The 243793-nt window shown below is 43.2% G+C and overlaps 1 protein-coding gene across 2 annotated transcripts; it reads left to right on the top strand.

Moving 5' to 3' along the window:
* The first annotated feature begins 88878 nt into the window (after positions 1-88878).
* LOC144943006 (cell adhesion molecule 2-like) lies at positions 88879-220578 on the top strand. Of its 2 annotated transcripts, XM_078870128.1 has the most exons (9): positions 88879-89092; positions 175059-175205; positions 182455-182607; positions 195224-195361; positions 199997-200164; positions 201733-201823; positions 203641-203813; positions 210499-210624; positions 215166-220578. In XM_078870128.1, the coding sequence occupies exons 1-9, from the start codon at positions 89023-89025 to the stop codon at positions 215282-215284; spliced, it is 1185 nt and encodes a 394-aa protein (XP_078726254.1). In that variant the 5' UTR covers positions 88879-89022; the 3' UTR covers positions 215285-220578. The 2 variants fall into 2 exon arrangements, with proteins under 2 accessions (XP_078726254.1, XP_078726255.1); XM_078870129.1 differs by lacking the exon at positions 210499-210624.
* Positions 220579-243793: the final 23215 nt, after the last annotated feature.

Raw genomic sequence — 243793 nt, forward strand, 5'->3', positions numbered from 1 at the left:
GCAGCATATAGTACGGGGTAGACCCGTGTGATGTAAGGAAAAAAGTTTAGCTGGAAGCATATTATATTTGTTGTGACATAAAATTGTAATGTATTACTTACTGTTAGTAGCTCAGCTTATTGGAGAGTATATTTAGTATACTGATGATACTATGTAGTTTATACTTTAGTTTTTTACGTGGTTGTTTAGTTACTGCAGCTACATACTATTAACATTCCTTCCCTTTATTAATAATACCCCTATCCCCTCCCTTTGATGCTGCTAATCCTGCATAATGCACGGTCATAATATGACTTTGAAACCCCCCACCCACCTCCTACGCATTTCACAAGTAGTACTAATCACATACCTGCATATCCGATAAATATGCTAAATTCCTCTTGATATGCAAATTCTTTTGTCAAGGCGCCATTCCCCCCTTCCAACCCAGCTTAAATATACGCTCCAAGCGTGGTGGTGTTTCATTCAGACGCTGTCTCCCCGATAGACCTGGTCTTCACCTGAGGACGGCTGCTTGCGTTGTGGCCGAAACGTCGTGAGAATTATTTTATTATGTTTTATTTTTATTATTTTATTATTTCCCTTCTACGTGACTTTACCGAAAGAACCAAGAAGATACTTCTTCATTCTCAAAAAAGTTAGTGATATAGGTTCACAAATACTAATTACTACTATATTGTAGCTAAAACACCAGAACATTTTACAAAATCAGCGACGATAAAAACACGAGCAGCAATGAAAATTACAGCGCGTGCTTGTAGCGCGTGCAGACGAAACCACGTGATTCGAAGCGTCATTGTAATTGTATGATAATAACAGCTCTAACCGGAGCGCATTAGAAGGTTAAAAAAGCCAATTAGCATAGAGATTTAGCCTTGTAGATATATTGATACAGCACATGTAAGCTGGGCTTACGAAAAATGTTTTTGGTTTATAACTAACTACTGGGATATTTTTTAAATAAAACATTATACATTTCTGCTGAAACACTGCACAAAAAAGTTATAGAGAGTCATTTTGGTGTCACTCCCTATGGTGTAGCTTGACGGTGGTCGGAATCAGGTTTCCTGTAGGTAGAATGTCCCAACGAGCCATCAGGTCTCTTCTCGATCAAAACATCCAGGAATGGTAGTTTGCCATCATTTTCCACTTCCATGGTGAATTTGATGGATGAGTGTATAGACATGATGTGGTTGAAAAATTGGTTCAGTGCCGGCTGGCCATATGGCCAGATGACGAATGTGTCATCTACGTATCTCTTCCACCAGAAAGGACGTAGGGTGGATGTCTGGATGGCATCTGTCTCAAATTTCTCCATGAAAACATTCGCCACCACTGGTGATAACGGGAGAACCCATAGGGGTACCTTCATTTTGTTTGTAGAATGCACCATTACAGGTGAAGTAAGTGGTGGTAAGGCAGTGCCCCACCAAAGTTGGTACATCAGGATTCAGTCCCTGTGTAATGCGAGCGTAAACGGGGTTCACTGCTGGGCTCTGGCCAATCATACGGCCCGGGGTCTTGGGGGGCGGAGCCCAGTATGGGGGCATATGGGAGGGCCCGCCGTTCACCTCAGGTCGATTTAGAAGCGAGGTGAATGGGGGTGGAGCCAGCAGGGCGCTATGAGAAGGCCGGATCTGACGGTCCGGAAGGGGAGGAGACAAAATCACGTGGTAAAGGGGATATAGGTGGGAGCCCGGAAAGGCTCCGGGTCAGTTGTTGGAGTGAAAAAGCTGGACCACATTGGGTGGCCGGAGGGGATCCGTGCTATCAGCCACGTGGCTGGAGGAGCTTCGGCACACCGTCGGCCAGCGGTGTGCAGAGTGGGGGAGCGGAAGGACTGACGAGGGAGCGCGTGCGGGGCGCGTGTGAGGAGACGCTGGTCCGCTATCGGGACCAGTGGGGTGCGAGCAGGAGCGGAAGGACTGACGAGGGAGCGCGTGTGGGGTGCGCGTGAGGAGACGCTGGTCCGCTGTCGGGACCAGCGGGGTGCGAGCAAGAAGCTAAATAAAGAGCAACGGAGACCAGCAGTGTGTGACGAAGGCTTTTATTACATTGGGGTCAGAAGTGCTTCGAGATGTCAAAACATCTCAAGAAGAAAAATCAACCTACACCTTCTTCAGAGGACGACGAGGACCTTCCTCCAGCGGTGGCGGTCCCGAACACGGAGGGCACGGGCGGGACGGCGGCGAGCAACACGACAGGTGTACAAGATGTCATCGCGGGAGCCGGGCCGTCTGCGTCTTCGGGCGCCGAGGACGGCTGGCGGCTCGTAGCGGAGCAAATTGATTTGCTACTGGCCGTTTTACTGGACTTGGTCACCCTGGTCATGCCAGCGACGATGCCGGGACAACCACGCATCGGGCCTCTCCGGGGGGAAACTTCGGGTGGGGCCAAGGCATCCGCCATTGCGGCCTCTGCGAGGCTTCCCGCCTTCCCCGACACGTGGCTGGACGCCGCCATCTTTGGCGCGGCCACGACTGACTGGCGGGAAGCCGCCATCTTGTCACCGCCACGTGGGGCACCCACTTCGGGTGACAGCCGCGGGGGAACTCGCAGCCACCGTCTGACAACTATTAAGGAATTTGCCGTCGGAGGGGATTGGAGCACATTCGCTTGGTGCTTTGAATCGGCTGTCCGCTCCGCCAAGTGGACGGATACGGAGGCCTTGGAGGTTCTGCCAATGCTCCTCGATGACAAGTCCTTAAAAAATTTCCGCTCCATCACGGCTGCGAAGAAGGCGACGCGGAAAGGGGCTTTCGACGAGATGGCGGAAGCATACGAGTCTCCGGACGACGCACACCGTAGATTTGTCCAAAGACAACGGGCACCGGAGGAATCACCCGTGGCCTTCCGTGGCGCTGTGATTGCCGAACCCGACTTGTTGGAGCCCTTGATACTGGGGAAGATATTGGAACTGTCCAAGGACCTGGGCATTCCACTGCCCGTGTGCGGCCACAAGCAGCTAACCTCCCGGTTGGCTGCCAAGTGCCTCGACGCGCAGTTTAACTTGCGCCGTTGGCCGCAGATGGCCGCCTGGACGGGCGGTCCGACCATGGAGAAAAGGCCGTTTGGTTGGACACCGTCGAAGGCGATCTCACTGCGGTGGCGGCTCAGTGGGTTCCACGGGGGGGAGCGGTGTTGCGCTCGGGGCCCTCGTCGGCGGATCGCCAGGACGCCGGGGGAGCCGGGCGACGGGCCGACATGGCGTGTTATCGCTGCGGACGTCTCGGACATTTCGCGCGTGACTGCCAAAGTCGCCCTCGTCCACCTCTTCGCCCGGAGTCCCCGACCAAGGATGCGCCATCGACGTCGGATGGTGACCCGTGTCAGGCAAGTCGGTACGCATCAGACACCTGGCAAGGCCTGTCATCTCATTCATCATTGTGGGAGTGCGTTCCGGGTGCCTGTTCTAACGGGGGGACTCTAAGTGATCCACGTTGGACGATGACGCAGTGGCAGAAACTGGCTCGCAGAGTCGTTGCGGCCGCCACAGGGTCTTCTACTGTGCCGGGCTCTATACAAGGGATTGACGTGCGGATTTTAGTTGATTCGGGCGCGTCCGCCACTATCATCTCGGACGTTATTTTCCATCTCCTATCCATTCCGCCGTCGCGGGTACGTCCGGTTTTCGATGCGTGTGTTGCTGCTAACGGGGGGAGTATGGGCATCGTGGGTCAGGTGGAAGCACGCATTTCCGTTGGGGATGTGTCGGCTTCGGGGATGGTGTTGATCTCCAGGTCCCTCGCTGTGCCTTGCTTATTGGGGACCAATTTCATGGCAAAGATGCCGATTCAGATAAGGGTCGATCAGGGTTGCATTGAGTTACCGGCGGGCCGTAAGATTTTCTTTTTGCCGTCGCCGTGGGGCCGGTCCACGCCGGACCTCCCAGTGCAGGCGCTATCCAACGTTTCGGTCGACATTCTTCTGGGCTCGCAGATGCTCATTCCGCTGCGCTATCGGAAACCTGTGCCTGGGGTTGAGGGGGCGGCGGGTGTGTTGTTGTCGCCGTCCAACGCTGTTACGGGCGGCCTGGCGCTGGTCGCAGCCCGGACAATTGTTCGGCCGGGTCAACCTCTGTTTTTGCAAGTGTTAAACGGAGGCACGGACAATGTTGTGGTGCCGGCCGGTACGGTCTTGGCCCATGCCACAACCGCTTTCAAGGTCCATGATGATGCGGATCGCCAGGGTCTCGTGGCGGCGGTTTCGGACGATCGATGGATCGCCGGGTTGTGTCAGGAAAACGTGTCCCTGACTATGTATCAGTGGTCCGCGCTTCGCGCGCTGCTGTCCAAATATTCCGACGTCTCTAGCAAAGATTATTTCGATCTGGGACGCACCTCGCTGCTCTCCCATCACATTGATACCAGGGATGCTAGTCCCATTCGGATGAATCTGCATCGGTTGAGCCCAGCGGAGAGGGATCATGTCCGCGGCGCAGTAGAAGATATGCTGGCTGCCGACATTTTCTCTCCCTCCAACAGCCCATGGGGTGCTCCGGTGGTCCTGGTGAAGAAGAAGGATGGTAGCCTGCGATTTTGTGTTGATTTTCGGAGGTTAAACAAAGTGTCGGTTGCAGACGCTTACCCCCTGCTGCGTATGGATGATTTCCTCGATGCCTTGTCTGGGGCGAAATTTTTTTTGACTCTCGATCTCTCTTCGGGGTTCTGGCAGCTCCCCCTGGACGAATCGTCGAAGGAAAAGACGGCTTTCCGTACGCCGCAGGGCCTGTTTCAGTTTAATTGTCTCCCCATGGGTTTGAACGCCGCCCCTGCTACATTCCAGAGGTTGATGGAACTCGTGTTGACCGGCCTGCAGTGGGACACGTGCCTGATATATTTGGATGACGTCATTGTTTTCAGCCGCACGTTTGAGGTGCATCTTCAGAGATTGGATGCTGTTTTTGCTAGGGTACGTTCCGCCAATTTGAAATTTAAGCACAAGAAGTGTCACCTTTTGCAACACTCCGTGTGCTATTTGGGTCACATTGTCAGCCCTGATGGTGTGGCCATGAACCTGGACAAGACGGCGTGCGTTCGGGACTGGCTGACTCTGGCCACGGTGGGAGACGTACGTCGATTTGTCGGGTTTGCTTCCTATTACCGCAGATTCGTTCCAAATTTTGCTACTATCGCTAGGCCACTGCACCTCCTTATGGCAAAGAACCAGAGGTTCAAATGGGGGCCGGCGGAGGAGGCGGCGTTTCACGGCCTATGCGATTGCTTGGCATCAGCGCCAACGCTGGATTACTTTGATTTCGCTTTGCCTTTCAATTTGGATACCGACGCTAATGACACGGGTATTGGCGCCGTCCTATCGCAGTGTAAAGGTGGCATCAAGCGCGTTGTGGCTTACGGAAGCCGTGTTCTCTCTCCGGCGGAGACCCGCTATTGCGTCACCCGGCACGAATTGTTAGCTGTGGAGAAGCCCGCGGCTTCCATGTGTCCGGAACCGGCTGGCGGGGTTTTGAATTTGCCGCGTTCCATGTGGGTTCGTGAACAATTGCTCGATGACTCGCTTGGGGCCTTGCGGAGTCAGGCTGCAAAGTCGAAGGGGTATCCCTCATCTTTTGGGATGCCAGGAGCAGGTCTCCGTGATGGGTTGTTGATGTGGAGAGAGGACTTGCAGGGTCGCTGGCGCCTTGTTGTGCCGTCGTCGTTGCGATACGAGTTGATTCGGATTCTGCACGTTGAGAAGTTGTTACATCTCGGGGTGCAGAAAACCTTGTTGACGTTGCAGTGTGATTATTTTTGGCACAGCATGACAACCGATGTCGTCGGGCACATTTGGGCGTGCTCCGACTGTGCCCGGCGGAAGCCGCCCAAACAACCGTATGTTTCCCCAGTGCAGTCGATTAAAGTGACGCGGGTTAACGAATTGGTGGCATTGGACATTCTGGGGCCCTTTCCCCCGTCCACTCGGGGGAACAAATTTTTGTTGGTCTGGGTCGAATATCTTTCGCGATGGCCAATGGCTTGGCCTTTGCCCGACCAGTCGGCATCGTCTATCATGAAGGCATTCCTGTTCGGGTATGTGATAGACAAGGGGGCGCCGGAAAGGCTGCTTACGGACCAAGGGCGAAATTTTCTTCAAACCTATTGCGGGATGTGTGCGACGCACTGGGAACTAAGAAAGTTCGGACCTCTCCCTACCATCCACAAACTGATGAGATGGTTGAACGGTTGAACCGGACCCTGTCGGCCATGCTCTGCCATACGGTTAGCGAGAAGCAGGCCGATTGGGATTTGCATATCCCGGGAGTGCTCTCCGCTTACCGGATGGCACCACATGCATCGACCGGGTATTCACCTTTCTTTTTGATGTACGGTCGCGAGAATGTGCCGCCTGTGGAGGTGCAACTTGACACGCGGGCGAAGGGTCCTGTTAAACCCCTCCCCGATTATATTCGCGAGTCCGTTCGGCACGTGGCAGAGGCGCGGGACGCGGCCCGGTTGGCTATGGCAAAGACCCAGGCCCGGAACGAACGGTGCACCCGGCGCTCTCATCGTGGGTCCCCTTGGTGGGTGGGGGACATGGCCTGGCTCCACTACCCACAGGTGCCGGTGGGGATCTCCCCTAAGTTGCATAAACCCTGGCAAGGGCCGGTGGTGCTGATTGAGTTCCCTAGTCCACAGTCCACACGCGTTCGGGTCGGGTCGCGCCGTTGGTACGTTCACACGTCCCGATTGAAACACTACGTTGCCCCGCGTGTCAATGCGTCATCTCCTAACGTTGCCTTGCCGGTGTCTGTCGCGTCCGACGTGCCACTGCCCTTGCCTGTTCAACCTGCATGCGTGCCTGTCGTGCCTCCTGTAGACGGGCCGACGGTGTTCCTACCGGACAAAGGGATTTCTGCACAGGGTGGGCCTACCACAGCGATGGGGGCACCTGCTTCCACTGCCCCTGCAGGGGGCCCCAATTATGGGCCTCTCTGGTGAGCGGGGTGCTGCGAAGGACGGGCCTCCACCAGCGGCGGATGATTCCGTTTCCGCCGCTCTTTAAACCCTGTCGAGACTGCGACCTCTGAGGGCGCCGGTTCTCGTGAAGGACGGGCCGGCGACCCGCACTCGTTCCAGATCCGTTCCCTTTCGTTGATTGTGTTCATCGTTATTGTGCTCTCCGTTGTGTATGTTGTGATTCGTGAATGTGTTGCCGTCACTCGCATTATTTTATCCTATTTCAGCCGGGACGGCTGGTCTGTTACATCACGGGGGGGGGTCATGTAATGCGAGCGTAAACGGGGTTCGCTGCTTGGTTCTGGCCCAATCATACGGCCCGGGGTATTGGGGGGCGGAGCCCAGTATTGGGGCATATGGGAGGGCCCGCCGTTCACCTCGGGTCCAATCGGAAGCGAGGTGAAGGCCGGATCTGACGGTCCAGAATGGAAGGAGACAGGATCACGTGGTAAAGGGGATATAGGTGGGAGCCCGGAAGGGCTCTGGGTCAGTTGTTGGAATGAAGAACCTGGGCCACGTTGGGTGGCCGGAGGGGATCCGCGCCATCAGCCACGTGGCTGGAGGAGCTTCGGCACACCATCGGCCAGCGGTGTGCGGAGTGGGGGAGCGGAAGGACTGACGAAGGAACGCGTGTGGGGCGCGCGTGAGGAGACGCTGGTCCGCTGTCGGGACCAGCGGGGTGCGAGCAGGAGCGGAAGGACTGACGAGGGAGCGCATGCGGGGCGCGCGTGAGGAGACGCTGGTCCGCTGTCGTGACCAGCGGGTTGTGAGCAAGAAGCTAAATAAAGAGCAATGGAGACCAGCAGTGTGTGACGAAGGCTTTTATTACACCTGTTGGACCAAGTCTTCAATTATTGCAGTGGTGTCAGGCCTTGGTGAACAGAGAGACTACATCGAAACTGACAAGCAAATAATCTGGAGATAGCGAGATGTCCTTGATTAGAGAAACCAGGTGAGCTGAGTTAAGTACAGCTGAGGTGGTCTTGCCCGTGAATGGGAGCAGGGTCTCAGACAGAAATCGGGCCCGTTTGTAGGTGGGTGAATTAATGGTAGATACGTTAGAACAGAGTGGAATACCTTCTTTATGGATTTTTGGAAGGTCATAAAATCTGGGTGGTCTAGCAGCCAAAGGTTTTAAAGAGAGCTGCTTGGTTGGTTCGATTAACCTGATTACCAAATTCAACATCCTGTCAAAAAATAAGCCAGATCCACACGTTAAAATTTCCCCATGAATGTATTCATGGAGAATTTTGAGACAAATACCATCCAGACATCCACCCTACGTCCTTCCTTGTGGAAGAGATACATATATTACACGTTCGTCATCTGGCCACATGGCCAGCCAGCACTGAACCAATTTTTCCACCACATCAATTCCATACACCTGTCGTGCCATACCAAGGCGCTGTGGGTATTCTTATGGTCACCACCCTCACAGGCCGATAGGGGGCGGCCGAGAGAGTGAGCGGGAGGTGTGGTGGTTGACCTGGGGTAACCCCCCCCCCCCCCCCCTGGGTACCCCGTGACCGGGGGTAGAGACCCCAGACCCCCACGGGGTGGGGGCTGGGGGATAGGGGCCAACGGTTCATTCCAGACCCTTCCAGAGACTTCTGGAAGGTTCTGGAGAAGGTGTGGTTAGGGGCAGGGTAAGCCCCAACTTGTGTTTAAAAGCCGGCCCTCTCAACGGGACCGGCAATGTTCGTCCACTCAAGACCTGAAGACGTCTGAAGACTTGAAGACTAGGCCAGCACCCTGGGACCCTCAACCGAGGCTCTTGTAAGAGCCGGGTTGTAGCGGATCAGTGGTGTGACCCATACCCTGGCTAGGTTGGGTGAGCTTAGCCTCCCCTAGGTCCCGTAGTGGAGGACCCGAGAGAGCATAGCCCTAAGTCTGTAGGGCCTGCTAGAAGGGAGGCTGTACCTCCCTTAGGTTATCGGGTGAAGGGGCCACACCCCTTAAGTGTTACGGTTGTTATTAATGGTTGGTGAAATAAACGCGTTGCCTCTAAGAGAAGTCTCGCTCCACGTTCATACTCACAACACACCCATCCATCAAATTCACCATAGAAGTGGAAAATGATGGCAATCTACCATTCCTGGATGTTTTGATCGAGAATAGACCTGATGGCTCGTTGGAACATTCTGTCTACAGGAAAGCCACCCACACTGATTCCTATCTAAAGCCTGATTCTCACCACCATCCAGCCCAGAAAAATTCCCTCATCAAAACACTACACCATAGAGCCCGTTGCATCAGTGAGCTGGAGCACGTACACCAGGCCCTCAAGATGAATGGATATTCAGACCGCACAATCCGCAAAGCTGTATCCCCAACCATGGGGAGAAAACCATCTGAGGACCCAATGGAAACCTGCACCTTGCCTTACATAGCAGGGGTTACCAAAAATATTTCCATCTTGAGCAGGCACAAGATCCGGGTTCGGTTCAACACAGTACACAAAATCCGTGATTTGATCCCATCTGTGAAGGATGTGATTCTTGACATGCAATACCCTGGTGTCTACAAACTAATTTGTGTCTGTGGCAGCAGTTACATTGGGGAAACGACATGTCTCGGACCATGTTCGCGAACCCAAGGCAGATTTGAAACACGGTAGAACCAATACCTCTGCCATAGCTGATCACTGTTTTAACACGGTAGGCTCACACAATATTGTTTTTTCCGAGACCAAGGTACTCTGCAAACCTTCGGGTTACCATCAAACATTTGTCCATGAAGCCATCCAGATATATAAACACAGACACAATTTCAACCGAGAAGACCGGTATAGACTGAGCAATCATTGGAAGGACGTTATTAACCAGGTAAAGTCTTAACTGGCTGAAATGTTTCCTTCCTACCTGCCGAGTTTTAGCAGTTGCCAGGTTGGATGTCTTTGCATTGACGGGCTGGATGTCTCACCGGCATGGCCACCGCTGCTCCTTTCCCTCGATGTGGCAGTGATGCTCATGTTGTAGTGGACAGTGACTTTCTGCGGTGTTTCTGTGTGGCTCTCACGATCACTTGTGTTGTGGTCGGTGCACTTCTCTCTCTTCCGCGCGTTTGTGCGGGTTTCTGGCCCCTCCCCCCCCTTCCCCCCTTCCCTCCCTCCCCCCTTCCCCCCCTCCCCCCTTCCCCCCCTCCCCCCTTCCCCCCCTCCCCCCTTCCCCCCCTCCCGGGTATGCGCAGCACCTCGAGGCACAGCTTCCTCTCCAGCTCGTTCTCTGGCCCCGCCCTCTTGCCGATCAGGCAGCCCTCCCCCCTCCCGGGTCTATATATAGTGCCGTCTCTCGCAGCCGGCTTTCTCTCTCGCCTGAAGACGGTCGCTTGCGTTGCGATCGAAACGTCGTGATCCATTATTTTGCGTGACTTTACCGAAAGAACCAAAGAGTATGGATTCCTGCAGTCACAAAAGCTTCAAATCAAGAGCTCATCAAACGTTCGGAAAAAGCAATAACATAATATAAGGTGTAATCTGTCAAAATGAAAACAATTTCACTTTGAATTAACTTTGTTAGCATTTTACCCTTTTTAAAAGTCTACAATGCATTCCTCCCAAGTTATATTCCAAACTTGCGAGTTGCTTACCCTATCCTTCCAAACGATCACTATCTCTGTAAGCATACATCTTTGGTAAATAGTCAAAAGAAAAAAATCAGCTCTTGATTTAACCTGAACATTTTACCAAAATGTGACTCAGCTGAATAGAGATAATACAGGAAATCTATACATGAAATCAACAAAATGACAATACAAATACATATATTCAATTATATACAATAAAGCCAGTGAGTGAAAATCTACGTAGTATTGTATTACATTTAAGCACAAGCAAAATAAAAAAAGGATATGTATGCATGAAACGTAAAAGGATTATTATGGATTTCAACATCTGGCCAGATAGCTCTGTGGCTTGAGCACTCATGGAGTTAAAATCCACGTCAAGGATCGACTTAACCCAACAGCCACCAATGTTGATAAGATGAGCACCGCTTTGTTGATATCCAGCCAGGCGGTGGCTCAGTGGTAGAGCGATCGGCTCGCAATCAGAGGAATACCACTTTGTGGAGAAGTCAACAGTGGCGGTCTAATGGATGTACTGACCCCTTCCCAAAGAATGGCGAATTTTCTCCACTTCCTCAGGTCTTTAAGCAGGAGAGCTGCAACACTTCAATGCTCATTCGAGTAGGATATGATTTTGACTTGGTGGGACGTCGGTGGGGTTTTCTAAGTAGACACTTCCCCATGCCATAAGAATGTGAAATATACACCACAGGTTCGGAGATGAGCACCGCTCAATTCTCGTTGAAGCAAAACGACCCTGAGTTTTTCCTTGCACGAGACAACATGAATACAGATGTGTATATATATACACGCACACAGATACACATAAACACATACTAATTGTATTGCTACCCATTTGAGATTAGAGAAACTTTAATTTGACTTTTAATCAATACCATTGGCTTCATAATTAATACGTGTGTTTCTATTAGAATTTAGATAGTTGAACAGAATGCTTTAAAAACACAAACGCAGCAAAAGCAAAAAAAAACAAGACAATTTTTAATAATGACATTTACTATGGTGCACGGTACACAATTGGCCTATACAATGCAATTTGTTTAAACATTGCACAACACTGCACCACTCTCATCAACAAAGCAGTGTTTGGATGATAGCTAAAATGATTGCCGCTATGTTATGGCACATCAATAGGACAGTGAGGTAAGCATTTTCATCCATGGTACTTTTCACGATAAAAAAGTCACTTCTTTACTAAAGAAAAATCAATGCCGCTTCACCTGTCACAGTCTTCATTGAAGGAGTGCACAACAAAGCCTGCTATTAATCGCCGAGCCTACGGCAATAGTTTAGGTGTCTGGCACAAAATAAATGCGACTAAATAAGGACCCATAAAAAAGAAGCCGAGAGATTTATCCAGCGGCTAGCTTGTGACATGACTATCAAATCTAAAGAATGGCTCAACAGAAAATGTGGAGGTGCCATCTCTCCGTTGATTGACCACAATCAATGGTGGCAATTCCACATTCCCATGACTTGCACAACTTTCTGAGGAGGCCCACCACTTCAGATTTCCTAAAATCTAATGTGAATATTATACAAACTAATTCTAGATTTGAAGCTTTCGTGACTGCAAGGAATCATCTTCTTAGGTTTTTTCGGTAAAGTCACGTAGAAAGTAAAATAAAATAAAAACAAAAATCACGACGTTTCGGAGGCAACACAAGTCTCCGTCATCAGGTGGGACCGTCACAGCCAGATTAGCTGTATCAAGTGAGGCAATGATTCAAGATGTAATCCCTTAAAAGCGAGTTGAGGGGGGAGGGAGAGGGAGGGGGGAACTCATCAGACTATGGTAGCCAATGAAAGGAACGTATCGGGAGGGAGGGGGGGCGAGGCCAAAAGGGTGGGCGATGGACGTGGAAGCGCTTGCGCGCAAGCGGCCAATTACTGCACACGCCAACACAATGGAGCGATTGTGCGCAAGCGGCCAGCCACTGCACCCGCCAACACAATGGGCAGAGAGGAGGAGGGGAGGTCTAATACACATGATAGACAAAAGAACGATAATGATGATGGGTACAAACTTAGGGGGAGCTCATCAGACTATGGTAGCCAATGAATGGAACGTATCGGGAGGGAGGGGGGGGGGCGGGGGGGGGGCGAGGCCAAAAGGGTGGGCGACGGACGTGGAAGCGCTTGTGCGCAAGCGGCCAATTACTGCACACGCCAACACAATGGAGAGAGAGGGGGAGGGGGGGGTCTGATACACATGATAGACAAAAGAACGAAAATGCCCATGTTTATACCAATGCTGGCTGAACAATGAAGAGAGTACTATTAAAATAACTGGGGATGTTAACACTCGGTAAAGTACAGTAAAATAGTGCCTGTCAGATAAGATGGTCCAAAAAATTTGTGATTAAGTCTTTTTTGCGTGGTTGATAACATCTTTCCAATGATTACTAAGTTTGTACCCATCATCACGGTTGAAATTATGTCTGTGTTTGTATATTTGTATGGCTTCGTGTACAAACCTTTGATGGTAGCCGGGAGGTTTGCAGAGAACCTTGGTCTCGGAAAAGACAATTTCATGAGAGCCCACCGAGTTGTAGCAATGATCGGCCACGGCAGAAGAATCAGTTCTGCCGTGTTTCAGATCTGACTTGTGCTCGCGGACACGATCAGAAACATGACGTTTCGTTTCTCCAATGTAGCAATCACCACAAATGCAACTCAATTTGTAGACTCCAGGATACTGTAAGTCAGGAACAACATCCTTCACAGATGGAATCAGATCACGGATTTTATGCACTGTACTGAATCGGACTTGGATCTTATGTTTGTTTAGAATTTTGGAGATCTTTTTGGTCACGCCAGCTATGTATGGTAACGTGATGGTTTTGGTCGGAGTTTCATGTGGCTGTTTCTGTGTGGTGGGAGAGACAGCTTGGCGGATAGTACGGTCAGAGTATCCGTTCATCCTGAGGGACCGATGTACATGTCTTAATTCACCGGTCAGGTGGTGCTTGTCAGAAATGCCATGTGCTCTGTGGTATAGAGTTTTGATGAGAGAGTTCTTTTGAGATGGGTGGTGGTGGGAATCCGGTTTCAAGTAGGAGTCTGTGTGGGTGGCTTTTCTGTAGACAGAATGTCCCAAGGAACCGTCAGGACTCCTCTCAAACAGAATATCCAAGAATGGTAGTTTACCGTCTTTCTCCACTTCCATGGTGAATCTGATGGATGGGTGTCTAGAATTGATGTGGTCCAAGAAGTGGTTCAATGCTGGGAGGCCATGTGGCCAGATGACGAAAGTGTCATCCACATATCTCTTCCACAGAGAAGGACGCAGGGTGGATGTCTGGATGGCGTCTGATTCAAACTTTTCCATGAATATGTTGGCTATAACTGGTGACAAAGGGGAGCCCATAGGGGTACCCTCATTCTGTTTGTAGAAGGTGCCATTCCAGGTAAAATAGGTGTTGGTGAGGCAATGCCTAACCAGCGCAGCTGCATCACAATTAAATCCATGTTGGACTAAGTCCTCAATTATTGTTAGGGTGTCCGGTACTGGGACTTTGGTAAACAAAGATACTACATCAAAGCTGACGAGGATGTCATCAGGAGATAGTACCATGTCCTTAACCATAGAGACTAATTGGGTTGAGTTGAGTACTGCTGAAGAGGTCTTGCCTGTGAAAGGGAGCAGAGTATCTGATAGAAAACGGGCTAGTTTGTACGTAGGAGAGTTTATCGTCGACACAATGGGTCGTAGCGGGGTGCCTTCCTTATGGATTTTGGGAAGACCATAGAGTCTGGGAGGTCTTGCCGCCGATGGTTTTAGAGAGGGACGTTTGCTTGGTTCGATTAGGGAAGTCGAACTCGTGATGATACTGTTGGTTTTCGTCGTTAGCCTTTTAGTGGGATCGTTTTTAATTTTGGAGTAACTCCCATCATTAAGAAGGTCCAGGATTTTGTTGTTTTATGAATCTTTATCCATGATGACCGTGGCATTGCCCTTGTCTGCCGAGAGGATGACTATATCATCTCTCTTTTTTAGGTCCGCGAGTTCAGAGCGTTCGTTTTTGCTGATGTTACTAGGCCTCGCCCCCCCCCCGCCCCCCCCCTCCCTCCCGATACGTTCCATTCATTGGCTACCATAGTCTGATGAGCTCCCCCTAAGTTTGTACCCATCATCATTTTCGTTCGTTTGTCTATCATGTGTATTAGACCTCCCCTCCTCCTCTCTGCCCATTGTGTTGGCGGGTGCAGTGGCTGGCCGCTTGCGCACAATCGCTCCATTGTGTTGGCGTGTGCAGTAATTGGCCGCTTGCGCGCAAGCGCTTCCACGTCCATCGCCCACCCTTTTGGCCTCGCCCCCCCTCCCTCCCGATACGTTCCTTTCATTGGCTACCATAGTCTGATGAGCTCCCCCCTCCCTCTCCCTCCCCCCTCAACTCGCTTTTAAGGGATTACATCTTGAATCATTGCCTCACTTGATACAGCTAATCTGGCTGTGACGGTCCCACCTGATGACGGAGACTTGTGTTGCCTCCGAAACGTCGTGATTTTTGTTTTTATTTTATTTTACTTTCTACGTGACTTTACCGAAAAAACCTAAGAAGATTATACAAACTAGTATTACAGATTCGATCATATATAAGTGATAACCGACTACCATTCCTAAGTATCATTCAGGCATGGCAATAACTGATTAATTAAGCAATTGTACATAATTTACCTTCTGCATTATCTAGCCTTATTGATAGGGATAATTTTCTCATCACACTACCCTGAAAAGAAAGAGTAATAGCTCGCAAGTGTGCAGATTTTGTAATCCTGGGTTTGTAAATTTAGTTGGGAGGTTCTATTCTTACGTATTGGGCAATATGTTCAGCAGTTGAATGCCAAAGATCTACTAGCCTCGAGAGAGTTTGTTTTTCAATTCCTCCTCTCATTAAAGAAGCTCAGACCACAGCGGTGTATTGTGTGGTCCATCAGTTTGGGTTGCATATGACCGCAGTCGCACTGTGGCTTGCCTTTAATGTTCCACTTATGAAGGAGATGTGCACATTGGCCTGTTGATGCTCTAAACTGTAATATATATATGTTTTCTTTTACCAGTAAAGGCCCACTGAGCGACATAGCTAGTTTTCAGAAGCAACCTGGCCACAAATGAAAGCCCTACGAAGTTGCTTATCACGTGGAAATTTGAAGCAGCCAAATACCTTAAATGCATGTTTTTAAATATGAAGGGAAAAACCAAAGGTAAAATCCACGCGACCACGGGGAGAACTTGCAAACTCCAGATATACAGGCATCCGTGTCTGGATCGAATACACGATCGGGACTTGAGTTAGCGGCGAGATAAATTGTTGAGGTCTTGGTTTATGGGTAGGTGGTTGTCATTAGCAAGAAAATGTGTAAAATCCCTTACAGTTAGCATGTACAACTAATCTAAAACTACTTTTCCTTTTACCAGATAAGGCCCACTGAGCTATAAAGCTCTTTGTCAGAAGCGACCTGATCACAAATGATATCCGAATTAAGTGGCTTATCACGTGGAAATGTATAGCAGCCAAATACTCGAAATGCAAAAAAATCCACGCGACCACGGGGAGAACATGCAAACTCCAAATATACAGACGTTAAGGTCGGGATTGAATAAACGACCTCCTGTATACATGGCGAGGTAGTTAACATCTCACCACCGCGGCGAGATATTTTGTGGCAGAATGCTTGCTAGAAAAGGGAGCCAGGGGAATGGTGTCGGTTTCAATGTTCAATTATGATGTGCATTATGTTTATTAATTGTGCATCTGACAGTTTTGTGTATGAGCTCCTGGACCAGGCTTGAGCGCAGTGACTCTGCCACTGAGTAGATCAGTGATAGGTCGGCAGTTCACTGCACATCATCTGAGGTGCCCCAGGGAATCCCTGAAAGTTTCTGGAGTGTCGCGATTCTTGATTTTGGCTGGGTGATAAGAGTACCAGACTCAACATTTTTAAGTTCTGTGTTCAAAAATTCAAGTGCTCGTAAGGGTTCAGTCCACAATTAATTGAGTACCAATTTGCAGGAAGATAACAGTCAATAGTTCTTAACAAGAAAATGGCTCCCTTGCCATGATAATATGGAATTCCACCAATGGGTCTCCAAGGGGGACATTTTTTATTGAAAATTGCTTCTAAAATTGTGTAGGTGAAATATGCTGTATCTCACCAGAGCGAAGCATCATGCTAAAACTATAATTCTCACACCGCTTCAACAAACTGGGTCATTTGTCCCTGAGGGATTAACAACTTGGCAGGTGTAATATGATTAAGTCATTAATTTAGGACATTTCTGTTACTGCATTTAACCCAGATACATGACTTTGGCTTCCCCATATGCCATAACATACAAAATGTTTCCATTGTCATACAATATCTTACCATCGTGTTAGTACATGCTCTTGTAATGCTTATGTGAAATGTTAGCTGGTCTGCGTATTGTTTGGTGTCATTCACACCTAATTATAAGAGGAACATATTTGGTCTATCAGATGAGCCCGTCATTATTGGTTTTAACACTACAACCTTGGCACACTGGACGCTGCCATGGTATGTACAGTGAGGGAAAAAAGTATTTGATCCCCTGTTGATTTTGTACGTTTGCCCACTGACAAAGAAATGATCAGTCTATAATTTTAATGGTAGGTTTATTTGAACAGTGAGAGACAGAATAACAACAACAAAATCCAGAAAAACGCATGTCAAAAATGTTATAAATTGATTTGCATTTTAATGAGGGAAATAAGTATTTGACCCTTCAGCAAAACATGACTTAGTACTTGGTGGCAAAACCCTTGTTGGCAATCACAGAGGTCAGACGTTTCTGGTAGTTGGCCACCAGGTTTGCACACATCTCAGGAGGGATTTTGTCCCACTCCTCTTTGCAGATCTTCTTCAAGTCATTAAGGTTTCGAGGCTGACGTTTGGCAACTCGAACCTTCAGCTCCCTCCACAGATTTTCTATGGGATTAAGGTCTGGAGACTGGCTAGGCCACTCCAGGACCTTAATGTGCTTCTTCTTGAGCCACTGCTTTGTTGCCTTGGCCGTGTGTTTTGGGTCATTGTCATGCTGGAATACCCATCCACGACCCATTTTCAATGCCCTGGCTGAGGGAAGTAGGTTCTCACCCAAGATTTGACAGTACATGGTCCCATCCATCGTCCCTTTGATGCGGTGAAGTTTTCCTGTCCCCTTAGCAGAAAAACACCCCCAAAGCATAATGTTTCCACCTCCATGTTTGACGGTGGGGATGGTGTTCTTGGGGTCATAGGCAGCATTCCTCCTCCTCCAAACACGGCGAGTTGAGTTGATGCCAAAGAGCTCCATTTTGGTCTCATCTGACCACAACACTTTCACCCAGTTGTCCTCTGAATCAGTTAGATGTTCATTGGCAAACTTCAGACGGGCATGTATATGTGCTTTCTTGAGCAGGGGGACCTTGCGGGCACTGCAGGATTTCAGTCCTTCACGGCGTAGTGTGTTACCAACTGTTTTCTTGGTGACTATGGTCCCAGCTGCCTTGAGATCATTGACAAGATCCTCCCGTGCAGTTCTGGGCTGATTCCTCACCGTTCTCATGATCATTGCAACTCCACGAGGTGAGATCTTGCATGGAGCCCCATGCCGAGGGAGATTGACAGTTCGTTTGTGTTTCTTCCATTTGCGAATAATCGCACCAACTGTTGTCATCTTCTCACCAAGCTGCTTGGCGATGGTCTTGTAGCCCATTCCAGCCTTGTGTAGGTCTACAATCTTGTCCCTGACATCCTTGGAGAGCTCTTTGGTCTTGGCCATGGTGGAGAGTTTGTAATCTGATTGATTGATTGCTTCTGTGAACAAGTGTCTTTTATACAGGTAAAAAGCTGAGATTAGGAGCACTCCCTTTAGGAGTATGCTCATAATCTGAGCTCGTTACCTGTATAAAAGACACCTGGGAGCCAGAAATCTTTCTGATTGAGAGGGGTCAAATACTTATTTCCTTCATTAAAATGCAAATCAATTTATAACATTTTTGACATGCGTTTTTCTGGATTGTGTTGTTGTTATTCTGTCTCTCAGTGTTCAAATAAACCTACCATTAAATTATAGACTGATCATTTCTTTGTCAGTGGGCAAACGTACAAAATCAGCAAGGGATAAAATACTTTTGTCCCTCACTGTATAATGGTAAGCACACTGTGGACCTGCAATTCAGAGGTCACCGGTTCTATTCAAATCCCTGGTGCTGCAGATTAAACAATGGTGCAAGTTTCAGAAAATCCAACTGCCTCTGTCCACCCAGCAGTGTAAATGGATTCACGACAGTTAGTCGATTGGCAGGTCACGTGTGGTAGAGTAAAGCATGGGTACTCCCATCTGGGCAGCGTGTGACAGAGTAAAGCAATATCCTATCTCATGACGGACTCTCTCTTGTGGAGGACCTTCCACCAGCAGTGGTGTGATCAAGTAATTGCAACGCAGCATCTTTACAATTACCACCTTTTATTGACAAAGATACCCTGCGAAATGAGCATGCCACATTAATGAGCCGCAATCATTGATGATAGATTACGGAATATATATTCAACATTCCCTTTGTGGGAGTCAATCTCTGTGCATGAGGCAATCACTATTTACTGCACAGAGCAGTGATAGTTTTGTTGAGCTCAAAAGGATGAATGGCTGAGTAAGCCCCCAGTCAGGGCATGTGAGGCAGGCACTCGACCAAAGCACTACCTGACAGATTAATAAATACTAACTTCATACAATTAAATATATATTGTATCTGGGCACAAATACACAACAATCACATACCTACATTTGCCAGTTGGTGGGTTGATGTTAGCTGTGGCCAGGAATCAAATTCAGGTTACCATTTTCATAGTGCAGTATAGTGCTAACCAGTGTGCCATCACTCCAACTTATGGTAAGTAGGCTGTAAACTTCAATACTAAAAAGTTTCAATCCGACTACACTGCAATTTTTCGCTCCAGAAGTCATTGTGTAAGGCGGCATTTGCTCACTTAATTAAATCTAACACACAGCGTATTCAACAAAAAAAGTCTCAGTGCATGAATTTCAAAATACATCAGACTAATAAATAGCTTGGGTTAATTACCAATTTTATCAGCCAAAAGTCAAAGAACGTTTTATTATTATTCATCTTTGGGGGTGTTTAGTGCTCTATGTATACTATTATTACCAAGTACTCTGTTCCGAAGACACCATTAATTTCCAACTTTAAAATGTTTTTTTCTGAGCAAAAAAAAAATTACTACACATATTTGTACCATCTTATTTGACAGGTACTTTTCTACTTTAGCGAGTGTTGACATCCCCAGCGTTCAACAGTACTGCTTTTTTGTATTTGGATTCTCAACCAACACCGGTTTAGGTCGAGGTACACTGATTGTTCTCTTGCACATGACGACGTTCGCCAATTTCTCTTGTAGCCCCGCCCACCACCCCCACGTTCCATTCCCTGGTTACCACATTCAGATAAGCCCCTCCCCCCTTAACTTGTATTTAAGGGATGGTCTTTTGGAATTTTTCCTCACTTGATGCAGTAATTTTAGCTGTGACGATCCCACCTGATGACGGAGACTTGTGTTGCCTCCGAAACGTTGTGATTTATTATTTTATTTCTATTATCACTTCTATTCATTTTATTTTTATTTTTACCTACGTGACTTTACCGAAAAAGCCTAAGAGTATGCAAAAATTCCTCTTCTCAGTGAGGGGCCTGAGATTTCCTTAATCTCCAATTTCGTCTCATTACCTAGTTGCTTGACAGGAAGCCAATCTCTCCTATATTATCTATACATGCCAAACACGAATGTAGCACATTGAATTGGCATTATATGCCACGGGTAATTAACACAAGACATGGGTGAGTGGCGATTGTCAGGGAGCAGTTGTGAAAGGAATGGGGATATAAAGAATTGGCGTTGCTGGCAGAATGACCACGTCTCTCCGACAGCCAGTCCACCTGGTTTTCCATTGGCGCCACACCGCCTTACGCCTTGACATGAAATCCCCGGCCAAATATTATCCTGAGTGCTCATGAATACGGCTCCATTAAGCAGTTCCACGAGCGACGGTTTTTAAATGTTCATGCAAAATGATAATTGGAGATGACCTCTTCCTCCATTCATCCGCCTGTGTAGTTATGCATCCATCCATCCAGCTATCAATGCATTCATGCTGCTTTCTCCATCCATTTACAGTAATTTATTAATGCTACCCCTATCCCCTCCCTTTGATGCTGCTAATCCTGCATAATGCACGGGCATAAGTAGTACTATTCACATACCTGCATTTCCCATATCCCCTCCCTTTGATGTTGCTAATCCTGCATAATGCACGGGCATAAGTAGTACTAATCACATACCTGCATTTCCCATATCCCTTCCCTTTGATGCTAATCCTGCATAATGCACGGGCATGAGTAGTAATAATCACCTACCTGAATTTCCCATAAATATGCTAAATGCCTCTTGATATGCATATTCTTTTGTCAAGGCGCTCTTTTCCCCCCATTCCAACCCAGCTTATATATATGCTCCAAGCACGTGTGCTGTTTCATTCAGACGCTGTCGCCTCGACAGACCTGGTTTTCACCTGAGGACGGCTGCTTGCGTTGTGGCCGAAACGTCGTGAGAATTGTTTTATTATGTTTTATTTGTATTATTTTATTACTTCCCTTCTACGTGACTTTACAGAAAGAACCAAGAAGATGAATCCCTGCAGTCACGAAAGCTTTAAATCGAAAAGTAATTAGGCAGTTGCATTTATATTGCCAGTTGAGAAGACATACTGACAATTGTTTTGGATTGGAAATATGAATTAATCTATTTTATTAAGCATATCCAAAGGGTCTGATTCTCGCTATTTTAAACATGATTCCACCAATTATTGGTGGAACGATAATATATGTGGAAAAAAAGGTCCCATTCCTCTATTTCAACTCATGTTTGGCCGATTTGATACAAACATATTGATTGCAGATTGGCCCAAATGGCCTCATACCAAGGTGCACTCCTAATATGGCGACCTGACTTCAATTTCCAAGCGTGTTGCTCCCCACCTTCATCCTGCACTGACCAGCGTGGTGAAGTATGGTCAGATAACCCTTATGACCCAATACTGGTTTGGGAGACCCTCATTCAGCAGTGTATTAACGAAAAAAGCTGTACTCTGTACGTGTATGAAATTATCACTTGTTCATAAATCTATCCGGATATAAGCATTCTACTTATTCAATTACATGAGCCCATTCCCTCCCTCATGATAAATGGCACTGCAACATAGTCACGTGTCAAAACCCACTGCCCCATTAATCCCAAAGCCAAAGACATCACAACAGAAGTTGTCTGCTCGAGAGCAACACTTTCTTTAAACAGCAGGAGTAATGGACAGGGACTTTCTTTGTGCAGAGAGAGCGAGCTAGTGGGTCAGGAATGGATCAAAGCCTTCCCAGAAAGGGATTCTATACCATCTAATCCATCTCTGTAATGGAACAGCGAATGATGGTAAATGGTCATCCTATGCTCAGAGCACGGCACTTAGCTGATGCTGAGCAATGGACATGGGTATATGGGGGTGTCGGTCATAAATTCAGGACGGTTCCACAAGTGTATTTGACACGTGCCCTGCTCACGAGTGATCTCCGATAATCTCTTGCCCTTTTCACCTGCAGGATGAGACGGTATTTTATGCTTTTATTGCCTGGACTAAGTGCAGTATAACATCCCAGGTCACAACAGCGTGAACACATTCTGAGGCATGATTTGAATTGTAAATGTGTAATTTCTCTTGGAGCGAGACAATGGATTAATATTCAAAAGTCACGGTGTCTACGCGCTCACACAAGCTCTGGATAGCACTCGTCTCCATTAGCAGCACCAGAATATGTCCAAATGTTACCGACTGTTGACTTCCCACAAAGTGGTACTGAGTTCATTGACCCAGGATGAATTATGGAATCTGGCCACGTGGTCAGATAAACTTTAACATTCATTGATATTATATTGAAAGACATGTTTTTTTTTTATTATCTAACACAAGGACAGTGCATATTATTATCCTCATCAGAGTTGCTTCTTTTTGTTTGCTTTATTGACTACTTGTGTTGTGGTCATTGCAAACATGATGCCTTGAATAAAGGTGTCAGTTTTGTACCAGTTAAAAGGGTAAAAACCTACCATTATATTTTGCCACTGGTAAAAGAGATCTCATAGTGTAAATGTTTACCCCGAACTCTCAATACTCTGATATTGCACTGTTTTTGAGTTGTACACCTTCTGGTGTCATCTGGCCCTACACCAATGGGGACTAGGCTCTAAAGAAAGCCGTCTCGGGTGTGGGCCAATCAACTTCAAGGACAGTGCATATTATTATCCTTATCAGAGTTGCTTCTTTTTGTTTGCTTTATTGACTACTTGTGTTGTGGTCATTGCAAACATGATGCCTTGAATAAAGGTGTCAGTTTTGTACCAGTTAAAAGGGTAAAAACCTACCATTATATTTTGCCACTGGTAAAAGAGATCTCATAGTATCTAACACTAGCGGGAAGTGCCCGGCGTTGCCCGGGTCTTGAAAATATTTCAAAACTACTCTTAAAAATCGAACAGTAGTGCGTACTGACTGTGGTGGTACCTGCTATGATTATAGCAGTGCATACCGACTGTGGTGGTACCTGCTATCACTAAAGTAGTACATGCTGACTCTATAGCAGTACTCATCGACTGTATAGCACAAATTACTCACCTGACAGAGTGGCATGGTGAGGCCTAGTCCCGTGCAGAGGCTCTGGCCTCGCCTAGATTGTCCAGCCAGCCGAAGTGGCAACTTTGCAGGTTGGGGCTGGGCTGCTACCCCTGACCCCCCCCCCCCAGCCACGATCTTTCCGGCCACTCTGCAGTAATATATACGGCCTATAGTGGTAGCATCTAGCGACTGTATAGTAGTAATAACTGCACGCATCGGGGTGAAGGGGACATCACACAGTAAATAATTAATGTCAGCGTTTAGTGTATTTTTATAGCATTTATAACGCGAAAGAAAATGTCCCTTCACTCCCAATGAAGGCATGCGACTTGGCATGGGCCGTCCCCCCCACCAAAGGCGCGTGAGTTGGTATAGTCGTGCACGCGTCATAAATAAATAAATAAAATGGAAGCGCACAAAAATCGCACTTAATCGCTAATTGAACGAAATTAAAGTTGATAGCGCTTGCTCACGGCGGGGCTTACGGCGTGGTACCTGGCTATTTGTTTTACGTAAACCCTACCGTTGGAGAGGCAAATCGCTCGCAAGCGCGCAAACACACACAAACCCACAAAAAACCCACAAACAGACAATTTGTTTCTTTTATATATATTGATGAACAAAGGAAAGCATTATTGTCTCTCACAATATTTGTGAATTACTTTCATCCAAGCCGGCTCAGTGATCGAGAGAGTGGCACACAATGAATATTTCCATCAAAACATAATAAAAAATTACTCCAGCCGTTAGCACTCACACACACATATTTGTTGAGAGCCATACTTTTTTTGTTCCAATTAAACATTATTTAAATAATTCTACTCGCAGCAATTATCGGTCAAGTTTTCACAATTCACCAAACCCAATGCCACCATTCTGCCATTGCTTCCTTCAAATGTTGTACATTTGATATGTTTTGGCGGTGGTCACGAGACTGTAAGACAGGGCAGTACAACAGTTGTGGGATCTATACGTTTGAAGGAAGTAATGGCAGCATGGTAGCATTGGCTATGCTCAATCTTAATTTTAGAGCTTTCGTGACTGCAGAAATTACTCTTTGGTTCTTTCGGTAAAGTCACGTATAAAGATAAAATAATAAATTAAATAATAGCATACGACGTTTCGATTGCAACACAAGCAATCATCATCAGGTATAAATGAAATAGCAACAAAAAATCTAACCAGAAAACTATAGACAGACATATAAGCAGACATATATCACCAAGATACATAGAGAGAGAGAGTAACACAGGCACAGAGAGGGAGATCGTGTCTGTGACGAGGCCTTAAATAGACAGAGGGGGGCGGGGGCAGAGAGAGGGAGGGGTTAGAGAAAAAATTAACATGTCAATGAGTACGGCGACGCGTGGTAGTAAAGTACGCAAGCTGAACATTAGGAGAGAGGGAGAAAGAACACACTAAATTAAATAACCTAGCAAAATATCGAAATGTTATGTAATACAACACAGAGAGTCGGTCAACACACAATTAACGCATAGCCTAGTCGATTACGTATTTCAAAGATTGCTAAGTTAGAATTTAAGTGTGAAAATTCCAAAGAAAAACAAAACATAAAACAAGAGGAACGGAGACACACAGACAGAGCAGAACATAAGAACGACAAAAAACGAGTGGAGACAGAAAAAGTACACTAAATACACAGGCAGAGAGAGAAAACAAAAAACCCAGAGAGAGAGAAAAAGATAAACTTGGAACTTCTCCGTAGAAGTGGTTCAATCTTAATTTTAGAGCTTTTGTGACTGCAGGAATTACTCTTTGGTTCTTTCGGTAAAGTCACGTATAAAGATAAAATAATAAATTAAATAATAGCATACGACGTTTCGATTGCAACACAAGCAATCATCATCAGGTATAAATGAAATAGCAACAAAAAATCTAACCAGAAAACTATAGACAGACATATAAGCAGACAGATATCACCAAGATACATAGAGAGAGAGTAACACAGGCACAGAGAGGGAGATCGTCTATGCTCAATTGTTGAAACTTGACCGATAATTGCTGTAAATGGAATTATTCAAAAAAAAATATTAAGTTTTACCATTCTCGACACAGAGAGGTGACAGAGAGGTGACTGACACATAGGTCACCGACCTCTGTTCTCTATCGATGGTATGTGTCCCACTCATCACATCCTTCTATCCTTGATTGCATCTTAAACATGTTCTTGCAATACACAACTAGGGAGCATGTACATCTTAGTGACGTTAATCGCTTCTCATTCATGCTAAAGCAGCATCAGGAGAAACTAACCCAAGCTGCCTGCTCTGACTGCCTAACTTTATTTACGTAGATTGCCTGTGTTTTTTTTTTCAAACAGACAATATAAACTTTGAGTAAATGCAGCACTAAGATTGATTAATACAGTCCTGACAGAAGCAACAGAAGCTCACAAAAACGTTTTGAAAAACAGCTTTGCAATGGCACTAACCAAAAGTTTAATTGAAACAATAAATCTAACACTAACCATAACTCTGAACATGACCCTGACCTCAAAGGTCAAACTAATGGCTCCACTAGCAGCCCAAGTGTTAGTTTGGAGAGCTGCTTACACAGTCGAACATTTCCTTTCAATTTATGGATGGCTCATCGTTTTCGAAATAAGGTCCGGCATTTCTTCCACGATATTCCTTTTTTCGTTTGGTTTTAACAATGCTGGGTCACGGACGTCAGCGGTTCGCGGTTAATTTTTGCCACGTGCATGTCAGCTTGCTTTGTAACAACCATCAGCTTACATTTGCCCGTAATAACATGCTGCAGGGAAAACAAGAGTTTATTTATGGCTGTGTCATCATGCCTTCAGATGGGTCAGACGGGTGAAGTGCAAGTGCATTAATAATGACAAGCAAAAAAAATGTCACTGCTATAATGCATTTTATCTTAAGAAGCCAACATTCCTTTTTTGTTTCTGGTCCCGATGTGGTTAGATTGTGCATGGTAAAGTCATTTACCAAAGTCTATAAAACGAGTCAGATATACAGTATATGGGGGTCTCTTAATAAGACAATCACGTAAATATGCGATTAATAGCTTTTCTGTTTGTAACCTTGCCTTACATTTATATGTAACGAGATTGCACTGTGTTTGATGGTTGACTGACAAACATAAGGTTGCAAGTTCAAATTCCAATTAGGGTTAGCTCAACCCATCACCTTTCCGGTCTTGATAAAATAACCACCACATTATTGAGAGCCATTAGTGGCAGTCTTATGGAGAGACTGGTCCCAATAACAGTAATGTGGAATTTTCAAAAGTGGCTCAGGATTGCCAAGAGAGGTGAGCAATGACCCATTGCTTGGTTGTGCACAGAGACCCATTACCTTGGTTTTACCAATTTGCTTCTGACAGGTAACTCTTCAGCAGAACAGAGTTATCACACTAGATAAACCCACGCTTTATACACACACACAAACAATAAAATACAATTGTAAATTGGCACATCAAAATATAGTAGATGCTCGGCTAAATCAAATTTTCCCAATTTGGTAGTTTTAGCAAACTAACCAAAACCAGATGTTGTAGTCCTCGCTAATTCCAAATACCCATTTAACCACATTGTGTTGCTTCACCATATGCTGCTGAAATGACAGACCAGTTTCTCCAACACTGAACTTCCACTGGAATTAGAAGCTCACAATGCTGAGATGAAGAACATAGCAAATTCGTAACTTGGGCTTCGGAATAAAACACTTTGATCACATAGTTCAGATCAGGCTCACAATCTGTTTCTAGACAAATCAGATCGGGTCCATGTTTACTTAAATGCAATTTGATTTAGTCCTATTGTAGTGACTGTGAATGTCACTGTGTGGTGCCGGGCTTACGAAGCGACGGCGGATAATGTGTTGGCAATCTTGGCATTATGTGTAGCCCACTTACTGGGCGTAGTACCAGCCCTAACGGGGCTTGGGTGAGCACTGGTCAGCGTGGAGGCACCACGTACGGTGTGCGGTGCGGTCTCCCGGTGAGGGAGCGAGAGGGAGTGTCAGCCAGTCAGGGTTACGTTGGGGCATGATACGCTGGTTGACCTGCCGACGCGTGACCGGATGATATTGGAGGGGGCCCACCGGTAGACGCGGGCCGCTGGGCATTCACGTGGTGTAGAGGAGCTCTCGGGAGCCTTCGGGAAAGAGCTGGAGAGATCTAGAAGGTGAGCGGGGCGAAGGGCGGAGCCAGCCCCAGCCCAGGCCGATATAACAGGGGCCCCGTGAGGGGCTCGGGGTTCTTCGTGTGACTGGTGAAGAAGATCCACGTCGGGTAAAAGAAGCCTCTAGCCACGCAGTCTGGGACCCAGCTTGTCTAGTTCTGCCATAGCGTGGCTAGATGGGCATTCAAAACCCAAGTGTAGGTTGTATTATGTTATGTTGAGTCGGTGAAATAAATAGTGTTGCTCCTAAGACAACGTCTGCGACTCAGTTTGACTCACTACACTATCATCTGATTACAAACTATTAGGATCACATTTAATGTTGAGTATTACACAATACCTCTAGACTTAAACGTACTAAGAAATAATGATTGCCAAGCCGTTTCAAAATGTATAATGAAACTTTTGAGTCAATGCAATTCCAGACATAACCATACCAAACCAAAAGTCCACCGTGAGTAGATAGCACTATAGTATGTTTGTCGTACAAGTATTCCACATTTTACTGAGTAGATTTATCTTATTTAACATGGTTTAAATTCAAATGAATTTCTCAACCAAATATTACTGTCATAAAAAGTATTAGCAATATAATTTATTAATGTCCATAGCATAGCAGTTCGCTTAAATTGTAGTTAGCCACACCAATAACAGTAAATGCTGTGGCTTGTCAAGAAATAAGTACATTGTTTAATTCAAACTGTGAATCACTTAAAAACAAAGGCATTTCTGAACGACACATGAAATAGAATTATGTTATGATACATCGAAACGTTTATGATTTTCTCTTTACAGAAACAAAGCTGGGACTTTAAATGGGATATAATGTATTTCTCTAAGCATTGGATCAAATATGAACTTGTGAATAAAATATTTTTTTATAAGATTAAAAACACAATTCTACGTGTGTTGATTATCAGTACAACACTGTGACCATGATGTGAGTGACCTGTGTTCAGTTCCTGACCATGTACATCAGTGACAACTGGCATCTGAGTAGGATCTGTAACATCCATAGTTCATCTCAATTTAAATTGCAAATATCGTGCAATTAGAGCCCTGGGGAGACAAAGGTGGCTAGCCATAGTGCTGGCCCCACCCTATTGCCAAAATGTAAAGGTGAAAAGTGACCTTTGTATTTAATTAATTATCCATGCACCTCCAGTTATTTCCCCATAGTGTAATTTTAGCACCAAGATTATCAATTGCATTAATCATATTGATTGTCAATGACATTTCAACATTCATGATTCTTAGGTTAAACGCTGAAAAAAATCTAAAGAAGATAAAAGGAGAATATAGTTGGAGAAACATCCAACACCACTTCGTCTGAGTGCCCTGTTTACAATGACTGAGTTTGTGGAAATCCTTTTTCTCCCATTAGAGTGAACCCAAAAAACCTATGCAGCATCCACTTATATATTTTAAATCTGCCTACAGTCCTATATCTGCCCAAGGTGCAATTAATGAAGATACATTATCAGCTGAAAGTGTTTGCTTTATGTGGGAGCCAATTGAATTAAGCATATCTGAACCCGGTCGAGTAGCACAGCTTTAAACACGAGTTCAAGTGAAATAGTTGGCATCTTCAAGCCACTGGAAAGACTTTCGCGAGAATATGGACATCAGCGCGTAATCTGTTGAGAAAATTATGGCCGCACTTCTGAAGCATTGCCATTGACTATTGAAGAGGTTGGCGCATGAATACTTTTGAAAAGTGACCATCAGAGAACCAAAACACTTTTCTTTGGTTTACGGCAAGCAGGTTAACGTACAAATAAGTTATGCACAATCATCAACACCATTCTGAATATGTTGGTCGTCCCGAGCCAGTGGTCGTTATTTCTCATTTCGATGGGTCGCAGAGGAAGACCACTGTTGAATATTCACCCCAGGAGTGACGTGCTATGAAGAAAGACCACTGCCCAAACGTTGCCGAGTATATTTTTTTAACCAACGTTATTAACGAATGTGGAATGTGTTTAGTGTATTTGACTTTGCACCAGACGACACCCTCAACCAGTCTGCATTTAAGTATACACAAAACACATGCTTGGAAATTGGGTGTGATTTTTATAAGAGATAATGCACACAGTGTATTCAGGGCGGGGGGGGGGGTGCAATGTGGGATGGGAAGTGTTAATTTTAAGTGCTTGCCCCAAACATTGAACACAAATAACTTAAATTGCATCGCCGGGCCCTGATCGGCTATGTGTATTAATCCATCAGGAATATGCACAGCCCCGGCAACATAATTTCACAGCAAAGTGACACGCAAGCATCGGCAGCCCAAGTAACAGCATGCCTTAGAGACTTGGCAATGATAGGATTGCATACACTGATGATGATGGTGGTGGTGGTCGCCATTTCATTATATATTTACTATAATTTGTGCCCGCCATGTATATGGGTTGTAATTATGGCAATTTATAACTGCCTTCTAATTAGGTTTGCATGTGGGAATAAGGTCTTTGGTGCAGCTAATTTATGGGGGGGGGGGGGGGTGAAATAATGAGTGAAATTTATTTTAAAAAGTGCAGCATTACACTTACATACAACCTAAGATTGTGTTCTATGGTAATAAAATATCCAATGATATCGCAGGAACCATATATTTAACTTGCTTTGATCATTAAATGGAAGAATGAGTGAATTGTTTACTTTTTATACCGACTCTTCTGAGCAACTTTTCCGAATGTGATGTGCAAATGGAATATGATGATAATAATTAAAATATGTTGTATAAATAAAGATTACAGATCATCATGGTCAATGCTATTACCAAAGCGGTGTGTATCACTCAGGGAATGGTTAGGTGACTCAGAGGTCAGAGCCTTGAGCCGGTACTACTGAGACCCTGGGTTTGAAGGGAGTCGTGGTGGAGAGATGTTAACTCCCTCGCCTGGCATACAGGAGGCCGTGGGTTTGATCCCGACTCTGACGCCTGTATATTTGGAGTTTGTATGTTCTCCCCGTGGTCTCGTGGAGTTTTTCGCTGGGTACACCGTGTTTTCTCTCCACATTTAGAAACATGCGTTTAGAGTATTTGGCTGCTAGAAATGTCCACATGACAAGCCACTTAATTGAGCAATCATTCGTGGCCACGTCGCTTCTGAAAAAGAGCTGTATAGCTCAGGAGACCTGTTGTGTATACGCCCCCTTTTTAATTTTTTTAAATATTATTTGTTAATTTTTTTTTTAATTATTCTGCCAACATATAAAATATCGTTTTTTTTAATAGACACGGGGCAACGTGAGAACGGACACGCCCCCACACTCCCACAGATGTGCGCACACCTCATTTTCAAAGGAAAGAGGGCATGAAAGAAGGGTAATCAAGATCATAAAAACTCCCCGAATTTCACACAGGAGGAACAAGGGAGGGGGGAATGGCAGGCGGGGGGTTGGAATGACACCCTCTCGAAAAAAAAACCGTGCAGGGCCGGGCACCACGGAGGAATATGTAATTATATTCTTAACAAAGGAAACAACATTGACGATAAAAAAACACAGACGGGTTTTGAACCATGTTAGATAAACAATTACCAACTTAGCCATGAAGAGTAAGCAAACAGTATCCATCCTTACTCCAATTGGAAAACAGACTACAGTCTACACCAGAGTCGCGATTCATCAATTGTTAATTAAATACGGACATTACTTACCTTAAATAATTTCTACGCGGCCGGGCCGAAGCACCAAAGAATAATTATGACTTGAGTCACCCCTAAACAAAATTCCTAGACGGGATACCAAATTAAATAATCACGAAGTCAAATAATAAGTACGGAATTAAAGAAGAAGAGGAATCACGGGCGGATAAGGCTCTCAAAATTAACCAAACACAACACCCATGGGAAGCGAGCAACACGACCGTCTTTGTCTTTCCGAGAGGATCTCCACACGCAGGCACAAAAGCGAGGAAATGACACCCATAAAGGGGGCAATGGCTCAAAGGAAATTAACACGCTCTCGGAAATAAATAAATAAGCGCATGCGCCGGGTGCTTCCACCGTGGAAACAACCGTCTTTGTCTTCCCACAACACGGACAGCAAAAATTGCACACGCAAGGAAATAACATTTCCATGAGAGATCGGGTCACGATGAAACATCGGGAACACGGTTTCGGCATAACTGGGGCATAATGGAAATAAGTCGCATTTCAACTTCCAAACCAAAACAACTTAAGCTGTGTGAGACAAAAGATATGATCCCGAGCAAGGGAGGGAATAATTAAGCTCGCTTAACGCGTAGGTTTTATCGACAAATATTATTCAGTAACAAAAACATGGATTCGAATATTTCTTATATATATATATAACTCGACGCGAATCATCGGTCTGGCTAATGGATAACTTCGGTGGCGCCGTCACGAGGCCCCCACCCCCCCCTTCCAGAACGACACACAGCTGTGTCTTCAAAGCTAATAAACACACGGACAAACACGCACGCGAAACACACGGACGGACACGCACACGACACACACACACACGGATGCAGATGGTCCCACCCACAGGAAGGTTTTATGACAGACTTTGAACAACTCGGGAAACTGAGTGGATTTTCTCAATATAAACCGAAGGAAAATCCATCCAAGGTATATCGCCAGGGGCTCTGAGCCCACATCGTCCGGGCCACGGGCCCCAACACATCGTCCGGGCCACGGGTCCCACCACAGATCGCCAGGGCTCTGAGCCCCATCTCGTCGCCAGGGCTTCGACTCCACCACAGATCGTCAAGAAGTTTTCGTCATCCAGAATGACGAGGTTCGCGGGTTAGCGACGTGCCGCTACAAGCCGAGGTCTGCACCAACTGAGAAGAATCGCTACCCTGAGTCGCCGAGCTGCGAGTGAAGCCAACAAAGACGCCAACGTCCACCCTGCCACGAACGAAGCATCGCTCCTCGTCAGAGTGACGATCAGCGAACAACCCGCAGGAAAGGCGGAGATCGCCAAGCGAGCGCCACCGAGCGCCACCCAGCGCCAGCAGAGCTGCGCCACCGAGCGCCACCGTGCGCCACCGTGCGCCACCGTGCGCCACCGTGCGCCACCGTGCGCCACCGTGCGCCACCGTGCGCCACCGCGCGCCAACGAGCGACAACAAGCGACACCGAGCGACGCCCAGATCGACCAGCATCAACCCAAAACCGACTCGTCATCCCACCGTGGAGAAAGAGAGTCAAAGCCTTCCGTACGAGCGCCGCCGCTCACCTCACAGCAGAGAAAGTCTCGGCTACAGCTCGCACAGACAGCAGAGAGGTTGTATCGCTCCCCACATACAGACTCAAGGAAACACAGAGGAAATCTTGTCAAACCAGTTTCCTTTGTCATAGAGTCTCGCCGAAGAATTAATTAAAACAGAGCCAGATTCGCTCTCCTACACGAACACGCCCTCACCCACCACTATATCAAACATTCCGTTTTAAAGGATTTATACTTGCTGACGAATCTATTGACATATACTTTCGCCTCTGGGATACAATAAGTTTTTTTTACCGCAAAATGAAGTGTGTCATGCTTGTTTTCAAACTCGGCCAGTCGCCGATTGTGATCGATACAAAAACGAACTAATGAGATGCCTGGTTGTTAGGAGGGTTTTTAGTCATTCAGTTCGTTAAATGCATAAGAGTTTTGAGTTGTTCTCGCAAATGCATAAGTGTTTATTCATTCATTTTAGTCAAATGCATAGTCTCGTAATTGCATAAGGATTTTAGTTATTCATATTAATCGAATGCATAGTATCGCAAATGCATAAGAGTTTGGTTATTCATGAATTATTGACGCATGTTTGACCTGCATGATAGAATGTCACATGCTTGTTAGAATAAAATTGCTTAACACCAACTGTTCGAGTGCTTCTTTCCAAGTCCATGCAAAACTATCTTATTCTTGATAACTGTATCCTGTGATGAGATATGAAAATGGAGACCTAAATATCATAACACACACTAGGATAATCGGTAAACGTTTAATCAATGATAATCGTGTTATCCTGATTGATATAACTCTGGATAAACGAAGCTAAGCCTAATTATCACAACTGCTCACATTAACATCATCACAAGCATCCGCATAAATTACTACGATTATCTCAGCGATTATCATAATTTATGCATACCATTACTCACACCATCATAATTTATGCATATTAATACACACATTAACATAATTAATGCGATTTGCGCATTTTTCGGAAAATTATTAATTTTTATTATTTTCATCAAAATTTCATAACCCGACACATACAACAGACCTTACCTGGTAAAATTAAAAGTACTTTAGTTTAAACAGTTTAGCATGAATCTAGGCAGCCGACTTAGATTAAACCGGGCCCTCAATGTGTGGTGAGTTCATGGTCTCAGCCTGATTATACCAGTAATCAGGTTGATAGTTATATATTATATCAACGACTATACAAAAAAAGCCATCGCATTACATTATCGTCAATATTTAATTTGAGTAATTTCGAGCTTTGAGAATTAAACATTGGTTTGACTGCCATGCACGAACATTATTCACGCTGCTACGTGGTGGACAACCAGTCACTTAAAGAGATATTAGAGGTACTTCTGTGATATCCACTTCTGAAGGGTTTCATTGCTCTGTGAGAGATCCGAATGCATACTGTCTCATAGTATGTCGCTGATAGTACATCAGGAATGAAATTCAAAATAATCGGAGAAAAAAACAATTCCAATCCCTTTCATTAAAATGCAGCGTGGGTCACATTTGTATAAAGAGAATGCATTAGCAGAAATGAGATGTCCATAATAATATGAGTTAGTGGGTACATGTCCCTAATTACGGGAGAATCGGAATGCTGTTTATGAATATTAGGATAACAAGCTACAAACATGTGTCACATTAAAAATAAACAAATCACTGCAGAGTAACTCGCTTGGGACGTTTTATTCTCAAAAGTTACTTTTGCTAATTTTATGTCCACAAACTTTTGAATGATGTGGCTTTAAAGCATGAATTGTGGGCAAACATTGAAACATTATTCAAAATAAAAGTACGATTTGTGTTGCTCATTAAGAGAATTGTTGTAATAAAATGCATACATATATAACGTCTTTGAAACAGTTGCAAGGAATAACCTTTATTCCGCTGGCCAAAAGGCAAATATTAATATTAAGTGTTTTATGAAATTAAATAAATTGTGGATGGCCAATGCCCATAAATAAGGATAACCAGTCGTATTATATTTTCAGGTTACACCTTTTGATGAGACAGTGCAACTAAACTGGTATAAACTGTAGGAATGTGATCATTCGTCTAGAATCTTCATTAAATTAAATGCAATTTTTCATTGACCAAAGTACATCTGGACATTGTGGAAGAGTAGGCTCAATGTCCCAAACATACACACACTAGTCTGGTGGTGCTGAGCAGCATGCAAGGTCAATAACACTTTGGGGAGGTCACTCAGGAGTTGCCCTATGGATAAAAACATCCTTGCCACAGGAATGTAATTTTTTCCATCACTGGCTCAGGGCCACCAATGGAGATTATCACTTCCCATCACTCACTTAACCAGGGGCTACACTTTTCCCCTACTCATGTTTCATTTACAATTGCTGTTTTGAAACATTGCTAAGTGTTGCATAATATATATCAAACATTCACCATATTCATCATGAACATTACCTTATAAGAAATAAACATACTGTAGGCTGACATGTTGAGCAATGGCCATTTTCCTGCTTATGATGGTTATGGTGAGGCTATTTATTTGTGCCTGTGCACTGTCAACGCAGTCCTGCTTTTGTAACATATTCTATAATCGGATGGTGTAATGGTGAGCACAGTCAAATCAAATAAAAACTTTACTTAAATAGCACAATTCGTGCAAAAAATGCAACACAGAGTAACAAAAATGAGCAAGTTTCTTGAATCCATTCATCGCTTTCCAACCACGCAGTATAAATTGGTACACCAGTTAGTCTATTGGCAGGTTGCATGTGGTAGTTATAGAGTGGGTAAGACCACCTCTTCCAAGACGTCTGCCTAGTGTGTATGTATGTTGAACTTCTTTCGCACGGTACTTAGCCAACCATGCTAGTCAGAGTTGCGGGGGAAGGAATGACAACAAACTAAACACAAAAAGCAGTTCTAAAGAAATTGGCTTTCAATTTAGATTTAAAAGTGGACAGCTCCAATGGCTTCCTTATATCAGAAAGAACAGAATTGCAGACGGCCACAGAAGCGCATCTGAAAGCGTGCGATGTGGTGCCCGTCTTTGGTCGATGGCCATCCAAAATCCACTGCGATGATGATGAAAGTTCACTTTATGGTGTATGAGCCTCGACAAGATCAGCGAGGTCTTGTGGTTATTTTTTGGGGGAAACACTTTGTGTGTAATGAGTGCAACCTTACAAGTGTGGAAGGGTAAGCCACACGTGTCTTTCGGAAAGGGGGCTCTCTGGAACCCCCTCTAGTGGAGGCTCTTTGCTATAAGTGCTGTGGGCAAGCGATTGCAGGGCTGGAACGTTTGCCTTCACCGATTATTCTATAACCAAAACAAGGGTCATTTTGTCTCCAAACTGCCACCTCTGGTTATATGTGTTAAGGTGACTGTCTATAAAGAGAGAAAAGAGAAATGGCTGTAGAATTTAAAATGATTTATAATTAATGGTTTAGTTTTTCTACAGTGCTTTATTGCCAACGCGGCACTTACAGAAACTGACACTGCAAAATATGAAAGCAAAATGTACATTTTTTTAATAATGTTTCTCAGAATGTGTAATCGTTATTGAGTGATCGCAACTTATTATGGCAGCATTTGGTGACACGTAAAAATGAAATATCAATGTTCTTGTTGCGAGGGCTTTGTGGATGATATTGACTAGCAGCACAAAATTGCGTGCACGATGCTCACAGAACAATTCTGAAAACGGTCAAATAATCAATCAGCCATGATAAATAAGAGTGGTGATGTGGCATTGCAGTTGGTTAACTATCGGTGTCTATATATTCTTGGTTTTTTCGGTAAAGTCACGAAAGAATCAAGAATATGAATCCCTGCAGTCACGGAAGCTTTCAATCGAAATTTACCAGTGTCTATGTTTGGAAATTAGTTTGTGTTTAACGCCCACGAGATCACAAAAGGTAGGACAATACCTGTCCCAAACTAAGTCCACTATTTTGTCAATACATCCTTTGACTTGGGCTTTCTGTGTAGTAAATGCAAGATGGCAAGCCAGTCTGTTTAAAGAGGTTCCGGCATTCAACTGATGTTTCCTAAATAAAAAAAAACCGCTGTAATTATCATAAACGCATTTTTTTCCATTTATACTGCATATAAATGTAATTATTAAATGAATCGCACATATTTAACTTAACTTAATTACATTCTTATTATACCTATTCAAATAATTAATGCAATAAAAATTGTCAATATCCTTGGTAATTTGCATTCAGAAAATAAAAGGTACGTTTCACAACTATTCAACTGCATAAATACTGCAGTTTCAAAACTGTGATTTTGAGGATGCAGAAAGACTATTTCTATTTTGACTAATACTCTTACCTGCTCACATTTACTGTTTGCTGTGTTGATAACTAGACAAAATCTGATCACCTTGAAATTATATTGTTAAGCTAACAGACACTATAACCCATTTAACAAACAAAATTAAATTAACTGTTACAAGAAAATTAAACAGTAGAAACATCAAATCAAACTAAAACTTCAAAATCGAATATTTAAATTGTAAAACAGTTGAAGTCGAACGTGAAACAACAATGAAGAATCATATTTTGTTGGTAGTAGAATTAAATATTTCAGCGAATAATGAAATTGTGTACATTGGCATTATTGTATAAACACAGACACAAATATTTTACTACCATTTCCATGAAAAACACTACATTCAATCTGAAAACGTATAACATAATTATAATCCAACAGTTCAGGGAGACGCCTTCGTAGACCACAGGACGTTTTCAGATCATAAACGTTCTGAATAAATGGCCATTACTTAAAACACAAGCTTGTATATGTTTTCACTAACAAGGACGATCATCCCACAATTGGAAGGTTGTGAGTTTAATCCTGGCCATGGGTCAACTTAGCCCACACACCTTCCAGGGGTCAATAAAGTGAGCTCCAATATGGTGACAACTAAGCATTAATTGTCCCATGGATGAATTTCCCCCAGCATAAGGACGTGGAATTCCCACCACTAGCTCAGGGCTACCCATAAAAAAATGAGCAATGTCCCACGTTAATTTCATTACGGAGACTTAATATGTATATCGTGTGTGTGGCAGAATTTGTTATGCGTTCTATGTGGATGTGGTGTCACAGAGTGGGGATTTTGTCCTCGGAGAAAGCTGCGCATTATAGTTCATGTACATGTGTGACACGTAGTACAAAGGCCTAATTAAAGTTAAATTGCTCGGATTTTAAAGTGAAATTAGTGCGTTTGTTGAATGGTGTAGTTGCCCAATGTGCAATTGCCCATTTGCATGGGGCTCAGATGCTGAAATGCACTCCTTGTCCACTTAGCCCCAAAAGGGCAACATTATTTGAGAAAAAGTGCTCATTGTTGCCGCACAAAGCTGGCATCGCAAGTAGTCCGGACGTCCAGTTTCTCCAGAAACACAAGCCTTAGAGCACCCTTGTGCAATGAAAACATTAAACTCTTTACAATCATTTAAATCTCCAATTGCCATACCTGTTCTATGTGTACGCAATGTATGGGCAGTTAAGTAAAGATTGTTGCGTTTAGATGCCTCCACTTTAAGTTTGGTAAAACAAAACCAAAAAAGTTTAACTCTAGTTGTGTTATTAAGAGACCACTCACTGCCATAGGAATGTGTAATTCCCAGCACTGACGCAGGGCCACCAACATAAATGAGTGCTGCTGTATATTAATCTCAGCATGCTGCTGTATACGTGAGAACAACAATTCAGTTCAATATAATATTGATTGAGAGATTAAATAAATACACATTTTTACGATGAATTCATTATAGAACAGGTGTTAATAAGCCTATTGCTAAGGTGGCACTTTAAAAACTGCCAAACTTACCATTCACATCCAAACTCAAAGGACTGAATAATTCCACAGTGGTAGAAAACTAATTTTGAGAAGAAAAAAACGATAAATGAATACAAACCCATTTTTTTAATTCCCATTAAGTACTTCTTGACAGTATTGCTGGTCAATTAAATGTGGGGCCTATAATTAAACACAGTTAAACATTGGTGTTAGGCACATTTAAACCCAGGAGAAAGGCTTTGCTGCCTCTGTTGAAGCAAATATAGTCACAAGTGATAATGAGACGTGCAAACCAGCTCATGCTATCATGGCCTAGAATGGATGTTTGCAAATGTTTTGATGTGGAGGGAGCTTGTTTTTCGCACATGTCTTGAACATAAACCTGAAGGACCAAACCATTAAGTGGCCAGCAACAAACATCACTTTAAAAGTTGTAAATATATCAAATATAACATTTACTATAGTTAACAATATGTAAGTGTACATTTGCAAGGCAGAATCCCAACCTGCAGTTGAGAAATGCTAAGTGTCAATGGACAGAGATGCCTGGCTGGCTCAGATGGTTTACGTCAGTGTCACAGTTATATAACCAACGCCTTGGGAACCTTATTTTCAAAGCCAGCTATCCCATCTGTCATGAAACGAGGTTCTCAGGCGGAGCAGGTGGGATGATCTCAAAGCAGTCGCAAGTAAATATTCAAGATGCTATCATGGAAATTAGGTCACTCATGGAATTTGATCCAACCGAGCTGAGTGACACATTTATAAATACAAATTATGACAAGAGACAAAACATGTTGCCTTGAACTTCGTCATACTATTCGGTGATAAAATCTTTACGAACATTTCAAACCAGGCCAGTGACCAAATGCCAGAGCATGCCCACACATACGCACAAGCATACGGATGCAAACACACTTTGGAAGCTGCAGAAAATGTGTACGAATCGGTAAAGACATAAGTAAACAGGAGCCTTGTTAAGTTTTTGGTTTTCATTTCATCTGGATAGGTGGAACTACGTGACTTGAGGGATTTTTCTTGCTGTATGAAAAACAAACTCAACAAATACACCTGCAAAAGGACATGGATATCACCTCCTACCCATCCCCCATGAAAAAAATAATATCATACTTTGGCATGACAATAAATGCAATGATCCCGTATAGCCTTAACAGACTTTTTGAGGAAAGTGCTGTTAGCAAGCACCTATGAAAACCGATATGGCACACGAGGAGTGGGTGGCCAACACCACGCCCGGCCGCCTTTGTCTCCCAAGTGGCGATGTTTACACATCACACCATGTACTCATTTGAGGCTGAGTCGATCTAGGGAAGGTCCGGGACCGGTTTAGATAACTGCCGGGAAAATGTCAAAACTGGGTGGTTTTTAACTTTTGCCGACAAAACTGGATCCCAAATGTCAAAACTGGGTGGTCTTGGAAAACGACAGGCAAAACAGGGTGGTGCTTTTTGATATGACAAAACTGGGTGATGTTCAATGTGGACAAATGTCAAAACTGGGTGAAGAAGGTGTACGATTTAATGTATCATTTTGTACACGTTTAGGTCCTTGCGTTATTCATCCATATGTCGCCACAGATTTAGAGCGTTCCAAATGATGTTTCTCGTGGCTCATGTTCCATACCTTGCACCACAAACTTCCCGTTTGCATACTGGCACAGTGTGCCAGCTCGCTACTACAGTAACACTTACTTGCCATATGTATACTGGCACAGTGTGCCAGCTTGCAACTACAGTAACACTTTCAGCTCGCGAACATACACGAACTTGCCATTTGTATACTGGTACAGTGTGCCAGCTTGCATGCTACACCTACTACAGTAGAACAACGGTAGATAGTGTTTGCGTCGAGAAGTATGGTGCTGCACACTTAGAACAAAACATGTTTGTTACATATATATAACTACTTCGACGGGCAAGAGCGCTTGTTGTGGCCCTTGGCGCGACAGAAGGAGCACCGCGTGAGGCCCAATGGGCCACCTTCGCCACGGTTGCGAATCCGACGCTTCTTCGGGCGGCCAGCCTTCTTCTGGCGAGGAGGTGGCATCATGGTGTTGTCGCGTTGCAGCTCCTCGGCAATGGGCAGCTCGATACCGGCAACCGAGGTCCATGTCGTGTTGATGGCAGAGACTTGGTAACACACCGCACATGCGTCGTAGAGCTCGGGCATCCGCCCAAACGCCATGAGGGCACGAATGTAGTGCCGACACGGCAAGCCCATCTGCTTCATGTACCCGCACGTGCATGACCGAGAGCTGAGATCGACTCGGCGCTTGGCAGAGGCGTAGGCGTCTGGATCCTTGACGTATGCACGCGTCGAGGTACTCTCGTAGACCTTGTACCTCGGGGCCAACGCCTGCTGAGCGTCGATGAGTCCTTGAGCGTACAGCGTAATGACACGCCCTTGAGCGGCCCACTTCTCGGCGTCGCTGCGGTGGGCAAAGGCCGTCGTCATCATGTCTTCCATGTGGTGCATGAGGAAGTGGAAGGGGTCCATCTCGCGAGCCGGCAGGGCCTCGCTGTTCGTGGACTCCACAAAGTTCGTCGTGCGCCAGCCGTACAATGGCGTCGTGTGCAGGTGCGGGTAGAGCGCCCACGTGTGGGGGTCGATCTTGTTGTAGTACGTGGCCGCCGCAGGCAGAGCTACGCCCAAGCAGCCCAAGGAGCTGCGGAACGCGGCCTCGGAGGCGCACCCTTGGGCATCGTAGATGATGCCTTGGAGGTCGGGCGTGAACGCGGAGCCGATGTTGTCCATGCCGTTGCAGATCAAATGCCGCATGCAGTGGATGAGCATGAGGTCCTTCCAGTCGGAGGCTAGGATGCCCGTGCCACGATCGCAGAAGACCGGCGTGCCGTCGAGCTCGATGTCGTTGGTCGTGCAGCAGTTGAGAAACCAGTCGTAGGCCACTGCCGTCTCGGACGGCACCAGCGCCACGGCGAGAAGGACGTTGCGGTTGTTGCCGTCGCGCCCAACGAGGACGAGCATGGTTCCATTGTAGGCGCGCGCCTTCATGTGCAGCCCGTCGATGCCGACGACGCGTTGAAGACTTGGCTGCAACGAGCGTGCGATCGGGTTGCAGATGAACGCACACCAGAAGATGCCCGCGTCTTCTCGCACACTGCAGGTCGTCGCGTTGAGCTTGCCGAACGTCTCCACCAGCGAGTTGATGAACTCGAAGCCTGCATGGGCCGCACTCTCGTTCGCCGCGATGCACGTGTCCTTGGCGCGGTACATCATCCGGGTCGGGACAATGACGCGAGCAACGTCGGCGACCTGGGCAATGACAGTCGGTGCGGAGGTACGGGGGTTGGCGCGAAAGGCCGAACGGGCTGTCGTGTTCGCCTCCACTTGGCGCTGCGTGATCTTGGTAGTGCCCGTGCAGCCGTGGTGATCCGTGCACAGCGCCGAGACGCGGAAGCCGCGTCGTTCCCCCGTGAGCTTCGTCAGCTTCACCTTGAAGGAACAAGGTGTTGAACTAGAGCAGACGATGGCAACGTGCCGTCCGCCGCTTCGCTTGAGGTCAAGGACCGCGCGCTTGCCTTGTTGCAAAGCAAAGTCTTGGATGCCGTGGATGGCCTCGCGGCACGTGGTAAAAGTCTTCTTGGGGTGGAGGGTTGCCATTCGAATGTGAGCAAGGTGGCAGTGCGCCCGCCTGGTCGCAAGCCCACCCCGAGCTCACTTCCGAGTCCGAGCCGTAGCTTGAAATGTTGGTCGTTGGGGTGCTGGCACACTGTGCCAGCATACTAATACCACGTGTTTAGATGAATGGGGTGCTGGCACAGTGTGCTAGTATACAATTATCAAGTGTATTTGACAAATGTCAAAACTGGGTGCACCCTGAGTGTCCAAAACTCAAGTTTTTGGCCACCCAGGGTGCACCCAGTTTTGACATTTGGGATCCAGTTTTGTCGGCAAAAGTTAAAAACCACCCAGTTTTGACATTTTCCCGATAACTGCCATTGGTGTGTAGCCGGGTTCGTAGCGTCGGGTGCTAACCTCCACACTACACACACATGCAGATTAAATACAACGTACTGCTCTCACCTTCCGCACAAACTCAGGAATGAATGAAGTTCAACATCTATCATCTTCATCATCAGCCTTGGTGAAGACATTGCTGGGCGTAGGCCTCCCCAAGTCACCACCACCTATCTCTACTCTAGCACCTACACACACATAATGATTGCAACATCTCTCCAGATTATATTTGCGCTTGGCCCATGTCCTGCCACAGACTGAAAAGCAATATAAAACTCAGTTTATTTTATTCCTTTCCACCATGACATGTATATCGACCATGTCTCCTATTTTCTGTACAATTTGCTCAGTGCAGCACGAGTCCTAGGGCAATGCCCAACACATCAAATGAATAACACTTGGCTATTCTATTGGTGGCAGTATTGTCGAATTTAATGTCATAGAATGTTGTTTAAATGTTCAAATAATTATTCTTAAGGTCGGTCAGCTCAAACGTCGAGACATTAATATTGAAAATGTTCCGTGTTTTCAGTTTGATGAATATGTTATTAATTTGCTTACTTATCACCCAACTATCAAGAAATATGGCTAGGAGGGTACATTGGTTAGAATTCAAATGGAAGTTTTGGATAAACTCAGCCATTCAATCTTCTGGAGTTTAGAAATGATTGCCACTGTGGTAGAATTCGGCAAATAGTTGTCCGATAAAATAACTGGTAGCAACCATAGGAACGATGGGCAGGAAGGGATGATGGACTATGGTCAAGAGTAATAATGGAGTGGCAGCCAAAGAACGGAATGTTTGTGAGAGAACATGCACCGAAGAGACGGAGTGATAAAATCAGTGTGTGTGCAGGTGCGAGGTGGATTAATGAATCGCTGGATCATGGGAGGTGCTGGTGGGTTGGGGAGACATTTATCCGGTAGTGGATCGACGTTAGGTAATGATGATGATGACCATAGGAAAGAGGAATTCGAATCATTGGCTCTGAGCCATAAACGGAGATGAGCACAGCCCCATGATCATTTGAGCAATATTATGTTTTTCCGTTGGCTTAGAACAAGAAGCATAGTTGGTCCCGGGATGGAAAACGCTATCATATACACTGAGCAATTACTAATAAAAAATATGTTAAGCTGACAATTTGTACAGATGACCAGCTTTGAATCTATCTGACAAACGGTAATATATGTTTTGAATGAATCAATACTTGACAATTTACCAAATAAAACGGTTTAGAATTATTTACGAAAGGAATGTGGAATATTTACCATTCTCTCTGGACTACCAATAGAGATCAGGTCGATCCAATACCAATTCGAGCAGGAAAATACTTTGTCTTGACTTGGAATAATTAACTTTTCCATTCCTAACAATGGATCAGTGAATTGCAACGAGTGACCCTTTAAGCCTCTCGAAAATGCATTTAACTTTGTATACACGACTTCCTGCAGGAGAGCATTTAGGAGACTGCAATTTTTTCTTTGCTTTCCAAGACAACGAAGGCCGAGGGGGAACTGTGTCTGTGCTTTTACTGTGGTCGCGTCAAGTAAATGATCGGCTTTGAGAGTCATGTCTCATTTTTTTATTTTACGTGTGACACTTTGGTGAAAACGTTGCAGTGTGTCCATGTCACCGCACATAAACACAGAATGAAACATTGCTTGTGAAGCTGCGTGTGCACTGAACCTTCGGATGTTGTCCTCTAAAATGTGTTGTGCCAAACCCTGGATATTTTCTTGGCAGCTTTAGTAAATACAATTTGTCTTCATTCTAAGTGGTGAATGCTACTGGTACTGGGCAGGACCTTCTATTAGGCCTATTTTTGAAGCAGCTAAGCACCTGACTCACAATCAACAAAAACTCAACGCACGCATCAATAACACCGTGGCCTTAAAGGGGAGAAATAGAATAGGTGATGTTTTTGGCAATGGCCCTATTTCATTGCACGTAAACAAACTAGTTTTACATGTTTTAATTATATGCTACGAAGACGGACAGTGTACAAACCGTCACTTATTACATGAATTTTAAGGCAAAAGTGTTATTGACGAATGTGATGAGTTGTTTGTTTTAATAGTGCTTGCGCACCACTGCCACTGCATCATTTCCAAATATGTTTTTGTTACTTTGATGACTCACAATCATCTGGGTTTTGAGATTAAATCCAGATCAGAGGCCGGCTCAGCCCTGCATTCCTATGGGATCAAACATTACCAAATTGCAAGACATTTGACAGCAGTTGTATGACTGAGGAGGCTTACTCCCACTACAGGAATGTGGAGTGTCCCAAACAGGCTAAGCGTCACAGATGGAGGTGAGCATGACCCAGTGCTCGTTTGAGCATGGAGACACTCTGCCTTAACCCTCGTTGAACAATCATCTCTCAGCGCCCGGACACAATCATTGGAAACATATACTTTTAATTTTCCTTTTTTTTAACAAGCCCAGTTTCAAGATTTCATAGGTATTACATTAATGCTCTGTCATGGCCATTATGGGCCCACTCAGTTACCTTGCATCGTATATTTTAGCACACAAAGAAACCATGAGATTTCGCTATGATTTGAATAATTGCATTGATAAGCTGTGTGCTAAGTAAAAATAATAAAATAAATGCCACACACTTTTCAAATTAGACTTAAGCTCTGTATTGAATGGGAAAGTGACTGGGAGCGTGATGTGTGGAGAACATTTTTAAAGGATGGAGCAGGTCCTGAACAATTGTTGAAGGGAAATATGTGCAGTAATTTTGAAAACCACTGGAGCAGATCTGCCTGAGCTTAACAGCTATTATTTGCTACATTAAGAGCATGTAAACTCTAAGAATCCACACATATCATAGCTACCGGTTTTCAAAATAACGTTTCACACACATCAACTCTCTTCATGCACATGAGCAAGAAACTCCGTAACGCATAGTGCTCTAAATAAACAAGTAAATTCATATTTTTTTACAGAGGCATTCATATGTTTTCAAAACAAAATTACCATAGGCATGGATTATCAATCTTTCCCTTGCCTCTCGTCTTATGAATCCGCACTAAAGTATTGTTAGTCTGTCGCACAAGGATGCTTTAATTTGTTTCTTTGAGTATTTGGCATTCCCCACTATTATACACGAGCAGCGGCGCAGGATTATTTGTGATGGATGGGTAAGCAGGCAAGTGAGAGGCTGGATGAGCGGGCAGGTGAGTGACTGGGTGGGTTTGTGGGTGGATGGGAAAGCAGAGTTTTGCAGAATAGCTCAGAATAATGGGACATTTTTGTTCGCCGGGCCACCACATTTCTAGTCGAGCCTCATTGCCTTTAAAATCATGAACACATCTACACACTTGAACCTCCAGATGAGACTGCACTGAAGACAGTTTGTTTCAGCGCTATTCAAAAGAGAGACAGCGAAAGGCTGTTGTTTTGTTCGTAAGAGCAGCTGGCCTTTCTATCTTGAGTGAGAGATCAAGTCCTGGTCATGGCCAACACGAACAAATGTCATTACCATCACCGCAGTCTATACCATGCGAATAATCATCAATCTGAGCAGAGTTTGATTTGATTGTGTATTATCATGTGAGGGTAAGAGAGTTGGTACAGGGGTTAGGACACCGTGCCACGAATTCGACATTATGAGTTTCATTCCGGGCCACAGCTAACATCATTTGCGAATTGTATCTGAACTGGTCCTGGCCCCCTTTCACCAATCTGCATGACCATCAAGGTGAATTATGACCAAACGAGCCTCATGACTGAGATGGCATGCAAGGGCCTTGATGGGTGGTGGATTGACAAAGGGCCATACACTGTCATTATGACATTAGTGTGAGGTTATTGATGAGATGCAACACATGGGACCATTTGCATAACTAGTAGTGCAGTGTAGTGTGGAAGATATATGAAGGATATGCATGCATATGCAAAATCTTCATGTATCTTGGATTGCTTCCCTTTATGTGAGGACATGATGTATCATCATTGTCATCATCATGATTGCCCTGGTGTCAGTAAGATGATAACCAAAAGAACACCTCTTGGTATCACAACAGTGGTAATTCCATAGAGACTGGTTCCCATTATCAGAATGTGGAATCTTTACTTAAAGCTTTCGTGGCTGCAGGAATTCCTATTCCTGGGTCTTTCGGTAAAGTCACGTAGATATATTTAAAGAAAAAAAAACGACATTTCGATTGCAACACAAGCAATCGTCTTTAGGAAAAGGGGGGTTAGCTTCCAAGACAAACTGTTTATAAGGGTTTGAAATGGGCGTAGCCCAAATGTCAACAGCCAATGCTAATGTAAGAGGTGGAAAGCCAACACGACGGTGGTTGGTTTTCCACCAATCACAGGGATGCCAGGTGAAAATTTGCATTTTAAAGAGAGATTAGAATGTTAATGGAAGATCGCAGTGCCACAACCAACGGATCGTCGCGCAAAGTGACTGTGAAATTGCAAGTTTGAAATGGGCGTAAAGCACAACTGAAGAGATGCTGCGACAATAACGTAATACCGATCGCCTTTACACTGACTTCTGCTGCTGTCACTTCTCCCAAAGCTAAACGGATCTTGTTCAGGGCTGGCCTAGCCCTGATCTCAGAAAGAATAAGATTGCTCCGATTTGAACTAGACAATTTAGACAAGACTCTCCTGACATCACACTTAACATTGGTGGAAAAAATGCCTACATCTGATTGGAAACATGTAGATAACATGACAGCCTCTTCAGCAGCTCAATGTCAGCTAAATGCAAAGATAAACTGATTTCCAAGTTCAACCTCATTCCAAGAAGAAGCCAGATCCACACTTCAAAAATTTAGACGTTGACAAGACTGTTAACAGTCCAATTTCAGATAACCTAAAATCGGTTCTAGCCAAAGGGTTGAATTTCGCAGTCACCCCTAAACACATCCCAGTTGATGATATAATTGCCCAGGTCAACGTAGCCGTTAAGGGTTTGGGACACATTGCTTGCAGACGTGGCAAGATCGGAAATCGCTGCAATCCTCAAAAACGCTAAGACACCTTTTAGCAACATCAGTAAAGATGAGCGCTTTGAGCTTTCTCAATTAAACTAGAGAGATGACATCGTCATCCTCTCAGCCAACAAGGGCAATGCCACCATTATCATGGGCAAAACCACATACAATAACACAATTCAGGACCTACTTAATGATGGTAGCTATACCAAAATTAAAAGAGATCCCACCAACCGCCTCATTACGAAAACCAACAATATCATCACTGATTCGACATCATTGATCGAACCAACTAAGCGTTTTTCCTTAAAACCCTCTGCTGCTAGACCACCCAGATTGTATGGCTTACCAAAAATCCATAAAGAAGGGACACCCCTTCGTCCTATCGTCTCCACCATTGACTCACCCACCTATAAACTGGCCCGATTTCTGTCTCAGACCTTACAAACATTCTCTGGTAAGACCACCTCAGCTGTACTCAACTCAGCTCATTTGATATCGTTAATTAAGGACATCTCACTATCTCCAGGTGATTTGCTCGTTTCGATGTGGTCTCTTTGTTTACCAAAGTTCCTGTGCTTGATATAATTGCAATCATTGAAGATTTCGTCCAACAAGGACTGAATGCTGATGTACCGGCCCTGGTGAGACACTGCCTAACCAACACTTACCTCACCTGGAATGGAACATTTTACAAACAAGTTGAAGGTACCCCAATGGGCCGATCAGCTCTGAACCAATTACTCAACCACATCAATTCCATACACCCAGCCATCAAATTCACCATGGAGGTGGAAAAGGATGCCAAGTTACCATTCTTGGATGTTTTAATCGAAAAGAGACCAGGTGGCTCAATAGGACACTCTGTCTACAGTAACGCTACCCATATGGATGCCGACCTAAAACCTGACTCCAACCACCATCCATCCCAGAAGAATTTCCTCATAAAAACTCTACACCATAGAGCTCAATGTATTTCTGACCGTCATCACCTAGCCAGTGAACTGGAACACGTACACCAAGCTCTCAAGATGAATGGACATTAAGACTACACAATTCGTAAAGCTATCACCCCAACCATTGGGAAAGAACCATCTGAGGACCCAATCAAAACCATCACCCTGCCATACAGTACATAGCAGGGGTCACTACAAATATTTCCAAATTCATGAGCAAACACAATATCCAGGTTAGATTTAACACATTACATTAAATTCGTGATCTGATCCCATCTGTGAAGGATGTGATCCCTGACATGCAATACCCCAGTGTCTACAAACTAAGCTGTGTCTGCGGCAGTAGTTACATTGGGGAAACTAAGCGACATGTCTCGGACCGTGTTCGTGAACATAAGGCAGATCTGAAACACGGTAGGACCAATATCTCGGCCGTGGCTGATCATTGTTTTAATGTGGTGGGCTTACACGAAATTGATTTCTCTAAGACAATGGTACTTTGCAAGCCCACTGGCTATCAACAAAGTTTCATGCATGAAGCCATCCATATATATAGAAACAAACAATTTCAACCGAGAAGATGGGTACAAACTGAGCAATCATTTGAAGGACGTTATCAACCAGTTTAAGTCATAATTGGCTATGATGTTCCCATCCTACCACCTCCCAATGTTAGTTGTGCTTTACGCCCATTTAAAACTTGCGCTTTCACAGTCACTTCGCGCGCGGACCCCTTGGTTGCGGCAGTGCGATCTTCCATTAACATGCTAATCTCTCTTTAACTTGCTAATTTTCACCTGGCAGCCCTGTGATTGGTGGAAAACCAACCACCATCGGGTTGGCTGTCCACCACTTACATTATCATTGGTTGCTGACATTTGGGCTACACCCATTCCAAACCCTTATAAACAGTTTGCCTTCGAAACTAACCCCCATTTTTCTGAAGACAACCGCTTGTGTTGCGATCGAAACGTCGTAGTTTATTTTATTTTGTTATTTTCTTTGAACCTATTTACGTGACTTTACCAAGAATAGAATGTGGAAATTTCACAAGAGGTTCAAGAACACCAATAAATATAAAACAAACAAAATACCCCAACAATCTCCCATTTGAGCACAGGGCCACTGATGTGCATTATTAAATATTATTCTTCAATCACAATGACGCACACTGTGTGAAGGAAAGCCTCAATGAGTCTCAAGGTTCCTCCTCGGGTGTCTCCCACATGTAAAAAAAAATGTTTGGCCAATTCTTTTTTTAATGAGCATTTTGCATATAAATCTACAGATTAAGGCATACACAGATGGGCAACCGAGAGGTACGCAACCGAGGAGATAGCCTCAAGGCAGATGGTTGGGATCTGTACGGCCCTGGAGCTCGGGTGAGCAACAGCGCTGGGGATGGGGCATAAGAAGGGAATCAAAGACAAAGAAGTCAGTTTGCAGAACTGGCATTGGACGTGATGACCTCTTCACCCGTTTTTTATATTTGAATGGGCACAAGCAGTGGGTGTGCTGTTGCACAAGATTGGAATACACTTTGAAAAAACTATTATGGTGCAAATTAGCATTGAACATCAAGAGGCAGCCTCAAGTCCATTTGCAGGTGTTTATATCATCATAAGCCTAATTATATTGCATTCAATTGCATGTCTAAGCTATGTCCTAATTTAGAACAAAACAACTGTGTCCTAATATGGGTATGATGCTCAACTTACAATCGTAAGAGGCATGTGTTCAAATCCCAATCACAGATTATCTCAGCCCATCATTCATCCAGACTCAAGAAAATGAATGCCACCCCCGCGAGCACAGAATTGCGATTCAGAAATTTCTTTGCTGTTGTTGTAGTGTGCATTTTATATCTGTGGCTCGGGGCCACCAAAGAGATGAGCACTTATTTAAAATTAGGCCGAACCTCCAAATCGCACTCTATTCAAATCAGTATCTTGTATTTAATCAGTATGAGGCCATTGAGAGTCATTATCGCATTTCCAAGGGACACCTGCAATAAAGTGACAGGCTTGCTATCCATTACACTATACAAGCTATGTGTGGTATTTCCGAATTGTACATCTGATGCCCAGGTTTGGTGGCTGCATATTTAATTGTTTGAAAGATAGTTTACCAATGTACTTGTATGTTGGCCCATGCACACGCAACGATGGACGTGGAGGTAGGCTCCGTTTTATTCTCAAATTCCAACTCGAAGCCTATACACTGATTCCAGCCAGATCAGAGGATGCGAGGCTGCAGAACGCGCGTGCGTGCAGGCTTAACGGAGCGTCGGTGCTACACTGCTTGTGTACAATCCTGTACTGAGTCCTGCTGACTGGCTATGTTTGGTCAGCGCTGCAATCAATTACACCCTGATGCGGATTTTTATGGGGGGTGGGGCATAGGCGGAGTTTGACTTCTATATTTGGGGGGGGTGGCAGAGGTTCGCTTTGTCCGTCACATTAGAAATCGCGGAAGCGTATAATTAATTATTTTTTAAATATCTTTTTTACTACTACAAATGAATTAATGAAGGTGCTCAGTTTTGGAGGGGCGTTGCACCCCCCTGTGCCCCCCCGGCAAATTACACCCATGGGGGGTGGGGGACTGCTTAAAGACCTGTACCGGACACCCTGTGCCACATACGCATGCTTCATATACATTAAATACAAATAAAAAACGCAACATGATAATTCCAACGGTGGCTTAATACAAACATTTTAGGACAGTGTTTAAAGACGTTTGAGAACATGAGTTCACTTTCGAAGCTGCGGTGTGTTAATCTGACACCATCAGTTTCCACGTCCAGCAGATGGTGCTCGTGTAATCCAAAAACACCACCAGGTTGGAAGCACGTGAGTTGAGCAGCTGGAGGAGAGTTCCTGTTTGGTTTTTAGCCGGCTGAAATTTGCATGGCTGATATCATATGAGCTTGTTGTATTCAAGTCATTCATTAAGGGGCGCTAATCATGGGATAAAATATCCGAACATTACATTCTTAGGTGCAGATGGAGCTGCGATTAGAGTCTCCTTAAAAAACAACAGAAGGTTGACATTTCAGGCCATTGTTAATGTTGTGGTTTATAAATAGACCGTACAACAGTACGTCTTGTCTTATGGAGACAGCACAGAGACGAGTCGCTATGATAGGAATGTGTGTTTGTTTAGGATGCAGCTCATGGACACTAGTTGAGATGAGGAAGGACCTGACATTGAGTTTTTACTTGACGACTCGATTGGATGATTATGTTTTCAAATTTATTGTGCATACTAGCGGTTTTGGGTTAGATCGCGTAAATATATAAATGTGTCGTTAAAACCCGCCACCACCCGACACAGCCAACTAGTAAGCATTGTCACGTAAACAGAACATGCCAATTCGTCACTAGTACAGCACACCGGTGTGTTGGAGAGCCAAGCCACAACATTTACACAACCCTTACTAGTTGGCTGTGTCGGGTGGTGGTGGGTTTTAACGACACATTTATATATTTACGCGATCTAACCCCAAACCTATATTATGGATATTGGTCGCGATGGCCTACGTGTTAAACCAAATTTATTGTACTTAAATATAGTTGGTCAAATGTGTTTGACTCTGTGAAACCTAGATTGGAGGGACAAGTACCCCAGTGAGCGAGCACCCATTGATGTAAATTACGACACACGGGTTCTGCACACTGGATATGCCAATTTAGAGGTTGTCTGACTTAATTTGATCTCCCGGTGCGGCAGTTGAAACATCGGTGGGAGTTTCTTGAATCCTCCCACCCCTGTCCACCCAGCAGTATAAATGGGTGCACCACGGTTAGTAAATCGGCAGGTTGCACGCTGTGGGGTAAAGTGTGAGTGCGGCATTCCCACCTCATCCAAGAGGTAGGCCAAATACCCTATGCAGCAGCGTTTCAGATCACCCTCTGGTGGAGGTGCTTCTGCCACCAGTGGCATGAGGTAATAATTTCAGGGCCGCACCTTTACCTATTTTTTTACTTTTTAGGACATGAGGGGAAGTGTGGCCGAAAATATGATTTCGTACCTCGGTTAAAACAAAAACTTGTCTTACCAGTCAATGCCGCCTTCCTATCAATCCTCTTATTATATACATTTTAGCGAGATCCCATAGGGCTACGGGACGTGTGCAGAGAAGGCGCTTTTAGGTCGTTGCCACCGCCACCTGACCTCAACAACTCTCTACTCAGAACCCCTCATCAAATCTGTAGGGCCATGACAGAGATACACACGAACAAACAGGACATCACATAAGGGCAAAGCCTGGAGAGGAGTAATGGGAGAGGAAATCTCTTCCCCTCCCGCCACCCAACACAAAGAAAGCCCCTCGTGCAGCACTCACAAAAGGTCGGCCACCTCCCCCTGCACCGGTCTCCCCTGGAGATGCGCACCCCAGCGCCGAGTGCTGACGTCCGTCTCCAAGATGAACTCTGAAGGGACAGAGGGGAGGGGGTCTCCCAGCGGTAGTCATCCAAATTGGGGGCTCTGAATGGCCTAGGGTGGCAGCCACACCGCCTGACGAAGGTTGCCACGCCGCGGGTCCCAGCAGCATAGCAGAGCTCATCACGGAGGTCTCATTCACAGCCTCGCCCAGGCAATGACCTCTGTGGTTGATGCCGTGTGCCCTATCAGAAGCGCAATTTACCTTGCATGGGGTGCTGCATTCGCAGCAAGAGAACGGGCGAGGCCGACTATCAGGAGCGCCCGGAACTGTCATTATCTCGCTGGTCCATTCAGATATCGACACCCAGATGCTGAAGCCGCTGCTGGGTCATCGACAGAAAACACCTCGCCTGGTTGATGACCCAGCTGTGTGCCTCCAATAGTGAGATGAGCGTCAATGTATCTTTCTGAATGAAACCTGGTTGCCGAAGGCGCCCTCAGGAGAAGGTCATCGAGATTGAGTGTAGATGCGAATCACCCTTTCCCTGTCAGACGCAACGAGGAGTTCCAACACACTGAACACCTGGGGCGACTCTGAAAGGCCGAAAAGGAGGGCTCCATACTCACAGTTACACCCCAAAGCAAAGCAGCACAGGTATCGCTGATGTTGCGGGTGTATGGGAATGAGCAAATACCCATCCTGTACGTCTATGGAGATGAGCTAAATGCCTGGCCACAGCACTCCTCTGATGGACCATAGGGTCTCCATCTTGACACCCTGCCGGTTGGAGAAGCAGGTTGAGTTTCCTCAGATGGACAATCCCCCTGTACCCGCAGGAGCGTTTATTGAGCATTACGCATCGGGAGTAAACCCAAGTTCCTTGCTCTTGGAGTGGCACTGTTTTAACAGCTTGGTAGCCGACACGGTGGGCCAGCTCCTGCTCCAGTGCCCACGTACTTTTAGGGGTCGCCAGATACACCTTGACATTGAGGCGGTAGCCTCGCTCCACGACCCTCAACTCCCAGGCATCTGAAGTAGAATGTCCCCAATAATGCAGGAACTCTAAGGTGCAGTCCCCATGCTCATTGGAGGCGGAAAGGCCCCACCACTCTCGGGGCCCCATGAGCGCTGTTGAGGCTTGTCTGTGGAAGCGGCTTGCCGCTCAACCTAGTGAAAGAGCCACTTGGTCTTGGCCTTGTACTTAAGAGTAGCCGTATCTGGCCCTGTAGGTACGTCAGAAGAATGGGCTTCTTGTCTTCCTTTCTGGAATCCTCAATTCCCCTAAAATATTCATGCAGGTCGTTACAGAACAGGAATTGCCCACCGTGCAGAATGGCAACCAATACAGCTGTGGAGCACTTTGGCCAGATAGTCCTCCTGCCTACGAGCGCAGCCACTGCAGTTTGAACGGTGATGAGCGCAGGTTACTGCCACATTGACTGTGAACCACGCGGTATCCCGAATGTCTTGGAAGGCCTGATAGAATTTCTGGCCTTCGTGATCAGCGGCCTCAGTCGATGTTTCACGTCGTATAAGCTGCCTGATGCACCCACCAGAGATGCTTATCGAGTGACCGATCGATAGGCTCAAAAGGCGACTTGATCGCTCTCTTCTTGCCAGGCCGGGTAACCCAGCAAGACTCTGGACACCATGGCAGCATCCACGCACAAGATGGTGGTAAATGCCTTAGCGGTCGGGTGCGTGACGGGCGTAACAAATGTCAAGGTTGTGCATGGGGCGTGTGACCTGTATGCTTTTTGTTTTTGCTTTCCAGCTCACGGTGGCACTAGCTTACGCTGGAGCACGCTCAACTGGTGCAGAGACAAAAGTGCGGGGTTCTGGGTAGAGGGTGGGTTAATGCTGGTGGTGGGGGTGGGAAACTTCCCCACACAGAGTCTGCTCTGCACACGTCTCCTGATCCTACGGGATTTGCTAAATGCATATAATAAAATAACCTGCAGATGGAGGAATCGCAATGGAAAAACCACACCGACCTGGCCACCTTTGTCCTTCCAGTGCTGTCAAGAGCAATAAATGAGATATTAATTTCGGCCTTAGTGAATATAGGGGAAGCCTATACCATGTGCTACTGATGGGTATGATCAAGAATTATACATACTGTATATAAAGTACGTACTTATAGTCACATATATGGATGTAAACAAACTACGAGATTGTTATTACCAACTTGTAATCCAATTACTGTAAATCTTGTACTTTTAATATTTGTTTTATGTCATTCATTATTTATGTATAATTTATGTCACTTAAATTGTAGCATTGCTAGTGAAATGTCAGAATCTGTGATATTCACAAGTAGTAAAATACAGTGTCTGCAAATTAGGTAAACATGTCCCTTTACAGAAATTAATATAATTTATTCTTCCGCTCAAGATAAGCCCAAAAATGTCACTTTTTTACGACTTGCATAATGCTCTACCTAAGCAGAACTAAGTTTTACACTTGAATGCATTCGCATTTACTGGTGCACATTTGCAGTATTTTGCATTTCCATATTCACGTATGCTTAACATTTGGGTTGATAAGCATTACTTTTTTTTTGCTCTTTCAATGAAAATAGCACCTGTCTCTCGGTCTGTCTTTCTATCAAAAGTAATAATGCCTCCATTTCATGTTTGCCTCTCCACATCAAAATGAAAAGTGTTTTTTTGAACAGAACCCATCGGCCTGCACTGCCTTTTGGGAGTGCGCCTTATGAGCAGCCTTGGTTCACCGTTTTCGACATTCAGAGATTCCTCACCAGTAAGGCTTGTTTAAGCCTATGCCGGTAAACTCCCAGATATTTTTAGATTTGAAGCTTTCGTGACTACAAGGATTCAATCTCTTAGTTCTTTCGGTAAAGTCACGTAGGTAAAAAATGAAATTAAAATTAATAAAAATAAAACAATAAAAAGTAAAAAATAAAAATAAAATAAAAAATCACGACGTTTCGGAGGCAACACAAGTCTCCGTCATCAGGTGGGACCGTCACAGCCAGATTTTCTGCATCAAGTGAGGCAAGGATTCAAGATGTAAGCCCTTAAATGCAAGTTGAGGGGGGAGGAGAGGGGGGGGCTTATCAGAATGTGGTAGCCAATGAATGGAACGTATCGGGAGGGAGGGGGGCGGAGCTCAAAGAAGGCACGGAGTGCTACGTAGAACGTATCGGGAGGGGGGAGGGGGCGGGGCCAAAAAATGCACGAAGTGGTACGCAAGAGCCGGCGACGTGGTTGTGTGCAAGTAACTATTGTTGCACATTCTAACGTATTGGACGGGGAGGGGGAGGGGGGGCTAAAAGAGGGTATGGGGTGCACGTGTACGTGGACATGTGTATGTACAAGCACCTGTTGATACACATGATAGAAAAGAACGAAAATGCCCATGTTTATACCAGTGTTGGCTGACAATAAAGAGAGTACTGTTAAACACTGGGGATGTTAACACTCGGTAAAGTAAAGTAAAATAGTGCCTGTCAGGTAAGATGGTCCAATAATGTGTAATTAAGTCTTTTTTGCATGGTTGATAACATCTTTCCAATGATTACTAAGTTTGTACCCATCATCACGTTTGAAATTATGTCTGTGTTTGTATATCTGAATGGCTTCGTGTACAAACCTTTGATGGTAGCCAGAGGGTTTGCAGAGCACCTTAGTCTCGGAGAAAACAATCTCATGAGAGCCCACCGGGTTGTAGCAATGATCGGAAACGGCGGAAGACTCAATTTTGCCGTGTTTCAAATCTGACTTGTGCTCGCGGACACGATCAGAGACATGACGTTTCGTTTCCCCAATGTAACAGTCACCACATCTGCAACTCAGTTTATAGACTCCAGGGTATTGCAAGTCAGGGATGACATCCTTCACAGATGGAATTAGATCACGGATTTTATGTACTGTACTGAATCGGACTTGGATCTTATATTTGTTTAGAATTTTGGAGATTTTTATTATCATCGGGAAGTAAAAATAAACAAAAATTGAAAACTGCACAACGAATCAAGGAAAAATACATGCTTGGAATCACTGTGAGAGACATATAAGAACACATGAATTAGAGAACCCATGTCGATAAATTACATAATTCAACCTGTTAAAAAACATAAGTGGACACAGTCAGGACACATCATGGAAAAACGGAATGATGGCCGTTGGTGAGGCATAATGATAGAGCAGCAGCCCAGGAACAAAGCGTGTCCGAGAATACAGCCACAGAAGAGATGGAGGATTTAAATCAGCCTGTGTGTCTGTGAAAGGTGGAATATTACATCGCAGGATCTTGAGAGATGTTGGCGGCTTGGGGAGACCCTTTTATCCAGCAGCGGATTGACCGTGGCTGATGATGATCAAGTGATGAAAGCAATTCTTTGTATTCTGGGAAAAAAACAAGTTTTACACGTGCATTGGCACACTCCTAAAAGAGCAACTTTTTTGATGTACAAAAAAATATTCCAGTGGATAATTTTTTTTTGCAAATTTGCATAGAAATGCATTTTCCTGTATTTAAGTGAGTTGTTTAATGGAAAGTAGCCACATATTCATGGGTATGCCTTTAAACAATTGCATTGGAATTTAGTCAGTATGAAGAAAATGTGATATTTTCTAAACAGCCTAAAACTATGACCCATAAGACAGATGTCTCATTTGCAGTGATAAAGCCAACAACGCTCATGTTAAATGCCCTATCGTTCTGTACAAATGCTAAAGAAGAAGCGCATGGATAAAATGAATTTCTATGCAATCAAATTAAATATGTTTTAATCCAAAGTGAAGATACAGCATTGTTTATCTATCTAACATGGTTATCTATCTAACCGTTAGCGTTTAATGGGATAGGTACTTCATGTCTGTGCTAAGAAATAGGAGAGCTCACTGAGTGGTACAAACTTTGAAATCGTAATATATCTATCAGCTCAATAACCTTTTCTTTTTCTACGGGCCCCTTATGTTGAGTAATGATCTCAACATAAAGGAATCATAAGGCATGATTGTTTATTAACTGTTGAATAAAAACCAAATAACACAATAACAAAGTGATTAGTATTATAATAGGCCAATAAGTGAGTAATTAACATTGCAGCGTTATGAGGGGTAATCAAAAACTCCATGGCCTGACACAGAAGCAGTGGTGCTACAACAAAGGGTTTAGTTAAAACGACATTTTTTTTATCAATTACAACCAAGTTTAATAGCAATGGAATAACAAAAAACATGTTTTTATTACAGATTTACATCTCTATTTTATGCGTTATCTAAAACAAAATATGCATTAAAAGGTAGAATTGCAGCCCTGCAATATTTTTGCTCTTTGCTTACGCCACTGCCAGCAGTGTCAGTGAACATTGCTGAAGCTGCTAGCAGTGGCATAAGCCACACCACAAGAGGGGACTCTAGAGAGCCGCTACAGATGCTATTTGACCTACTTTTCCATGCTGGTCAGACATCTTGGAAGAGTCGAGAGTGAAATGAGAGATTTGAGAAACCGCTGCTCGTGGGGAATAAACCGATGATGTCTGAATTGGAAGTTCAGTGGACTACTATCCTCTACACAAATAGCAGCATCCCTCATTCATAGAAAAACTAGTACAAACACAAATAATCCTGGAGAAAATTGTCATCCAAGGCCTACCATGCAATGCCTCCCACACGTTTCCACATTTAACACATCACTTGTGAGGAGATTTACCTTTAAGTGCCAACTGAAGACACGTGTACTTTGAGAACAAGTGCTTTGAGGAAGAAGATGCATAGTTATTCCGACAGAGACTGAAGACTTTTAATATTGACAAGCCAAGTACTTGCACTACAAGGGGGCCATGTAGGGAAGTAACACAGTTTCATCAAGGTCACTGATTTCATTCCATGCCAGGCCACTGACTTTTGGTCACCCATCGCGCAATGTGAATTTGGCAATAATGTCCATTGGGTAACAGTTGGCCCAGACCATGAATTAGTCAACACACTGACGAGCTGCAGATGCTGGACATGTATTATTCATGTTCTGGGAATCATGGCCAGTGGAGGAATTTAGGTGCTAAAGTTATGATGGGCAGATTCAGTGCATACTGATGAAACCACCACAAACTCAGCAATGTTAATTGACAAACATAAAAAGCACCTTAAAGGTCATTCTTTTAAAATGGCTCAAAATATTAGTTTAACTTCTCTGTCATAGTAATAATATAAATAAAAGTAAAATGAAAGCGTCCCCTGCTCACTTTTGTTGGTGGCCCTGAACCAGTAGTAGAAACTCCACATTCCCATGAAAAGTCTCTTAACTAGATTACTATTGACCTCTTAAAAAGTTATACGTATCTTATAGACCCTGGAGGTTGAGTCCTCCACTGGCAGATCAATGTAGGACAAAGTAACCTTCCAAATGTGAGTCAAGTACGTACAACAGCATCACGTTGCCAGATGATATTCATGTAAAGTGAATAATATTTCAGGAGTACTGGATGATGTATTACTTCCTCATAAATCACTGCTACTATGTCACTCCGATATGATGTCTTAAAGTGCAGAGTATTCCTTCCATTTAATTTTAGGTGTAGACACACAGAGGTGTTTTTTCTGACCTCATTGTCAAAATGGAACATGAACAGAAGTCATTGAACGTGTTAGATATACTGAGCCATTTTTTTATTAAAGCTGAGAGGCTATGGTACTTTATGGAGGCCTTTTTGACAGCTTAGTTCTTTACAAAGTATGGCTATTTAAAGTATTCATGTTCACCTTCAACTTTTTTGTTGTTCAGTGTACTTTAGTCCACCTTACGATGTAATAAAAGGCATTGCAGTGCATCACTGACATAATTCATGGTCAGGCATTGAGCCCAGGAAACTAGGAAGGAAGCACTAACCACGATACATTTGCTGCACACATTCATACGTATTAAAAAGACAAATATCCCCTGTATAGTCATCAAGACCGTTGGGGCAAGTTCTGTTCACAAATACCTATTAAGGCTGGCGTGATGCACAAAGGAGTGGTGTAGCCATTTATATGGCGGCTTGCATTGTTCCTTAAAATGTACGTGTACTTATGCATACTGTGTGTTTGTATAAATGTATAACCTCTTGCAAAATCCACTGCTGGATAAAGGCCTCCCATCTACTGTTTTTTTAAAATGTATATTTATTTAAACAACTCTTATTCTTTACGTATTTCGATAAAGTGACGTCATCATCCACCTGATGACGACCGCTTGTGTTGCGATCGAAACATCATAGTTTTTTTACCGATCTACGTGACTTTACCGAAAGACCCAAATAATATAAATTCCTGCAGTCACGAAAACATTAAATCAAGATTTAAAAAAAGTCTTATTTGTTAAAACAATGTCCTTACCGCTTGTATAAGGTCATTTAATTCGCTATTTGTTTCTGACATTGTTAGCTCTAAATACCACTAATGGAACTATTAAACTCTAATTAACCTTTATATTCTCAGTTCGGCACTCGGTTTTTTTCTTTCCTTCTCACTGCAGTAGCCGTTGGCATTTGTGGGACCAAGCGCAGCGTCTTTGATTCCGATCACAGCACCCCTGGTCAGGTGCCGACAATGCACACGAGTAATGAGCACACAGGCATCGTTGTGTCCTCTCTCATGAAAAACAACTAAACCATTATTACCTCTTATTTTTCAGGCAATTTGAAAATAATAGTGGGCATTCCTTGATTGACAGGTAATTTTCGATAAATAAATAACAACACATAGACACATACATTAAACATATTTATGAGACAAAGTTGGCATTGACTATTGCATTTACAGCAAATTTGATGAGACATATCTTATTATAGACATCAGTCAACTCTATATGTTGCTATATTTTCTATTCAATTGTAGTGGCAACTCATTTAATGTCGATGCAATAAAAGTTAATGTTTAATTTAGCTGTTCTATATTATTTTATCAAGTTACATGTTCTCTGCTCATACAAGTCATGGAACCGTGCTTGTATCTATTCCACTGGTGAAATTTTACATTCCTACGGTGGGATACAGTCTTTGCAATAGGGCCGCCACTGTTGATTTCCCACATAGGAGGCTGTCGACTGCCAACCACACTCGTACTAAAATAATACTATTTCCATAATAGAGGTTTTTGGGTTAGATCGCGTAAATATATAAATGTGTGGTTAAAACCCATCACCACCCGACACAGCCAACTAGTAAGGGTTGTCACATAAACAGAACATGCCAATACCAATGTTCTGTTTACGTGTGTAAATGTTGTGGCTTGGCTCTCCAACACACCGGTGTGCTGTACTCGTGAAGAATTGGCACGTTCTGTTTACGTGACAACCCTTACGAGTTGGCTGTGTCGGGTGGTGCGGGTTTTAATAACACATTCATATATTTACGCGATCTAACCCAAAAACCTCTATTATGGATGATATTGGTCGCGAAAGCCTACGTGTTAAACCATAATAATAAAATATATAACGTACAATACACAAAATATTAGACCAATTTTTAAAAAAATAAGTATTAATTACAGAAATGAATTCGATTTTAGTATGTTTACATATATGATTTTCTCCTAATATAGATCCTCAAATACGGTCGCGTAAAGTTTAATTATCGAGTCATCAACAGTTCTTAAGTTTATGATGCAATTGAATATCTCCGAGAGAATGTGAACACTGTACATGCAGAGTAATTACAATGAGTAGAGGCCAAGTCTAGCCATAGTGAAGCCCTGCGTAATGACACATTAGGTCGAGTTAATTTCCCTTGGCAGCCCTGTACCAGTGGTGGAAATTACACGTTTCTATGGCAGAGGCAAGTACAGTAATACTTTTGATCAGAATGTATGGGATTTGAACAAACGTTCTTCCGTGTATGAGAAAAATGTAAACAAAAAATGGAGCTTGAAACGGAAACCCCATTATTTGCTGACGACAGGCCAAATTGAATGAAAAAGCAAAATGTGACTCATACTTTATAATACCACAAGCCAGAACATTGCAATTATGATCCTCTTCTGCTTTGCACCATTGTAAATGTTTTCTTTAAAAAATATACCAATTAAATAGCAGTGCTGGTGATTGTAAGATGGGTGCTGATTGGGAAAAAATAATACAGAAAATTATTAAAATGAAGAGTCATTGTGCGTTTAACATATGAGCCATAAATACTCAATGAATCATTCTTATTACACTTAAACATCCATAACAAATCTCTTCCACGGTTACATTCGGAAAACATTTTAGGAAATCCATATTTAATTTGTTTGGATAACAATTTTAGGGGTGCTAGCATGTCGGATGTACCCTTAAAATGAACGCCGGCAAAATGATCACAAGTGAAACATTGGCGAATGATACTTTATAAATATGATCCTAATATGCTACTCAACAAAAGAGAATATTCTGGTTTCTTCCTAATTTGTGTGTTTAGTTTAGTGATTGAGTAGGAATCATTGGTCTTAATCTCTTGCCCTTTCGTGTGAGACTCAAGGTTGGGAGAAATAACACAATGTATTTGTAATATCAGTGTAAGTTTATTTTATCATTAGGGCCAGAAACTAATGTTTCACACTTCAGTGACCCACAATACCATTTCGTAAACACTATCATTGTCATCCTGTCCTTTAAGCCCAAATAATCCATTTTAATACAGGCGGCAGCACAATTCTAAAATACAGCAGCAGGCCACAAAATAACAAAGAGTGCTGCTCATGCGCATGTGATGTGCACGTACCATTTGTAAAACAACATAGGTGCCAGCACGCTCAACTTAGAGTGGGAGCAGTTTGTATCGCCTTTGGCAACCCTAATCCAGTTATGAAAACTCCACGTTCCCGTGGCAGGGTCCAGTATGTAAGTATGTATGTTCAATTTATTTTGCGTCGTAAGTAACCAACCGTACTAATCGGAGTTGCGGGGGATGTCCACACAATGCGACAAATTTATTTACAAGGGAAATATTTTAATTTACAACTTTCAGATCGTTAGTCGAAGATTGTGGTACAACGCAACAGAGCCAGATTGATGTGAACAAAAATGTGCTGAAACTCGTTTTAAATGTAGAAAGTAATGTCACGCTTATATGATTTTAAAAAAATAGTGTCATGATTAAATATAAGTAATATTACCAACATTTCACTATGAATGTATCAGTCAATATGTCTATATCTGAGATTCGTTAAAAACATGTTTACATGAGGACAAATTTGAGATGAAAATTAAATTGATAAAATGTAATAAAAACGACAAGAAGGAAAGGTTCCTCACGATATGTTCAACAACAATCCCAATTCTCATTATAACTAAAATACTGAGGCGATTGTACAGAAATTACGCAACATGTGTTTGTGATGCTTCTTGGCAGGAGTGCCCAAACGCAAGTAACAATAACGACTTATAATAGACGTTTTGGCCAATGGGCCTTCTTCGAAATTACAATTTATGTGAAGCGATTCACTTTATTTGACCGTGCATTGAATATTATTCAACAATAACAAAAATGCACTTGCTGAATTATGAAAAAAAAACTGTAGAGCTGATCGCAATAACAGTTTCCAAGTAATGGATTGTAATTGCCTGCACTTTAATATTCAAAACAAATCGAAGCGTGTTTAAACAAGTCAAACTGGATTTAAAGCTTTCGTGACTGCAGGGATTCATCGTCTTGGTTCTTTCGGTAAAGTCACGTGACTTTACCGAAAGAACCAAGAAGAAGTCAAACTGGCTTTTATCTGGAATGAGCAAGGTTCAGCACTAGACTCAATTGGTGGGCCACGAGCCAATGGCGAAACATCCACAAATAAAACGTTCAATTATAACACCTGAATGGAGAAGACAAACTTAGAAACTAAACTAAACTAGTTTTAATTCACCAAGTAAGGCCCACTGAGCTACATAGCTCTTTTTGAAAATCAACCTGGCCACGAATGATAGCTCAATTAAGTGGCTTATCATGTGAAAAATGTATAGAAGCCAAATACTCTAAATGCACGTTTCTAAATGTGAAGGGAAAAGCCAGAGGACCCGGAGAAAAATCCACACGACCACGTGCAAAGAAACATGCAAACTCCAAATATACAGGCATTAAGGTCAGAATCAAACCCACGACTTTCGATATACCAAGCGAGGTAGTTAACATCTCGCCACTATGTGATAAACTTTGTCACATGATATGTAACCACTTTCAAACAGCCTAGAACCACATTACTGTAAAACGAGCACACTATAATTTAATTATGAAAACATTAGCTGACCTTGAGTGTGATTACTTAAAAAATCCATTGGCTTGCTATAAAAATGCCAGATTCGATAGGCAAAATTTCTTAAAATGTCAATGATTTTACGAGGATTTTTTTCATACTATAACAGTAATTACAATAGTTTGGCAGAGCACTATTTTTTAGGGCAACATTTGCTTTGTAGACCTTTACAAAAAGTAACAATGATCAGCCCCAATTAAGCAGTTTGAAATTCTACATTACTCTAGTGGGGCCGGCATGACTTACTGTGGCGATTCACGTATGGAGGCAATTGTCCCACAAGTCTCATGCGATCATGGGACATTCCTGGATAACAGTCGGCCATCGGTCTGATATATGCATGTCCACATGTGTGTGAATGTGCATTTGTTGAATCATTATACGAAGAGTGGAACCATTCCACAAAGTGACAACCCAGTCACCAAGTATGGACATATTCAGCAAAGTGGTATTGCTTAATAGATTCCTGAATCTCTTTTCCCACAAATCGTGGAAGAGGATACAAGAGCCACAATGTGAGAGTGCAGTTGTCCTTTTATTGTACACTAGCGGGAAGTACCCGTCTTAAAAATAATTAAAAACTACTTAAAAATCTAGCAGCAGTGCAAACTGACTGTGGTGGGACCTGATATGATTACAGCAGTGCATACTGATTTTGGTGGTACCTGCTATGATTACAACAGTGCATACTGACTTTGGTGGTACCTGCTATGATTACAGCAGTGCATACCGACTGTGGTGGTACCTGCTATGATTACAGCAGCGAATTCTGACTGTGGTGGTACCTGCTATGATTACAGCAGTGCTTACTGACTGTAGTGATACCTGCTACATCGAGCGACTATATTGTAGTAATAACTGCACGCATCGGGGTGGGGGAGACATCACACAGTGAAGAATTCACCTGAGCGTTTAGTGTATTTTTATAGCATTTTTAACGCGACAGAAAATGCCCCCCCCCGACCACCAAAGGCGCGTGAGTTGGTATGGTCGTACGCGCGTAATAAATAACGTTTACTGCCTATAGTGCTAGCATCTAGCGACTGTATATATTAGTAACTGCACGCATCGGGGTGAGGGGGACATGACACAGTGAAAATTTTACATTAGCGTTTAGTGTATTTTTAGCATTTTTTCACGCGAAAGAAAATGTCCCCCTGACTACCACCGAAGGCGTGGGACTTGGCATGGGCCGTTCCCCCCACCAAAGGCGCGTGAGTTGGTATGTTCGTACATGCGGCATAAATAATGAAATAACAGTGAACCGCACAAAATCGCTATTTAAACTAATTTTAAGTTGACGGATGCAAAAAAGAAATAGCGCTTGCTGACCGCGGGGCTTACGGCGTGGTACCTGGCAAGTGCGCGACCACACACAAACCCACACACAAACCCACAATGTTTGACTTTTATATGCAGTAGAACCTCGGAGATCGAACGCACCAGAACTCGAACAAATTGGTGTTCGAACAATATTTCCGAACATTTTTTGCCCCGAAAACCGAACGAAATTCGGAGGTCGAACGGCAATCGCGACTTGTCAAGGCGCTCTTCCCCCTCCAACCCAGCTTAAATATACGCTCCAAGCCTGGTGGTGTTTCATTCAAACGCTGTCTTTCCGACAGACCTGTTCTTCACCTGAGGACGGCTGCTTGCGTTGTGGCCGAAACGTCGTGAGCATTATTTTATTATGTTTTATTTGTATTATTTTATTATTGCCCTTCAACGTGACTTTACCGAAAGAACCAAGAAGTTGAAAGAACCTGTATGGCTGAGACGCGTATGGCCAGCATGCATGAGGCTTGCCCAGACAAAGGGAACTCACTTTCCAAACAATAACACCACCACCTCCTCCTCCTCACCACCTTCCACTCAAGCCAACAACTCTCCTTATACTACAGGTAAAGTGAAGTTCAATTTTCATTTATTCCATATATTTATTCATTTATTCCAATTATGTATTGTGCTTCTTGTTTTTTTATGATTGTATGCATGTAATTACTGTAAACTTCGTGAAAAATGCTTTATAATGAGAGATTTCTTGTGGCTGGAACCAATTAATGTCATTTACATTAATTCTTATGGGGAAATATAATTCGGTGTTCGAACAAATCGGTGTTCGAATGGCCTTCTGGAACGAATTAAGTTTGATCTCCGGGGTACCACTGTATATAGAAGAAGACGATTTGCATTCATGAAGATGAATATAAAGTTGCAGCCCTGGAATTGCTTTCTGATATCACTGCTGGTGGAAGGGCCTCAAAGAGGGAGCTATAGAGAGCTCCTCTAGAGTTGGTTAGATGTCTTTACTGCCACATGTAATATACGATACTCATTTATATTGCTTGGTGAACAGAGGTTTACCAAGCAAACGACATCCGATCAAGTGTGCTGACAATGACACTGGCATAATTTGTGTGCATAACAAGGTCAATAACTCGTTATCACTTACCTTCTTTCTGCCACATCCTGCAATTGCCACGACACAGTCACACCCTATCCCTGATATCTGCTTGCAGCTGGCACTCCACCAACTTCAACGTGTGTTTGGCAGCTGGCCTGCAAAGTCTGCTGCTGGCTATAGGTATTCTCCTCTGTCGTAGTGCCCATTGGTGACCGGGCTAAAACCCACAACATGCTACGACAGAGAACATAGTTCACTCACTGGGCGGCTGACACTCAGATTCCAACCGTGTTCTCAACAGTGTCTGCTTAGCACCTCTGACGTTATTTTAAACTATAAACTAAACACTTGATTTTAAGCTTTCGTGACTGCAGGAATCCATACTCTTTGTTTTTTTCGGTAAAGTCACGTAGGTATAAAATAAAATAGATCACGACGTTTCGGGCGCAACACAAGCATCTGTCATCAGGTGGGAAAACATGGTCTGCTGCTGATGCAGACTGTTTTAAAATGTTTGAAATAGGTGTAGCCCAAGGGTCATAACGAAGTGGCTGGGTCTAGTGATGTTAATGTGAGAAATTAGCATGTAACTGGGTATGGAAGTGGCTGTGTTGCGATCGAAACGTCGTGATTTATTTTATTTAAAAAATATATTCCTGCACTTGTACTTTTGTGTGTAATCTGTATTAAAAGTGTGTGTATGATTATTAGCGCGATTGGCTACGTACGGTGCGAAATAAGTTATCTCAACCAGTCCTGGGCCTCCCCTAGGTCGACTCAGCCTCAAATGAGTAGGTGGTGCGGAGTGTAAACATCAGAACTGGCGAGACAAGGGCAGTTGGGCGTGGTGTTGGCCACCCACCTCCTCGTGTTCCGTGCCGGCATTCGTAGGTGCTTGCTGATAGCGCTTGCCCCAAAGATATGTTAAGGCTATAGAGGTATATTTGTATTTTGTACGTATATGTAGGGGCGATAGTATAGCGGTTAGTGCACTGCACTACAAAACGTGCAATCTGAGTTCGATTCCTGCTCACGGCCAGGACAGGTAACAATTATCTGATCCAGTCATGGGCCTCCCCTACATCAACTCAACCTTATATTGAGCACGTCGTGCGATGTGTAAAATTCCACTAAGGAGACAAAGAATGCCGGGCATGGTGCTGGCTATCCACCTCCTCGCGTGCAATATCGACCTTTATCGGTGCTTGCTAACAAAACTTTCCCCAAAAGGCTATACGGGGGATCATTGTATTTTAACGTCTACGTGTGTGCGTGAAACACGATGCGTGCATGACATAGAGAGTGTGATAATATGATGGTGTGTAGGAGAGAGAGTGTGTGTAATATGCACCTTGAGTGGGTCCTTCAAAATGACTAGGTCTGCAAGGTCATATCCACGGTCCTATAAAGTGTACATTGTGTGTGTGTTTACGTATATGCTAGGGGAGTGCTCTTGCCTAAATATTATGCCCGCCCCTATAGTTGACCCCCAAATGGAATTCTCTGGGTGAACTACAGAGTCATATGGACAATGGTGAAGGTCATGATTTATATTAAAGCATCCTAGGAATCTGAGCAATCTGGAGATCATTCCTGAAGCAACATGGTATGTCACAACGCACATGATAAAACCCCTAGTGCATTCGTCAGCGCTGCATGCATCAGAGGACCAATTCATAATTATCAGCTCCATATTCTTAAAAAGTCTGTCCATATGTTGGCACAATGTGGTTGTGGCCCAAACATACGTAGCGCTGTCGTTTAACAAAGTTCTATCAACTTTTTTCTAATGGCAAGATCGCCAAACTATTTTTTGTACAAATGTCACATGCTGTGTGCATGGGCGTGGGTGAGTGTGTGGGTGAGCGCGTGGATGAGCACATGGGTGTCGAATGATCGACTATAGGGAGCAAATGAGGCATCTTCCGTCAACTTTCTCCACAGGCGGCGGTGAGGTCAGAGGGGAAGCCATTTTCTGTGCCAACTCAATCGTTACATTGGTTCCCCTGGCTACTTGACATGGAACCTATTGGCTACATACCTGTCCAACTTGAAAATCATCCCCATGTGCGCTCGTGTGTGGGTGTGTGCCCGATAGTGGTGCACCGCGCTATGAACCCGGTGACCTGTGTCCAATTCCCACTCACGGCTAACGTCAGTGATAAAAAAAAAACATCTAAACCGGTCCTGGGCCTTCTCAGGTCAACTCAGCCTTAAATATAAATCGTGTGCGGTGTGTATACATGAACACTGGGGAGACAAAGGTGGCTGGATGTTGCAATCATCACACCACTCTCTCTTTCACCATGCTGGCCTTCATAGGTCCTCGCTCATATCACTTGCTCCAACAGCGTCTCTAGGCTATATGGGAATCTTTGTATTTGTCTTTGAGAGGAGTGGCACAATAATCACTCATAATATGACGAACCTGATTACCTGGGTTCGACTCTTAATCAAGCACAACGCCAATGAATGTCATGGTTATCTGAACCAGTTCTGGGCCTCTCTTGTTTATTTTTCAGATGATGGGCAGAGTCCTTCCCCTACTGATATGATATTTAAACTTATAACTTTCTGTAAGTTGAGAACTGTAACCACAGCTCCACCCAGGCAGATTACGAATTTACATCCGCAGAATGGAGAACATGTATAAAGTATGCAGTTGCATGTATGGCATTGACGGTGAGAGTATCAGACTGATGATTTTCAATCAAAAATGTATTATATATTGTTCTTGTCATTATGACTGCGTTTTTGCAGTGTATATTGGGAAGGTTAATGTGTGTTTTGTTGTTGCCTTATACCACTCAAGCCAAGCCATCTGGTGGATGCAGATACATTAAATGAGGGCTTATTCCATTGTCATTTGGTGCCATGTACACAGACATGTTTTGTTGAGATCTTATTATCGTGAATGCTTTTGGGCTTTCGTTGCACACGGTACTGTAACTCACATTCAGTAGCATAGCCAAAGCTGTTAATCAGTCCACATTATATGTGTATTCACTATACGCATTCTGAACTTTTTGCACAATAACATGCATCTCGAGTTCAAATCCTTGCTAGAGGTTTGACTCAGTCCATCATCCATCTCGGCTTGATACATGAGTACCACTTTGTGGGGAAGCCATTAGTGGTTGTCCTACGGATAGACTAAACCCCACCATAGGATTGAGGAATATCCACGACTGCCACAGGGCTGTGCACAGGAGATGGGCACCATCTCAATGCTGATTTGAGCAGAAAAATATGTGACTTTGATGTATTCTGTATCTCTGGCGAAAGCGCAGGCAGGCGAACAGAAAGACAGACAGACAGATCATGACGTAAATGGAACTGATTCAATTTCTGATGAGATAAAAAAACACTCTCGCGATTTTACGCATTTTTAGTAAAAAAAGGTAAAATGGTAAAGGTGCAGCCCTGAATTACACGCAACAATGCTGACAGAAGGGCCTGTGCTAGAGAAAGCTCCGTAGATCACTCTCGAGAGTATCATTGGCCTACTCTTCCAGGTAAACCAAATGTCTTGAAAGAGGCATTGTTTATTAATGCGGAGAAATTCTGACAAAAAAAAAACAATCAACAATTAGTGAATTTGACGAAAAGGGTCTCTCACAAAGGAGGTGGTACATGAAGTAGGTTTTAACTTGACATTCTGCCTTTGGCTATGACTTACATATTCATACGGTGGGGAGAGATAAATGTACCACATTCATTACTCATGAAACTCTAAGCCTTTGATGAAAGGAGGGCAGTAATTGCGAGACCTCACGGATAAGAGCAGGCCAGATCCGAGCCGCAGTGCACATCAATCTACTGTAAATAAAACGGCCACAACGCCGGCTTTATAGGGATTCATCAGCAGGGTGCGGTGTCACTCCCCTGTCGTTGAACACGAAGGGGTGTGTTTGGTGGTCGCACAAAGATAGACGCTGCATGAAACAGCCACCTATCTACGCAGGTAGCAAAAGTGCCTTATGTGGCAGTACAAAAAGCAGGTGTTTGACCTGTCTGTATAGAGTGCGTCTGCTATTCCCTCATATAACAGGGAAGGAAATGCATTTGAAAGGACATTCTCCAGGGAGATAGGGTGATGAAATCGGTTAATGTACAGCACGAAGTGGATTCTAACTTATGAGCATCATGGGAGATGACGGCAGCTTGGGGAGGCCTTCATCCAGCAGTGGATTGCCGTTTCGTCCGCAAAAATTTGCGCGCGTTATTAATTGCATTATTATTCTAGCTGCTGCTGATGATGATAATGATGCATTTGGGTGTTTTATCCCGAAGCACTCTAGTTTTCAGCACATGCCATTCGAAAACTAATTGCTGTGTTGCCTTACGCAGGCATCCCATTGCCCTTGCAGACGTTAAATGTTATTATAAACATAAGTGCATTACTTGTGGTGGCTACGCATGTCGCCCATAAGCCAGCACTGTGGAGGTGAGGAAACAAACTACCTTCTCATGGGCATTAAGATGCCATATTGTGGCTTGCCAGGAGAAGATCGAATAGCAAGTGTGGACGAATCTCCTTCTCTTCCATCGGTATAAGATGGAGTGCTGCCCCCTCAAATGTGTGGGTTTTCTCTGGATGCTCTGGTTTCTTCACACACATATCTTAATGTAAAAAGCCCAATGCAGAACCCTCTTGCAAACGAGTCCTTAGACTTTTCTGAATAATAATGATACTTTTTAAATATATAAATAACATTTTTAAAGCAGGAATATGTGTTCTAGATTTGAAGCTTTCGTGACTGCAAGGATTCATATTCTTAGGATTTTTCGGTAAAGTCACGTAGGTAAAAAATTAAAATTAATAAAAGTAAAATAAAAATAAAATAAAAATCACGACGTTTCGGAGGCAACACAAGCTTCCGTCTTCAGGTGGAACTGTCACAGCACGATAGCTGTATCAAGTGAGAGAAATTCCAAGAACACAGTATTTGTATATATACTGGTTGAGGGTGGGAGGAGCCAAGGTAAGCCCTGAATATTATTTTAGTGAGGTTCGGTGCGGCTGAAGCACGCTGTTAGGAATGAGCCTTTGTTGTGTAAACTAGGTGCGGATGATATAAAGGTGCATGTAAAAGGGACTGAGCCTTTTTGTTATGTAGAGATGATGCGGCTGAAATCGCTGCCAGGAAATGAGTCTTTGTTGTGTAGAATGGTTGACTGAGCCTATTATTATGTAGAGATGGTACGGCTTAAATTGCTGCCAGGAAATGAGTCTTTGTTGTGTAGAATGGTTGACTGAGCCTATTGTTATGTAGAGGTGGTGCGGCTGAAATCGCTGCCAGGAATGCTCCAAATATGTGTAGTTAAATCTTTTTTGCATGCTTAATAACATCTTTCCAATGATTACTAAGTTTGTACCCATCATCACGGTTGAAATTTTGTCTGTGTTTGTATATTTGGATGGCCTCGTGTACAAACCTTTGATGGTAGCCAGGAGGCTTGCAGAGCACCTTAGTCTCGGAAAAGACAATTTGATGAGAGCCCACAGCGTTGTAGCAATGATCGGCAACAGCGGAAGAATCAGTTTTGCCGTGTTTCAGATCTGACTTGTGCTCGCGGATACGATCAGAGATATGATGTTTCGTTTCTCCAATGTTGAGTTGCAGTTGTGGTGATTGCTACATTGGAGAAACGAAACGTCATATCTCTGATCGTGTCCGCGAGCACAAGTCAGATCTGAAACACGGCAAAACTGATTTTTCCGCCGTTGCCGATCATTGCTACAACGCTGTGGGCTCTCATGAAATTGTCTTTTCCGAGACTAAGGTGCTCTGGAAGCCTCCTGGCTACCATCAAAGGTTTGTACACGAGGCCATCCAATATACAAACACAGACATAATTTCAACCGTGATGATGGGTACAAACTTAGTAATCATTGGAAAGATGTTATTAACCATGCAAAAAAGATTTAACTACACATATTTGGAGCATTCCTGGCAGCGATTTCAGCCGCACCACCTCTACATAACAATAGGCTCAGTCAACCATTCTACACAACAAAGACTCATTTCCTGGCAGCGATTTAAGCCGCACCACCTCTACATAATAATAGGCTCAGTCAACCATTCTACACAACAAAGACTCATTTCCTGGCAGCGATTTCAGCCGCATCATCTCTACATAACAAAAAGGCTCAGTCCCTTTTACATGCACCTTTACATCATCCGCACCTAGTTTACACAACAAAGGCTCATTCCTAATAGCGTGCTACTGCCGCACCGAACCTCACAAAAATAATATTCAGGGCCTACCTTGGCTCCTCCCACCCTCAACCAGTATATATACAAATACTGTGTTCTTGGAATTTCTCTCACTTGATACAGCTATCGTGCTGTGACAGTTCCACCTGAAGACAGAAGCTTGTGTTGCCTCCGAAACGTCGTGATTTTTTTACTTTTATTAATTTAAATTTTTTACCTACATGACTTTACGGAAAAAACCTAAGAACAGGAATATGTGGGTTGCCACTGAGAGCCACGGCTGGTGAAGTATGGGTTTTCTGCATATTTATCTGATTCTTTCCACGGTAGTTTCTTGTCATGAAATTTGATAAATATCTAAAATACAGCATACTTTTGAGAATGGCAGGGCTCATTGGTAACTCTTGTCTCACAGCAAGAATGGCAATGTTGTTCGATACCCAAACATACAGATACCTTGAAAATGACTCAATTGGGATTACACACCAGCAAAATTACCCCCTACTACAAAAAAAACTTGGCAGGACCCTCCTGAAGAGGAGTCTTGAGACTCAGTGAGGCTCTTCTGGGTAAAGTAGCATAATAATATGTTTAACTGAACATTTGCCCCTTGTGTTTTTTGACAACCCCTCATATATGCAGCAAGTACACACGAGTTAATTTCAGCGTATGATCTGTGGCCATGAAGTGGGAAGTGAAGCAAGCTTCTGTGTCTCATGAACACGCAACTTAAGGTGCTATTTTTAAACAGTAGAACACTGTTTTTCTGCTATTTGCCAGTGATTTTCTCCACATGAATCACTCACTCACCACTCACCTCCACAAAGGTTACTCTCTTCTTTTTCATATTCACATCTGCGTTTGTTTGTTTTTAACAAGGTCGGACCCTACAGACACGTATTACTTTTACTTTTACAGGTGTATTTTATTACCAGGACAGCGATGAACATTTGCATTTTAGTTGCAATTTAAACTCGGTTCATGGCACAAGGGGACGAAGCCCAATACACACAGTCACGCTATTTTAATCGTAGTGGTTGACACGCGATTACGGTTGAATTTTGTATCTTGAAAGCCAAAGTGTGCCCGCTGGTCAAATGAGAAATAACACACCGAGCTCACATCCATTGGCGACCCTTTACCAGTTTGGGGAATTCCACATTTCTATGGTAAGAATCAATTCGCGTTGAATAAGAAATCATCACAAAGTAGACGCATAAATAGGGCTTAATTTCTCGTGGAATATTTTATGGAGGGGCCCCCAACCCCCTCAGAGCAACGTTGGGTGGGGATATTTTCTCTAACTTGCCCATCGACAGCTCCAGCTATATCTACACGAAATACACAACGACTTTAGTTAATACCTCAGGGGGCTTTGCCTGGTAGGATGGGGATCGTTTAGTTGTATTCGTATGTGTTTGTATTATTTCTTTACCTTTAATGTATTTTGCACTGCTATCGTGTTTTTGTACTGATTGTTGTTGCAACCTTGGAGCTGGGAAAAAAAAACGTCTTTACCTGGACTTGAACTCGAGTAGGAAGTTGGTGGTGTGAATGGCCAGACGAAGTGCATATAGACAATGAGACAGCAGGAAAGGAGTTGCCACCCACTGACCAGAAGTTGACCGGCGGCCGGAGCGGACAGGGCGTGGTTGAGAGCAGAGCGAGATTCGAGCAGAGAGCTAGGTAGGTGAGAGTCCATGGAGGGTCTTTAAAATAGAAATTGCTCTCTTGTAGTTGATCCACGATTGAAGTGGCAGTCATTGTAAGGAAATGTACAGTACTGCCATGTGATGCAGTCAAAATATTCCACTGGGATTATTAATATACGGCAGTCAAAACCTTTATGTGCAATCAATAAATGCTTTAAAGTGTCCCACCAGCAAAATCGCTGAACACGCAATCAATTTCCGTTGCTGGAGTTTTCTAAACAATGTTGAAAGAATGATCAATAATTGATCATATATGCTAAAACCATTACTCCCCATTCAAATATGTTTCTCCAACTGCCTGCTTCGAGCAATTTAGGCCTCCCATATCATGCACGGTGCACTACAAATTGTGCCACTACTCCATTCAGTATTTGCAACACGATTTAATTACATCAATTCCAATGTCGTTGATGTCCTCGGACATCGACGTTCCTTCCTTTCTTCTGCCAGATTCTGCAGCTGTAGGAAATTCGACACCCAACGTCTATGGTCTACTCTGCCAAAATGGAAGTTGCACTCATAAGGGCAGACGCTTCACTTATTTCACTGGAATTTACAGGCAGTGGTGTAACATTCACTCCCATGTGTAACAAGACGAGCAGGTTTAGGACTGACATTCTGTTATAGTCTCAACTAAATCAGTTCTTGCTTTTGCAATATGCTAGACATTTTACTTTTTACGTATACTGCCATGGGCCCAAAGCCTATAGGTTTCTGGGCAACCTATTTGATAATACACCGCTAAACATAGAAACGGGTTACCTGATAGCTATGGGATTGTGATCTTCAGGTGAAAAGCGCTTTAGAATGGTAAATGATTAGTACTATCATTTACGGTTTAGAAAATTGTACGTTAAAAGTATAGACACTGAGGACACAACATTACAAGTACAGAAAAGGTCACACTATTCAAGTTATCCCTTTTATTGAACAGTACTGCAAGTCAGTAGGTTTTTAAATTGCAATATTGGTCCATCAAGATGTCGTTTCCAAATGAGCCCAATTATTAAGACTGGGAAGCAGTTACTGCCTTGTATATGCACATACTATGTATTAATTATGTTTGTTTGCCTAGGGAAGTCTCATTGAGTAGCTCGACTTTTTTTCAAGAGGGTTCTTTGTAGTAGGGGTGATGTTTCTGTGTGTAGTCAAAATTTTGCAATTTGCAGATTATTTTTCAGCATTTGGGAATGTTATACCAATACCAGTTACATTATACAGTATATCTTTTTCGCTGTGGAAGGAGATTGGAAAACCCAAAATAAAACCTCGGGGAAAATATACCAACTCCACACAGAAAGGCACACAAGTTGGAGAATGTGCGTATGTGTTGAGGCCGCTGGCCCCCGAGGCCTCTCCCTGCTGGGCGCCGGCCGCAGGGGTTCCGCCGTCTCCCGATCCCTCGCTCGTGTGTGAAAAGCTGCTGCCGCCGCTGTGCTCATCACTCGCGGGATAAGGGTTGTCGCCCGCCAGCTCTCCTCTTTGGGTCGCACCCCCGCAAGTCCGCGAGAGGGGCATGGCTCGTCGCCGGCTCTCGGTCGCCTCTCCGCCAATCAAACGCGACGCCTCCCCTCACACAACCCCGCGCAGCAATCACACGCTCTGAACGGGGGGTCAGGGGTCGGAGGGCGAATGACGTTGCTCGCGTCCGCGTTGCCGATTGGGGGTTTTCGTTACGGGTGGTTTAAAGGGCTGTGGGACGAGCGTTTGCAAGGGGAGTTAGTCCGTACGCAGTGTGGGGGTCTGCAGCAGCAAGATGAAGCGCACACCCGTGGAGCACCGACCACACACGCTGTGAGCGTACATACACACAGCACCACGCGCTTTCACACGCTCGTCGAAACCACACGAGGCTGTGATTAGTTATTAATGATTTATTACTGGCCGACTGTGAGCCACTGCTGAGTCAGTAGGAATCGGCAAGGCAGGCTTACACTATTTCCCGATGGTCTGTTCCCTGGTCGGTTGTGACTTAAACCTCTGGCTAATACGCTCAATACCGGCTCTCTCTCTCTCCCTTACTCATGGTTCGCCGCTCCCGTGCGCCTGTCCTCGCAGCACTTCGACTCGTCTCACGGACGTTCGATTAGCTGCTCTGAAGAGACGACCGCCCCGGTGGCTGACTCGAGAAGCAAGAGACCTTTTACCTTTCTGCGTCTCCCTTTTATTGTTAACCCACATCAAAGAGAGCCGTCGCTAATCCGAGGGCCCACTCGGCCAATCGGATTGCTCGTCTTGCGCTGCAGTACTCGGTGCTCTCATCGCCGTCCGCATCCCGGTTTCCATATCAAAAGGCCCACCGCTGACTGCTGCGCCGGCGGCCGTTCACAATCACATTCACCCTGCCAATCAGACGCCCACCCTGGCTTCCCGCCGTTCGTGGCTGCGCCCCCCTACCTGCCTGCCGATCCGTGTGTGGGGGTGCGTTTTAACCGCGGTAGCTGGGTAGCCCCGCCATGACCATGTAATCTCAACCCAAGTCACAGCGCCACGGTGCGAGTTAGCATCGAGGGAGATCGCCCAATTCCCTGGCCGCAGGAAACCGTGAAGATTATCCCTATGAAAGGGCTTCTGGGTGAAAACCTGTCGGCCAGGTGACCTCCCCTCGGAGCTCTATGGGGGGGGGAAATGTGTGAGGGTGTGTTTATGTGGGGGGCGGTGAGGGGGAAGCAGTGTCAGCCCCGTCGCTTGGTGGTGGCGAGGTCGTAGATGGGGTGCACGCAGAGTGGCTTCGCGGCGGCGGCATCACATATGCATCTTAAAATTTAATCGTACCGTACACAGCCAACCATGCTAATCAGAGGTGCGGGAATCGGAGGTGCGGATTCCTACTGAATAAGTTGCCGCACGCACACACTCGATGCAGGTGAGAACATCACCAGATCGTTGGGCCGGTGCAGTGGGAGCCTCTGTCGCACGAGGGTGCCTCACACACGTGCTGGATGGGGCTTCCTTTTCTGTTCTGGACGCCGTGGAGATCTTCTCAAACCAAAACAGCTGACAGGGAGGCCACCAACTCAAACCCAGGCACTTCTTTCTGCGAGGCACGAGCGTTACCACCGCATCACCCCGCCACCATAAATGTGCACCTTGTGCACACAATGAGGGAGGATTTCCCACTGCATTTGTATGGATAAACTGGCTTCCGCCACGGCAATGTGGAATTTCCAATACTGGTTTAGGGCTATCAACGTATATGAGCACTTGCCCCCTGATCTTTTGAGCAGAGACACACTTTGACTCTGAGGGGATCTCAACGACGAAACATTGCATGACTAAACCGATGTTTGACGTTTGGATATATGGTGAATAAATGCTGCTTTCCGACTGACACTTTGAGCGGCGAAACCTTTGCACGTACCTCTCAGTCCATTACGATTCCACTGACAAAGCTGCTTTCCACAATGAAGATGCGCTCACCACAACACCTCATCATTGTGGCTCGTCTCCCCGGGCTTCCTTACCCCTGGGATATCCTCCAGGGAGGATGAATGAGATGTCAGATGTGCAATTTCATAGCCATTAGGGCTCTATATGCTCTCAGCTGGGGCAGCACAGCCGGGTGGTCGTAGTACACATTTGTAATCCAGGACTGTGGAGGCAACGAGGATTGGTGGATCTTACAAACGTTGTGAAACTCCATTCCTGTTGGAGTCGAGTTGCCAGACAGTACAGCATGTGGACTAACTACTACATATTTCCATCTGTGTAGGGATAGAGTGTTGCCCCTTCACACGCGTGGATTTCCTCTGGGTGCTCCTGTCTCCTCTCACTTAAATTGCATACTCATTAATTAGCTGAAAAATGTTTACAATAAAAACCCAATTCAGCAGGACGCCTCCTGAAAAAGTCATGTTACTCAGTGCGGTTCTCCTGGATAAATTAGTAAATGTATTATTCAAAGAATTTGCCTTAGTAGCCACATATGATATCATATCGGATCCTGTCAAGGTGTACTTTTGAGCACACGAGAATCCAGTAGTAGTTTAACCTTTCAATTTGATCTCCCAAAGCAACGATGTAAAGTTCTGAAATCTCCCTGCCTCTGTTCACTCAACACTCAGACGATCGGCCGTTGGGGCCTATTGGGGTAAAGTGTGGGTATTCCCACCTCTAAAAAGATGCCTGACCGGCATGGAAGAGTGGAACCAAATACCATCTGGAGGGTATCTCTTAAGCTCCATCTGGTGGATGCCCTTCCGCAAAACAGCAGCCTGAGCAAGCGATTGCAACGACTTCACCGTTACCACCTGTGCGATTATGTCGCTAAATATTGGTCTTTAGCAACAGCAGCCACGAGACCGTACCAATAAACAACATATTTCCATTAGATAATCACTACGTTTACTGCTCCTTTCTAAACATGCTGCACCTTTCCACATTTGCCAATTTGTATTCAAATGCAAATTAAGCGAATACACAATGCACACGTTTTATGAGTGCTGATGTAAAAAAAACATTTGCCAGGCTATGTTGTTGTTAGAACGCTTGACTCATGCTCTAAACGTTGTGAGCACAAAGCCTGTCGAGGAGTGAACCTTAGCCATCGTTGCTCAGAGAGGACAGCAAAATTGGTGGAGTGGGGAAACATTGTTCTTTTTTTTACTCCCGCACATTACAGCTTTTGATAATGTGGCAAAGTGCAGACACAGTCCACTAGCCCTAGTTGGAAAACCAGACGGGAGCTGGAACGCAGGTAATGCCTGTATTATACTGACCAACCCAAAAGTTACGGCTGCTGCCAGAAACTCCATTTTCTAACGCAACAGGCTTAATAGGTAGGTCACCACTGGGTCAAAATTGAAACCTCTCCCAATGGGGTGCGCATAGGACCTATTCCAAATCTCCAGAGTACAACTATTGGGCCACATTATAGGTCCCTGCGACAACACTGCCAGTGGACAATGAATAACGAGTTTGGTGGAGCCCACAATTTGATTGTTTATCCGATGGCAGAAAGTGGCATTACCGATCTGTCAATTCAATGAATGGTCTCACGTAGCATTCAGCACTAAATTCAACAGTAGGCCAAGCAATGTTCTCAGGTGAAGAGGAAATAGTAATGTTAACAGAGCTGAATGAATTGTGGTCCAATGCTAGGCTATGCATGCTGTGATTCTATCAGCCAGACCCCAAGTGCCCCAACGAGACTGTTTATACATGGATACTGAGCATCATACGAATAAATAACACCGACCAAGTACATGTTTCCATGATCATCTCTATTGACAGTACTGAACCAGTGGTGGAAATTGCACATGCCTATGGCGGGTGCCTGTCTCTCTAAAGGATGACCACTGTTGACTTGGCACGAAGTTGGTACTCATGTTGACCCCAGAAGGAATAGAATAAAACATAGTTTTTTCTTACTGAAACTCAACTATTTTGTTTGCAATTTGCGACGCAATAATAAGAATAATATCCTTATCTTCATCAGAGACCCTTAATCAATCTGCATACACGTTTTCATGAGGGCGCTGCTTGGGAAGTTTTATCAATTAAAACATGTTTTTTTTAAAGAAGTGTATCTCGACAATGTATTTGGGGCTAACATTCAACATCCATACAGATAGGTCTGCAGCCTACTGGCTGTCATGACATCTCATCGTGAAGCTGCCTGCTACAAACTTCACAGCATCTAAATATGATAAAGTTAATGAGGAAAATTTAATCGGCCAACATCGACGATTGAAGCAAGCGTGTGATGATTTACAATTTATCCAAATTATGTACCAATCACATGCTCGTGTTCCATTTGACTCATGGAACAAATGGAATAAACTAGAGGCTGACCAAAATTCGGTTTTGGTTTCAGTTTCGGTGCCCAAAGTTGGCAAATGGCCTCTTTCGGCATACTTTCGGTTTCGGCCGAAAGTAAATTTTTTACTTTCGGTTTACTTTCGGTTTCGGCTGAAAGTCAATTTTCTACTTTCGGTCTGGTTTCGGTTTTGGCCGAAACTGATATTGACTTTCGGTCGTCATTCGTCAACCGAATATCTATTTCTAGAATATAATGCTAGTGCTACGTCTATCACTCTCCCTATCAGCCGGTCAGTCGGCACTAGACAATCCTATGTGATAGGCTGCAAACACACACACACGTCAGCAGTACCAGATTGGGAGCGAGGTTACAGCCGCAACCATGGTCTGCTAATGTATATACAGATGGCAGCCTGTCTGGTTGAATGCGGAAAAACTGTTGTTTCTTAACTACAAAATTCTTCGATATTTAGCGACTCTTACTGCAGGCTCTGAATGATTAGTTCTAGATTTATTATTAATTAAAGTAGCATTGCATCATGACATATTTCATGAATCTTGTGTTCGGTAACTTCGGTTGTATACCTTTCTGTTTCGGTCTCGGTCGAATGTGTAGTTAAACTTTCGGTTTAGGCTTCGGTTTCGGCCGAAAGTGTAGTTAAACTTTCGGTTTCGGCTGCGGTTTTGGTTTCGACTGAAACCGAAACCAGAAATTCAGTTTCGGTCAGCCTCTAGAAGAAACACAATTGTACAAAGGAGGCAGAACTTGTTTTTAACCAAACAAGATGGTAAACATGGCACAAAGGAGAACTAATTCTCGAATCAAATCATTACTGTGAATCATGGAAACCCTGGGGAATACACATATTATAGCCCAGATATGTCCTTCTGTGACTGTGATTAACGCCCCCCCGAATGGTTGAAGTGCGTCACGTGACCGCGAGCCAGCAGCCAACCAGAGATGCGCCCCTCCTAAACATGTACGCTCCCGGATTGGTTGAAGTGCGTCACGTGACCGCGAGCTGGCCACTTTCTGTTGTGGTGCGCCCCGCACCTCGGAGGCCCGAGAAGCAGCAACATGACGGCCATAGCGCCGGAGACGCAGCCACGGAAAGCTGACGGTCGATCTACTTACACACGGCTCACTCATACATACAGCTCACTCGCACTCACTCACACACAATCGCATGCAGCTCAGAGGAGATGGGTGAGTTAGAGTGAGGCAGAGCCGTGCTCCATCTACTGCTGCCATGAGGGACCCCCGTGCTCTCCACTGCTGGCTTGAGGGAGCCAGGCGCACTCTCTCCACTGCTGCCCTGAGGCAGAGCTGTGCTCGCTCCGCTGCTGCCCTGAGGGAAAGCCGTGCTCCGTCTACTGCTGCTTGGAGGGAGAGCCGCGCTCTCTCCACTGCTGCCCTCAGGGACCCCCGTGCTCTCAACTGCTGCCCTGAGGGAGAGCCGCGCTCTCTCCACTGCTGGCCTGAGGGAGAGCCGTGCTCTGTCCACGGCTGCCCTGAGGGACCCCCGTGCTCTCCACTGCTGTTCTGAGGGAGAGCCATGCTCTGTCCATTACATTAGTACTCGAGGTTTTTTGGTGCTTAAATCCACTGCTGGATGAAGGCCCACCGCACGCTGTGCGAGTGGATCGTAAGGATTGACTTGACCAGTCTGTTAGGGGTCGCCGCACTCTGTGGTTGTTTGGGGGTGCCGCATGCTGTGGTTCAGGGCCGCCGCAGGCTGTGATTGTTTTGGGCCGCCGCAGGCTGTGGTTGTTCGGGGATACTGCGCCATAGGTGCCCCCCAACAACCTAGTTAGGTTATAGTACTCATCAATAACGAAGACACCAGTCACATATCACTCTTTTTTGTCATACTGCATTGGCAGTGTTGCAGAAGGACAAATAACACAAACTTAACACAGCAATCAATAACACTGCCCTGAAATGAAAATATATATTTAGGCAATGGCCCATCCTATAGCAACGTAGAGAGGCCAGATAGATGGAATCAATTAATAGTTGGGGGCTGCACGACACGCAACCAACACATTGGATCTTTTGTCGCTGATGCACAGTCGTCATCAACACCTCAACAGCTACCCCAAGTGACGCTGGCAGAAGCGTGCATGCGCGCGCGTGCGCCGACTGCTGGGATGGAGCCTCGGCAGACGACACTGGCTGCAACTTGTAAATCACGGCTCTGCACCCAGTCAGCCGAGCACATGGGACGATTTGGCCTTCCCCTCCCCCCATGACCTACGGCAAATATATATAATGGCCTGATGTTTTCCGATATTCAGGCCACCGTGTATTCGATGTTGCAATAGAGCGGCCGCCTCCAGTGACGCATACGCGATTATCGTCGCAATTGTATTCCCGGTGCAGGTATTGTGGGTTTCTCGCACTCATCATCATTTCCGGTGATAACTGTTTTTTCCATCCAACAATAGGCTGATTAACTCAACACGTGTATTATTTGTATGCGGAGAGATAGGATGGAGTGCCGGCTTTCCCTTTGAAGGATATATCCTCCACGGCAACGCATAACGAGTTTGTGTATGGTATTGCTTGTGGCTTGAATGGGGTCCCACAGTTTACATGGAGTAACCTTGCCAACACAACCAGCAGCGTTTGTTTAAAAAAGTCTGACTCTACCGATGAGACCCAGAAGGTTGAAACTCATCCAGAGTTCGTGTGCTTCAACAAATACTGCTTGATAATATTTATCTAGAAGGCCAATAGGCTGATGGACAAAACAAATACTTGCTTTGTATGTGGAGGAGACAAAGAATGGAGTTCTGCTCATATGTTTTTAATAACAGCAGGGCAGCATATTTAACCCTGTGCCCAAGATGCAATATGTTTCTCCAGTTAACTGCTATTCACCCTGCACTTGCCAATGTACTGCATGTTCGACTGGGTGTCCCTGTGCTTTAAGCGTTCATCTTGCAATTGGAAGGTCGTGAGTCTAAATCTCGGTGGGACGAAAGCTCAGCCCATCATTCCTCGCGTGTCAATAAAATGCTGAACCAAGTACCGCGTTGTGAAGAGTCAACATTTAGTATTCTACAGAGATACTTGGCCATGCCGTGAGACTGTGGAATTGCCACCACTGGGTTGAGGCTACAAATGGCGCTCCATTGTTCGTCGAGTACCAATACATTTTATTTTGTTAATATTGATCACAAGCCCCTTGTTGCGGTGTGCTGCCATTAATGAGATGCTCCCTTGCAGTATACTTGCCCCAAAAGTCTGTATGCCTATAGGGGGATATGTGTATGTCTTTTTGCGCATAGGTAGGATTTGTGTACCCAATTATTGGTCATTGTTCTTGGTTAATTGTGGGTGATTAAATAATACAAAAATATACAGAAATGTCTGTCTCATTGCCATTTTTTTATGTAAGTCTATCAACATTTCATGGGACCTCTTTTGCCAGTACCAAAATATACTAATAGGGTTTTCCCTTTTTTTCTGGCAACAAAACTGATACCTTTTGCAAGGAATCATGTTTACATTAACCACAATACTTGCAGTCAAATGCAAACAAAAAACAATACTCTGGTAATTTATGCATTGTCTTTGAAACTGATTGGTCCACACCAGAGACAGCTTTCTTTGGAGCCTCGTCTCATATGGTGTTCAACCAGATGACGCCAAAAGGCACACAGTTCAAGACAACGCACTACCAGAGTAATGAGGGCTCGGGGTGAGCATTACTCTGGTAGTGCGTTGTCTTGAACTGTGCGCCTTTTAGCGTCATCTGGTCGAACACCATATGAGACGAGGCTCCAAAGAAAGCTGTCTCTGGTGTGGAGCAATCAGTTTCAAAGACAATGCAGAAATTACCAGAGTATTGTTTTTTGTTTGCATTTGACTGCAAGTATTGTGGTTAATGTAAACATGATTCCTTGCAAAAGGTGTCAGTTTTGTTGCCAGAAAAAATGGGAAAAACCCTATTAGTCTATCAACATTCTGCACAATGCTATTGTTGGATGTTGGGCGATGTTAACATTGGTTAAGAAAGCAGAATGTTTCCTGCTTATGTACAATTTCAGAAATGTTCTTAAATTGAGTTTATTTCTCAACCATGCATGTCAATGGCAATTTGCATCTGAACCTGACCTAGCTAGCTTGAGTATGTATGTATGTTCAACTTCTTTCGCACCATACGTAACCAACCGTGCTAATCGGAGTTGCGGGGGAAGTACAAACAAAATTAATATAAAAAGCAGTTCTAAAGAAATTATTTTAAATATATATTTAAAAGTGCATCGCTCCAGTGGCTTCCTAATATCGGAAGAGCATTCCAGACGGCCACAGAAGCCCATCTGAAAGTGCGCGATGCAGTGACTGTCTTTATGGCTAGCCAAACTCCACTGCGAGGGTGACCGGAGTTCACGTGATGGTTTATGCTCCTTTACGAGATCTACAAGGTATTGTGGTTCATTTGTCGCAAGCACTTTGTGTGTAATTGTAGGTTGGCCACCTATGCATATTGCTGTTTAAACCATCGCCTTGGCACATTCCCAGCTTTAATAGCTACTCGCTAACAGTTCTGGCCTGAATAACCTCTACAGTTTTACAGGATTTGTATTGTTGTCATTTCAGTACAGTGCGTATATATTTCAATACATACAACAAAAGGAATGCTTGCACACTCACATGCAGCATGCCCATGCCAATATGCACACATTTATTTGCATGCGTTGGGGTGTCAGCAGTACAAACTATGAAGAAAATCATTGTTATCAGTATAATCCTAATCTTATTTTGAAAATTCTAAATATATCATAATATCACGTGGTATAGTGTGGTGTGTATCTGCCTATGTTTAATGTGTTGTATCAGGCTATCAATACCTTCCTTTGCATACACACGAGGTGCAGTAATGACTGGTCATTTGAATTTTGCCGCGTGCAAATTCCTAATTACTTCATTTAAATACAATAAAAATCATGATTTGGATGACATTTTGCATTGAAATGCAAAATAATTAAACTGCAACCCACGGCAATTAGCTACAACGAGGTTTACGATTGTGATTTGTGAATCAATGTACATATCCCTCTGAGATAGACAAATGTCCGCACGTATGCACGTGCAAGTACAGCTGTTTTGACCTCCCCACATTGTATATCTCATGGAGGTAATTTAACCATACTTCACCACGCTGGTCACGTGGGATTAATGAAGGGTGGGCAGCACAGTTGTGGTAGCAATGGAATTCGCTGCACTGCCCTCAGCTGCCCACGCTGGAGCAACCACAGCAGCCTATAACAGCTATTGTGCATGGTGATTAATCATCAAAGGCAGATCCACACTCAAACCTGCTTAACTTTAATAGATCTGATGGGTTTGAGGGCATTCTGACACATTTAGTTCTCGGCACATGTTATAATAGCAATGCCACTGGAACAATATATGGCAGTATTCGTATTCACAATGCATGCACTGGAAATAGTGTTCAAATTCATGTCAAATCAAGGCAGAGTATATTCCTGCTTTGTGGCCTCAAACCAGCAGTGAAAATGTCACATTGTTATGGTTGCACCACCCATGAGTCGCTCCACAAAGGATGTGTATGACCCCTGGTCACACACACGCACGCATGCTGTATGTGCAAATGTGTGTGTGTATGCTCTAACCACAGACGCATGATGTGTGCGTAAGTTTAAATTGTTGCTGATACAACGACCGCACAAAAGAACGACGTTGAAATAATACATCTGGAATTTTGTACTCTCATGCAGAAAATAAAATAAAAAGCTGAATGTTCCAGCCAGCTGGCAAGTGTTTGGACCGTGCACAGGGTGATCCTCATCATAGCAATTTTGAATTTCTACCGCTTATGCAGAGCGATTAGTAGACATGAGCAATACTCTAAGCTCAAATGAGACAATTTTGATTTCCACGTAGTCTGTTTGTGGGTATGTGTGCATTTCGTGTGCGCATATGTTTATGTATGAGCACTGGCAGTGCTTTGTGCAATGAGTTCGGTTTCCTTCCACGGTTTATAATCCAGTCCTGGGCATTCATTAGGTCAATTCAAACGTAAAGGAGTACATAGTGCGGTGTGTTACAGGTTATCACGAATGAGGCATTCGCGGTGTTGGCCACACGTGCATGCCTTCAGAATCATGATCTACTGGACATCTGCGAAAAAGAGCTTGAAAGCTCATCGGATTTCTCGAGTATGAAAATGAAAACATTCTGATTCTGCTTGCTTTTGTAAAACACTACACTGCAGGACCAATTCACATTATCCAACACCACTGATGTGAGACATGGTTTGGAACTGAAATGTGCCACCTCTTCATCACCATGCGTGTGTAATTATTTCTAAACTTAATGTCATTCATTATCACACGTTCCACATAGAGTCTAAATTAAACACGAAAAATAGGGCGAGTCTTGGATGTGACAATACAAGGCTCACACATCACATGGTCTCTGTAGGCAGGTGGTCTCTATACACATGGCTAGTTTAAATTAAGTAAAATGGTTTTACTGCTTCATGCATAGTGATATACACTGCTTTATTTTGGCAATGCGACATATTTAAGGTGTATAAATCCTCAAAATAGACACGTGGTCAACGGTTAACATAATTGCCCTTTCGAGGATTTTAAATCGTGTATAAATCTACTGTAGTTTCACGTTTATTTATTAATGCAGTTTTGTTGTCTTTCTCTTAATGGTCAGATAATGGTAGAAGACTGTACTTGAATCGTAAACGGAATTGTTATTAAAGTATCTCTACTCTTTACTGTCGTGGCGTAAGTGCATTAGATGCATCGATTGGTAATAGTTTGAATTAAATGTAATAATAATGTGCATTTCATTATCTGCACAGCGCTCTCGTAGACAGTTTGAGTCATCGTAGTTATTCCAACACACTATAACCTCGACAAAGCAGGGTTCAACTTTTGAACCCTGCAATATCTTTAACCCTGCACCGAATCTACACAGGCCATCCCCTAGGTCAACTCATCCCAAAATGGGTATCTCGAAGTTGACGTGTCAACGTCAGTGCTGGGGACTGAAATACAGAATCCGGGTTTTAATTGATGCAGTGTGTGGACATGCAGGTGTTGTGCTGGCTCCCCCTTAACGCCCTTCCCATGTAGAATATGCTGCCCTTACTCGGTACACAAAAACAACACTTAACCACAGTGATTCAAATCAGGTTTTGCTTCAGCATGTACAATTATGCTTTGTGTACGCACAATACACTCATACCAGATTATGCGGGTTTGCGCACAGGTATTTATGCACGCACGTGTGAGTGCACGCTTTTCTCTGTGCAACATTCTTTTTTTACACGTTAGAAACAATACGTGAACAAATCAAATATTGAACAAATATTTTCCACGATACATTCTCATTGCCAAATTATTTATTTAGTTCGCGTTATAAGCCAACATTAATGATTAATGCTGTAAATAAAATAGCCATTTTCATCACGTCGAGGAATATTTTCAGCACTGCTATACAAACCTGGCGAACTGAGTTTGATTCCTGCCCATCACCAACATTAGTGACAAAGTGTTAACAGAATCGGCCCGAGGTCTCCCATTCGTCTGCGGAGACAACTTCACCGGAGAGACAAATGCAGCCTGCCGTGGTTCCAGCCACGACAGCCTTCCGTATAACATTCTTGCCTTAATAGGTGCTCACTAACAGCACTTGTCCCATCAGTCTGCAAAGGCTGCACGGGGGAATCTATGTTTAATGTATTACTTCCTATATTAATGGATTCTTCCTCGGTGTTCTCGCTTCCCTGCACGATTATTATTTTAATCACACCCAGACCAATCAATTCACCATATGCTGCCCGCGATACGATGAGCGATACCACAATAGCAGCACGTTGCTGCGTACGGATCCAGTGCCTGCGCGGATCCTCAACTGATCCACCGTCTTCACAACCTAGAGCCCGATTACAACGGAGCGCGCGCCACCTCACGCTCCGCGGTGTGCAATTATTTCGAAAGCTGTCAAAATGTAGCAGCCTCCTTTGCTTCGTTGTGCGTGCGTGCATATGCCACCCAGCACCCCCCCCCTCGTCTACCGTTCCGGCCTTCATATGCGCTACACGCTAACAGCACTTGCCCCAACACTCTGTTTGGTGTATAAGGGTGATCTTTGTATTTGTGTTGCGTGTGTACCTGTTGGCAGTAATGCTGGAGTGGTTAGCACGGTGCGCGACAATCCTGACATGGGTTGTGAGTCCCCGTCACGCACATCAGTGGCACGTGGTTTGTAATCCTGCTCAAGTCACCCTTAGTTCGACTGGTGCAGTGTGTGGACATGAGCAACGGGGGAGAGAAAGGCGGCCAAAGGCGTCGAAGGTTCTGGCTATGTCACGCTCTCAGATGCATATGTGCCATGCCAGCCTTCGTGGGTGATCACGACCAGCACTTGTCCCAACAGTCGAACTATAAGAAAAGAAAAAAAAACCTCTGTGTATTATTACGGCTTAATAGAAAACCTTTTTTCGTGTGTATTATGAGCGTGTGTTGTTTATGTACTCGCATTATTTATTTTTGGAGTTAGATGTTGCCACACCACAGTTAATGTCACTGCGTCTTCTCTGTACGCATCTGTATGCGTAGCCGGCACGAGAAAGCGTTGCGCGTGCCTTCGCAAATGCGCCCGTCTAGCATTGCTCCAATATCCACCCCCCAAAAACCCCCCGCCGAACGGGTGCGCTGAGCCAACCCATCCTCCAATCGTGAAGTAGCGTCTCCCCCTGCCTCCCGGGCGATAATGGTTTGCTCCTTGGGATGGAGAAAGGATGCAAAGGGACAGATGTGCGATTCGCTCATAAAAGGACCACCACCTCCAAAGGTCTACATCGGGATAACGCTCCTCTCATTCTCTAGCAATTTGCAGATCTGCTCGTTGGTTTTCCCGTGCAACCATGTCGGAAGGGATCCTACACTGCCAGCTTTTCGTGCTATTCATCACTGCTGCCCTCCTCATTGAGACCGGTGAGCTGCAACGTCTTTTTTTTAATCGACACAATTAGGATAGCACTTTAATCTCAGCAACTCTTTTCAGGTTGTGTAGTTCTTGTTTAGAAAATGAAGAGGGTTATTTTTGCTATGTGTTTATTCCCCATCTGTCGTCCGCTAAAAGTGTGCGCATCTGATAGCATGCTGTAACGTTGGCAGGGGGGGGGGGCTGTAAATACTACGTTGCGCGCATCACTGGTGTCAAACCGCTGTGCATCATCACTAGTGATTGTGTTTTAATTGATCCGTCAAATGTGTCAATTGAGGAGCGAGCGTTCTATGATCACATTCGGTTGCTGAAGAAATTGTCAGAGGCAGCAATAAACAGAAGGAGGCATGGTGATTTTTTTTCTCCTCTAAAAATAAAACGTTAAACGAAAGAGTTCCTGGCCGGCTATGTTTAGACTTTCCCCACACATCGTTTGTTTACATCCCAGGACCAACACGCACTTTGACTCATGGAATTGCGCTTATGCAGAAATTACACCTGCGGGTAGTTGAATATTGTCCAAAAACAAACATGTTGGTTAAAATTAATCGAGTCCTATAAAGGCGGGGACGGCGGGGGGGGGGATGTTAAAATAGGCACGTGTGCTGGAGACCCCGCGATTACAGGGCAAATCTGTGATTCGCACCACAGGGACGTACGCATCAAAAACCCAAGCGGTGATGTGCGCATTCATTAGGGACAACATTCATGTGACTCGAGTCGAATCTGTCAAGGAATAATGCGACATCTGTTGTCCCCGTGTGAAAAAACGTGCTCTATAATATAGAGGCGATATCGTACAGAGCGATGTGTGCGTGTGTGTATAAATACACGTGTGTGCTCATGCTCATACGCACGCACGCGCAACTAGATACCACATCACACAGGGCGTTCAGATATGATATAATTGCAATTCCGCACCAAATATTTGTTTTTCTCCCGACTTTCATTCATTTCAACAGGCAGCCCGAGATATATGGCAGTCAGTCAGTCTCTTCAATATGCATTCACAGACACCCACACATCCACCGAATGCTTGCGATAGAATAGCATTTCCGTGGGATTTCCGTGCTAGAATCTGACCTCTCACGTGGACAAAAGATGAAGAGGGAGATGCGTAGAAGCGTGAATTAAGATGCGCGCACGTTTCATCTCTCCTGTCCCCGAATCGATGTAATGAATGTGTATACAGTACATGCATGGCCAGCCCTGCATGCCTCTCAACATGCATGGCTGGAGTGCAAATGGTAGGTCAATGGGTTTGCATTATAAACAAAGAAAGCAGCAACTCCAGTGATGCCTTTAACAATCAGCGTATATTCGCTCACACTCAGATTATAGCTATGATGGTGTGTCGTACAAGCGTGGGTGCGCATCTGCAAATATCTATTCTGCTGTAGAATGTTGACCGACAAAATTGTTATGATTTTCATATTTCGCATTTGTGCATTATGAAATATGCAAGAACGTTTTAGGAAATCGAGTTCAAAAGGTAAATTGTCAGTTAGAAACTATTAACGTATGCTACTCGGTGATTAATTAATGCAACTGGATTTGCAATGCACTTATGTCAGGTTATACTGAGTTTTGATCCGCATACTATTTGACAGAATTATTCACGGCTCATAATGTCTACATGAACATTCAGCACGGACAATGCATTTTCACCATTAGGGAAATGCACATTGTTCAGAAAATTAATAGATGACCCTGCCTGTGCTTCCACAACTGCTGCTCGCATGAATAATGCGATTATGCAGGGTCAGATGGCTACATATTTGGTTCTGCGTGTGCGTTTTACAATTAAAGAAAAGTCTTTGTTTAGCGCAGTCTATTCATATGCTTACAATGTAAACACAATATAATACAAAAAACAACCAACTAGCAATGTACTCCAGAATTAGAAACACCACAGGAGTATACCTCTAACATAGCTTATCAGAAGATGAACGCATGTAACTATAGATGAATGTGTAGATGCATTCATGTATGGCAGTGTATGTGCGTAGCTACGTTTGTATTACGCGGGTATGAATGTATATGTGTTTATTAACATATAGAATGTATTATTTTTAGTCATGGTAGAGCCCAATGAGACCGTGTAATGGATAGGGAAGATTCACATACGTTGCCAGACCTCCCTTTATCCGAGGGCATTTTGGGTGAAATATAAACATTGTGTCTGCAACACAGATTTCTCTTTACATATTACATTACAACATTGGATAAACAGGTTCCAGAATTCCTATATCAACTTCGTGTATGAATACAATGTGGTCATGAGCCATTCTTAATTATGGTGAAATTTAATTACAATTTTCCTTTGGCAATTAATTCTAGTTCGTATCAAAAAAATGTGTATGTGGATGCTTTCTGTGAACCCTCGTCTTGTTGAGAAATGTTGGCCCGTGTGCAGATGCTGTTCGCAATATGCAACCTCGTGGCCTTTGCTTACAATTGGAAATCAAGTTTAACAACCGCTTATTCCTAATCCGTCATCCCATATTCACAAGCCTTATTTTGTATACATCACAAGAGATCTGCACTCATATGGGATGTGCCTGCATATGCCTCTGCCCCAGGCTGGGAATAAATGAATAATGAAAAAAACCTTTTCCTTTCAGGGAAGCAGTAAGCAAACATGATCACTTTAGGCTGCCTGAGCAAACAGCTGCATTTATAACCCTAGGATACATCTTAGAGTAGCACTCACTTCCTGTGTGTGCACATGTGTGCATGTGCATGTTCGTGGGGGAGCGATAGAGTAACCGCGTGCTGCGCTGTGAAATCGTCGAACCGGGTTTAATTCCCGCTCACGGGCAACGCCAGTAACGATTATTTTAACCGGTGATGAGCCTCCTCTAGGTCGACTCAGCCTCAAATGAGTAGCTGGTGCGGTGTGTAAAAACATCTGCACGGGGGAGGCTAAGGCGGCCGGGCGTGGTGCTGGCCACCCACCCCCTCATTTGTAGTGCCGGCCTTCATAGTTGCTCGCTAACAGCACTTGCCCCAAAAGTCTGTTGAGACTATACGGGGGGGGGGGGGGTGGGTCTTTGTGTGCATGTGTGAGTTGCGGTGGTGTAATACTTCACATGCAGTGCGTATGATCCCAGAAACTTGATCTGCCTAGGTTGACTCGGTCCTAAATGATCACCCAATGCAGTGTGTGTGCGTGTGAACTGGGGAGACAAAGGCAGTCAGGTGTGGCAATGAGCACCCCATCCACTTGCATTACATTAGGACCTTAATAGATGGTTGCGAACAGCGCGCGCGCGTGTTCACTCACGTCCACAGTTCTGACTACCCTCAATACTGTTTGAATGTGGTTTCCACCAGATCTGGCACAGAAGTGACAATTCACATGCTATGGCCAAATGTTGACCAAGGTAATTGGTCCACTATTTCTGTGTATATCCTCACATATAGATTTGAAAGAAGAAATATGCTGATTTATTTTCGTAAGATGTTTTATGCACTGCCAGCGTTCCAAGAATATTATTCATTAGTTCCACTTTTCAATATATGTATACATTTACACATCATAAACCACCTTTAATCTATCAAATGTACTTGGGATATAAGTGGCCACAAGTAAATTTGTGGATAACAGGAATTCCATTTAAGCATCCACAACAACAACCAAAAAAAGATCACAGTTTTGCAGGCAACAGGACAGAATCTCTGCACGGTTTCAGTTGTCTCCGAAAATGTTTAATATGAAGCTTAACCTTTTATCGGGTTATCTCTACATCATGCTGGTTCATCGCCTTATTGTCTGGAAATTATCAGAAAGCAGCAGTTGCTCAGCTACAGATATCAATTTCTCTGGATGTCATAGATAGCAGGCGTCATGAATAACACTGCGTTCAAAATATTTACATTCATACATCTATGCACGTGCACCGATGTGTACACACGTGTGAACACGTGTCTCGTGTATACATCGCATCCTATATATTGAACTCATTATTTTATAAATATTCTCTTCAAGCAATTTCACCAAGAGGACTCTGTGGGCACACATGTATCTTGCCCTTGCAAGCATGCTTGTGGCAGAATTGGAACTTGCAATCTCATGTTTGCAAAGCAAACACTCAATCCGCTAATCTATTTTCCCGCCCTATAGCCAAGCCCCATCCGCAAACACCGAAACAGTGCCGTCAGAGCATTTTCAGTCATGGATGGCTGGGAACGCCAAGGTACTCCCATGACTGATTGGAAATAATTTGACACAAAAAACCCTGATTTTTACAAAGAACCGTTTTTAATGCTGGCATCGGCGTTAAAATAGTCTTTGAATTGAAATAGCTACGTACTCAGATGTTCTGGTATTTCGAAATCATACACTGCATGCCCTTAAATAGTCAGTGTCTAATAAAGATGTCTGTGAAATACTGAAGAGCTTCGTATTACACTCTTAGCAATGGAAACACGAATTTCCCTGATTGAGTGACTTCAGCCATCGGAATAAGGCATTTCTGTAACTGGCTGAATACCCCCAACAGAAATCAAGTTGGTCCGTGTGAAACTGTCTGTGGGTATTAACATACATTGCATTTTATGAATGATCTTGGTGTTTCTGTGTGTATGAAATCATCACGGCAATAGAATACCTTTAATAATTTACTGCCGTTGCTATTTCCAATTTGAAATGGCCTGACACTGCATGTCGACATTTATTTTTGACGATTGGAACCTCTGTGTCTGTGTGTGCGTGCGCTCGCTTCGGTGGTAGTTTGGCATCTGTTCATGTGCCCTTGCAGCCAAAGCTGAGTGTTTCTCTGCAGGCATTGGAAGATTCACGCAGGCTGCCTATTAATACAATTAGGTACCAGCTGTCATCTGGCTGCCTCTGACCAGCAATTCGGCAGTGCGATTCAAATCAACGATGCCATTTCCGAATTTTGAGGTCCGTGGTGTTTGCATCAGTCGATATCATGATGGTGCGTGACTGTGGATGGATGCAATTCCTTGAGAACGGCGTTCTTTCTATCGGCCGCTGGGCGTCGCTGATGCTTAAGGAACAGACAGAGGCGATTCAGCTGCTGCATCTCAGCCCATTCTAAGCCCCCCCCCCCCATTTGGTCCACTGCCAATGAGGTCTCCCACTCGGGAAGGGCTCCTCCCTTTCATCTGGGCTGGGGGCGGGAGTGGACACATGCTTCCCCACTCTCATCCCCCCCCCTCCACACCATTAGTGATAGACCTCAGGGATAGTTCTAGCGGGGGGGAGGGGAGCTACTGGACATGCACCTGAGCTCCTAGTCGTGTGTGTGTATGTTTATATGTGAGGAGCAGTGGCTACTCGAGTTCGATTCTCGCTCATGATCACCAACAGCAGTGACGATTATCTGAACTGGTCCTGGGGCTCCCCTATGTCGCCTCAGCCTCAAATGAGTATCTGGTGCGGTGTGTACATTTCGCCACTAGGGAGACGAAGGCGGCCGGGTGTGGTTCTGGCCATCCCATCCCATCTTGTTCCTTTGCGGGCCTTCATATGGGTGCTCGCTAACAGCATTTTATCCAACAGTCTGTTAAAAATATATACGGGGCATCATTATTTATATATGTGTATTATTGTTTGTACTGGAATTAATAGGTGCTCATTAACGGCAATTTCTAAAAAAAAAAATACGAGGGGATCTATACAATCTTCATTTGAAGCTTTCGTGATTGCAGGAATCCATACTCTTTGGTTCTTTCGGTCAGTCACGTAGATAGAAATAAAACAAAATAAATCACTTTATTTTGTTTAGATTTTTTTATACCTACATGACTTACCGAAGGAACCAAAGAGTAGGGATCTATACAGTATATGTGGCCTAGTGGTTAGAGCATTCGTGCACTTCACTATGACCCCAGTGGCCCAGGTTCTATTCCCTGTCATCGATAACATCAGCGTAACATGGTCTATAACCCACTCCTGGACCTCCCCAAAGTGAACTCTGCCTGGAATGAATGGCTGGTGCATGTAATCATCAACTCTGGATAGACAAAGGTAGCAATGTGTTCTAATGGCCACACCACTAACCTTATATACCATGCTGATCTTTACAGGGTGCCGTGTTGAGTGTGCATGTAATGCAGTAGGATCCTTGAAATCTGGGTTAAATTCAGCAATTCACAACATCGCTGTCAAGTAAGATCTAAAATTGCCCTGGACCGTACCTCGGTTAACTTGGCCTTAAATATGTACCTGTTGCAATTTGAGAACACCAGCCACTGGACAAAGGTGACCAGGCACGTTGTTAGCCACACCACCCACTCATGTATAGTCATAGCTTTAATAAGGCTTCACTAACAATGCTTGCCCCATTAGTGTGTAAGGTTCAACTGGGGATCTTTGCCTTGTTATGATCAATAATGTGTGTGGGTATTTGTATACTTGTGTGGTCATGGCTGACTGGATGTGAGCACGTCTCTAAATGTGCGCAGGCTTGTGCTTACCATTTTGCAGGCTAAAAATATACACTATTTTAAAGGCTGTTAAGCTGGCTGTCACCAACAGAAGCACAGATTTTAATACTTTAACATTCAGAGATGTAATTCCACATAGGCACGCTATATTATATTTATCTGTATGCTTATTTACCCACCAAATCCTCGCCGTAAGTATGTTTTGCAGTAAGGGGCGATGGGATTAATTAATCCAAAGAATGAATTCTAGGGTAATATTTCAAATTGGCAAATTGGGACCATGATGGCAGCACACATTTGGTCTACTCTTGCGAATGGTGTCACATGATTTTTTGAACGCCCGCTGTAAAGCAGATGACGCGTTTCAAATTATTTTATTAATTTACTCGCAGTTATAACCAGGGCGGCCGCTGAAAATCGAACCGTAAACCTTTGCAACAAGCGGCCAAACTCGCTACCACAAGGCCACATCAACCGCCCATCCTAATCCAAATGCCCTGCAGTAACAGCGTGTACACAGAATGTAATTTTTTAACACGCAGTCGGAATGATTCACACGCACACATGCTTGTGTACACACGTGCACAGCCCACTGGAGCGGGGGTTTTAATTGCACACGGGAGGCTGCGAGTCTGAGCGTCTCTGCACCAACGCTTGCAGCGATTGATGCCTATGTGTTGAGCTGGTGTAGACCCCATTGGGCCGGGCTTCCACTGCCACATTCCGCATGTGGATGGTTGCGACGTCATGCCATGACAAGATATCTAACGCCTTAATAATGGATGATACCTTTAATGGATACAATGTACATTTGAGGGAAGCTATGCTATTTCCGGCTAGGATAAAAAAAAAATGAATTATAACTTCATTTCAGCCTGAACGCTGTTCCAGGAAATAATTTCGCAGTCACTTCTATCTCGCCTCGTTTTGTCGTCATCGTTTGATTTAATATAAATCTGTTCATAAGATGATAGGAATATAGAGTACAATAATATAGGATTGGTATGGATAGTCTTGCATTGTACTATACACTGATACACTTAAAAGTCAGACTAGCAGCATTGCAGTCAATATCAAGATTTGGCCCTGATATTAGGCATGTGTCAAAGAGCACATGCCATTGTATCGCTCTGGCACATCATCCATCTAGGGTCGATAAAATGAACACAAAATATGTCGGTATTCTCAGCCAATATTGAAATAGTTGTATATTGCTCAGTGCTACGACATTTTGTCTAAGCTAATTTACTGAAAGAAAACATTTTAAATAGCCAGAATACATAACTCTTCGTTGAATGCATGGTTATTAAAATAACAGCTGTTTTTACTTTTCATATTCAAAGTCAAAGAGCATCAAATGGTCCAGAATCTGTGATGGAGATTTCAGATTTCTATGGTGGAATCCAGTTTCTGTACATGGCAACCGCTGTTGGTATGTAAAAAAATTAGAATATCAACCGACCCAAGGCATCTGAACTTTGCAAAACTGAATATACAACTAGGAGCAAAATATATGTACAAAGGTGCATAATGTAATTGTGCACATACTTTAAGTCGTCTCATTGTGGATCATGGCTAATTCGTTAAGCACCTATTCAATAAATGACAGAACCAGACACATTTTTTTCTAAATTGAAAATTTTCACTCAAAGACTTATTTTTAGATGGTAACATAAAAGAAACCAAAGGTTGAGGGAGGTGGTGGCAAGGGATGGTTGCAGTGGTTAAGAACGTCATCACTTTCAGTTCTACCTCCGACGACGAGTGAGATCGGGCGGTGTAATAGGTGATGGTACTCGTAAAGGGCGACGACGGCGCTGGTGGTGGGTTTCCACCAATTAAAGGGCTGCCAAGTAATCATTGCACCTCGCTTTAGACACTCACACTGTTGACAGTGGAGGTTGCTGCTAGAGTACTAAACATTAATGAATATAAAGCTGAATGAGAATGTATGTAATGCATCTCTGTTGTTCCCGTTTATTTTTTTATTTAGTATTTCCGTATTGTTCATTCCACAAACACCAAGATATGTCACTTGGTGTTATTATTCGAGGTAATGAGCCAGAGCAATTACCAATGTCCTCTAAACTGCATTAAATGTCATGCTATGCTAATAGCAAAACTTGAACACTTTCAGCATAATCTAGATGCACTTTTAATATGTATCAAAATAATAATCAGGAAATGACAATACATCAAATGACAACAAGAATATATGTTAAATTGTACAAACTATTCAAGGATGTATTTCAGTGTTTGCACGTTTACTGGAGTGTCAATCTTGCATATTTATTGTTTACCTAATGCATTACTCGAGATCTGCCAAGATAATTTTTTTAAACACCACGCATATTCCCTTTATGCATTAGTGATGAGTACAATGCCAATGTAATTCTTATTGCATAGGTATTTTTATGTTATTTTTTAAAGCATTCTCATAAGGCTTTTAAAAATATACTGAGGTACCCCCCTGGTGAGACACTGCTTAACCAATGCATACTTCACCTGGAATGGAACTTTCTACAAACAAACTGAGGGTACCCCAATGGGCTCCCCCCTATCTCTGGTTGTAGCCAACGTTTTCATGGAGAAATTTGAGACTGACGCCATCCAGACTGCCACTCTACGCCCGACCTTATGGAAGAGGTACGTAGACGATACTTTTGTCATCTGGCCACATGGCCGGCCTGCTCTAGACCAATTCCTTGACCACATCAATTCCATACACCCAGCCATCAGATTCACCATGGAAGTCGAAACAGATGGCAAGCTACCCTTTTTGGATGTCCTAATTAAAAGGAGACCTGATGGTTCAATGAGCCACTCTGTCTACAGGAAAGTCACCCATACGGATGCTTACCTAAAACCGAATTCCCACCACCATCCATCCCAGAAGAATTCCCTCATCAAGACTCCACACCATAGAGCCCAATGCATCTCCGACCAGGAACACATTGCCAGTGAACTCAAGCACGTACGCCAATCTCTTAAGGCTAATGGTTACTCCGACTACACAGTCCGCAAAGCCATCACTCCAACCATCAAGAAGGATCCTGTTGAGGAGCCTTTCAAAACCATCACCTTACCCTACATTGCTGGGGTCACAAAAAAGATCTCCAAAATCCTGATTAAACACAAAATCCAGGTCTGATTCAACACAGTACATAAAATCCGTGATCTGGTCCCGTCTGTAAAAGATGTGGTTCCAGACATACAGTACCCTGGCGTCTACAAACTAAGTTGCCTCTGTGGTAGCAGTTACATTGGAGAAACCAAACGACATGTCTCGGACCGCATCTGTGAACATAAAGCAGACCTGAAACACGGTAGGACAAACACCTCAGCCATGGCAGATCACTGTTACAATTCAGTGGGCTCACATGAAATTGACTTCTCCAAGACAGAGGTTCTCTGCAAGCCATCTGGCTACCATGAGAGATTTGTTCATGAGGCGATCCAAATATACAAACACAGAGACAATTTCAACCGAGAAGATGGATTCTGGCTCAGCATTCATTGGAAGGACGTAATAAACCATTTAGGATCTTAACTGATTGTGTTCACGTTTACGGTGACTTTCAGACCACAGTCCACTCACTGGCATTGACTATATATCTTTTATTCTCCGCAGGGAATGGATTCTTTGCTCCGCTGCAAGTCTCCTACCACCACTCTCCCATTGACATATTTTGTTGCTTCCTCTTAGTACCTTTCATGCGGCGGTCAATGGTATAGTGTATAGCAGATTGTTTAATAATAAATAGTATAAAAGTGTAATGTTTAATATAATGTATAAGGTAATATATAGTATCGTAATTGTATAGTGAATATACAGCAGTGTGGTATACAGTAGGGTGGGTAGAATAATACATAGTGTAATATTACAATGTATAGTCTAAGGTATAGGGTGGTGTATAGTAATACAGTATATAATTTAATGTTGGGGTTGTCTATGGCATTATATAGTACGGGGTAGACCCGTGTGATATAAGAGAAAAAAGTTTAGCTGGAGGCATATTATATTTTTTGCGACATAGAATTGTAATGTATGACTTACTGTTAGTAGCTCAGCTTATTGGAGAGTATATTCAGTATATTGATGATACTGATGTAGTTTATATTTTAGTTTTTTACGTGGTGGTTTAGCTGCTGCAGCTCCATACTATTAACATTCCATCCCTTTATTAATGCTAACCCTACTCCCTCCCTTTGATGCTGCTAATCCTGCCTAATGCACAGGCATAATATGACTATGAAAACCCCCCGCCCACCTCCTACGCATTCCACAAGTAACGACTAATCCCATATCTGCATTTCCCATAAATTAGCTAAATTCCTCTTGATATGTAAATCCCTTTGTCAAGACGCTCTTCCCCCTCCAACCCAGCTAAAATATACGCTGCCAAGCCTGGTGGTGTTCATTCAGACGCTGTCTTTCCGACAGACCTGTTCTTCACCTGAGGACGGCTGCTTGCGTTGTGGCCGAAACGTCGTGAGAATTATTTTATTATGTTTTGTGTTTATTATTTCATTATTTCCCTTCTACGTGACTTTACCAAAAAAACCAATAAGATATATATTACAACTCCAGTGTTACTTTTTCAGCAATCAACATTCCGCAAACAAACCGGTAATAATTGTTTTCATACTCATAAATGCTATATCACTAAGAATGCTCAACAATATTGACCCTGCCCATTATTTATTTTTGGTTTTGAACTTGCAGTTGATGGGCACCTCCGATTATCACAATTAGCTACGCACGATTCGGAAGACGTCCAATGCACATGCATACACAGGATCGTTTAATTAAGGAAATGCTTGTACTTATCATTTTAAAAATACGTGCCTTGCTGTTCAGTACATTTGTAAGTCAGCAGGCCATGTGTTGAGTCTAGAGGTCGTAACTCCTAATCATAAGGTTGCGAGCTCAAATCCGTCGAGTCCATCATCTCTCTAATGCCAATACAATCACGGGCACCTACTGAGTAGTCAGTCAACAGTGTTCATCTGTTCCAGAGCCTGTATCTAGCCATATGAATTGTAGGATTTCTACAACAAGCAGATGTAACAAATTACCGCCCCACAATATTTTTAGCAAGGAGACACTTTCAATCCGAGTTAAAACAGGCTTGTTATTATTTAGTCCTATGCCGATCACTTGTCAGTATGGTTCAAACGTGCAGAATTGTTTTCCCCCGCAGGTAACGAAAAAGTGAGAGATTTCTTGCGGCAAAACACATCTGCCTCACTGACACGCGATGCAAGGCTCACGACGCCACCAATGCTAGTTCCAACCCGATTTCACCTGCCATCACCTCCCCCCACCACCCGTTCCCCCAGTCTCTCTTACTCTTCCCTGGACGCTTATTGTTTGACAATCGAATACCCCCTCTTAAAATACTGGAGATGAGCCTGGCGCAATTACTGAAGCATAGCAGTTGCCAATTGCATCTACCTAATTGCCTTTGCTAGTGCAGCTATAACTTCGCTGGCTCAATGCTATATATTGGATGCATCTATTTACATAATCTGGGTTCTTTCGGTAAAGGCACGTAGATAAAAAAAAATAATGATAAAAAAAATAATAATGAAATTGAAAATAAAAGCAAAAAACCCACAACGTTTTGATCGCAACCAAGCCATCTTAATCAGGCAATTTTCATCAGACGCCTGATGAAGACCGCTTGTGTTGCGATCGAAACGTCGTGGATTTTTTGCTTTTATTATTTTCAATTTATTATTATTTTTTTAATTTTCAATTTTTTTTATTTTTATTACATTTTCTATCTACATGTTTTTACCAAAAGAACCAAGAATATGAATTCCTGCAGTCACAAAAGTTTTAAGTCAAAATCTATTTACATATTTATATGTATCAAATATTAACAATATGACACTAAATATACATCTGGAAAACAAGTTACGGGATAGCCTTGGTGAAGTCAAAGTGATTTCCTCCTCCAATGAGCATTGAGGCAGTGATTATCTCCTGCTTACAGATTTCACAACAAACTGGTCCTCATTTTTATCAACCCTAGAGGGATGATGGGCAGAGTCAATCCCCAACCAGGATTTAAGTGTGCATCCTCTACCACAGGGGCACCTGGCCGGTTAGTGCGTTGTTAATAGTGCACAAATATCACCGTTAGCACTGGTTTGCAACAGAACATGTAAATTATGCTACCATAGTATTAAACAGTCATTGTTCAGAGAGAGGCCAGCCAGATTGACAGACTTACAGTGAGAGACCATGTGAAAAGTTTTCTTCAGCAAGATCATGATGTCATCATGGCTCAAGCTATGATGTCACCTTCATTAGCGTTGTATCAAAGCTTGTAACTGTCTAAATCGGATACATTAACTGATTTCTAAATATAAAGTATTTTTTTTATCAACTACAGCTAAAACATTTGTGTCATGGAAATAAAAAAGAAATATATGAAATTAAATTTGTAAAGTCATGCATGATGTAATGTTAAGTATGTTAGACACTATATGCATTACATGTATTATTATGCTAAGGAGTTTTTTTATCGATAGCTAGGATCCACACTGCCGTGGTTTGTGGAAACGTTTATTTTATTTTTTTGCAATCCTTATAGTTTTAAGCTTTTGAAAATTGACACATTCAGGCTATTTTTTGTTTAAATAATGCTGTACCTGTGCAGGAAAAGAAACGGACACAAACGGAGAATGTTTGTAAATGCAGTTTCGCTTTCACCTCGGCTTTGGTTATGTGATAGAGGTAAAGATTATTTAAATGTGTGATGGGCTGATGGCAGGCCTTTAAAAAGTCAATGTTTAAATATTGATGCCCCTGTTAAATGGAATGATATCGTGCCTGCCCTTCATTTATCAGTTTTACCATCGAAATCAAATTACATTTCACAGATTTGTCTACTGATTGGTAACACATGCAGGCAAATGTTTATAAGCTGCTAATAGGGCCGCCTATTGCTCTTACCACGAATACATTTCATTTAAATTGAATGTTTCCAACAGATATAGTTTAATTTTGTAAGTGAAATCATAATCATAATGATCTCTCCAAGCCACTGCCTTCACGTTTAATGGAGGGTTTCAATGTTTCATCGAACCTTCGATGAAACATAGCACGACACATATTTTAAGGCCAACTTGTTTAAGTTCATGCGAGTTTTTTTTAGATTGTAAGCATTACTACCATATGTGATGCAACTTACGTTGATTTGTTTACAATTGCAGGAAAGTACTGTAGTGTATATGTGCCACTGTTCATTTGCTCCTGCATTGCGTTCCTTCTTGCTCAGCTTTGGAAGAACAGATTCGGTGTTCTCAAAGCACTGGGCATTAATAAAGCATCCGTTCTAATGCATATATTTCTGTACAGTCATGCTGCGCAGATTTCCGTTGTGTTTTCAGTAGAACCTGAAATACATTAAATAGCTAGGGATATAGACTACACTCGGATGCAATACCATTTTGATAATATTTCGTGTCAAAGAATTGCATTCCATAAAAGATGTGAACCATATATGAATGAAGCCAAATAATTATGAGTTCCCCAAAAGAACACAACTAATGTGCCTCACTGCTAAAACATGCATTAGGCAGTACTTGTCTCCATTGGCAAGTTTAAGGACATTCCATATTCTCATGGCCAGGGCCAGTCTTTGAATGTGACAACTGCTATTTACCTCCCATAAAATGGTATTCCAATCCTGGATAAATAGTGGGCTTAGCCAACTCATGATTGGAATTTGAACTCACAATTTCTAAATATTACAATAATGAGTTTTCTGCCACAGCATGACTGGGCTGTATGAAAAAGCCAATACAATGGTTCGAAAAAGTAATCTGGAATGAAGTTTATATTAATACTCAGCATCATCACTGAGTGTTCTGTCCATGGGCAAGTCAAATGCACAATTTTCTCCTCCATGTTACTGTCTTCTATAATCGAGCATTGCCATTCTTGCTCTTACTCTCACATCCATTTCGGGTAGAACAATTGTGTTTACATCCATGGGATTGACAGCCAGTGGAATCCCCAAAGTGCAACGTTAGAGGGCAAATACTGGAGAGGTCAAGAGTTCAGGAGGTCACAGGGGAGGAAATTGCCACATTGGGACTATATTACAGACATCTATAAAGACCAATGTTGAGCCGTGGATTGCAAAGCTGTTGCTGTGATAATAGGGTCTTAAATTGGTCTGTGCCAATCGCCACCTGCTACCCCGATTTATCAGCAAAATGTAAAGGTACAGCCCTTACAACTGCTCGTGAAAGGGCCTCCACTATAGGGAGTCTATATGGAGTCCTAGAAAGTATTTGGCCTACTCTTTTACACCCGCCAAATGTCTTGAAAGAGGTGGAGGAGTACCCACACTTGCTCACACCACGCACGACCCATTTATATAGCTGGTTGGACAGAGGTGGGGAGATGTAAGAAAAATATATGTTTGGAAGCAAATATTCTGCTTTTGTAAATTTGCCTTCGCAATAATTCCTTTAATGTCTTCAATAAAAAAAAAATCCACTGTGTATACTATTGCCAATCACATTTTTACATGTATAGATGTGCTAAAGTCTTATTCGCTCCATTTTTATGCACACTGATGAATGCACGTGTGTTTACAAACAGTGCAAATGCAAAACCACTAAGAGCATTACACAGTCTACAGCGTCGCACAATCTGGGTCATCACCAGATTTCGAAAACAAATGCGGGTGGTGTGAGCATTTCATGGCTTAATGCTGTGCTTGCTGGGAAAGGAAAATATCCTGCCGGCGTGTTTAGGAGGTGGCCTTCGTTGTGCGTCAATTTTCGGGGATCTTCAGTGCCCCACTAAAATCTCATTTCAGTGAGGAACTGGTCACGGCACACGTGCGTTTGTAAATTCTTCCGACTCAAAATTGGTCCAGTGGGCAGAGCAATAAGTTGGCTTCCCATGTCACGCTATGCTCTACAGCCTTTCCACTTACCCTGGTGCAATAAGACAGCCTTGGCTTAGAAAGCAACTCGTCTGAACAGCGGACTGCAGTGTGGAAGGGTAAACTATGGTTAGTGCGTTTATTGCTAGTATCAAATATGTATTTGGTGGAGTCTTATTTTGTAATAATGCTACTAAATATATTGCTGTGCCATATTATAAAATTGGAATAAACTATATTTCTGTCTCTCACTGTGTGTACCTGTGTAACAACATAGGTTTGTTTTCCTGCCATGGACAACACCAATGGCAAATGCTATGTGAACATGTTTGAGCTTCCTCTAGGTACACTCAGCCTAAAATAACTACCTGAGTTAGTATGTAAACATCAGCAATGGGAGACAACCATCGTGTTGACCACACCACCCTTTTAGTGGCAGCCTTTATAGGTACTCACCAACAGCACTTACCCCAACAGTCTATAGAGTTAAACAGATGGGATTTTGTCCTTTTGAATGTCGATTACACTTAACAATCCCTGTGGATGGACTGCCTGTTACCATCTCAATGTGAAATTCATACTACTGTGTCATTAGTAACCACACCTGGCCACCCTTACCGGTTTAAGTCTACCTAGGGGTATCTCACAACAGATTCACATACCATCTTTCACTGATGTACAGAGGTGGGAAACAAACGCTGGTCACTGGGATCGTAGCGCAGCGTGCTAACCTCTCTGCCACTGCTCCATTCGCACACTCACTCGAATCGATACGGCTGTCATTGCAGACTGAAAGTGATTCGCTCGTCCGCTGCTCCCCCGAAGCTTTTAAACAATTGAGTAGCAGATGTCTCTCTACTTAGCGATGACAGCAAGGAACATTGCGGAGTCTCTAAGAAGTCCAAACCACCTGTTGCGGTGGTAGAAATCAAGAATGTCAGTCCACGAGTTTGCTCGTGCACAAGAACGTTCTTCCATGTTAGCTTGAATTTTGAATCAACGCATATTCTGTAATTGTCTGCCGTTCGCTTCCATGAAAAAAAATAAAACGACAAAAACATTTATCAATAATGATGCCGTGAAAAAAGTTATATAATAGGAGACATTTTATGGGAAATGGCCGATGCTCACACACAGATACACTAAAACGAAGGGCCACTGCCGAAAACGTTGTCAAATATATTCTCAATTTAAGGGCAGCATTATTGATGAATGTGTTGTGTTGTTGATTGTGAGCTTGTGTACCACTGCCAATGCAGTGTCACAATTAGTTTTGTTTAATCATGTAAAACATACGACTGCATATTAATGAATATGTGTGTGTGTAAATGTGTATGGGTAAGTAACTAGCTGGGCGGTTAGAGAGCTTGACCCACAGTTGGACACTCTGTGAGTTCAAATCAAGGTCGGAAGTCAATTTTCCCATTGTGGCAATCCATCAGAAATCAATAAAAACAATTAAAACTCATTGATTATTTAACGACAGCAGTGTTCTATGGAAAATCTGCCTCCTGCCATAGAAATATGTAACTCGTACTACTGGCCAACAGATGGCCACTACCACACACATGTTTTATTTTATTACAGTGTAATTGTTTTTTTTAATACCCAAGTAAAAACATATGCACAGGAAAAATAATTATGACAAAAAAATATTCAAATTCATCAGTACAAAAAGAAATTGCATCTTCTGTACAACTGTATTCTGTTCCAACTCAATCAAGTGTTGTTATTCAGTCACGGATTGACAAACATTCATGTAAATGTGTTGAGACTTTAAAAAGTGGCATTATTTTATATATATACTATTCTTGCAAATAATGATGATCAAAAATTCAAAGTGACTTCATAGTCAAATGAGTAGTGGGTGGTGCCTGTTTATATGAGTCCTTAGCCATATTTGGAAATCGCACATTCCAGCAGCATGCTTTCTACCTTCATATAAAATCGCATAAATATGCTGTTTATATGTTTTTCATGTTACTTTCTAAAATGGCACATACACTCTAAGAAGCGTCTTTTTCATTGTCTCTAAATATACTGGAGGGAAAACTCAGATTTACCTCAGAGCTGCTGGTAATGCCACACTTAGAAATATGAATTTAGTTAAATCCAAGTGGCTGGGAAATGAGCCAGGAAACGTATTGCACTACTCACATGATATCACGCCAATTACCATCCAACTATAACTGTACTGAGTGACAATAGTTAAGAGGTGTTTTCCCAGTAAGAAAAAAAAATGGTGCATTGGCAAAAAGAAATATAGTTCAACTAATTTGCTTAAATTAAATGTGGCAGGTACTCATTATAGATGCAATGAGGAAGAGAAGGCTATGATTGGTGGGGCATGTGTGCAGGATTGGGGGAGGTCTCATTACCCAGCATGGCAATGGTATGGCACCCAGAGGTCGGTAGCCAAAGTGAAGACTTAACAGCTGATATTGAAATGCCGTAACAGCAGACTTTGGAGGTCAGACATTGACTTTGATACAGCTACAAGATCTAACAAAAGAATTGAAGCAATATTGCGGTGTGGTAACGTCAACAGCATTCACAGCTATGACCCGTTGACCTTGAGTTGAGTATAGTGTAATGTGGCAGGGTGGCACTGTGGTTAGAGTTTACAGATTGCAATTTGAAGGCTTTGGGTTTACATATTCGTCGGAGGGTGACTAGGCATTTTCATCTTTCAGGAATCAAAATGAAATACAAAAAAACTCTCTGTTGAAAGTGAACAGCGGTTGTCCAATTGACAAACTGGTCCAAGCCAAAGAAATGTTTAACATTCCTCAGTTCCTGGAATGAAAAGTAGTGCCTCATAATATTAGTTTAGAGGGTGAAAACACTTTGATATGGCTTTGAATAACCATATAATTGTATCTCCTATATTTATATTTATTCATGTTAAAGTATGGTTAAACAACCCCTACGACCTTCAATGCTATGTGGAGGGATTAATTTATTTCCTAGAGCTCAACTCTTGCCAAAATCAATCCCTGACCATTGTATTTATTTTATTGACACCAGGAGGGTGATGGCTTGAGCCCGAACCTTGACCAATATTTGAACTTGCAACATTCCAAATGAGAGTTGAGTGATTTAACCACAACACCATTCTAACGACTTTATTGGTTGAATACTTGACGAGGTTCTTTCATGTCCTTTTCAAAGCATATTTTCAGTGTGTTTCCTAAGTGGACTGTTTCCATTAGTAAAACCAGCAATTTAATAAGGCAAAAAGGATTCTCTTGCTAAATACAAATTGTCAATTTTAGAAACAAAATTTATTAAAATATATTCATATTCACAATAAATTATTGATCATGACCTCAGTCTTATCGGTTAATTGAGCAGATGTATTCATGCTCAAAATGAGCACGAGGCAGTGATCATCGATTCCAGTTGAAGAATTGAGCCAGCAGTTGAATTTCCACATTCCTTTGACAAGGGATCAGTTCATCTTATCGGTGAATAACGGTTATGGATTTTTTTTCACCATAGAGAAATTATGTGTTGGGTTGGCCTCCCAGTCGTGTTTTAAAACTCACAGACTTCCCACATTATCACTGCAATACCACACGTCTAATATTACCTCATGGAGTCTGACTGCTTCATATTCTGGAGACGTTTCCAACCCAGCAGAGTCGTTCCCTCTGAATGATTACACTAAGTGGTGTCTGCTCTGACCTATTATGAAGCCCATCATTGGAAACGTGTCCACGCAACGGTTCTCTGAATCGTGCCAATGAAGGAATCCTTAACCATTTCTTTCATTTCATGAACTGTTCAGCTCTCCATTCCATATCCAGCTTCGGACACAACTAATAAATGAAGAATCCTTGCTGAGAATGCAATTAAATTTCTTAGCATCATTAGATATTGCCTAGATTTTTTTTTATGTCATTAACGTCTTTTCTTAGCATGAATTTATATCATATTATGCTCACCCCAGGAAAAGGAATACATTAATTTCCGGGCAAAAGTACTGATTTTTAATAACTTGATTTAAAGGGGAGTGTTTCAGTAAAATCTGGCGGGGTGGCAATTATGTATACATGTATGATGAACTTCGTTCACACTGTTCATTGTATATAAAGTCATCGACTCACATGTTCGAGTCCTGCTTAAGGGTCAAGTTGGCATGTCTTCTCTTAGGGCTCAACAAAATGAGCACGGCTTTGTAGGAAGTCAACAGAAGTTGAGCAATAGATGGATGCCCCCCACAATGGGCATGCATATACCGTGTTTTTAACACTCAGTTTGAGCACTACCTTGAAGAAAATTTGTACATAAGTCTTGTGCCAATTCGCTGGTCACAAAGTGTGAAACCCAATTCTTCTCAAATCCTCACTGCCCATACGCAGCTGTGGATGTGCCAAGTTAGATCATACTGATGTCACCACATTTGCCCCACAAACAAACCGAGCTATCCAATCAAGATTTGTCTCACACATAAACACACATACACACCCACAAATGCTAATATTTACTTGCGATTTTTCCAGCTCTCCACTGAGCACGGAATTGTAATTCTAAGCCGTGTTTGGCTTAGTGCTGCAATGAGGATGATGAAGATGATAACACCCGAATGGAGGCTCATAACAGGTGCTGCTGATGTTAGGTGTTTCCGGAAATAAACACGTCATCATCATCATCACTACCACCATCTTCATCATCATCAATATTATCATCATAATTGTGATCCTTCTTTTAATAATCTCTTCTCTATGTGTTCATGGACTTTATCGCTGTAAATGGGACTTCCTGCCCCATATAGAGTGACAAACGCACTCTAAATCGAGCACACAGACGTGGACGATGGTGGGATGGGTAACCACGTCCCCAGTGCGATTAAACGCGATTCCGTACGCTGGTCGAAGGTTTCCGCCCACGGATAACCACTTTCTACTATCACTCAGCTCCACTCTACCTCCGCGCAGACGCTGCTCTGACCCCACCCTGACCCTGCTCACTTTGGGCCGGTCTGCAATTGTGATGGAATTGGCTCGTTTTTTTATATGAATGAGCAAAATGCAGGATCAACTTTGTTAAATGGCATCCAAAATTAAACACAAATGGAGCCTTTGAATTGTACTCCATGTCTATATATTTACGGAGGAGGCTGGGTGGCTGGATGTTTTCTGATTCTATAAGTAACATTTTGCAACAGTAGTGAATTTAAGTGACCACCAGGTACTCATAAGCAAAATGTCAGGAATGAAACAGAATCACAAATGATTGGCCCTTGGTCTTTTCATCATTCTTAAGTTCCACTCCTTCCTCAGCTTTTTTAATTAGAAATTTGCGAAACTAGTAGCATACATGTGGCAGATGTTAATAGCTTCAAAGTCACAGTGTACATTTAGTCTTCCAAAAATAAATCCCAGAAATGTCTCTGCTGGCTCTACAGTAGGTGGGAGGTGATGACAGCTGATATAATCTCGAGGCCTTGTGGCAATGCCGAGAAGAAATGAGTCTCGCCTACCTTCAAAATAAAGCTGCAAATACATTTGAAATGAGTTTTGGTCAATTTAATATCGCACAAGTATATTTGGCTTTTTATAGAAACCCAATGCAATATGTTGCTGCTTTTAACATATACTGTAATGTTTACACATTTTACATGCATGTACACTCATTTTATTTATTATATCGTCTTGTTTTTACGAAGCAGAATTTTATTTTCCATCCTTTTTATGTTGTTCCAATTATATCCCAACCATGCCATTCACTGTGTGTCATGTAATGAAAAAAAAACATAATTGAAGAATTCTCACAGGAGGCAGTGCATCAGGCCTTGTCAGGGAATGGCCTCCTGGAGATGATATGACAATACTACTTCAAAAGTCACGTCCGTACGTTGTTTAATCCAGTGCTTAGTCGTACGCACTTATACGCCATTACAATTATGTTCACTTGCGTGGAAACTAGACTAAAGGTTTTAGTCCTCAGAGCTAGAATATGCCAGAGCAACAGACAACCCTTACTTAACACGGTGATTTTTTTTGTATCAGTCATTAGTGACTGGGCTGAGACAATACACTCGTTTTACTTGAGAACCCAGTTCAATCGTGGATGGTTGTAATTTGGAATCTCGCAGAGGATCTCAGCGGTGCCAGATCAGTACTCTGACATTATTATCCATCGAGCAACCGTCCCACTTCACTAGTTTGTTTTATGTAATGCTGTTTTTAAATGAAACAATTCGTTCATTAAAAAAATATCAACAATTTGTGAAGTGATGGTGTGGTGGATAGCATGCCATATCAAATCTCACACATATGTACATTTGAAGAGATTGTTCATTAAAAGATGTGTTGTGAATTGCACATCATAATGATGATGATGTGTTTAATACCGAATGGTAAGGTTATCCTAAACTGTGAGAGTGTCGCAGTATAGTTGTGCCATTCACCAATTGTCTCCAACGTGCTGGATTACACTATTTTCACATCACTCTGAATCGTGTAAAAAAATGTAATCCTGTACAAATAAAAGGCATGCTTTTTTTAAGTCAGCTAATGGAAATTAACAACCTCCACCATAATGGATCTCATTTTAGATTTGTGAAGGGAAATACAGTTTATTAATTTTGACACCGCAATGCGGGAACAATATCAAATGTATGTCCCCTCTCATAATTTATGTTATTAAATGTGGACATATAATGGCACTATTATGTTGTCCCCATGAGTGGGTCATTGTGTGCCACCGCCATGGTCAAATTAGGATAATTATCCATAATTAAGTGCCTTAATTGAACAGCAGTTAATGTTATTAAACCACTGAACCAGTTTCCTAGTTGCCGGTTCGATTCCTGAAGATGCTCAATATTGTATTGCAGTACAACACCAAAGCACTTTTTAAAAAAAATTATCCTTGTAAGATTATGTTGGTGGTATTGTTGACCGCATCTCAAATATAAATTCCAAAGAGTGTAATAAAACGTATATATATTCTCTCGTGCAATCAGTATTTCATAACGAAGTAATCAACGGTGCTTTGAACGTGTTCATACATCGTTCAATGTTGAGGTCAAGAGGTAACCATAGCTACGTGCTCTTTATGCCACCACACATCTCTTATGCTATCATGCTTTTCTCTAACTCTACTCTGCCATGTCATTTCCTAGCATTCTATGCATGCATCTCTATACTAAATCACAATATTATTCATTTCCTGATACCAACCAAATATATGTAGCAACTGTTCTATTCCTATTAGAGAAACCTCAAGTGGAAAAATACTCCAAGTCTATACTCATGAGATTGATGATGATATTGACGGCACATATGATGAAAATCATTAAGGAAAAAAGCACGAGATGAAGGGTCTCATTTTTATATGTTGCTTTAAGGAAGATGCAGCCCAAGAAGCTATAAAGTACTATTTTATTACGTGACCAAAACATCATCAATCCATAGCAATGGAGCAGTTGGATTATGTTACTGGCAATACAACAAAAAACCTGCTGATTCACATTTCAAATCCCGGTTCCTAGCTACATGATGGTTTTCCAACCTTATGGCTTTAAAATTTCCCTCCACACACTGCCTCCACAGATTAACATGGAGTGGCTCCAAACAGGGCTGGATCAAGTTTGATTAGAGCCCGGGGCTGTTGTGGTTTTTGAGGCCCCTCTGTGCAAATCCAGTTCCTCCCCGTTGACTGTCTTACCAGCCACAAGCCATGCACGATGTCAAACAATCCATTGCTAATTTCCTCGGTTACTTCATTGCCTGGATTTGAATCGTCATAACACCAATTGTAAACAAATCTAGGATATGTCATAAGACGCGGCACTATTTGCATTTTGACCATTCTAAAGCAATATCAGAACGACTCCATAGTGGCCATGACAGAACTGCAGGCCGCTATGCCAGAGTGTCTACATGAATGTCACTTCCACTTTGTCCTCTTATAGATAAAAGTATGATTATGTTTCCATTAACAAAGCCTCGGGTGGGCTCGTGCAGGACCTGCAGCAAGAAGGAATGATGGCCGATGGTCCAGACAAGTGATGAATTTGGCAGAAAAAGCAATGGAATGTGTCTGAGAGGACGTGCTATTTGGAGATGGAGGGGTGAAATATTTCAATGCTCGGTGAATTGTCGCCACGTATGATCATGATAGATGGCGACAGCTTGGGGGAGGCCTTCTTCCAGCAGTGGCGTGATCATTACTAATGATGATGATGATGATTAACAAGGCTTAAAACTTATGTTGGATAACACAACATAAAACAGGAGCCACTTGTTCTTTGAGACGTTTCTTACTTTGATTGGTAGCAATCCAAAAGCAAACACACAATAGGTGCAATTCCAACAAAAACTCCACATTGACCACCTCACAATAGCCCTCGTCCGTACAATTTACAAGCAGGCTTCAAATTGCACACTAACAGAATTCACGAGCCGGACAACATTTATTTCCCTGAGATCACAGTAAAAAGCACGTGCTTGTCTCTGCAAACCCTAAACGGCAAGTAGTATTGGTTTGTCATGGTCTTAAAACCGGGGAAACTTGGACAAAGTAAAGCGACAGGATTATTATATTATTATCCATGCTATACCTTTGTGGTGCTTTGCAAAAGTAACTGCGAGAGGCATGCGATGTGTTTGCTGCACACTAGAAACCACACTGCTGACATTGCACTTTACGAGGGATCACGGGACGTAGCACAGAAACGCCGTCTGTGTTTTAAATAAAACTAGTTCATGAAGCCTGTCTTCGCCAGTCAAAAGTTTTCAATATAGAAACGATTAACCTGATTATATTATTTAAATCTATGATCAGACACCAACAACTACTTCAAAAATGTGATTTTTTTTTCTGCAAAAACACAAAAAATTGTTGACAACTTGATTCAACTTCTTATATCTAAAGACATACCCATCGGAAACCGCTCAAATTTTAAGATTCTGTTCTTTTTTTAGAAATAACAAAAGTTAATTAACTTAATCCTTTGTGAGGGCAAGCTCCTATCTTTTACCGTTTTCGAATGATTCAGATTGGAACATCATGAAATGAGTAATCTTATATTTTTTACGGTTTCTGAAAGACACGCAACATACATGTTTATGAGGCACTTAAAATCGAGATTTGGGGGCCTTAAAATGAAAAGTCTCGGATTTTCAGATTGTTTTTCCTGTTGTTTGTCATAAAAGCTACCGATGTACCAAATGTGATCTTGCTACCGTGTCGCGAAGTACCCTAGAGGGTTTTTGAGACATATTTGTATAAATACATACTTGGACTGGAGACATGGGGAAACGTTTTTTTTAGTGTGCGCAGAGCATTGCACAGGTCTGTGTGTGGATAAGAGTTAGGGAAGGGTGACTGAACGTATTTATTGTGATTTTTGAAAAGCTATTATAAACATGAAATAATGCGATGTTATTTTGATAAGGGAGTGCTGGCACTGGGCATTTGGAAACTAAAGTTGTTAAATCAACCTAATAATAACATGGTATAATCCTGTATTTAATTAAAAGAACGTTAATTCGTTATATTTAGAGGAATCTTGTTTGGAATATTTGCCCAATTCCTTGTTGATTATTTGAAGTGAATTTTAAAAGCTATGGCGCTCCCATGGAATTGTGGATGTTCTACTGGCATTGGCTTACGGGTGCATATGCAGATGCACATCACCAAATGCTAATTTAATTCACACGTATTGTTTAATACGGCTTCACAATGCTTCAACATATTTTTTTACGATTTGACAGATAATATGATGATTTAGGATGCAATAAGGAAGTATAATTGATGCCGTGGTAGTGAGATGGTGACTGCCTCGCCTGGTATACAGGAGTGCGTGGGTTCGATTTCGACCCTGACGCCTGCTGTATATTTGGAGTTTGATTATTCTCCCCGTAGTCGCGTAAATATTTCTCCGTATCTGCCAGTTTTTCCCTCCACATTTAGAATCAAAATGCGTTCAAAGTATTTGGCTGCTGTACATTTCCACGTGACATGCCACTTCGCTGAGCAATCAATTGTGGCCAGGTTGCTTTGTGAAAAAGAGTTCTATCATAGACCTGATGGTTGCTGTGTTGCCGGTGATTGTTCTGGTAGTTCCTGTGACGGTCCTGTTGATTGCTGTGGTCGTCCTGTTGACTCCAGTGGCTCGCATTGTTGGTCCCACTAAGCCGAGTGGGAGGCCGATTCTGATTCCGTTAAGAATCATATCCCGGATATGAATGCTCTATTAATAATGTGTTGAAACCGAAACTATGACACCTATCAAAACTATATTCTTTGGGTCTTTTGGTAAAGTCACGTAAATAGGTTTAAAGAAAAGGGGGTCCCTTTTTTCTGATGACGACCGCTTGTGTTGCGATCGAAACGTCGTAGATTTTTGTTATTTTCTTTTAACCTATCTACGTGACTTTACCGAAAGACCAAAGAATATGAATTCCTACAGTCACGAAAGCTTTAAGTCAACCTATAAAAACAGTTTCTCCCCCCCACCCACTCCGTGCCATATGAAAGAAGAAGAAGATTGAAAGCTATAGTTAATCTGATGATGACATTTACTTAGAAAAGATAACGGATTTTTTGGGAATCCTATTTGTGCAATGTTTAAAAACTTTTTGTGAGTGCAACTTTTAAGTCGTTTTTATTGCATCACTTTTGATGGTATTAAGTTGCTTAATTATTAACTAATGGAGAAATGTATTGCTTTTAATATATATTTTTGAATCCAATCTCAGAAACAACCCAAAGTACAATAATTATCCCAAACTTGTGTAATATAATTTTATACAACATCATCATAATAATGCTTTACAAATATACAGGAACTGTATGCTTTTTATTAAATTAGCCTGAAGTTATACCACATTATATTCCTCACCGTTGCAGCAGAATAATGTTATTGTCGCCGATTAAAAGTGTTCTATTTCATTTGAACACATTGCTATTGTATGATGACAATGTCACCGGTGCTGTATAGAGAACACACATGATTAAATATTTGTTAAAGCATATTTCCAAGACGCTATATTCAGGTGATGTGATGGTACATACTGCTTTGCAAAAAATTATAATCACCCTTCAGAGTTTACGTTGAATTGCTTTGGGATGGCACACCACAAAGTCTGCCCCTGCCGCCTCTACAATGCGGTGCCTGCATCCATTCTTCTCTATTTTTCTATGCATATTGTACGGCTTAATATTTTCAAATTGCTTAAGATTTCAATGCGCGTTCAACAGCGAGACATGAATTGGTCAGGATGAAATGGCAGTGGCAATATAAAAGCACTGATCCGTATCTTACTATCGTTCAACACCGGCATTTAGCTGGCAAGCAGCGGACACCCATTAGACGGGCTCTGACACCTGGCATGTCAGAAACATATATAAGCAGAAAACGTCATTCGGTCTACCTGATAAACAAATGCTGCTGGATAATATTGGAAAGCCGATGATGGGCTGATAGACTGACATTAATTTAAGTATTTATATTGTTCGAAAATGGACCTGCCGATACTGAAGTACAATACTTTCATGTGCACACAAAAATATATTTGTTTCCATGAGCACAGAGAACTGAACCATACTCTTCCATGAATAGCCCAGGAATAGGTCAGACAGTGCCACACACCAGGGCCTCTATTCCTATGCCTGATATGCAATCGAGGCTCCAATGGGCTGATCGCTTGCAAGTATGTTTATTCCTTGCCCCACCTACCCTGTCAAATTATTATATCAGACTTGTCTTAATATCTGCGACCGTCTATGGCCTAGTGACCAGCGCTGGAAGGACACACTTTCACTTGGGTGGTATATCCCCAAATGTGTATTCGTCGGTACACTTTTCAGATATTTTTTTACAAGGTACAATATAACATGATCGAAGTATAGCATAACCCTAAGGATACACCTATAACAATAGACCGTATATATTGGAATGCTGCGATGTTATGTTATGTTCATGCATGGGACTTGCAATCCAGAGGTCACCAGTTCGATCTCCCGGCATGGCAATTGAAACAATGGCCAAACTTCTGTGATCTCCCCCCTTCCCCCCTATGTATGATTCGGTGGACCAGAGTCGACTGGCAGGTTCGAAGTGGTGAGGTAAAGTGTAGGTACTCCCACCTCTTTGAAGATCTCTTGCCAGTTTGAAAGAGTAGACCAAATACCCTCTAGATGGGCTTTAATGCTCCGTCTAGTGGAGGCGCTTAAAACTAAAACACTAAACTATGTTTTATTTTATTTTACCAGGTAAGGCCCACGGGGCTGTATACTTTAGCTTTTTTTCAGAAGCAACCTGGCCACAAATGATAGCTCAACGAAGTGGCTTATCATGTGGAAATATACAGCAGCCATATACTCTAAACCGGAGAAAACCCCACACAACTACGGGGAGAACATGCAAACTCCAATTATACAAGCATAAGGGTCGGGATCGAACCCACAATCTCCTGTATACCAGGCGACGTAGTTAACATCTCGCCACCTTTTGCCAACAAAAGCATAAGAAAGTAATTGCATGGATGTACCTTTATTTACCTTGCACTTTATAAAATGTGGGCTATGATTGATTTTGTGGAATGCTCTATGTTTGACAATGTTAGAGCAATATGTATTGGATATCATTACGGTATTATTTTTGGCACATCGGTTCAAGAAACTTTGCTAAACAGCGTGAAATATAGCGGATGGAGGCAATGTAAATAGTTTAACAGCTGAATATCCCGAAGACGCCTCATATGACTAAATAATGAAACCACCATTTTAAATTGCAGTCCACTGCATACACTATTTAATATTTTAACGTGTGTTATGGGAGGTGTGACTGGTCACATATCAAAAAATCAGAAATAATATTGCTGTTTGACTGCAGGGAGGAGGGCACACTTATGTGGTGACTAAATATATATATGTTTTTAATATCGTGTTTTCATATTTCTCATTATCTATTCTCAACCCATATGGCCAGGTGGCACTGTGGATAAAGCGCTTGACTCACAGCTGGAAGTCTGAAAATTCAAATCCCGGTTGTGGTTTGGCTCAACCATTCATTCCTCCAGAGATCATAAAATGGTTTCTATGTGTTCCTCTTTTAGCTCCAATTCAATCGGTAACTAAATTTCCAGTCCACTCCATCCAGTTAGCATAATTGAGAAAAAATATGTGAAACACAGCCAAGGCTGTTGATAATACTACTTTAGTTTGGCATAATTGTCTTTCTTAAGTCAGATGCCACAACTGCTATGCAGTTAACAATCAACTCTCAAGGTCTGCTCTTTGTTTTCCACCACGTAAATGTATTTCCTCTGCGTGCTACTCCAATGCATGTGTCAGTAATTTGAATATGTGCCCTAAGTGTTGTAACCTCCTCTCCCTGGTTACTTTCCAAATACAGTACTTTCCTGCCACATTCTATTCCAAACTTCCAAGTCGCTGACACTACACTGCCATATAACATGCTTAGCATCCTGAATATAATAACTATACTCCAAATCCAGAAGTACATTTTATAGTTCCTTTGTTTAAGTACACATATCAGAGGCAAAAACTACACGGAAATTCATTTCCTGAAACAGTCATTTCTTAACGCTTAAGTTAATATCACAAAATTGACCCGTTATATTGGATTTTTTTATTATTCTCTCTGCAGGGCAGTCAACAGTGATGGTCCTATGGATACACTTGCCTCAACCATAGGAATTGTGGGAAATTCCACCACTAGCTCCGAGCTGTAGACAAAGACTGAGCACCACCTCATTGCTCATTTGTGCAGGAAATCATTTATTACTTTTGATTCTCACATCAATTCATTCCTCTGCAGATACTTATTGTATTACATATGCAGCACCCACGTTTGTACTTTCGATTGATCAATGTTCATGACTCACAGATGTGATTGGCATAGATGCAAGGCAACCTAATGCTGCGGCTGCAATCCACTTCAATGATTTGTCAGAGTGATGAAGATGATGCACCATCATCAGTTGTCCCATATAAATATATTCCATCATTTCCTCGAGCTGTGCGCCCATCCCATCCACAGAGCGTTAATAATGATCGGGTTTGACATCATGATGCTTGTGACATTTATTTAGAACGTGTTTATTCTGAGCCAAGGTTTTTGTACACTGTGTACTCTGGTAATGTGCATGCTATACGTCATTGTAAAAGTGTAGTTTTAGAGAGAGGACCATCCGTGGCTCAATATATCAAAGTATTTCCCTTGCAAGTGAACAAAGGCTTAGCTCTTACTTTATTTATTTTTCACTGAATGATGTAATGCTTTAAACAAAAATAAGAACTTATTTTCAAATGTCGATGGACTACTTCAAGTACGTATACATGTTAAAGTTTTCGTCAATGTGTTTGAGGAGAGAATAACCTGTGTTGGTATACAGGTAAAAGAGTTGTAGTCGGTTGTCTAACATTCCTTAATCGATATATTCAACTGTCCACTGTCGTATGGTTTGCTGCAGAATAGCAAACTTATTATCGGGAAGCAGCGAGTTGGTATTCTAAAAATAGGTGCGTGTGGAGGATGATATTAATTTAATGGCAGAATAAATTAAGCCACTTTGAAGTACGTTGAATCGAATGTGTAAAAATGCACGGAATAAATCATTATCAGGCAGAGGAGGTTTCGATGAGTGGGTTTCGTGTGCGGGATGGAGAAGGGTGTGTTACCCAGACGAGCACAGGAGTGGCACCCCAAGGTCTGTGACCAATAGGGAGACCTACATTCAAATTGTGGGACACTGTAAGAGCAGAGCTTCGAGGTCAAATATTGACTTTAAAATGACTGCAGGAGTTGGAAGAATGAAGTGATGGCAAGGACTGGTGGACATCAATGGCATTGATAGACTATTTTTTTTTATTGTAACTTATTTGAAAGTGAGACGTGGACAGCTACCATTTTTTAAATACTTATTATTGGCGTTCACATTTTACTCGTGGATATTTTCATATTGTGGAATGTAGACAATGACAATGATACACAATAGCCTAATCTCATGCATCATCCAAAGCACGGACGTTGAGCCAAAAGAAAGAAAGTGAACGCTTTTATTAAAACTGGATTAGTGGCAAGTGCACTCATCGCTAAGCTTGGAGCCTTCTCAACGTTGGCATGTCTGATCCCGTGGCAGAAATTCCATATTCTATAGTATCTGCATAGGACAACAACTATTGACCTCCCACAAATCTGTACTTATTTTATTGACCACAGAAGGATGATGGGCTTCATAAATCTTTGAACGGGATTGAACTCGCTTCTGACTGACAAGCAAATGCTGCCACAAAGACACCCACCCACGCTGTGAATGCATCAGTACATTCAATTTAGCACTACTGTGATTTTTTTAGATTCAGCATTTCACCCTTTGTGAGGCCTCAAAGTGCCCATAGCCTGGCACATGGTGGTATCTAAGGGCCACTATACCTACAAATAAATCCAATCTGTGTCCCAATAACATCGTTAAATTTAGATTTCAACTCTGTAATAAAAATATATAAAAACCCTCTGTATTGCACAATTTTAAAAAATGGAAACACTGCAGATATTAGAAGAATGCAATTACTGTGCAATCTGTCACAGTGTACGGAAGAAATCAATAAGGTTAGCGAGAGAAAAACAAATCCAGATATGATGCTCCCCTCTGATTATAAGAATCACTCTAATTATTATTTTAAACAGTTCATATTTGCCCTATCCCCCATAAGCAGACCGTCTCAAACCAATTTACTGGTTCCGTTAAAATTAGCTGCATTCATAATGCAACTGCGAATTTCATTCGCTGCGAATCGTGAACTAAATCAAATATCACACTGCCTGGCAAGCAGCTCTGCACGGCTGCTCACCAGGTGATGGTATGGGGAAATAAGGAGGTAGTGTTTCACTGCGCATAATTACATTGCCGTTAACGTAGTGCGGTAATCCACGATGGTTTAAATGCATTGCGGATCATCATCAGCCATGGTTACTCCACTGCTGGATGAACACCTTGACGATTTGATGTGTGCTAAGACTCCCCAAACAGCCTTAACAGGCTGTTCAGGCTATTTGGGTGAGTGCTGTTAGTGAGCACCTATGAAGGCCGGCATGGCACACGGGAGGGGGGCAACAACAACGCCCGGCCGCCTTTGTCTCCCTGGTAGTGATGGTTACACATCGCACCGGGTACTCATTTGAGACTGAGTCTACCTAGGGGAGGCCCAGGACCGGTTCAGATAATCGTCACTGCTGTTGGCCGTGAGCGGGAATCGAACCCGGGTGGCCAGGTTCGTAGCGCAGCGCGCTAACCGCTGCACTACCGCTCCACAAACACACACATTTACATATACATGCATACAAACGCAACACTGTCATTTGCCACAACGTGGTGGGAATGTCCCCATGGTGCCTGCGCCAGGCTTGGTGCACAAAGAGTCCACACAAAGGGATGAAGGCTCTTTGGCGGAAGGTAATGGGACTGACCGAGACGTTATGGATTAACTGAGTAGACTGACAGATGCACGAATCTTACTCCCCACTGTGCCAACTTGCTGTGTTTTTAGCCACCCGATGTTCTGCTCATTACACACACATACAAATTTCTAATTTAGCCTCATAGATTGTTGGGGCAAGTGCTATTAGTAAGCACTAAATAAGGCCAGCACAGTACACTGGGGGATGGTGTGGCTGGAACCACTAAAACAAAGATCCCCTTATTGCCTTAACAGACTGTTGGGGCAAGTGCTGTTAGCGAGCACCTATGAAGGCCAGAACTGCACACAAGCGGGTGGGTGGCCAACAACACGCCTGGCCGCCTTTGTCTCCCCAGTGACGGTGTTTACACATCGCACCAAGTACTCACTTGAGGCTGAGTCGACCTAGGGGAGGCCCATATAATCGCCACTGGTGTTGGCCGTGAGCGGGAATCGAACCCGGGTCGCCAGGTTCGTAGCGAAGCACGCTAACCGCTACACTACCGCTCCTCACTAGAACCACACACACACACATCCATTTTAATTCTCAAAGTGCTGAAACACAACTCCGGGTACGTATGGGTGACCGAGTTGAGAGCTGCAATGTTGTCTATCGGCAGGAATAACACTCCGGTTATCAGGAACACGGTGTAGTGTGTGAAATATCTCGCAAACATACACATGCGCACAGTGCATTAATAATGATTGCTTTCAGGCCTCTTGTAATAGTTAGAGCTCATGGGATTTCCACCAATCTAGTGCCACATCAATCTTGGCGAAAAATGCCATTTACAGACGCGTGCATCATCACTAAGAAACCAACTGTTGCCATTAAGCGCTCATCCTGGCGGAGTTTGAATGTGGAGTTTAAATGTGCTTACGTTTCCTGCAAAGCAGGTGGATGAACACGAGTAGATTCTGGGAGTATTTTGGGGGCAGTGGCGTCTCTAGGGGGTTGCGGGTGGTGCTGACCACACTGGGTGACACCATCAGAGGGGATGACACCAAAATGATTGTCTATACCATTTTTGTGCAGTGTTTCAGCAGAAATGTATTAAAAACATGTATATTAAAAAATATCCCTGTAGTTATAACAACATTTTTTTTCGTAAGCCCAGCTTACATGTGCTGTATCATAATACCTACAAGGCTAAAACTCTATGCTAATTTCTTGAAAAACATCACTATCTTGCAAATATATATCTGATTTAATGTAGTTCTTAAATGTTTCGACGTTTTTTACTTCGAATTCTGTTGTTTTATTACCGAATTTTCACTTTAATCACATGAAACTATGTAAAACTACATTTAGGCTGTGCGTATATTGTAATTTAAAGGTGTAATTTTAATTTTGCTAGTTGTTTACGTCACTACTACTGCCATTACATTCAGTGATATACGGGAATTACGATTTCCGAGTAACAGCACAAAAAACATTACCAATGATTCTGTATGGTCTGGTACGGGAGGAGGTCCATGGGGGGTGACACCATGAGTTACTGCACTGGGTGACACCAACCCTAGTGACGCCACTGTTTGGGGTGGAAGGCTTTGTGCATTTTAACGTCGTTCTCTATCCACGGCGAAAGCCGTGACGGAAACTCGCTGGGAAAGTGCCCAACGTGTTACAAATCAGAGTAGCATGTTGTCCCATTGCTTTCAAAAGAGCCTTTGTTTCAAATATTGTGATAGCACTTTAGCTCTAATTTCGTATCGTCTACACATGTACATGCTTTATTTTATTGTGTACAGTATATGCATACTTCCTATGAGTCGACCACACACTTTCACGAGAAGGGTCCATAGGTGGCACGATGTTCACTTGTTTATCCATTACTCACAGTAAATGTATTTGTCTATGCAAGCATGAGCGATAGAGTTACAATACACGCTCGATTAATATTTTAAAGCACCTTCATCCATTTATGAAGAGGACACAGCTATGAAATCGAAATAGACCCCATGCTTGTATGTGTGTATGTTGAACTTCTTTTGCACCATACGTAGCCAACCCTGATAATCGGAGACGGGAGCAGTGAAGGACAGCAAACTAAACGCACACAACAAACAACGATGTCAGCTTCTCACACAGTTGCCGAGACCCTCATTGTCAGTTTGGTTGGCACATATGTATTTGCTCTCATCAATAAAGCAGTGCCTGGTTGAGTGGACAACACCCCGGAATGCTTTCGCCCATTGTGTTTGTGCAGCAAACAGGTCACCACCGGGTTTTGTTGAAGATGAGTGAGCGAGAGAGCCATATTTGACACACACAGCCATTACAAGACACCTCGGCGAATAATTTGTCCTGGGAAAATGCCTCTGCCTGCCATCGTTTGCCCAGCTGCTGAGAAGACAAACACATTCGCCGAATGCCAAAGTCCTAGTTTTAAATTGTGCCACTTTTGTTTGCTGAGTTTAAACGTGCTTTTTAAAAGTTAAATATCTAGATTTGTATTTGGATTGGTTCAAGCAAGCCTGAGGCACTGAATGTCAAAACCAGTCAAGAGATTTGCTTCTGTTAAACCAATATTGCTGGCAATTATGCAATCCCAAAAGAATGTCTGGTGTCTAATGGGATGTGTAAAAAAATGATCTAGACTTTGTTTAACAAACTGTGTTACTTTATAGAGGGATTAAGCTGTAGCTTAGAGTATCCAGGGAAAAATTAGAACGTTAGAATCTCGGTACCAATTTGGCAGGTCTGTCGGCGACTGACTAGTCCAGTGCAATGTAGTTTTGTACGGTATATAAATGCAACCACATCTCTAGACCCTCTACAGCAGCAGTGGACATGTTTATTTTGTCGAGCGTAAGAGGCTGTGAATTTTACATGTGCATGGTTAGCTACGTACGGTGCAAAAGAAGTTCAACATACTTGAGCCTGGAATTGAACAGTGGCAGAGTGTCAACAGCACGGATGCTGAGGCAAGGAAGTTTCAGACCATAGAGGTACAGTAGCAGAAAAGAAGAAGAAGCCATCTCCCACTGAGTGAAGTTTGACCGCAGCTTCCACAGAAAGTCTGAATTGTTGGAGAAGAGAGTGTGTGGAGGGGAGTAGAGTGAGATGAGAGGGGAAAGGCAGGCAAGGACAAATGTTTGGTGGATTCTGAAGTTGGTGAGAGTGATCCTCAAATTGATATAGGATTGGATTGGGAGCCAGTCAAGAGATTGGAGTAATACTGCGGTTATGTGGTTTTATGTGAAGGGTCTGGTAGTGGCATTTTGGATCATTTAATGGGCAACACGTTTGTACAGACACAAATGCACTGGCTCAGAGAAACATATAATCTGCCGTAAAGGGTGCAATATTTAACATTAAACCAACGCCAAATAATCTTCACGTTCAAATGAATAGTGCATGCATGCATATTCATTTGTATTACTTATCCTGCAGTGGAAATTCCATATTATTATTCCAGGAACCAGTTTCACTGTGTGATGACCACTCATAGGAATACACAAAGTGATAGATACATATACATTACATATAATATATATAATATTGACCCCCCGAATGTGTGGACTTGACCCTGACTGAGATTTAAACTCGTGAACCTCCAATTGCTGGTGTAGTCCTCTACGGTCAAATTTATTTCGAAACCCTGCGATATACATTTCGTTTAAGCATATAGCTATAGGCTGGTGTCATAGTCTCAATAATAATAGCCAAATGTAACCCAAATTAATGTATGAGGGGGGGAGGTAAATTAGGCCATCATTAAAATAAATTGTAATTGTCCACCATTCACACACGTGAACGATGTAATAGATCTCAATGGGTTACACCTGGCTCAATGTAGTTCGGGACATTAATTAATTACGTATAAGGTGCACAGCAGGCTATAATTAAGCATAGTTAACATCCCAGACAGGGGGACAATCCGTATTAGGCTTCACATTCTTACTATAAATCTATAATACAAATTACGAGAGTCGTCTGCACGTGTAAAATAGCATGCAACATTGCGTGTATTAATGCATGCTGCGATGTACTGCGTCATCCTTTGGAAATACTGTTGTTTTGGGTGTTTTACCCCACGATGTATTAAATTTGTGCTTGTCGGCACAATCGTGAGAGAGAGAATCCATTCGGAAATCTCGCACAGCAACGCCCATGTATCAGAGCACACCCGCAGACAAGACATATCGCAGATCCTCTTTAAAAAACAACCCCTAAGTTGCCTTTTCATCCATTACGCACCTTCCCACACACTCTGCGCTAAGATCGTCTCACGAAAGTCAAACAAAGAAGTTTAATTCTCAAAGCTGGAGTTCGGCAAAATGAATCAAACACAAATTGAATATATTTTTTGTGCAGTCGTTTTCGACTGGCCTTTGACCATAAATTTGCGAGATTTGAGAGCCTAGCCAAGTCGCAGGATCTTAGTGGTGTCCCCTCAGTACTGTGACCTACGAGCAACACAGCCACCTTGGACATTCGCTTTTTTTTGCTTTGAAAAATATGCAATAATCATCAGCCACGATCTATCCACTGCTAGATGAAGACCCCCCTAAAGCCACTGCCATCCCCCACAGTCCTGTGATGTAATAGCCCATCGAGCTCCAAAGCACGAGCTAATCCCATCAATCCATTATCCATTGTGGATCTATTTAGGAATATTATGATTACAATACTCCTGTGATATTATCCACCGGGGTGGCACTGTCATTAGAGTGAATGCATCAATATAATAAGGTTGAAATATTTTGCATGCCAGTTGCTTCGCTACTGAAATCGTTTCATACTTTGCGCCTTTGTCTGAGGGAATGCAGTGCAATTGGAGGTTGTGTGTCTATCGAGGCAAGTGGTCAACATATTCAAATGTCAAAAGTTATTCACTTTTGACATTTTACATGGTATTCTTATTTTTACAAATTCCTTTTTGGTGCTGGATCAGATTTTCCATGATTTCACAGACACTGTAATGTGATCATTTGAAATGAAAAGAGGCAGTATAATTGTAGATAATTGGATGACATACAGTTGGAATTTTAATCGATATGCATGTTACTCAAATGCATGTTATAGTTTTACATGACCCTATTGTGCTGTGTATTGATGCTTCCTGATGTTGTCTAATCCTGGGACATTTCAATGGCATTGCACTAATCCTGAAACCAATGCTGATTAATTATTAATGAAACAAGCTACTAAATAAATAAATCCGTCTGAATAAAAGAAACACCTCACACTTATGATATGTAGGTCTTGTTTTTTTTTCAAAAGCTAGTCTATGCGATGCACGGTCTGTTGTTTAAAGGTCAGGCTATCAGAGCAGAATGTATGATGAGGAATCACTAAAACACTTGATGGGTGCTCTTCTGAACACAGACCTTCCAACTATGAATCCATCTAGAGACAACCCATCACACTCCAGCTATAGACAACCCATCACACTCCATCTACAGACAACCCATCACACTCCATCTACAGACAACCCATCACACTCCATCTATAGACAACCCATCACACTCCATCTACAGACAACCCATCACACTCCATCTATAGACAACCCATCACACTCCATCTATAGACAACCCATCACACTCCATCTACAGACAACCCATCACACCCCATCTACAGACAACCCATCACACTCCATCTACAGACAACCCATCACACCCCATCTACAGACAACCCATCACACTCCATCTACAGACAACCTATCACACCCCATCTATAGACAACCCATCACACCCCATCTATAGACAACCCATCACACTCCATCTACAGACAACCCATCACACCCCATCTACAGACAACCCATCACACTCCATCTACAGATAACCCATCACACCCCATCTATAGACAACCCATCACACTCCATCTACAGAAAACCCATCACACTCCATCTACAGACAACCCATCACACTCCATCTACAGACAACCCATCACACCCCATCTATAGACAACCCATCACACTCCATCTACAGACAACCCATCACACTCCATCTATAGACAACGCATCACACTCCATCTACAGACAACCCATCACACTCCATCTACAGACAACCCATCACACCCCATCTACAGACAACCCATCACACCCCATTTACAGACAACCCATCACACCCCATCTATAGACAACCCATCACACTCCATCTACAGACAACCCATCACACTCCATCTATAGACGACCCATCACACTCCATCTATAGACAACCCATCACACTCCATCTACAGACAACCCATCACACTCCATCTATAGACAACCCATCACACTCCATCTACAGACAACCCATCACACTCCATCTACAGACAACCCATCACACTCCATCTACAGACAACCCATCACACCCCATCTACAGACAACCCATCACACTCCATCTACAGACAACCCATCACACTCCATCTACAGACAACCCATCACACTCCATCTACAGACAACCTATCACACCCCATCTACAGACAACCCATCACACTCCATCTACAGACAACCTATCACACTCCATCTACAGACAACCCATCACACCCCATCTACAGACAACATATCACACTCCATCTACAGACAACCCATCACACTCCATCTACAGACAACCTATCACACCCCATCTACAGACAACCCATCACACTCCATCTACAGACAACCTATCACACTACATCTATAGACAACCCATCACACCCCATCTACAGACAACCCATCACACCCAATCTACAGACAACCCATCACACTCCATCTACAGACAACCCATCACACCCCATCTACAGACAACCCATCACACTCCATCTATAGACAACCCATCACACCCCATCTATAGACAACCCATCACACTCCATCTATAGACAACCCATCACACCCCATCTACAGACAACCCATCACACCCCATCTACAGACAAACCATCACACTCCATATATAGACAACCCATCACACTCCATCTACAGACAACCCATCACACTCCATCTACAGACAACCCATCACACTCCATCTACAGACAACCCATCACACTCCATCTACAGACAACCCATCACACCCCATCTACAGACAACCCATCACACTCCATCTATAGACAACCCATCACACCCCATCTATAGACAACCCATCACACTCCATCTATAGACAACCCATCACACCCCATCTACAGACAACCCATCACACCCCATCTACAGACAAACCATCACACTCCATATATAGACAACCCATCACACTCCATCTACAGACAACCCATCACACTCCATCTACAGACAACCCATCACACTCCATCTACAGACAACCCATCACACTCCATCTACAGACAACCCATCACACTCCATCTATAGACAACCCATCACACTAAATCTATAGACAACCCATCACACTCCATCTATAGACAACCCATCACACTCCATCTACAGACAACCCATCACACTCCATCTATAGACAACCCATCACACTCCATCTATAGACAACCCATAACACTCCATCTACAGACAACCCATCACACTCCATCTATAGAAAACCCATCACACCCTATCTACAGACATCCAATCACACTCCATCTACAGACAACCCATCACACTCCATCTACAGACAACCCATCACACTCCATCAATAGACAACCCATCACACTCCATCTATAGACAACCCATCACACTCCATCTATAAACAACCCATCACACTCCATCTACAGACAACCCATCACACTCCATCTATAGACAACCCATCACACTCCATCTACAGACAACCCATCACACTCCATCTACAGACAACCCATCACACTCCATCTATAGACAACCCATCACACTCCATCTATAGACAACCCATCACACTCCATCTATAGACAACCCATCACACTCCATCTACAGACAACCCATCACACTCCATCTATAGACAACCCATCACACTCCATCTACAGACAACCCATCACACCCCATCTATAGACAACCCATCACATTCCATCTATAGACAACCCATCACACTCCATCTATAGACAACCCATCACACCCCATCTATAGACAACCCATCACACTCCATCTACAGACAACCCATCACACCCCATCTATAGACAACCCATCACACTCCATCTACAGACAACTCATCACACCCCATCTATAGACAACCCATCACACTCCATCTATAGACAACCCATCACACTCCATCTATAGACAACCCATCACACTCCATCTACAGACAACCCATCACACCCCATCTACAGACAACCCATCACACCCCGTCTACAGACAACTCATCACACCCCATCTATAGACAACCCATCACAATCCATCTATAGACAACCCATCAGACTCCATCTATAGACAACCCATCACACTCCATCTATAGACAACCCATCACACTCCATCTACAGACAACCCATCACACTCCATCTACAGACAACCCATCACACCCCATCTATAGACAACCCATCACACCCCATCTACAGACAACCCATCACACTCCATCTACAGACAACCCATCACACTCCATCTATAGACAACCCATCACACTCCATCTATAGACAACCCATCACACTCCATCTACAGACAACCCATCACACTCCATCTATAGACAACCCATCACACTCCATCTATAGACAACCCATCACACTCCATCTACAGACAACCCATCACACCCCATCTATAGACAACCCATCACACTCCATCTACAGACAACTCATCAGATCCCATCTATAGACAACCCATCACACTCCATCTATAGACAACCCATCACACTCCATCTATAGACAACCCATCACACTCCATCTACAGACAACCCATCACACCCCATCTACAGACAACCCATCACACCCCATCTACAGACAACTCATCACACCCCATCTATAGACAACCCATCACAATCCATCTATAGACAACCCATCACACTCCATCTATAGACAACCCATCACACTCCATCTATAGACAACCCATCACACTCCATCTACAGACAACCCATCACACTCCATCTACAGACAACCCATCACACCCCATCTATAGACAACCCATCACACCCCATCTACAGACAACCCATCACACTCCATCTACAGACAACCCATCACACTCCATCTATAGACAACCCATCACACTCCATCTATAGACAACCCATCACACTCCATCTACAGACAACCCATCACACTCCATCCATAGACAACCCATCACACTCCATCTACAGACAACCCATCACACTCCATCTATAGACAACCCATCACACTCCATCTACAGACAACCCATCACACTCCATCTACAGACAACCCATCACACTCCATCTACAGACAACCCATCACACCCCATCTATAGACAACCCATCACACTCCATCTACAGACAACCCATCACACTCCATCTACAGACAACCCATCACACTCCATCTACAGACAACCCATCACACTCCATCTGTAGACAACTCATCACACCCCATCTATAGACAACCCATCACACTCCATCTACAGACAACCCATCACACTCCATCTATAGACAACCCATCACACTCCATCTACAGACAACCCATCACACTCCATCTACAGACAACCCATCACACTCCATCTACAGACAACCCATCACACTCCATCTACAGACAACCCATCACACCCCATCTACAGACAACCCATCACACTCCATCTACAGACAACCCATCACACTCCATCTACAGACAACCCATCACACTCCATCTACAGACAACCCATCACACTCCATCTACAGACAACCCATCACACTCCATCTGTAGACAACTCATCACACCCCATCTATAGACAACCCATCACACTCCATCTACAGACAACCCATCACACTCCATCTATAGACAACCCATCACACTCCATCTACAGACAACCCATCACACTCCATCTATAGACAACCCATCTCACTCCATCTACAGACAACCCATCACACTCCATCTACAGACAACCCATCACACCCCATCTATAGACAACCCATCACACTCCATCTACAGACAACCCATCACACTCCATCTACAGACAACCCATCACACTCCATCTACAGACAACCCATCACACTCCATCTGGAGACAACTCATCACACCCCATCTATAGACAACCCATCACACTCCATCTACAGACAACCCATCACACTCCATCTATAGACAACCCATCACACTCCATCTACAGACAACCCATCACACTCCATCTATAGACAACCCATCACACTCCATCTACAGACAACCCATCACACTCCATCTACAGACAACCCATCACACTCCATCTACAGACAACCCATCACACTCTATCTATAGACAACCCATCACACTCCATCTAGAGACAACCCATCACACTCCATCTACAGACAACCCATCACACTCCATCTACAGACAACCCATCACACTCCATTTACAGACAACCCATCACACTCCATCTAGAGACAACCCATCACACTCCATCTACAGACAACCCATCACACTCCATCTGTAGACAACTCATCACACCCCATCTATAAACTACCCATCGCACCCCGTCGCCAGCCTCTCTCTGAAACGCCTTTAATGTGGTGAAAAAATCATTGGAAATCGTTGCCTGGCTGACAGTGTCAGAGTCATGTGCTAGGTTATGAGCCTTATCTGTATTTTATGTGTGCTTTGTTTATCTGCATATGTGTGTGATATCTTTATGTTAGCCATATGTGTGCATGTGTATAATTGTGTATGTGAAGATTTGTAGAGTGGTAGTGTAGCGGTTAGCGTGCTACGCTACGAACACGGCAACCCAGGTTCGATTCCTGCTCACGGTTAACACCATTTACGATTATGTGAACCGGTCCTGGGCCTTGCCTAGATCGACTCAGCCTCAAATGAGTACCTAGTTTGGTGTGTAAACATCGCCACTAGGGAGAAAAAGGCAGTCGTGGGTTGTACCGGCCACCTACCACCTCGTGTACCGTTCCGGCCTTCATAGATGCTCGCTATCCAGCACTTGCCCCAAAATTCTGTTAAGGATATACGGGGGAATCTTTGTCTTATTATTCCCGCACAATTGTTTCATCATTATATCCTTTCCACAACTTTCATGTGGCCATAGCGCAGCATTTCAAATTGGTTCTCTGCAAGAATTGGGGAGATCCTCAACTCCATTTGGTTACCCTGAGCAAGGGGTGCCGCATTCCAATAATGGGAGGGGGTGGGGGGCAGTTTCTCCGTGCAAGAAATTACTCGGTGATACTGGCATAGGCAGTGGTGCACCAGCACAAATAACAAAGAAAAACACTCGCCACATTCATCAATAACACTGGCCTTAAAAGATTAAAAGAATATATAATACGTGACGTTTCAGACAGTGGCCTTGCTTCATAGCACCGTTGAGTCCTATTGAGTTTCTGAACAGGATTCAACAATGGCCCTCCTTCATAGGACAACCACAAAGCAGGTGTAACTTTATCAACTCAAGTAGAATTCGGAGGTGACCCCCGACTGAGATTTAAGCTTGGCAAACCTTTCGGATTGTGAATAGAGCATTCTCACCACAGCGGCGCCACGCAGCTGGATAAATAAGTGACAATGATACAAACCGTGAATATATCTCTATCCGATTCTGAATGAAAGATTCTCAAGGTCAAAATTCAGTCACGTGTCACATGTGCAAACGTGTAATTCCAAGCGGAAATGATGAATGAATTAAGTTAATCATAAAAACGGGAATACAAGTGCTTGTTAATGTATTTATTGAAAAATATAAACATATTTGAACGTACTATATTCACTTTATTGTAAACAAGTTGTAAAGCCATTTATAAATTATGTATTTAGTAAGTGTAAATAATAGATTGTTTATTATGTTTGTCTTATACAAAGATCCCAACAACTTTTAAAATTGCTCATTTGCAGACCCATTAACGTCATTTAAGCCTACAGTTATTGTCAGGATATCACTGCGTGCCTTATCCAGTGGCATTTTTCCAATTTTTCACCACAAACTTGAGGAATCCGATAGCATCTGATTTTGAATGGATTCATGATTTTACTCAGACTTTGCCAAGAAAATGGGAAGGATGTATCATATACAGCCAATTCACTACATATCATTTTCTACTAAATTATAAAATATATGTTTCATCTGCTTATGTTAATGTTTAATGTTGCCTAAGTATGTGTAGGCATAATGTTCACGTGTATACAAGGTGCATTAGTTAGCAAAATGTGTTACAATCCCTGTTAACTGAGATTCATTCGTGGCATTGGTGGAACCTACCATGCTCTGGGCATCCTTTTGGACTCACCTTCAAAAAAATTATTTTATTTTACCATGTAAGGCCCACTGAGTTGTATAGCTCTTCATCAGAAGTGAGCTGGCAAAAATGATAGCTCAATGATACGGCTTATTATGTAGAAATGTATAGCAGCCAAATACTCGCAATGCATGTTTCTAAATGTGGAGGGGAACACCGGAGGACCCGGAGAAAAATGGATGCCACCACAGGGAGAAATGTAAACTCCAAATATACAGGCGTCAGGGTCGGGATTGAACCCACGACCTCTTGTATATCAGGCGAGGTAGTTCACATCTCGGCACACCAGTACCCCTAAAATGCATATAGATTAAAATAACAATGTCAAATGCATGCATAGCCTCGGTTCAATCGAAACATCGTGGGTTTATTATTTTAATTTAGATTTTTTTTTCTATCTACGTGACTTTACCGAAAGAACCAAGAATATGAATTCCTGCAGTCACGAAAGTTTTAAGTCTAAATTCAAATGCATGCCTTGTGTTTTTTCTAAAGGAATCAAAACTGTCGATACAAAGGTGGCATGACACGGGAAACACCACCTCCTCATAGTTTGTGTTGGACTTGGTGATCTCTGGAAGATCCCTCTGTGTTTTTGGAGATGCTTCATAAAAAGTAATTAATAATTCCCAATCTTTTTGTCAATCTACTGCTGGACGAAGGCCTCACCGTAACTGTGCTCGTCTTGCGTGTTGTTTGACCATATGTCATCATGGAGGTGAGTTCACATTGTGGATGGAGGTGCCCGAAACTGGTCACCAATGTGCGCCGTGCTCAGGAATTGAACGCTGGTTTCCAGGTTCAGATAGCAGTGTGCCAACCGCTGCACCTCCACTCATCCCCACATATGCAGTGGGGGATATACGATGAATCACAATACTAAAGCAAACTGCATCACATATAATTTTACTATGCTGCTTTCAATCGGTTTTCTTCTAAAAATAAAACTTATTTTTCTTTTTAAAATCAATCATCAAACGAATCATTGCAGTTTCTGCCTATAGCATATGGAAGGTCTCTTAGGGTACTATCTAAATACAGTTTCTTAAATTCATTAAACACAAGAGCTTGATTGACAGCAAATTACAATAACTGGCATGATGCAGAAAATTAAAACAACATTCTGACCTTTTAAGGGTTGATTTTTGCTTTGATCATGTATGGTGACATTTAGACGCGAGGAACATCTTAGCAATGTGCAATGTAATTTCAGTCTTGCAGTGTAATCCTTTGATAGCCATTGCTGATCACCGTTAAGTCACCTCAGCAGAGCTGCTGTGCAAAGCCATCACATTGGGAAAGTGAGAATAAAATGTTTGTTGAACCAAAACGTGTATTTTAATGGCCTCAGATCAAATGTCACCGTCTCATACTGTGTGTGTTGACACTGTGAGAGCGGGCGCAACTGTGACTGTACACCCACTCCCATCCCATTGGGCTCATCTGATCGTCTGATTAATTCAATAGCTTCTCTGCCACCACCTCTATTATAATCCCTGTCAGCGAGTTTCTGGAAAGGCCAAATCGCAGAGGAAGCTTTGAGCTCGTCGCTGAGACAGAACATATTCTGCAGTGCATTATTGTTTCCAGTTATCTGAGCTCAGCTTGGAAATTCATTTAGTTTAGGGTGAAATGTTAGAAATAAAATGTCTGTAGAAAAACAAATCGCATTGTGTCATCCTCATGCAGGGAGCTGCTCTATTTGTTACATTAAAGTAAGGGCTGCTCTAGCCTGACATAAAAAAGCATAAATTGGCCTTAATGAAACTGTTATATTCATACACCGCCCCCTTTAAGTCCATCATTTCTTGGATTCATATATCATGTAAATACCACCGTATCTCAATACATTGTACTAGATAGTGGGGCGTGTACATCACATGGGGAAATGCGGATCATAACTGCGTTATATATTATAGGAGAGACAGTCAATGAGAGCCATAGGAGGCGAGGGAGGCCTTGAGCCTGCACGTTACGGGGCGCCACGGTGGAGTGATGTTATCTCCCTCACCTGGTATGCAGGAGGTCGGGGGTTTGATCCCAACCCCGTCGCCTGCTAAATTTGGAGTTTGCATATTCCCTCTCCCTGTGGTCATGTGCATTTTTCCCCCAGGTCCTTCTGTTTTTCCATAAACATTTAGAAACATGCTTGTAGATTATTTAGATGATTTGGCTGCTATAAATTTCCACATGATGAACTACTTCGTTGATCTATCATTTGTGATGGTCAGGTCACTTCTGAAAAAGAAGCCAATTGCTCAGTGGGCTTTACTTGTTAAAATAAAAACAGTTTAGTTTTATCTGTATTCATATTCTTTGGTTCTTTCGGTAAAGTCACGTAGATTGAAGAAATAATAAAATAAAAACCGTGACGTTTCGATCGCAACACAAGCGGTCGTCACGTCGTGGTTTTTATTTTTTATTTTATTATAATTTGTTATATGTACGTGACTTTACCGAAAGAACCAAAGAATATTAATTCCTGCAGTCACGAAAGTTTTAAGTCAACATTGTATCCATATTTATTTCAGTGATTTCCTTACTTTTCCTATACTTTGCCCTCCTATTTTGTTTTGAAGTGTTTGTTGTTGTTTTCAAGTTCCCAACCCGCCCCTTCTGGATATCTGTTAAAAAATGAGCTATGTAGCTCATCCGATTCCTCCAGTATACATAAATCTTCTGAGTCTGAATAGGGGCAGAGGCAGTTGTCAACACAGATGGCCAGAGGGAGGGCGTTCCAGACTATAGGGGCAGCAGAGAAGGAGGAGTGATCTCCCACCGAGGTAAGGTTGACTGGAGGGTTAGGCTTAAGGGCTTAGCTGCAGGAGTAGAGGGCATGTGAAGGGGATTAGAGAAAGAGGGGTGAGCTGAGCAGCATCTTGAATATGGTGATGTCGATCTTGAAGTGGATGGATTGAACTATTGTGATGATATAGCCTTGTTTATGGGAGAGGGTGAAAAGTCTGGCAGTGGTATTTTGAATCACCAGGAGTTTGGATGTGAAAATTTGGGGAGACCAACTTGATTAAATGCCCTAAGTACATTGCCATTCCATTTATTTATTCCTTGTCTGAAAGATTTGTCTTGCTCCTTCAACTACTCACAGCACAGTTCACTTGATTGTGGCTAGAAAATTACATTACTCACAATTCAGCAATTCAACATGGAAACATTTGGAGGTCACTTGGAGCCAGGTGTGGTGCACATCAGTTGCATCTAGTCATCTCTTAGGTCAGTAATTGCAGCACAATTATTGTAAACGCCTGTATAAGTTACTTTGTTCATGTATGGCTAAGCAATTTAATTCAGTATTGTTATATAACTTTAACTGAATAGCAACCCTTTGCTGTAGCACCACTGATCCTGACACATTTTTTTTACTGTTTGGCCGTGTCGGGTGGTGGAGGGTTACGACACATTTATAAATAACGCGATCTGACCCAAAAACCTATATTATGAATAATATTGGTCGCGAAAGCCTACGTGTTAAATTGACCACTGATCCTGTAAGTACACAGGCTAATTGTTCAACCCTCAATATATTACGACATATTTCCTTATGCTCTGCTGAATGTCAATTGAAACATTATGATGTAGGTGGATGGCCCCTCCGCTATAACATCAAGCAGCCCAATAACATGCATGTAATGCACCATATCCTGCTGATGAGACTCAGACAGATTTATTCAAGTCGAGGGCTTTTGCCTTGTTAAAACAAATGCAACTGAAAAACAAGTAGTTTAGAAGACATATGGCCTTAAATGTCTGTTTATTTTGGTAATGTAACGATAACTGCATGTCCCAGTTTTTACTTATTATCATTTTGTCTCCAACTCAACAAATTGAAATACTTTAAATAAATTCAAAAAATAATTTACACCTATAACTACATCTTGAATAATGAAATGAGATTAAGCTTAGTAGGCCATTTAACCACGATTAACTTTGCACCAAACTAATCATGAGAGTTTCAGTTGGTCGCTTTATCACAAGACATGATGCCAATTGCGGGAAAAATTGTTGAGTCACTGTCTAAACTAAATGGATACACGCAGAATATAGGATGTGTATAATTCATAGAATTCAATGTTAATAACTGCATATAAAACACTTTATTGGAAACTGTATAGGTTGGAAAAGAAACTTCTCAAAATAATGTGAAGGACTGCATTTTTTGTCAGCGTGAGCACATCCACGATTGTTTATTTTGTGCTCCAGAAGAATTTGTTGATAAATACAATACCTGTTCTGGACACAATCCAGTGGTGTTCTAGAAAGTCAATAGAACTTGGTTGCCAATGCGACTTTTGACTTTCAGCTAGTTGATGCTGCTTTTAGAAAAACTCCATCATGGAAGAGGAATCAATAGGTAATGGACTTGCCAATGATAATTTGGGCTTTAATGACTCATCTACATTCTAAAAGGTCTCCCATCCAATACGTTTGTACATTTCTCCACACAATGCCCAATTATACCTTCGCCATTACCTGCATGCAGTGCAAATTGCATTTCATTCATGAACTACCAATAATACACAACATTTATAACATTTTACAAGGGTTTTTCTTGCACAGCTGCTGTCTTGTACTATTTTCAATGGTGTAGCTACCATATGAGCCTTCATGCCTGTGCTTTAGTGACTAAAAGTTTGTTCAAATTTACATCATGTGTTGAGTTGAAGAAAAAAAACATTCGGAAATCTTGCAGAGAAGAGATTTTAACAGGGCTGAAAAATGCTCCAAGTAGCCTGTTTAGACTTTGCGCATAAGAGGTGGCAGTTTCCCACACTCTACTTTGAGAATGTTTGCTGCATGACAGTTAAACCACTATTTTAAGTATCACAATTTTACTTTTTGTGAATCAATAACTCTGACAACCATGTCAACTTGACCAGATTTGCCGAGCAGCAAAATAATGATAGTAACAATTCAATAACCCTATATTTATCCATGGATGCCTCATTTTGAGTCAATAAGCCTTTTTTCCCCAAGGAGCATGCGAATAGCCTTTTTTATACACAAGTGTATTGCATATTGGAGGTAACTGGGATACTCTGAGAAAGCCAGGGTTTTGAAGGTGAAAACGTGGCTCATTGTCACGTGCAGCATTACTTGCACAAATTCCCACTACAAAGCCCGTCTTTATAACCTGATCTCCTCACTTCGCATGTGCACCTTACTCATCGCAAACATTCTGTTCCAAATTACACTGGCAATGCTTTCCTGTCACCCTGTGCTGTGTAGTATGAGTGCCTTTAAAAAAAATAAGCCTATTTACTCCAATTTCAGTTTGTTCAGTGATTTACATGAAGCAGACGTGTTAGGATGGTGCATAAAGTTAAACAAAGATGGAATAAGTGATGTCTTTACAAAATAATTGTACTTGTGGAAAACAAATGGTCTCAGAAGAAGGCGGTATTTATGGTGATAGTTATCGTTCCCAGAAATACATATTGATTTCACTTCCTGGCCTGAAATTATTATCAGCAAGGTAATGAATTGTTGACTGTAATTTTGTTAAATAGGGGAAAAGCTTTTGCCATTCAAGATTCAGAGACTCAAAATGTTCCCAAACTTCAAGGATTCATTATAATTGGTAAATCAAACGAGGGAAAATTTAATGGGAGTAATTGTTAAACAATATTCAGGTTTGTTACCATATATATGCTATTACATTCATAGCAATCTTTATATGCATCTAGCATCTTAAAAGGATAGACACATTCTCAAATTGCTTCGTGAAAATTCAGCTCTCTGACCCATAAGGCATTATAGCCACATTAACAGTACACAAAGGCCATCTCAAACTTGGCCGGCTCATAAACCCTATAACAAATAGCATTAAAAGAATTATCGTTTCATCATGGACGGAAAAAACAAACAAAAAAGCTTTTTCTCCTGGGTATTGTGTCTCCAAATGACCTTAAAAATCATTGAAATCTGTCTAGACTCAAGCAGAGTTACAATTAAACCATGAAAATAGACATCGTGTCCAGCAAGCATTGTACCTGGACATTTTCCCATTTAAACTTTCACTCGTACATGTGGCAACGTGGCCACTAAAACAATTTGAGATGCCGTTAATAATTTCAACCTTGGTGGCATTAAAACAAGGCGACTTCCACATTGGTGGATTTGTACAGAGAGTAGGGTAGAGTGGTAGGGAAGATGCATTACATTGGTAGGTGGAGCCGAGGGGTTAAAAATCATTCCATGGAACGAAGCTCCTTTCCAGTCTGAGCTCTGGGCCATACCAGGACACACATTTGTCAGCCACGCGCATGAAAACATCTCTGTTCATCCTTGATGCCCTTAAAATTTACCCCCTCTGCTATAAAAATAACAACACTTTTCTATTGTATTGGGTTCTTGTGTAAAGCATGTTTTATTTTCTGCATATTGTCGATGCTGTTTTGGCATAATCAGATTTAATGTGATTTCCTGCTCAAAATAAGTATTGAGGTGTTGCTCAATGCCTGCTTAGTCTGGAGCCAGTGGTGGAAATTCCACATTCCGATGATGGGGGTGAATTGTTCAATAGGAAGACCACTGTTGACTTCCTTACAAAGCGGTATGCATCGTGTCGACGCCAGTGGGATGAAGGGCTGAAGGAACAACCACGCAGGATGTGAACTCGCAACCTTCTGATTGTGAGCCACCCGCTAGACCAGGGATCGGCGACCAAGATGAGCCATTTTTGTTCGAATTCGGTAAAATAATAATAATCTATATTTCAAGAGCCTCAATGCATGTGAATATTATTTGGTTCTTTTGGTAAAGTCACGTATATAGAAAAAAAAAAGTGAATACAAATTAAAATGATGAAAATAAAATAACATGAAATTAAAGTTAAAAACCACGACGTTTCGATCGCAACACAATCGGTCGTCATCAGGTGGGACAACTACAGCAAGAAAAAACTGCTGAAGTAGTCATAATTACACAATTACAATGACGCTTCGAATCACGTGGTTTTGTCTGCACACGCTACAAGCACGCGCTGTTGTTTTCGTTGCTGCTCGTGTTTTTATCGTGGCTGCTTTTGTCAAATTTTCTGGAGTTTTAGCTACAATATTGTGGTAATTAGTATTTGTGAATCTATATCAATAACTTTTTTGAGAATGAAGGAGTAATTAAAGGAAAAGGAGAAGTATAAAAAAGGCTTCCGCTAAGTTACTGATAATGTTGTAACTAATAATGGTGTAATTCAATGTAGAAATATTTTTAAAACATTTTTGTTGTTAGTATTCATATAATCAATTTACAACTATATCACATGTTATTATATGATAACAAATTATTATAAACTTAAATGTAGAACAATTATTCATGATATAACTCTTTGATAACTAAATAGAGAAATTGACAATTTTAAACATGAAGTGGGGGGAAATGCTATGTATCTTGATACATGTTTAGAAATAGAACTTAAATATAAAATTCAGGTTTTTTTTCATTCTAGTGTTTTTAAAAAAATATTGAAAAACATCACTGCCTTGCAAATATATATCTGATTTAATGTAGTTCTTAAATATTTTGACGTTTTTTTTTACTTCGAATTCTATTGTTTTCTTACCGAATTTTCACTTTGACCACGTGAAACAAAAGTACATTTAGGCTGTACGTATGATATTGTAATTTAAAGGTGTAATTTTTATTTTGCTAGTTGTTCATGTCACTATTATTGCCATTACATTCAATGATATACGGGAATTACGATTTACGAGCAATAGTACAAAACACATTACTAAGGATTCTGTATGATCTGGTAGGTGAGGATGTCCATGGGGGGTGACACCATGAGTTACCGCACTGGGTGACACCAACCCTAGTGACGCCACTGGGAAAAAAAATTCCGTAAAGACACACACATCGAAAAAAATATTTAATTACTATTCAAATGCAAAATAAACGTCGAAATTATTATTTAATTATTATTCAAGTGAAGTTTCCATGGAAGCTGGAACAACAGAACGAGAAATAGAATACATATGTGCTCAATGTTCAGGTTTTATGTGAGATTTTCCATCTCCATTATTTATTTTTGAATTGCCATCAGAAAGTCATATATACAAGTTTATTCTTTTAATCATAATCAACGTTTCTGGGTTTAGATCGTGTTATTTATAAATGTGTCGTAACCCTCCACCACCCGACACGGCCAATCAGTAAAAAAGTGTCACGTTGACAAAAGACAAATAGTTCACTGCTTTAGCCCACCGGTGTGTTGAAGTATGAAACCACAACATTTACAATTTGAGTACGACGTTTCGCTGGTAATTGCATCCAGCATCATCGGGAAATTCGCCAGAATGGTGAGGCGATGCTGTGTCTCCCGTTCGTATATAGAGCAGCAGCAGGGTGACGTCATCATTAACTCATTAATTCGTCAGGTGCAAAGATTTGAGGGGGGGGTTATTGTAATTATATACACAATACTTCAACGTTGTCAAAATCAATTGAGTGTCCCTGTTGTTCTGCCACTGCCGACAGTTGTGTTTGCGATAGTTTAATATTTCTCTGGTGTAAAACTAGTTACTACTGGCAAAGACTAATTAGAGAATCCATTGAAATTGAGAGAAACAGAAATAACTTTAATCGCTCAGACAGCTACAGGCTTAGTGCGGCCTGGAAGCGTATTATTAAATATGATACATTACAATTCCTTATAAGGGAAACAAACACTAACTGATTACTAATGTAGCATAATCACAATAAAACACATGCCAAATGATTACTAATCTACAACTCGCATCGTAACAATAGCTGATTACTAATCTAGTATATAATTACAATAACCCCCCCTCAAATCTTTGCACCTGACGAATTAATGAGTTAATGATGACGTCACCCTGCTGCTGCTCTATATAAGAACGGGAGACACAGCAGAGCCTCACCATTCTGGCGAATTGCCCGATGAGGGGAAAACTGCCCTGGCTTGCCAGGGGAGACACCAGGAGTATCGAGGTGATCCTTCCAGCCCGTCCGGATCTCAAATGAGACCTAGCCACCAGCCCCGAGGCCTGCGAGGGCCCTGACCGTGTGGCCAGGGATGACCACGCTGCCAAGAAGCGGGGACTGCTGGAGAATGGAGACGGAAATCGCAACAGACGAAGAGGGGAAACGGCGAGAGTCAAGGACCACGAGGGCCACCCGAGTTGCTGAAGGAGACCGGGATGACCGAGCCGCCCAGCTTATGCTCGCAGCAGATGAAAAGGAAGCAGGGAGAGCGCCAAGAGAAATGAATGCCACCTGCACTGCTGAGGGAGCCAGGGACGACAGAGTCGGCCAGACGGTGACTGCAGGAGACAAGAAGAAGACGTGGCGAAAGCAGAGGGCCACCGACACCACCTGTGCCGCCGGAGGGGACTGGGGCAACCAGACCGACCCGCTGGCAGCAGGGGGATGCGTGGAGGAGGCACGGAGACGGATGGAGGGGAACGCGGCGGAGGCACGGCAGAAGGAGAGGATGGAGGAACTGGATGGGAGGGTGGGTGCTGATGGAGTGGGTGAGGGAGGCCGAGGAGAAAAAGGTATGGCGTCCGGAAGCAGAGAGGTGGGTGCCCCCGAGCGGAGGGTGGGGAACGAAGCCAGGGAGACGCCAGCAACCCTGGGGCAGGGGAGGCCCGGAGGGAGAACGCGACAGTGGACGCTGGACCGGTGGGAGCTGGGAGGCCCCGGGAACGAGACAGGAAATGGCAAGGCGGGGCAGGGGTGAGTCTAACACCACCTCATGTCAAACGACATAATTGCGTCAGAGTAATGATGAAGGACGAGGTAGCAGAAGAAGTGACCATCGACCGAGCAACCTTTGTACGGTCAATAATGATGGGCTTGCTACAAATAGAACCGACAGACTTGTACTGTTTGATAACTCTGCCGGGAGGGAGGGCGTTTGATGTAAGCTGCAACTCAAGCCCCCTGCTACAAAGATTTATGACCCGCTTCGAGGAAAAGGCGGAGGAGAAGCCATTGATATCAATGAAGCTACAACTGTTATCAGAGCTGGACACGAAGGTGGTGACTATTTTCCTATACAATGAAGCCCTACATGACCACGACATGCAGGTCTGGCTAAGACGGCACTGCTCGGTACTGTCGGGCTGTAAAAAGGTGAGGGACTCAGTGGGGATATGGACAGGGGCAAGACAATGGAGGGTGCGGCTGAAAACAGAGGGAGGGACCTTGAGACACATCCCGAGTGCCCTGAACATAGGAGGCAACCGGGGATATGTTGTGTATGCCGGACAACCTAAACTGTGTAGGAGGTGTGGGGGCAGCAGTCACCTGGCTGCAGTGTGCAAGACAAAAGTCTGCTATAGATGCAAGGCACTGGACCACGAGGTAGAAGAATGTAGTGTTCCGGCACAATGTAACCTCTGTGGTAGCCGAGAACATCTGTACAAAAATTGTCCGGAGTCGTACGCCAACAAGGTTAGGGCGTATAGGGTAGGAGGAGCGAGGGATGAGGAAGGGTGTGGGACCAAACTGGACCCGGATAAGGAACTGGTGAGGGAAGGACGTAGGGAGGTGGCTGAGCAGCAGCCACCAGCAACGGACAAAGGGGGAGAAGGGGAGAGGCATGCAAAAAGAGCAGAATCGACATCGCGCGAGCAGGAAGAGGGGCTGGTGGGGGAGGGGAGCGACGGCATGGGCAGCATCTCCGAGACGACCGTGGAAGACTGGGCGGAGGCGGTGGAGGAGGATGAAGGAAAAGGGAACGACAGCAGGAGGAAGGCGGTAGTGAGACATTGGAGGGACCAATCGGAAGGAAAAGGAGGATACAGAGAGCCCCAAAAAGAGGCGCCCCTTCAGGCAGCACGGAATCCTCGGACTCCTCGCCGGACACAGAGGCCTCGAGGGAGGGGATGGAGGAAAGGGTGGAGAGCCGGCGCAGGGGGAAACCCTTGAGAACAAGGGGTAAAATGAAATTGCGGGAACTGGCGAATGAAGACGGTTACGGAGGGCGAGCGGAGAAGGCCGCTTCGGACTGAGACACATCCCAACATGGAACTTTCCGTGGCGTCCATAAATGTGAGGAGCTTGAAGGGAAAGGGGAGGAGAGGAGCAATAATACAACTGCTACAGGCTACCAAGTGGGAGGTGGTCTTCCTCCAGGAATGCCACCTACCATACACCCTGGGCCAGGAGGAGCTGTTGGAGAGCTGGGATGGCTACTACTTTTGGTCCGGGAGTAATGAAAATCGATGCACGGGGGTGGTTACCCTCCTAGGCAGGAGGGGTATACAGATAGTCGGGTCCCAAGAGGTGATCCCGGGCCGCCTCCATTATGTGGACGTGTCTTATGGAGAGGCAGACCTGAGACTAATAAATGTGTACGCCCCCACGACGTGCACAGAAAGAGTGGACCTATGGAATAATGTAGCGACCCTACTCGTGACGAGACGGCAAGTCATAATGGGGGGTGATTTTTTAACTGCCCGTTGTGCCTGGCAGACCTATTATCGGTGGCTGGGAGGAGGAGGCTCGACCCTTCCTCTAGGAAGTTGAAGGAGCTGATAGAGGATTTTAAAATGACTGACACCTTCAGAAAGGTACACCCGGTGAGACCGGGATACACGTGGTCGGATAAGGGCGGTAGAACGCAATCACGAATAGATTTCATCTTTGTGTCTGCCAATGTGAAGGTGAATGGAGCAGACCTGGAACCCTTCCCCTTGTCAGATCACAATTTGGTGATGGCAAAGCTCGGTATTCCAGGTGGCCTGAAGATGGGGAAGGGAACCTGGAAAATGAATGTAAGCCTGTTGGAAGACAGAAGGGTCGTGGAAGACTTTGTAAGGAAGTACGAAGACTGGACGACCCTGCAGGAATGCTTTGCCACGAGGGTGGAGTGGTGGAGCATGGTGAAGGGCCGGATAAAGGCCTTCTTCCAGACACATAGTAGGAGTGTAAACAGGGAACTGCAGCTGTGGAATGCTAGAATCGAGAAGAAGCACAAGTTACTTGAGCTGGGATTCCCGGTGGGTGAGGATATACGGAGATTGAAGGGAAGGTTATCCTCGGTATTGGAGAAAAGAGTCAAACAAATGGCATACAGGGCAAGGGTCAGGGCAACGGAACAGGGAGAGAAATGTATGAGTTTCTTCTTTAAGAAATGCAAGGCAGGAGACAACACACTTAGGGAATTGGTGAGTCCGGTCAGAGGCAGGCAGGCAGGCAACGACAGAGGGTATGATAGAGATAGCGGAGGAGTACTATGGGGAGTTGTATGGGAGGAAGGGAACGGATAAGGGAATAAGGGAGGCACTACTAGGGGAGCTAAGACATGATGTTAAGAACCCAGAGGTACTGGGAGGGAGGATCCATGTGGAGGAGGCAGTGAGGAGGCAGAATAAGAATAGGACGCCAGGACTGGATGGAATTCCAGCAGAATTCTATATTACATTCTGGGATTTAATGAAAGGGGACATGCTGCAGATGTATAGGGAAATGCTGGAGGGCGGACTGGTGCCAGAAGAAATGTGTGAGGGGCTCCTCACACTGATGTATAAGAAGGGGGACCGGAGAGAGTTGGGAAACTGGCATCCAGTTACGCTCCTGAACTCGGACTACAAGATTATGGCAAAAATAGCTGCGACGCGCCTGGGGAAGGTGGTGGAGGGAGTTGTCGAACCCGACCAGACGTGTGCGGTGCCAGGAAGAAGGATTTCGGACTCCCTGATTTTATTAAGGGAGGCAATAGAGGTAGAAGGAGAGAGGGGATGCCCCCTAGGGCTTCTTAGCCTGGATCTTGAGAAGGCTTTCGACCGCCTCTCGCACGAGTATATGTTCGCAGTGTTGGAAAAAATAGGAGTGAGGGGACCCTTGGTCGATTGGGTGAGGCGTCTTTACCAAGGGCTCAAGACCAGACTACTGATAAATGGGGAGCTCTCGGGGACAATTCCAGTAGAGTCAGGGGTGAGACAGTGGTGCCCGATGTCCGCGGTTCTATTTGTAATGTGTATGGAACCCCTTGCACAGGCAATGAGAAACAATGAGGAGATTAAGGGAGTGACCATCCCCGGGAATAAGGAACAGGGGAAGGTGGCGCTATATATGGATGACGTAGTCGTGCTCTGTAGGGATGTGGCATCAGTGTGAGGGGGCCATGAAGGAGACAAACCGCTTCGGCCTGGCCTCCGGCTTGAAGGTGAACGCGAGGAAGAGCGAATTGATGGCCTTCGGGGACCCGAGACTATTTGAGGGCCGGCCGCCTGAGTTGGGGATAAAGACGGAGGAAGTCAAGGTCTTGGGAGTGTCCTTTTGCCGAGAGAGGTCGGCGGAACGAAACTGGGACGGGAAGATAAAGCAGGTAAAGGGACAGTTAGGCAAGTGGGCCGGGAGACGGCTCGCGATGGAAGGGAGGATTCTGGTAGTGAGGGTGGTGGTTTTACCAACACTCAACTACCTCGCATATGTGTACCCGCCAGGTAGGAGGGAGGCAAGAATCCTGGAATCGCTGTTTCAATTCATTTGGGGAGGCAGGATTGATAGAGTGAAGAGGGTGGTGATGTGTAAACGCGTCGAACGGGGGGAAGGGTGCCCCAAATATTGCACGTGTGCTGTCCTCAATTTTTGTGCAACACTTTGAGGTTATTCTTTTCCGAAGAGCCCCGGGGGAAGGCCGCTTGTTATTTAAGGTATCACCTGATGTGGCTCCTGAGGGGGCTTGGGATGACCCAATTACCGGCGGGCACGCCCTTGGCCTGGCCACAAGGATGGCTGAATGCGGCGGTGGGTGACTACATAAGAGTACAATTTGAGTCAGAGAGGGGGACCGTGGAACTCCAAGGAGGTATTGGCCAAAGTAAACGAAGGGGAGGCCTGCGAGGGGGTGATGGGCGCAAAGAGGACTATGTACCGTCAAGTGTGGAGGAACACTTCATCAACGGCGCTCACAAAAGAACAGAGAGATCTGTCCTGGTTGGCGGTGTGGGATAGATTGGAGACGAGGGGCTTCATGTTTTCTCGCCGAATGGCACGTTCGCCCAAATGCCCGAGGGGCTGCAACACAGATGAGGACGCGGTGCACGTCATGGTGAAGTGTCCCTTCGCACAGGAGGTGTGGAGACTGAGCAGTCCGCTGTTGTCCTGGTTTTACCCGTCGCAGGTGATAAGTCAGGACATTATGTGGGGAGTCTTAAGGGAGGTGCGGGGAGATGACAGAGATCGAACGTGGGCCATAATAGACGTTACAAAGGAGGCCTTGTGGGGAGCTCGCAGAAAAGAGTTGGATGGGTCCCCTATATCACCGTTGGAGGTGTGCTACTGGGCGAGGAGGTTGCTAGAAAGGGTGATGGAAGTAGACCGGGTTAGGCTGGGATACAAGGCCGCAGGTGTGAAGTGAAAGTGGCCCCTACCCGGGGTGGGGTAGCGAGGGGACCGGCGGGTATAGGGAAGGGATAGTGAAGGATGGCCATGCACATTTTAGCCGGCCTGCTAAGTCGTGTGGGCAAGGAATGTACGTGTTCGATCGGGGGAAGGCGATGTGATGGAGCAGCGCATGGGTGAATGGTGGTGATGAATGGGAATAAGGGGAACGGGGCGGTGTGCGTTATGGTGGCGAGCTTTTTTTGTTGCATTGTATGTGGGTGGAGCCCGTGGATGTGACGGAGACTCGAAGGGGCCAACGGGGGCGCCCGGGAAGGAGTGGTTTTCAGTACTCTCTTTGGTTTTCCTTGTACCCGCTGAGAAGTTAATAAAAACCTTTAAATCGCAATTACCAGCGAAACGTCGTACTCAAATTGTAAATGTTGTGGTTTCATGCTTCAACACACCGGTGGGCTAAAGCAGTGAACTATTTGTCTTTTGTCAACGTGACACTTTTTTACTGATTGGCCGTGTCGGGTGGTGGAGGGTTACGACACATTTATAAATAAAGCGATCTAAACCCAGAAACGTTGATTATGAATAATATTGGTCGCGAAAGCCTACGTGTTAATTAATTCTATTAAGTAAATATTTGATGGCACTATGCGTTTAACCAGAAGATTATATGTATTTATAATTAATCATCATCAGCAGCCATGATCTATTCCCTGACGGATGAAGACCTCCCCACATCATCGGAATCTCTCACCGGATAGCAAACACCAAATGCCTCCTCACATTTGGCTGCCATTTCATCACCAGTCTCGTCCATCAGCAATCAGCGGTTCGATTGGTGCATCCTGCCAAAGAGCATTTGCTCTTCTAAATAGTCAACATGATGCTTTAGAATTAATTTTTTTTTTCATGCGTTCCTCTTTTTCCATCTCAGTGTATGCCCAATCGTGCATCTCTCTCCACGCTTCTTTGCACAGTTTTCAGATTTTGTTACATTTCTTTGTCGGTGTCCACGTTTCTGATCCATGCCCTCCCGGGTAATATGAACCGATTGAAAACTTTCTTGTGGAGGCATATTGATATATTGCTTTATACTATCAAATAGAAGTTACTAACAGTGCTCCATTCAACTCTCGCTCGCCACTTTATTTCATTATTATTTTGATCCGGTTCCATCTTCAATAATCGCCCGAGATATAAAGTACACATTCAATAGTGTTTTCCAGTTGTATCCATCCGACGATTATGTTCTGTTATTCATTGAGATGGTTGTAGGTAACCTTTGTTTGTATGGATCAATGCAGAAGCGCCGCATATGGATTGGTGATTGCCAATTTTTCGCTGTCAACTTTTTAAAGTTTTCATCCGCATCCTCAACTTTTGCGAAAATAATCAGTATATTGATCCTAGTGTCATTGTGGTATGTCCCGTTCTTCGAGTGCCTGTACATATTGACTGGATAGCAGTGCACTAAGCGCGCTGGCCAAGGAGATCGGGCTGTTCACGCGACAGAGCTTTGCCAAATGTTGTCTGTTGCATAAGGAACACGTGACCCACGAGGAGCGGCTCTTGCTGGATAAATATTGTCACCGCACATTTCGGGATCATAATTAAGTTAAATCATCGACTATTGTGTCTAATTTGTATTGTCCCGTTTGTATTGTTTTATTTATCCTCTCGCTCTCATATACATGCAGTTTAGATGATATGATTATCGTAGCATTTGCATAAAGAGTAATGCTTGTATTATTAGTTGCGTGCATTGTGAGCAGAATAATCAATGACAATTAGTATGACTCAACACGATGTTTTTGCAGCCAATATTATGATTCATAATAGATTGTTCAGTTTGGCCACTCATTGATCTGGCCATATATTTTCCGTGAAATCCAATGGGCGGATACAGTCACAAGTAACATGTTGTTAAACGCTTGTATACCACGTTACAATTTCATTTGTTTGGCTATGTCGGGTGATGGAGGGTTTCACACCAAAAATATAGCCAGATCACGATGTGGCATGACCGAAAAATAATTGATAAATTATATTAATAATTATTGTAATATTTAACTATAACAATTGATGGATGTATGTATCTTTATTTGCCAGGTGTATATACAGAGATGAAAAAGGACAAACTTAAACGTCCGTGGTCTTGTATGGGGAGGCAGTGAGTGACCATGCAATCTGTCAGGCCATAGAATGACCAATCATTTTTCATAAAAATATAAACTTATAAGCTCTCGAATGACAAGCAGATTTTGATTTCCCAAAAAGTTATTGCATGATAAAAAAATGGACTGGGTGAATTATAGGCCATTGCCAACATGTACTGAGTGATACAGAGGTTTATAGTTGCTTATTGCTTTCCCTGGCTCTCCTCTTTCCGTTTTGCTCTCTCTGTCTTCTCCATTTCACTCTCTACCCGCCCCTCTCCTCTACATTCATTTTTGTCTCTTCCTCCATCCATCCCTCTTCCTCTCTCCCTCAACTCCTTCCTCTATCGTTACATTATCATGCAGATGTGTCAGTTGATGTCACTACCACCCAAGCGCACTTATGTACCAGCCAGCCAGGCAAAACAGGAATCAGCGCAGGGAGTCACCAATAAACGTGTTTTTCTGTAAATAGTATGAAACGTTCATGAACGCTGTAGTGAGCATGTCCCTCTTCAAGATAACTGACAACCATGGAAGAGTAGTAGACAAAAATACCCTGTTGAGGGGCCTATATAGTTCATTCTATGTAGGTTCTTCAACCAGCAGTGGAATGAAATAATAATCATGTCAGCTGCCTTGGTTAATGTAAGGACAGCAGTAGCTAATAACTATCATAGATACATAGACTACCATTCCATATTTGCGCATTAAAAATAACTTAGTTTTAATGCATCATAATGTTTGCTTTTGAGGCCAATACTGTAAGTGGCGTTTATTTAAACACGCAAGTAATCGAGCAGTTTGAAACCGTATGGGTATAATCAGCAAAAGTCAGCCGAGTTAAACAAATTACTGCTGGGTTGGCAGATGTGATTGCAAAAAGTCCACTCTTTAAACAATCGGGACCTAATCGACGCGAACAGAAAAAAAATATTATTGGCCATTGTTGAGCATTGTGGGTAGTATTATGGATAGACTCATGATGGCTTATGATGATGATGCTTGCTCTAATGCATGACTATCAGTAAGACCAACCAGTCAACTAGGTTATAGCTGACGGTCATGCACTGAGAGTGAGTTGAATCATATAACTGTTGTGAGTTAGAGCTTATCCACAACCAACCCTTTTTTGTATGCAGTGATGCATACAAACCTCATTCCAAGTGGTGCACTGTCGAATGAACTTATATTATGCAGGAGATTGCAATTTTAAACGTTCTGCCAGTGTCAACATCGACGTGGTGGAAAAGGTCCATGAGCCCCATTCCACCAGAATGTAATTTCCATGCAGATGTTCTCAGCTTTGCTGAGACATTGCAGCTCTTGGTAGATATGGCTCCTGGAGTTGGTAACTTTGTCATTAAGGAGGCCCCAAATTAAAACCACTGGTTCCTGGGCCTCCCACCCAACCCTAAACACACGACTAAGGTATGAAAAATAAGAATAGGTTTTACCCTTTCTAGCAATAAAGCAGGTGCTAAGATGTCCAGACACCAAATAGATACCTTTTGCAAGGAATCAAGTTTGCTTTGACCAAACATACATGGTCTGATAATATATGCATTGTCTTTGAAACCGATTGGCGCACGGTACATCAGTTCCCATGATATAACTGCTCACCTCGAGCTATAAATGTTCTGATACGTGCATTGTCTTTGTACTGTTCACCTTTCGGCATTTTTTGGTCTGATACTGGTGAGACTAGGCCATAAAGAAGACTGGTCTAGGCCAATTAGTTTCAAAGGCATGCAGAAATTTTAATAAGTGCATGTTTTGTTTGCATGTTTACCATCAAGTATGTGCGGTTAATGCAGACTTTATTCATTGCAAAAGGTATCTATTTGGTGTTTGAACATCTTAACACCTGTTTGATTGCCAGAAAGGGTGAGACCTATTCTTATTTTTCATACTTTTGTAGTGTGGTAGGTCTCTTCTTCCTTCTCCTCGAGGCTTGTGTGTGTGTGCAGGTGGCATGCATCGCACACACACTCAGTCGGAGACGAGGTAGTCGCAGGAGGCACCGTCTTTCTTTTATTATGTTCACACCACCAACTCCGGCCCCCTCTCTCACGACCACGCTGCCATACGTCCTGGCCCAGACACGACCCCGTCTGCATTGCACCGATGGCGTCAACCGAGACAGCCAACTATTGTCTGGCTGCGCAATCATTGGGCATAGGCGGCGGCGACAAAGGCGGCGACGACGACAGCGACGACGACAGCGACGACGAGACGATTCCACTCCCAGAACCTGCAGCCCGGAGCTCTCACTCTCTGCTGCTTATATTCCCCTCGGTGCGGCTTGGCTCTGCCCTAGCCGCAACTCCCTTGTCGAACCCATCAGAGGGTTCCAGGGGCCTCTCCATGAGGTCTACCGTGACCCTTGCCGGCACACCCGTGTATATGCTCAACAGCGTGTGCGCTAAGTGTCTACCTGCAGTTTCAGCTGCTGTACAACAGTCAGTGCTGTGCCACTACACTTTGATCCTGGCAAAAAGGTCCCATGATACAACTAAGGTTACTATGGCTTCTAGTCAATGCAATGTTTGTAAAGCATTTGTTTAGTATTGTGCTTTGTGTTTGTAAGGTATTTTATGAATGTTGTGCGTCAGTGTTTTGTCGTTGCACCGTGGTTCCTGATATTTCCCCCTCAAATTTCCAAATGTGTGCTGAACGGTATCCATGCCAGAGTCTGTGCCTCTCATAAATGACCCGCATATTGACAATTGCTGCCTCACGGTGAGCTTTCCGAAGCCAAGTTGACAGCCACATTTTGGCAAGCGAGTCATGGATCCCCATCGCTTGTTATCAGTACAAATGTAACAGAGACGTGTGTACTCTAGTGATAGAGTATACTATATGAGGTTGTTAGAAGGGCAGGCGTTTAATATACTTCGTAAACCAATTTGTAAGGGTAAAGATATTCCACTCATTATTGAGATGGGCATTTGAGGAAAAGACCAAGGTCTGTGTTACTGTGAGAGTTGTACTTTACAAACGAACCAAAAAAACTTCTAGCATTTGAGTATACAGTCCAGAGTGGTTTGCATTGTATGTGCATGTGCAAGATGTTACACGTTTCACAGCAGAAAAGGGTAAGCCACGTGCAGTTTATAATAGGATAGGGCAGGACAAAATATTTGTAGATGTAATCAGAGGGAGGAGGTTGTGATGGGTGGAAGATATTAAGGATAAAGGACAGACAAATGAGAGCGGGATTGGTGTGGATTACCCAGCCATTTTTGATCAAGAGGAAGAAGGTGTCAGGCCACGTGAAGGTTATGCGACTAAGTGCAGATCCTGGAGATATCTGGGTCTCAACTGTGGAGCAATTGCAGGAAATGAAAAAAGGAAAGAAGCAATGGTGAGATTTGGTGGCATCAACAGCATTGGCCATCATGGCCTCTTGATCTTGATCCATTTGGGAGATGAGACAGAAAAGACCAACACATTTGTTAATTATTTCTTTTGTCAACTACAAGACACATTTTTATTCATTTTGACTCAATTTGAATTTATTCTACGTAGATATAATGTTAATTTGATAAGCTCATTAATCACAACCAATGACATTTTTAGTGCACATTTGTGAAACTACTGGACATCTTAAAAAAAAGAGCTTTACAGCTCGTCGGATTCTTCCAGTATTAAGAAATACAACATTTTGATATTCTGCACAATTATTTGAGATTGTGTGCAATTTTCTGCGTTTCAATTGTGGCACAATGCCATTGTCCTTGGATGAGCCACCGAACACTACTGGCCTACAAGGACACACTCTCATTTCACGTAGCTGTGGCCACTTTTTCAGGGCTGACGCATTTGTCGGCCCCAAAATAGGCTATTAAACTCATAGCTTCATGATTGTGAAGTCCACCATATTGCCCAGCTTCAGCGTGGTTGAGGAAAGTGTAGTGAATATTTTTATTTATTTATTATGAGAGTCAAATTTGTATGCAAAAAATGTATATTGACCACAATCTAAAGCAATGGTCGAACATTGTGAGCTGTTTATATATGTATAATTAATGCGCCTGAAAGATGTGGGAACATTCATTTCAAAACGTTCCATATTTGGCTTACTGGAATAGCATCAATGGTCTTCCTCACTCGGAGTCATGAGCTGAAGCTCGTTTCAAGCTGCACCGTGGTCTTGTTTCTCGCACTTTGTTTTGCATCATCAATAAGAAATATTGCAGCTCTTAATCACTTGTGTTTCATAAGCAATAGGCTTGAACATGCAAAAGCAAAGCATCACATTCCAGTTGCTTCAATGAATTAAACTATATTTAGCATTAAATATTATCCGTATGAGTTTCAGTGTTACGATTATTTGATATACTATTATCAACGGGTCCAACCATGTGCCTTACAAGTCAGCTCTCATCAGAGATTTGACATTATTTGATATTGCATTTTTTCCATTTCCAGTCCATAGAGTTGCATAATAAACACAGATAAGCATATGTATATGTGAGTGAAAGCCCAAGACTGAATTACCTGCAGGGTGACGAGCATACACGAATGCAACATGCATAACAAGAAAGGCACTAAAATGTAAAAATTATCCACAATGAAATCTAAAGCACAACAGCAATGGGCTTGCTTCAGCCCATCTTACGCTAATCCTGCTCTCAAAAGTTATTATTTTGATGATGTGGCTTTGGGGATTAAGTTGGTAAGGAATTGGAATATGCTCTCTATTTGTGGCTTGCAGGGATTACAAGTCATTCTAATGAACCCTGCAAGTGCAATGGTTTTGCATAACAAAAGCATCTCTCAGAGAACCGGTGAATTGAACACGTTTTAAATTTCTGTGCACGTCCAGTAAACAAGAAAACATGTTATAAAAATCATGCTCTTACAGTCAGGGCCAATAGAGACACATACGTAAATATGTTGTTTGTTTAATTTTGATTGTACACTGAACGACTACAATCGGTCTGTAGTAAGATTAAGTGGTAGTTATTTTATCCGCCCTCGAGAATTGATGGGTTGACCCTTCAGTGTCTCTCATCACAGGATAATCGACATATGGTGTGGAAATTATAATTCACGTGAGCGTTTATACACGATACATGGCTGTGTTTATACATCTTTAAAATTGGGATGAGTAACGACTGTGAATTAACATCCTATTATTTTACCGTAACCCAATTCCCAAAATTCTTGGCGAGTAATGTGTTACAAGTAACACGGAAAGAGTTTAATCAGATTCATATTTTAATGAGATTACTGATAATCCTCTACGATTACTTCATTCCAAAGTGTTTAGTTAGATTACTGTTTCTCAGGGTGTACCAACGCTGACATTTATTCGTGAAATGTTGAAAATTATAAAAAAATTGCGAGGTCAAATTTCGATTTAAAGCTTTCGTGACTGCAGGGATTCATCTTCTTGGTTCTTTCGGTAAAGTCACGTAGAAGGGAAATAATAAAATAATAAAAATAAAACATAATAAAATACAATTCTCACGACGTTTCAGCCACAATGCAAGCAGCCGTCCTCAAGTGAAGAACAGGTCTGTCGGAAAGATAGCATCTGAAATGCTGTCTTTCCGACAGACCTGTTCTTTACCTGAGGACGGCTGCTTGCGTTGTGGCCGAAACGTAGTGAGAATTGTATTTTATTATGTTAAATTTTTATTCTTTTATTATTTCCCTTCTACGTGACTTTACCGAAAGAACCAAGAAGAATTGCGAGATCACGTAAGTTTTGGTTAAGGGAAGGACATTGGTAACCAATGCAGATATGTATCATGCTGCAAAGGCTATAAGCATGGTAAAGTCATTTTGTTCCTGAGATTAAATTAACATAGAGCATGTAAACTTATAAAATATCTGGCCAGCATGGAAGAGTAGGCTAATAATGCCTTCTGGAGGGGATCACTAGAGCTACCTCTGGATGGGCTCACTAGAGCTACCTCTAGTAGAGGCCCTTTCACCAGCAGTGACATGATCAAGCATTTTGCCGGGCTGTTTCTTTTATCACATATTCTTCTATGTACATTTGTATAAACTAATAAAATTGAGGCTTTGTTTTTTTTCTGTACAAAAATCCTCAACCAATGGGTGGACATTTTATCCATTCACTGGCTTCACCACAGGAATGTCAAATTTACACCACGAGCTCAGGAGGGCCAATGGAGATGAGCACTGGCTTATTGTTTGAGAAATAAGACACTGTGATTTGACAAGATTCAGTCATCGACGACTTATTATATTTAATGAGTAACTGTCTGAACACTATGCTTTCTGTATCTTATATGTGTAATAATATTAATTATGAGACATATATTTCTAGCATCATCGTAAAACTGTTTGTTCAGCATTGTCCTGCATTGAGAAATTGTATTAATCACTTTTGGAAGGAGTTTTTTGCCTTTGAGAGGATATTGGAGTACTCGGAGCAAACCCTACAGATGTGGTGAGTTAAAGCATGAATCAGCCGACTGTACAGCTATCTTTTGGGCATCTCACGACCCAGCAGATATGAGAGTTTCACAAATCTGCATCATCCATGAATACGTGCCTCCCGACAATTGGGTTTACAGGTACGATCCTCCAAGCCCTCCTCAAATGACACTCGAAGAGATTATCAGGTGCCCTCACTTTATCGGGTTATCTCACTTTATGGGGTACCCTCACTTTATCGGGCGCACTCACTTTAACCGGTGCGCTCACTTTATCGGGTGCCCTCACTTTATGGGGTGACCTCACTTTATCGGGTGCCCTCCAGTGGTGATCACGCCCCCCACACACCCCCCCCAAACGTGAAACTCGGAAAAGCAGTATTTTGTTGATACTTAGCAGAGAAAATGCATACAATGTTTTGTGTATTCAAGTAGGGCCCTATGTAACAGGCTTAAAGACCTGCAACTTGTGCCCTCCAAGCAAATTATGTCCAATACTGGCTGATCGTCATGAGCATCATGGGCATTACAGTACAGGTTTGCCCAGGAGTAAATTCCTCATTCCTATTCTGTCCACATACTCCAAGCGCATCGACTAAAAAGCACATTCACATTTGTTGTTTTTGAGAACTCAAAGCAACGTCTTAATTATGTTCCCGTTTGAAAACCCAATGTCGCCTGAGTAAAGATTGCGAGATGGCTACCACATTTGTTTAACCCATTAGAACATCACATTCAAAATATGTTAACGTTTAAATTATTATTTTTTTTCGCAACTTTAGCATTACAAACATAATTACCTTTACTTTCCAGGTACAGTGTATCAAGATGAATGAAACTTCTTCAAAGTTAATTTCTTCCTCAGGAAATTAGATTTTGTTTGAGGCAACTACCGCTCTACTGGCCCACATTCATATTGCACGCAGTGCAGTATTTCTGCACGGGAGGTTCAATTATCTACAGTAAGTCTAGGTGCTAAGTTAATGCTTAATATAAAAAAATAAACTCTAGTGAGTTTGTTGGGCTCAACCCAGTCAATGCTGCCTTTTGTCAGGTCAGAGTGTCTGCTCCAATAATCATGTATCGGTGCATTGGTAGTGCTATACCACCAGTACTGTAGTAGAAATTCCACATTCCTTTGACACAGCCCAGGCACTCCATAAGACAGTGACTGTTTAACTTCCAACAAAGTGGTACTCATACTCTTTGGTTTTTTCGGTAAAGTCACGTAGGTAAAACAATTAATAAAATAAAATAAATGAAAACAACTAAATTAAATCACGACGTTTCGGAGGCCTTTTTACACCTGATGAGGAAGGATTGTGTTGCCTCCGAAACGTCGTGATTTAATTTAGTTGTTTTCATTATTTTATTTTATTAATTGTTTTACCTACGTGACTTTACCGAAAAAACCAAAGAGTATGAATCATTGCAGTCACGAAAGCTTCAAATCTAAAGTGGTACTCGTTTTATTGAGCTCAACAGAAAAAATTGACTGAATCGACTCTCAAAATGGCAGCTCAAATCATTCCTTTCCAGCTGTGAGTCAAATGCGTTGTATCACAGCACGACCGAGGAAACGCTTTGAGTAAAAATAAAATGCATTTATTATTTTACAAACGTCTAATTTTACCATGCCATATTGTGAGAGTCCAACAGTAGGCTATACGCACGGACTAATAATGAGCCATGGAGGGTAAAAAGGCTTCTTCTGTGCTCGTTTCAGCTTAGATTTTTTTAGGACAGGTAAAAATAAAATTCCATTAGGAAATGTTGGGATAAGTGCTACGCTTTCCATCACAGATACAGTTCCCTAGAGTGATGAAGTGGTTAAGGGATTTTGAAAGAAAAAAATGTGTTGTTCAGTGAATAACGTATATGGTTCATATTTGAATTATGAATGGTGGAGGAGAAACCACGTAAACGATTTAACATTCAAGATCCTTAAGGTGCAAAATTCATAGGGCACATGGTTGAAGTCTGTAGCTGGAAGAGTGAGACTCCTTTAGAATGTTTAACGTTCATTGTTAATGTTTATTGCTCAGAAAGCTAGCCTGATACCCCTACGATTTTGTGGATTCATTGCTAATACCTAAGGTCCACCGAGAAAGATGCAGGAATCACCTTTATGGTTCTGCGTTAATTCTCACGGGTTTGAGAGCGAACTCAAAACAATTTTAGTATTCTTAGAGCTCATGTTTTAAAATAAGAGTAATAATAAATGACATTTATGATGGTATGGTTGCGTTAAATCCAAAACTCACAGGGGCAACGATAATCTTTGAATGCTGCTCAGCTATGCTGATTCAGTTATGGAAATTCCCCATTTCTATGGCAAGGGTCAGCTTATAAAGGATACCACTATTGGTTTGCCACAATGATGGTACCAATTATATTGACCCCAGAGAGATGATTCGCTGAGTAAACCAAAATCTGATATTTGAACTCACAAACCTTAGCATTAGCAAATACGAATTCTGCCACAGAGCTACCCACCAACTAATATAAGCCCCTTAATAAATTATTTACGATAAATACATGAACATGTATTTTTACTTTCACATTGTTTAGTTGCACATTATGTTTACAAAGGGAATCTGATTAATTTAACGTGATCATAACAGCCTGTTATTTGAAATAATGGAACAGAACGAGAAGTATCATTTTAAAACAGTGTGCTTTGGTAATTTAACAAAAGGATATTAAGTAATGGCAGGATTTAATCCGTCAAATTTGTTCACACTCGCTCAGTCACTTTTGATGTGCCGATTCTTCACACGTGCAACATCAGAAATAGCTCTGGTACAATTTAATTTATCTAGCTGGGTAGCGTTGTAACACAGAGCTCGACTCACAATCGGAACATCGCAAATTCAAATCTCGACCGGGGAATGGGTCAGTTCATCATCCACGGTCAATACCATTTTGCAAGGAGTCACCAGCAGTTGGCCTATGTCTTCCTGGCCCTTGTCATAGGTATGTGGAATTTATACCACTGACTCTGAGCTGCCAACATATCTGAGCTAAATCCACCACTCATTTTACTAGGAAGGCATGTTGATATATTAAGGGGAGAAATATTATGGAAAATGGGGACATTGACAGTTTGTGTGAATAAAAATTTAAAAAGTCAGGTGATCAAAATGCAATTTATATACAATATTATACAAAAAGTTATTCAGGATTATAAAACGAAACATTTACCAGCTATTTTTTTTATTGCGGGTTAAAGTGAATGCATTGTAAATAAATGCAATGAGCAATATTTGCAAAAAAAACCTAAATTAATTCCTACATTTTAAGCTTGCCAAATAATGTTCTACTAAATTTGGGTGTTGTCAATAATATCTTGCACGGTTCTCGAAATATGCCATATGACTTTCAATGTCAATTGCCAAGCAGTAATTTTCAATACTGACATCCACTCGCAAAAGCCCCGAGTTAGCTTCTCTCCATCAAAAAAGTAAACAGCATTAATGTGATTGCCTATAGCGTGTTGTCTAAATGTAGCCCTACGTCATTACAGTCTTTATTACAATATATTGATTTGAGAAAAGTTAAGGCTTTGTGAAGAGAAAATACCTTGGAGCTGTTTGTTCAAAGTGCAATACATTAGCCAGACAAGACAGTTTAAAAGATTCCAAGGATGTAATTCCAAATCCATGCAAATGCCATGCTCAAGGTTTCACTGTCCAGGTTTCACAATGCTGCAGATGCTGTTGTATTGCTTTAATTGTCATGGAGTGGAAAATACATTTGAAATAAAGTGTCAGCACTAGGATTTGACAGCCTTGAGTTGTATAGTCTCGTACACATCAACAACTATATAATATAGCAGAATGTATTAAGTGGTCGTGTGGTGCCATCAACAAATCGGCCATGATGATCGCTTGATCTTGACAAAACAACTGTAGGCAATGTGAACAGTAGAGTTGTCAAATTTACACCCACACATGTTATCCAGTTATACAACATGAACAGAGCAGGTTTGGTCACAAAGAGAAGAGTGCGAGTTCAAATCCGAGTCAGGTATTTGTCCCAGCCGTTACTCCATTCAGGCTCAATACAAATGCGAGTCCCTCTCTGTGCTTCGCCAACAGAGATTGTCCTATTAAACAAGTGGCTGTGGCTAAAGAGACGTGGAATCTCCACTATGGGCTGAGGGCCAAATGAGCACCGCTGCATGCTCATTTTGGTGAGGATCATGGCGGATTCCAAAAAGGAGTATTCCATTGATATGTACCAGATAAGATATGGTGATTTTTTTGTTATGATTAATATAGGGCCCTGTTTAAGGAGCTTGAAATTTAGGGACCCCCCCCCCTCCACTCTGGAAGTTTAGTTCTGATTCTGAGGACATACAAGACATTGTGATTATCTTTGGTGTGAACGTGTGAAAGAAGTGAGGGAATTTTGACCGAACGACTGGATACAAATAAGTAATTACGACCGCAGATGCATTGAAATGACACAGTGGGTAGGACTTGATGGATTCCCTTAGTTAAGAAGCAAGTATTGGCTCAGCAGAATGCGTGATGTGCGAGATAAATTTGCCCGTTGGGGGGGAAATGCCAGTTATATTTCATGGCTTGGCCAATGTGTGAGAAATTCGAGAAAACCCGCATGCCAACAATGTGAGGAGCCTCATTTGTTAGCTTTGTCAATAGTCTGGAGTTGAGAAAAAAGCCTGGACAATTCATAAAGAGAAATTGTACCAAAAAAAAGAAAAAACCTTGAGAATTCTTTCAAAGGTCCTATACATGCAGGTTTTCCTGAAATTAAACAGCAGGACCGTATTGAGCGTTCCACTCTATGACTGATCACAGCACCGACCACACTTAGTGGCAATAATTGAGAAAGATTGGATTTTCTACGCTGGAGGCATTTTCAACATTTTAGACACAGGCTTTAGGTCACACTGTCCCGCAAGCCTGAGAGACGGTAAGGAGCACATAAGAGTCTTCATACCTCACCATACCTCACCATACATTTCACCAGAAAATAAATGTCTACTTCAGAACATTTGAGAAATAATTATGATTTACTCTGTATACAACTTAATGCAAATGTGTTTGACTAAAGTTATCACCACCTCCACTGTAATATGGCTGATTTTGACAATAAAATAAAAGTTTGTTTTAATTTAAAGAAAGGTGCCACCTAACAGCTTGGCACAGGTGCGAGCAGGGTGGTTATATCACAGGCTTGTGGGAGATGGCAGCGAAGGCTTGGGGACGACTTCATCCAGCAGTGGATTGGCCATGGTCGATGATGATCGTTACTTATTTTTGTATATTATGTAGCACAAAAGGTTGCCCTACAGAGCACAAAATGCAAGTTCATTTATGTACTATGAAGACGGTACATTCTTCAAAAGATCACCTATTTTTATATTTTATATTTTATCGACTTAAATATTGTAAATTATGATTTATATTACGTATATTTATATTTTATACTTTTAAAAATCCCCACATTTTAAGGCAGTGTTATTGACGCATGCGTTGAGTTTTCATATTTCAATGAGGATCGCGACCTAGTCATCATTTGGGTCAAAGAATAAGTACCATTTTTCTGCAGTCATACCGGTCCTCTGCATTGTAATGTAGAATTTACCCCGCAGGCTCAAGACTGCCTGCAGAGATGAGAGTCACCCCACGTTTATTTCAGTCGAGAGACACAAACTATTTTGATGCAGTACAATATATGGCTAATTATAATACTTTCACTCGATTATGTTGATTCAGTTTAGAGTCAAAGGGGGTGGTACAGGCTGTCTACCTGGATGAGATGATCACCATTGACTTCCCACAAAGTCTTCCACGTGTTTTTTTTCCGATTGAAATAAAGATTTCCCAAGTTGACCCCCGATGGGGCAATGGGGATTTATAGCCCACGACCTTTTCATGTTTATCCAACCGCTGTAACCAGTTTTATGTGAATACTTAAATCTACCAGAATTTCAATAATGTTTTAATTAAAGCAGAAGCAAATCCATTAGCAACCCTAGTTGGCTTAGTAAAGTCTCAACAGAATACTATAGCTGAGCAACGTAAGTATACACACAAACGTGACTATAACTCCCCCCCCCCGTAAGAGAATGCCATATGTACCAGCAGGTGATATAAACCTAAAATATCCTTAGCGCTCGCATCATTATGGAGACCTTTCCTTGCAATGAAGCACTAATTCAGAGGGTCTTATATTGAGTTTAATTTCGAGTGTGACCTTTATGTTATCTTACAATAATTACTCCTAAGTTAGCACGCTATACAAAATAATCCTTCCAAATGTTAATGTTAAATCATATTCAGTAACAAGTCTGACATTTTCTCAACAGACTACTCAAGTGATGCCTTTCTCAAATAAGCATTAAGGGAGTGCTCATCTACTTACAACCCTGAGCCAATGGTGGAATGTCACGCTCCTGTGCCAGGGCCAAGTCTTTCCATGAAGCAACCACTCTTGACTTTCCAAAAGAAGTGTTCCTGTTTCTATCAACCCCAGAGGGATGACGAGTCAATACACAATCAGAATTTGATCTCTCAACGTTCCATTTGCGAGGAGCTCGCTATGCCACTGAACCACCTCTACCGATGATATCGGAGCACTCATATTATTAACATTTTGAATGAATGATAAGTCAGTTTGCCAATATGATATTCATGTATTACTTTGTGACGAATGCCTGATCTACACAGATTTAACCAGTGGATTGTTCTCTTTGTTGTCCTCTGCAATGGGTTTTCCCTGACCAATACAATGTCAGCAGTATTGCCGAATGCTATGGATAATTCCCTATAAGCTGCCGAGAGGATGTCAACATCTGAGAGTACATCCACCGAGGAGATGGAGGCAATGAAATCAGTTCATGTGCAGATGCTGGGTGGATTGTGACATCGCAATATCATGAGAGATGATAGCAGCTTGGGGAGGCCTTAATCCGGCAGTTGATTGACCATGGCTGCTGATGATATCCTATACATTGTCCTCAGGTTGCCGGCTTTATAATATTGTGCATGAATGAATATGGCAAGATTTGTATTATTTTGTCATTAGCAATAATGCTGTCATTATTATTAAAATCATTTCAATGGCCGGCTAATATGTCAGAACAGTAATAGCAGTAAAGTGTATATTAAGGATTAAGGATTTATTTGTATTGGGTGCTTGAATGCCTCAGCATCCCGAAGCCCCTTACATCACATCTCAATTATTTCAATGACCAGCTGTAATTTATTATTATTATTTGGCTGAGGAGACCCGCTGATGAAAGCTGTCCCTGTGCATCTCAATGCAACGCAGCATCGGCCTGTAAGCACTATGGTGGGGGGAGGGGGACGGTGTTGCGCTTGGTCAATCCAATTAGGTCATTTACAAGTTATTATGGAAAATCGTGATAAAATTTTGACTGTGATACTGGCACAAACGAACTAGTTTTTTTGCACAAATGTCATATAATCTTTAACGTTCACTGCCATGCAGACGGTGTGATTTTTTTTATCATCAACACTCCCGTGGTATTAACCAGGGTGGCTTGGGTCTTGAACCGCGAACCTCTGCAAAAATCGGCAAATGCACTCCAGCTCGGTCATGTTAAATTGCAAAATGAGAAAAAGAAAGATTTCGACTTGCATGACATAAATTCCTCATACATTAGTTTTGACATGAATTAAATTTCCTAAGTAACATGCATGACAGCTCGTAATGAGTCCTAAAGTAGAACAACCTTTCACGTGACCTTCACGTTCATGAATCTTTGAGACCCTCAATGCAATAACGTGGCAACTATTTCATTATTTTTTACACAAATTAAACTATAACGCAGAATGGTAATTACACGCAGGAAACAGCAGCACCATATTGCGAATAAAATTAGTAAAATCCAATTTGTCTATAAATAATTATCACAGTCATAGTTTCAATAAAATCCTTGGCAATTGATATGCTTGTCTCAGACTCCGTTCTGATGTGAACAATGCAATCTTATTTTAGACACTGAGGCAAATCAAACGTATATTTGTGACTTCAGTGAAGTAAGGCATATAATACGTTAGATTTCAAAATGTAAATATATTCACTTGTATGTATGTCAGTGTGCATTTAGCTTGTTGTCCTTTGCCCCCGCACCTTGGATCATCACGGTTGGCTACGTACGGTGTGAAAGAAGTCCAGAGTACAGCACACGCATATAAGTGGATAAGACGGCAATATAAGCATTCGCTTGAAATGCATTGGAGCGCCCTGCCTACGCACACCCCAGAGACAGGGCACCACGTTCCCGGTGCACCGAGCAGCACGATGCGTGGGAAAAGCGGAGCAGGCTGTTTGACTTCCACTGAGTCAGCTCTGCCACGCAAGAGTGTGCGGGCGTGCGCCGAGCCTCTTGCTTCTCAGGATAGTGTGATGCTTTACAAAAAACCCTCACCCTTAATTTACGTCCATTACATAGTTTGCAGATCTATAGCACTTAAGGCAAAAAGAGGCTGCCATGTTGTTCCCTTTGGTTACATATTTTTCCTGCTATAAATTATGCATCAAACATTGCTTAAAGTTATGGACTTTAGATCAATGTTTTGATGCAGTGCACAAATCACGAATATTTAGGCAATAATTCAAAATTAATGATTTCGATTCAAAATATCAAGCCAAATTGACGAATTATTTTAACTTGATGCAGGTTCAAAAGTTAGTCCTACTTATACGCATTGTAAATCTAATGAAGACCGATGAGCATAAAAGTCAAAGTAAAGTGTTTCTGATGGAACGATTGGAGTTGACACCTGAGGGATGATGAGATCAGATGACCCTTAACCAAGATTTGAATTAGCATCCTTCTGATTGTATGTCCACCACTGCATCCCTTTACACAGCGCCAGTAATTGTAAACATGGCCAGTAAGCGTCTTACATGAATACTTATATCCTTTGGAATGGTTGATCTCACATATCTGTACAGAGTATGTCGGATCCTATCGTTCAAATAATCTCTTTGCATGAATTGCCACTGTGCCCACAAACATTGAGTGGAATTCACTAAGGTAGTTAAAATTAATCCGCAATCTATCACACATTAGTTGAAATTAATGAACCTCTTTAATAGAATTCATACTGAACCTGCACTTCATTTATTGTTGCATTATCTAAGGCAATTTTGGACTGAATACTAACAAAGGTAAATGATATACTCAGTAAAGCACTGCACGCATTTAGCACACACATGCATTCATATTTAATCTTTATTTAGCCGAATGTAGTGTACAAAGGAAAACCCATCTCATGTATAAACCATTAATGAAATGTATTCACATAATTGTGGGGTACATGACGCAATTATATATTATGGATATCTTTATTCAATGCTGAAATTCCAGTAGCTTAACTTGTTGTGAAATATGCATGTCCTAAACGTATTTTGTCTTCCAACTTTGATGCAAATATTTTTTCCCAGCATCTATATATTTCTTATTTTGGCCTACATTTGCAATGGGAGGAAATACATTGATTGAGGAATAGAATGTCACTGATGGCCCTGAGCCAGTAGTGGAAATTCCATATTTCCATGGTAGGTTGCAGTCTTTTTTCCATCATAAACTGATACCTATCTTCACTTCCCAAATAATTTGGTCAATCTGGAGAAGGGCCATTTCCTAAAGGATGAGCTTCCTGTGTACTGCATTGTTGTATTTTAAGTTTGCATATCTGTCTCCCCGTAGTCGCGTGGATTTTTTTTCCAGGTCCTCTGGGGTTTTCCCTCCACATTTAGAAACATGGGTTGAGATGATTTAGATTATTTTGGTACATTAAATGTCCAAATGATGGTGCCAATTTGTTGAGCTTTCATTTGTGGCCAGGTCGCTTCTGAAAAATAATTTGATACCTAAGTGGGCTTTGCCTGGTAGGATTGGGATGGTTTAGTGTTGAATTTGTGTTTGAGTGATTTGTTTACCTTTCTTGTACTTGGAACTGCTATCATGTTTTGTACTGTTTGTTGTTGTAACGTTCTTACCCCCCTCTACTGGACTTCTGTGAAAAATAGCTTTATAGCTCATCTGATTTCTCCAGGATAAATAAATATTCTGATTCTGATGAGGCAGTGTTAATAAAGTGGCTGTGAGGTTTTCTGTGGCCTGTTTAGAATGCAGCTGAGCATGTTTGCATGGAATGAGCCTCATTTAATTGGATTTTTCTTATACAAATATTTCCATGATTGATTTTGATTTATAGCAAAGGAGTACATTGTGGTCAGACCCACAAATTTTGTTTTGGCATAATCCTATAAATAACATTTTGCTGAAGTCCGATCAATGTCCCCATATTTAATCAGGTGAGAGGCCATTCAGATGTATTATATGTTGCCATGAATATCTTGGAATATGAACCTTATGGCGGGAACCCGGGGTACCATAAGCCCCCGGCTCTCGCATTAACAACGTTGTGATGTCATTTTATGTCTGTTGAAGGCGAACGATACGGCAATCTATTCCTCTCGACGAGCTCCACACGATGCGCCGATCAAAGTTTCAAAGTTGCGTTTGTGACTACGGCAATTTTGGCAATGACGGGTGCTTGGTGAAGAACGAGAAGATTGATGCATGGGTGGGTTGCGGCGTTTACGTGTGCAGTGGGGCAGAGTCGCCAAAAAAAAATTAATTACGATTTTGACTTCCGTTTATTCGGGACCCCGGGGTCCCGCCATAAGGTTCAATTATGTTATGTCAATCTTTTTTTCTTCTTTCATTTTGTGAACATTTTTTTTTGTTAATCCCTTTTAAGATATCAGCACGCGGTTGTATGTTTCAATCAGGATTATCACCATCTTCATGTGAAGTACATTTCATGACAGTCTTAAACACTTCTAAAAAATCCAGTGAGCAATAATTGAAAAGAATAATCAGGCCATGGTAGAGCCTACATTTAATCTAGCACTTTGGAGGCAAAACATTGGTGAATCGCATATATTGTGAAACGCTCGCACATATGGCGTGTTCCTTGAGTACGCCTGGTTCTTCCCATATATATTTTCAAAAGAAAAAAAATATTCATTAAAATTAGTCTTGAGAGTCCATGGGAATTTCCTGAATAAAATAACGGCATGGTTTTATTATAAATGAGCCTTTGTGTGTTACTTTGCTATGAGCTTCACTTTTTAACATGTCCACTTTAAACAAGATTTTACAAGCGGACCATAGCATACATTATTGTGCTACTCCAGGGATAATTCAACGTCAATGCGAATTATATTGCAGAGTCTTTAAGATCCACAATCGAGCGTGCTGTGTGCTTTGGTAATGCTTCATAGCTGTCCGGAACATTTGTGTTGTAAGATTTATAGAATAAAATCAAGCGAAAAGCCTCAGTTGCCGACAAGAACATTGAATGCTAAACTACTACCCCCTACGAAATTTTATTGCAAATAACAGTTTCTGTGAATACCAGTGTACACTGAAATGGATTATGGTGTTCTGCTGTTGAAATGTAAACAGAGCAATGTACAGTACGTACATAATTGCCATGGCAGCAGTATCCTTGAGCAGTTTTGAGAGAAGCAGCTGAATGAAAATTTCAATCGAGAATTACAAATTGGCAATAGCCTTCAAATCAAGATGAACTGCATGTGAAATAACGTTTTTATAGTGTGCATGTGTACATGTATTAATGGAGAGCGATTAGAATGCTGTATTGCATGACAACCTGAGTAACTGAGGTTTGTTTTGGTGGAATGGAGTATCATGAGTGGAAATTGGTGTACGAACCTGTAGTGTATCTTGTCCAAAGTTGATATGGGGTGTTCTTACCAATAATATCTGCTATCCCAGCAACATTAACTCACAAGCCTCACTCTGCTGAAGAGATCGATAAAGTTGAAACCTGGTCCAAAGTGTACTTATTTTTACATGGATTGACGTAATGGGGTTATGCCTATATTTGCTTTTACCCGAGTCGTTGTCACTGGAGACTCAAATTGTGTAGAATTATAGCATATGACACATACACAGTGGGCAGTTGCATTGCATGGTAATGCAATTCATATAGCAGTTTGGTTTTACTCCAGGCAGTGACATGACATAACTTTAGCTATTAATGGCATTACACGACATTATACAGAATGTTTCACAAATATTTCAAATAGAATTTCAGCCACTTCTTTACACAGTTTTAAACAGTTATCTGTCAATGCTGCAACCCATTAGACTGACCACACGGAAAATAAAATATAAACAATGAACACTAAGTAGGATGCATACATCGTTTTTACAACCTGTTATGTTGCAAAGAGTTAATTTGCAATTTGTGGCACAGCCTTCCATTAAATATTAACATCCTGGAAAAAGGGTGGCTTGGAAAATCCATAATTTAGATTAGGCACCGGCGTGTTTTGTGGTGAGATGATGCTTACTGGTTGCAATGCACATGAGATTTGAGAGAAGCAAGGCTTGTTTAATTCCTAGGTTTACAAAAATATTGGGGTTCTAAGGGGAGACAAAGCCACAATTAACAGAGCATTCACGCCAATTAACATAGCAACTAGGAAATAGGCTTACGACGTAAATTTGCATGCAAAGGATGTTTGAAATCTGGGTTGCAGGATAGGCTAAAGTCGTCATGGTGGCGAGATGTTAACTAGCTCGCCTGGTGTACAGGAGGTCGTGGTTTGGAGTTAGCATGTTCTCCCCGTGGTAGCGTGGATTTTTCTCCGGTCCTCCGGTTTTTTACTCCACATTTAGAGACTTGCGTTTCGAGTATTTGGCTGCAAAACATTTCCACAATATAAGCCACTTCGTTCAGCTATCATTTGTGGCCAGATCGCTTCTGAAAAAAGAGCTATGTTGCTCAGTGGGCCTTACTTGGTAAAATAAAATAAATGTTTAGTTGAGTTTTAACTTGGATCCTCAGAATAATAGTATACTCAATCAACAGTGGTCAGTCACATTTGTATCACTCTGCTATGGCTACTACCTTGTTTATTGTCCCTTAAACTTTAGTCTTTGATTCCTCCGCTCCCGTTGCCGTTGAGGACTCAGTCTACCTGACTTTTTCTGTCATCCATGGTGCACATTCAGCCACCACACAGCTGCAGGCCACAGCACCTATGATTAGCACGGTTAGATACGTGCAGTGCGAAAGAAGTTCAACATATATCCTTCTATTTCAGCCTTATTTCCTTGCACTGCTCACGTTTATATTTTTCTTCTTGTCTCTAATCCAAATGTCATGAACTTAACCCAATTGCATCGACATTATTGCTGCTTATTGCCGACAACTTTGAAGTTATGGGCCTTTGGGAATGTGCTCAGCAAACTTGCGATGAAAATAATGCAGCAGGAAAGAGCTGTAGATGCAATTAGAGAAGGAAGGGTTGTGATGGATTGGGCATGTGTGAACGATTGAAGGCAGGTTACTAAGACAGGCCTTGGGGTGGGCAATCACAGACAGGTGATCGAGATGAAGACACAAAGCAACGTGGTGGTGGTGGTGGTGATAGCGTTTAAACAGGCCTTGGTGGTCAGGTGATGCCTGCACAACAGATTTGCAGTATCTGGCAGGAGAAATGAAATTATAGCAAGGTATGATGTCAATGGGGTTATTCATTTGTTTTTAAACACAGTGGACTGTACACAAGATCGAATTTCTTACATGAATGGAGGTGTTCTGTATACTGATTAATTTATATTGGGGATCAAGAAGAACTCGTGGTTTGGTTATCAACAGTAGCTCCTTTGCAACATAATTCGACAAGAAGACAGTGCAAAAATCTGAATAAGGCAGCATTGCTAGTGAGCCAGTGGATGCCTATTTACTTTATATTTATTTTAACCAATTGCATGCCAATTTCATTATCAGCATAAGTGTACAACAGATCTTCACACAATATAGTCAATTGCAGAACCTCGGACAAACAGCAGAACATTGTGTCTCAATATTATGCTAAATTAGCAATCACTTACCCACCCAAGAAAGCCACACTGGGACTTGAGACTCATTTTCAAAAGGTTCTGCATTCGGATATTTGGCCAATTCCACGAATGGGTGTTTGGAATGTGAGGGGAAATCGGACTCCTCAGAGAAAGCTACGAATACGAGTGGATGACTATCAGCAATGCTATTACCTGGCCACTCCTTGTGACCCCTACACCTACAACACCTGGTCAGCCCTGGTGGTCACCAAACTATGTACTAACCAAGCCCAAATATGCTTAGCTTTCAAGATCTTACCAGACTGGGCGCAGTTATGGTAATTTATTTGCATGCATTATGTCGAGAAAGGAATACTGTACCATGTTATTTATTTCCAAATTACATATATAGACAGAATACAATGTCTTGGTCTCATAAAATGGTTTCAATCTTGTTTGGTGGTGCAGTACTTGACACACAAGTGAAATGTTTAAAATCTAAATCCCAGTTGCAGGGTGACACGGACCTTCCTGGTAATCACTTACACTGTGTCATATTAAACCAGTGGTCTCCTTCAGATACTGGCCTCCTCAATGGGAATGTGGAATTCCCAAAACCAGCTCACCAATCGAAAAGAATACTGGCCTATTGTTTGTTTGAGCAGGAAGATGCTTTGATCACCCTTGATTCTTAGTTTGTTAAAGAAACAGCATCTTGCATTCACATATGAAACCAACTGACACAATAGATTTGTTGTAAATCTAAATTTAGAGAATCTAAAAAGCAAATTACATCCACTGAATAATTTAACGTTACACTGAGCATTACAATTGTACAGCTGCTCGAAAGCAGCGTTGGTTGTTTTGATTTCTGAAAGGCCAGCAGTGTCACATGGGAGGTGGCTACATCACAGGCCAAGGAAAATGAAGCCTTGATCTTTTACTGAAAAGCCAGCCTTTTGTTCCACTCGGAAACTGGGACCTGAATAACATATAAAAAAACAAGTACAATTCAATCAAGTATTTGAACATGAAATGAATTGCCTTCTTTGTACTGGGTAACTCCTAGCTTCGGAATTTGAATGAACCAGAGACCATATACCTATACCTGACCCTAAGTCTGGCTTTCTGGTTTCATCTTTATAAAGGTGCTTCACTGTCAAGTGCACACTTACAAGATGTGTAGTAATTTGCTCATTGGCCCCTACTTTAGAGCAAACGCTCAAATATACTTAACCTGAAAAAGAATATAATTATTTTAAAATACAGGAAATTTATATTAAGTCAGGCGTGGTGGCACTGTAGGTTACTTACATTCAGAAGGCATGACTTCAAATCCTGGTTGGTGGGAGGGGGGTCACTCAGCCGATCTCTCTCTGCAGTCAATAAAATTGGTATTGCTTTCTGCTGAACTTTTTTCAGCCTATAAATGATGAAGTTAGACATGAGTCAGCAAAGCATGAGGGTATATAAAATAGCATATTAAAGTCCAGACAACGTATGCCCGGGACTTTTGCTCCATATGGGTCATACATAACTATGTTGTAGGCCGTGATCCCATTGTGTAAATTCGACCTGCCTATGACCGAGGCCTATGTCTACTGAGCGCAGCCACTGTTGACGACTCACGCAGTAGTACTTATGTACCACCCGAAAAGGAATGATGTCTTGAGCCAACTCCAGCTGCGAGTTGAAGTCACAATTTTTCCAATGATGAGTTGAGCGCTCTATCCACAGTGCCACTGAGCTCGATTGTTTGTTTCTTTGGGGATCACAGCGAGTAATATTTTGACTGTGGATCAATTATAAGATATAATAAGTGTATTCAAATCAATTATTGTGTAGTATAATAAATGAGCAGCGATGAAATAACAAACACATGTGATGCATTACCAGTAATGATGATTTTCATAAACCATTTGGAATCAGCCAGAATTTGCACAATAGATTTTTAGGAACTATCCACACGATGTGACTGCAACAACCATCCAAATTGGAATTGGGTTTGGTTTGTTGTCCTTCCCTACCGCACCTCCGATTAGCACGGTTGGCTACGTACGGTGAAAAAGTAGTTCAACATACATGTATACAATTGGTAGGTTGTAAGCTCAAATCCTCGTCAGGATCAACCCAGCCAATCATCCCTCCGAGATCTATAAAACATCTTCTTGGTTTTTTCGGTAAAGTCACGTAGAAGGGAAGTAATAAAATAATAAAAATAAAACATAATAAAATAATTCTCACGACGTTTCGGCTACAACGCAAGCAGCCGTCTTCAGGTGAAGAATGAGACACTGCCAAGCTAGGAGCTTATGTATAAGCTGAGTTGGAGGTGGAAGAAGAAGAGAGCCTTAACAAAAGAATGTGCATATCAAGAGGAATTTAGCATATTCATGGGAAATGCGTAGGAGGTGGGCGGGGGGGTTTCAAAGTCATATTATGCCCATGCATTATGCAGGATCAGCAGCACCAAAGGGAGGGGGGTAGCATTAACAAAGGGAGGGCATGTTAATAGTATGTAGAAGCAATGAAACATGTGAATGGGAGAACGGTGGCAGGAGACCCCCAGCGGAGCAAATAATGCATTCCCTGTGGAGAACACAAGATACACAGTTAATGCCAGTGAGTGGACTGTGGTCTGAAAGTCACCATAAATGTGAACAACAATCAGTTAAGATCCGAAGTGGTTTATTACGTCCTTCCAATGATTGCTGAGCCAGAATCCATCTTCTCGGTTGAAATTGTCTCTTTGTTTGTATATGTGGATCGCCTCATGAACGAATCTCTCATGGTAGCCAGATGGCTTGCAGAGAACCTCTGTCTTGGAGAAGTCAATGTCATGTGAGCCCACTGAATTGTAACAGTGATCTGCCACGGCTGAGGTGTTTGTCATACCGTGTTTCAGGTCTGCTTTATGTTCACGGATGCGGTCTGAGACATGTCGTTTGGTTTCTCCAATGTAACTGCTACCACAGAGGCAACTTAGTTTGTAGACGCCAGGGTACTGTATGTCTGGAACCACGTCTTTTACAGACGGGACCAGATCACGGATTTTATGTACTGTGTTGAATTGTACCTGAATCTTGTGTTTAATCAGGATTTTGGAGATATTTTTTGTGACCCCAGCAATGTAGGGTAAGGTGATGGTTTTGAAAGGCTCCTCAACAGGAACCTTCTTGATGGTTGGAGTGATGGCCTTGCGGATTGTGTAGTCAGAGTAGCCTACCTAAAACCGGATTCCCACCACCATCCATCCCAGAAGAACTCCCTCATCAAGACTCTATACCATAGAGCCCAATGCATCTCCGACCAGGAACACATTGCCAGTGAACTCAAACACGTACGCCAAGCTCTTAAGGCTAATGGTTACTCCGACTACACAATCCGCAAAGCCATCACTTCAACCATCAGGAAGGTTCCTTTTGAGGAGCCTTTCAAATCCATCACCTTACCCTACATTGCTGGGGTCACAAAAAAAATCTCCAAAATCCTGATTAAACACAAGATTCAGGTACGATTCAACACAGTACATAAAATCCGTGATCTGGTCCCGTCTGTAAAAGATGTGGTTCCAGACATACAGTACCCTGGCGTCTACAAACTAAGTTGCCTCTGTGGTAGCAGTTACATTGGAGAAACCAAACGACATGTCTCGGACCGCATTCGTAAACATAAAGCAGACCTGAAACACGGTAGGACAAACACCTCAGCCGTGGCAGATCACTGTTACAATTCAGTGCGCTCACATGACATTGACTTCTCCAAGACAGAGGTTCTCTGCAAGCCATCTGGCTACCATGAGAGATTCGTTCATGAGGCGATCCACATATACAAACACAGAGACAATTTAAACCAAGAAGATGGATTCTGGCTCAGCAATCATTGGAAGGATGTAATAAACCACTTCGGATCTTAACTGATTGTTGTTCACGTTTATGGTGACTTTCAGACCGCAGTCCACTCACTGGCCTTAACTGTGTATCTTGTGTTCTCCACAGGGAATGCATTATTTGCTCCGCTGCGGGTCTCCTGCCACCGTTCTCCCATTCACATGTTTCATTGCTTCTACATACTATTAACATGCCCTCCCTTTGTTAATGCTACCCCCCTCCCTTTGGTGCTGCTGATCCTGCATAATGCATGGGCATAATATGACTTTGAAACCCCCCCGCCCACCTCCTACGCATTTCCCATGAATATGCTAAATTCCTCTTGATATGCACATTCTTTTGTTAAGGCTCTCTTCTTCTTCCACCTCCAACTCAGCTTATATATAAGCTCCTAGCTTGGCAGTGTCTCATTCTTCACCTGAAGACGGCTGCTTGCGTTGTAGCCGAAACGTCGTGAGAATTATTTTATTATGTTTTAGTTTTATTATTTTATTACTTCCCTTCTACGTGACTTTACCGAAAAAACCAAGAAGATGAATCCCTGCAGTCACGAAAGCTTTAAATCGAAATCTATAAAACAAGTACCACTTTTTGGGTAAGCCAACAGTGGTCAACCTTGTTAAAGGAAGCTGCAATTTCCTCGACTGGCTCTGCGGTGCCAGCGGAAATGAATACCACCCCATTGCTCATTTGAGCTGGGAGTCACTTTGATCTGACTTACGTTGTAAATGTTTATATTTGTATGTATGTTTAACTTCTTTCGCATCGTACACAGCCAACCGTGCTAATCGGAGGCGTGGGGGAAGGACAACAAATGAAACAAAAAGCAAGCTTAAAGAAATTATTTTTCAATCGAGATTTAGAATTGCATAGCTCCATCAGCTTCCTAATATCAGAAGAGCGTTCCAGACAGCCGCAAAAGCACATCTGAAAGCGCGCTATGCAGTGACAGTGTCGTGCGTACAAATCCTAGTTGGAGGGGTTAACCCATCCCATCACATTTTTTTGGGATCGATTAAATGAGTACCACTTTGTTTGGAAGTCAACAGTGGTAGTCCTATGGAATGGCTTGCCCCTGCCAAAGGAATGTGGAATTTCCACCATTGATTCTACATGGCTGTAAACAGGAGATGAGCACCGATGCCTCAATGCTCGTGTTTTGTCCTTCCTCCACACCTGCGATTAGCACGGTTGGCTACATACGGTGCAAAGAAGTTCTACATACATACATGAAGTTACTTTCACCCAGACATTCAGTCGCTTTTATGTACACACTTCCTCCATGAATGGTACATACACAATGCCCCGTACAGATTCGGCCTAATGGCGTCATCTCTCGACTTGCAGGCCAGTCGCAGACACCCGTCGCCAAGAATGTGACAGCCGTGGAGGGCGAACGCGTCTTGCTGAGCTGCTCGGTGGAAAACAGCGATGGCTCGCCCATCCAGTGGGCCAACTCGGCACAGCAAACGCTGTTCTTCGACGAAAAGAAAGGTGAGGATAATCTGACAACACCACTCACTTAGGCATTCAAAAGGTCAGAGCTTGGCTCAATCCTTCATCCATGCCAACATCATGACTTCCACTGTGTGTGAAGCCAACAGCGATTATTTTTTGTTGATTGGGAGACCGTTACCTGGCATAATAATGTGGAGTTTGTGCCAGTCACTAAGGACTTCCAGTGGTGATTAGTAGTGCCCAAGGCTAATTTTAACAGTCATGCATTGCATGCAACTATGGGGTAAAGAGTACAGACTACAACTGCGATTGGATTTCTTACGTAATTCTCATTACTCTGACAGTGGACTCGAACGAATTATAGAACATGTAATATTGGTGTATGTTTCTGTTCTTGCTTGCTTAATTTCTACGCAACCTTATGATGCTCAGCCCTCCAATTGCTGTAGTGTTTAGAGAATCCCTTTGTATCTCTGTATGAAACTGCATTGCATTGTGCCGGAGGGTGAAAGCACATACCGAGTCATTTGTCAACTAAATGGTCATCTTTGGAATGTCTTTGGAGGATAAAGTGTGTGTCTATGTGTGCAATGATATTGACGTAGCAATTGAAAATAAGCTGCATTATTAATGAGTCGAGGATAATGTGAAAGGAGTGCATAATGTCCTTCTGCTCATCTTTTAGACTTGCTCAATTTCAATACGGCTGTCTCAAATCAATCACGTTGCTCTGGCAAGGTGCACTGGCTTTACATTAAACAAGTCCACAACCAAAATATACGCCTGCCTATGAACAATTCCTAACAGCAACAAGAGGCGCTATTGCAAAATATATTATTTAGGTGGATGGATAACCTTGTGAACCAGTTTCTACCAATTCAACAGTCCAATCCCTGCAGTTGCCTTATACTTTCTGTAGGGCATTAATAAAGCCACATGCTATGGATATTAGAGATCATGTGGCATTACGGAGGTATAGGGAACTGTGTACCATTGCTAAAGCTAACATCACACCGTTAAACATGTCCCACTGATGGGTGGGCCTGTGGTGAGAACACGTGCATCACAATCAGAGGGATCAGAGTTTAAACCATGGTCATTAGTCAACCCAACCCATCATCACTCGCATGTCAATAAAGTGGGCACTGCTTTGTGATATGGAGATAATGGTTGTCCTTGGTAGAGACTGGCCCTTTCCATATGAATGTGGAATTTTCACCACTGGGTCACCATTAAAGATGAGCACTTCTGAAAACATATTTGGGAAGGAAGACATGTTAAGTCAAACAGAAACGTCCCTATAGTAGATGCTGCATGTGCTTCAACAAAACCATAACAGTAAATAAACGCTTCAGCAATGTACATGCATTCCCTACATATTTCCAAGTAAATACAAAATTTGTCCAAAAGCTTGTAAACATTAATGAGACCCTCTTCTTAGTTTAAAGTTGATTGCATATTGGTAACTAATCACGGTGACTTACTGCGTACATAAACTTACACAGGGCGATAATAAACGGTCTCTTTAAATGCGCGGACCCCTTTGAGTGGTAATATTTAATGGGTCACACCAAGCAGTGAATTTCCCTAATTAAAGTCCTAGTTTTCAAGGAGAACTTTACTTTTAAATTTCCCTTTGCTTAATGCTGTAAAAATGTAATTGGATTTAAAGTGTGGGGGGGGGGGATTAGCCAATGGCAACGTGTGCATAATTCAATAGTACCACCATTTAATCAACACTCCTTGAAAATTGGTTTAATTAAATGAACATATTAAAAAAGTTAGTGCAGTGTTATCAATTTGTTGTGCTTAAAAAACAATCTGACAAACATTGAAAGCGTCTCGTCGTCACAGCCGAAATACATTATGATTGATATATGCAACTACCTAATGAAACTACCTAATGTCAACATAGGTAGTTTAACTTTTTGCATGTCAGCTAAATAGCTTGTTGTATGTCAGCCCTTTCACCAGCAGTGGTGTGAAATAGCAATTGCAGGGCTGTACCTTCACCGTCGACATACTGTTCCCGTTTAATTTGCGATGTATACACTCTGGAGATGCTTCTGAATAGCAAATTTCCCGGCTGATTATATTGGCCAACGGAAATCTTTTTCATTAATTACCTTAATTAAATGTATAAATGTGCCCTTAAATGCATGAACATTATCATAACATTTGGTAGAATAAACGTAAAGTAAATGAAAAATACATAGTGAAGGATTACATCATAGTTTATAAATGAAGTTATCCTCAATTATGGTGATGTTATGCAACATCACTTTATCTGCTCACTTTCTTTTTCACTCTCGATGTAGTCATGCAGAGTTCCAGATGCAATTCGCAAATAGTAAACATTTCAAATAACGAGTTTCTGAATAACGAGGGAATACGGTACACACATACAGATATACGCTTGCGCAAAAAGGCAAAGAATTGAGAGCCATCAAGTTCCACGATATGTAATGCATGCTTTCTCACACAAAGTGTGACTGCTAGAGGCTACATTAACGGTGAATATAGCAGCATAGCTGATGGCAGAATTAAGCAAACGTGTAAGACTAAACACGTGATCTATGCCCAAACTCCCACGCACATGAACACGAACATTTTGAAGGCCTCAGAGAAGCATCTTTCATTATGACGCAGCAATGCAGAACGGCATTAACGTTCCTGACCTTGACCCATCCTCCCTAAAAAAAGAAAAAAAATGTGTCTGGGCCATTGCAGGAGCAAGGCTGGTATTATTTCCCTCTCCCATTGCCCTCCTACTGATTCACAGAGCCGATGTTGTGCAATGCGATATTTAGGTATTTAATAATTCAAAAACTACACACTGAGCAAAACAAAGTATTCATTCGGACAATACGTTCTTCGTGGAATACAGCCTCTTTTCACGTTTTGTACCTCTTCTTGTCGGTCACATTTTATATTGAGGACTTTCACTTGTGAGAATAACATGTGATAGCAGCAACTGTTTGCCTGTGCTTGACCCCATTGTATAAATCTATCCATGACCTCACCATTAGCCCTACGAAACACTAAATTATATCTGGCAACACATGAAGACTTTCTGAATTTATCTATGTTCAGGATAATAGATGGATATTCGTTTACTGTAAAGCCAACGTTATAATGCCAAATGTTTGAGACGAGAGAGAAACATGCTTAAGAGCTCAGCCGCATTTTACACCAAGTGAAACAGGTAACAGAAGGCATTCAATACAAAAATAAGGCAAAACACAGGTCTGGAAAGCATTTGTTAACCTATGCAATATATATAAATGTTCCGTCCTCACATTTACATTCCAATTGTGCTAGCAGTGTCGTGCTGAAAAAAGACAGCCACGTTGTCTCAGAGAACGACTCCCATGAGATAGAGCCAAGGAATCACCTCTGTGGTGCACGTGTTTTACACCCTGAAAAGTGGTTGTTGCATGGCAATCAAATATCACCCCGTCAACAATGCTGAAACATGCATTATTCAATGGAAACCAAATGCAACGATGGTATTGAAAAGAGATTTTCTAATATACTTCTAAAATCATCCTTTTTTCTGTCTATATTCATAATTATTTCACGCACCATAAACATCATCAACATCATCATCATCGACAAACAACATAACCATCATTACTATCATTGCCACCATCACTATCATAATTATCACTATCATAAGCGTGATTATAATCGTCATCATCATCACCATTGTGGTTATCACAATTATCATTCATTATCGTTATCCGAATTGTTGAAGGGAACAGCTCCGATGTCACAAAATCCATTCTGAGGTTAATCAATAGATCTACTTATCCACACCTGGGAAACAGATGATGTATGCCTTGTGTAGTCGAGTGTTCACCACATGCCAAACTGAAACATTGTATATCTGGATAAGCCAACAACAAATTAAACAACCCATTAAACATTCAGTTGTTGCGCAGTCATTGGTAACTCGGCTGAAACCATTAACTCACTGCGCTTGAAATCCCGGTGTATGGCCGCGTAGAATAGTTACCAACCATTCCAGCGTTGCCAGCTCATTCCATTGAGATGGCATGATGCCCTCGTGAACCACCATCACAAAATAATGTGAAACTATGTGTGTCACTCAATCAGAATTTAATAGTAGCTCCTTTCATCAAGTGAAACATAAGCCATGCTGAGGCTTTGTGAATGTTCAACAAATTATTCTCCCACTCAATGTACATCTGAAGGACACGCACAGCATTACTTATTAATGAACGTGTTTGTTAATTTCATTTGTATGCAATGTTTATTTGTCTCTACAGACAATTTAAATAAAGTTTCTGTCCCTGTATGAAGAAGCATGTTATTTGCACCCTATGAACAAACATACAAATATGATGTGATTTCTCTTCCAACTTCATTAATAATCAAATGGAAAAGTAGATTAAATATCGCATTACAAATATGGTATTTGCAGTAATAATAAAATGCACATTGTCTCCCTTAACATTTTGTCTCAAAACATCAAAATGTTGATCTGTGTGTAGTTTATTTTCACTATGAATGGTCTCTAAATGTTACGTGTTGATACTATTCGTGCAGTTTTCAATTGCTTTCTGTAACGCGTTGCTTTCACTCTGGTTCTTGATTGTAATGTTTTTGGTGTTGTCATTATGATGATCCACGTCACTATGGCAAATTCCACTCATCCTAGTCTCTTGAGTTCTCTGCTCAATACATTGGCGAGAGGAAATGTCACAATCCCATGAGGCGAGATCCTGTTGAGGGCAACCAGTGGTGGTTTTGGAAAGCCTAAACCATCAAACACATCACACCAACGAGTGCGCCATCCATGCACATCCTGTCGGTGTCGCTGCAATTCGTACAGCATCTCCTGCCGCCTTGAAAGGACCATACAACTAAACTATGACATAATTTATACAAACTGTTGCTTACATGCCATACGAAAAAAAGAAGAAAGTGGTGGCTTCCCACAAAGTTGTGTTCATTGATATGCTCAGTTGACCCTTGATGAAGTGGTAACCTATTATCAAAACACAAGTGTGACGATATAACCTTACAGATGGGATTGGTGGATCATAAACTGATGGAGACACCCACCAGCTTGGCAAAAAGTTGCCTGCCAGAGAAGCAGTATGACAAGTAAAATATGTGGCTGTGTGCAGAGTTTTAGTTCTCTTTTGTGGTTTGCGTGGGTTCCCTGAGGCATGTCAATTGCCTCCCTCGTGTATACTTTACCTAGACAGGAATTTGACAACCATTGGAAGCAGAATCCTGCAATTATATCATGTACTCTGATGCTAAACCACGATTATTCTGAAATAACAATTTACTTATACTATTGGCTCATCATGAGAATGAGCAAAAATTAATTCACATATATTACTGTAGAAAATATAATTAGGTACAAATTGCTAATTAATCTTGTCGGACATAATTTATATACAAATGACACTGAGGTGTGAAATTGAGATCCCAATTACAAATTACAAATGTAATTGCATTATATATTTAAAATGCATGTCATTAGGTCTCAAACTCGAAAACATTGGAGTGCTTTGCAGGACAGCCACAGAAATGACAACCTAAGCTGCAGGAATGTGGCATTTCCATCACTGGCCTAGGGAATTCAATGGAAATTGAGTATGAGTTTACATGTTACACGGATGATCTCGTTCAGCCAATTTCCCGGATATTTTACAATGGAGATCCGTGATGTGTGAGCACAGCAGCAACACAACAAAGACAAAAACGTCAATATTGCAGAGCACAAGTACAAGGTCCTTACGGAATATTGCACCACTAACGAGATATGTTATCGTCGTAAACAAAAACACGGGAATTAAAACAGTGCAAGTTTAGTATGAGAACAAGAGGCAGCAGAAAAAAGGCAGGTTCAGGTGCTCAATTCTCACCAGACTCGTAATCCACATTGTCTTGCCTTTGACATGAACTAAGCTAATTCAATGATTTGATTTACCAGATATTTCCCACTGAACTATATGACCTCTTTTTCAGAGGCGACAGCTCATCAACGTGGCTGATATAACCATATGTGGCAAATTATAGTAGCGGGAAAATAAATCAAAATGCAAGTTTCTAAATGTAGAGGGTAAAATCGGAGGACCCGGAGAAAAATCCAAGTGACCACCATGGGGAGGGAGAGTACACGGGATCGAACCCACAACCGCCTGCGCATCAGGCGAGGCAGAAAACTGCACGCCACTTGTCGGTATCGCCCCTGTAATGGCTTACCATGTTACAATGCTATACACATTTTTATAGAAATTGTCGTTCTTTTTTTATGGGCATGATATGTAAAAAAACGGCAGTTCAGAAGTACATTTCGACGAAAGAATGGGAGTGTTTATGGCATCCACAATAATGCGCTGTGACACAAGTTGCAAGCACGGCACAAGTTTACCGCCTCCAGCACGGGGCATGGGTGACACGCACTCGATACACCTTGGCTTGCATGAGTGCCGCCAGAAATGTTTCAAAGGGAACCAAATAACGATCATCAAGATTATTACACACTCAATGTATGTAATAATATTTTTTCTTTTAAAAAAAGTTCCATGGAAAGTGAAGAAGACCGTCCACGCGATGAATTTGTGTACGAGCGGACCGTTGAGTTTCCGTGTGAGCTTCCCAACAGCTGTGGGATATAGCAGAAGGAAGAACGTGAAGGCGAGGGTTAAGTGGAATTATTCACATTGGTTGTGATGACCTCTTAGCCTGGGCCAGTGGTGGACATTCCACATTACTACTGCTTTCGTTTTGATTTCCATAGCTATGCTCTATAGCTCTCTAATGTGTTTTTTTTCGAGTTGAAACTAAATATTATTGGTTCTTTCGGTAAAGTCACGTAGAAGGGAAATAATAAAATAATACAAATATTAAAAAAAAAAAAATTATTATTTCCCTTCTACGTGACTTTACCGAAAGAACCAAGAATATGAATCCCTGCAGTCACGAAAGCTTTAAATCAAAATTTAAACTAAATGTTATGAAATTTAAATATTACATTTTTATTACATTTCTAATTTGTAATCGGTATCTATATTACACAACTAAAAGTAACTTGGTAATTTGTATAAAATTTACACTAGACATTCATTTAACTGTGTAATTTAAATAGAAACAAAGTCGAGGTGTCCAGGCCCACCAACCCAGTGAGAGACGGGCAGGAGCCAGTTTCTCCATGAAAAAGATCATTGAGACTCAGTGAGGCCTTCCTGGGTAAACAAGTGTAACAACAAAAATAATGGCTGTGTTCTCTGTTGCCCTGCAGCCCTCAAGGACACGCGGATAGAGCTGGTTGAACGAGCGGACACGGTGTTGACCATCTCCATCAACAACGCCACCCTTACTGACGAGGGCATTTACGTGTGCTCCCTGTTCACCAAGCCGGTCAAGACTGTGTCCACCACCCTCACGGTGCTGGGTAAGGCTAAAAAGCATCAACAAAACTCACAAGCATCCGTGCCCCCGTTCGGCCAATGAGAGACGTGTCGGGGTAGGTGCCGCATGCGAGCAAATTATATATGTAACATGATTTTTGTTCCTGGGTAGTAAGTGTTATTTTATAATTGCTTATGCCTCAAAAGTTTATAAGATGGCACAAAAGCACACGTTTTCTCATTTCAAAATATCACTGTCCTGGTCACAAAAGCAACGTTTGTGGGGAATAATAACCATTTTTTGCACTTTTGAGGCATAAACAATTAGGAAATAATACTTACTATCCAGGAACAAAAATAAAATGTGTTACACAGTGGTATTAATGGAGTGGATTATTAACTTTGTTTTTGTGTCCTGGTCACAAAAGCAAAGTTTGTGGGGAATAATAACCATTTTCTGTACTTTTGAGGCATAAGCAATTCGAAAATAACATACTCTTTGGGTCTTTCGGTAAAGTCACGTAGATAGAAAACTAATAAAAATCACGACGTTTCAATCGCAACACAAGCAATCATCCTTAGGTGACAAAATATAGGAAGAGAGCTGCTGAAGCAAGGTGTCATATAGGCCTGAGATGGGTGCAGCCCAATGGTAAGTGGGCGGGGTTAGATCGAGGGCACCCCAAAGCTGTTGGGCTGGCCATTGTATTGTGAGAGATTTGTTATTTTTCTATCTACGTGCCTTTACCGAAAGACCCAAAGAGTATGAATTCCTGCAGTCACGAAAGCTTTAAATCAAGATAGAAAATAACACTTACTAACCAGGAACAAAAAAAATATATTTTTTTTTTACACAGTGAATTATCAACGCTGGAAGGTTGCATGAGTGGTTATGACCGACGTGGCTCCGGAAAGACATTGTCAATCCCTGTGTTGGTGGCAACACGCCACCCCACTTATATATTTAGGGCTAAGTCAACCTAGGGGGAGGCCCAAAAACCGATACCACCTGCGCTTGCAGCGCATTGCGCCAACCACTGAGGCAATGCTCCCCCACACAGGTTCACATATATAAAGATCCCCCATATAGCCTTAACAGACTCTTGGAGCAAGTGCTGTTAGCGAGCAGCACTTATGAAGGCCGGCATGGCACACGAGGGGGTGGGTGGCCAACACCACGCTCAGCCACCTTTGTCTCCCTCTTGGCGAAGTTTTTTTTTCTTCTACATATCGCACCAGGTACTGATTTGAGGCTGAGTAGACCTACAGAAGGCCCAGCACTAGTTATGATAATCGTCATTGGTGTTGGCCGTGAGCATGAATCGAACTCGGGTCACCGGGTTCGTAGCGCTACACTACCGCTCCCCACACATACAACAACAACAACTGCCATTCGCCACTAAGTGGCGGTGATGTCACCACGACGCTTGTGCCAGGCTATGTGCACTTTGAGGCCACGTGAAGTGTCGAACGCCTACTGGCAGGAGGTCACGGGGCAGACCCAGATGCCAAAGGCCGACTGACTGAAATGACTGGCTGATGCACCACCAGTGCCCCCTACTGTGCCAACTTGCTGTGCTTTAGCCACCCGGTGCTCCGCTCATTGTTGTGAGCGTCACTCCTCCGCCCTCCGTTATTGTTGGAGGGCGACTGCCTCCAACTGCCCAGTGGCGTCCTTCGCGAGCCTCCTCCACAGAGGCCGATCTTGATACCGCTGGTACCAGTCATTGGCAAGTTCACTCAGCTCCACATCCTTCTGTACCACATCACTCCATCTCTTCTCTAGGGGACTACACTACCCAGCCAATGCAACCTTGCCTGCCAGAGGAGCTCACCGATGGGACTTTGTCCAGATCTTTCAAGGATTTGTGAGCTCCTCACACAATCCAGCCTGGTTAAACCCAGGATGGATCATAGGCAGGCCAGCCTAAATGGTTCTAACTGGTGAAGATGTTCCATTAGGGCAGTCCACGTTTCGCAAGCATAAAGAAGGGAGGGAATGACTGTGGCCAAGAAGACCTGAAGCTTTGTGAGGAGCGATAGACCAGGTAGCTTCCACACAGCGTTACGCAACCGATGAAAAGATAATGCCACTCGACTGATTCGGAGTGAGACCTCTACTGCCCAGGTATGGAATGGCTCCAACTCCCGGCCACATAGTTTTACCCGGGCCCGCTCACCATCATGAAGGTCCGTAATGATCGTGAGCAGATGGCCAGGGACTCCGAAAGCATGAAGAACAGCCCAGAGCCTAGTCCTACTGATGGTATCATAGGCCTTGACCAGGTCAATAAAGCAGAGATATAGGTCTTGTTGAAATTCCCTCCACCTCTGCTGTGGCAGACGGACAGAAAATATGGCATCTGTGAAGGAACACCCTTTCCTGAAACCGGTGGGGCTCCGCAAGCCTCTCCTCAGCGTACCATGCCAGGCGATGTTGAATAATCCTTGCCAGGACCTTTCTGGGCACACTGAGGAGTGAGATGCCCCTGTAGTTGTTACAGTCTGTGCGATCCCCCTTCTTAAAGAGGAGGACCACCAGGGCATTCGTCCAATCCTGCGGAACCCGTCCAGTGGACCAGACTATTGTTATAATGTCATGTAGGGCAGTCTGTGCACAAACTCCACCCTTCCTCAGCATTTTGCTTGGGACATCATCTCTGCCAGGTGCCTTTCCTCGTCTCAGACTCTGGATCACCTTCAGTACTTCCTCAACAGATGGTACCTCAGCCAGCCACTCACAGGGGGTGACTTTTTCCTCCAATATTTGAGGCATCGCAGCCTCGGCAGGGTCATCCCCACTTTGTCCCACAATGTTTTCCAGGCTGAGGGATTTCCCCTCCCCAGGACCTCACAGAAATGCTCAGAAAATCCAAAAACCTGTTCCTGGGGGTCGGAGATTGGATTGCTGTTCTTTCCCCCGAATTATGTTAATAGGTGTGGCACTGCAGGTTACTTTTTTGATGGAATTATAGAGCGATCTGTGATCGCGGGCCATTGAGGCAGACTCCATCTCCTCAGCAACCCGCGATCACCACCCATCCTTGCAGCACCTCACGGCTCTCATTCTCCGACGTGGGATGCTGTAGCCGATGAAAGTGGGCCTGTTACTTTTTCTCAGCCAGCTTGAACACCTCCTCTGTCAGCCAGGGTCTTTGGGGAGGTCTAGACCATGTACTCAAAGCAGCCATTGCAGCTGCATGAGCCACAGTCCTAAACCTCGCCTATTTCCACCTGACAGCAGGAGGAGTGGGGGAAGATGCCAATCGCAGCCGCAAGCGATGATGGAATTCTCGCTTGCAACTTTCATTAGTTAGCTGAGACCATGCCACTAAGGGTTTGAATGGGGTCCTGGGTGTACACCCACCACCGGAGTGGACGAATGGCAGGCTCATCTTACAGATGACAAGTCGATGGTCAGTGGGCAGATCAGCTCCACGGTAGGTCCTGGTATCAAGGACGTGGGCCCGCATCTGCTGTTGTTCCATCACTATGTAGTCCAGCAGATGTTCTTGCTTGGACCCGGCATGCATCCATGATGTTGTGTGGATGCGCCGATGTCGGAACAGCATATTGGTAATTATAAGCCCATGGGCTGCACAAAATCTAGCAGCCTCCTGCCGTTATTATTGAGCTTATCTGGCCCATGCCTTCCAATCACTCCAGACCAGGTGCCAGCATCATGATAAACTCGGGCATTGAAGTCACCCAACAAGATGACTCTATCCCAAGGGGCCACTTTAGCTAGCACCTGTGACAGGAGGTCATAGAAGGCATCAGACTCATCGGGCTTGCCTGCCTCCCTCCATGGATGTTCATCTTCGGTGGGGGCATAAGTAACCACGACCACCACTCCTCGCCTCTGGTTGATAGGAAGGCGAGCCCAAAGCAGCCTGGGGCTTCCAGCTTCCCTAACCTCACCGCCACGCTCCCAAGTTCCATTCATTATTTTGTTCAGAAGAAGAGCCACCCCCTGTTGTTTGGCAGTCTCCTGCCCCAGAAGAGGACTGTCCACCTCTCATGGTGGCTGGAGCCAGAGCCGGTCCACCGGACCTCCTGAATACCACAGAGATCCAGGCGGTACCGGTCCAGCTCCCGACAGAGGAGTTGCAGCCTCTCCTCCGCAGTGAACGTTCGAACATTCCATGTGGCCACACATAGTGTTTTTTTGCTGTTTCTGGAGGAGCACTGAGGGTAAGATTTCAGTCTCCTGGTTCTGCCAAATGAGGTTTGGCCAGGAGACGTCATAGACATCTGTCCCCCCGGGGCCTCTGGCACAAGCTTATTAATTAGGTAGTTAATTGAAGGTGGAGGAGTAACCATTCATCGCATCCGTCCAGAGCCTGGCATTTGGCCGCTGTGGTGGTTACAAATGCCATGAGGGGTAAGGCCAATTTAAATGTTCCCTTCCCCCATGGCACTGCCCACCACAGCGTTGCCGTCCGGCACCACGAGGAGGTAAGGGGTTGTTTTTGCCGGACACACAAACACACACACATATACTGTACACACAGCTACAAACATATTCACAGATGCACGGGGTAATTCTTGATATCGCGCATGGAATTACAGACATCATTAACATGCCTGTCAGCAGCCGTAATTCACACAGTGCGAGCAAATTTATTTTCAGTGGCCACACAGGGCTCGGATGAACTGCATAATGTTAATGGCAGGGCTGTCCATGGGTCTGCGTCTTTGTGTTCAAAATTGTGTTACATGTGAATGGTTTGCAAAGAGGAAAGGGCTCGTTTCAAAGCAACACATTCTGCTTTTCTGATGATAAACAGCTCTGTGGTGGGAATATAATTCATACACTGGTCCTGACCTCATGCACATCAAGGTGTTATATGTGTATCCCACACTGCACTCTCCCCCAAATGTGATGCAGATATGTTGAAAACTAAGTCAAGCTATGCCTATAGTTGGCTCCTTTATAAATTTGGAGCAATGAAGGCCTGTACGTGTTTGACAATGCACTAAAATATAATAACCACATAAGTTATATATTGGTCAATCGGCAGGTCGCATACGGTGGAGTAGAGTGTGGCTAATCTAACCACCTCCCAGACATAGAGCCAGTGCGGAAGAGTAGGCCTTGTCAGCAGTGGCACGAGCAAGCAGTTGGCCAGGTTTATACAGGGGCTCCGCTAAAGCACGCGACGTCTTGGGCGTAGCACAGCGTGCAGCACCCCGATAGCCTGCATAACCGCGTCATTTCTGAGGCCATCGTATTATTTGAAATAGCAGCTCTCTTTAAATCACGGCCTGCCTGCCGGCCTGCCGAACACCCGCGGGGTCATGAAATGGCCCAGCGGCACGTGTACAGTGTGATCACGATGAGCGCCCTGTTACCTGCACCACCGCGACTGCCACCACAGCGAAGGTGGATTGAACGGTGCGATGCTTCCCGCGCATTACAATTTTTTTCATTTCACCGAGTAAGGCCCACTGAGCTATACAGCTTTTTTTCAGAAGCGATCTGGCCACCACAAATGATAGCTCATCGAAGTGGCTTATCATGTGGACGTTTCGAGCAGCCAAAAACTCTCGGCGCCTGTTTGCTAAATGTGGAGGGACAAACCGGAGGACCCGGAGAAAAGTTAACGCGCTCACTGGGAGAGAGAGATAGACACGCAAACTCCAAATATACAGGCGTCGGGGTTGGTATCGGACCCACAACCTTCTGTATACCAGGCGAGGTAGTTTACATATTGCAACCGTTACACCCAACACAGGCTCTCAACCTCCTGAGTGTGGACGTGACACTCGGTGGTGAATCCAAGGGGGGCAGAGGTGGGGGGGGCAATAGGGATGATCGCCCCCCCCCCCCCCGTGCTCCATCCTGAGATGCTGCAAATGTATACTTTATAGACGTTTACTTTGGACTCTATTTTAATAGTTTGAAATGGAGGGACCACCACCCCCACCTCTCTTTGGACGTCTCTCAACCTATCTGTGGTGATAGTGGAGTAGGGAGAGCTTAACTTGAACCACAATCAATCAACATTTTTATTGAATACCACGTGAGGGTCATGCTGTGCCAACATTGAGATAAAATCAACCGCAGGAGGTTGGAAACTCAATTCTTGGTCAGAGGTTAAGTCAGCCCATTATTCTTCTATAAATAGAATAATAAATACAATTTTGCGGTAAGTCTACGCATTTCTAAATTAATTGTCCGATGGGATGACTGTCCCCTTGCATAGGAATGTAGAATTTCCAACACTGCCTTAGTGACGTTCATGGTGATTGGCACACGCCTCATTACTGTGATCAGGGAGACACTTTATCTCTGTGCAGATGTGAAAATATTTCAGTGCGGACGAGAGTGCAATTTTCTGCCATTGTGCCGGTTTTGAAAATGGGAAATAAAGGAACAAAATAACTGTGCAGAAAAGCGCAGCGCGAATAATTTCCCGAGGCCCCAATGCACGTTCCAGTGTTTGTGCTGCGTAGCTTCTTCCTCCCTTTTAACATTCTACAAACACCGCCCGCTTCCTCTACGTTAAACTCGACTAAACCACGTCTGCCCCGAGAGAACATTGCAGAAGGATTTCCCCCTATAAAATAAATGCGTCCAAATCGAATCAAGAGGACATTTGGGATCCACGACATCCTAATAGCACAAGGTGATCGGAGGAGGCTATGTTTCACAGACGGGTAGAGTAGTCACTGGTTTAATGGTAGAAGGCGATGTTGCTATGTGGCATTACCCATTCAGGCAATACGCGAGGGATTTTAAAATATTGCCACTTTTTGGATGGCGACACCAGCACCCGTCTTTCTCCTCTTTTCGAATAACTTCACGAGATATTTAACGTCTGCAGTGAACTGATGGTAATTATTTGTTAATACACCCACAGTACTAACCAGAGCGGGCTGCTGCTGAGCTGGAACCAGACTTATGGACCTTTGCATCATTGACATCTAAGCGTAGAGGACGGGTAAATAAGGGAACCCAAGCATCACTGCTGATGAACCAGCGGTGAAATTTCCACATTCGTATGGCAGGACCCATTTCCTACATAGGGTAACAGCTACCCTTTACTCCCACAAAGCAGTTCATTTATTGACCCGTAAAGGATGATGGGCTGAATGAACCCCTGACCAGAATTTACTTACAACCATGGATTGGTTATGAAGCTGAATTAATTAAATGAAGTGAAATAAACTTACAATGAACTGGTTTATATATGCTACATATATTACATTCATGGTTGGCAATCCGTTAAATAAAACTGTGCTAAAATAATAACAAAATGCAATGTCCATGTAAATTAAACAATACACTTAACTTCGTGTTAACTTTAGGGACATGAGAGGTCAGTTTGAGTCATGTCTCATTGCGAGAGTTGGTGTAATTGAAAAAATGCTTCAATTAACACGAAGCCCGTGTTTTGCAACTTGAGCAATTGTAGCGAAGAATGCAGTAGTTTTCTACATTTATTTCTCAATAGTTTCACCATTAATACATTAATATTAGTGATCAATAAATTATCTTCAATTAGCCCATCCCAACACCAAAAAAAAACAATAAAATCTAAAATCAACATTAAATATTGTTCACAATTTTGCCATCTAAATAAACTAATATGTACTCTTTGGTTCTTTCGGTAAAGTCAAAATAGGGAGAAAAATAATCGATCACGACGTTTCGATCGCAACACAAGCAATCGTCTTCAGGTGCGACAACCACAGCAAGAAAGAACTGCTGAAGTAGGCGATAAATCTGCCGTTGCACGAGGTTATATAGGCCTCGGCAGTAGGGGGGGAGAGAGAAGGGGGGGAGGAGGCAGGGCAGAAAGTGGAAGATTTAACTAATACGTGTGTTCCTTAACTTTTCCTTCAATGCACAAATTATTAACAATTTAAGTCGCCTTAAAAATATATATTGCAATAATTAAACTGTTGAAGGTATCACCGTATATGTTTCTGTGCATTTACAGAGGAGTATAAGTAGTCGGTATGGATGCTGCCACGGTGGTGTAACTGCACTTGCAATCCAGAGGTAGCCTGTTTTACATCCCGGTGTGCCAGTTGCAAACATGGGCAGCCTTTTACCTCGCAGTATCATAGACACACCACAGTTAGTCGATCATCATGTCGTGCGTGCTGGGATAAAGTGTGTGGAATCCCACCAGTGTGGAAGAGGAGGCCAAAAACCCTCCAGAGGTGCTCTCCAGATCTCTCTCTCGCAGAGACCTTTCTGCTTACAGTGGCGTGAGCAAGCAATTTAAGTCCTGCACCTTTACCTTTAACCTTTCACATCGCCCATATACATGCATATACTGTACATTCCTGACAAGTTCTTATATGAGCACATAGCTGCTGGTATATTAACAATGCATGCATTGCTTTACATTTGTAGTGGCTGTGAATGTCACTGTGTGGTGCCGGGCTTGTGAGGCCACAGCGGATATTATGTTGTCATTATGTGTAGCCCGTTTACTGGGCGTAGTACCAGCCCTAGCTTGGGTGAGCACTGGTTAGCACAGAGGCAACACGTACAGTGTGTGGTGCGGGCTCCCAGTGAGGGAGCGAGAGAGTGTCAGCCAGCCAGGGTTACGTTGGGGCATGATACGCTGGTTGACCTGCCGACACGTGACCGGATGATAATGGAGGGGGGCCACCGGTGGACGGGAGCTGCTGGGTGGTCACGTGGTATAGAAGAGCTCTCGGGAGCCTTTGGGAAAGGGCCAGAGAGATCGAGAAGGTGGGCGGGGCGAGAGGTGGAGCCAGCCCCAGCCCGGGCCTATATAAGGGGCCCCGTGTGGGGCTCGGGGTTCTTGACTGTTGGTGAGTGAAGATACACGTCGGGTTGAAGAAGCCTCTAGCCACGCAGTCCGGGACCCAGCTCGTGGTCGGACCGGGATAGCGGGACCGTGTCTAGTTTTGCCGTAGGTTAGATGGCCGTTCAATTTGTCATGTTGTGTTGAGTTGATGTAATAAATAGTGTTGCTCCCAGACAACGTCTGCGACTTAGTGGGACTCACTACACATTTCCTTAATGCCCCATTGCCTATGGCCTTCATTCGGCTGCTATTGCATACTGTATATGCTTACGGGAATGTGCAACTCATTCGGAATGTAAAATTATTCTTATAATTCCTAGTGGAGCATGTGAACGACATGAAATACTGAGCATAGGTCATAGCCAGCGTGTTTGCAATGTCAAACAAGTGTTGGATGGCACTCATCTCAATTGATGGTCCTGAACCAGAAGTGGAAATTCCACACTATTAAAGCAGGTACCAGACTTTCCCCAACCTGGTATCAATTTTACCTACCCTATAAGTATGATTGGTTAAGTCATTCCAAACGAGATTTAACTCGTGAGCTTCCATTTATAAAATATATATTACTCTTATTGGATGAAATACTGAACATAAAACACAACCTACTGTAATGAAAATGATATATGTGATATAAATTATTACAATAAAATAATGGATGTAATATTAAAAAAGCTAAATACTCTATCTTTATGACTTTAGATAGTGTCATAGTAGTTTAAATAATTGAAAACTATAAACAACAATGAAAATGTCATTCATTTCTCAATTGGCTGTCTTGCATCGCACGCAATCTCAAAATATTTAACGGCTTGGTATCTATAGTAATACGAATTATATGATTTATACTTCCGAATATGTAATTGAGTGATGTATTATTCAAAACGTTATTTATGTTTTTCATCCTATCATTGATTGTGCTTTGCCCTGTAAAACTAATCATGCAAATAATTAAAAATTATGCCAAATAAATTTAGAAATCAAGTAATTCTAATAAAAGCCACTTGTTAAGAAATGTTTCATTGTTTACTAGGCATAGCAAGTAATATTTGTTTTTTTCGAACTTAAACATCGCCTATTGGACTCACTGGGAACTGAGGTATAGGCAGATTTGTGAAAAGGTTGGATATGTCAACATTTCCACTATGCCCCAATACCACACGAGGTGTGGGATATTAATCTTAATTTTAGAACTTTCGTGACTGCAGGAATTATTATTTGTTTCTTTCGGTTAAGTCACGTCTAAAGATAAAATTATAAATTAAATTAAATAATAGAATACGACGTTTCGATTGCAACACAAGCAATCATCATCAGGTATAATGAAATAGCGACATAAAATCTAACCAGAAAACTATAGACAGACATATTAGCAGACAGATATCACCAAGATACATAGCGAGAGCAACACAGGTAACAGAGAGGGGTGATCGTGTGGGATATTCATTGTTCAGGGTGGATATGTGATGGTCGGATATGGGGCTTTGCACAGGATAGGTGTTCATGATTTGAAGCTAATGTCATATAAGCCCAAGAGATAAGCCCAAAGAAATATCAGTAGTTTGTAGCTCATCAAGGCTCACAGTTGAGAGATATCAACCAGGGGTTAATGATCACCATCACCAACAACATCATCATTTCTCTGGGATGAGTACAATGACAACTACCTGGCGAGGCTGCACCACTTCGTAGGATGTCAATAGTGGTTGTCCTGAGCAGTTGCTCTATACGGGAGGAATGGTTCCTGCCATGGGAATGTGGAATTCCCACCACTTGTTCAAGCTCACCAACTAAGATGATCACGTATCTTAATGTGTGAGAGAAAGGGACAATTTCTATTGAGTGATGTATCTGATTTTAAAGGTACATGTCGAAAGGAATCGGTCGTTTTTGATGTTAGCAATATTTCTATTTATTTCTCTGCTCAAATGCACGATGGGAAAGCACTCCTCACTGTCAGTGGCTTGGAGCCAGTGCTGGAGAATTTGACAACTTGGCAATAAACATCTCTGTGCTCAAGTTACAAACATTTCTCATTACATTTCATGTTGTGTTTGGCGAGTCGGAGAATACCGAGGAGGAACGAGTCCTGCTGAGGAACTGATAATGGGCTCATCATTATCTATCTCGGTGCCGAAGTGTCCAGCAAACACAATCAAGCGCCTTGCGCTCCTCAAAGAAGCACAAACTTTGCTACACTTTCTCTCGCATTATCCTGCAGTGCCAATAATTACGTCTTGAGTTTTTTTTTCCAACAGGAAAACAACTTCTGGATGAATAATGCATATGTGTAGAGACAGCGAAAGACAGCATTTATTAGCATACTTAACATTGTGATGTGACTCTATGGTATATATTATTTAAGTCTATTTTCATTTCACTGTCCATTCTCATGTTATCTGAATAAGCATATGAAATGGATTCGTCCAAAATATTAAGTGGACAATGTCTCATTTACGTATAAGGAATGCTTGTTATAATTGATTGTAGTTTGGAAGAGTCGAATTGTAATATGTTGTGTTAATAGATGGATGGTTGAGGTAAGACTAATGTTATGTTTTACCGTTTGAGTCAGATAGCTGGACTTGAACAAAGTAAACGAGAAAATAAGTGTTTGCTCTTTGAATGTACGTATGTTGAACTTCTTTCACACCGTACGTAGCCAATCATGGTAATTGGAGGTGCTGGTGAAGGATAATTTAAACACAAAAGCGGTTCTGAAGACATTAGTTTTCAATCTAGATGATTTGAAAATGCATAGCTTCAGTGGCTTCCTAATATCGTAAGGAAGAGCATTTCAGATGGCAGCAGAAGCGCATTTGAAAGCGCATGATACAGTGACCGTCTTTGTTCGATGGTTAGCCAAAAGCCACTGCGAGGATGACTGGAGTTCGCGTGATGGTTTTTGCCCCTTGACAAAATCAGCAGGGTATTGTGGTTAATTTATGGTAAGCACTTTGCCTTGAATGAGTGCGACCTCACAATGTATTTGTTCGGCAACCGAAAAATAGCCACTGGTGGGGAAGATCCGGAATCTAGTCACAGGATGGGGTGTAAGCAACTTGGAATCGGGAAGAGGCGGCTACAATAGGTGGGACATATGCACAGGATGGAGGAGGGCAGGTTCCTGACAAGAGTAAGTGAAATGGTGCTCAAAGGGATGCTGAGAGCAGAGCTTGGGGGAGTGGATATTGGCTGTGCCAACCATTGTGGGCTTCGATAGAAGGAAGAAATAAATGTGCAGTGTAAATGGCATCGGCAGTGTTATGCCGAACGCCCTTTGTATAAATCACGAAATAATTAATTTTATTTCCTGATATCATAGTCGAATTTAAAACACCGAATAAGTCATTGCATTACAAAGTTTCCATACTTCACCAAATCATTTTTACTATTTGATTATCATATACATTACAATATGCATGGACATACTCGTTAAATGCATTCATAGTACTGAGGATAAATTAGATGCATTCGTAAAAATGCCTACTCTTTCATAAATATTAAGCTCCCAACATCCTTAACCCTAAAAATTATTGATGAGCTTTCTTCAAACAAAAAAAAGGCTTCGCATTTTTTTTCATACAGTGCAGTTTTTCTTTTTCAATACTAAACGTGAATATTTCAATTTTTATGCTTTGGGCAACTGCTGCTAATAGCGGGGCTATCACATGTGCCCAAAGGTGACTTTCATCCCCTAAGAAATATTAAATTATCCTATCCAATTATAATATTCACAGCCTGAGATTTCTGAGTGTGATTACGCCTAAGAGTTCTCAGACTCTAGGATGTTTGTCAAAAAATATATAGATTTATGAAAAAAATTGAGGCAACTTTTCAATGTTTATTTTATTTCTGTCCACAGCTGCACCGAAACAGCCAGTTATTACGGGATATGATGGAGTCCTAATGGAAGGAGACACCATCCAGCTCACCTGTCAATCAACTGGAAGCAAACCGGCTGCCAACATACGCTGGTTTAAGGGAAATCAGGAGCTCAAAGGTACGTAAGAAAATTATTATTATCTTCCATAGGTTGCGGCACATATTCAGCTAACCTGCAATAGAAATAAAATGCACAGGTCGTCTCTCATAGGTCAACCCCAAAGCATCGACATGTCTCCTGCTCAAATCAGCATTGAGCAGTGCTCGTCTCCAACAGGGGTTTCCCCTTCCACATTCTCACGACGGGGACAAGTACATCCAGCTGATCACTGTTGACTTCTCATTATGTGAAACTAATGTATTCGTATTCTTTTATTGTTATTATGTTTTTCTATCTACGTGACTTTACCGAAATAAACATTGAACATAGAATATACTTTGCTCGACCCTGGAGGGATGGATTTGATGAGTTGATCCACTACTGGGATTCAAACTCATGCCTTCTACTTGCAAGTTGAGAGGCGTGACAGTGAAAACCAGGTGGATACAAGTGCTTTGTCCAAGTTGAATATAATATTGGTGACATGATGACAATGATGATGATAATTATGTCAATGCTTGGATTGAAAATGGACACTCATACAATACGACTGCATACCTCTGTGAACAAATGCAACTATCTCACTTGTGAACCCTATGGACAAGTCACTGTTGAATTATTCCAGCAAAGGAGAATGTTTAACATTCGCTTGCTGTTAGTGTCATGCATTTTAATAACACTGCTGTGACCTTGAATGCCCTGCTCCTGAAATGCAACTAATATCCAAACATAAAGAGTGTTATTTACTGTTATCTAAAGTCATGTAATGTCCATTATATCCGGAAGGGCACAGGGTATAATTTAATTGTCTATAGCACACCATTAACACAATGTTCGGCTTAAGGAATATATGTAGGCCACTGTGCATTGAAGGTCTTATCTTCCATATGCACCACAAGGAGAAGGCTGACATTTTCAAGTGGCCTAACAGACTAGTTTTTGATACTTGTTACGAAGTAAATATGTCCAGTGTCAAAATATGTATTTCCACAGCTGCCAAGCAATTTTAGCACTCCTCATCAAATAAATTATTGGAAATCAACAGTGGTTTTCCAATACAGAGACTGGCCCCCACCTTCTAAAATGAAAAAATTGCACTGCTGACTCAAGCTTCCCCATAGAGAGGAGCACTGTTTCCATGGATGGGAAACGGACAGCGTCCGTTCGGACGCTGTCTTTCCGCCAGCCCTGTTCGTAACCTGAGGATGGCTGCTTGCGTTGTGGCCGAAACGTTGTGAGAATTTAATTTTATTATGTTTTATTTTTATTATTTTAGTATTTCCCTTCTACGTGACTTTACCGAAAGAACCAAGAAGATGAATCCCTGCAGTCACGAAAGTTTTAAATCGAAATTTAGATAGCACAGAGCAATTGCTGAGATCCCTTTGAGTGGCCTCTGGTTCACCAATAGTAGAGGGCAGCACTTCCCACTCACTCTGCAGATGAGAGTGAGATTCGTCGCATAGTCACAGCGACATTTAAAATCTTAGAGCTGTATATGTAATTTGTCTTATCGTCCATTGGATTGACTTGCCTCGATCACGGAAATGTAAAATTTCTACTGCTGGTTCTGGCCACCAATGGATTACAGCACTGTCTGTCACTCATATGAGCACGAGAGTGCTTTTGACTTTGGTTTATTTGTAAAATTGCATCAAACTTACTTGGCCTGGTGGAATATGTGAGGGTTGCATTAGTGACAATAGCTAACAAAGCATTGTTTTCAAAGACGTATGGTGACATTATTGTCTGATTAAAAATAATCAAAGCCAGTTATCACAGTCTACCTTCATCCGCTACCATCAGTCAGTGCGTGTTCAATAATCGTGCACAGTACTATGGTGTAAGGGAATATAAACGCTTTTTTCATATAAACAATCCATATAAAACTCAGCGTGGTGTAGGAGATAACGAACAATTAACTATTCTAACATGGCAGGATCTTAAACCCCTCACGATCAAAGTATTTTATGTTGTTCAAGGCTTGTAAGGTGAGAATTCATTAAATTGACGTTCCTGGGCAAGGACATTTTGATCATTCTCTCTCAGAAGAGGAATGAAGGAACATGGCCTTCTTTAGGACAGTCCTGTCTGTATGATTGTTTGGAGTGAAGCAATATTGCAAGCGTAACTTTTTCTGGCCCCTTATCAAAATAACTCTACTAAAAACGTGTTTTTTTACCAAAACAAAAACTGTTGCATTCAGAAAATGCTTATTCACAAAACTTAGTTAACAAATGTAGACCCAACAATTTGTTTATTATGATGCCCACGAAGTACTTGTTTCATTGCTATGGAAAAATATCTGTTTACATTTTGTTTCTTCAATAATTGGGGGTGCCACGGTGGCGAGATGTTAACTACATCGCCTGGTATGCAGGAGATCATGTGTTTGATCCCGACCCTGCCACCTATATGTTTGGAGTTTACATGTTCTCCGTGTTCTCCGTGTGGTCACGTGGTTTTTTTCTGGACCCTCCGGTTTTTCCCTCCACATTTAGAAATGTGGGTTCAAAGTATTTGGCTGCTATAATTTTCCACATGATAAGCCACTTCGATGAGCTATAATTTGTGGCCAAGTCGCTTCTGAAATAGAGCTATATAGCTCAGTGGACATTACCTGGTATAATAAATAGTTTAGTTCAGTTTTCATTATGCAGACACTCCCTACAGCGTATTCAATGTATATTTTAATTGGACGGATATCACACTACTTAGAGATTGACTCATAGTCATCCATCCATGCATGGCAAAGCATGCCCGAAAATATCCAGATAAATTTACGATGGCACAAAACACATTGCAAGCATAAATTAATGCGTTAAGGTGCGTTCAGAAGCCAGAATCCACGAGCATGATTGTACTGTAGCGTGGTGTGCAGAAAAGTGTGGAATATAAACATTAGATAGATCTGATGCTCCGTTCAACAATAAGTCAAAATAAAATACAATAGAATTTTGATCCAGACAGCTGGCACCATTGTCACTTACAATAATAAAGTTGTGAGTTCAAAGCTTATGTGTGTATTGAATCGGTCCATAATTCCTCTGGGATAAAAAAAAGTTCCACTTTATATGACATCAGCAGCGGTTGTCCTTTGGATAATATGGTCCCACACTATAATGTGGCATTGACACCAATGGTCTGAGGTCCAGAAATGATGAGCCTGACCACACGCGGTCAATAACATAATTTTCATTTATTTTGTGGGAATTTCTTTGGATTTGTCTTTCGTTCATTCTGCTTGGTGTTTGCAGTGAGCATCCTGCATGCTGTGAATATACTGAACGTGGTCAGCCTTCAAAGTGTGATGTTATCTCAGAAGTGGCTTTTGAAACTGGGCCCTTCGTGGAATAAGCACGAGTTAGGCATAGGGTGTCCTTATTTGTGCGGCACATACATTACAGAGCAAATGTCCCATTGATAATGAGCCTCTTACCAGTGAATGATTGCACATTTTATATCCGGCTCGTTACTATTACACAGAAAAACATTGTCTTCGTACTGCCAACACTGCTGTCTCTAGAATATCAAACGTTTGCAATTGCAATCCAAATACAACATTTCAGTCCAATATTTCTCTGAAATATCCATGTCTGTTCTGCTCATATTAATACCATTTCAATGGTACATTTAATTTCCCATTTTTAACATGTATTGTACATGTCGTGTATTCAATGAGAGTGTTATGAATGTGTTCATTGTTGTTGCATACAATAGTGGAGATAGCTATATCTGCCTGGCTGGAAGGTGCTGCTTGTGGGGTGATTGATCGCAAAACTGGAAGGTTCTGAATTCATCCCCAGTCGGGGGGTTTGACTTAGCCTCACATCCATCCAAGGTCAATACTGGAAGGTAAATGACAATGTAGAATTTCCAACAATGACTTAGGACCAACCCAGTGGAATGGAGTGCTGCCCCAATGCTGGTTTAAACAAGGAGAGATGTTCTACTCAGCGTAAACATGTATACGAATACATTCAACCTGGGGTGCAATTGAGGTACCGTTGTTAGCATTCTGCACTATGAACCGATTTCACCTGAGTTAGATTCCCAGCCATGGCGAACATCAGTGTTGAATGATATCAGAGCCTATGTTGCTCTCTCCCCATTCATCAATCCACACTGACCAGCATAGTGAAGTATGGTCAAAGAAAGCCCTACTATTGGCTTGCTTTAGTTAAATGACAATTTTATATGATACTTTGTGATGTTTTTCAGGACAAATTGCTTCCTTTGATGCTTTAAATTAATTCCACACATTTATTTGTTTCCTCCCATACACAACAGTAATGTGTTTCAGCTTTACAATACCACCATATGTGGCGCATACAGATGGTGTTTTTTTGTACTGTGATGAAACTCTATGTGCACAACCCACGACAATATTCGTCTACCAATTGTGCTCCACAGCAACGCATAATGAGTTTATATACAACATTGCTTTTGGTGTTGAACAGGGCCTTCATTGTTTGGATGGGGTGCTCTTGCCAATAACATCGGACAACCCAGCAGCATTTGTTTAAAAAGCCTGTGAATGTCAAAACCGGTGTAGAGTTTGCTTTCTAGAACAAACGGTGCGGGTAAAATGTATTCCATATATATTTTGTATGAAGAGTTACATTTTATTTGTACGTGCTTCCTCCACCCTAGGTCAGAGGCGTGAAAAAAAGGACAGCAACAAGAAAACGTTCACCGTGATCAGCACCGTGAACATCACAGTGGAGTGGGTAGACAACATGACTCCAGTGAGATGCCAGATGGACCACCCTGCCTTGAGGACAACTCCGCTGCAGACTTCACAGGATCTCCACGTTCAATGTAAGAACTCATTCAAGGAATGAATGTCCCATAACAACGCGATGAAACTTAACAGGTTGGATCGAATCGTTTCTCAGGCTCATGCTATCATCGTTCTTGACGAGCGAGGTGATCGGGTGGCTCAGAGGTCAGAGCCCCAAGCCGGCACCTATGAGAGCCTGGGTTTGAATCCAGGCAGCAGCCTGTGATTAAACCAGGTCCTCAAGTGCGGCTCACAAACGACCGCACAATAAAACCATCAAATTAAATTTCGTTCTGTACTTAATGTGGATAAATTCCATCTTCCTGTCAGTTTGACTGTCATGCAACGAAGGGGGAAGTTCTACCCTTTACTGTGTGTGGACCGTGGTTCACTTGAAGGGATCTCGAGAGGTAGCTCTGTGGTATCCACTTCTGTGGACTGCACTTCAAAAAGAAGGGTTGCATTGTCCCATAAGAGATCCCAAAGGACACTTCTTCTTGTGAAGTGACAGTGATAGCACAATTGGAATGAGAATAGGCGGAAAAACACAAAATAATTCTTGATGCGTTCCGATGCTGTTGGCAGGTTGGGTCTTGGGAATTTCCATCGAATCTGCAGTAGCTTTGTAGTCGGAGTGCTTGGGCCTGATTCATGTAGCTACTTTGGAGGTCATAATTTCCATCTAGTGCCGGGAATTCCACAAAAGCATAAAAACAAATGCTATATTCACCAGGTCCCTTGACTCACAAAGGTTGCTGTAGGGGAGGGGGTGATGGGGTCATAGTATCACTTTGTGTGAAGTCAATAATATCTCCTGGCATTGGAAAGTGAAATGTCTACCACTAGCCACAGCTAGATATGAGCACCACTATATTGAATATTTTAGCAGGGTCACACTTGGTCTCCAATATTGTCGCCATTTTCTAAGAGAAATTAAAAAACTAACCTGCAATCAACGTGATGTCGTTCATGTGGACATACACTGATGAGAACGAGCTGAGTAAACGTGAAATTCCTACCACTCGGCCTGGGTCGTGAATGGAAATGAGCACCACCCCATGCTCATTTTATAAGGTGGACAATTTCACTCGTTTGGCATGGGGCAATGACATCACGGTCCATCGACTGTGGTCAAACGACAGGTCTTTTTTTTTCCCTTTGACTTTGGTGAACTACATGAGCGAGGTTGTGTCCCTTACGAATTGCAAGGTTTGGCGGGGGCAACGTGAATCCCAAGTGTGGCTCTGGAAACGGTGCCAGACGCGCTGAGACTCCATTATATCAACGTCAAAGTGGCTCCCTGCTCCAGAGAGCGATGGGGGAGCCCGTGCTCATCTCCATCAGTGGCCCTGAGCCAAGGAAATTCTACAATTCCGGGATAACTTCTACAATTACATTCTACAATCTCAGTGGCCAATCAATATATACCATGGCCATCGTTCACATATCACGACGTGATCTTCATCTTGCTGACCTCCAGAAGGGATGTTGGCCTATTCGAACCCCAAACAGGATTTGAACCTGCGACCAGAGCACCACGCAACCAGATGTATCTTATCAAACGCTGCTATAAACAAGGCCCTAAACAACTTGTCTTGTTTTGCAGATAAACCAAGACTGGTCATAACACCCTCCAGCGATATATTTGAAGAAGGAGACACAATGGAATTAAGTTGTATTGCCACAGGAAACCCCAAGTAAGGATGCCAGATTGCTTTTTCAGATAACGCACAGCTTGAAACTTTATCTGGAGATAAACCGATTACACTCCCAGAGTGAATCAAACGAAGAATGAGATGAAAGTCTGATGAAGATTTCATTGAAACTTGCCATAACTGATTTCGAACATCATCTGTATATTGTCTACAGAAAAATGCTCAGGTTTACACATCAATAGGACTTTATTGTTTGAAGTTTGAAGTGATATTCATTCTGATGGCATATATGAAATATATGAATATGCAATTATTTGGAGTTTACATATAAGAGTGTGCAGATGCCACGCAATTTCAAACAGCGACTATATATTTTTTCCCAAAGATGCTGCGAGTCCAAATTTAAATTGTATTTCTCATGAGCAATTATTTTCGAAAGACGCACAGCAGTCTAATGCTATCGCTGCTTTTATATGCAAATGATTAATATTCATACGTGTGCCAAAACATAAAGCATATCAAACTACTTTATGTGTTTCTTGGCTTGCTATAAATATGATATTGTGTGTGTATATATATACACTAAGGATTCGTTTTGGATTAAGCAAAAAAATATCAGAATTTTTTTTAGGACAATTTTGGATCTTGTTCAGATTTTCAGATTATTTACATGACAAGCTGATTTTAAAAGTGATGTTACCCCGATGTCACGTGATATCACTGTTAATTGGTAATTCTCGGAAGTGACATCAAGAAAGTGCTGCTACCCCCTGTCATGACTTGTTTTCGGATCAATTCGAAATAAGGAAATGGAACGTCCAAAATGTTGCACTTACACTCAACTCTCAGATTTTTTTCGAATTCATTTGAAAACCGTGAAAACATCGCTCAGATATATATGTGTATAAATAGATGTGTGTGTAGGGCTGAGCGAGGGACAGTGTATAGTGTGTTGGGTACAGGACTATGCTGTAATCCCACATGGATTCAATTCTCAGCCGTGTATTTGTTCCTAGAATGGACCTTCCCTAGGTCGACTCAACCTTTAATAAGTACATGGTGTGGTGTGTAAACATCAAACGCTCGAGAGAAAAAGGTGGCCAGGCACATTGCTGACCACTCAACCCTTTTGTGTGCTGTTCCAGACTGTTCAGGTGCTTGCTGAGAGGGTGAGCTCTAGTCAATCAGGCTAATTGTGGAGTCTGCGTGTGCGTGTGCTTGTTTAGGCAACTCACAATTCTATATTCTGTTGGGAAAAGAAAAACCTAACACAGTCAAAAAGGCAGTGTTATTGTTGGAAGTGGTTGAGTTTTTCTCACGTCCATGCACCCCACTGCCAACGTGGTATCACAAAATATGTTTGGTTTAATATTATCTGGTATTAATTATCAACTTGTGACATTGAGACAGGCACTAATTAGGGCTGATGAAACCCTACCGCCACTCAATAATGGTGCAGTTTTATCCAAGTGCACTGTATGCTGTAAATTAAGTGTATAATCAGGCCATTCAGTGTTAATCGGAGGGTATTTTTTCGTGATAAACAGCATACACCTTGCAAATAATAAATTAATTTGGCCAGGTGGTGTGGTGACAAACACCCAATGGTGGGATCACCTCTTAAGCCCTTCTGGGTTGTCCTGTATAGATACTAGTCTCTGCTATAGGAATGTGGAATTGACTTGATTCATGGGAGTAGCAACTGTTTCCCAAGATGTGTTTTTTTATCCAAAGTACATTCAATAGGAATGTACACGAAGTCCCCAATAAGTCCTGCAATTTTCTAAGTCTGAGTAAAACGTTAGGCGTCCTGCCAAGCTTTAGCTAACATGTCCATCTCCTAATCCTCTTACGTTCAGCCCAAGCTCCATTCAGTGGGCGAGGAGAGATGGAGAGATGCCCGATCGAGCCAGGATTTTGGGGAACAAACTGGTAATCACCGCTCTCAACAAAACGGACAACGGGACATACAAGTGTGAAGGTTTCAACAACATTGGCCATTCTGCGGAGGAGTACACTCTATACGTGCGCGGTGAGTGCTGCATACCAACGCATGACCGAACGGCTACCAGTATTACCTTGTCCTCATTTAAAGACACTTCAGCAAACGTGATACTTCTCATACGTACGAGAACTATGCTTTTGAAATGTGTGCAAACACATCAGGATGATCTTTGCTAGAACCAACTCACATTGCCGATGATCTCGATTGCATCAAGCAGTTTTGTATGTGTGTGTGTGTGCGTGCGCGTTACTTTAATGTGAGCCTTCGACACATCACGTGGCCTCAAAATTCACCTGGACTGGCACAGGCGCCGTGGTGACGTCACCGGTACTTAGTGACGAATAGCGGGTATTGGTGTTGGTTACTGGAATATGTGTACGTCAGTATTTGCACAGACGTAAAACAAGATAGCTCATGCTACATTAGTGCACCTGCAACCATCGTGATTCGTAACTGACTTTTGGGTTAGCCTACAATGATCTGACCAAGTTTGTGCCGTTAAGACCCTCCACCACCCAAAATAATAAAACAAATGAAATTGTCACGTGCACACGTGTTTGCCGTGCCAGTTGTTGTTTCAGCTCACTGGTGAGCTTGAAGAAACAATATCTCAACCGTTTTTAGCAATATGATGTTGCACTTGAAATCATCAGAGTGAGAGATCAAGGTTGTCAAATTAAAATCCAGGCACAGCACTCTACAGTTCAGTCATAGTACTGTACGATGCTGGAAATGATTCAGATTAAACTACTCTGAAAATACCAAACAATTACAAGTAATCAGTAATGAGAAATAATGTACGTTTGTAAGTAACCCTTGCAAGCGTGCAATATTGTGCAATGAGCAATGTTAAAGATTATATAACATGTCAGCAACGATTTACCTCTGATGTGAAATTAGAACGTCGATGTGCAAGCACAGTTTCACAAGTTCTTGCACCACATGGATGCTGCTTACATGAATGATTGATGGTGGTGGCACACAGAGTTAAAATATCAGCTCTCGTATAAATCACGTCAAACTGTTAAAATAGCAAAATGGGATCACACCCTTGGGGCGTGAAATGTAAATCAAGACAAGTGTTCACCAATGTAAGACCAACTTTGCAATGTCTCCTAATTACAATCTCTTTATTTACTCAACTTTCCCAGTGCGAGTTTCCTGCAGGAGTTGTTTTGATATATATAGTAAGCAGCGTCACGACTGGCATTCCGAATAAAGAACTCAACTGACAGTTAGAAGGTTACAAATACCAACTCAACCTCGAGATAAACTCTTCCCATCAGCTATCTGGGATCGATACAATTAGTACCACTCTGTGACATTAACAGTAATTTTAGTAAGAATGGACTGCATTTTGCCATAGGGACGTGGAGTTTCTACGACTGACTTAGGGCAGCCAACACATATGAGATGGATACTCCTATTGAAGTTTCTTCACATTAAACTGTGGGGGTTACTCCGCACTTCAGAGTCACGGTCATCTACGTCTGTAAAATATTGCGCGCATTGGAAATTGCATAAATATTATCATTACAAGTTATCATTCCCAAATGCACAGATAATCAAATTGGGTTGTGATTATCAACATAATCATTCACGTGTAGTTCATCAACAAAGGGGGAAATGTTTACCCTCTCAAATGCGAATCGGGTAGTGACCATCTCCATTGGTATCCCTTAGCCAATGGTGAATATTACGCATTCCTGTGGAAAAATAAGGTTATTTACCATAGGACAATGAATGATGACTTCCCACCAAGGGGTACTCGTGGTATTAGTGCAGGAGAGATCAATGAGCACCTTAAATTATCACGTTTGGCTATGTACGGTGTGAAAGAAGTTCAATATGCATACATACAATGGCTCGTGACCAGGAATTTCATTTTTACAGTCCCGTTATGAGCCAATAATTCTGACCACAACAATTCTTGGCCAGTTCTCTGTGCTGTGAATTCCGGATCAACGTCTTGCATCTCATAAACTCAGCATTAAACACACACAAACACATGCATTACTATCATTTGAGCTCCAAATAATAAAAATGCAAACTTACTGTTGTTGTTGCTGCTGATATTATATTATTCTCATTTCCAATTAATTGTTTGCAAACATTATAAAATAAAGTTGGTTTCTTTATCACACTTCCATGGTCATCCATTTGAATAAACTTTGGATCAGCTGGATGTTAATATATCAGCTTTTAAAAATCTAATTTCTCTAGGCTACATAAATTAGAGTATATGCAAAAGTAATATGGTGTATTATATCACACAAGTCGTAAGTAATCTTCTTGTGGGAAGATAAAATTATGGTTGTGCATAAATAATGACCGTAAAAGAGGCTTATGTGACCAGCTTCCTCCATGTGCGGTACAGTTTAATGTTTGCAAAGTTACAAATTGAATAATTTTAATGACATTGGTTACTTCCTTTATATTATATGACCTTTACTTACAAAAAAAGTACAATTTAGATGTTATATTTTACAAACTCTTTACATTTCCATTAGCTAACTAAAACAAATGCTGGTCCTGTGCTGTTAAATATATAAATAAGTGTACCTCTGCTCTACTAAGCATGGAATCGTGCGGTCCTCCATGAGTGGCTCTGAGCCATCGGTGGAAATTCCATATTCCTATGCCGGGCAAGAGCCCACGAATAAGAGAGCCAATGGTGATGTCCCACTCGGGGGATTTTACTTCATCAAAGTCAAAGTGATGATGGTTGACATTCTAGTTAGAGCACTTGGCTCACAGTCGCAAAGTGGTGAGTGAAATTTCCGCTGGGGGTAGACACAGCCCATCATTCATCCGGGCAGATAAAACTCTATTGTGGGAAGTAAACAATGGTGATCCTATGTGTAATAAGGGACTCGATCCTGGTTCTGTCTCCGTTGTCCTTTATTCGGGTTCTTACACTTTTCCCGCACGGCCCTCGCTCAGAGCTCTCCCCTTGGCAGCTCCATAGCTGCTCTCGCTTCCGTAGCCTCCACACCTCTGCAGCTCCGCTGCAGATCCCCTGTGCAGTCCTCCGGCTGCCCTCACTGCAGCCCCACCGCTGCCCTCACTGCAGCTCCACCGCTGCCCGTCGTTCCTCCGTGCTTGGTCACCGCTGGCCGACGGTGCCAAGTCTTACCCTCCGTGTATGTGGCGATCTCGCCACTCCTCGACCTCCGCCCTGCGTGGCCTCACTCTAACTCTGTCTCCCACACTCTCCCGTCTCTTCCGGTATCTCTCCCTTAAGACCTCACCCCTCTCTCCCACGTGACCTAACTCCTCCCCCCATGACGTCATATCCGCGAAGCCGTTTACGCCCGCATTACAAATGCAACAACTGCTCCCCCAACTTGACGATGTGGAATTCCCACTTCTCTCTCAGGGTTGCCAATGGAGATGAGCATTGCCCCATGCTTGTTTGAGCAGGGATACCATTTGATTCTCGTTCATAGTAAATTGAGTTGACCTTGGTTTGGGTGAGCTATGTTTTTTTTTTGCAAGGGGCAATATATATGAACGATTATTTTGCTGTTGTCTTGTACAGCATTGTGAGATGCAGTTTTCCATTTACGACGCATATATAAAAGGTAATTATTATTTTTGTTGCTGGTGGATTTAAACGCAAGAGCCACAAGCAATCTTGCATCTAACCATGGTATATAGCCCAATGAAACAAAGTAATCCTCCACATAGCCATGCAAGCGGCTGTGGCAATTGCTGTTAGTAAGCACCTATTAAGGCTGGCTTGGCACAAGACAAAACCACTTCCAGCACCACACATAGCCAATTCTGTTCCCTTTGGGCGAATGTTAACACATTACCATGAATGTTTAATTAGGGCTAAGTCGACGTAAGGGAGGCTGAGGTAATTTCCCGATTCACATTTCACCGAAGTTTCATATGTTTAGGAATGCAGTGTGTGAATCACTGCAGCATGACTCCAGTACACACGGAGACTAATATCCTCTGCTTAGCATTACAGGCCAAAGATAGCAGTGCTGTTAGTGAGTTCCTAATGAGGCCAGAATGGCACAAGTGGCCAGCAATCTAATTCCCCATTTTGTTTCTTGGGTGATAATAATTACTGTTATCATTTAGTACGTTTAATATTCGTGTCAGTCTCATACCACAAGGCTATGACTGAGGCACAATGTTTCACAGACGAGACGAGTCTGCCAGTATGGGGTAATGTTGCTATGCACTTTTTTTCAGTAATTTGGCAAGATATTTTTTTATCGAGCGCCTACTATTTTATACTAGCGAAATCTTTAACATCCAGTGTGAAGTGTATTTTACGGTGTATACACCTGCAGTATTAACCAGGGTGGATGCTGGGTTTGACCCATGAACCTCTGCCTCAAGTGGCAAACGCGCAACCTCTCTGGCACGTCACACAATTAGAGCCAAGTATTCGTTCAGGGCTGCGTCCACCTAAAGTGTACCCCAAGAAAATCTCAGACACCACTTTCTGCGATTGTGCATAACCAGGACTCCAGCCTGAATTGCTGGGTTCACAATTCATTTATTTGAGTTGAAGAGGCAGAGGTTGAGTTCACACACAAACCTAATTGATGGTTTACCTCGCTTGCATTTAAACCCAGGGTGTAAGCATTCCAACACAGTATGCAAACCACAGCATCATCATGTGGCTGTAATTCCCGGTCGTGTACATAATTTGCAAGTGGTGTCAGAATCTGTCCACGGACTTCCTCTTAGTCAACTCTGCCATAAATAAATACTCGGTAGGGTGTGCAGACATCGGCCCTCGAGTGTTGGCTACACTGGGAAATGCTGGCAGCTTTGAGTGGTGCCTGCTCATACAAGACAAAGATTCCCCGAGTAGCCTCAACATAAAGTTGGGCAAGTGCATTAGCGAGCAAATGTGAATCCCAGAACGGCACACGAGGGGGTGGATAGCCAGCACCACGCCTGACGATGTTTACACACTACACCAGGTACTAATTCGAGGCTGAGTGGACCTAGAGGAGGCCCAGAACCGGTTCAGATAATTCTCACTGATGTTCGCTGTGAGTAGGAATCAAACTCTGGTGGTCGAATTCATAGCGCAACACGCTAAACATTACGCTGCCGGTCGCTTGCGAATACACACAGACGTGAACAAACACTATTTTAGTTATTCATGAAACTGTTCAGAAGAGAGATTGAATTCCGAACCTGGGAAGACACATCCCAGGTGTGTTACGTACACAATGACAGTCCACATAGGTATTCCAACAATGCTCTGCAGTGTCTTTTTCATGCCATATTAATTTTGCACAGAGCTACATTAAGATTGGTCACACATTAAAAATGTGCAACCTAACAGCCTCCTACATCAATTTAACCCTCCTCCAAAGTATAATTTGCCATATTGTAAAAGATAATGGCCTGGTGGGTGTAATAATAGGCATAAGACATATGCTCCGAGGTCAATTGCTATACCAAATAGCCACCACATTCGCTAAAATATTGGGTTCAGTCTCTTGCCGAATCTGGCCAATTATCTTAGTCCATGGGGGATCTCTATGCACACACACAACCTGCATTTAAGCCCCTTTTGTCCTTGGCAGTCTTACATTTCATCACTTTTCCATCAATTTCTAGCGTATGGATTTTTATCAGTTTGAGACGGTGATAATATGCCGGTGATAACATTCGATAGGCACTGTTCTCATTCCTGCCACAACTGCAACTTGAAACAAAACTGAAAAAAGGCATGAAACGTGTGGAATAGAGATTGCAGCTGCTGGATATATTGCTATCAAATGTTTTGCAGAAACGTAGAGCATATTACAGTTTTAGTTTCCATTTTGATGACTTGTTACACCTTTATACATTTTCTTAGCTGTGAGAAATGACAACTTTGTAAAAAAAATGTTGGCCAAATTCTAAACAACAGCCTAAATGGGATGTGGCTTATTTGCCATCGTAAATGGAAGACCCCATGTAGAGTTCGTTAAACAAAAAGTCAAAGTTAAATTGTCTCGTTACATCAAGTCATTTGAGCGGCGCTTTTCTCCTGTGGTGAAGCCAAGGAAGCTCACACATCAGCACCCACCGTCAGAGTTTAACCCGAGTTGCTCCTCCTATGAAGTCTTCCAGCGAGCCCCCTTCCATTCCTAGATGAAGCAGTGGCAGGAATTCCATAATCCCCTGATGGGGTCGTCCCTCCCATAGGATGGCCACTGTTAACTTACCACAGCATCATTTCCACGAAAATTTGCATATGTCTTTGTCAATCCCTTGCTGGATGAAATTCTCTCCATTCAGTGTCATTCCTGGGGATGTTTGAAAATACTTCACCAGTGCTGATTTTTCATTAAATGGGAAGCCTAAGCCTGGCTCAGATATCACCCGCGACTGATGTTAGCCGTGGCTGGGAATCAAACTCAGGTCACTGGGTAATGTAACGTTTTACAAATACCTGTGTTTTTATTCACTAAAATAATTATATTTGCACTATTAGCCTCATATCACGGAACAAAGGAATCTATATTACGAATAGCATGGGAGGATAAGATAGATGACATCACAGAATTACTTCTGAATTTCATTGAGATGTTCACGTGGAATTCAAACTGAAATATTTAGTCCTCGGATCTTGAATATGAACAAATATTGATGGTGTTGTCGGTGATCGTAATGAATAGCCCTAAATGATGACAGTGATGAATTTACCTAAATAATAATGACGATGATGATTTATTTATTGCAGATCAAGCAACATTCGCAGCCCAGATTGGGACAGACCAGGCAGTGATTGGAGGTGTAGTGGCAGTTGTTCTCTTCATCACTCTTTGCCTCCTCATCGTTCTAACGCACTACTTTGGAAGACAGAAAGGTGAGAAACCCACACGTCTGCCACAAAAAGATGCTTTCATGCATTTAATTTCACAAATTTCTACCAGCTATAGCCCATGACCAAATTCATGCCAACATTATTTGTGGCACGTGGAATATGAATCTGCTCGAAAGCATTCACTTCACTGCTGGTGGAAGGGCCTGCACGAGCGGGAGTACTGCAAAGCTCCTTCAGAGGGGATTTCGCCTACTCTTCAATGCTCACTATATCAACTCAACCTTGAATGAATGCTTGGTGCATCATGTAGATAAAGGTGGTGGAATAGTGTGGAGGCATTGCCATGCCCCTGTGTCTGTCATAAGAGGCCTTAATAGGTCCTCACTAAGAGTGTGTACACTTTTGGCCTATCAGGCTAAAGGGAGATTATTTTACATTTCATGTGTGTATGCGATCGTGCACATGTGCATGAGTGTGTGTGTCTGCATGTGTGTTTGAGAGAAACACACAAGCCACAGCGGATTTGCTTTTCCATTAGGGAAGAAGTCTATCATGAGCTATACAAGTAAACGCAAGGATTATGCCCATCCGTGTTCCAATGGTGCACGCCGATACAATACGCCAAGTTGCGTGAACTTCGGGCAAGGCCACAGGTACTGATGGCTATAATTCCAAAATGTTAAAAGATCCGGTGACATTCAGGCCTACACATCAAGTCCCTCAAGGGCACGATGCGAAGCACTAATTGGCCAACTGGCCTTTTCACTATTCAGTTACATGTGCTTTCATTGGTCAAAGGAGCACAGAAGGGCATGCAGGGCTGCGGATTCAAAAAGGGCACACGCAAAACCCATGAGAATGACGCTAAGGGCGAGGAGCAAATCCATGGGAAGGCCCTGGGGCAGTGCATTTCCAAGCTCTCATTTTCCTGTGATTTCTGCTTTAGGTGAGCTCCTAAATTGGCCAGCAACAACAATGAGTCTGCATTAAATTGCCCCGGCGATGCCCTTGCAAACGATGACCTTATTTGCCACCCCCCCCACCCGTTTCATAATATCAGGATCTCTCCATGCACAGTCGCTGATGGGGGCACTACCTGATGACCACTGACATTAACCAAATGGATATTATTTAATAGCCAGTTAATTGGCTTTATCTCATATAAATGTAAGAGCTCATCATTGACTTTTTTCGAGCGCTCAATTGGCTGATAACTAGTACGTTAGATGCACACACAGCGGACGTAGGAAGAGATTATTTATAAATGTAACATCTGTGAAAAAATTTAAATCAATGAACAAGTTTCCCCATCAAATGAGCACCTCCGATTAACACGGTTGGCTACATACCATGCGAAAGAAGCTCAACGTACATACACACATTGGTGTGGAACTCATCTCCATTGCCAGCTGTGCATCCGTTTATAAATTCAGTATTTCCCATGGCGGGAACTAGTCTCTCCAAAGGACCATAACATTGCCAGTAAATTAACTTTGAAATATGTTCTATATCCTTGGACACATATTAGAAATATTAAATGAATGCACGTGTATAATAACAATGAATTATATGCATACATATGTGTGTGGAATGCATAATGTGAATGCACATTTGTATGCATGTATCATACCCACCAGATGACTTACCTACCTACTTACAGATCTACCTACCTTACACAATTACCCACTCACCTACCTACCCACCAACTTAACTTATATACCTACCTACCCACCTTTCTACCACCTTACCTACTTACATAGTATAATGCCTACCTATCTATGTACCCACCCACATACTTACTTACCAACGTATCTACCAACTTACCTACCTATCCGCTTACCTACCCACCTGTGGCCCTCTCTACACTTAAGTGTGGCACAAGTGTACTGGAGCAATAATGTGTCCAAAAAAGTTACTACATAGCTCACTGATGCATAATGGGGGTGTGCGGTGATCCCGTGCCACCTTTCCCCTGCCCGGATGCTTGCAATGAGCGTCGCTGCCGACAGGATGACTCGCTGATTTGGTCTGCTCAGCGAGGAGGCAACGTCTCCGAAGCGGGTCCGGCGCTCACGTCGTCACGCCTATCTCATTACGGCGGCACGGCGACTATGAATGGGATAAAAAATATATAATTGGCAGTGACATCTCTGCCCTGTAAAGATAGTGGCCACAGCTCCAACGCAGTCGGTCTTGGCAGCTGAATCCGCCACCCCCCCTCACCCCGGCCTTTGTTGTGAAATTTTCACCATATTGAACAGTGAACGCGATTTGCAAACAAACAAGGGGGTTAAAAGAAAATAAATAATCATGGAAACAACCTGAAGGAATTTATGACAGTCAACGAGCATATAAAAGCAGCCGTCCTAACTCTAACTCTTGTAATCTCCATCACTATGTGGGTGAAGATTGTTTAGCTTCAAACCGCAAGGTCGCGAACACCAATCTGGGTTAGGGGTAGACTCTGCACATTAAAAAAGAATTCGAACCTGTATCCCAAACGAGTACCGTGTTCTCCAAATCATGAGATGCACTAGAAAAGTGAGACGCAACCCAAATGTGCCCAGTGTCAATAAAGTTGTATAAATCTGGTCACACAGACACACACACAGATATCGGATTATAACAGGCAAACCTAGGCTTTGTTTTCATAGTGTATGGTAAACAATTGTGTCTTTATGATCCTTAGAATACGCTAAACAGATTATTTGGTGATAGTGCATTGATAGTGATCCACAAGTAAAAGTAACAAAAATAACCTCAAACCATTCATAAATAACACTGCTTATAAATTAAATGTTTAGAATTGGTGACGTTTCGGGCAATGACCCTTCATTCATAATAGAATGCGGTAGGTAGCACTTTGTGATAAGTCAACAGGATTGTTGTTTTTTGTTTTTTTGGAACTGGGTTATTCCCAGGATCCTTTAGGGTTCCGTCTCGAGCAGCTGCTGCAATGTATTCAGCTGGCAACCAGGCATCCTGCACTGGCATCTTCGAAGATGTCCTTAGAATGGCATTAAGGGCAAATTAATGTTGATTTTTTACAAAGGATTATTTTTGAGCAGTCACTCATGACCAATACTGTGACCATTCCCATGTTCACGTGTGGTAGGATGAGGTTTTTTCGCCCGGGACTTTTGTCGCACTGGCTCAGTGTTGTAACATTGGCGTTAGCGCCATTGCCAGTCCCCTGAGCCACACAGTCACATCCAAAACCGAGTTAAATCAAAACAAGCTTATGTGCCTCGGTGACATGCATTGAAATACAAAAAACAATGGTGCTTGGGTTTTTTTTTATTATATACAGCCACATGGCACTGTGTTGTGTCGAAAGTGATTTGCCTGGCATGTTACTTAATATTCAATGTATCACCATGGCATGAGTGGTACGTGACTCGAGTTGTAAAATATGTGCATGCGGAGTCTTTTTTTCAAATTATATTTAATGTATAACGCTTTTCTTTTCTTTTCACCAACAATTAACGCTTTATTGTGGACAGAATATTTATGCAAAATCACGTCTCTTTAATGTCAAATTAAAAAATTCCAACACCTTCATTTCACCCAATGTACGCGATGGGTGTAAAATTCCAATTATGGGAACATCGCTTGACAACGCATTTAAAAAGCTACCCATTATTTGAGCTCAAAATGAGTTTAAATGAGGCCCATTTTCAGGCGTTCATGTTCCCATTAACTAGAGTACTGATAAACAGATGACCGCGTGGCTTAGTGGTCATTTTGCTGTGTGCAGTTAAATGTATTTAACCGGGACCATAATCAGCTCAACTCGCAGCTTCGTATCATACGTGATAATAACCATGATTGTAAATATCCCATGATCCAATCCTAATCATTTATTTTACAGTGGTCTGCCTAACCCCAGCCTGCCAATGTATATTTTTTCACTGCCAACATTAACAGAGCAGCGGATTCACTCTAAAATGTACTGTTTATCTAAAAATCGCCTTTTTATATTGTATTTGTCCATCATCATCAGCCATGGTCACTTCTCTATTGGATGAAGATCTCCCCAAACCACTTCCGCCAACCCTCTCGACCCTACGATGTCCTGTAAACGAAATTGTTTTTATTTACCAGATAAGGCCCACGGAGCTATGTAGCTCTTTTTCAGAAGTCACCTGGTCCGAAATGATAGCTCGATGAAGTGGCTTGTCATGTGAAAAGTTACTGCAGCCAAATATTCCCAATGCACGTTTCTAAATGTGGATGGATAAGACCGGGAGAAGAATCCACACGACCACGGGGAGAGAGACACGCAAACTCCAAATATACAGCAGTCGTCAGGGTTGGGATCGAAACCACGACCTCCTGCATACCAGGCGAGGTAGTTGACATATTGCCACCGTGGCAAGTCTAGACATTTACCAGGGGTGGTGGAGGGGTTAAGGAGTGGGGGCAGCCCTGAAATTTAAGGTACACGTGGACGAATTTAGTCACTCCATCTCCTCATTATACATCCTCTCTTTTGCGATGTCTATTTTTGTCGTGTGTCCGAGCCATTGTTGACTGTGCGCAATGTCAGTGATAATGAGACTCGCGTGCTGCTCTGCTTACAGGAACCTACTTCACCCATGAGGCCAAGGGAGCTGAGGATGCACCAGATGCAGACACTGCCATCCTCAATGCTGAAGGTGGTCACAGTCACCCGGAAGAGAAGAAAGAATATTTTCTGTGAGGACCCTTTGGGGTGTGGGTGTGTGTGTGTCTGTCTGTGTGCGTGTGTGTGTGCGCGTGTAAGTTTGTTTGAGAGCGAAAGCTATGAAAACATCCCGATAAAAAAACAACTTTCCTCTTTTAACGTTCCCTAGCCGATTGCGAGTTTTTATTGTTTGATTCGCAGCTGTTTTATTAATTATTGTTATTAATATTGTCACTGTAATTAACGTTTCCTGTGGGGGTTTTCTCTTTCATTTTAATAGCCAGCATTTTGCTCACAACCTTAGTCAAGAACCAAAATTGTGAGAATTATCCATAATGCTTAAAGTAATATATTGTTGCATAGCTTGCTTGTAATTTTTTTCGTTTACAAGCATTAAGGGTTTTTACGAGTCATATATGGCCAAAAACGCTTTGTTGTTAGTTGGATTCTGATGGATGTTTGTCTTATGATTTTGTATCGTATATATAATTTTAGTGCATTTGTATGATTGTGGAAAGAGTGAGCAGCATTTTCCATGTGAAAAGGAGGACTTTTTGCTTAAATTCTTTGTGATAAATTGTGCACACACACACATACACACCAAACACCTTCACGCTGAATTTCAGTTGTATCTTTGCGAGCAGCAAAGGAATATATCGTGGCTTTTCTTTAACCCTAGTAAAACCAGCTTTGTACAGTACGTTATTACAGAGTGTTGTGGTAATAATTTTTGTATTCGTAGCCTCAAAATGTAAAATAAACTGCTATTTAAAAAAAATACATCACAATACATTGTTAATACATTGTGAACTGGTTTATCTCAACCTTCCTGCAAAAAGCCACCAGAATGTATAAAACATTTGCGGTATATTTATATTTATTTAAGGTTAATTAGGCAAAATGGCACTGAAATATAATGTTGCTTTCTCAAGCAACGTCAATTACATATACCGTATGAGCATTACTGCTTTTTGGCGACTTATAGTTCAAATACATTTCATTGCTTAAGTTATTTACACGAGAAAAGCCTCACTGAGTCTCGACTCATTTTCAGGAGGGCCTTGCCTTTGAATGCTTGGCTTTCCCGCTTTCCCATGTGTGAACGAACCATGTACGTGTGCATGTGAGAGGGAACCAGAGTGCCCCAGAGAAACCCCCACATACACACGAGCTAACATTACTGAAACTGTGTACAAAACACAGTTGAACAACCTACTCGCTATACTGCTCCATAATAGCCCCTCATTGGCTGAGTGAGCATGCACACGGAACATTCTGCTCGATATGCCAATGTGACCTGCAAGGTCGCTGGATTGCAGACACGTGCAGCCACAATGTGCAACTGCAGTGTCCTGTTTATATGTAGGAATCTGCAAAGTTATGTGACCTGCTCCTACAAATTTACGTCGCAGGGTTCAGATTACAGAACGCGGTGTGCTTTATTAAAGTCGTGGAAAACTGATGCGTGGTGAGTGTGATGCGTAATTGTGAGGTCACACAAACAACTATAACACTCGGAAAGGTCCTCTGTGTGATCTTTCCAACAAAGTTAACGATTGTGAAACCACCATGACAAAATCTTTTGTTGTGGGTCGTTTTTTTAAGTTAATAAAATAAGAAACATTACAGAGACGCGATTAAAAACACGTCAAAATTTTAAGAGTTGTTGTGGAAAATTAGTTCCCATTACTAAATGGAATACTACATGAAATATTCGTTTCCAATTAAAGGCGAAATGAGAGTAATCCAGTAACACTAAACATAATACATTTTTCAACAACACTTGACATTAAGGGACACAAACGTAATAGGTACTGTTTTGGGCATTGGCAGTGCATAATGGGTGTGCTGTGAAAAGGGCCATTGACTGAAATGTTGCCTATTATGGATATATATTTCCTGATAAGGCCACAGTTGTTACTGACGAATGTGTTGTATGTTTTGTTATTTGTGCTTGTGCACCACTCTGCCAATGCAGTACCACCAAATAATCGTTTAATTCCGTAACAATAGATTTGCATAGACATGTATGTGTATTTACGCTGGGCGTATTTACAGTATTGTACAATGCATCACAGCTGCATAACAAAAGTTTATCTTTTGGTTCTGGAAAACAAAAGCATCTTCTCTGACCTCTTGAACAAAAATGAGAGATTATACAACGAATAGAAATAATATATACAATATTTACACAGATATGTTGTTTTATGTATAATATATAGCTATAGTACTTACCCCTAAACATATAAGATGGTATATTATTATTTAAATCTAGATGCATTTAACATTTAGTACATATATCTTAGTCAGCCTACAAACAACCCACCAAAGCAAAGTCCATTCATAATTCACGGTGCATTATGAGCTCAGGCAAAATGAAAAAAATAATGTATAAAAATTTCAAAGATATTAGCACAAACCCACAGAACATCTTTATATATAACATTCCTTTTCTTCCTTTGTCAACCCTTCATGAAGACCTTACGCCTGGGTCGTTCAGCATGAAATGACGACTTGGTCCAGAATTTTTAATTCAGGGACAAAGTCAGACAGGCGTGATATTGGTAGCTGCACCAGGCCCTGCCTAGCAGTGCATTGATTCAATTATAATTCTTCCACAATTCTGCCCGTCCAGTGAGTGGATGTCCATCGTCCTGGGTAGCATTACTAGAAACACTGGTGGGCAGAGCGAGCCACAGAGAGCTGCACACATCTCCCCTTGTGTCGCTTCGCCAAGTGTAAAGCCAGGAACCTGTAGCTGCTTGTGCTCTCTGTCGCAAAAAGTCATCACGATTTCATAGCTCAAATGAGCATTGTGTAGGTGCTCATGTCCTGTTTACAGCCCTGAGCCAGTAGGGGAATTCCACATTCCCATGGTGAGGGCGAGTCTGTCCATAGGACAACCACGGTTGACTTCCCAACACAATTGTAATCATTTTATTAACCCCAGAGGGATGAAGGGCTGAATCAACCCCCGGCCAGGAATTAAACTCGTAATCTTTCGATCGCGAGTCGCCAGCCACTTGGCTGGCAAACGTTGATGATCGAAGTGCATTCTTCCACAGTGAGAGTGTGAAGCCCCAATGTCTCGTGAAATAATAGTGAAGGTTGTTTAAGATGCCATGGCAAAACTTTGCTTAGACTCGATTGATTAAGAACATGTTTCTATAGCGTGTTTGTGTTGTCTTTATGTTTAGAATGCCACACAGCGCTGGCTCCGGTGATTTAACTGCCAACGCTGAGCAAAGTGACTCAGCAGAGAATGTGCTGATAAATTAGACCAACCCACCCACTTAAAAATGCATACACTTATTGACCGTGCATATATACTGTTATACACAGGGCTTAATTTCACATTTCATTTATTTTGGAACACTGTTGGGCTGGCTTGGAGTAGGGATTATTGGCATAAGGCACTGCAATTCGAGTACAAGGCATGCCTATCCATAATAATCCTATATTATAGTGGTCTGTATTCCTACAATCCTATGAAGAGGTTTAGGAAACAATTAGGCAATGGACATGGGATGCGAAAATTCCACCTAAAATTAAGCGCTGCTCAGAAATAAGTGTTCAATAACGAGTACGTTAATAGGTCAAGGTTTGAGACAGTGGGATGAATAACGGAAGTTTTAAAATAAAAAAAAATGCTTACGACAAATATTTACCGCAATATGTCATATTTCACAAAGCCATATCAAATAAGTATATTTAAATCATGAATGGTATTGTTCATTCAGTTACATCATGATATGGCAGTGAACATTTCTGCATGGTGAAGATTACATACACTGAGCGTACACTGTCTGGTGAACTGGTCTACAATGTCTATTTTGTGATTAAAGACAATTCAAATAATACTTTAAAAAAGTCATTATTCTGACTAATGGGTAAAGTGACTATCTTTTTTTCAAGCTTTCGTGACTGCATGAATCCATACTCTTTGGTTCTTTCGGTGAAGTCACGTGGGTAGAAAAAATAATAGATCACGACGTTTCGATCGCAACGCAAGCAATCGTCTTCATCGTCGTCATCAGGCGATCGCTTGTGTTGCGATCAAAACGTCGTGATCTATTATTATTATCTACCTACGTGACTTTACCGAAAGAACCAAAGAGTAGGGTAAAGTGACCGTTGAAAGCAAATGAGCTAAAATGATGATTGCCTACTACACAGCCCTCTTATATGCTAATTGGTATAATTTCAGCCCATAATGGACAGATGGTCATTTTGTTTCCAAACCGTGCTTATTGCACCATTATACACGCAAATACAAACGTATGTGAACAAGACTGAATGCATACAGTCGTCTTACCCATGCACCTATGTACTTTTACATGTACATTAAATAAGTTGTAATTTTCCTAATACAGTAAAAGCTATTTGTGTGGTTCTTGCTAATCAAAACCTGTGTTATGCTTAATTACATAGCGGCTGTGTCTGAAGTTCAATATGCGTATCCAAGCACATCCTACAGACCTTGCATATTGTGGAGATATGTTCACTTTATTATCATGCACTGGCTGATGAATATCAATTGAGATCACTGGCAGTCTGTCTCTGATTTTGAATGATTTTACTTCACAGCTGTAGCTATACTGAATTAATTACTCACTTTTCTCCAAAAATGCCCCCAAACATCATTCAGACCAATGGAGGCATTTATGTTGGACTTACAAAACAAAGAAAAAAAATCTAATTACATCTATTAAACAAGTATGGGAATAAATAACATAAGGTAATAATAAAAAAATATTGACATCAAGTATAATGTTTATATTTTTCTACATTAATTTGATTGCATTGCAAGTAATGGATACCTAATGTAAGCTATGGGGAAAACAAATCAAGTGGATGTTTTAGTGGGTGTAAGCAATTTTTATTGTAAAGAGTTATGCTTACACATTAGCATTGTAGTAACCCTAAATATGTGGAGAGCTGTGTATATTAAAAATGAGGTATGAAGTATGGTTGTGGTTTTTGTACAGTAAGCAGTGGTACATTTTGTTAGTCCTGTGTTAACAATGGCGAAAAAAAAAACATATTTCAATGTGGATTATACACACACACTTGTTTTGGTTATCTATGAGTTTATAAGCCGGTAGAAATTATTATTCCAAACTGTTTGCTTTTGTCACTGATGACACAACGTGTAACCGTGGTGTGTTTTTTGCATTAGAATGCAGGGCCAGCAGCTTTTATCAAGGCTCTGCACAGGTCTTGAAATATTTAAAACAAGAAACATGTGTTCTCTTTGCTTAAAAAGTATGTGTGCATAAAACTAATTTTGTTTTTGTATGTGTAAGTTTTATTGGAATAAATTATTGTAATATATAACTTGAGTGCATTTGTATATTTCATTTACATTGCTCAACAATTATTATAAATGTTTGCTATGATAACGGATATAATTAATTGAGACCATTTTGTTAGTTTGGGCCCCACGGTGGCGAGATGTTAACTACCTCACCTGGTATACAGCAGGTCGTGGGATCAACACCCGTTTCCTTGGAGTTTGCATGTTTTCCCCGTGGTCGCGTGGCTTTTTCTGCGGGTTTTCTAGGGTTTCCTTCCGAATTTTGAAACATGCGTTTTAGAATATTTGGCTGCTTTAAATTTCCACTTGATAAGCCACCTTCGTTGACCTATCATGGTCAGGTCGCTTCTGAAAAAGAGCTATATAGCTCAGTGGGCCTTACCTGGTAATTTAAAAGATTATTTTAGTTGAGTTTTAGTTTAATGATCCTGCTGGGTGATGCTGTGAATGACTTGCTCAAGTCACAATCACAAGGCTGCAAGTTCAAAGCAAAATAAATCGCAAGTCACTCAAGATGTTGTACAAATTTTGATTTAAAGCTTTCGTGAGAGCAGGGATTCATATTCTTGGTTCTTTCGGTAAAGTCACGTAGAATGGATATAATAAAATAATATAAATATAAAACAATTTAAACAATTTATTTTTTATATTTATATTATTTGATTATTTCCCTTCTACGTGACTTTACCGAAAGAACCAAGAATATGTTGTACAAACTTTTGAGAGAGACAGAAATTTTAACAGTTTAATGAGCATGTAAGCATGCATTGATTTATAAAATTAATCCGTGCGTGCTGACATGTTTTAACTCGCACTAGTAATAATTGTATGTTTATGACTTATGCTAATTTAAATACAAATGTGGGGAAAGGGAATGTTAGCCATGGCTAAATTTAGCTTAACAATTAAATTTCCTGATTTTTATTAATCAATCTATATCATTAAGGTTTAAACAATAAAATAACCAAATGGGTTATTCTAAGTAGTGGGCAGAAATTGAATCATTGACACCACATACAGACATATCAATGTGAATTGCAGTTGAAATGGAACTGTATTTATAGCCGAGTCATAGTGTCTTCCTTCTCAAGTGAGCAATGGGGTGGCACTCGTGTCTGTTCCCAGCCCTAAGACAGTTGTTGAAATTCCACATTCCCATGGTGGGAGCCATTATCTCTATGGGAAGACCAAAGTTAGCGTCCTCCTGAAAAGTGTTCATCACTAATCGTCATGTGAACTTCTAACGTTCTTAGAATCAGAATCTTTATATACACTGGAGAAATCCGATGAGCTATATTGCTCTTTTTCACACCAACAAACAATACAAAACATCAATAAGAGTGCAAAGTATAGGAAAGGTAAAGCAAATCACGCAAAAAAACGTTAACTTTACTTTTTTATTTTACCAAGTAAATCCCACTGAGCTATTATTATTTAGCAGAAGCGACATGGCCACAAATGATAGCTCAACGAAGTGGCTTTTCACGTGGAAATGTATAGCAGCCAAATACTCTAAACGCATGCTTCCAAACGTAGAGGAAAACACCGGAGGACCAGGAGAAAAAATGCACGTGAACAGGGGGAGAACAACTAAACTCCAAATATACAGGCGTCAGGGTCGGGATTGACTCTGGCAATACCACACAGCAAAATGCACGCACGTTTACGAGCAAGAAAAGTCGACGACGACGACGATCTTCATCTTAATAAGTGCCTACTTATAGCCACAAAAGCCAATTATCCTTTGTAAATCGCAAGAAAACATTACAATATTTGAAAGAAAAAAATATCTAATACACTGGCAGTGAAACAAACTCGTGTCTAAGGGCCCCACCACCAGTGCAAAACATCTATGATTTCCATCCACTGCTTTCCCTCGACTAAGTACACGTTTAACAGATAATTGCTCTGACGCAGAGGTGAAGTGTAAAGCTGCAGTGGGGTTTCTTTTACTTTCACACATCAAGTGTCGGAATTTCAATTTAATGATGAGCACGCGTTTTTTTCCGTTACCCAAGGACATAAGCTCCTCACTCAAAACCCAATGCGCCAAAATGTAGCGAGGGCTAATGTGAAATAAAAACGTGTGTGTTCTTGGCAATGTGGAGACATCCCTGCACATGGCATGGCTTGCGTGACACTGGACGGCCCTGCACTGTAACTCAGCGGTTGATGTTAGCCCATCGGGGTCCTGAAGCAAACATTATTTTGGGGGGCTTCTCTTTCCAATTAGAATCTCGTCGTGAGATGACGTGAGAGATATATAAACAAGAGACTCATGATGTGAGACGAGAGAAGCGAGCTGCAAAGAGAAAAAGGGATAAAACATATGAACATTCGTTTTATATTCATTGTCCTGATACGTTGATTAGGACTTGAAGTCGAACTGATATTTATCTCACCCCTATATTGTCATGAATCTGGGTCCCTTTATCCCTGATCATTATATTGTCTTACTCATGCCTAGCAGTACCATCATTGGAATAACTTACTAGCATTACATCTGACTGTGATTTTAGCACAATTGTAAGGCCACAAGTTCAAATCCTTGTCAGTGGTTGAATTATCTCATTATCTCTGGGATCAATCAAATCAGTATCACTTTGTAAAAAAGTCACCAGTGGTCAACCTGTGGATACACTGGCGTTGGTGACTGATGACAATGTGGAAATTCCAGTAATGGCTTAAGCCTGCCAATGGACAGGAACGTCACCGACCAAAACTCTCATTGAATAAAGGAGGCCCTGTTTAACGTCTTTATCTAAAACAACACGAAGCAAAATTATCTCACCGCTTTATTTTTAGTGCATAATTCTGAAAACATTCGCGCTGCCCATTGCACATGTAGACAGAAATTCTGAATTACAAAATAATAGCCAGGAGTTAACCCATCGCTTCTTAACACCTTGCATTCATATCGTAAGCCACGCGGCTATCGATCAAAACAATTGGCTTTCACGGCGTGTGGCCCTTCTGATAAAAAAAACAGAGTTGGGCTCCGCCGCTGCCATGGAGGAGGTGCACTGCAGAGGCAGCCACCCTGCTCGGCACCCTATTTTGTTATGATGAGCTGCCAAGGCAAGAGTGGATCACCCAGTGACCTATTGGAGATCATATGAACAGGCACGGAGCCAGTGCTTCTGAGTGGTGGCAGGCAGCCAACTGTGGAGTATGGTTGAGTGTCAGGAAACACCCGCCCCCTTCACAACTCGCTGCGTGACTAAATGCCGGAATGCGACGGGGCCTCGGCTACGTGTTTGCGAGCGGCTAATTTGTTTCATAGTGCTCGTTTGGACCCCAGGCAAATTGACTGGTAATTTTTGATAGTCGAGTCAAATGTCAAGGTGTCTCTTTGGTCAAATGATTAATGCGGTGGCGGTGCTGGGAATAGACTGCAGGCATCCCCCGAGTAACGTACCCCCCCTCCCGTCCAAGCATGAATTCCCAGTAAAAATAAGAATAAAAGTGGAAATTCAAAATAATTTTAAATGATACGAATTCCAACTATTTTTTTGATTGTATAATCTCATGGCATCACCGCGTCACGGCAGCGACCAGTTTCACGGTCCGGGCGTAGCCGTCTTAGTTCTGCCACGTTTGCAAGTCTATCCTCTACTGCTGCTGCGTCTGCAAGCAGCCGACGGGACTGTTCAAGAAGCCCTGAAGTTACTCCTCATTAAGTAATTGTTATAAGTAATACTTCTAGATTTGAAGCTTTCGTGACTGCAAGGATTCATATTCTTAGGGTTTTTTTCGGTAAAGTCACGTAGGTAAAAAAATTTAATTAATAAAAGTAAAATTAAAATAAAATTAAGATCACGACGTTTCGGAGGCAACACAAGCTTCCGTCTTCAGGTGGAACCGTCACAGCACGACTGCTGCATCAAGTAAGAGAAATTCCAAGAAAACAGTCCTTGTATATATACTGGTTGAGGGTGGGAGGAGCCATTGTGAGGTTGGGTGCGGCTGAAGCACGCTGCAAGGAATGAGCCTTTGTTGTGTAGACTGGTTGATGGTTGAAATGGGAGGTTCCAAGAGTTGTTAAGGTGCGGCTGATGTAAAGGTGCGGTTGCTGTAAATGGGACTGAGCCTTTGTTATGCAGAGGTGGTGCGGCTGAAACCTCTGTTAGGAATGAGCCTTTGTTGTATAGACTAGTTGAAATGGGAGGTTCCAAGAGTTGTTAAGGTGCGGCTGCTGTAAAGGTGCGGCTGCTGTGATTCGGACTAAGCCGTTGTTATGTAGATGAAACAGCACTTTTGCCACGTTGCTGGGATTAATTCTAGATTTGCCAAATATGTGTGGTAAAACTTAAAGCAGGAAAACCAGTGTGTGAAGAAAAAAAAAGAAGAAGAAACTATACGGTAACTGAAGAATAGTGTCTGTCAAATAAGATGGTCCAAATGTGTAGTTAAATCTTTTTTGCATGGTTAATAACATATTTCCAATGATTACTAAGTTTGTACCCATCATCACGGTTGAAATTATGTCTGTTTACAATACGCTGGAGTCTACAAACTGAGTTGCAGCTGTGGTGATTGCTACATTGGAGAAACGAAACGTCATATCTCTGATCGTGTCCGCGAGCACAAGTCAGATCTGAAACACGGCAAAACTGATTCTTCCACCGTTGCCGATCATTGCTACAACGCTGTGGGCTCTCATGAAATTGTCTTTTCCGAGACCAAGGTGCTCTGCAAACCTCCTGGCTACCATCAAAGGTTTGTACACGAAGCCATCCAAATATACAAACACAGACATAATTTCAACCGTGATGATGGGTACAAACTTAGTAATCATTGGAAAGATGTTATTAACCATGTAAAACATATTTAACTACACATATTTGAACCATCTTATTTGACAGACATTCTTCTTCAGTTACCGTATAGTTTCTTCTTTTTTTTTCACACACTGGTTGTCCTGCTTTAAGTTTTACCACACATATTTGGCAAATCTAGAATTAATCCCAGCAACATAGCAAAAGTGCTGTTTCATCTACATAACAAAGGCTCAGTCCCAATCACAGCAGCCGCACCTTTACATCACCCGCACCTTAACAACTCTTGGAACCTCCCATTTCAACTAGTCTACACAACAAAGGCTCATTCCTAACAGAGGTTTCAGCCGCACCACCTCTACATAACAAAGGCTCAGTCCCATTTACAGCAACCGCACCTTTACATCAGCTGCATCTTAACAACTCTTGGAACCTCCCATTTCAACCAGTCTACACAACAAAGGCTCATTCCTTGCAGCGTGCTTCAGCCGCACCGAACCTCACAATGGCTCCTCCCACCCTCAACCAGTATATATACAAGGACTGTATTCTTGGAATTTCTCTTACTTGATGCAGCAGTCGTGCTGTGATGGTTCCACCTGAAAACGGAAGCTTGTGTTGCCTCCGAAACGTCGTGATTTATATTTTATTGTTTATTTTACATTTATTAATTTAAAATGTTTTACTTACGTGACTTTACCGAAAAAAAGAATATAAGTAATACTCTTTTGAATCTTAATTGTTCTTTTTTAAAACACATTCCTGCGGAGGGAGCTGGTAGTAACATTGGGTTGCTCGGTCAATGGCCAGGGTCAACGGGGGCGTGGTGTATTCCGCAAATATGCCCGACTGTGAGGGTGGGCACAAGCTGGCGTGAGTAGGTTAAACGTTGATACAGGTAGGAACAACAGGTTCCACACTGCCCACCAGGGATTATTTGTCTGTCGAGCATCGAAATGCAGCCCACCCATGCACCCGCCCCCCACCGACCGCCGAGCAGGGCCACGATTGGTTGAGGATGTCGGGGAGGGTGGGGGGAAGGTAAACACGCCCAATCATCCAACTTCCCCCCCCAAAACGCCGAGCGGGGCCACCATTGGTAGAGGTGGGGTGTAAACACGCCCACTCATGCACCCCCCCCCCATCGACCGACGAGCAGGGCCACGATTGGTTGAGGATGTCGGGGAGGGTGGGGGGAAGGTAAACATACCCAATCATCCAACTTCCCCCCCCCAAAACGCCGAGCGGGGCCGCCATTGGTAGAGGTGGGGTGTAAACACGCCCACTCATGCAATCCCTTCCCCACCGAACACCGAGCAACGCCGCGATTGGTTGACGATGTCGGGGAGGGTGGGGGGGTAAACATGCCTACTCATCCAACTGCCCCCCCTGAACGCCGTGCTGAGTGTGTGTGTGAGTGTGTGAGAGTGAGTGTGTGCGAGTCTGAGAGTGTGTGTGTGTGAGTCTGAGAGTGAGTGTATGTGTGTGAGTCTGAGAGTGTGAGAGTGAGTGTGTGTGTGAGTCTGAGAGTGTGAGAGTGAGTGTGTGAGTCTGAGAGTGTGAAAGTTAGTGTATGTGTGTGTGAGTCTGAGAGTGTGAGCGTGTGTGTGAGTCTGAGTGTGTGTGTGTGAGTCTGAGAGTGTGAGAGTGAGTGTGTGCGAGTCTGAGAGTGTGTGTGTGTGAGTCTGAGAATGAGTGTATGTGTGTGAGTCTGACAGTGTGAGAGTGAGTGTGTGTGTGAGTCTGAGAGTGAGTGTGTGAGTCTGAGAGTATGAGAGTGTGTGTGAGTCTGAGAGTGTGCATGTGATTCTGAGAGTGTGAGAGTGTGTGTGAGTCTGAGAGTGTGTGTGTGTGAGTCTGAGAGTGAGTGTGTGTGTGTGTGAGTCTTAGTTACCTAGAGTGTTATATAGGTAGGAACAACAGGTTCCACACTGGGGATTATTTGTCTCTGTCGTGCATATCCGGAATTCCGCCCACCTATGCACCTTCCCACCGAACACCGAGCTATGCCGCGATTGGTTGACGATGTCGGGGAGGGTGGGGTGGAAGGGTCAACATGCACACTCATCCAACTGCCCCCCCCTCCTCCTGAACGCCGCGTTGTTCAACCAAGTTCCTACCTGCCCACTCCGAAAGGAACGTGTTAAGGGCACCACGGGGTAAACAGCTCCTCCCCACCCAGCCCCACCCCTCCCACCCCTCACCCAGCCCACTCTCCCCACTCAGCCCCTCCCCACCCTCCCCACCTTCCCCTCCCCACCAAGCCCCACCCTCCGCACCCAGCCCCTCCCTCCCCACCCAGCTCCTCCCTGCACGACGGACGGACAAAATAATCCCGTGGGATGGTGTAACCAGGTTACTACCAGTGTTAAACTCCTTATTAAGTAATTTTTGATATGTTTATAATATTTTAATTAATTTATACGTATTTTGTAAATCCAGGGCTAAAATATATGCATTTAATAATACTTTTATTTTTGTGGGAAATACAGCACCCCCCCCGTATAGAATCTATTTCTATGGGAAAATAGGCTTCAAACAGCGCGATTTAACTTTTTAACAACCATATCAGACAGTATATCTAATCGGCATTATCATTGGTTCTCTAGAGCTCAACGTCTCGGTCCTACAAGGCGTGCGGTGAAGTTAGGAGATGTCTATGTAGGTGCTCGGCATTTGAAGGCCTGAAGACCAGAATCGGTGATTTCGCCGACAATGTGTTCAGGGAGGAAAGTGCCATATCCGGACAGCAGAGTGAAGAAAAGGGATCTTTTGTCCAGGCAGCATGTTCTCGCAACTGGGGTGCAAGGGCGTGGCTTGGCAGGGTTGTGCATCATCGGGTGGCACGGTGACTCACCCGCTGTTTTTCAGTAACGTATGTCGCGCATTATGCGAGGGACGCCTGTGTATTCTCTTGACACTGGTGTCTCCATCGGGTGTCCACTGCTGACTCTCCATGATGTGCTATTCATTGTATGGACCCCCAAATGGGTGGTGAGCCGAGTGGAACCTACATTGGGATTTTGAACTCACATGTTTCAGTTTGCACGGCATTATCTTGCCACAACACACAATCATCGGGCACATTTGTATAAAGCAACTCATATTAACATCACCTGCACTCTTATCACAGTGCCACCAAGTCAAGATCCAAAGTGTCCAAATAAACATGGGTCATTGCGAATATCCTTCAATTGCCCTGAACCCAGAAATTTCCACAGTCATAGTAAGGGATGCGGGATGGGGGGCGATTTTAACATCCATAAAAATAGGCGACTTCTTAACAAAGTGGCATATACTGCATCTGGAAGGTCTACCTTGACATTGAATGGGATTTGAACCCATGACAATTATGATCCGAACGTTTGTACTCAACCATTTTGAAGCTATTCCATCAGTTCCACAACACCAGAGTAAATGCATCTCAGAATGAGGGAGCCACAGTGGCCCTCAGCTGGCTCCTGCTGTACGAATTATACCCAACGTGGCCACAAACTCCCCCAGCAGCACCGGGGGCATTTAAGAAATCTCGTTTATTTCTGAAAAAATGAAGGGCTCCTCAACAAAGGAATTTAAGTGAATGCGTTATTTTTTTTCCCTGCCGTTAATCGTGACCATTAACACCGGCGATACTGTAAATAAACGCACACTGAATCTGATGCACTTTGCACAGTGGAGGCAAGTTGTTGTGATTACTTCACTGCTCGCAGATGTGGTGCTAATGCAAATGACCTGCCATTGCCGTGAGAAATTTGCTTTTCAATATTAAAACAGATGCCTTGGTGGTTTAGGCACTTCCATGTAAACAAAAACAAATGGACAGTCTGGTAAGGCACAGAGGGCCATTAATAAACATGTATGAAGCCGACAAGAGACTTGTGGAGGTAATTATGGGATCGTACATTTAAAATTGATTATTATAGATTCATTATTTTTGTCTCATCCATGTGGCAGTGACTAATTGGCTTTTATATGCCAAGTGGGCCTATTTTTCGCTGGGACACAGCCCAAAATGTTGCACAAGAGCTGGCTTTGTTGTGTGGTCACACAGCCACTCACATGTTCAGCAGATCTCAATCAAGTGCTGGCTAAAAGCACTGGAGCCCCAACCAGGTTAACACGCAGCTGGGAAGAAAATCCATACAAACCTGCTCCACTCTTATCCTCTGCCGACCTCCTACATCACACACAGGGTGTTGCATCATCCCATGTTAACGTTCCTAAAGTATCTCCGTGTACAACTATGAAAGCCTAAAGATGCATATGATCCACGTGTGTATTCCTTCAATGCATGCTAATGGTATTGGAATACAATGATATAGAACGGTATTTGTATAGCTAAGGCCAAATGTAAAGTGTCTCCCTACTCAAACAACCATTATGGTGGAGTCAATTCAGATGAGCAGCTCCGAATCAAAAATGGGAATTCCATATTCCCATCATCGTGAGGAGTTTTCCCAGAGAAGAGGCACTGTTAACGTCGACAAAAGTGGTACCCATATCTATCAACCTCGAGAAGAATGAGATGGAAGGATTTTACTATTCACTTGTGAGTCAAGAAAATGGAGCGATACAATCATTGTATATACAGGTGCTAGGTAGAGGCCTTCATCTAGCAGTGGATTGATCATGGCTGATGATGACAATGTTATTAACCGAGCACTCTAACCACAGTACCAGGCAGCCAGGCAGCTGCCCAGTCACCCAGTGCACACATCCGTGTTCTTTAACGAGCATGCATACATCCGTATACTTTAACGAGCATGCCTTTGATAGTTTGGTTTGTTTACCAGACGGTTTGGTTTTCTGCATGCAGCTCCACGGGCAATGTTTGAATGCAAGCTTTCATTTCTGTGCAAATTCACCCATAATTAGAAGCACGAATCCCATGGCAGCAAATTCCACCAACTCTTCTCATTGTTTCTGAACATCAAACAGAAGGGCAGCATCGCAGTATGCACAATTATAATGTTACCAGACACGCCAAGTCATTTTAATCTCATTTTGTGTCATGCTTCATATTCGAGATCCACACCCTATCTGATACCTCTTGTGCTTTATTAATCCTTAAATTAGACTGTAGATATGACGAGAACATTGTGATTAAAAGTTGGCAAAATTAGGATTACAGTGGTATTGCAGTCATTGCAGAGTCTACAGACTCATCCTGAATCCCATTCTCATTCCTCAACCGCAGAGACCAGATGATGAATTCTCTATTCACACGACACTTATTAAAAAAACATCTGGACAGGTTGCAGTGGGGCAGTGCCCTTGAATCACAATCGGAAAGGTTAATTTAATGCATAGGCTTTCACAATCAATGTTATTATTCATAGTAACGTTTTTTGGGTTAGATAGCAAAAATGTAAATGTATGTGAACCCACCTCCTCCCGATACATCCAAATAGTAAAGTCTGTCACGTGAACAAATCGTGGCAATTAGTTACTACTTCAGCACACCGGTGTGCTAGAGAGCAAACCCCCAGCATTTACAATTTGAGTACGACGTTTCAGTGGTGATTACAACCGGCATCATCATGCGATTGCCAGAATTGTGACGAAGCCTTCCAGTGTTTGGTCGTTAATAGGATAGGGCGACGTCATCACTACGTGCCAAAAAAACCGCCATCATGAATGCTCATTTAAGGGCGTAGCCCTCCGAATTCCCTCTCAAGCCACCCCGACAGAAGGGCACCCACAGGAGACATCTCCAGAGAACTCCTCTACCCATGGTAGCCACACAATTTGGAAATTGATGGGAGTACTCACACTCTACCCCACCACGCATGCGATCTACCAATTGACTCATTGCGGCACACTCATTTATAAAGCAGAGTGGATGAAAAAAAAACGAAGAGATTTAAGAAACTCTCCTCATTGTTTCACCTGCCACGCTGAGAGATCACTTCGTGCAGGCTAATAATTAGGCACGGTATAATTTAGCCCCCAGCAATTCCATAAATTGTCACAATTCTGGTAGTTAATAGATTCGAGCATCAATTATTTTCATCTCAAATTTATCGCGTTATTAGTATAGTTTCTAATTTTTTGGACTCATTTGTATACAGTAGTTGTGTTTGCCTCACTGGCCTGAATTTGAAATAAGCATACCATTTGCATTAATTGTAAACAATGGATTCTTGCGCGCACAATTGTAAGCGGGATTTATAAATACAATTTTGTTTAAAATGCATTATGCATTTGTTTGATGAAATGAGCACGGCGTTATCTTGCCACAACACACAATCATTGGGCACATCTTTATAAAGCAACTCATATTAACATCACCTGCAGGCAATGCTTTTTTATGTCTTTCACTTTAAATTGATTAGGGAAATGCCCATTAGGAATGCTATCAGCACCAATTATCCCTCTCCCCTTATTACTTTAAGAATATTAGGGAACATCACAATATAACTTAATTGTGGCTGGCATCACTTTGCCGTGCCAATAGGAATGGTCAATTGCATGCAAATCACCTTATCAGGCAATTCTGTTCTCATGATTAAATTTAGGGAGAAAATAATTGAGAAGTGACAATGCCCTCATAGTTATAGTATTGTGTGTGTCAGAGTGAGGTGGTTAAAGAATTGCCAATTAAAAAATAACCCTCTTTGCAATTGCACTGCATTTGGTTGTTCCTGTGATGTCAAGACACATTTAAGATGCAGGGTCACATGACACTGTTATTCTGACTTCCTGGATTTTCCTCTGTATTGTTTTCCTGAAGATGCTTAATGCAGTTTCAAGTGAAACGTCTCGTACCTACTGGCTAAATTTGCTAGTGAAGATTGTTATTCAGCTTATCGATGGACCAAAACAATAATCATTGGCGAATTAAACCCATTTACACCGTGTGACAGTTTAATTTATTTGGCTAGGTCGGGTGGCAGAGGATCTAAATTTTGCCAGATTGTTACGGGGCATCGCCGAGAAATTAATGATCAAAATGTAACATGTTGATTTTACTTATGCAGTCATTGGTCGTAGGGTCGTTTAGTCGATTATCAATTCCAAAAGCCGCGGAACGATAATCGAATCTGATCAAATTTTAGGAACAATCGAAACCAATTGGCACGCATGGACGGCGCACGCAAATGTGATTGGTCAGGGGCCGCCATTGTAAGGCACCAGCAGCAGAGTTCATAAGCGGATCACGTGGTGTGGACTTATATTTTTTTTGTTCTGATATTTTACGTGCGAAAAACCAACAATTTATTTACATGCAGGGCTATCATGCTTCATTTAATAACCCTGACTTAAAGATGATCTGATAACTTAGTTCAATCATAGTTTGCTCCCAACATTCAAACCCAGGATCAAATCCCACTGCTCTGTGGTGCAATGCAAGTTAAAATTCCAAAGCATTTTAACCACCCAGAAAACGAGTTGACTTCATTATTGCTGGCAGACACATTTCACTCTGAGATTTTACAAAAATGCATCATTAACGCTTCACATCCTTTTAAAGCCTCTAAATTTGGAATATTACAGGATGAATGTAACATTTTGAATTTAAATCCATTCAAACTGCACAATAAGTAAACCAAAGAGTGCATTGTTATATATTCATATAATAACACGATGAGGTTAGTGACAGAAATTGACCGATGGGAAATAAATAACAGCCTTACATCCAAATATATAATCAAAATCAAAAGTCAAAGCATCTCGGTGTTCATTTAAGCATGGGGCGGTGATCATCTCCGTCACTGGCCCTGAACCAGCAGTGAACATTCCACATTTCAGAATAAAATAATAATACAGTATTACAGTATTGGGCCTCTAACATTATGCAACGTATATGAAGGCAGTTATTTTTTTTTTAACCTAGCATGATGGAGCTCCGGGCACATTATGCCCTCGCGATTCGGAAAATGTTTGAACGAGGAATTCAGTGGACCATGGATTGGAATCAGATACGACATGATGTGGCCACCCCGAAAACTCAGACCTAACAATGAAACCAGTGGCAATTATTCCTTTGGGGAATTATGGAGAATACCTTACACTTGAGAGGAACTGTTCACACAGTATGCTACTGTATTGGGGAACTGCTCACACTGAGACTGGAGGACACGGAGCTGTTTGAGTAGAGGCCCAGTCTATTTGTTTAATGCAAATAGGAACATTTAGGAGGATGAGGATGGTTTCCTTTAGTTGTATTTGCATGTGATTTCGGTTATTTGTTTACCTTTCTTGCACTTTGCACTTTTATCATGTTTTTGTATTGTCTGTTGTTGTAACGTTGGTATGTGCCCCTGCTGGACATCTGTGAAAATGAGCTTCATAGCTCATCGGATTCCTCCAGTAATAAATACAAATTCTGATTCTGTCACTGCTAACTCACAAAAAATGAGCACTCATTTTATATCAGCCCCAGTGGGATGACGATGGTTACAGTTGACCAGTAGCCAGAATCTGAACTCTCACCCTCCCCACTGTGAGTCGAATGCTCTGCCAATATCTGAATCAATGATTTTAAGACAGCATGAAAACATCTAGATTGGATATTTGCTTCCAGTTAATTCACCAAAAACAAAGAGACAATTAACATGAAACGCAGACAGTATGACTACGCATATGTTGGAATTGTGTTGTTATTCTATGCTACTTATTTGAAGACAGGTGGTAGTCACTCTTAAGTAGGCAGGTGGTAGATACTCTTAAGTAGGAGGGTGGTAGACATTTCATATATCCCTATCCACCCGAACCCCGCTTCTCCCCCGCACAATTAAGTGAAACAAAAATACCACAATTCTGGGTCAGGTTGTTCATCCAAGAGCAGGGAGGCAGGGGAGTAGGTGGATGGTAGGTTACCTTACGTAACAACTCTTCTCACCTAGCTATAGATGTAAGGTTCTCGCGATTTCCTGTTCACATGACCATGAGGCGGTGCTCATCTCTTGTTTACAGCCTCGAGCTAGTGGCAGAAACGACATATTCCTATAGCAGAGACGAGTATCTCCATAGGATAACCGCTCTTGACTACTTCCCAACCAAATTGGTAGTAATTTTATCAACCCCGAGGGGTGATGATTATGTTGATGATGGCCCGAGTTAACGCCAACCAGGATTTGAACTGGCAACCTTCTCCATGGGATCTTGCTCATCACACAGCCTCGCCTTTTTTATTCTGAAAGTATTTGATTGAACAAACGATTCAGGTATACACACAGGACACTATGGGAATTGACACCAGTTTACACACAACGCGATGTACAATGATTATTATATTTTTAACCTGTCTATGCCATGCGTTTCAATTAACTCTACGTCACTGATGTCCACTTCCTCAACTTTGATAACCCTCTAGGCCTCTAGGAGATGGGTGGGGTGGGTTACTAAACGAATGATCCTAAAAATTAATGGCCCACTGGAGGAGTAGGCGTGGAGAGGTTCCCAGCCTGGCTTTTTCATCCTTCGCACCTATACCCTCAACACATTCACATGCATAAAAATCAAAAGCCTGAGAGGCAGCAGAATTTCGAATCCTGCGCACGTGGCTTAATACGGCAAACCGCTACCCAGCCGCACACGTTCCGTCTGCAAAGTATTCAATTTTTAAATGCACGATGGCATGTTTACGTACGCACTGTGCCACTACGACACCCTCATTTAAGATGAACGTGCAAAATGTAATCATGCTTATAATTAATGGTAGGATGTTTAAAGTACATGAAAATGTGTCTTATTTAGCAAAGTTAAAAGATTAAGACATTTCTACAAAAAATGCATGTGTGCGCAAGTATATATTGGGTCAAGCAGTAGAGCGGTTGGAGCATTTCCATCGCAATAACAATTTTGTGAAATCAAATCCACATTGTGGTTTGACTTCGTGTATCCCTCCCTCCAGGGTTGATGGGATGAGCTCTGTTCTGAAGAGAGTAAAGAGTGGCTGTCCCACGCAAAAGAGTGACTACCACCATGGGTGCGTGCAATTTCCACATGTGCAGGGATAATAGGGAGCTATGACATCGTTCACTGTCTTATAGATCACAGACACGCGCAATGACAATACGGGGAGGCGTGCGGGGGGGGGGGTCTTTGTGTGGGGATCGGTGGTACAGCGGTTAAGGAGCTTGCACTACAAACCTGGCCACCCGAGTTCGATTCCCGCCCACGGTCAACACCAGCGACGATTATCTGAAGAGGCCTGGGCCTTTCCTAGGTCGACTCAGCCTCAAATTAGTACCTAGTACAGTGCGAAAACATCGCCACTAGGGAGACAAAGGCAGTCGGACGTGGTGGTTGCTACACACCCCCTTGTGTTCCATGCCGGCCTTCATAGGTGCTCGCTAACAGCACTTGCCCCCAAAAGTTTGCAAAGGCAAAAAAGGGGATCTTTGTTTTTGCCTTTGCATGTGTAATGAATTAAGGGAGACGGACTTCGGAGTTGAGGCACACTCTTTTTATTAACTCAGGACAGACACAATAGTTGAAGGGGTAACGGCCCCTTCACCCGTACTATGTGGGAACACACCCTAGTACTAAGCCCTCTGTCCTGTTCCCCAGTCCTCCTCTAATGGGCTACGGGAGGCTGTCTGATCTGGCCCTGGTAAGCACAGACCTCGGCACCAGCTAAGCCGGCCCTGCCCTTACAAGGGCAGAGGTCCGGGAGCTCTTTGGGCCGCGCCGCTGGCTTACCCAGCTCGGCCCTGACAAGGGCAGCGAGACAGGGGAGTCCCAGGGCCTAATCTCAGAGTCTTCAGGCTTCACTGGTCAGCTTCGTGTCGTACTGGCCTCGAGCTCTCTGGCTCCCCGCCTTTTATAGAGATCCCCTCGGAGGGGCGGGGTTATGGGGGATCCCAGAGCCCCCATGGCCCCCCAGTGGTTAACGGATGCGGACGTCGGTGTGGCCACCCGTATGTGCGGGTGCAGACACCCCTCTGTTTCTCGTCTGCCCTTTCTCCCGTAATAACCCCTACATCACCCCCCCCCTGTACAGCTCGCAGCCGTCCCGGCTGCAACAATCTCTCAACCCCACAAAAAAAATAAGGAAAAAGGTGAGTGAGTCCACCAGCAGCGGAACACGCGCGGAAACAAATCACAATAACCGGCGCGTCTTGGCGCGTGTCCGTGCAGCGGACCCGTCACAAAGGCCCGACCCGGTAGGGCCGGTGGCAGGTGTTGAATTTACAGGTGCGCGGCCCTCCGGCATCCTGGACGGGCCAGCGTCGACCCCCTCGGGGGAGGCTGGCGGCCGAGAGGGCATCAGTCCTTGGGCCCCTGAAGATGGAACAGTTAGCAGCGGATCAGAGGCAGGCGGCGACCCCGCCCTCCAGGAGTCAGTGGACCCCCCACATGTTCGGCCATAGTCATGAGAGGAAGCATGTGGAGCAAAGAACGGTTTCAACCGTGAAGGGTGAACGAACCACCGACGCTTCCCCCATTTAATGCGAACACATTGAGGCCGCATAACCTGCACAATTTCCACGGGGCCCCTCCATGGTCTCAACAATTTAGACGAGGTGGCCAATGGCACCTGGGGGCAGTGCAACCACGCTTTGTCGCCCGGGTGCCATTCGTGCGTGTGTGACCGGCGCGATCGCAACCTTTCATTCTGCTTCTGGCGCGAGTCAGAGTTTTGCATGGCCGCCTCCCGTGCCTCAGTCAACCGGAGGATGTTAAACTTAACATGGTCCGCCAACTTAGATTTAGCGCGCGGCGCGGCATTCGTCAGCTGAGTCGCGACAGGCGGGTCAACTTCGCGGCCATACATTAAAAAAACGGCGAGAATCCGGTCGCCGCGTGAGGAGCCATTCTGTATGCTGCTAGGACTCCCGGGATCTGAAGGTCCCAATCGGTTTGGGACTCAGATACCTGGTGGGATAGCATTGACGTAAGAGTCCTATGCAGGCGTTCTACCATCCCATCCGTTTGTGGGTGGTACGGCGAAGTACGAATTTTCTTTGTACCCAGAAGCTCACACACCTCGTGCAAAAAGGCACTAGTGAAATTCTTTCCCTGATCGGTCAACAACCGTTCCGGGGACATAGCCCTGAACAAAAGCCTCCGCAACGGCTGCTGCTGACTGGTTGGCGAGGGGCAAAGCCATAGGCCATCGCGTGAAATTTTCCACGCCAACCAGCAGGTACTTATTACCCCTCGGCGTGGAAGGAAACGGCCCCAAAATATCAAGGGCGACAAGCTCATTAACCCGGGTGACCGAAATAGACTGGAGCGGTGGGCAGGCTCCCCTCGCTGGCGGCTTCCGTTGAGCACACTGGGTACAAGACTGCAACAGATCGTCCACATGCCTTGCCATGCCCGGCCAAAAGAAATTAAGCTGGAGCATGGCAAGGGTTTTGAGGGTGCCCAGGTGCAGGAGCCGCTCGTGAGCGGCCCATACAGCCCTACCCCTCAACGCGGAAGGCACCACCAGCCTGTGGCGGCGGATCGTACCGTCCCAATGCATGAGGAGGCCCTGGCACAACCCCCATGAGTCAACGCCCGACTTTCCCTGAACGGATCCTTCCACGAGACGCCGTAGCGCCAGGAGGGAAGCATCCTCCATTTGGAGGCGCCCCCACTCCGCACATGACAAGCCCAGTAGGGAATCCTTCCCTCCCATAGCAATAGGGTCCGCGTCCGAAGGAGCCTCAACGGCGGCCGCAAGGACCCTATCGTGGCCGTCGCTCGCTGATTTGCAACGCCCCGAGCCCAAGAAGCAAGTGCAATCAGAAGCGACCGGCAGTCGTGACAGGGCATCGGCATTGGTGTGGCGAATCCCCTTGCGATAAGTTGTTTCAAAATCGAAATCCTGAATGATCTCCAGCCATCGGGACAACTGCCCCGATGGCTGGTGAATACACAGGGCATACTGCAATGCCGCATGATCTGTACGGACGGTGAAACGCCGGCCGTACAGATATGGCCGGTACTGTTGAATAAAGAAAACAATAGCCAACAGTTCATGGCGGGTGACGCAGTATCGCTGCTCGGCCGGAGACAATACTCTACTACCATAAGCCACAACGTGCTCCACGCCACCCACAATTTGTGAAAGCACGCCCCCAATCCCGGTGTTGCTCGCGTCCGTGTCGAGCACGAAGGGCAGAGAAAAATCGGGGTAACTTAACGGCGGGGCCCCCACCAGGGCGTCGCGGAGAGAGTTAAAAGCGACCTCCTCCTCCGGCCCCCAATGAAACTTCACCCCCTTGGCCGTTAAGGCGGCATGTAATGGCTTAGCGATGGAAGCGAACTCCGCGACAAACCGGCGGTAATATGAAGCAAATCCGATGAAGCTTCTAACCTCCCCCACCGAGGTGGGAGTCGGCCAGGAGCTGACACAACGCGTTTTGGCGGGATCGGTTGAGATGCCTGACCGGCTGACGATGTGGCCCAAATATCTTACAGATTCGCGCAGCAGATGGCACTTTTGTGGCTTGAATTTCAAATTAGCTGCGCGCATTTTGAGAAAGACGGCCCGAAGCCTATCAAGATGTTCCTCGAACGTCTTACTGAATACAATACGTCGTCTAGGTAAATCAAACACACCTCCCATTGCAAGCCAGCGAGAACCAATTCCATCAGGCGCTGGAACGTTGCGGGAGCGGAGTGGAGCCCCATAGGTAACCGATTGAATTGGAAGAGGCCGTGCGGCGTTCGGAAAGCCGTTTTGGGCTTTGATTCGTCGTCCAAGGGAAGTTGCCAAAATCCTGAGAGCAAATCCAAAGTGGAGAAGAATCGTGATCCCGCGAGGGCATCCAGCGATTCGTCCATTCGAGGAAGCGTCTAAGCATCGGCCACCGAGATCTTATTTAACCGCCAGAAATCAACGCAGAACCTTAGGGACCCGTCGTGCTTTTTAACCAACACTATGGGTGCACCCCAAGGGCTGGTCGAGGGAGAAATGATGTCAGAAGTCAACATGTCATCCACAGCCGAGTTGACATGATCCTTTTCGGCGGGACTTAACCGAAAAGGATTTTGGCGGATAGGAGCATTGTCACCAGTATCAATATGGTGGCGCAGCAAATTGGTACATCCGATGTCGTATTTGTGCTTGCTAAAAACGTCGGAAAATTCTCGCAAAAGGGTGCGCAATTTAGCACGTTGTGAGTCGGACAGGTCAGGTGACTCAGCACACAGCGCCTCCAGCCAACCCTCGTCACTGTCCGAGGGCGGTCGCGACTGAGAATCGGTGGCCACCTGGCCAATGATCGGCGTTTCTGCAGTTACCGGAATCGCATGTGCGAACACGGTTCCCTGTGAAACCACCGCCGTCCGTGTCCCGACATTGAGGACCGCGATAAACGGGTCCACATCTCCTTTAACAATAGTCTGGGCCGTCATCAAATCTGGCCCATTCACCCCGACCCTAGATGGCCCCAGCATAACGCCCCGGTCTGAGACCCCTTTAGCGAACGGTCGACGCAACCATAGGGGCACAAGCATCTGTGCCCCCGGGAGTACGCGCACCGTTCGAGCAACGAGCGCCTGTACCGTTGTACAGGCAGTACGCAAGGCAGGGGTGGAAGGCAGGAACGTCATACGTCGGCCCGATGGAAGCTCGATGCATCCTTGGTCAATCACAATTTTGATAGGCAATTTGGCCAAAAAGTCTGTCCCCATCAGACACGGAATCGCCAGCGAGGAGGAGACCAACACCAGTCCAGATAGTTTAATGTCCCCGATAGAAATTTGCGCTCGAATTTGGCCAATGATACTCAACGAGCCCCCGTTAGCAGGGTAACACGGTATGTCGACGGGGAGCAACGGGCGACTCTGAACGGGCAAGATATTATAAATCAAATTGGAAATGATAGTCGCCGAAGCCCCCGTGTCGATGAGTACCCGTACCTCCACGTCATCAATGTGCCCCGTGACAACGGACGACCCCGCCGACGCAGCCACAACGCGGTGAGCCAACTCGGACCATTGGCCCGGTTGGAGCGCCCTCCCCATCAAGCCGCGACCCGACGCACCAGCACCCGAACCCCGAGAATCGTGTGTCGGACCATGTGAGAGGGAAGAGAGTGTGCGTGCAGGCCGAACATGTGGAGTGCCACGACTTGCCGGAGGATGTTGCGGAGGTTTCTGCAGAGGGCCGTCCTCAGCCCCAGTTCTCGCTCCGCGCTGTCGAGGAGCCCGGCATCCCGACGCCACGTGGCCCCGGAGGCCACAGTTGTAGCACACGACGAGCGCTCCAGAAGACTTGGGCTGCTCTCGGTGGCTCGGTACGTCCCGAGCCGGTCGGCCGCCAGATCGCCATCCCGCAGATCGGGCCGCAGCGAAGCCCCCCTCAGATTCTGAGGTGGTCGCCGCCACGGTGTGTCCCGCAGCTGCCTTGTTAGCCTTCCTCCGCTGGGAAATCAGGTTGGCATGAATGTGCCTCGCAGAACCGCAATGACGACATGTCCGCATCATCCTGCGCTAGGATGACGAAGTCCAAGTCGTCGGCAAGCAGCAAAATTTTCTCGGCCACCATCGCATCGATGCCCTCCTCGTCCATACGTGGGAAGGCCGCCTTCGCCAATGACAGCAGCGCCGTGCGATACGCAAGTGGTGACTCCTTGTCACCCTTCTGCCGCTCGTAGAAAAGCTGGCGACAGTCGGAAGGCGGCCCGTAAACCGTGGCCAGCAGCTGCAGCGCCGACTGAAGTGTGGAGCGTGCCGACTTGGGTGCAGCGGTGAGGGTGCCAAGGGCATCGCCATCCAGCATCGCTGGAAGAGCACACAGCGCCTCGTTGTCCGTCCACCCAGCCATTTCTTGGTGGGCGAGGAACCAGCGCTGGAACCCACCCCAATCGCCGTCGCTCGCACGAACACCTGCAGGGCCGGCAGGCGTTGCTGAAATGTCGGCTCCGTCGCCGATCCTCTCGCAGCACTCGTACCGTGTCCATGGACAGTATGAGGAGCAATGGCGAACCCTAATGGAGGTCGCGCCGTCAGTGACGTGCTGGTTCCAGGTTGGTCGGTGCTGTCGTCTGCCGGTGATGACCCGGCAACCGCTGATAGGCCGCCACTGCGACCCGCCCCCGCCGATGATGTGGCGCTCGCTGGTTGGGCCCCGCCGCCCGCGTGACGAGCTGGGGCCCCTCCCTCGGCTCCTACTGTCCCCGTGGCGGGAATTTCAAGTCTCCTGCCCATCGTAAAGGCGGGAGTTTCTGGTGGGCGCTGTCCATCTTCCCGCCGCGTCGCTCCCCCCGGCCCCAGGCAAGTTATCTGCTCCAGCATAGCAGCCGCTACGTATAGGAGCTCCGCCAGTCGCGAGTGGGCTAACGCCAACTCATCAGCCGACGTCCTGACCCTCTCTGACTGTCCCGCAGATGTTGGAGCCGGCAGCGGTTGTGCAGGTACGTCGGCGGCGATGTCTTGCACCGCCTGTCCCTCGTCGTCGTCCTCTCCCGGGTCTTGGGCACGAGTCGTCCGTCTCGTATCCATGCTTGGACCACTTCTGACGCCAGATGTAGTGAGTTCAGGGAGACGGACTTCGGAGTTGAGGCACACTCTTTTTATTAACTCAGGACAGACACAATAGTTGAAGGGGTAACGGCCCCTTCACTCGTACTATGTGGGAACACACCCTAGTACTAAGCCCTCTGTCCTGTTCCCCAGTCCTCCTCTAATCGGCTACGGGAGGCTGTCTGATCTGGCCCTTGTAAGCACAGATCTCGGCACCAGCTAAGCCGGCCCTGCCCTTACAAGGGCAGAGGTCCGGGAGCTCTTTGGGCCGTGCCGCTGGCTTACCCAGCTCCGCCCTGACAAGGGCAGCGAGACAGGGGAGTCCCAGGGCCTAATCTCAGAGTCTTCAGTCTTCACTGGTCAGCTTCGTGTCGTACAGGCCTCGAGCTCTCTGGCTCCCCGCCTTTTATAGAGATCCCCTCGGAGGGGCGGGGTAATGGGGGATCCCAGAGCCCCCATGGCCCCCCAGTGGTTAACGGATGCGGACGTCGGTGTGGCCACCCGTATGTGCGGGTGCAGACACCCCTGTGTTTCTCGTCCGCCCTTTCTCCCGTAATAACCCCTACACATGTAAAGGGCAGTAACGTGTAAACAAGCAAAGTCTCTTTCTCTGGCGAACCTCTCAGTCAGGATCTCTAAAACAGTTAGAGTAGAGAAACACGTAACAATATGCCTGCTCCCATTATCCATTCAAGTGCCTACAACCTGGTTTTATAATCCACTCCCTCTCGGGCCAGCATATGTCCTCTTAAAGCAACTGAGTGTTTTCGCAAGCTGTCATCATCCTAGGCTGCGCTGAATCCGTCAACATTTCTGCTCGTGAGAACACTTCCAAATCCAGAAGGAATTTCAACTTTTATCCTACAGCGCAAACCTCGGACTCGAGAGATGCTAACTTATTGTCTCTAAATGGGCCCTGTTCTCCCCTAGCACCTGCAGCAATTTCGCCACATTTAAAATCTAAATGTATACGACACAATCGCCCAGCAATGTTGAGCACTCGGTCACTAATAAAAATGTAATGTATAAATAAATGGATGATGCTTTGGCCTGTTTGGTTTGAAACAAAGAAAATTCTCAGTGTCTAATTGATCAAACCACCAATTAACACGGTTGGCTACGTACGGTGCGAAAAAGGTTCCACATACATACAAACAACTCCCAAAGCTTCATTATTTCAGGTCGTAAAGTTTAAGGTCCACCTGTATGCAGCTCTATTTGTGCATATAAGCCAGTGGTAAAACGTCTACATTCCTATTACAAGGAATAATTTTCCCATAGCAAACTGCTATTGACTTCCCAATAAATTAGGACTCATTTTATGCATCTCGGGTGGAGGATGATGGCCGAAGTTAACCCTAGAAGGGGAATTAACTTACAGTGTTCTGATTGGGAGCTAAATTCTTTGGCACTCTACCCTATCATAGACAGCAGCCCAAGAGCGCTACGCTTAAAGTGCCACACATCTATGGCAGCGCGCTCCTTCCGAGTGTCACACGGCAAAGCGCATCTTCCATGGCAAATATCTGGGTCACGGAGACGTTAAATAAGCGTGATGATTGGTTTTAATTGAGTCCGGTAGATGCCCACCCCCTTATTACCAGGGAGTTGACATTTTCTTTTAAAGTCAACCTAAGAGGAGAAGAAATCTGACGGATCAAAACAGAAGGCCCCATCGCTGCGTGGAGGCAGGCAGCGCTTGTGTCCTTCTTCGTGCAGGGATGCGCCAACGGTCAATCAAAAAAGCGGCGGTGCAATTTAATGCCTTCCGCAAGAAGCTGTAATGTGCAAAGTGTCTAAAAGTATTTTTCCGATATGTTCATTACATTTTTTTTACGCCTGTGTATTACCGATTGCAAAAAGTGTGGGTTAAAAAAGGTTAAAGCAAAAGAATGCCAAATACTGTGGGGGAGACGATTTAATTGAATGTGATTTACAAAGTCTTAGTGTTGTGCTCTTATACTTTGGTTTAACTCTACCGAGAACGCTTCTTGGCAAAGCGTTTGAGACAGAGAAAGTGTAAGCTAATTATATGCC

This window comes from Lampetra fluviatilis, chromosome 29, assembly GCF_964198595.1.
Source record: "Lampetra fluviatilis chromosome 29, kcLamFluv1.1, whole genome shotgun sequence".
NCBI lineage: Eukaryota > Metazoa > Chordata > Hyperoartia > Petromyzontiformes > Petromyzontidae > Lampetra > Lampetra fluviatilis.

Excerpts from the sequence above, each read along its gene's own strand:
- LOC144943006 (XM_078870128.1), top strand. The coding sequence starts at position 89,023 with ATGTCGGAAGGGATCCTACACTGCCAGCTTTTCGTGCTATTCATCACT. Across the intron at positions 89,093-175,058 it reads TGCCCTCCTCATTGAGACCG|GCCAGTCGCAGACACCCGTC; the intron begins GTGAGCTGCAAC and ends CTCGACTTGCAG. Across the intron at positions 201,824-203,640 it reads ATTGCCACAGGAAACCCCAA|CCCAAGCTCCATTCAGTGGG; the intron begins GTAAGGATGCCA and ends TCTTACGTTCAG.